Source organism: Pelmatolapia mariae, linkage group LG17 (genome assembly GCF_036321145.2).
Source record: "Pelmatolapia mariae isolate MD_Pm_ZW linkage group LG17, Pm_UMD_F_2, whole genome shotgun sequence".
Taxonomy (NCBI): domain Eukaryota; kingdom Metazoa; phylum Chordata; class Actinopteri; order Cichliformes; family Cichlidae; genus Pelmatolapia; species Pelmatolapia mariae.
In genome coordinates, this window is record NC_086242.1 from 35,601,653 (window position 1) to 35,890,010 (window position 288,358).

At 41.3% G+C, this 288,358-nt stretch overlaps 11 protein-coding genes across 14 annotated transcripts; 5 read left to right on the top strand and 6 right to left on the bottom strand.

The window, feature by feature from the left end:
- Positions 1 to 9,462: 9,462 nt before the first annotated feature.
- ccdc3a (coiled-coil domain containing 3a) lies at positions 9,463 to 19,298 on the bottom strand. The gene is made up of 3 exons (XM_063501399.1): positions 18,513 to 19,298; positions 17,596 to 17,773; positions 9,463 to 10,405 (listed from the first exon to the last, which is right to left on the bottom strand). Exons 1-3 carry the CDS (start codon positions 18,917 to 18,919, stop codon positions 10,100 to 10,102), a joined length of 891 nt encoding a protein of 296 aa, XP_063357469.1. The 5' UTR covers positions 18,920 to 19,298; the 3' UTR covers positions 9,463 to 10,099.
- Positions 19,299 to 21,788: 2,490 nt separating this feature from the next.
- On the top strand, positions 21,789 to 28,756 carry optn (optineurin). The gene is made up of 13 exons (XM_063460175.1): positions 21,789 to 21,920; positions 23,849 to 23,973; positions 24,091 to 24,299; positions 24,396 to 24,539; positions 24,662 to 24,846; positions 25,045 to 25,138; positions 25,272 to 25,387; positions 25,554 to 25,703; positions 25,878 to 25,962; positions 26,098 to 26,241; positions 26,386 to 26,528; positions 26,805 to 26,887; positions 27,801 to 28,756. Exons 2-13 carry the CDS (start codon positions 23,853 to 23,855, stop codon positions 27,911 to 27,913), a joined length of 1,587 nt encoding a protein of 528 aa, XP_063316245.1. The 5' UTR covers positions 21,789 to 21,920; positions 23,849 to 23,852; the 3' UTR covers positions 27,914 to 28,756.
- A 4,003-nt stretch (positions 28,757 to 32,759) lies between these two features.
- mcm10 (minichromosome maintenance 10 replication initiation factor) lies at positions 32,760 to 39,341 on the top strand. The gene is made up of 17 exons (XM_063460174.1): positions 32,760 to 32,814; positions 32,898 to 33,170; positions 33,259 to 33,474; positions 33,652 to 33,792; positions 33,899 to 34,106; positions 34,218 to 34,383; positions 34,775 to 34,942; positions 35,528 to 35,644; positions 35,718 to 35,920; positions 36,273 to 36,367; positions 36,658 to 36,771; positions 36,914 to 37,384; positions 37,702 to 37,832; positions 38,558 to 38,671; positions 38,773 to 38,918; positions 39,026 to 39,068; positions 39,160 to 39,341. Exons 1-17 carry the CDS (start codon positions 32,808 to 32,810, stop codon positions 39,241 to 39,243), a joined length of 2,697 nt encoding a protein of 898 aa, XP_063316244.1. The 5' UTR covers positions 32,760 to 32,807; the 3' UTR covers positions 39,244 to 39,341.
- An 847-nt stretch (positions 39,342 to 40,188) lies between these two features.
- Positions 40,189 to 47,154, bottom strand: ucmaa (upper zone of growth plate and cartilage matrix associated a). The gene is made up of 5 exons (XM_063460482.1): positions 46,920 to 47,154; positions 45,446 to 45,505; positions 45,261 to 45,353; positions 42,961 to 43,059; positions 40,189 to 40,401 (listed from the first exon to the last, which is right to left on the bottom strand). The coding sequence occupies exons 1-5, from the start codon at positions 46,975 to 46,977 to the stop codon at positions 40,313 to 40,315; spliced, it is 399 nt and encodes a 132-aa protein (XP_063316552.1). The 5' UTR covers positions 46,978 to 47,154; the 3' UTR covers positions 40,189 to 40,312.
- A 4,335-nt stretch (positions 47,155 to 51,489) lies between these two features.
- Positions 51,490 to 58,896, bottom strand: phyh (phytanoyl-CoA 2-hydroxylase). Its single transcript, XM_063500855.1, has 9 exons — positions 58,733 to 58,896; positions 57,995 to 58,050; positions 57,663 to 57,773; positions 55,991 to 56,159; positions 54,485 to 54,566; positions 53,863 to 54,044; positions 53,621 to 53,770; positions 53,321 to 53,455; positions 51,490 to 52,174 (listed from the first exon to the last, which is right to left on the bottom strand). The coding sequence occupies exons 1-9, from the start codon at positions 58,796 to 58,798 to the stop codon at positions 52,121 to 52,123; spliced, it is 1,005 nt and encodes a 334-aa protein (XP_063356925.1). The 5' UTR covers positions 58,799 to 58,896; the 3' UTR covers positions 51,490 to 52,120.
- Positions 58,897 to 59,924: 1,028 nt separating this feature from the next.
- On the top strand, positions 59,925 to 102,976 carry cdk17 (cyclin dependent kinase 17). 2 transcript variants are annotated; one of them, XM_063460542.1, is made up of 17 exons: positions 59,925 to 60,221; positions 81,491 to 81,635; positions 84,478 to 84,642; positions 89,840 to 89,973; positions 93,174 to 93,299; positions 94,744 to 94,800; positions 94,887 to 95,001; positions 95,328 to 95,422; positions 95,580 to 95,642; positions 95,923 to 96,046; positions 96,137 to 96,257; positions 97,471 to 97,568; positions 97,678 to 97,783; positions 98,017 to 98,059; positions 98,972 to 99,062; positions 99,178 to 99,255; positions 99,956 to 102,976. In XM_063460542.1, exons 2-17 carry the CDS (start codon positions 81,509 to 81,511, stop codon positions 99,994 to 99,996), a joined length of 1,584 nt encoding a protein of 527 aa, XP_063316612.1. In that variant the 5' UTR covers positions 59,925 to 60,221; positions 81,491 to 81,508; the 3' UTR covers positions 99,997 to 102,976. The 2 variants fall into 2 exon arrangements, with proteins under 2 accessions (XP_063316612.1, XP_063316613.1); XM_063460543.1 differs by lacking the exon at positions 59,925 to 60,221 and adding an exon at positions 70,634 to 70,745.
- A 150-nt stretch (positions 102,977 to 103,126) lies between these two features.
- elk3 (ETS transcription factor ELK3) lies at positions 103,127 to 114,521 on the bottom strand. Of its 2 annotated transcripts, XM_063460544.1 has the most exons (7): positions 114,497 to 114,521; positions 114,161 to 114,221; positions 113,779 to 113,992; positions 109,654 to 109,901; positions 108,832 to 109,560; positions 107,511 to 107,633; positions 103,127 to 105,161 (listed from the first exon to the last, which is right to left on the bottom strand). In XM_063460544.1, the coding sequence occupies exons 4-7, from the start codon at positions 109,858 to 109,860 to the stop codon at positions 105,066 to 105,068; spliced, it is 1,155 nt and encodes a 384-aa protein (XP_063316614.1). In that variant the 5' UTR covers positions 109,861 to 109,901; positions 113,779 to 113,992; positions 114,161 to 114,221; positions 114,497 to 114,521; the 3' UTR covers positions 103,127 to 105,065. The 2 variants fall into 2 exon arrangements, with proteins under 2 accessions (XP_063316614.1, XP_063316615.1); XM_063460545.1 differs by lacking the exons at positions 114,161 to 114,221; positions 114,497 to 114,521 and having other exon boundaries at positions 113,779 to 113,996.
- Positions 114,522 to 116,371: 1,850 nt separating this feature from the next.
- hcfc2 (host cell factor C2) lies at positions 116,372 to 131,584 on the top strand. Of its 2 annotated transcripts, none has more exons than XM_063460540.1 (17): positions 116,372 to 116,600; positions 117,272 to 117,420; positions 117,509 to 117,669; positions 117,755 to 117,957; positions 119,393 to 119,477; positions 122,371 to 122,474; positions 122,643 to 122,876; positions 122,964 to 123,167; positions 123,399 to 123,433; positions 124,468 to 124,588; positions 128,980 to 129,036; positions 129,122 to 129,177; positions 129,259 to 129,402; positions 129,494 to 129,676; positions 129,766 to 130,063; positions 130,151 to 130,223; positions 130,310 to 131,584. In XM_063460540.1, exons 1-17 carry the CDS (start codon positions 116,435 to 116,437, stop codon positions 130,317 to 130,319), a joined length of 2,283 nt encoding a protein of 760 aa, XP_063316610.1. In that variant the 5' UTR covers positions 116,372 to 116,434; the 3' UTR covers positions 130,320 to 131,584. The 2 variants fall into 2 exon arrangements, with proteins under 2 accessions (XP_063316610.1, XP_063316609.1); XM_063460539.1 differs by having other exon boundaries at positions 116,374 to 116,600; positions 129,491 to 129,676.
- Positions 131,585 to 135,333: 3,749 nt separating this feature from the next.
- On the top strand, positions 135,334 to 147,715 carry cep83 (centrosomal protein 83). The gene is made up of 16 exons (XM_063460541.1): positions 135,334 to 135,399; positions 136,392 to 136,598; positions 136,781 to 136,931; positions 137,107 to 137,199; positions 138,013 to 138,144; positions 138,249 to 138,500; positions 138,966 to 139,097; positions 140,509 to 140,623; positions 140,869 to 141,013; positions 142,007 to 142,156; positions 142,440 to 142,515; positions 142,628 to 142,785; positions 143,221 to 143,350; positions 144,710 to 144,813; positions 146,163 to 146,352; positions 147,574 to 147,715. The coding sequence occupies exons 2-16, from the start codon at positions 136,399 to 136,401 to the stop codon at positions 147,706 to 147,708; spliced, it is 2,163 nt and encodes a 720-aa protein (XP_063316611.1). The 5' UTR covers positions 135,334 to 135,399; positions 136,392 to 136,398; the 3' UTR covers positions 147,709 to 147,715.
- A 496-nt stretch (positions 147,716 to 148,211) lies between these two features.
- On the bottom strand, positions 148,212 to 181,425 carry plxnc1 (plexin C1). Its single transcript, XM_063460538.1, has 31 exons — positions 180,375 to 181,425; positions 178,467 to 178,589; positions 174,581 to 174,715; positions 174,405 to 174,505; positions 174,223 to 174,328; positions 173,979 to 174,144; positions 173,616 to 173,718; positions 173,362 to 173,437; positions 172,843 to 172,884; positions 172,585 to 172,718; positions 171,821 to 172,000; positions 170,503 to 170,611; positions 170,188 to 170,358; positions 169,927 to 170,091; positions 168,900 to 169,008; positions 168,682 to 168,780; positions 164,989 to 165,092; positions 164,835 to 164,876; positions 164,626 to 164,750; positions 163,397 to 163,595; positions 162,043 to 162,189; positions 159,134 to 159,302; positions 158,604 to 158,704; positions 155,125 to 155,200; positions 152,709 to 152,743; positions 152,487 to 152,582; positions 150,277 to 150,440; positions 150,046 to 150,193; positions 149,753 to 149,893; positions 149,597 to 149,671; positions 148,212 to 148,330 (listed from the first exon to the last, which is right to left on the bottom strand). The coding sequence occupies exons 1-31, from the start codon at positions 181,374 to 181,376 to the stop codon at positions 148,226 to 148,228; spliced, it is 4,548 nt and encodes a 1,515-aa protein (XP_063316608.1). The 5' UTR covers positions 181,377 to 181,425; the 3' UTR covers positions 148,212 to 148,225.
- Positions 181,426 to 230,397: 48,972 nt separating this feature from the next.
- Positions 230,398 to 255,778, bottom strand: LOC134646716 (NXPE family member 3-like). Its single transcript, XM_063500572.1, has 6 exons — positions 255,752 to 255,778; positions 254,083 to 254,520; positions 243,050 to 243,345; positions 242,701 to 242,771; positions 231,026 to 231,232; positions 230,398 to 230,951 (listed from the first exon to the last, which is right to left on the bottom strand). Exons 1-6 carry the CDS (start codon positions 255,776 to 255,778, stop codon positions 230,398 to 230,400), a joined length of 1,593 nt encoding a protein of 530 aa, XP_063356642.1.
- Between the last annotated feature and the right edge of the window lie 32,580 nt (positions 255,779 to 288,358).

Consider the following 288,358-nt stretch of genomic DNA (forward strand, 5'->3'; position numbering starts at 1 on the left):
AAAAGACAAAAAATCCCTTTCAACAGATGTAACTGTCCAGCATAAAAGTGAACACTCTACTTGAACACGTTCTCCTTTGGTTTACACTCCAGTTATCACTACTTATTGGATGTCCTCATGTGTCACTGCAACTAAGGGTTCAATAAAAGTGCAGAAAAAACTTGGGAAATACAAAATATGGTGGCATGGTGTTTAGCACTGTTGCCGCACAGCAAGAAGGTCCTGAGTTCAATTCCACCATCAGGCCAGGGTCTTTCTGTGTGGCGTTTGCATGTTCTCCCTGTGTTTGCGTGGGTTCCTCCAGGTACTCCGGCTTCCTCCCACCGTCCAAAGACATGCAGTTTGTGGGAATTGATTAATCCAAATTTCCCACAGGTGTGAATGTGAGCGCAAATGGCTGTCTGTCTCTGTGTGTTAGCCCTGTGACAGACTGGCGATCTGTCCAGGGTGTACCCCGCCTCTCGCCCTATGACAGCTGGGATAGGCTCCAGCGTGACCCTGAAAAGGATAAGCGGAAGTTTTCAGTGACAGAAGTTTATAAACCTTTCAGCAGCCCAGCATCAGAACAAATTCATTGTTAAAATCTGCTGATCAGGTTTTGGTTAAAATAAGAATTTTGTCTGAGATAACAGCTATAGGATTGATTGTTATGAACTGCTGTACAGATATGTATCATCACCAGTCTATGAATCCTGCTCATTTGTGGGAGCCTCTGACTTTTCATTTAGTCCAGTCATGTCATTTGATATGCTGTGTGTCAACTACGTGACTCTGGTGTTCAGGTGTAATTTCACTTTTTATATTATTTAGCTGCTAAGTCTTGGTGAGGTTAACGTCATGCTTACAATGCATATCTTTTGCCTCTAGTATCATATTAAACGAACATTTTAAACATATAACATTAGTGGCAATTCTAATGCTGTTATTGTAAGCTGGAGAGTATCCAGGTCCCCATTGTCCTTTATCCCTCATTAACCATCAGAGAGCAACTTGGGGTTAGTGTTTTGCCCAAGGATATTTGGGAGCGGCCAGGGACTGAATGACCAATCTGCCAATTAGTAGATGACCTGCTCCACATCCTGAGTACAGCCACCCCATCCACCCAAAAACCCCACAATAATATAGGGAAAGCACCAAGAATCAGATGAGAGACATTCCTGTAGTTTAAGTAATTGGTGCATGTTGGTCTGGCTTCATGGACAGATAAAGGAGTATCATCTGCATAGCAGTGAAAATTTATGCTTTATGCTATGCTATGTCTAATAGCATAATGATACTGTCTAAGGGAAGCACGTATAATGCAAAGAGAATTGGTCCTAGCACTGAACCCTGTGGAACTCCATAATTAACCTTAGTGTGTGAAGAGGACTCTGCATTTAGATGAACCAATTGGAGTCTATTAGATAGATATGATTCAAGCTACTGCAGCGCAGTACCTGTAATACCTACAGCATGCTGTAATCTCTAATAAAATATTATGGTTAACAGTATCGACTGCTACATTGAGGAGAAGCAGGACAAGCACAGAGATGAGCCCACTGTCAGAGTCCTTCTGCTGAAATGAACTCAGAAGGATCAATAGAAGAAAAGGAGTCTAAAAAAAGAGAATGGTACTGAAGGTAGCTGTAGAAAATGTTGCATCTGTGAGGGGATTATAAATAATTATTTGTCTAATTAGAAGAAATTACTAATGCACTGGATAAAAATAAATATGCAGTTGGTATTTTTGTTGATCTTAAAAAGGCCTTCGACACAATCAATCACTCAATTTTATTGGATAAATTGGAAAGATATGGTATTCGAGGGAAAGCTGGTAACTGGTTAAAAAGTTACCTAACGGGTCGGGAACAATATGTTAGCATAGGGCATTACTATTCAGAGAAACTTGGTATTACATGTGGTGTTCCCCAAGGGTCAGTGTTGGGACCAAAACTTTTCAATGTATACATAAATGATATTTTTGATGTTTCTCAAGTACTTAAACTCATACTGTTCGCAGATGACACCAACATATTTTTCAGTAGCGATGATTATACTGATCTTGTAATGACCGTAAACAGGGAGCTAAAATTAATAAAAAAAATGGATGGATATAAATAAATTATCATTAAATATAAATAAAACTAAAGCAATGTTTTTTGGTAATTTAAAATATAATATAGAATTACCAATTATCATTGAAGGTGTACCAATTGATAATGTGAGTGAAAACAAATTTTTGGGAGTCGTAATTGATAACAAAATTTCATGGAAACCCCACGTCAGACACATAAAAACCAAAATTTCAAGAAGCCTCGCAGTTTTGAACAAAGTGAAACCATACCTTGATAAAGATGCACTTCGTACTCTGTACTGTACCCTGGTTCTTCCATATTTTACATATTGTGTGGAAGTGTGGGGAAACACATATAAAAATACAACTAATCCATTAGTCACAGTACAGAAACGAGCACTGCGTATTATTCACAAGGCTGGTTATCTAGATCATACTCACAAACTCTTTCTTCAGGCAAAGTTACTCAAATTCCAGGATCTGGTTAATTACAATACATCCATAATCTTATACAAAGCTTTTAATAAACTTCTACCTGCAAATTTACAAACTATATTTGAAATTCGAGAAGGGGTTTATAATGTGAGAGGCTTCGGAGAATTCAAATTACCCAGAACTCGAACAAACCGTAAAGGTTTTTGTGTGTCTGTATGTGGTGTGAAAATCTGGAACAGTCTGAGTTTACAACTGAAACAATGCAAAAATATTCATAGATTTAAATTTCTCTACAAACAGTTGGTCTGGTCACAGTATAATCAATGATGGTTTTAGTGTGCTCTGTAATGTCTGTTCTCTTACCATTGCTGGTATGGATTCCAAAAAAAAAAAAAAAAAAAGTGTGTGCGTATGTATGTACATATATGTACATGTGTGTGTAGATATATATGTATGTATGTATATGTATGTGTGTTTGTTACTATGTAATTGCCTGTTACCTGTGGTAACGCAATTTATAATTAATATATTCTGTATTCAGTTATGAAGGTTCTATTTGCTGTTTGCGAGCTGCCGTTGAGATGCTTGCATGTGCCTGGGGCTGTTAATGGGTTTGTTTGGTCTGCAACGATGGGCGTAGCTGCGGGAAGTTTATTGTTTTTTGTTGATGAGTGAGTATAGGGGTGGGATTTAATAAGTTTTCTTCGTCCCACTCCTTTTCAGGCAAATTTTGTTTTTTGTTTTGTGTACTTTATGTTCAATATATGTATTTTTGTTGTGCCTGAAATGAACAAATAAAATAAAAAAATAAAAAAAACAATGGTAAATTTTTTTTTATTGTTTATTGCAAAGTATCCATTGTTTCCAAGGTCCTATATTCCTAAGGTTCTGCCCCAATGTCCTATGTGCCCATTGTCCTGTGTTTCCAGGTTCTCATCCCTATTATTTCTCTGTTTTTGAGGTTCTATGTACCCAATGTCCTATTCCAAAAATGTATGTTCCCAGGATCACATCCCAAGGTCCCATGGTTCTGTGTTTATAAGTTTCTATCTTCCCATTATCCGTTGTTTTGAAAGAACTATCTCAGTGTCCCTGCTATCCTATATTACCAGGATTCTATCCCAATGTTTTATGTTTTGAGAGCCATGTCCCTGGTCCCTTGGTCCTATGTTTCCAGGGTCCAATTCCACACAATGTTGCAAAGGTCCCATGATATTCCCATAACCCTAACCCTACAACCACGAACCCTGGAAACACAGATTAAGCTACCGTTGACTTTATTCCATGTTTAAATTTTACTCCATACTGGTTCCAAAAACAGCTTGAAAGAGATGACCAATGAAAGCTGCAGGATACTCTCAGCCTTTGTACCCATTCAGGATTACAGTTAATCAGCTAACATGAAAAAAGAAATCTCTTTTTGAAAGTTTATTTTTTCTTTTTTTTCTTATCAACTGAAGTAAGTGGTTAAGACGATGTTGACTTTACCACGCTGAGCGGCATCAGCCTGATGTGCTCATCAAAGATAAGCTGTATTAATATTAGTTCTTTATTAGCAGAGTTTGGCCTGTTGGAGCTTCCTGTGGTTCAGGTCGTCACACTTCCTTTACTTTCCCCTCCATCTCAGTTGGAGACATTCCTCCCAACTGTCTTTGTATCATGGCTGAATACAGAGGAACGAATGTGCTAACTTATTCAAAATCAGTTTTCCATCTGACACACAGTCCAAAGCACTGAGATGAAAATTGTGAAAATCAAAGAATTTACATCACTTTGCAGCACTTTACAATGACATATGCACATATTCAAACATGGAGACATACAAATGGGAAAGCTGCCAACTGAATTTGTGCTTAATCAAAACTGCTCTTCATTTTTACACACGCACGCTGAAGACATTTCTTGCTGAAATTGGCTGCCAAGCTAACTTGAAAAACACTTAGGGCTCTGTAAGTGTGTTTGTGCTCTGAGTCACTGATCTCTGTGCTTCTTAAACTGATTTCTCCTCATCTATAATTCAGCACTTCTCTCCCCCCTCCTCGCCACTTCTCTGTAAGGCATCCTCTTCTTCATCACATTTCTCACTGCAGGGTTTTCTCCTCTCCTCTTGGCTCGCTGCTTGTTTTGTTCTTTGCTGAGCGGCAAGTCGTGCGTATTCTATAAAGCTAACGACAGGCAGATCATCTGAAACGAAGAGATAACACTGTCGCAGGAAATGGAGGCGGGATTGTGTCGTGTTGTGTGCAAAGATCATCTGTGTCATTTGGGTTGACAGCTCTGGATGCAAACAGCAGGGGGGGAAGTCATATATTTTCCTTTTACTGCCCCTAACAACCAAACAAAGTTGAAAATCATATTGCACCACCATAGTTACACCAGAGATGATTCTAAAAGGTCTTTTACGATAATAGAAAAAGGTTTTGGGTTTCAGTAAAGATATTTTCTAGCATTCTCTCCACATTTTTATATTGAGGAACATTATTCTGAAATTGTTCCACAAATTGTAGTTGCAAGTTTTTGCAGATTGGTGAATCTCAGCCCATCTTTATTTCTCAGAAACTCTGCCTCCCTAAGATGTTCTTTTATATCCAATCATGTTACTGACCTTTTGCCATTTAACCTAAATTCCGTTCCTTCAGCTTTTCTTTGTAGCGTCACTCATTTTCCCAGCCTTTTGTTGGCCCGTCCCAATTTTTTGAGACATGTTGCTGCCATCAAATTCAAAATGACCTCATTTTTTAAAATCTTTGTCAGTTTAAACCACTCAGTTTTCCAGGTTCTATCATTAATGAAATGTGTGTTATGAGATTTGATAAAGATTGCACCCTGTTTTTTATCTACATTTTACACAGCAATCCAACTTTTGTGGATCATCATGTTCTTGCATGATGCGGTAGATAAGTCCCTAACTCCCACCTCATCATCCTACTCATGATTTGACATATTGCAAAAGAAACATTGATTCCCTCTTTGAAAAAGACTCTGCAGATGAAAAAAGATATGCCATTAAAAGAAGCCTTCAAAAAATAGTTTTCCCCTTTAGTAATTCAATTCAATTCAATTCGATTCGATTCGATTCGATTCGATTCAATTCAATTTTATTTATATAGCACCAAATCACAACAACAGTCGCCTCAAGGCGCTTTATATTGTAAGGTAGACCCTACAATAATACATACAGAGAAAAACCCAACGATCATATGACCCCCTATGAGCAAGCACTTTGGCGACAGTGGGAAGGAAAAACTCCCTTTTAACAGGAAGAAACCTCCGGCAGAACCAGGCTCAGGGAGGGGTGGCTGTCTGCTGTGACCGGTTGGGGAGAGAGAAGGAAGACTGGATGAAAGACATGCTGTGGAAGAGAGACAGAGGTTAATAACAAGTATGATTCAATGCAGAGAGGTCTATTAACATATAGTGAGTGAGAAAGGTGATTGAAGAAGAAAAACTCAATGCATCATGGGAATCCTCCAGCAGCCTACTGTTAGGGTGCCTGACCCAGAGTTTAGAGTTTTCATTATTATTGTACTTTGGTTTTTGCCTTTATTTATCATTTCTAGTCTTTTGGTTTCTTTGTCAGAGTTGTGCCTTCTGGTTTCTGTTCTGTTCCATAGTTGCTGTATCCCTGTGTCAAGTCTGCGTCTCTGTGTTATGTTTCCCGTTTTACTTTGAAAGTCTGTGTCTCATGTTAATGCGTCTGGTTTTGCTTCCTTTGTCTCGTCAGCCCTGATTTGTCCCAGCTGTGTTTCCCTCCTGTCTCTCATTCCCTGATTGCTCCCTCTGTGTATTTAAGCCCTGTGTTTCTTTGTGTCCGTGTTGCGATCTCCCTTATCCACCATCATATATGCTGTGTGTTCTGTCTGCCTGTGTAAGTTATTTGGATTCTTAGTTTTCTTCTGTTTGAGTTCAGCATTAAAGCCGTTTGAGTTTACGTTTGTCTCCGGAGTCTGCACTTTGGGTCCTTTTCCTGCCTGCACACAGGAATTTCATAACACCTACGCCTATTGCAGCATAACTAAGGGAGGATTCGGGGTCACCTACAAACCAGCAAATGTTTTGCAATTTTTTTTTAACGTGGCAGAGAAAGCACAGGTCATGTATGTCAACTGTGACATTTAAAGGGAACAACGCCACTTTAATTCCACTCATCACAAGCCAAAATGTGTGCTGTAAAACGATTAAAATTTTCTTTTACATTTATTTATTTTATTTTATATATTTTTTTTAATCCTGTAAAATGATTAATTGTATGTGAGTTTTGGTAGCTAAAACCTGACCACTCAGTTGCAAGATGTTTAAGAATAAGCAAACACCACTGTCACAATATTTCAAAGAGATTTGGATCTGGCCTTCTTTTAACATCATTATTCTGTAACCTTCTGTCCTTCCTTTTGAGCCATTTCTTCTTCGTTGTGCTTGTTCAAAAGTCCACTCAGATGGACTTTCTCATCATTTTCAAGCACAATTTGATCAAATGTAGAATTCCTAGTTGCACTTTTGACTGCCAGAACATTTCTACAACCATTCCTTTGAGTTGGTACAAGGTTTTAATGAAAATGCTCTGCTGCAACCACATCAAGTGCTATTCTGTCAATGGAGTTGTTACCATTTACTTGTGTTTACAAGTCTTGGCTATCTTATTTTTTCTGGATGCTTTGGGGTTGATGTAATTGTCTTGTTACTTGAGTCTCCTGTGAAGTTACTGGTGACTTCAGGTTTATAATTAGTTTTTGTGTGTGTGTGTTTCCATTCTGTTCCTTTCATCAGTCTCATTTCTGTGTTGTCTTTTGTGTTTCAAAGTTAGTCTTGTGCTCCTGTGTAGTTGTATCTCACTTCCATTACTCCTTCTGCTCATCCTAAACAGCTGATGGCCTCTCTTTCTAGAGCCTGGTTCTGCTGGAGTATTCGTCCTGTTAAAAGCCAAGTGCTTGCACATTGTTTTTCATCTGATTTGGGGGGTCTTCTCTCCCTTATAGTCGGGTCTTTACCTCACAATATACCGTTGTGATTTGGTGCTATATGATTTGAACTGAAACAATCCACAATACACACAGCAGACTATGACATAGGGTTAAGGTTGACTGCATTTTGTGTTTACTTGTGTTGTCTTTGGCTAATATTTAAATGTGTTTGATGATATAAAACATTTAAGTGTGACAAACACACAAAATAATGGGAAATGAGGAAGGGGGCAACACTTTTTTACACCACTGTATACATTTGGATACAGCATTTCCTCTTGATACATGCTTTCTTCCTGGAGGGATACAATATTCCAGCAAAATGTTTACTATGGTTCAAATATTTTAACATTTTTCATAAACAATATCTTTCCCATGAAATCAAACCACGGTCACTTTAAATGGCCACTTCATCTACCTAAGAGTCTCTTGGCAGGATGTACAAAAGAGGAGCATTTTCCTTTTCTAAGCTTGTTTTTTTTTTTTCAGGATCTCATCAATCGTCCACTGCAGGTGATAAACTCCTGCCTTATTCTTCACCTCATCATCACAAAGCTTTTCATCAAGACAGGCAAAGTGAATCAGTTTTTGGTGAAAAAGATCTCTCCTGCATCTGCATCCCATTCCGGCTTGCCCCTCAATATGTCCTGCTTTAGTGATTTGTTTTCCTTCCACTCAGTGAAGTCTCGTGATGCGATGGCCTTCCTCCAGAGGAATATTTCAGCAAGATCCTGCTGCTCAGAACACTGCTGCCCACACAAACACATTCCAGTCACTTGATGGACCAGACACGCACACACATATACAGTGTCTCCTCTACCCTTAACCTCTCTTTACACTCTCTGTGTGTCGCTGCAGAGCTTAACTGGCACACCGTTTGTGTGTGCTTGCTCATGCTAGGATTTGTTGTTTGTACTCTAGTGACCTAGATTTTTTTTCTCTCCTTCAAAACTTCCACTCTGAAGTTCATCAAACTAAAATTTTATATACAGAAAAATCATTCATACAAAAATATTCACAAGCTAGCTGCGTATACAGACTTTAACTTGCATTAAAAATAAATGAGCCTTCTCTCAGAAATCCGAGAATTGTTTCATCATCGCATTACTGATATTGGACGAGCTGTACCTTATTGCGTCACTCAGCCGTGATCATATATTTTTATAAAAACTGATACACTGACAACTGAAGCTGTCGGTTAGTTCATTTTTCCAGGCGTCAACTCTATTTTTCATTTCAGTCTAATTGTTCTCATCAGCATCACTGGCAGCTGTGTGTAGAAGCAACAAGGAGCTCTTTTCAAGCAGCAGCTTTGAAAATGTGCTTTATGTATACCTATGCAGGTGAAAACGGCATGCACACAAAGTTTGGGACTAGCTGGTCAATGCAGTGGAAAATTGAGAATTTAAAGTTATTTGAAGTTATTTGCTTATTTACACACAGAATCTGTAAGGGTTTTTTTTTATGTCAGCCTTCTCTCTGTAGTCTATTTGTAGTCCTTGTAGTATTGATCAATGAACTTTGAGCATGCTTTGAATGCATGCAGGTCACTGTGAAGAACAAATCTATTTGCCAAAGTGCTTCTCAAAACCATTAGCTGTCATCTTATGAGGACTGACCTCAAACCCAATTGGTATCCAAATATGTAGAGTTCTTTACTTTTTGCTTTGTTTTTAAAATTGTTCTTCCCAATTTCAAAAGTTTACCTGACTTCAAAATGATCCTAATGTTTTCATTATGATCAGAAAATATGTAAGTAACTGTTACCACATTTATAGAATATATTATTGCCTTCCATGAATCAGCTGGAGCCTATCTCAGCTACCATAGTGCGAGAGCCTGGACAGGATGTTAGTGTAATGCAGGGCTTTCATTGATTGATTGATTGATCAAATGGTAAAGAACTTGTATTTGGCTATTAATTTATATGCATCCTTTTATATGTACTATTCAGTATTTGGCATTTGCAAATGCAGATCTTATAACAGAGAAACCGTGAGGCCAAAATCCTTGTTATAGACTTTATTGTAAAGCTGACACCTCCTATAGCTTGTGAAACTTTGCCTATCTGGCATTCTGGCATGAAACTTAAAAGCAACTGAACTCTATCCCTAAATAGTTCCCTGGTGACCCAGTGCAGGTTTTTTCCACTTAGGTAAAAGTGGTGCCTTGTGAAAATCATAACTGTCTTTTAATTAACAGCTGAAAGGCAAAGAGAACTAATTGTCCTTCACATCCCAATAAGCTCCCACTGTGGCTGTTACTATTGCTCACAGCTGCTCTTAGTGTCAGAGCAGAGCAAGACAACATCTTGAGATGAGCACAGCTCTGCCACTGAATCCACTCATGAAGGCAGCAGAGCTGAGCAACCAAAGAAGGAATCAGTGGGAAAATAAAAATGTTTGATTCTCATTCAGAAAACCGTTTATTTTTATCAGATAAGTGGGAATCACGCTTATCCACAGTTTATTACAAGAGTTCCAGGTAGAAAGAAAAGGGATAGCAGTTTATTTACAAGACAACTGTGAAGAGTATTGCTTCTAAAGTGTTTTTACTCGTGACACTTCTCAGTCCCTTGCAGAGAGACCGCCCAGCAGTCTCTCCAGATCTACAACCACTCTGCAGTCCAGGTGAGTGGCACTTATACAATTTAAAGTTGCATCCCGTGACGTATCGCTGCACTTGTGTAACCCCCGAGTGGAGGCTCCTTCTGTGTTATAGTGTTGAGGTGATGTCCCGCCATTCTCTCTGAGGCTTTTAGCCTCTGTTGCAGCTCCTGTGCCTGCTGCTCAGCCTTGCGTGCAGCTTTGCGGGCGTTTCTCAAGGAACGCTTCACCTTGCGAACTCGCTCCTTCAGCTGCCGGTTCCTCCTTTCCGCTGCAGCCAACCGCTCCTGCAACTTCCGGCCTCGTTCCTCCTCCTCAAACAGTGCAGCCTGCACCGAGGAGCACAGCAGCTGGGGGTGAGGAGGAAAGAGAAGATGGTGGTGTTAGTTAGCATACGGGAAGACTTGTTGTCTTAAGTGTCTGACAAACTGTTGTAGACTTCCAGCTGCTATCTCGTCAGCTAGATGTGTAGAGTGGGAGCTCTACATGTCGTGTGTGTGTGTTTTCTCTCCTGTGCATGTTGTTTATCCTGTAACAAGCCTAATATGCTAAGCAGGAAGTCTTATTTACTTTTCTATAGACTTCTACTCCCATTTCAAAAACACGTGTGTTTGGGTACCTGTGTAATATAAATGTACTATTGACCTCTCATCCCTATGCAAGGGTCACATATTTTGATGTTTCTGGGACCCTAATGTTGCACGTTCTTGATGGAAGAGAGCTGACCTGAACCGACAGGGTTCACAAGGGTGTCAGCTGTTGATGTCCCAGTGGGAATGTATGGTTTGGTTTCCTCTGTTTATGGGCGCACTTTATCACAAGTAACATATACAAACTCAAAAATATTGTGAACTAAAGGTATGTACTGTACATTCACTATTTGTCTCACTCTGCATACATACTCAAATGACCACAGTCGAGGTTAAGGCCAAGCCCCTGTTCTTTTAGCTTGCTGTTTTGTACTGTGGCACCAAGGATCGCAAAAATGGACACTCGTATGGTTTTGGCATATAATGCAGTGTGTTTTAGTGCCATTTGTTTGGAAAACAATTGCTGAAAAATTGTCTTAAACTATGTTAAAGAAATACTGAGAAGACATTACTGTTGTGTCTGTTAGCTAAAACTGGAGGGACTTTAGCTTAGTGTTTAGCTTAGGCTAAAGACTACAAACTGAAGAAGCCTCTTAGTGTAAGCCTCCTCAGAAATGGTATTAGTGGGAGGGTGGTCATGTTTACCAAGGTGTAGCATTCCCTCTTCTTTTAACAATGGTCCATAAAAGTCTGGGAACAGAGAAGACCAGTTGTTGGACCTTTGGGTCTATTTGTTTTTACATTTTATATGGCATACTACCTTTCTTGGAATTAGTGTTGCAATACAATACACCCAAATAAAACAAAAAACAAAAAAAACCTTTACATTTAAACTTCATGTTAAAGTTTAAATAGTTCATACTGAGACTGATGAAGATAATATTATGAGGACAATGTTACCCGGCCATATGGTGATACTGTACTGTATGCACAGACTACAAGATCATGTTGTTTGTAGTACAAGCAAGCAATAAAATTCCATTTACCTTTTTATCAGCGTAAAGGTAGAAACCCATGTGAATAAAACCAAATCCCTCTGCATGGATACAATCCACTAGGGTGAGAAAATATTTCATGCATTTGTTCCTATTCACTAAGACTGAAGTCAAATTCATATTCTTTTTTTTTAACAGTTTGAAGCCTTGCCTTTTCAGTTCTCTTAGGAAATTTCACAGTGGGATGCATCAAGCACACACACGGACACACAAACGCACACCACCTGTCAAAACATCCGGGTCACACCTGCCTGCTGTTTAGCGTCATCTGTATAAACAGTATTTAGAGGACATGTGACGACAACTGAATGCACAAAGGTCCACAGTGAAGAAAGACAGAACACAGAAACATTCAGGTTCTTCAGTATCCAAAAGTCAGTAAAGGGAGGCAAGAAACTATGGGAATGTCCTCTTAGTTTGTTCAAAACTCTATTTATTTAACAATTAACATTTACAGCAACAGTGGTCTAAAATGACTACAATGACTGATTGCCCTATGTTGCAGTTTCCTTCAGGTCAGGTCACATGTGACCCTTCAGGTCCTTGAAACCTTTCAGTCTGTTCTGATTCAGTCTGACATTTTGGCTCATCAGTGCAGGTACCACATCTTAACAGTGATGTCATAATGAAACATTGCCTGACTGGAAATAACATGAAGTCAGAGATTTCTTAACATGGTGGATATATTTTGGTAGTTCGGTTTATAATTATCTTACGTGTAGTTATTAGAAACCATCCATGCAAGCTTTTGTAAACTTCAATGAACGGAACAGAAGATTTTTAAATCTGTGTGAGAGCTAACTTGACTGAAGGACACACTGGCGTTTGTCATTAGATTCTGATCGATCCCGTCTCGGTGTTAGAGATCTTTTGTCATGAGTAATTAGTGCTGCCGGACTGCAAAACACTAATGGACTTACCCTGCTTCTGTCTGATGCTGAAGGTATGCAATAAACTCTGAAGAAAGACTTCTGCAAATAGCTGAAAGCAACAAAGTAGTTCTTACTCTGATCACAGTCATCACTGAAAAGTCTTGCAAATCTGACCTGTCAGTGACTCTGTCTTCATCGTAATAATGATTTTTTTTTTTTTTTTGTGAAGTTGCGTTTGCTGAACATTCTGCCTGTAACATATTTGCAACAGTGAAGCAGGTGAAGGTGTTTGGTAACTCTGGAGAAGGAATTTGAAGAAAATGTGGTGCTCAGACTTTGTCCTGTGTTTAACATGTATAGCTATAGGTTTTGGGGGTTTATAACTCATAACTGGTGCAAATGTAGGAAGGTCAGAGAAATTAAATCAGCCATGCAAACTTCATGACAGCAAGTTTAATGTCACTGCAATACTTTGCACTGTGACACCACAGGCCATCCAGTCCAGTTCTCTCAATGCCAAACTTGCTTTTAGAACATTTTGCTCTGGAGCAAACTTGAGGAATTTATGTAAATTGATTTTTTTACTCATTTGTTTGAGTAAAAAAAAAAAATGACACAATGTCAAATATGGAAGAAAAAGAAGCAAAAGTGGAAAAGAAAACACAAAAAACCCCAAAGGCTGTAATCATGTTTGAAAGAATTTAGAGGTGTTTTTGTCTGCACCCAGCTTGACCTGACTCCTCATTCATTTCTGCAGACTTTTTGATTTCTCTCCCTAACTTTATATAGAATCTCAGCAGGAGTCCACACAATTACACAGACAACACACATGGCCAGACACCTTTACACACAGTTAGTGGCTTTAGAGCTCCACTGCTGGCGTTAAAGAGCCAACCCAGGGTTTTCTCCTCTCCTTGTGCAGATTTTATATTGTCTGTGCGTGCGTGGGAAGGGAAGGCTAGAAAATGGAGAGAAAGCGTGATGAAGAGACAAAAGGAACAAAGGGGAGACGGAGAGCAGAAAAGAAATAAAGGTGGTGAAGAGGTGCTCCATAGTGTGGCATTTCTCCTCTGCTTCTGCACTTTTCTCCTTTATTTCTGTAAAACACAGTCTGATAATGTATTCTTTATGAGCTTTAGTGTCTAACTCTTGAGTGAAACAGGCGCTCCCTTTTACCCCTCTGTAAGCACGTACATAAAATGTTAATGAGAGTCAGGAAACTTGTTAAAGGGGTTTGCATGAGGGTTCAAAATTCCACCTTCCCTTACCATGGGTACAGTCAACCTGTATGCATACACAGTAAAAATGTGCTGTATATGGAAGTGATTAGGACGTGTTCGAGCCATCTGCCTGCCTTCTTGTGACCTGTCAAAGAATCAAAGAACTCATATGATATGTATGTATTATATCTGTATTAGACCCACAGGAGTGTCTGACCTGTCTTGTGGTAAAAGCGGCTCTGAGCACTACTGATAAGATGAGCCTTTGAACAAAAGATAATTGAAGGTTTTGGCAGGAAAAGTGCAGTGAAGGAAGTCTCCTGTCTATCCTTCTGGCGGGGCATCTGGTTCCCACAAAGCTGAAATCAGAAGCAAACCTCCTCCCAGCTCTGATTTTAGGGATTTTTTTTTTGTCTTTAAATGCAGCTGAAGGATGAAAGCACAGAGAGTGATGCAAGAAGGGAAGCTAACTTTAGATAATAAAAGTATTAATAGGCTTGGTTCTTGGCTGTTAGATTAAAGAAGGATAAAAAGAGAAAGAAGAGAGATTTCTTTCCCCATTTTTTACATCTCCATAAGCATTCCCAAACAAAACACCTGTTTTGTCCTGCCTTGCCTAAAGGTTATTGTAGAGGAGCACGTGAATCCTCCTCTACAATAACAGCACCTTTAACCCCTTTTTGCCTGAACTATGACCCCTTAATTCAGAGGCTAGATCCTGTAGTTTAAACCAGAACAGAAACAGAAAAGAAGGCACTACAATACCACACTTTGCAGCCCTTTAACAGTTAAATTCTTGCTCTTAAATAATGCTGTGGCTAAATTAGCTGTGAGATTATTTAAAGCTGAAGAGGTAAATCAGCTGTGAATGCTGCAGGCAGTAGAGAAAAAGTCAGCCAGGAATGAGGCACAACATCCTTCAGAGTGTTAATATGATGATAACGAGTGCAATAAATGGATACAAGTGTATGAAAACTTCAGCTTCTTTAATGAAGATCCACGTAATGCTCCACGGTCCACCGGATGTATTAAATGATTCTAATAGAGACACTGTCTGTAAATCGCACTGACTTTAAAGGGGATCTATTGTGCTTATTTTCATCTCCATTATTTCCAAATCATGCAAGGAAAACAAAACCCACACCCAAAACACTGAGACAGAAAAAAAATCAGTTATGATATGAAGGAAGACTTGAAGCGAATGAGCACATCAAGTGCATATCAGTGTCACCTTTGCCAAAGAGTGAAGTGTCACCATAAACTGTGTTTTAATTGATCATCTTTATCCCTCCATGAAGCATCCTGAAGGATGTTCTTTCTTCCAGGGTGTGATGTTGCCTTCATCCACATGGCACCAGGTTTGCTGTGCTCTTCATCATCATTAAAACACCAAAGTGAGGGCCTCTTCTTTGTGTGTGTCACAAAAAACTATTCAGCAACCACTCAGCTGTACCTTTTCAAAATAAAAGCAAAGATGTGTCGTAAGTTTGTCTCCAGCTGCCGTGTCCCGTCTTGTTTGAGGTGCGAGCTGCTCGGATCAGTCAGAGCAGATGTGATAATGAATGTCTGAATCCCAGCAGCAAAGCTCCCTTCACAAGCTTCAGCTTATCTCTGGTCCGAGGTCAGCGTGATATGTTGCTTCATGCTGATACAGATCAAAGCTGCAGACTGACACGCTTTCAAGCTGATGGTGTCAAAGTCGTGGATCTCTGCTATTTGATCTTTGACCCCGGGGTGCACGGACAGTATCCGATACGCCTCGACCTCGACTCATCAGTTTGCTTTGATCTACAACAGGTTGGGACATGATTATGTCGGGCCAATCACATATTAAAACTTTATTAAGAGTACAATTGATTCTTGTGTGTTGGCGCATGTGGGCATTTTTGTTATCCTTCTGAGAATCAATCCATTTTGTGTGGGTATTTGTGTGTTCAGCTCTGCATAGTGCCAGAGGGTAGTTTGACTGATCTTTCTTTCCCACATTCCTGTCAACGGACTCACAACTCAGCTCATTATTAGGTGTCCACACACACAAACCAAGACCTCCCTCTGCTCGTACACATAGTTCAGCTACAGCGGTTGATTCATTGCCAGTTTCTGACTCAAACATTACCGAAACTACAACACCCTAATATTGTTAGTTGCTCCAGTTCCCTGCACACTGCTGTTTGTCTGGACCCTTAATCTGTTATCGCCATGGTAACAACATGGTTTTGAGTTTGTTTACATTTTCTGCAAACCCCCACAAAAAGTTGGCCTATTTGAAACAGGGGACTGACTAGCCTCATTCTTCTAAGAAGTTCTTTTTTTTTTAAATAGCTCCTTTCATTTTAAGGTCAACAGCTCTTTAAGCAAACTTGCTTCTGATTGGCTGCCCCTTGTAAATAGAAGAATCGTGTGAGTGGTGCTCCTGTGTTTGCGGCCAATCAAAGTTGACTATATGTACGCTCAATGACATCATGCATAGCCAAGTCTAGAAAAAAAACTGTTGGGAATGGAGCCCTTAGAGCCATCTGAGGCCTGTGATTTTGGGAATTAGCTACTATTTATACAGTGACGTAATTTTCAAACCTTTAGCTATGTTCAAAACAAGCATTCAAAATATCAAACAAAAACACATGACATAAAAGTTGCAAAATTTGAGTTACATGTCAGTGAGTTAAATAAGTATTTGATCCTTAGATAACCATGACTTACTACTTGGTGGAGAAGCCCTTGCTGGCAAGCGCAGCAGTAAGATGTTTCCTGTAGTTGGTCATCAGGTTTGCACACATCTCAGGAGGAATCTTGGACCACTCCTCTTTACAGAAACTCTCACAACCCTTTAGATTTCTTGGCAGTTGCTTAGTAACTCGAAGCTTCAAGTCCTTCCACAGATTTTCTAGAGGACTGAGGTCTGGAGACTGGTTAGGCCACTTCATGACCTTAATGTGCATCTTCTTTAGCCACTCCTTTGTAGCTTTGTTAGTATGTTTTGGGTCATTGTCATGCTGGAAGACCCATCCATAACCCATTTTCAGTGTTCTGTCTGAGGGAAGGAGATTTCTCATCCAAGATTTTAAGGTACATGGTCCTGTCCATTTGCCCCTTAATATATGTTAAGTCATCATGTACCCTTAGCAGAAAAACAGCACCAATGCATGATTTCCGCTTACATGCATGACTGTGGGGATGGTGTTTTTCGGGTGATAATCAGCATTTTTTCTACAAACATGGCAGGTCAAGCAAGAGAGCTTGATTTTGGTTTCAATGACATCTTCTCACAGCTCTTTGCTCTTGCTCACAGTGGTGGAGAGGTTGGAATGGAAGAAAGTGATTCTTTGTACAGGTGTACTTTATACAAATAACAAGCTGGGATCGATGTCATGAATTGGTTGTTTGAAATCCCACCCATGGGAGCCAGATGTCTAGCTGGGTTGCTGGGGATCAAATACTTCTTTCACTGTTATTCATATTCATTGGTAATGTGTGTTATTTTTATTTTTATTTTTTATGTTTTAAATTTTATGTTGTTTTTTTTTTTTTTGGGGGGGGGGGGGGGGGGGGGGGGGGTTATAACAGAAAATAGGAAAAACCCCAATGAGGTGCTTTAGATATATAAAAGGCAATAACAATTTAATAAAACACATTTGCTCCCTGATGTTCCCATAGACTATTTGTTATCTCCGTGACAACAAGATAGTTTTGTGTTTGTTTGCAGTGTCAGCAAAAAACCACCAACATTTCTAACGTTATTCTTCTAAGAAGATAATGAAGCTTTTCATTATAGATTGCAATTGTCAGTTTAATCGTAGACGTTTGGTTTCTCTTCTTCATGTACAACACTTTAACAGGCTAACTATGACTAAGTGATGCCTTACCCTGCTGTCTTCCTGCGTGTCCCACTCGGGGCTGAAAGTCTGAAATGGTTGGCTCCCCTGAGTGCAGTTGGAGAACTGAAACAGACTGGAAAACGTGCGCCTGTTCTCAATTGTGTCAGCAAAGATGGCATCTTGGAAGTTGACCCCATGAGGTCGGATGCTGTAGTTCTCATCCATCCTACAGAGGAGATGAAGGGGACAAATGTAAGCAGCACATTTGAATCTGCATTTAAAAAGAATGCACTCTGCTCCTTTCCAGTATATTTTTGTTCTTGGATTGTACCGGAGAAGCTTTGCATGATTCACAAATTAAAATAATGAGTATTTATGTTAGAAATTTATTAGAAATAGCATTCTGAACCCTGGCTATTTGGTTCTGAGGAATTATTTACAAATCTACTGATCTTGTTGTTTTAAACTTTGGCCATTTTCAATATGAACATCCACCAGTGTATTGTATACTATAAGAAAATAACTAGTAGGTCTGCTTTAACAGCCAGAATAGAGAACAGAAATACATCATGAGGTCATAATCTGTTTGGCTGATAAACTGATCATTTGCTAATAACTCCAATTTATAGCTGATAGGTGTACAGTAATAAAAAGTCTTGATGAAGGCCAAAGCCAAAAGTGGCAGTCCTTCAAAGTGGTATTTACTCATTTGTTTTACCACTTTGATTATTTACATACAAACAGTGTTAATTTAAAGGTGCTCTTTCATTTATGTGGCAACAATAATAGATTTGAAAGTTGGGATAAATTCAGTTAAAGCTGAAATAGTATTTAATTGTGGGGGGGGGGGGGGGGGGGGGGGGTTCTTTTTGGTTTCTTTTTTTTTCTTTTTGCAAAAAATAAAACCAAAAAAATATATCACATTAATTTTTTGAAATAAAAAGTGACCGTTTTTTCTGCCTCACCTGAGGAAAAAGAAATAGGAGTAGTTCTCCATCACGGTGTGGGACTGACAGGACAGGTAACCAAGCCCGGTCAGGTTGAGCCTGGATCCAGAGGGTACCTCCAGCATGCTGCCCCAGGCTTGGTCACACAGCAGCTCCACCTCTGCAGAGTACAGCAGCCCTTCCTCTGCGCCCTCGTACCCGTATCCGAACCCGAAGGGCAGGGAGTTGTACAGACTGCCCACTCCAACGCCCACCGGCTCCCGGTGGATTGCCAGGACCCGGGCATACAAGATGATCTCCGCAAGTTCCGCCCGGCAGCCCTCGCTCAGCGGCCGCCATTCCGAGGGGAGCTGGCAGCCACGCGTAAAGGTGTCCAGATGCGCAAAAACGCAGAGTGTTGCGAGGAGGATAGTCGTGGGAAACATCCCGAAAAGCCTACAAAATCTTATCTGGCACCTCCTAAAGTCTGCGTTGATGATTCTTTCTTTTTGTCCTAACTGTTTCCAGGAGACCCAGCCAAGTTACCGAAAGTAAACAAATCTGGTTGATTTTGCAAAAGTTATGCACATGTGTTTACCTCAACCACTTGATGATGCTAAATCACAATAAAAAGAATTTTTCAGACAGAGTTTTTGAGCATTAACGCAAACTCAAACGAACTTCAATCGTCTGAAGACTTTTGGAAAGAATAAAATCGGATTAATATGAATGTGCAAAGACTAACCGCTCCAACCTGCAGCTCTGTCCGTTCTCCTGCTTGGAGGAGGAGAGGTTTAAACAGAGCGATGGTGATGCCTTCAAGGACTCGTGCGCTGCTTTGATATTTAGAGTTTCAATGAGGGGTGGTCGATGCGTTGAAGTGGTATTTTGCCTGAAGAAAAGGTGATGAACCTGAGGTTTTGAACCTGTTGACCTCAGACATAATATTATAACCCACATGATGTATAAAACTCTTTCGATCAAAAAGATTATTATTTCAAATATACTCCAGGTTCTTCACAAAACGCGTCGCTTTATGAAACGAATACTTCCACGAGGAATCGATTTCTTCTGTTCGGCATGTGAAGGCGTTAAACGTGATTATAAAGGGACAATCACTGTGGTGGGAGATGGTATCACAGGAGCCAGGGTTTGGCTGGAGGAAGTTCCATGGGAGATAAATCAAAGCATCTGAGAGGAATTTGAATGGGTCCAAAGGGGGGTGCTGCTGAAGTTTCCACTGGGTTCCAGGATACCTCGAATTTGTTTTACAACACCCTGGGGGTATAGTGGCTCTTTTAGGTTATTCAAGCGCTATTCTGGGAACTTAGTGTGTCGTGTTGTGTGAGTCCCAACATTCTTTCTGATAGACCTTTAGTACAAATCTTTGATTTTGGCTACCTGTTGTGGGTCAGTGGGGTCCAGTGGCTCCTGGACAAGGATCACTGGGAGTTTTGAAGCACTTAAGGGAAATCCCATGGGAGACAATAGGCTTTCTGTGGTGAAACTCCTCCAGGGATTCTCTCTCTCTCTCTTGTTTTTTTTTTTTGTTTGTTTGTTTGTTTGTTTTTTGACCTGAGATAAGTGACTCTAAAGATGCACCAGGACTCTATAATGTGATTACATTTCACAAAACCTAAAATATTTTATTAAGAATAGCCCACATAAGATCATAGTAGAGATGAATAATCACTTTCAGTTCCTCAACTATAACCACTTTAACAGTCTTCCATACAGTTCTAGGCTCAACCTCCAGTAAGTACAGAGACCATATCTGATTGCTTTAAACTAACCTGAGCATGAACATCAGTAGCTTGCGCTTGAATAAGACTGCCATCTAGTGGAAAGTAAGTATAACTGTATATATAAACGTATAGCTGTAGCTGCACAAACAAGAGCAGAAATGGTGTTTCTCGGACATTCCATTGTATTTTACTACAGTAGCCTCTGAGTGTTCTATGCTACAGTATTGACAGATATCCCATCGGAATCAGTTACACCGTCATCACCATTTATCATTCAAAGCTGACATCAGAGGGAATCTCCAGTCCTTCCTTTCCCGTTTGCAAGTGTAAGGTGACTCCTGAGGGGGAATTCCCGCTAACAGCTGATAGTCTAGCCCCGCCCCCACACATGTCAGCCTCTTGCCGATGTGTAAAAAATGCGGATGGACCCGTGCCGCGGCGGCGCTGCTTACGCGCAGGCGCTCTTTGTTCTCAGATCAGTCCTCTGCCCCGTGACGTCACTACGAGGAAATGAAAAACGTCCGTAAACTCCGCACAAGTGAACTCGGTGTCCAGTAGTCGAAAATTAGACCGACTTAGATAGGAACTATGGCTTTCAAAATAAAAGCAAAGCGTTCTTGAAGAATGAATTAAGATTGCCCTAAAAACAAATATCAAAAGCTAAGGACTTCAGAAAGAACAAATAATCACTGTAGTATTTTAATATGATAAATAGAAGTGAAAATAGCTACACACAATACAGTTTAATGAATATGGTGTACTTAAGCCTTATTTAATTCCAGCTAAAGAGAATGGTTTTCCTCTGATGATGAATTTAATTTTATAAAGACATTATTTATTTTTAGGTGGAGGAATTTCAATTTCAACAGATGTTGCAGTGCTGGTAGCAATTGCGGATTTGTTTGTTTTGTTTGTGTCTTTGATTTTGTCTTGCGGTTTGTGGATTCATCTACTGCTTATTAAAATAAACTTCAGATGAATCGTTGAATTAAGTCTTTACTGTTTGAAATCCCCATTAATGGAAATTGTTATTTTTACATTATTTTAAACTGATAACTACACTGTCACTATAATCGTTCTATAGCTGTTATTTGTCACAAATCAAAACAAAGCTCTTGATCAAAAGAGTCACTGATCTAGGTGCATATGCACACAAATGAAGTCAATTTCCAGTCAAACTCTTGGCCTTTCAATGATTTATTTTTGCAAGAAAGCAAACCAAGAACTATGCATGCTGGTACCAATTTACTGAGATAATCATAGATTCTAGATTTTATTTTATTTTTTAATCCATAAAAATAACCAATAAATTAGTTAAAATTACCTAAAAACAAAAGAAAAATAAGCCAGACGAAACTAAATAGCAAACATAATAATTCAACAAAACTTAATAATAATAATAATAATAATAATGAGCACCTACGCGATTATCACTGATAACGCAAAACGCAGAAAGCTAATTTATTCGATATAAATCAACAAACACAAAAATGCATTGATGTTTATCAGTACTGCGCCAGTTAATGAGTTTACTTTGAAAGGAACAACCGGAAGCAAAGATCGTTTTTTCTGTATCGTCACTCAACGCCCCTGCTAACTAGAAGAGCAATATTACTCGACATACACAGCCACCTTTGCGATACTGCCTATGTATTGTCAGCGCGAACGGGCAGGCCGTGTTTAGTTCTCGAGTTGACAGCAGGTGAGTTAAAACCTTTAAACTCGGTTGACGTTTGGTGTGACGCAGTTTGGTTGAGGTTAAAGCTCGTCCGTGTTCGTTTTAAGTTACTGGTAACTTTTTATTGTTTACCAAAAGTCGCACTTAGGATAGGCCTATTCCAAGAAAGTGAAAGTAAAACAATACTGAAAGAAAGTCAAAATAAATATAACTATTTTGGGGCGAACTTACTGTCCTCCAAGCTAGTATTACACGATTATTTTGAACTAGCATGTGAGATTTCCGACTCGTACTTGTAAATTGGCGATCAACGGTGATATCCGCTGTTAAGAGCTTCTAAATGTGATATTACATCTTATTTAGGCCATTATGTAGTATACCATAGCGTTAGGGCGAAAGGACAACACAGTGTCTCTGTTATTGAAATCAAATTGCCATATCATGTGACTCCTGATGGGATAATTCCCCTCGGCATGCTCCTTCTCGGCTCCTGAAGCACTGAGTCACTTAGTGATGTCAGCAGACATTTTTTAAACATGTCTTACTGGCAACAACAAGCCAAATGATATTAAACACAAACCTATTCGCAGTTAAAAATGCTGCATTTTTTTTTTTTTGTAAACATTAAAATTAGCTGTTAAATTTACAAAAAAAAAAAAAAAGAGATCAACGTTAGTATTTAAGTCAATTTCTTCTGATTGTGATTATTTGAAACCAAAAATCCCGAATGTATTAATTATTTTTAAATTAACTGATAGTGCGTAATATATAACATGGGATCCTTTTGATTTTATATTATCTGATAAATGTTCCACGTGAGGAATGCAGCATTAAAGCCACTATATGTAGAACTGGAAGTGTGAGCTTCAGTGCCCCCTAGTGGGAACAGCAAACACCAACACTTACCATACAGTCATGTTATTTTAAAAAAGTGCACCCTTTTTAATTTTATACATCTAAACATTATATCACAACATAACAAAGAAAATCACAGGTCCTCATCAGGTTCTAAAATGATTTAAATGCAGCCTCATATGAAAAACAGCGTGTGATGTATTACACTGTGTTTAAAGTTATTAATTTAACTTTAGTTATTCACCTAAAATTAAACCAAAATACCAAAACAGTTTGTGAAGAATCACTTTGTTGCAGAAGAATTTTGGCCCAGTCATCTTTACAATGTTGCTGCAGTTCTTTGACATTTGCAGGTATTTATTCATACGCATCTCTCTGAAAGAACCTCTGCAGCATTTCAACAAGGTTAAGGTCTGGACTTTGAGTATAACTGTATATATTATTATCAGTATAACTGATTCTTTACTTTTTAAGTCGTTCTGTTGTAGATGTGCTTCTGTGTTTGGGATTGTTGTCCTGTTTCATGACCACAGTTTTAGCCAAGCTTTAGCTGTCAGACAGACGGCCTCGCATTTGACTCTACAATATTTTGGCATATAGAGAGAACCCAAATCATCACCCATCCACCACTGTGCTTGATAGTTGCTTTTAGGTGTTTGTGCTGATATGCTGGTGTTTGGGTCACACCAAATTTAGTGTTGTACATTATGGCCAGACATCTTCACTTTGGTCTTGTGTATCCAAAGACAATATACCAGCTAGTAACTGCCGGATAAGGGAAGTACGTGGGCCCCGGGGTAAACGTTTCTCATTTTCCAAGTGAGCAAAGTGACTACCAGTGAGGGTAAAGAATAATATTTATTGACGTATGACCTGGTAGTTTATGCTACCCAGGCAACCAGAGCCAGGAATGTCAGCAAGCAACCACCCGTGAGCTCCAAAGCGATGTGTATAGTGACTGTGCTTTCTTTTTCACATGACTGTAACTGTTTGGCTTTGTTCTCAACCTTGTCTTGATGACTTATTTGTTGCCAGTGTTTCCAATTGTTTAATATACAAATAATATACAAAGCATGACAAAACGTCCTTCCTCTCAGCATCATGGCGTCTGGAGGCCCCGTGATGAACGGCGACATCTCTCGCTCTGCCAATCAGCCCGGCACACTGGAGGAAACCCTGCAGCAGATGAACATCCTCATTCAGGAGAACAGAGACCTGAAAGGTGAGAGCAGTGATGAGCGAGGATAGAGCAGTTAGGGAGAGGACAAATAGTGAAAAATTGGTGATAGTTGGAATGAGTGAGTTTGTAACACGCACATTTATTTTAATTCTCTCTCAGAGGCTCTCCGTCAGACCAACCTGACGATGAAGGAGCGCTTCGAAGGTTTGTCTGCGTGGCGGGAAAAACAGAAGGAAGAGCGGGACTTCCTGGAGAGCCGGCTCGAGGAGGCCCGTGGCCGCATGGAAGCACTTACCCTCCAAAACCAGGAGCTGAGCAGGAGGCTGGAGGAGACCGGGAAGATCGGAGGAGCTGTGGGAGGAATGCAGGTGAAGCTGATAATATTGCCCATATATTGCACTGCAGATTTACGGAAACTTTAGTCATTTCTGCATTTATGCTATGTAATGTCATCGTCCAATCAGAGTGCAGAGCTGGAGGCCCTGCGTGCTCAGGTCGCTCGGCTGCAGGCAGAGAAGAACGACCTGGTGGCCTTGAACTCTGAGCTACAGCTCAAGGCAGAGCACGATTCTCAGGATGATTCGTTTATTGAGATCATCAAAGTGTCGGTGAGGACGAATGAGTAGCACAGAGCATCATCAAACACTCGTTTTTTTATATTCAGCCTGATTTTGGTGAAATCACAAACAGGAGGAGAAGCTTGGTGTTTTAGTATTCTTTTTCCTCCCAGGATGGAGGGGTCGATGGCGTGAACGAGGCGTTGGGGGCAGAGCGCAGCCGACGCCAGGATGCGAGCATGACAGCATCACGCATGGACAACGAGGAGGTGACGGTTAGCCAGCTGCTGCAGTCCCTGAGGAATGAGGCGGAGAAAAGCGAGAGGCTGCAGGGTGAGCTGCAGACCTGCACGGCCAGGTACGAGACAGCAACAAAAGGAAACATTTCTCAGCTGTGAAAGTGCTTTAAATGTTTTTATTCTGAAAATGAAACAACAGATTTGTAGCAGTCTGCTTATGTCTTTGCTCTATAAAAAAAAAACCCAGTCACAGTTCTGTTTCCATAATATGTTATGGATAATACGTTTATTATTTAGTTTCACCTATTATCCAACAGAATTCGAAAGCTAGAAGAAAAAAAGTCCAATGTAGAGGAATTCACCCAGACACCTGAGCCAGAGAACAAAGAGGATTCTGCGAAAAAAGATAAGGTTTGTTTCTTTTTTCATTTTTTTATATATTACAGTAGATCTGTTGTGCTGAAAGCTGCATTATTGGTAAAATCTTTTCCCTTCCTGCGTCGAGTTTGTGACTTTTTGTGTGCGACTGTTGCAAATATTTCAGGCGGCCTCTGAGGTGGAGAATCTGAAGGCTCAGATGATGACACTCTACAAAGAGCTGCAGCAGGCTCAGAGCAAACTGGATGAAGCAGAAGGCATGAAGAAGAACCTGCAGGACAGGTTTGGGCCACACAAACACACTTACAAATGACTATTTTAAACTTAAAAACAGAAAAGTGCAGAAAGATACCACCACCATACTAAAATGCTACACTTCGTTTAACTGATGTTCTGTGTTATTTGATTTCTGTCTTATTTTTTTGGGTGGGGGGGGGGGGGGTTGTAGATGTCGGGAGGTGGAGCAGGATGTGGCAACCCTGAAGGCCCAATTGGTGGAGAAACAGGCCGTTCAGACGGAGAATGACCGACTGAAGCTCCAGCTGAACAGCATGCAGGCCCAAAGCCTGATGGAGCAGAGGAAGACTGCAGAAGAGAAGTCAGAGAAAACACAAGCATACATACACATTAACTGATTGTGTGAGAGTGCAGAAACGGCATATTGTGACACTGATTTGTATGGGGTTATGTTACTATACTTTGACTACATAGAGCTTTATAAAGCGATCGGGTCACTTCACACAAATTGCTAAACACAATTTACTAAACACAGGAACAACCTGGCGCAGCTGAAGGACGCCTACACCAAACTGTTTGAGGACTACACTGAGCTCAAAGACGAGAAACAGAGAAAAGAGGTAACTTTATGTTGTGTTGTGTGGATCGTACTGATTTTCACAAACCCGATGCAGTAAAAAAAAAAATATTGATGGTATTTTTAAAAAATATATCAGGGATAACTGGCACCTTTACCATCCTGTTTGGTTCTGCAGTCTCATATGGCGGAGGAGCTGCAGCAGCGGCTGACAGCAGCTGAAGAAGCTCTCGCTATTAAGCAGAAAAAGATCGATGAGATGAAGCAGGACATGTTCCAAAAGGAGAAGGAGCTGGAGACCATATCTGTTTTCCAGGCTCAGGTCAGTGGTTCTTTAAATGTGAGCACTTGAAATATATCATCTAGCATTAAACCCAACAATCAGAAGGCCTCAGCACATCAGGGTTGTGTGTACCACTTTTAATGGCAGTCATTGTGTTTTTGTGTTTTTCTGTACTTTCTGCAGGCAGAGATCTACTCCTCCGACTTCCACGCAGAAAGAGCAGCGAGGGAGAAACTCCACGAAGAGAAGGAGCGTCTGGCTGCTCAGCTGGAGTACGTGAAGAAGCAGAACACCCAGCTGCAAGACGAGATGGACTCAATGGGCAGGTGTGCATTCAGAGAGAGGACTGACCTGGTCACGATTTGAGCTTCTTCAGACTAAATGTGTTAATTTCTATTCTTCTTGTGGAGAAAAACTCCTCGTGATTGAATAAAGGATCGAAATTTAAAAGTAGAGTCTGCAGCTCGACTAACTTACAAATTAACAAAAGTTTTGCTGTATAATTCTGCCAAACCCATTTCTATTTGCATGACATGACCACAGAAACAAACTGAGTATAATGTCCTGATTTGGCTCATCTGAAGCTTTTTCTTTGTGTGCAGGCGCTCACTGAACGAGATGCAGAGGAGACATTTGTCACAAGGTGGAAACCCACATGGAGGTGGACCATCTTTAGTTGGAAGAGGTACAGCATGTTATAATTTAACCTCTCGCACAAACCTTATTCCTGGCTTTCTCTTATATAGCTTATACCGGACTCCCCTCTGACATTTTGATTATTTGGATGTTATTACTGGCTAGAAAGACAATTACTCTAATTTACCATCTATCTCTTTTATACCAAAAAGAGATAGATGGTCTTTTGAAACACATGTCACTATATTTGGATAGAAATGTGAGCTGATTAGCTAGCTTGGTTTTTACGGTGATGTTGTGTGATGTTATTTGAATGGTGTTTTTGGCTAGTGAAAAAGCAGTTTAATATAAAATGTAGGCTACTTGCCAAAAATGAAGAAAAAAAGCAAAAGAAAAGTCAAATTCTTTGGGTGTCTTTCATTACAACTGTTCACCAGACAAGGGAATCCCAGAGTAGCCAGACCCTAATACATTCCCTGCTTAATCTTCTTATAAGTTATATAATGAGCATTACACAATTAGGTGTAACTAAGACTTGAATCTACCAATTGAGACCATGAAGTCACTAAGAAAATATACAATCAGACCTGTTTTTTTAACCATAGCTGCCCTCTACTGGATGTTACCGGGAATACACCGACTTTTCATAGATTTTTATTTCCATCTTTTATATACAGCTTACAGTTTGCCTCGGCTCTTGTTTCTTTTCTTTTTTTTTTAGTACTTTTACTGCTGACAGGAACTGGACAAGATTTTTCTCTGCACAAGTAATGACTTTGCGATTAAAGAACATTATCTGACCTTTTGCAAAATGATAGTTAGATGCAGCAAAAATCATTCAGTATAGCCAAAACATTCGACTGAATAACCTTTGTGGTGTAATCAGTCTGTCAGAAAATACAAGTGGAACTGGAGCAGCCATCCAGCAGGCTAGAGTTGTGATCAGTGTCTCTCACTTTCAGGTACTGACTGGCAGCATCGGGGGAATATCCCTGAGCACGCATGTCCCAAGTGTAATGAGATCCTTCCAGACCTGGACTCCCTCCAGATCCACATCATGGACTGCATCAACTAGACGTGCGTCACAGCATATAAGCATTCACGGCAACAGCGGCTGCATCATCACCTAATCGGAGTCTTCCTCTGCTTTGTCCTGTACCTCTTCACTCCAAGAGATCCCATATGGGATCAATAAAATTTATTCTCGGGTGGGAACACTTTGCTTTTGGAAGAAGCCAAACTGTGATGTTTGGAAATGCATGTGAAAAGAGTATGTTGACTGTATTTTGTTGTACATTTAAAAGTTGCTCACAAACACTCAGAACAGTATAGAAAACATTCTACAGAACACCTCCTATCATGCAACATGCTGTCCGTCACATTGTTGGTTTTTTTTTTTTTTTTGTAGCTGTGTTGTCTGAAGCAAGCTGAAAATTTTCAGGGGCAAAACAAGTCCAGAGCAAACAAAACAGAAGCTGCATAGACCTTTTGGTAAGATTTTAGTTAAGCACTGACCACTGGTCATAAATATATTAATAAATCAACCAAAGTTGAGCCTTTAAAAGCTGCATCTGTTTACAAGTATTTGGTTGCTGAAGGCTTTCTATATTTTTGAAGGATTCTTTTTCAAATTAAAATGAAATTGCTTCTATATTTTTCCTCACTAAGGATATTTTAGTTCATAATTTGGTGTTTGGTGGTAAAAGCAGCATTCACCATGTAGGCACTTTATGAAAGATATATATTTTATTTTGACTTTGCATATTGTACCTGATAATCAGAATATAATGTATTTAACCTGATGATCAATTTGTCAAAGTGCAGGCAGAATCTGTACTCTGTAGACTGTAAAGACCTTCCTGATTCAAGTTCGGGGAAAGAAAATAAAAGCGTTTGCAAATGTGTTTGCTTTTACTCATGCCTGATGTCACTCTTCATATATTATAAAAATGAAACAAACATTTTAGTTAAATACGATGAAATAAGCAAGAGCTAATGCTGTTGTACAAGCACTTCGCATATTACATTACCTTCCTATTTAAAGATACCCTTTAGGGCTTTTCACATCATAATCACAGTTGACTGTAAGTATTAAAATGTTTCAATATTGACATAACTTTTCATATGTTTTAAAGTCCCGTAAAATGACATTTTAGGCGACTGGGGTTTCCCTGTATAAATAATACAACAAAATCTACTTCAGTAGCAGCTTATGTTGTTTTTTTTTTGTTTGTTTTGTTTTACTTCTAGCTCATATTAATATCTAATCAAAGAAATTGCTATCCGAGCAACCACCCACTACCACCCATTAATCTCTGTTTTTTTGTTTGTTTTTTTTAAATCAGGCAAGTTGTTGGGCACCTACCAGCGCTCCGACAACACAACGGGGTCCTTCGTTTAGCGCCAGTTTGGATTTTCCCCCTCGCCCGGCCTGTGTGTTGTGAATTACAATGAGGTTTATTGTGTCGTTTTTTATTAAATGTAACCGAATGACTTGTACATCGCCACGAAAGGCTTTACTTATTGGACAGTAGGCATTATTTTCGAGAGGTTAAATGTGGACGTAACATCCGGTAAGGTGGTTTTCGGGCTGCTTGAGTGAAGGAAGACGCAAAGTTGCAAAAAGGTAAACTGTTTGTCTCATTATCTTTGACTTGGTCACAAATGAATGGAAGCTGTTTGTTTATGTATATATACATATGCAGAATTTTAGTTTTATATTCACTTGGGAAAGCGGCTGTCCATATCTTCAAACATTTATGCTCTTAGTTGCTTTTTACCGGGTTAAGTGTAACCACTTAGTCGTTTCATTTTACATTGTAACTTATCTCCACTTCAGGCTGAACCTAGATTTTAATACTTTGGACATCTTTTCGTTTTCACATAGAATGAGTGTTAAAGCTGTTAGCGTCTTTAAAACAACTGGGTGAGCTACAGACAGGATTTTAATTGTGCTCAGTAGCTCATATTACAGTGTTGCACTGTTCTGTACTGTGCAGTATCGTGTAATACACAATTAATTGATTTAATGTATGTAGAGGGTTAGTTACTGTTAATTTACTGCTGCTAAAAGTGGTTCTGCAAGCTATTAAATTGTGCTTTGTGCTTAGTTTTTGCACAGCATCTGCATAGAGTCCTGTGAAAACTGTTTTTCATATCACTGTAGTTTCAATTATTACTTGCATCGTGAAGAGATTGCTCCAACCTCTGCTGGAAAATCTGGAATTCTTTTTTTTATGCTAATGTGTCCCCAGCAAGGCGGTAACAGGGTGATATCTCATCAGTGCAGGAAATTGTGTTGGATGTAAAATTATATTGCCAAGAGCTGGAAAAGCTACGCATCTACACTGGCAGTCAAAGGTTTGGACACACCTTCTCATTTAATGGTTTTTTCTTTATTTTCATGACTATTTACATTGTAGATTCTCGCTGAAGGCATCAAAACTATGAATGAACACATGGAATTATGTAGTAAACAAAAATGTGTGAAATAACGGCGGTATACAACCTGTCCAGGTTGTATACCTGGACAGGTATACAACCTGTCCAGGTTGTATACCGCCTCTCACCCTATGACAGCTGGAATAGGCTCCAGCGCCCCCTGTGACCCTGAAAAGGATAAGCGGAAGCAAATGGATGGATGGTGTGAAATAACTCAGAACATGTTTTATATTTTAGATTCTTCAAAATACCTGCCCTTTGCTTTGATTACTGATTTGCACACTCTTGGCATTCTCTCGATGAGCTTCATGAGGTAATCTCATTACCTGAAATGGAAAACTCTTGAAGGACTTCCCAGAGATGCTGAGCACTTGTTGGCCCTTTTGCCTTCACTCTGCGGTCCATCTCATCCCAAACCACCTCAACTGGGTTTAGGTCAGGTGACTGTGGAGGCCAGGCCATCTGGTACAGAACTCCATCACTCTCCTTGGTCAAATAGCCCTTACACAGCCTGGAGATGTGTTTGGGGTCATTGTGCTGTTGAAAAATAAATGATGGTCCAACTAAACCCAAACCAGATGGGATGGCACTTCGCTGCAGGATGCTGTAATAGCCATGCTTGTTCAGTGTGAAATGGTAAATGGCCTGTATTTGTATAGCGCTTTTCTGGTCCCTAAGGACCCCAAAGCGCTTTACACAACCAGTCATTCACCCATTCACACACACATTCACACACTGGTGATGGCAAGCTACATTGTAGCCACAGCCACCCTGGGGCGCACTGACAGAGGTGAGGTTGCCGGACACTGGCGCCACCGGGCCCTCTGACCACCACCACCAGTAGGCAACGGGTGAAGTGTCTTGCCCAAGGACACAACGACCGAGACTGTCCAAGCTGGGGCTCGAACCAGCAACCTTCCGATTACAAGGCGAACTCCCAACTCTTGAGCCACGATCGCCCCAGTGTGCCTTTAGTTTTGAATAAATCCCCAGCAGTGTCACCAGCAAACTATCCCCACACCATCACACCTCCTCCTGCATGCTTCATGGTGGGAACCATGCATGTAGAGACCATCTATTTACCTTTTCTGTGTCACACAAAGACACGGCAGGTGGAACCAAAGATCTCAAATTTGAACTTATCAGACCAAAGCACAGATTTCCACCTGTCTAAACAAATCTCTTTTGCTTGTTGCTTTTCCTTAGTTGTGGTTTCTTAGCAGCTATTTGACCATAAAGGCCTGATTTGTGCAGTCTCCTCTGAACAGTTGATGTAGAGATCTGTCTGCTACTGGAACTCTGTATGGCATTTATCTTGGCTCTAATCTGAGGTGCTGTTAACTTAAAGTTTCTCAGGCTGGTGGCTCGGATGAATTTATCCTCCGCAGCAGAGCCAACTTTTGGTCTTCCTTTCCTGGCGCGGTCCTCATATATGCCAGTTTCATTGTAGTGCTTGATAGTTTTTTCCAACTGCACTTGGGGACACGTTCAAAGTTGTAGCAATTTTACGGACTGACTGACCTTCAGTTCTTAATGTAATAATGGATTATTTTTCTCTTTACTTAGCTGACTGGTTCTAGGTCATTATATGAATTCTAACAATTGTCAAATAGGGCTGTCAGCTTTGTACCAACCTGACTGCTGCACAACACAACTGATGGTCCCAACCCCATTAAGAAGGCAAGAAATTCCACAAATGAACCCTGACAAGGTACAGCTGTGAAGTAAAAAACATTTCAGGTGACTACAGCAATGAATCTCATTGAGAGAAGGCTAAATGCTTGCAGCACTGTCAACAAAGCAAAGAGTGGCTACTTTCAGCAATCTGTGTCTACTCAGACATATTTGGAGTTATTTATCTTTTTTTTTCTTTGCTACATAATTCCATATATCTGGCTTCATATATTTGATGTCTTCAGTTTATATCTACAATGTAGAAAGTAGTAAAAATAAAGAAAAACCATTAAATGAGAAGCTGTTTCCAAACTTTTGACTGGTAGTGTATGTGTGAGAGAGATAATGTATTGGGATAAGTTCACAAAGCCTCTTGTTAAGTCTAAATTCTATATTACTGTATACATAACACAAGCATTATGAAAGATGCAGCATTCGGTTAACTTTAGAAGTTTGTAACCTTGAGAAAGAGGGTCGAAGACAGCATCTAACTTGGAGCATGACACGGCTTGTTTAACTTTGTTTTGTAAAGTCTGTAATCTCTCAAGTGGTCAGCTGGACACCTTGGACACATGAGAAACACGGCTGCTTGATTGTGTTATCACACTTTCCTGTGTGCTGCTGTGTGGTCTGAACAGTTTCGCAATTCAGTCAAACATTTAAAGAATGTGTTTTCTTGAATGTTTTTTTTTCTTTGTGGAAATTACAGCCCACATCTGGGTTTTTATTGTTTTTGTTTTTGTTTTCTGCCAGATCGGTTCTTTCTTGAGGTTCTGCCAAAGTAATTCCACATATTTGCCTTTCTGTAGGTGACCAGGTGATCTGATATCAACGACACAGTTTAATTCTTTAAAATGGAGAGTAAGTGTCTGATTTAAAGCTCATGAGAATACTGCTTTATCAGTGGGTTAAGACGCAAATGAGTGCATGTGTTTTTCACTCAGGTGAGGATGATCTGGATATTCTGACTGCGTTGCTGGCTGAGAGCGAGGGTATTGGTGAAGAACAAGAAAGCCAGGAGCAGGCGGACGATCTGGATGGGCTGTTTGACGAGGAAAATGACGAGGAGTACAAAGAGGGCATCGAGGAGGAAGAGCGCAATGTGGACGAGATGTTGGAGCTCTTTGGAGATGTGGATGACATCAAACAAGAGGAGAAGGACAAAGAATCAGAGGGTGACCGTGAGAACCTGAACAAGTCGAAAGAGGATTTACAAGGTTTGTTGATGTACAGTGGAGTTTAGTGGAGCTACATGCTGAGCCTGTGTTGTCAGCTTAATTTTGTTATGCATTTTTTCTTCTTCAGAGGAGTTGAGGCGGATGAAGGAGCAGATGGACAGGTTGCAGCAGCAGCTGGAGGCCAGCCAGAAAGTCTCAGTCCCGTCAGCCTCTTCAGCTAAGACTTCAGGAAAAAACTCACCAAGTGTCACACCAGTGAGACCCAAACCTGCACCTACCCGACAACCGACCTCCAAACTGAGCCAGGCCAGACCAGCCACTAACACACAGAAGACACCAGCAGGTAAAGAAAACAGTGATGCCAACTCCCTCTGTACCGCTCAAGCACATTGTACTGCATCTAACCTTCTCTCTGTGCGACTGTAGTAAAGCAGTTTGTCTTGTGTATAGTTTTGTTATAGCTTTAACCCACCTCATGTTTCATGAATGCTTTCTTCTTCTTTTTTTTCCATCCTTCCAGCAGCATCTTCATCCACTCCAGTGAGAGCAGGAAGCCTCAAGCTCCAGGAGTCCTCTGAGTTTTCTTCTCAGCTCAGCTTTGCTGACTCATTTAAAAGCAAACCGAGAGTGGCTCACCAACCTAAACCCAGCACATCACCGGGTAAAACTCCAGTTTTTCCTTAAACAAAGTGATTGTGTCACCACACACGTTAGAGTGATGCACGTATGTTCTGTGTCTGAGTTTTTCTTGGCTGTGCTCCTCTCAGAAAGCAGAGGACCACTGGTAGAGATAAAGATCGGCAGCTCCTTCAAGCCCATAGAGAGCACCAGCACAGCTCCTGATGCTCTGCGCTCACCTTCAGCATCCCAAAGCAGACCTGCAGTAGCTGCGTCAGCAGTGCAGCCTAAAGTTCCTTCTTATCCATCTCTTCCCAAAGACCTGGCTCTTGAGAAATATTCAGGACTGCGGCTCAGGTCAGAGCACTGAAGTGATGACAAGTTGTCAGTTGAATTAGGTTTTCTTGTTTTGTTTTTTCCCATTCCTGTGTTTTTAAGTCTTTGGCTCGGTTCTGTTTGTCTCCTCAGAAAACCACGTGTTTCTTCTAGCGAGATGGACCGTAAGATGGCTGACCGCCGTCTGATTCGACTGTCACAGTTACCGGAGCGTATGGCTCGGGAGAAGCTGGAAGACAGCGACTGGGTGACGTTTGCTGTGCTGGTCAATAAAGCCACGCCTCAAAGCAACAGCAGTGTAAGTCAGACCTTGTGGACTTTGTTTGTGCAGCATCAGTGACCGTTTCATAGAAAAATATACAAAAGAAATGAATAAAAAATTTTGTAAAAGAGTAGTTAAGGATGAGTTTTTCTGGTTTTAATCCAGCCTTTAGGGATGACTTTGAACAGAAGTAGGATTATTCTGCATATACAGGAGGCAAAAAATTTTTGGTGTTTAATATATTTGGAGTTAATTAAACCAAACTATTTCAGTATTGCTTGCATATGATGCTAGGATTTGTTTTATTTATTTATTTTTCCCTGAGGAAGTCAGAAACCTTCGTGGTAGCACTAAGAAGATATTTCTATGCGGATGATAAATACATTTATCCTGTAATATTCCTGACTGAGCACTTTCTTCTCTGCAGGGCAAAACCTTTAGCATCTGGAAACTCAATGACCTCCATAACCTGGAAGTGTTTGTGTCTCTGTTTCTGTTTGGTGAAGTTCACAAAGAGCACTGGAAGACTGAGACGGGCACAGTAGTCGGACTCCTCAACCCAAACCCCATGAAGCAGAAAGAAGGATATGACGGGGTGAGCAGAAAGTCTGAAATGAATCTAATGTGGAGTCTGAGGAAAAATTATTTTCTCATTCTCAGTGATTTTGTACTTTAAAATCAGCTCCCAGTAGCAAAGACAGTCTGATATGTTGAATATTGGACACACTTGAGGCCTCCACTTAAATGTTTCTTGAGGGTCTGAGGCTCAAACCTTTTTCTTGCCTTTATGCCTTTAAATTAACATTTACACCTAATGATAAACAGATCCTCAGTCCGTCTATTAATGGCACTGTGATATAAAGGTTTGACAATGTTACATTTTACTGCAAAATGTAACTCATATGTCTAAACTTTATCTTATTGGATAAAACAGATACTGGCAAAGTCTAACTTTGAGGATACAATTTGCAATTGAAAAAAGGTGATAAAAGGCAATAATGCACAATAGTCTACACACTGCATAATTAAAGTATCGTGATTGAAATGATGGTATCGTATCATGGGCTGTCTGGTGAGTCCCACCTCTAGTAGCTAACACCCATCATGTACGTCTGTAGTTTTTTGTACTGTAAGCTGATTTCCTTCCCAGAATATAAAACCTTGTGTTGAATGTGTGCAGGTGAGCCTGACGGTGGATCACCCACAGAAGGTGCTGCTGATGGGTAAAGCTCAGGACTACGGTACCTGCAAGGGTGTGAAGAGGAACGGAGAGCCATGCTCGCAGATAGTTAACATGGTTAGTCTGTTCTATCGTGTTTTCTGTACCTAAATGATTATCCTGTTGACTTAAACTTCCATCTCCTCCACAGTATGAGTGCCCATACTGCCAGTATCATGTCAAAGCCCAGTATAAGAAGATGAGCTCAAAAAGGGCCGAGCTGCAGTCGTCGTTTTCCGGAAGAGCGCCCAGTAAAGTCATGGGGAAGGGGAAGGCAGGCGGCCTGAGAGAGCGGATTTGTCAGGACGGTTTCTACTACGGCGGCGTGTCCTCTGCTGCCTGTGCCGCCTCACTGTGAGTGTGTTTTTTCCTAATGCTAAAGTTCAGGTCAGTCATACTGTAAGAGGAAACTCTTTCTACTTTCCCTTTACATCTACAATATATCAAATGAAGAACAATGCAGTAAAATCAATAAAAACTTGACTCAGCTGTTTCTGTTAGTATCCTCTGGAGCAGTTAGTCATGCAGGCTGTGGTCATAACCCTGTCCAACACAGATTCTGGCTTTAACTGGATTTTCAAATCAATAGTGTGTGCTGAAGTCAGTTTGCGCAAGTTAACTGCCACCCTTACAAAACCAGGAACACAGTGTGGGACTGAAAGCATCCAAGCTGCTGCATTTTCAGTAACAAGCCTGTGTGTTGCAGGACCGCGTCCAAACCGAACAAACCCACCCAGAAAACTCTGGACAAGCTGTTTGTGAGAGGCTCGGCTCAGCTCGTCAGTCAAGCCAAGAGGCTCGGTAAGGACTGCTAGATTCTCTCACACTCACAGATTTGAATCATTCCTCGTGGAAGTTAATGTTTACAAGCCTGATGTCGTAGATGATAGATATATAGGATTGCATAGGAGTATTTTTTGCTTCAAACCCTTTTTTCCTTACCCTGACTTTCAGATCTAAAAATTGTTTTCTCCTTTGATTAAAATACTGATGTAGCTTTCAATCCTGTCGGTAATTTTAGGAGAGATCGATGAACAAAGGCAGAAGGGAGTTCCCTATTTTCAACTGTTTTTGCTTGTGTGTGTTTGTAGCCATGCAGTCTGGTGAAGTTGCAGGTTGCTCAGATGAATTTAAGAGCCTGATGTCAGTGCCAACACCTGGAGCTTTGCAGCTGAAGAAGCATCTCACGCAGGGCAGCCAGTCAGGTACACAACCTGCAAATCTTTTGCACTTTTTGGCAAGCTAGGTTATATTAAAGACGCGTTTGATTACAGTGTTGTGAACTCAGTCATCTGTCTCTCACACACACACACACACCAACAAAAAAATCTTATTTGGCATCCTCAGTTTCCAAAGAAACATCGGGAGCTCCTCTTCAGTCCATCTCGGCCTCAGACCTGCTGAAGCAGCAGAAACGGAAGCAGCGGGAGCTCCTGGAGAGCCGGCGGAAGAGGGTGGAAGAAGTTCAGAAAAGGTCACTGCAGAATTCGGGCGGTGCGACAGGCCAAGATTGTTTAATGTCACCAAAAGCTGCTTCTGAAGTCCCCACGGCCTCCCAAAGCCCGGCGGTGCCCCACACTCCGACCCTGGGCCGAGGCTTCTCCAAGGGAGATGATATCCTCTTCTTTGATACCAGCCCCCCTCCAGCTCCTTCTCCCACCACCCTCAAGCTATCAGCTGCCAAGCTGGCTGCTCTGAAGAAGCTAAGGGCTAAAGACACGGGGCTGGTGAAGGAAGACCCCAACGCTGTGAAGAGGAAGAGGTGTGACAGCAGCGAGATCAATGCCCGAGTAGAGCGGAATCGCACCTCACCCAGTGGTACACATTTCAGTTTTTTTCAATGTAATTCATACATCTAGATAGCTATCCTCTTTTTTTTTTCTTTTTTTTCTTTTTTTTTCCTTTCTTGTAAAGTTTTAAATTAAAGATAACAATAAATTGTTATTTTAGCAGTACAGTACCTCACAGGATGGCAGGATATTGTTGCCTCTGTACCTTGACTGCATAATGTTATCTTTTTGTTGTTTTTGTTGTTTGTTGTGCTGGCACAGATTCTTGGGAACACAGATCTTCATCTTTTTATGCTGAAGTAAACTTACCGTTGCCTGTTTTATGGTTCTTTTCTTTGTCTGCAGGTGAAGCCTCAGCTAATGAGGAGGAGGAGCCAGTGCAGAAAAAGAAGCGAGAACAACTCGACTATGTCCAGTCAGAGGAGTTTCAGAAGATCCTGAAAGCCAAATCTCGCCACGGGATTATACTTCAAGCGGTATGACCAGTGACATTTGATGATGCATAGATGCATATGAAAAACCAAATTTAGTGCAAATGTATAAGTTTGCTGACTTACAAAGAATTGAACTGCCTCTAATTTTTATGGTAGTTTCATTTTAATGGGAAGAATCAGAACCCAAATGCCAGAAAAAAAACATGTTAGTTATAGTTATAAGGTCATGGAGTGGCCTCAGCCAGTCTCCAGACTGCAGTCCTGTAGAAAACCTGTGGAGGGAGCTGAAGCTTTGAGAGTTTCTGTAAAGAGGAGTGGGCTAAAATCCCTCCTGAGATGTGTGCAAACCTGGTGACCAAGTACGACAAATGTCTTACTGGTGTAAGAGTCATGTTTTGCTTGGGGATTAAATTCATATTTCTCTTAATGACTAAGGTATAAATATGTATGTGATATGGTTGGTTGATAGTGTCTCTCTTCATTAAAATTAAACAAATATAATTCGATTCACTTTTGTTTATACAGCAACAATCGCCTCAAGACACTTTATATTGTAAGGTAGACCCTACAGTAATACATATAGAGAAAAACCGAACAATCATATGACACCCCCCCCCTCGCCCCCCCAATGTGCGTGTGGCCAGTTAAAAATTAGAAGGTTAATTTCTTTGGAAATGAGCAAGCTTACAAATTCAGCATGGTATCCAATAACCTTTTTTCGCCCCTCTGTATATTTCTTAATGAATAGCTCTCTCTTTCTCTTTCAGGCGGAGTACCAGCTACAAGAGCGCTACTTCAATGTTCTGGTGAAGAAGGAGCAGATGGAGGAGAAGATGAGGAACATCAGAGAGATGAAGTGTCGGGCTGTCACCTGTAAAAAGGTACTGAGCCAGAAGTTGAATTCACCGCTGACCCAGGTGTGCTGTGGTTGTCTATCAGAAGTCACTGAAGTAAACAGTTGTTACTCTTCTGCTGGTTCCAGTGTAGTTACACCTACTTCAAGCCGGCGGATCGTTGTGTAGAGGAGAACCATGATCTGCGGTGGCACGAGGCAATGAAACGCTTCTTTAAATGTCCTTGTGGACAGAGAGCCATTGCTCTGGACAGACTGCCACACAAACACTGCAGGTAAGACTGTGGCTTTCCGACAAGGCCTGGCAGAAACACTGAAATGATGTGTTCACTGTAGTGGGACTGTGGGACTCGCCAACTCATTAGTCATTTTGCCTTTTCAGCAACTGCGGTCTGTTTAAATGGGAACGAGATGGGATGTTGAAGGTAAGCTGTCACAGATTACCAATCTAAAAGTTTAAAGCAACATTTGATTGAAACAAAGTAGACTGATCACACACTTGATGTTTCATTGCAGGAGAAAACTGGCCCTAAGCTTGGCGGAGAGCTCCTCCTGCCTCGAGGAGAGGAGCATGCCAAATTCCTCAACAGCATGAAGTGATTTATTATTGAGGGAGCAACCTATAGACTTTTATGTTTGTAATTTAAGGTTTTACCAGGCTTTCATTAGTATCAGTTCTGTTTTTAAATTTTGACATTATGTAGCTCTTGAGTGTCTGTGGTGATACCAGATGTGCTGCAAATTGGCTGATTAAAGCTGATTAAAGATTTTATATGTACAGACTGTTTTTCCCTACAAGAGAAGAATTTTGGGGGGATTTATGTGCTCTCCTATATTGGCACAGAAACACCCTCTAACACACTCCATATGTTGGTGCCAGGCGGAGCCAGGTGGCACTCACTCAATTCTTTGAGCCAATCCACATGGCTTTAAAGGTCTGAGGTGGAATCACAGTATAGAGATAAAATAAGCTTTTCTGGGGTTGAAGCTGTGTGATTAGCAAGTGCAGAGTGCCATGCCACATCATTGTGAGGCTTTTATTTTTGCTCGCTATCCCGTCGCTGCTTGTTTTTCCCCCCCCTTCTTTCTCTTCACTGAGCACTTTGTGTCTAATATTTCCACTCTGGAATGTGGGATCCATTTCAGGCTGATGATTTCTGCAGCTCACCTCATCTTTTATTCCAAACTGCCTCCCTCCCTTTAAGTAAAACTCAAAATACCAGACAGTGGAAGTGTGAGGCAAAGCACATCATTGGAAATTCATCTTTATTTGTCATTGTGACTTGGATATGAAGGACAGTTTGTTGGAAAAATTAAGCTACAACTCTTATCTGGCAAAATCATTTGTGTATAAAAGGTTGGTTACTTGCCGCTAATACAGCACGTCAGGCTGAAACGACATTATATAGCTTCAATGTACATATAAAAAAAACATGCAAAATTTCTGCCCAACAATACAAAAGTTGATCTTTACAGTTTAACAATGAAGACATATATTGCACTCTTTAAGTTGTATACAGAAATAAGGCTGAGAAAAAGGTGTAGATTAAAGTGGGACAAATACAGAAACGACTTGCGCTCAGACAGAGTCAGGTTGTCACCTTCAGTACGGGGTAAAGGTTGTGGCAGTGAGAGCTGCTGTTGTCCAGCTCTCTGTGATTGGGGATGCTTAGTGGAACCAGTAGTAGCGAGGAGAGAGACCATCGTAATGAAACTCACGGAACTGCTCATTTGTCTCTCTTGACCTCTCATTGACCTCTGTAGATGGAAAAAGAAAGAAAATCATAATTAAGGCAATGCATTAAGCAAGCATATAACAAACTATATGTAAAATATGTTGAAAGCCACTGTGACAGCACAGTATTCATAATCACGTTGTATTCCTGCTCTACTGTAGTTTACAAAATCAAAAATGATGCTAAGTTTGAAACTAGCGATTGACACCATAAAACAATAGGGAACATTATAATAATGCTTATAATATAAAGCACCTTGAGGTGATTGTTGCTGTGATTAATGCTATATAAATGAAACCAAATTGGATTGTTGTCAGGAGAGATATGTAACAGTCATTTGTAAAAGACGATGGCGGCAGAGTCATGGTTTGTGGCTGCATTTTACATGGGGGAACACAATCAATCATAACTGGCCTTCCCAGAGCTCAGACCTTGACAATAATGAAGCAGTGTGGGATAATCTTGACAGCAAATGGAACAAGAGGCAGCCAACATCCAAAAAACACAGAGCTCTGGAAGATCTTTTAAGATGCCTGGAGAACTATTTACGAAGACTACTATAAGACGTTACAGGAAAGCTGGCAAAGAGAGTTCAGGCTAAACTAAAGAATAAAGGTGGTCACATTAAATATTGATTTTTAAGCCTGTTAGAATTGTTAGACAAACTGTTTTTACCTTCTATAAAGCGCATTTCCTTTTACACTTTCAATAATTTGTTACACCTGTTTCCTATTTTGTGAGGTGGCTCAAGGCTTATCAGAGTACTGTATAAACTTTTTCCAACATACAATTTTAATGCTGTACTTTAATCCTCACTCTTACACCTCATTTTATTTTTGTACTGGCGGGAAGCAGTTTATCAAACAAAACTCAGATGAAGTCACTCAGTAGATGCTATCAGGTGGAGGTGACTGTAGTGGGTCATATAAAGAGGAGGTTGTTTCAATCTATCCACTGTCTATTAGCATAAACAAAAAGAACTGAAATATTCCATACATAGCCTGAAACGTGACTCTAAAGTATAATGCTTTTCATTATTAGCAGTGACTTAAAGTCTTAGCTAGCTACGCTAGTGTTAGCAAAGCTTTGTTTTTACAGACCCTTTTTACAATGAGGACAAATACTGGTGACTGCTATGCCTTAGCCTCCTAGTAGATGCGCGTATGGTATGAATTTTCAAAATCCTACATTGCTTTGTTTCCCAGTTACCACATTCCCAAGATTTTCAGAAAACCTGACCTCTTAAACTCAGCTGAGATTTTTGCTAGGTGCACCTATGGTATCAATTTGAAGCTCCGAGTTATTGCATTAACAAATTTGGGAGTGGACTCCGCCCACCCACGACGACTACAACAATACGCTATCAGCTTAATATGGGTGAGGGGTAAAAAACATTTATGCTACCTCTAAGTTGTATTCCTGAGTTAGGCAATTGATTCTTCTTAACTATAATCTCAACTACTTTTAGACGCTAACAATAAATATATCAAAAAGTGAAATTTTATGAAACCCTTGCTGCGAAAAGTAAATCACACTAACTTGATAATAATAATATAATTAACTATAGCTTATCTTTTGCATAGTATAGAAAATTTGTTGGCCGCATAGCAAAGCAATGTATGTGTTCACTTCAGAGTAATTCAGGTATTATTCAAAGTTTGGTATCGCAATATTTCTTCCATTCTTTATGGTTCACCAACTTGATTTTAAATGCAGCATAAAGTGATAAAAATGGACCGAGACATGAAAATACGAATTCTGTGTTGGCATTCGGTTGAGACCTTGTTTATCTTTAGAACTTGTTGACCCAAACCATGCAAACACCGTCTCTTACAAATAAAACCCAGTCCCATCTTTATGGTTAGCAGTTCTTAGTTTAGAAACTGTGACTGCAGCTATATCACAAGTGACAGACGACCACAGGGAAGATTGTCAGCTTGGGATCAACCACAAATAGACACTTTGATTTGGTGTGGAGTCTCAGGCACTGTGCTGTGGTTCAACGGCTCGTGGGTGCCAGAAGATCCAAACTTAATCTTTGTCCCTCAGTGTGGTCTCAACTGAGGCCTCTCATGGTAACTGACATTCAAGTAATTGTCAGTTTCCTGTAAAGAGTGAGCTCAAGTTGGCTGTTGCAATATCGCCTAACTTTTCTGTTCTAGTGCTTCATTAGGGGTCTCAAAGCAGATTGATGTTTCCTTTACTATTTCTGTTAAATCAGTGACAATGATTCATGATTATTTGTTCTTGCATTTTTTTTTTACTTGAGGTGTTTTGATGTTTTCACCTTCAGCACACAGAAACAAAGACTTTAAGTAAGCATTTGGTATTTAATTGAAAATTCCTTTCCTGTTTTCATTAGCGCTATAAAGAGGATAATAGGAAAATGTTTTCCCCTGCTGTGTATTTCCTAATTTGATGTGCTGTTGTGCAATCTCAGCAAAATGTAGACTTGAGGGAACATATCTAATAGTAGGAGTCATAGAATCGCCAGATGCCGTAACTTAATTTTTGTTTCACGGTGTTAAATCGGAGAACACAGGAACCTGCTTAAAAGAAACCAGGTGAATTCAGGTCTTACCGTCTCTGTCCTCCTCAACATAGTTCTCGTATTCGTTCCTTTGTTCCTCATTGTACTCCCTCCTGCGCTCATCGGCTGCCATTTTCACCCTCTGCTCAGCTGTTGGTGATGGGAAGAGAAGTTATTTGTTCACAAAATAGTCAAAATAGAAGGTTGTATTTCTTCACATGTTCAAAACTGTTTTAGTAGTTTTTACTTCCATGGTCTGATTCTACTGTAACCTTTCTTTTTTAACCATTTTTGATAAATCGTTTTTATTCCATTATTTAACTTCTAATTGGGATAAACATTTAAAATATTGTGTGAACATTATCCCAGGTGCAGGTACAGGGTAGGCTCTTTATGGATTAGACAAGACTTCTAATCCATACATAGGGCCTGTAGGTCAATCGTACCTGCAGTGTGGGAAATAATAATATTTGATGCCTTGCTGAATTTGTATTTGAAGTTTTCTCACTTAAGAAGAAATGAAGAGACTCTAAATTTTTTAGTAGTTCCATTTTAATGGAGAGACACCGATTGGCTGCTGCTTGCCCATTTGCCAAATAGACCACAATCAGTCAATCAATTACACCTGTCCACAGAATCAATTCCTTCTCCACCAACATGTGCAAGATCAAAAAGCTGTTAAGGGACATGGACCTGCAAAAGGCTGCAATGGGCTACAAGACCATCAGCAAAAAGCTTGATGAAAAGGTGACAAAAAACACCATTGGTAACACACTACACCATAATGGACTGAAATCTTGCAGTGCGCCCAGCTCAAGAAGGTACAGATAAAGGCCTTTCTTAAGTTTGCCAGTGAACATCTAAATTTTTCAGAGAAAGTTTTGGGAAAAGTGCTGTGGTCAGATGAAACCAAAATCGAGCTCTTTGGCATTAGCTCCACCTGCCATATCTGTGAGAGGGAAAATGCTGAGTATGACCTAAAGTCAAGCACGGAGGTGGATTATTATGCTTTGGGGGTTTTCTGCTAAGACTACATGACACTGCATTGAGGTGCCAATGGATGGGGCCATGTACAGTAAAATCTTGGATAAGAGTCTTCTTCCCTCAGCCAGAAAAATGAAGATGGGTCATGGCTGGGTATTCCAGCATGAAAAACATACCGCTAAGACAACAAAGTCTAATGTCCTCTTGTATTCTCTAACAGGTTTAAAAATGGAAAAACAAAAATGGGGAAAGGGAAAAGAATAGTAGAATGCTACAGACAGCTGCTCTGGTCATAGTAGGTTAAGCAGTCATCCAACATCTGTTGGAAATATTATACATAAAACAATAAATTTTTGCCTTTTAAGTAATTTTGAGCACAGAGACTTCTTCCTTTCAATAAAATCTTTCCTCTGTAATTGGTTGTTGTGCATCCACCTTTACTTTTCTCTCCAAAGAAAAGTCCTTTACACACACACACATAGCTGACTAGGGTTCAAATTGACTAACCTGGCAAGTAACAATATCAACCTTTTTTCCAAGAAAAGGTTGTTTGTCTCTTACTGCTACGATGGGTGGGAAAAAGTGTCATGAAAAACAGCCTGTCTCTGGAGGTCTGCCCAGGGACATGCATACCTCTCTGATAGTTTTTTCCAGTATAAAACATATAAATCAACAAAGAAAAACTTCTGGGTTGGACTGATGGTTTCAGAGCTTTTGTGCAAGTGAATGTGTGTGTGTGTGTGTGTGTGTGTTTCTGCTTAGTTAGTTTTAAGGTGTGTGAATGATGTTTATTGTACTAATTCTCAGAATGAAAGAATGGGCTTACTGTACCAAGAAACTTAGAGAATGAGCCTGCTCCAGAGTACCCTGTGACTCCTTCTGCAGCCTCTAGTTTGTGTGTGTGTGTGTGTGTGTGTGTGTGTCTGTGAGAGACCCAGATTTGAAAGATGCTTCTGCATGGAACACCTGCCTGAGTTTGTACAACTCTCTTTAAGTGTCCCAGCTTGCAGCCAAAACAAACTGTGTCATCTCCGATCCCAACCACAAACGAATAAGCCAACAGTCACACAAAGAATATCTATGGAAGGCCGAACACGCCATAATTGAGTGTGGCCACATCAGCGACTCAAGCAGGGCCGAGGAGAACTAAACCACATGTAGCACTGAATATAAATCAACACACTCCCCACTCCCAGACCACACCAGCCAAACAGCGCAAAGACAGTCAATTCTTCAGCTTTTCAGAAATAGCCATTCTTCCTCCAAAATGACTACAAAACAACATGCAGACAGCCCTAAACAATTTCCTCTTGGTGGCTAGCCTTTGTTTTAAAGTGGATGTGTAAAATATATGGTGTGCAGCATACCTAGGAACTCGTAGTATCGGACTGAGCGCCGATTGCGGCGTTTGAAAAAGTTGGAGGCGTCTGACTCGGGCATAAAAACCTGCTGTGCAGCACCTAAAGGTCAGAGGTCATAAGTTCACAGCTGCATGAGGAGAAATGTAAAGATTCAATTTACTGGAAGTAGCTTGAAGGATAAAAAGTCATACCTTTAGCATCTGATGCTTTTGAGTCATCCCGTACTGCTGCACCTTCCACCAGGCTGAAAACTAAAGGTGAGGGAAAAAATATTTTATCTCATTAAAACTGTGCACTGTAGTCTTTCCATCTGATTTAAGGTTTTTACACTATCAGATGTATACAACATGGCTAAAGGAATTCACAATATAATAATTATAATATATATAGAAAATCTGGGGGTAGGGGAGGGCTAATTTTAGCGAAAATGCTGACTTAACAACTGTTTTTTGTGTCTTTTGTCTTTTTCACACAAATAGATTGCACCCAAAATACAAGTGTAGTAGAGAGTGAGTCTGAACCATAGTTGTACAAAAATGTATAAAACACTTATCTCCTCATTTTGCATGACTGGCTTGTTAGTTATTACATCTTCTCTCCACACATTGTATTCCAGTAAAAAGGTGCATAATAGGTGTAAGTGTATAATATTAACATCATTACCAGGATATTGTGCTGTACACTCTAATCTCAGTGTCAAGGATGTAGCTTCTCCTTATAGTTCAGGCTTCATGTCTTTAAAATGAGGTCAAACAAACTTGAAATTCAGTCTTCATTAATATATGGAAGATTATTTGGACCACAACTGTCACCTTATCAACCACAAAGGGGCCAAAATTTAAATATAACAATATCTATCTATCTATCTATCTATCTATCTATCTATCTATCTATCTATCTATCTATATATATATATATATATATATATATATATATATATATATACATATATATATTCACTTCATGTGGAAGAGCTTTTCATTCTCTAAGTCTTTAACTGCAAATCTTTAAATACAGCTTCAAATACAACCCCTCCACTGTGAGTACTCCTTGAACAAAAGCTTACTGGTGGATAGCTGGGGGCACAAAACTAACGAAGGACCTGACATATAAAAAATATAAGTGTTTCCATGAGGCAGTTTTGTGCAGCACTGAGTGTAAAAAAACAAACTATGTAGATTTTGAATCAAAATCCCATTTCACAAATTGGTCATGTCTTCCTCTGTGTTGTAGTTTAGTGTAGCTTGCTTCAGATTAGATCAGTTTCTTATTATAAGCATCTAAGCCACACCACATTTTTCAGTGATTGGTCTCACAAAACTCATGCCTCACTGTGTCCTCAGCCATCACAAAGGGGCCAAATGGAAGAAAACTTTTTTTTTTTCTTTTTTACCTTGGGTGCCAAACCTAAGCATTTAACCATACATACTTGCCTGTCCCAACTGGGAAAATATTAAAAAATAAAAAATAAATAAAAATAAAAATACATTAAAAATATATATTTTTAATATTTTGAAATTGTTCCCCAGTCAACCCAACACAATGCATCAGTGCTTTGTACCCTCAAAGCTACTCTTGTTTTTTCTACCCTGAAGATGTTGAATCCAAAAGTTACTCTTCCACTCCCCCCAATCTTTTCCCCACCTACCAAGACAAGGTACTCACAGGTAATGACAAAGAGGGTGGTGAGAACAGACAGGACAAAGACTCGAGCCCAGGACATCTTGAAGGTAAAAGGCAGAAGCTCCACTGGACTTCACAGCACACCTAACAGAGTTCAAGTGAGTGAGGATAGAAGGATGAAGCAGGGAATGGTGGAAGATGAGAGAGAGGTGTGGAGGGAGGAAGAGAGTGGGAGGAGAAAGGAGGAGGTGAAGCTTTACAGAGGGAGGGAAGATGCTGGAATTTCAGTTCCCCAGGGGAGGAGATGGCGGAGAAAGCAAGGAGGGAAAGAGGAGAGATGAACTAAAAAGAAGAGGACAGCTAAATAGAAATCAAGATTAAAAACTACTTTTAATACAAAATTAAAATCATAATCCTTTTTGATGTGACCATCCTTTGCATTTAAAGCTGAACTAAACTTTTTTACGTTTTTTAACGTAGTTGGCAGGCAGTGTTGTTGTCATTTTTGCACATTAAAGTACAGATCTGCTGCAGGAGGCAACTTTCCCCTCACTGAAGACAGTTATTTAAGACACGTCAGCCTGCTGGAACCAATCACAAGCCTTCCCAATGGACAACAGTGCAAGTTTCTGAAGTGCCTGAAAGTTTTTTGCCCTGCACATAATGCATATTCAGTCCTTGCATTTTGTGGGTAAAATCCTTTTTTATCGCTGAATTAAATTATGAAACCTACTTCTGTTTTGCCCACTACTTTCACATTAGGAAAAAAACAATCATCTGACTCAGTGTAAATCTAATACCACTGATTAAAGTGTGTGAAAGGAATCCTCATCACTTCACAGTTTTCAAAGAGGGAGTTGGGATGGAACATAACCCAAGGAAAAACCAGAGAAAACCAGCTACTGCTGCTTTTGTGACTGCTGGAAGATGTTAAATAATAAAACTGGGAGCCAGAAACACAAACTGTGCTTTGTTCCATAGGAATATCCTTTACCTTAAACAGCTTCATGCTTTGAGCCACAACTGAGCCCAATCAAGGCCTTATTTTAGATTAATTGGAGCCCTAACATTCGTGAACGTGGGAATCAAAACTCTTCCTGCAAGTCAGTTGCCCTTTGTTTCTCTAGGTGGATGAGTTCATACAGCCTCTGCTTTTCTACAGATAACTGTGTTTGTAGTTTAAGGAGCTTGTAGCAAAATGTAAATACTGAAATTTTCTATAAATCATATGAAATAAAGCATAATAGACTTTTTTTAAATGGCACTTTTATAACTGTTGCCTTAACAAACCACCCACTGTGCATTTTTCTCTTTCTATGTAATGCATGTTCTATGTACTGCAGAGGAATGGTTTATTTCAGGAGCTTCATTCAGGTTTCAGAATGCATCACAGTACAGAAACAGCCTTAGTGAAGGTTACAAATTATCTTCTTATAGCCTTTGATAGTCGAGTCATCTCTGTGCTTGTCCTGCTAGGGCCAATACTGCTGACCATAATATTTTATTACAGTGATTAGAGCATGCTGTAGGTATGTGCTGCAGTGGTTTGAATCATATATATCTAATAGACTCCAATTTGTTCATGTAAATGGAGAGTCCTCTTTACACACTAAGGTTAATTATGGAGTTCCACAGGGTTCAGTGCTAGAACCAATTCTGTTTACATTATACATGCTTCTTTTAGACAGTATCATCAGAAGGTATAGCATACATGTTCACTGCTATGCAGATGACACCCAACTTTATCTTTCCATGAAGCCAGATAACACACACCAATTAGTTAAACTGCAGGAATGTCTTAAAGACATAAAGACCTGGAAAATTTGGTTCTCTAGTAACACTGTGAGGAATCTTTGAGTTGTTTTTGACCAGAAGGTCTTAAATAATCATGCCCCATCTTATCTTACAGACGTCATAGTACCGTATCACCCAAATAGAGCACTTTGCTCTCATACTGCTGGCTTACTTGTAGTAAGCCAGGCTACTGAAGCTACTGAAAAATAGAATGGGAGGCAGAATCTTTCAGTCCCCTCTTCTGTGGAACCAGCTCTTAGTTTAGATTCAGGAGACAGACAGCCTCTTTACTTTAAAAATTAGGCTTAAAACTGTGGTAAAAACTTATCGTTAGAGCTGGATCAGGTGACCCTGAATCCCCTCTTAGTTATGCTGCAAAAGGCATGGGGGGATTCCCATGATCCACTGTTTCCCTCCCCACTCTCACCAAGTAATAACCAAGGGGGTTATCTGATTGCTAAGGTTTTCTCTATATTATTGTAGGTCCTTTATGTTACAATATAAAGCTGATTGAAGTGACTGTTGTTGTGATTTGGCGCTATATAAACAGAAACAGAAACTCTGCCTCTATAAAATGTTCCTTTTATACCCATCATGACTATCCCATTTTAAATATTTAATATGTTTTTTGTGTACTACTGTGAATAAAATATGGGTTTATGAGATCCACAAGTCATTGCATTCTGTTTTTACACCGCATCCCATCTTTTTTGGAATTATGGTTATATAAAACATGGCCAAAGTCAAAAGCTCAGGGTTCACCCTGCTTAATGCTCTTTTTTCCTATTTATTGGCTCTGTATGATGTCAACAAAAACAAATATCTCTAATATGCTCGCCTCAGGTACATGAATCTGGCTGCGAAACACATGAGCGTACTGCAACAGGGTCAAAGAATGAACATGTGGAGTTAGAAATGAGAATAATAGTTCCTCTTTAAATTTTGAGTTGCAATTTAAATTGGTCTCTGCAGATTTTACCTTGGAGTGTTTGTGATCTGAAATTTCATCTGAAGGAAACTCAGCAGTCTTACTCAGAAAACATTAAACAGAAAATGAGCCAGAAGTCAGAACCTGTTTGCAAGAAACACATAGTTACAGATGCATATGCAGCATGTGTGTGCATGTGTAAATATGGGTTATATATATGCATATGCATATATCACATTTTTTGTGAGTAAGAGCGGATGCAATGATTGCAAAGTGCTTATGCTGGTATGGTTTAAGTGTCCTCTTTTGCATTTTCCTCCGCATGACAACATGTACTTATGTAACATATATATTTTTCTAGGCTTGCTTTTAGTGACCATGACGGTCTCAAAGTTCAGCTCCTACGTGTGACCGACTTTCATGCTTTTGAACAAAGGCTTTGTTGAAATGTAACCACGTCGACTCACTCTTAGCAGTGCTGCTTTTAAAAAAAACTAATTAATTTTTCCAGTCATATGACTGCCCCTATCATCAAGTGCCAGCCACTTTGACTTTAATTCAATGTTAAACAGAGAAGTTCATCAGTGTTTTACAACTCTGTTTCCTCCCATTTTCACAAAAGTTAAAACTTTCAGATCTGGCCTCACAAAACCTTTTTCTTTCTTCCAGTGGAGGGCAAGCAGTTACTAATTATCTTGCACTGCTTTTCATCTAACTATATCAGGTTCAAATGCTGATGCTCACATTTGTGGTGTGCTGCCTAACTCCACAACAGATAGGACTCAACAACAAAGTAACATGGTTCTTGAGCAGCTTGTTTACCAGACCTGTTTGACTATACGTAACTCTTCATGTTGCAGGTTAGATCTTCAAAGCAAGTCAGACTCTCCTAGGTATGACCAGAAGGTTGCAGGTAAGAATCTGGTGACTGTGATATATTTTCCTTGAAGCCTTGTGTTTTGGAGCCATTCTGTTTCCACTGGTCATTGCTTGACCTCCACATTTCACACAGGATCTCCAGAAGCTAGTGCGACTTGGAGCCTCTCTTTACGCGGAGACTTTACTAAAGCCATGTCACTGTCTTTCGCTGCTTATGAATATTGTGTAACTAGAAGGTCATACAGATTCAGGCAAATTAGTCTGAATTAGCCTCACCACTGGGCAAAACAGCAACTGCAATAACAGTAACATAAAAAGAAGCACTTATCTAATTCAGGGTGGGTTGGAGCCTATCACAGCTATCATAGGGCAAAGGGTGGGATACGCCCTAGACAGGTCGCCAGACACCCATTCAGACACAATAACACCCACAGAAATTTAAAATCACCAATTAACCTAACAAGCATTTATCTGGACTGTGGGAGGAAGCCAGAGTACCAGGAGACAACCCACACAGGAACAGGGAGAACTTGCAAGCTCCACACAGACAGGCCTCAGTCAGCCTGATCTGCAGTCAAATCCAGGACCTTCTTGCTGTGAGGGGACTCTACCAGCCACTGCACCACTGTGCTGCTCTGGGAATGTTGTATTCAAATAAATTATATTCGTTCTTCAGATGCAAAATGCCTCTCAGCAATAGAAACATGTCTCACATTGTGCCACGCCAACAAACCCTCTGTGCCACATTTAGGTTTGCTGGATCTGGTCGCCTTGCTCGAAGCAAACAAATTAGGGACAATCAGAAAAAACAAACCACCTCAAATGACTCTCCTCTTGAATTCGAGTTAAGTTTCTTGTGCGCTCAACAGAGAAAGTTCTATTTTGTAGAGTGAGTGGATGATTACCGTTTGGTTTAATGTCAGTCACTGGCACTTAAATTATTACAAACCCCAAACTTTCTGTGTATGAAACTCAAAATGTAACCGAGAATCCAACCACAGTCTGTTTATATAGCAGTCAATTCTGAGTTTTATTGCTAATATTAGCAAAATACACTACATTTATTACATGAAGATCAAAAACTCCTGTTGAAAGATTCAAAATGCCATTAAAGATGCAAAAATAAACATTCTCATTAATTTACAAGGCAGAATGCCGCAAGATTAAGGCCTCTGTTAGTGTCAATTCACAAGTACGACATCACTTAAACACTTTCATTAATCTTTCTTTCCACTTTATCCCTTTTTGAACTTCACACTCTGTCACTCGTGACACACTCGGTTTTCTTTATCAACATGCAAAAATCCATTATTATTTAGAATCCCCATTTGTGTAATTAATGTCTTCTTTTTTCTCCACTTGGCTAAACAACTTTACAGATGGATTTTAGAAGGATCTCTGTGCAGTAAAACACTGTTAAATGTTGAATTATATGCAGACTAATCCAGTGCATTTAGGTGAAAGAAAATCAGTGACAGTTTTAGCATAAATTAGATAAGAGTGGTTTGAAGCCCTTGCAGAGCCCTCAGCAGAAAAACCCGAAAACTTTGCTGCAGTGATCCAAAGCCTGTTGCTTCTCATTCAGCCGCTGTGCTGAGATGGTAAAGTTTCAGCTCAGTTTCATCACCCCGCAGCAGCGTCTTCACATCGAAATCCTCTCTCCCTGCACCAGACGACCCCGAATCGCCCAGGTGTCCTGTGAGAGAGACGGATTTGAAGGAGAGGTTAGCCACAAAAACAAACCCCTTTTATTTTTCCTCTGTTTTCATGTTATTCTAATGGCAAATTTTGGAGTTTACAGGAACAGAAATTCCTCAAGCTTTTCATCAGACATCAGCTGCTCATTATGAGATAGCTCATAATGATAGTAATCTTATTTTTATTTGAAAGGTTTAGCAGATGGTGGTTACATGTAAGCCAGGTTTGATGTTTTTTATCTTTGTGTTTACATACAGTGAAATCAGTGTGTTGTATTCTGTCTGACTCTATTGCCAACTTCCTGAAATGTCTGTCAGGTGTTTTGTTCATATAATGGGAAGAATGTGACTTTAATTCAATTTCAGCAGGAAAGTTTCTACACAGTCTTTATTCTCAGGTTGTTTTCTCGTTTAGGGCAATTACATCCACCAAGCCACACTTCATTCTAAAGATGCATTAACTGAGTATCTTGCTGCGCTCAGTTTCTGTTTTATATATATATAATGACATGCCAGGTTGCACACTTCCTGGCACACATGCTTGCTGCTAAGCAGAAGCTGACCTCGAGGTAAATGTAGCCCATGACAGGATCTTATAACGGAAGCCTGTAAACGATAACGAGACATAGACTAGGGATGTTGTTACTTAACGATGCCACTGTAATTTTAACTTTTTTATAAATAGATTAAAATCATTAAGTTAAGACGTTTGAATAAAGCTCAGGCGATAATTACATGCATATGTACAAACATTGATGATATGTGGCAGACTACAAAAAGGCTGATTACAAATGTGAAATGTTGATTTCAAAAAATTTTGTTTTGAAGGAGCCTTGCATGGACTACATGACCACAGCACCTGCTTCCTGCCCTGGACATCACATGTAATTGACAACCTGTGTCTGACTTTGTTTCCAGTTCCTTATTATGGTTTAACTTTGTTATCACTTCCTCTTTCATTGCCCAGAGCTTTAACGTGGACACTTTCTGGGATTGTGAGCTATCAGTGCTTGTAGCCAGTGATAAATCAATTGTAAACGCATTTATGTGATTAAAAATATAAGGAAAAGCATAAGAGGCTCCCTTTAATCAAAAAGCAATAATGTAAGAATAAGACAAATGAAGTTTGGATGTACGTGTCTGACCTTGAAAGTGACTTCATCACCAACAGCATGCCTCCTCGCTATGATCTCCTTCACCTCCTTCTCTATGTTTTCCTGTGTGGTTCCTTTCACGTCAATGTAATAGCAATCACCGCTGGCATAGTGGCAGGAGATGGCCTGTGAAAACACACACACACACACACACGCACGCACACACACACAGATATCACACCTCATTACTCGTATGCAAAAAGAAATACCACAAATAATCATGTGGTTGTATGGAGCTAATTTGCATTAGCAAATATCAGGATCTCAGGTGGACTCTGCATAATGCAGTACCTTGCGGAAGCCCTGTGTCTGGTTCATGCCAGATCCGTGGATGAGCAGTGGGTGGAAGAAGACTGTGTCACCCTTTTCCATTTCTAGGTGCACCCTGGGGTGCTCTGGGTCATAGTCTCGGACTCCATGGTACATCTTGTTCACCCCGCCCTGAGGACACATGCAATTATTTAAACACTCTGTGTGTGTGTGTGTGTACATCCTAGCAGGCATGACTGTAGCTGTTACAGTGTTGTGTGTACCTCCCACTCAGGATAGTCATGTTCCTGCAGCGTGCCCTTGTGTGATCCTGGCAGGACGACCAGGCAGCCGTTCTGCCTGTTCACAGTCTCCATAGCTGTCCACGCACAGACAATCCGATCGACTGGTCGAAAGGGGAAGTAATGCAGATCCTGATGCATTGGGTGACGGGACGTCTTCTTACCTGGAATGACAGAAGACACGTTAGACATTGCGATACCAAACTCGTTTTCATTTTTAATTTCTTCTCACAAATCACACCTTAAAGATACTCTATGTTATGTTTGAGCTTAAGAAATGTATTTGATGCTTCAGATAAATAAAGAACTGGCCATTCAGAGGGAAGATTACTAACACAGTCTAAAAAGTAAAGCTAATAACAATCAAGCACAAATCAAGAGTGTTGATGTAATTATGATCACTGCCACAAGAGGGAGCCAAAACTAAGGGGCACGTCCAGTTATTACATTGATTATTATTTATCTGCACAATACTTGTCCTAAAAAGGGTCGGGTACCTAAAAATACTGAATTTAAGAGTAAACCCAAGAAGTATGCAGCATCCAAATAAGTATTAAGTATTTGTGACTTTGTCGGCCAAACATTTTAGTGAGAATTGAAATACCTGCATCAGGAGGTTTGTTGATCAGCATCGTGTGCATTGCCATGATGTTCGGTCCAGTGAAACACTCAACGTACTTCAGGATCTGATAAAGAAAAGCAAAAATTTTTGTTCTGATAGTCTTCAGGCTTGACTTATTTCATTGTTTATCAAAAGAAACAAATTCAATGCCTATTCATTTTTTTGTTTGTGAAAAACATTTAGACATTCCAGATTAATGATTGAAGTCCATGTAATGTTTTCTGCCTTATCACCTGTGTGATTACTGATAGCACCTCTGTGAGGCACCAAACCCTTTTTATCAGAATAAATTTGGCAATTAACACAGAAAAAACAACCATCTGAAAAACTAGAGCAGGGCGATATGGCCAAAAATATTTATTACGATATATATTTGAAAATTTGCGATAACGATATAACTGACAATGTAATTGATGCGAGACAAAATACAAAATATGACTCCACAACTTTACTAGCACAACCCCCCCCCCCCACATCAATTTATTTATTTATTTTCACTTAAACAAGCTGCTGTTTTTATGTGCATTAAAGCAATATAAAAATTTAACATTGCAAATGCAAATTCCTTGCTGAAAGTTTAACCAAAAGGCATTTCCAGTGGAAATGGGCCGACATATCCTGAGCATAACCATGTATAATATCCACTAAAGTTAAAAAGATGTTCTTTGCAACATTAGACTGCAGAGTGCCAAATAAAAAAGTCAAATATGTATTTTTTGGACCATAAGGTGCACGGGATTATAAGGCACATGAAGTGAAACAAAACAGTCAGATAAGTCAAACTTTATCCAACTTTTTGCTTCCCCCACTTCCGTACCATTGATTCATTAATGTTGAACTCTCTGGCAGCTGCTCTATTCCCATGTTGTTGCAGTATATTAATGACTAACCTCGTATTGTGGATGGACTATATCAGTTGTTCTCCTGACTGAAGTTTGGTCCATTTAGAGCATCCTGCCATGCATTTGTCTCTAACCATCAGGAACCTTCACGTTAACTTTTATCGAGTGGAAAAAAACTTAGCGTTCATCCTCCAGTTTCACTGTTTATGTTATGCTAACATAGCTGTAACCCTACAAATGTCACTGCTGTTTAGTTTTCTGTCTTCATTTATGTTGGAAGTGATAGCAGAGCTGTACGTTTTAATTTTTTCAGAAATCTCTCAGTCAGAACATGCTATATCATGTTTAGGTAACTAGCGAAACTAGCGAGCTAACTTCCGCTAAATTCTAACTCTGTTAAATTTAATAAATTCTGCTTTCATGGATGCCTCATTCTCCGTTGCCGCCATGCTTTTTCGGCCATGTGCGTATGAAAACAAAGGCACTGCGCATGCGCGTTTTACCCATATTCTATCGCAATATTTTATTTTCTTATCGTTGCATAACATTGTACCGGTATTACTGTAAACGGTATAATATGGCACAGCCCTACGAAAAACCCTACTGCTGTGTGTATTGTCTTTGTTTGTATGTGGCGTTCCAGTACCTCTGGTAGAGAGCAGTACCGGAACAGCTCAGGATCCTCCTGAAAGTCCTGCACTTTTGAGACAGCTCTCTGATCTGGGACAAACTCGGACTTTGCTATAGCCACGTCCCTCATCACCACCAGACCGGGAACCTTTATTTCCTGTCGACAGATCCGTTCAAACTCCCTCCTGAAGGAGGCACCAAAACACACACACACACACACACAACAGTCAGGACGGAAACATAATGTCTCACAGGTGTTCTATTGGGTTTAGGTAAGGTGAGTATGGGGGTCAGTCAATGGCATCAACTACTACATCCTCCAGGAACTGACTGCGCACTCTCACCACATGAAGCTGTGCACTGTCATTCACCAGGACAAACCCAGGACTTGCTGCACCAATGTAGGGTCTGAGACTGAGTCCAAGGATTTCAAGGATGCTGTTGCCAAGCCTGTAGGTCTGTGTCCCTTCATGGATTTGCCTCCCAAGACTATTACTGACTCACCACCAAACCGGTCATGCTAAACAATGTTACAGGCAGCGTAATGTTCTTCACGGATTCGCCAGAGCCTTTCACGTCTGTCACATGTGCTCAGAGTGAACCTGCTCTCCTCTGTGAAAAAAAAGGGTGCCAGTGGTGGACCTGACAATTCTGGTATCTTATGACAAATGCCAAGCAGTGAGCAGTGAGTGCAGGGTCCACTAGAGGACATTGGGCCACCCTCATAAAGTCACATTTCTGATGCTTTAGTCAGAGACATTCACACCAGTAAACAGCTGGAGGTCATTTTGTGGCTCTGGGAGTGCTCAACCTGTTCTTCCTTGCAGACAATGAGCAGATACTGGTCCTGCTGATGGGTTAAGGACCTTCTATAGCCCTGTCCAGCTCTCCTAGAGTAACTGTCTGTCTGTTGAAACCATGATCTTGAGACTGTACTGCACTGCAAAACTTCAGGCAATGGCAGGTATTGATGTTCCATCTTGGAGGAGTTAAACTACCTATGCAAGATCTGTAGGGTCTCCCCTCATGCTACCAGTAGTGACACTGACCCTAGCCAAATGCAAAACTAGTGTAATAAAAACAGTCAGATGAGCAGGTAAAATGTCAGTGTCCTCCAGCTGTAAAACCGTGCCTGTTTTGGGGGTTGTCTCACTGTTGCTCCTCTAGTACACCTGTTGTTAATTTCATTAACACCAAAACAGCTGAAATGGAAAAACAACCCCTCTGCTAATTAAATGACCAGATCAATATCCCATAAGTTTAACTGACTTGATGCTACACTCTGATTAAAAAGTGTTCCTTAAACAGTCACTGTAAAATTGGTAGATTTTCCTATGGCCAAACTTTCACATACTGAGTACAATGCATGTATGAATAATCTCTAAGAGATAAAACGATCAGCCTTTGGACTGCTGTAAATATTTAGTTTTCCTGCTTTTGGCTATGAAAGATCAGATATCCTTGTCTACCTTCTGTGCGAGGGCCAGCCAATCAGAAGAAAGCTAGCTCAAAGGGGATGAAAGCTAAAACTGATTGAAATGATGGGGGATCTGCCAAAGGCTGGCATAAAATAAATAATCAATATTTTGAACTGTAACCTATTCAAGTAAAATAATTATTTTATGTGTTTGTGCTTTTGAAAAAGTACTTATTTAATTTATCATTTATTGCCAAGTGTCTGATGTTACCTGAACCTATCGATGTCCTGCATGGACACCAGATTTCTGATGAGAAGGAAGCCATTTTCCTCATAGAAGAGCCGCTGTTCCGGGGTCAGCAGGTCATTATCCAAAGTATACCTGCCAAATTGAAAAATAAAAAAAATAAAATAAAAAAGCTTGCCTTGCCTTTTGAGCCAATGGCACTGTAGTTACCACTTATTACACATGGAGAGCAGAAAAGTGGGACACTGTGGACCTGATCGAAAGAAGAAACTGTGGGAAAGGTGAACGATAAACACGAATGATTGCTGAGTGCATAAAAACCTTTAGCCCGAGGCGGAGTTTAGGTGTGTCCTTACCTCAGTCTCTGTGGGTGACCGTAGCTGACGGTTTGAGCAGACGTGGGTGCAGCTCTCTTCAGCAAATCAGTCAAGGATAACAAAACAAAACAAAAACAAAAACACGGGGGGAAATGTCTGCTATACAGCAGCGAGAGATTATCATTTATAGATTTCAGATCATTTCCAAGATTTTACAGTGTAACATTCTGCCTTTCTGCCAAAATATGTGAAAATGTCTTTTATGTGAAAATCTGCATTGCTGCTGCATATTAAAACCAGGGAAACCGACAACACCTTTTTAAACAAATCACATGTATAAATTTGTAACTAGCTTATCTTTAAGTTGACCTATCTACAGATAGACCTAACAGATACACTTGTTCACCTGTTATTTAACAGGTTGATATAGAAAATAATCCAATAACAGTAGTTTCCGAGCCCTAAGTAACAGTTATAAATGTCTCCAGCTAGCTAGCATTAAAAACGTTTATTGCTAATGCTATGCAGTCCAAACAAACACACTTGTAGAGAAACAACGGCGAACACGAAAATAACTAGCGGTGTTAACAGCGCAAGAATAGTTACAGGCATTCAACTCCTGTCCTGTCCTTATGTCAGTATTCTCCGGGAGGCCTGCAGTCCACCGCGGGTTCCCAGTAGCGGAGTATCAGTGTTATCGGGCGCTCACTGCTTCGCTATAGGCTAAGAGCCTCCAACGCGCCCGATTTATCGCAAATATGAATAAAAAAAAGATACAATCCCCGCAGAATGTCTGTCAAGATGGTTGATAATGACTCGGAGTCTCTCCGCAGGACGAGACATTTTCTGTCAAGTACCAGTGCTTCGTGTCCTCTGTAAAAGTAGTGGAGAAGTGGGTTGTTGTACTTTATGTACCTCCGCTGACTGGGGCAAAGGCTAGCGTGATGACACGCACTCACGCACGCTCTGTGAATGTGCTGTTATGCAAAACACCTACAGTCATTTATGGATCCGTTAAAACACAGCCCAGTCATTATCACAACGCCGTAACAAGTTTAATAGAATCAAAAATACTTCAATGATTTGTAAGGGAAATTATATTTCCCCTCCTGTGACTAGATGAACGGATTCTTTAAAAATAGCAGGAATATCGCAAAAATGCTAATGGTGTAAACGGGTAAAAAAAAATGAAAACTCTATTGTAGAGTTCAAGCATTTTTATTCCTTTAGCAAACCTTTTCAGCTGTTAGTGAACGTTATTTATTGCAAACAACGGGATTACATGAGGATTATTTCCAGCATCACTAGTAATTAAAGTTTTATCCAGCAGGGAGCGCCACACAACAATAATTATTCCCATCATCTTTATAATTTATGCTAATTTTGAAGCTGTTGAAAACCTGAGCGCTATTTAACCATTCCATCATTTTTGGCATCTTCAACAAACACAGACTATTTTGTAATAGAAGTTGAATCGATTAAATAATCGATCTACTCATTTAAAGACTGGAATGGACAGTGTTGCATTGTTATAGTGATGAGTTACAAATGAAAAGGAACGGTATGCTAACAAAGCTTCCAGCTGTTTCTTATTTTATGCATTTCCCAACTTTGACAAACTATACTCTGATGTCATTCGAACTTAACTTCTAGTTTTACCTACAAGCTAACAAACAAAAAGGCACACAAAATAGCACTTAGAATGTATAATATGCAGTATGTATTTATGTATAGTTTTTGGTGTATGCGTCTATCTAGACGATTTTTTTTACGTTTTTCTTGTCTATGATGTGGAAGTTGTCTGTACAAAAAACAACTTTTAGTTTGTACCAGTGACTGTTTTCTCCAGTCATTGGTTTGTACACTGACCAGATAGCCGTCACAGTGGCTTTTATTTTGAAATTTGTAATAGAACAGACCTTTGTTTTGAAAAGTCAGCGGAAGTGCCATTATCGTAATCTACCTTACATGCTCGCACCCCTCCCGTCTCCGCACTCGACATCCTCCAGCCTCTTTAAATTGTCTCCGCTGCCGGACAGACGACTTTTTCGGGTTTCGGTCTGTGTCTGTTCGCCCGCACACTCGCACACCTTTCTGCTTGTTTCGGAGGATATTTCTTTCTCTGGCGGAGCGTGTGGAGCACAAACCGAGCACAGACGGAGCTGTGTTTCAGGCTACTTCAGTGGGCGGGTAAAGCGGAGGAGGGCATCCGGGCCTGGCAGCTCCGGAGGGTCGGCTTGAAAACGACGGAATTCACCATTTTCAGGTAAATTCGTTGATGGGTCACTTTCAGGTAACGCTTAATGAACAACTGGGAGGCTAGGCTTCGCCCGGCGACAAAAGACGAAGTCTGAATGGTGGCCAGTGGAAATGGCAAAACAGAGGAAACGGCAGCTGGAGAATAATACAGCCAGATTCTTGGCTGTAATTCATATTTTACTGTTTACCCAGCGCCTTTATCCAGCACGGTTATACGTGTTGTTTTTGCGCCTCAAACACTGTCCAAGCGTAAAATATCTTATTTCACGTTATGTTTGTTTACATAACGTACCTCAGGCATCGGCTGCCAGAATGTCACCAGCGATAGAAAGCGAACTGTAGATTAAAGGCTGAAATAATGCACAGATGTCATCCTCGAAATCGCCCTAAATCCCAATGAAAACAGTATGGATCATTGCAGGTATAATGCAAGACCTGTTCACAACATATTCATATCACCCCAAACCTGCTCACAATACACTGTAGCTATACAATGAGACTTCCCTTTAAAGGAGCCGAGGTGCATTTACCATTAACCGGCCTTTGACTTCATATAAGTGTGAAAGAAATGGCTTCTCTGCTACAGTCAGCGCCTTTACTTCAGCTTGTGCCACGTTTTTGCTGATGTGAAAGCACTGTGGAGCAAAGTTGGAATACAAACATTATGAAACTGAGTTAAATCCCTTAAAATAACCTCCAAATAACTCCTGACTTTGACCAAACTGTGGTTGTTCTTGTCGAGTTATTTGAATACGGTTGAGACACGTTGCTGAAAGTGGAAGATAAGAGGCATGCCCTTGAAAATAAGTATTAGGGACTGATTGTGTTTAAGCAGACACAAGCTCAAGGGTATTTAAATCTAATGCACCAGGAACACACTGCCCTGCTGTTACCCTGAAAACAGTGACCTGATGTTACCCTGAAAACAGTGACCTGATGTTAGGTACACTATTGTCCTAGAGTTTCGCCTTTTTTTTTTTCTCCCAAATCGAATACAAAAGCATAAAAAACAAGCAATTACACAACTAGAAATCCAGCATAAATCATTTCAGTTATTATCACCATTTAATAATATTACAGCTCTGCCTACATGAGAGTTTAAAATTTCTGATTATGAAATTAGAAAGAAAATTTGCATTGTTGAAAGGGAAATAGCTCTGCAGTATTGAGCGCTTCTCACCCATCTTTGCTGGGAAGTGCCTGTGATGCTTTTAGGCTCTTTTCTATTTCCCGTTTGACCTGCATTTAATTCCAGTGTCCTTCATCTGGAACAACTAGCTGTTCAATTATGTGTATTTGCGAATCTGCATGTGTGCGTTTTGACCCACATTCAGATCTGGGTTGCTGGCTGTGGGAACGATACACCCCGAGAGAATGACATTAATTACCCCGACAGCTCCCACTCCATGCCTGTAGGCCCGTATAGCAGTGCACATATCGATCAGTCTCTGCATTGTGGGAGGTGTGTGTGTATGTGTGTGCACACACACTCTATGTTTCTCTCTTTTGCTCCTGGGACTGACACATGAGGATGTATATTATAATGATCTGTCTTCTAGAAGAATGTGGGATGTGTCAGTGGTTTCGGTCTGAGAAATCAAAGTGTCTTGTGATGGACTCACAGCAGGTGTCAGCGATTAGTTTGGAACTTCCTGTCAGAGCGAGTAAGTGACGAATTGGATCAGAGTACTAACTTTGGTGTGGAAGCAAGTATGAGATTCTTAGAACAAAAGGTTTTTGTTTTGTTTTTTTCTTTTACCATTCAGAGTGACACTGGGCTGTGATTTTAATTTTTCTGTGTCATATTAAAATCAGACAATGTGACTTTGCAGGTGGTTTCCCACATCTCAGAAAAAAATCCTAATGAGATCATCGGGGGATATCCAGTCTTAGGCTTAGACAAAAAAACTGAAAGGACAGAAAAAGACATGTTTGTGTCATTGAAAACATTACCTTACTATGGGGTAAACAGCTGTCTCCCTGGTGAACAGCTGTACAACTATCTGTACACTGCGAAATGCAATTTTAACTTGAAGCAGTTAGTTTTTGCCTGCATCACTGTCTTAAGGTGGCTTATGCTATGGAGCTCAATATTTTTATTCTACCAGGGTAGCTTTGAGTGATTTACAGGTCAGGACGGTCCTTACTTTTCTTATACTGTGCCTTGATGCAGCACTTAGAATTCATCCTTTCTGAACCAAAACATTTTTTTTTAATTCTCCATTGCGTTAAGCCAGCTTTTTTTTCTGATTGGCTGCCACATTTAAACAGAAGGTTTGAACAGTAGGTGAGTGGGGCTTCTGTCCTTACGGCTAGATGTGACCATATTAGGGACCTGCTGACCATTAACATAGAGTTAAAAATCTGAATGTCTGAAACACAGCAGTGGGAGCAGTCTGTAGCCGTACAGGGATAAATTATACATACACTGACTTTAATATTTTAGATTTCTGAAATCTGTAATCTGAGCAGGAACTGCTGTAAGAGTATAAACATAACAGGAAATAAGGAAAAGCTCAGTAGATCCACTGTAACTGCCACAAAGTATTTGGGAAAATATGTTATATTCCGTCACATTTTAACTTAGCTGCTGCAGTGATGTAGATGATAATGGCAAGAAAATCATCAGAAAAGTGTTTTGGTTTTTTTTTCTTCTTTTTACTCTTTAGTTTTTCACAAAACACCTAAATGTTTTGTAGGAAGAAGTGAATTAGCGAATGGTGGCTTATAATAATGGTGGCAATATCCCAACATGCTTTGCAGCCAAGCAGACTGCACTTCCAAAACGCTGTTGCTATTGACAACCAGTCGAATAGCTTTCTCTCTCCCTCCTTCTACCTCTTGTTTATATAACTCCAACTTGTGCCATATTTTCCAATCAGATAGGTGTTTTTGTGTGTGTGGTTTTTTTCCACACCTCTTTCTTGACTCTTTGTGCTTTTTAGAATGTTTCTCCCTTCACCTTTGAAAAATGTGTGTGTGTGTGTGTGTGCATGCTGTTTCTGTTTAATTCATGATTTTTCAACTCTGGTGTTTGCTTGTGCTTTTTCATCCTTGTTCTGTGTGTGCGCTGAATTTATTAACCCAATAAGCTTTTCTTCCAGCACTGCGTAGCTTATTGTTGTGCAGAATTTGACAAAAACTAAGAGGTGGACTAGCTAACAGCCTGGGGGAATGAAAGGAAGGCTGTTACTGTGCTGCTGCAGGGTGGGCATGATGTAGGTGAAGTGGTAATTTCTGGGTTCTTTGGGGGACTGACAAAATTGTAGGGCTTTCAAATGAATACAGTTAGTGTGGGCTGGGTGCAGCGCAACTACACACACGCACGCGCACGCGCGCGCGCGCACACACACACACACACACACACACTCGTAGCCACATGAACACACACAGATGAGAAAGTTATGTGAGCCATGCAAGGAATGTGAATTGGGAGTTGACTGTCTCTTTTACTCACACACACACACACACACACACACACACACACACACACACACACACACACACACACACACACACACAGCTTCTTTCAAGCTTCAAAAAGTGAAAAATTTAGGTCATATCATCAAGCATTTCTGTCAGCCCTACTGCTGTGTGTGGGTGTGTGTGCTGTCATCTTGTATGAATGTATTTGGCTGTTGGAGGTCTTGTAGGATGCATGTGTGTTGGTGTTAAAGGGATTGAGCAGGTGTGTTACTTCTCTTTGTTCTCTTCTGTGCTCAATAACAATTTTCATACATTGTCTTTTCACATAAACAAATTTAGTCTTCTATTATTGCTGTATTCTGTAGCATTATGGAGCCCTGTCCAGTTTCCCCCCATGGAAGTCTTTTAATGACACTTCTCTGTGCGATTGCTCGTGTACCCAGGGTTGAGTTGAGTGAAATTGACTCATAATCTGGAGTTTAAGCATTGTTAGAACCACAGCATGCAGGGATTTGTCATAAAGTAATAACAATGTAAAGCTAGAAGCCAGAAAATGGTTCAAAATAAGCTGTCAGCACATTATTATTATTATTATTATTATTATTATTATTATTATTATTATTATTATTAGTGTATTAGTGGCTTGGTAGTACTTAAAAAATGATTACAGTTGTTGGGATCCACTGATTGAGAACAAGTGATGTAGTCAGTGTTCATTTTTTTTTCTTTCTTTTTTTTGGTCACTTAATTTTTCAGAAGAAACAAACTTTTCTTCTTAGTTTGTTCATCACATTACATTGAACATTTAGCCAGTATAACATTTATGCTGCCATCTGTAAATGTTATTAAGGTAATTATTACATGAATGTAACCGTATTTTTCTGAAATGCTGATAGCAATCAGCGAGGTAGAGATCAGTCAGTGCGGCTGTTTGATTTGTCGCTTCCCTACCGAAATGGTGTCCAGGCTAGCAGTTGACATCTGCTATTTTGAGCTTTAAGCTTGATTTGGACTTCTGCAGGACGTTTACATGCTACCTTATGCAGTAACCGGAAATTCCTTTTATCCCTACACTGCTACCTTCCACACCTTTGTGGTATGCATTGACTGGACATGTAGTTACATTTCTTGTCAGGTTACAAAGAATATTGTAGCGTATGGTTCAAATGGGGGTCCGGTAGAAAATATTTATCACGATATACACGATATACATTTGAAAATTTGCGATAATGATATAACTGACGATATAATTGACACTAGACAAAATACTTTACAACTCCACAACTTTATTAATGCAAAAAAACATCAATGTATTTTCACCTAAACAAGCAGCTGTTTTTATGTGCATTAAAGTTATATAAAAATTTAACAGTGCGAATGCAAATTCCTTACCGACAGTTTAAAAGGCATTTCCAGTGGAAATTGGCCGATATATCCTGAGCATAACCATGTATAATATCCACAAAACTTAAAAAGAGGTTGTACACACACAATACGGTAATATTATGTTGAAGCACAGTACGCATCACTCCACAAGGCTCCTGCCTACGATAGCCATAATGCTCCGACAATCCATCAAGCGGTGCGGCTTCGTAGCTCAGCAAAGTCGTACTAAAACATTTGACAGATTTTCGAGCACCGTGTACCACATAAAATCGTTTCAAGGTCAGTAAACACAAACAGAATTCATACATAAGGCACACAGGATTATAAGGGGCACTGTCGATTTTCAGAAAAATCAAAGGATTGATTTGAAGTGTGCCGTATTTTCCAGAAAACACGGTAATAACGACGGCCCGCTAGCATGCTCTACCAAAAATAGTGCTTTGTTGTGTATCTGACGGACGAAAGCTAAAACAGTTCCACACCACTGAAGTTGCAGCATTTTTACAAACCAATTCTGGTTCATCCATTTCATTCAACGATCTGCCTTCGCCCTTCTCATTCTCCGTCGCCGCCATGCTTTTTCCGCCATGTGCGTATGAAAACAAAGGCACTGCGCATGCACGTTTTACCCATATTCTATCGTGATATTTCATTTTCTTATCGTATCATATCATTTAACAGTATATGACCCAGCCCTAGGGTCCGGTTATGGCATAAGTTACGGCATAGATCTGAAGCACAAGTATAATTCACATGTTACTCCTTACCTGACAACTCTTTGTCCCCCACTAACTCTTTTTCTCATTGATTGTTTTTTCATTGGAATTGTAATGTCATCTAAAAGATCTCTATCCATCCATTTTCCATTTTCACTGCTTCGTCACAGGGACAGGCACCCTTGGATATGGATATTTCTGCTGTAATCGAGCAGGCTCACTGCTTCGTCACAGGGACAGGCCCCAGAGCACTGGACTCAGGTGATAATCTAAAAAGGCTACAAGATGAAGAAGTGGGATTCAGACTACTTCCCACATCTCCCAGTTGCTCTCTGTTGATATGATGGAGCTGTAGCTCAGTAGTCATATTGTATACCATCAGTAAAGCAGATGGATTTGTGTTTCTAGGTTGAAACATAAAGACATTTAGCTGTTCCGCTTGTCAAGTTGAAATTGGATTTTTGGAATGCAACGTTGTACGAGTAGCTGATTTGTGCCCAGAGAAAAGTGGCACAGTGTTGATGCCAATTAGTCAGCTGGAGTTGATGTTCTGCTGTTTAGTTCATCCCGTCCTACACAACTCTCACCATCTGCCTACTTTTCACAAACAATTTTTCCAACATTTCACATAATCACAACAATGACACGACAGTCGACATTATTCACCATCGGTAACGATTCTCCTTCTTGTGCATCAAACCCGTGAGCTCTTTGAATTTCAAGGTTGTGTAACTGTGTTCTCATTGCCCTCTTTTTAGCCGGCTGCCTACTTTAACTTTAAATTCCACTCTCATTCTAAAATTGAGTTTCCCTTTTAATCGTGAGCAGGAATCTCTAATTATCCCGCTTTCTTCACGTCGGGTTAATCATTGCCTCCCAGATAGGCGTTATCTGCAATCAATGCCAGCAAAGTGCACCGAAAGTTCACAGGAAACAGACACAGAAATTGGACCATAGTTGCTTATGAAACCTAGAACGTAAATACTCAGGCCTTGATGCTTTTTAATTTAGCCACTTTTAACAATTCCTCTGTGACATGCTGCTGAAAGGAGTCAAGTTTCACCGTACTCCTCTTCCTATTTCTGGAGCTGTTCTCTGCATTAGCATGAGCAAGTTTCAGATGGCTGTGGATGCTGATAATCTTATGTAATCACACTAAAGAAACACTCCACGATGAGTAGTGATACACACTACAGAGTAGTAAAACACAGAAGCTTTTACTGACAGCAGTGGTGTGTACTACAAAAGAAGTTTGACATAGCTTGGCTTTCTTTGTATTATCTAGCCTGGAGAAACCTAAAATCCCAGTCTGAGATAACAGATACAACTTTCCACAATCAGGCTGTGCGTGGGCTCAATAAAAGGGGCTGTTTTAATGCGTCATTAGATGTGCTTCTCTGTAGAAAATGGACCATCTGCAGAATAACTACTGAAATGTGGCACTTAAGGGCAATTCACACTCTGACACTGAAAACTGGTTTTAGGCTCAACATACCCATTGATCTTGCTTTGCAGTGCAGCCTTCAGGTCTCAGAGAAGTACATCACAGCTGTGAGCACCGGGTATTAAGGGCACAAGATAAAATCAGAAAACAGTCATCCACCATGAATTTGGCAGAGTTGCACCGAGGCAAGAAATAGAAAATTTGTTCCATCATGTTTCCTGATTGCTAGCAGCAGGGAAAGAAAATGAGGAGTAGCAGGTCTTTGGTCTTCAACATTATGTGTTAGGGTAGAAGACATGCAGAGTTATTTTCTGAAAACTGAAGCAGTTATTAGGTACAGAGGGGTGGCAGAAAGAAACGAAAAGTGGATCTGGTTTCTGCAAATGAGTGCATGTCCAAATCTAATCACTGCAGTAGACTCGGATGTGGAGTCTGAAATCTTTAGGAAACGCCGACATAAATTAGTTTCCTTACCATCTCTAGGTACAGTAAATACAGAGCTATCTCCTGCATATAATGTTGGTAAGAGGCTATAGGGGCTTTACAGCAAGGCACAGTAACATGATTGACTCTTATAACAGAGTGCCACAGAACCTGTGGGAAACCACAGTGTTGTTTTTACAGTTCTTATATGTTAGCTTTTGGCAGAGATGTATGTACCATCCAGCTGTAACATATGACAAGTTTCTCAAAATGTCAGGATGTAGACATTAAAGATATTGCATATGAAAGTCACACACAAAAAAGATGATTTAATGATGTATTGTCTAGTCTTGATCTCCAGCAACCACAAATGTTGTTTCAACCTTGCTTGGGGCACTGCTGCGACAGAAGTTGACATAAAAAATTCTTTAGCCTGCAAATGTGCATTTTAATCAATTTATGGAGAATTTTGCATCTCTGGCTGCCTGGTAAATTTTGTAAGTAACATGCACCTCAGGCAGGGAACACCTGTTTCCAAAGGCCTTGGGGTAATGAAGGTGGTTCCAGAAACTGTGTAGTGGGAGAGGCAGGGCGTGAGGGGGGTGGAAATGCGTGACAGAAACCCATACAAAAGACAGAGGAGGAAGAGGAGGAGCAGATGGAAGTAGGAAGGATTAGAGTTCTGTTTTACACATGTGAAATGCAACCTCAAAGCTGTCAGCAGTTAAGCAGTGTTTTTGTTTTTTGTCATCAGATGTGGGTGACTCTAGCTGCTGTTGCATTTATGCAACTGTGAAATGAATTTAAAAGCTTTAAAATGTGCCCATATTTGCTTGTTTTTAAACTCTGTGGGACACCGACTGACAGTGCCTAACACTGGTCTGTGACTCATTGGTCAGATAAAGCACTGTTGTAGCATTATTTATAGCAAATATGTAGCACATAGATTTATTTTTGTGGCAGAATAAATCATCATTGGGAAGAATTTTTTTGTGTGTGTTTGTGTGTTGTTGTATTTTATTTTATTTTTTTTTCAGTTCTGTTTTTGTTTTGTGTGAGTGCGTGCGTGCGTGCGTGCATGCGTGTAATCTTAACATCGCATAGTTCCCTGTCTTCTCTCTGCTGGAATGTGCCATCTCCAGTTGTATGTTTGGACCAACCAAACATCCACACAGGAAAATACACATTCTTGAGTGTTGCGTTCATCCAGCTGTGTGTGTGCGTGCATGCATGCGTGCCAGTTAGACCGGAAGCTTCTTGTTAACCCTGGTTAATCTGGTGAACGTTGAGACGGATGAGCATTACGTAGCAGGAGGAATAACAGTAGGACAGAGAAGAAGGAAGGTGTTGTTTTCAAACACATTGTTATTGTGTAGTTTGAAGTGTCAGCATAGTAGCTGGAGGAGCAAATTGAAAAAGAGAATTGACAGCAGGTGGTTAGTGTCTTTTTATTTTTTGGAAATACAAACTGATACAATTTTTGCTGCCTTAAAAAGATCTCCAAGAGTTGAGAGTGAAAGACATGGGGCAAAGCAGGACGGACTCAAACCCGGACCAGCCGCGTCCGGGTTCGAGTCCGTCCAGGTCAAGTCCAGGTCACCTGCTCATCCTATTGAGCTAAACCAGTTTTCTCAACAGTACATCAATACATAAGTGAGCTTAAAATGTCTGTTTATGGCTTCCTGTTATACTCTGTAGCAGGCCATAGAAAGCAGAATTTAAACAAAATTTAAAGCTGTGGTTGGCTTTGGAGCACACTTCTACAAGTCAGTAGTAACAAGTCACCTATTTATGCAAGTACATGCAACAATGAGCTAAACGAGGCCACACAAACATCATTCATGGGAAATAAAACTACTAGTTGCAGATTGCACTACATGACAATCACGCTCACTACACAAACAAAACAGAGATTGTGTGTGTGAGTGGAAGAGGACACAGAGAGCAGCAACACTTACTGAGACAGCACCAGGTGCCTGTTTAGTTTTTTTTATGAACTCAGGAGCAATGTGGGAAACCAATAGCTGTATTAGGCACTAGCTGTCATGTAAAGTCGTGTAATAACAGTTGAAAAAATGTGGGTTGCTAGTCATAGAATCCTCCCATGAGATGAATGGTTTTTTGGAAATCCTTACATTTTTGTTGATTGTTGATTGTCCATGAAGATAATGAAAATACAGACTGCATTTGTGGTGGAAGCGGGGCTACGGGGGAGTTTACATCTGACTTCGTTTTGCTTTGCTATTTGAAGAAGTGCCACCCAAACTTCTGAAACCCGTAGTGATCTTTGGCTTTTCATAATTCTTCTGTTTGTACATTCCCGCTGAGCTCAGGATTTCTCACACATTTATCTGTATGATACTGTAAGGCAGCATCAGAAAATAGCTTCTAGGTGCAAGGCACTATACACACTAAAAAAAAGTCACAAAACTGACATACAGTTTTCGTGACCTTCTTTATGCAAGGCTGTAAATATTTTTAATGCCCTTTTGTTGGACATTTTAACATCTAAGTGCACACTGACAAATTCTTTGGAGTCAGCCTCAAGTAGCTGTTAGGGGAACTTTAGAAATAGACTCTCCCTGTGGAAAACAGTTGTTTAACACAGTAACAAAAAGAGCTGAGTGATTAAATTCATGTTCATTACTATGATGTACATCATCATAGTACATCTGGTAATTGCATTCCTTTTATATGAAAACATTGATGAGTCCAACTTTAAACAAAAAAAAAAAAAAGTCTAGAAAATGTGGTCCATTTCAAGCCACGCTCCACTCTGCTTACGTCAGTGTTTGTGTTTGTGTTGAACTGTATACAGTTACCTAGATTGCACCAGAGCAGTCTACGTGCTGCTGATGGCTCTGCCTCCTACCGAGAGAGAGAGAGTATGTGTGTGTGTTTGTGGACTGATTACAGTGCTGGTGTGAACAACTGATAAGAGGATCATCTATCCTGCACGCGATCGCCGCTTTGTAATTGGAAGACGGATAAGGTGTATTGCCTTTGGTGTGACCTCAGGCTTACCGGCCTCACTGCATAGACGTACATACACATGCAGTGTGTTTGTTTCTTTGAAGCTCATCCTCCTCTTGTTGCAAACAGATGACACTGGAGTGTCTGGGCGTGCAGTCAAATCGTGAGTGTGTGTGTGTCTGTGCATGGATGTGTGTGTGTCTGTCAGCTGAGTTCCTTGTATGTTTTGTGGCCTGTGGGCTTTGTGTTTTTGTTTGTCATGTGGCAAAAAGAGCTATGGGGTAATGGCACTCTATGTGCTGTGTTAACATATGTTTGTTTGTGTGTGTATTCAGCTGACAGACCCTGCAGCATTTTTTTTTTTTCACCTAAAAATAACTCCAACGCACTCTTCCTCTCAATCTTTATCTTCATTCTTTCCATCTCCCCCATTATGCCTCAAGATCTGCGTTCTTCTTCTTCCTCTCTTCCTTGTTCTTTCTCTCTCCTTTCAGGATCACATTTTGTTTATGTCTCTCTTTCATAGATTATCACTCAGTTGTTTTTCATGGAAGCAATTAAGTGTGCACTGTTTTGATACGGTAGGTAGACACAAGAAGGATAAACCAAACTGAGATATTTGTCAGGTACACTTTCACATCCATTTAACTGATATGATCAGATTTGATCATTTTATATGAACTGTTTTACTGTTCTTGGGCGAAAAAACAGTACAGTATTTTTTGTTGTTGTTGTTTCTACACTTAAAATTTTAAGTTTTTTAATGTAAATCTTAGTGGCCTACATGTAACTCTTTTTCATCTCTTCCTCAAGGATAGCCCATGTCAGAAGGGATATGTAATCACACCTGTTAGGGGTAGTAGGATTGTCACGATACTAGAATTTCAAACTTGATACCGATACCCAGGAAAATACTTTATCACTGTTGATACCGTGGGAAAAATTTTGACCCCATCAAAGTTCATCATCTTGTCTACATCTCCCAGCAGCCTCTCTTGCGCTTTCATCCAATCCTCACACCGCCTTAGTCTGCAGCTCTTCAGCCTTGAAATCAATCTAATTCTGCTGCCCTGCTCCAGATTTCACTCTTTATATGCTCAGATTAGTTCTCCACACTCTGGACTCTCTACTCTGTTCAGGTTAGGCTGTAGCTGAAGGTCATAATGAAGATCACTTAGTAAATTGAAGCTTTGTCTTCGGGCTTAATCCTGTCTCACTTGGATTACTGATGATGTCAAAGCTATGTGAATGCCATACTTCATCCTATGCTGCACTATACACAAGACCTTGATAAACACAGTGTTTAAATTGAGGGCTGGGCAGTGGGGAACAAAAATTATACCTCAGTATTTTTAGATTGAATGGCCTTACACAATACAAAAATGACATGTGAGATATGAAAATCACTTTGTTTAAACATGCTGGTCGAAAGCAGTTGGTGTCTCAGTCAGGAGCAGCTGCACTGTCAGGAAAATTTGTAAAAACCATCTGATGTTTAAAATAAGCATATCCTGTTTTTGCTCATTTGGGGGTAGTTTTATATCTTTGCAGTACAATTCTGAGCGGTAAGTTACCTACAGTACAGGGCTGCAGGTAAGACCCCAAGCAGACAGGAGCGCAGCCAGGAGCAAAATAGATTAGAGCCACCTAAAAGAATCAATATTGGTTTAAGTGTACACTATATTTAGAACATCTTCATCACTTTACGTGGCGTCAGACAGCTCTTTCCAACAAAGAAATAAAGCTGTTAGATACCTCCAGACCCCAGTGACAAAAAAGTCACTTTATCTCATAAAACACAGCAGTTTTCTGCTACTGCTTCTTCTGTTATTCGTTAGGTGGTGTTATTGTGTGGCTTTGGTATTTTAATTGGTTAGTTGACTAACCAAAGCCACACAACCGTGCAAAAGTGAAAACCTACAATTTCCTCAAGGTTTCCTATTTTTTTTTTTTATTAACAACGTCTGGTCGATTTGAAAAGAGCAACACTTAGAATTTTAACATTAATTTAGCTTATAACTCCAAACTTTGAGCTATTCCTTATTGTTGCCCCAGAGCTGCGTCTCCCAGGTTGCTGCAGGAAATCTTTGAAAGCAAAGCTTTGAGTTTAAGGAAAATGTGGATCTGTCTGTGCCAGTTGAGGCCAGCAAAACATGAGAAGACTTTATTGCAACATCAAACTTCTGTTTATATGTGCAAACTTTTCTAATTATCAATTGAGAAACGGTGCTAAGGTGGACCTGAGAGATCAAGTACACTGCAACTTAAGAAAACATCTGCAAATAGAAAAAGTGTTGCAAAAGCACCCAAAAAGTTGAATACAACAAAATGGAAGTAGGAAAAAAACCCAAATCTCTCAAAACACAAATGAGGTTTTATTGGGGAGACAATAACGTGACGGGACAGCTGTGAAAGTGAAGGAAACCGGTTTCAAAAAGGAGAGGGTTGGTCAGTGTATGATGCAGGTAATGGGTTTTAATCACACACGTCACATAATACTATAGATCAGGGGTAGGCAACTCGAGGCCTCGAGTGCCAGTGTCCTCGGATTTTAGATGTGTCCTTGATACAACACAGCTGATTCAAACGGCTAAATGACCTCCTCAACATGTCTTGAAGTTGTCCAGAGGCCTGGTGAAGAACTAATCATTTGATTCATGTGTGTTGACACAGGGAGATATCTAAAACCTGCAGGACACCAGAACTCGAGGCCTGGAGTTGCCTACCCCTGCTATAGATACATGTTCACTGTTAGCACTTTACTGTTAGCTTCACACTTCTGCAGCTGTTCCATCACATTATTGTCTCCTCAAAAACACTTCTGTTGTATATTGTGAGTTCTTTTGGGGTTTTTTGTTTTGTTCTATTGAGAAAACCCCCTATGAGCAAGCACTTGGTGACAGTGGGAAGAAAAAACTCCCTTTTAACAGGAAGAAACCTTTGACAGAACTTGACTCAAAGAGGTGCAGCCATCTGCCCCAACCTCATTTGTTCATGTTATTGCGCCGAACTGAAATTGTACACAGCATCCTCTTAGCATATAAATTTTGCGACTGAGAGCCTGTGAACATGCTTCTGTACCTCTGTATATTCTTTTAGAGATGGAAGCAGAAACATGGTTATAGACTCTCGTTGCATCACATTTTATCTAGATTGGAGCATTTTCAGCCACAATGTACAGTACGACTCACTTAACACATGGCACAACAGATTACAGATCTTTTTGATTTGCTGCTGCAAGAAGTTCTTTCTTCTTTTTCCGATCATACTACATTCTTCCTGTTACTCAGCACTTTGAAGTGCTGTGATGGTGCATTAAATTTAGCATTGCAAATGACCATGTGGGTGATTCTGGTGTCAAGTAGAAAAACTAACTTCAATCTCACTTCACTTTTTATCCCCACCGAAACCGTTCTCACTTGTTCCTGTTTTCCTCCTACATCTCTTCATCACCCAAAGGCATGCTTTTACTCATGCTCATTGGTCATTTCCCATTCATATTAACATTGCAAGCTTTTGTGCACTTGCAGACACACACATACAGGGTTATTTCAGCTCAGCCCGCTGGGTCAGTCATGCTGAAGCTCCTTTTTTCAGTTTTTAGACAAACAAAACAAAGGGTCTTTCAGTGAAAAGCGCCCACTGCACTGGGCAATAGCACTGATGCTCTGTCTGTGTGTGTGTGTGTGTGTGTGTGTGTGTGTGTGTGTGTGTGTGTGTGTGTGTGTGTGTTCTTATAGGCTCACAAACACATACTTGTGACTGTACTCAGTAGGCTTTAGATAAAATGCATGCTTGAAGGCTGATGACAGTGCTAATAGTTTTGCAGTGACACTATGCTTGCAGATCAGAATAATTTTTCTTTAATTAATTTTGGTGTCTTTGGTGTTTAAAAGCCTCCAAAACAAAGATTGGCAGATTTCAAAGTGGTTTTAGTGAGATGTAGGGATTCATCCACCCTGTTGGCTTTAGGGAAGGGACATCCTTTCATCTGTGTTTGAAGTCTTTGTCCTCGTGCACATCGTGTAAGACAGATGGCGGTACTTTGATTGTAACGTATACCAGCAGTGTGAGGGGAAACTCCCTGGTGTCTGTGTGCGCCCTGCTGTGATGTGATGATATGAGTGATGTAAGGAAGCCCGAGGCAGACATTATACGCATCTTTTATCCTAAAGTGGTAAATGAAGAAAACTGAAAAGTCAGTAACTGCGCGAGGTTGGATTTCGCCTTCGAGCTTTGTTTTGGACGATTTGAAAAATTTTTTTCCATCTAAACTTGTCCGACTATGGCGCTTGTCACCATCTCATGCAAAGAGCTGTGACTTCCACCGTCTGTAGGCAGCGAGCAGCCTGCAAATGTGGGAGAAATGGAGCAGAGAGACAGATAGATGTCACTCGACAATTGAATTATTACACAATCTGCAAATAAAGGAAATGTTGTGAAACAGATGCGGTGTTAGATAATGTGGAAGGTGCGGATGATGGCAACGTTAAGCTTACGTGTCACATCAAAGATTACAGGCCACTTTGATCAGCGCTATACATAAAAGGAGAAAAGCAAAGACTGCCTAAATGTGTAATACTTGGGCTTCTCTATGTTCCTAGCTTTAAAACCTAATCTACAAGACACTTTTTTTTTTTTTTTACATGCAGAAAACTAAAGAAGCATCGACACCACAGTAGTGGAGGTAAAAGAGGAGTATTTGTATTTGTTAGGGATCATTTTTAGTAAGTGTGTACACCAAAAAAATCAGGCTACATATTTGACCTTTCAAAAGCTTTTAAGTAGCTATAATTATTATTGTAACAGCTAAAGTTCATATAAAGCTAAATTAAACAGAAACATGTATAATTATCCAGCCAGCCAAATTTTAGTGGTTAACATAATCCCAAATTTTTACAAATAATTTAAAAATAAACATCCCGTCCTCTAAAATGTCCCAAATAGATGGCATCATCTGGACAATGGATTAAATATGAATAGTTTGCTTACTGACTGCTTTGTCTGGTTCTGCCTAGCAAGTGTAGGAATGTTTAATCATTTAGTTTATTCACCGTATGCATTTCTAATTTTGAACACATGCATTTTTGGGATTTAAAAAACAAATAAAAGGTAAAATCTGAACGTTTTGGTTTTGTAATGGGAGATTTTGCTGTTTTACTCCATTTACATCAGTACCAAGTTATTACTGTGTCCCATTGAGACTTTCTGTTTTGTAAGAATGGCCTAGTCAAAAGGCAGTTCGTCACACAAACCCAAAAGCTCACACAATGACTCGATAATCCTTGAGGGATGAACCACAAATAAACTTAATCATTAATAAGCAGATCAGTGTGGCATGTGACATCACTTTCCCGTTTGGGTCCCGTTCAGTCCTGGCTCCTTTATGTCCGCTCTCCAAAAAGAAACTGATGATTTTATCTATTTTAAAAGCAGTTGTGATTCTCATATGAGAGGTTCTATTTTGGGAAACTGCTTTAACAATGTTAACTGTTGTTTTTCCCTTTGAGAAGAAGCGGTGCCGGTGACTATTTAACCTTCTGTTCAACTCTCCCTCTGTTCATTATTCCTGCTCCGATTCTGTCACGTCTGTAAACATTTATAGAACGGAGAGGAGTATTAAAGGACAGCTTGTTTTTGACATAAGCTGATAAGAATAGCATCTGATGGTGTTTGTACAACAGCTTAGGCTCTGAAACGTATGCACAGACTTCAAAAAATTGACATAAGTATAGTTAATGTTTTTAGTAGGATCAGAATTCACTTTGACAGTAAATGATAAGCTGAAACTAAATAATTCCTCTTCAAATAATGGCTTTGAGAACAGGGCTTCAGTTTGGGGAAATGCAGTCAGTGACTCCGTGAATTAGGGAACAAACAATATTAATAACAGGAACGGCAATGTCACTGATAAAATCCTGTTTAAATCCTCCATTTGGTTGTGCTGTAAATATTCTACACACCAGCTGCTAGTCTGTTGTGCTTGATGTGTTACCTGCCCCCAGTGGTTGATCCACGCATTACCAAGTGGGACTGGAAGCAAATGGACTGAGTGAACTTGAAAATGTATGTGTCTGATTTAGAGCAGATAGCAAGAAAACAGTGGTCCATTCTAGGGTACTGAGGGAGGATTCACACAGATAGCTTTCAGCTTTCAATGCTCTCACTTCTCATTCACTTTGAATGGAATGACATCATGTGTTGCCAAACTGAATGTTGGATCCCATGCTTTGTTTTGCTCCCTCTGATTGAATTTCAACATAAACAAATGCTCCAGCATGGCAAGTAGCCAGTAAGATCACATCATGCAGACATCCTTTTTTTCTGCTGTTAATTGCATTAGAAAGTTCAGTTGTTGGATAGCGCTACACGGTGACCTTTTCTTGATGTGTTGAGCTTATATGCAGACACTAGCTATGCAGGAAATGTCTTCTGTATTAGTTAGCCGAATTTTATTTGAAAAAACTAATTTTCAAGTTTTTTTTGATACTTATAGAGACAGCTGCAAAATTATCACACAATTAAACTGGAGGGGCGGCAAGATGCATACAATTTTAAGTATAATAGTTGGGATTGTGCTGGAGTTGCCTGTTATTGGACTAGGAGCAAAAGGGAAATGGACTGATTCTTATATAGCGCTTTTCTCCTCTCCCAGAGGACTCTATACGCTCTATACAACATGCCACATTCACCCATTCACACGAGGACGGTTTCGAGTGCTTTCTAACTACCATTAACACTCCGATGGATGCATTGGAGAGCAACTTGGGTTTAATATCTTTCCCAAGGATATTTAGCATGCAGACTAGGGAGAGCCAGGGATCGAACCACCAACCTTCCGATCAGTAGATGACCTGCTCTACCTTCTGAGCTACAGACACCCCAATTATACCATTGAAGATGGTGGCACCAAGGACATGTATTATGGAGCTAAAACAGCTTGAAGGCCCTTGATAGGATTGTTTTATACTTTGAACCATGCAACAGTGTTGTAATAGAATTAACAATAAACATATAGGGCTAGGTAAATTCCCCCCTTTAGTATTGCAGGACACCCTAGTATGCCATAAAAACACAGTTAAAAGGAAAAACATACACTCATCATGTAAGCTTAATTGGGTAGGCTCTAGAGAGCACTTGTTTTTAGTGAATAAATATTGTGTTATTACAATGAGAGCATGGACTAGTAGGATTTGGGAATCACACTTCAGTGGTCACTGGAAGTGCTATCAGTTTCAATTCCCAAGCCTGTGATATGCTAAATTGTTGCTACTGAAACCAAACCTAATTTCAGGCTGGACACCCCCACCCCGACCAGCGAATCTTTCTCGACAGTACTGTACACGCTTGCAGTCACTTGGGTGATTTCATGGCTCTTAACCAAACACAAAGGCTCCATTATGAAATAAACTCACTTTCTCTCCCCTATTCCTTCTCGCCCATTTTGTCCTCTTCCATCTCCTCCCACTCTTCCACCTCCTCTTTAAATTCACACTTTCACCCACTTCTCTCTGAAATCAAATCTAAAGCCACATTTTCCATTTTGTTACCTCATTCTCGTGTGGAAGTGGGGGAAGACGGAAAGAGGAGGAAATAAGGCAAGGAAGACGAGGAATCGTGGAGAGTGCGAGTATAATAATTAGCCCAGTAATTAGGTCTCGTCCCTAGTTCCCCCTCCCACCTTCCTGTCCTTTGAAGTCCCCTCCTCCAGACTACCTTGGATGCACTTGGGAGGCATCCAAGAGGAATGGGGGATCACAGGTGTGTGTGTGTGTGTGTGTGTGTGTGTGTGTGAGAGAGAGAGAGAGAGAGAGAATGTTTTTTGCAATGCTGATGATGAAAAAGAGAGAAAGTTGTGGTGCTCTCCCTCAGTGTCTTTCTGTCATTGGCAGATTGCTTGCTTTTTATGTTGAAACCCCCCACCCCCCTCACACACACATACACACACACATCACTCATATGTGCCAGATGCTGTATTTTCAACACACAGAGATTCAGACACACACACACACGGCACATGAGGCTCTTTGTTTTGGTTTGCTGCAGAGATAAAACCCGGCTCTGTTACACTTCTCTGTAAGGGAGACAAAGAGCGCTTATCTCATAACACTGAATGTGTGTGTCTGAGGGAGAGAGCATTTGTGTGAGAGTGTTTTCCAATGCAGTCATTTTATTTATGCATTGAAAAAATATTTTTTCTTTAACTAGCTGGATTTTCAGTGTACTTAAGTCTTTTGTTTTGTTTTGTTTTGATTAGTTTTTCCCTTGTGGGTCTGTGTCTGTAGTCATGAGATCTACATGCTGATTTAGCCACCAGGGCTAGCATGACACACTTCCTCTTGAAAAGGAGGCTAATCACACGTTGAAGGATTTAAGTTTAAAGTTCAACACAAACACACTATAGACGGATTGGATGGGAAATTATTCTAAAAAAAAATGGTAAAGCAATAAATAAAAGAAGTTGCCAGAATAAAAATCTGATTATCTCTGTGAGCAGTACCTTAGCATGTTTGCAATAGCTCAAGTATTTTTAGTTCTAATACAGCCAGAGCTGGGTGGCAACAGCTGAACTGTCCAATAGTAGGAACAAATGCTAAAAAATAGAAAATATACTTTGGTGACTCACATGAGTAAAGTCTTTTTAAGGAACAACATCCATGCACGCACCAATCAGTCCATCCTTTTTATCTGTTTATCTGAGCCTGGGTCGCAGGGGGCAGCAGCCTAAGCAGAGAAGAGGGGACGTCCCTCTCCTCAGCCACCTTATCACCTCCAGCTTATCCAGGGGAATGCCGAGGCATCCCCAGTCCAGCCGAGAGATATAACCTCAACTGGCCCCTTTCTGTGTGGAGTACCGGTTCTACTTTGAGGTCCTCTCAATGACTGCACAGGCCGGCTGCCTTTCAGATAAAGATCATTTTCACTGTTTGTATCCGCAATCTCGTTCTTTTGGCGACTACCTAAGCTTGTGACCATAGGTTACGGTTGGGATGTAGCTCGACTGGTAGATTGACGGCTTTGCTTTTGTGCTCAGCGCTCTCTTCACCACAAGGGGCCGGTGGAGCGTCTTCATCACTGCAGCTGATGGTCCAATCCGCCTGCCTGGGAAACTATAATATATACATTTACTGATTTTGTAAATAGTAATGTAATAAGTAAAATAATTAGTGGCAAATCTCCTTTAGCCCCACGCACAGGGCTCAACGCGTTGATGCCGTGCGGCCCCAAGCACGAGGCGATCTGCAGTAACTCGCTAACGGGGTTTTGTCGCGTTAATGTGGTTATGGCGGTAACGTCATTTTAACGAGATTAACGCTGACAGCACTAAAAATAACACATAACACAATGAGTGAACAAAATAAAGTTATGCAACATTTTGGCACTTATTTAGTTTCACTTCAGTGTTTTTACTGACATTCATGGTCGTGCTAGTTTCTGCTTTCTGCCTTTTCATTTCTAGTCTTTGCATCTTGTTAGCCAAACTGTATTGGAGTAAACAAGAACATATTGTTTTTTTGTTGGAGGAAAGCATGTATTGTAACTGAGAACACTTGAGAGCTTGGTAGGTGTAATGTTTTTAGCTGCTGCTTACCTGGTAGACCCACAGTGAAGTGTTCCTAAAATTATTTTGCGTAAATTATTTTAAAAATTATTTTATTTTTGTATTATTTTGCATATTTATATTGTCAGTAATATTGTAATTTGACACAGACAATGGTACTCCAGTCAGACCTTCAACAGCCTTTAACCTGTTCTGTTCTGTAGCAAAACGTCTGTGTGATGTTGATGTGCAAACGGCATCACTAATTGTTGGTTAGCATTTACTGATAGCAAAGGGGGCGAGATCAGTGTTATAGCCAAGATTAAATAGTTTTTAATGCTCAGCATTTATTGATCACACATCACTGCAGTCTGGGATGATGCTGCAATATATATTTTTCTCAGGCCTGGTTACGACACAAAACAAACATATTATGGTTTTGTGTTGGCGTGAGGTTACAGTCACATGTGCTGATATTGACTGAAGCCATTTTCGCTGTGCGGTGTCATGGATGATGTATTGGTGAAGGTGTGTGTGTGTGTGTGTGTGTGTGTGTGTGTGTGTGTGTGTGTGTGTGTGTGTGTGAGAGAGAGAGAGAGAGCGGACAGGCAGATGGGGTCTCCTGAGTATGAAGGGAGCTAACGACCTTGAGAGAGAAATGAAAAGAGAGGCATGGTGACGGCAGGGGTTAGCGTGTTTTGTGCCGAGGGTCAGGCAGCATGGGCGGGGCATTTCTGCTGCCGCTGCTTCCTCACTGCATTTCCTCCACTCAGCCAGCCTCATAAGTGCACGCACACAGACTCACACTCATGTACACGCACACATTGACGAGGCGATACCGCAGCAACACAATGAACACGGCCTGGCTTCAGGCAGATTGAGCAAGGTGTTTCCTGTGACCTGAACAACTGCTGCGTCAACACAAATACATTCGTCTGGAACAACACTGGCAGGCGCTCGCAGCCGTGCACAGCGTGTACGTGTGTCTCGGCAAACTGATTTGACTCTGTCAATTAGCGCTCATTAATTTCTCCTTGTTTGAATGCGTGAGCGTGTGTCTAAGTGAAAACAGCTGTGTTCAAGTGCGTGATGGTCATCCTTTATTCATGCTTCGTTCATGGTTTATTCATGTACTGTTGAAGCATTTGCAGAGTGAATGAATATTGGATTAAAAGGAGCTTTGAGTTATTCATGAGCGGAGATATTTTGGACTGTACGGGTGCTCACAAAATCTTCCACATCGCACAAGAATGCACAAAATAACAGCACAGATGAAAGCAGTCTTCTGAATGTTGCATTCTTTTGTAGATGTGCATTTGTTCATTCTCGCTGAATTAAAGCCGACTCTGTGTTTTTGTGTCCTGCAGGCCGTGCATTGCCCTGTTATGGAAAAGATGAAGAGGATTAAGAAGCGTCTGTCATTAACACTCCGCCCCAGTCAGACCATCGACGAGTCTCTGTCAGAACTGGCTGAGCAAATGACCATTGAAGATGGTGGCACCAAGGACAACGGTATTCACCTTTTCTTTTTACAAATCCTGTTCTAAAAAAGATATGAACATATAGAAATGTTGAAATACAAAAGAACAAAATGGTAAAAACATATTTTAGTTGCAGTGAATAAAATGAGGATGATTCATTTTAAAAGGGTTACAATTCCATTAAAAAAATCTCTGATTTGAGTCCCTGCCTGATCTGCACCAGCGTAGAAAATTCTACCAGTCTGATTTTTCTAAGTGTTTTCTTGTGCATGCCCTTCAGCTGATATGTAAAAGCTAGAAGGACACGGGGGTTTTGTATCTCGACATCTCTCAGGGACTTCTAAATTATAAATCTCTGAAGCTGATGAAGACAAAGTTCAGCATGTGTGTCAGTAACAGTTGTAAAGGCCTTCCTCCAAGTACCTCTCTACCGAGTTATGTAAGAGGAGTAAGAGCAGAGCACTTAAAGACACACACACACACACACACACTGAGAGCTTCTCAGACGATCAGAAAGTGGTCCATAGTGAATGATCATTCACAGACATCCAATCTTTTTCTGCTTTTCCCTCATATAACACTGTGCTACACCACGTCTCCAGTGAACCTTTGGGTTGATAGACACATGACCATAAGTGGCTGCTGCTTTTGATTGACAGCTGTCGGGATAAATGAACATCAATCGCTTCATTAATGTGTGCTTAGTTCGTAACTTTTTTTGTGTGTGACAGCATCATGATTGAAACGTTAGCAAAATCCATCCGCTCACAGTTGAAAATGGATGGAGGAGGACTTTGTTGGATCTTTCTGTTCCCATCAATCTAATCAAGTGCAGAATGAAACCGTGTCTGATGTTTTTGTATGTATGTTAAAGGTCCATATGGGAAACAGTGTTTTGTAATGTTTTCTTAGAGGACAGGAAACTTAATTGTTGTGAGAGAGCCCCACATTATGCTTTCAAATATTTGTATACTTGGCCATTTTCCCCTCAGTATTACAATCCTTTTTTTTCCAGTTTGCTGTTGTTTCTTTTTTTAAAAGTATGTCCACTTAGAAAATTATTTTAGATGCCTTTTTTTTTTCTAATTTTGGGGTTAGAGACAGTCTATTCTCATGGTTGCAGAGGCATTCCCAAAGGGAGAGTGCTCCAGTAGTTGATGTGGAAAAAAGAGACATTAAGCAGAAAGCTTAAAAACAAAAACAAAACTGCTTTTACTTTGTTTGTATTTTGACTTCACTGTTTTATTCTAATTCCTATTCCAGCAATGAACCAGTGAATCGTTTCTCAGTACTGATATCTATCATTTAGGAGTAGACTGCAAACCTGCACAGACTTTATTTTTTTATCTTATTTTGAAAGCCTCGAGCCCTTCCCTTCTCTTGTTTCCCCACTGGCTGACTCACCGGTCATGTTCTTATCATGGCGATTGTCGTTATCTTTCAGTTGCTTTCCCAGAGGCAATCTAGTCCCGTCCTGCAGTGGGGCATACTCTTGACTCCTCCATTTTTGACAGCAGCAGAAGGGTACACTGCAAATACAGTTCAACACAGCCAAGCTTCCTTTGCATTAGCTGGCTTGACAAAGCCTAAAAACCCAGTAAAACACACAGTGTTGTAAATAAGACAAAAGATGAGTGCTGCAGAAAACGGTTAGTCTCGCACAGAGCGCTAAAATAAATGTTTTAATTCCAGTTAAATTGCTGCTGTTGAATTGTAAGGTGACAGCTGAACATTAGATTTCTAAAACTTTAAACTGGATTCATTTAGACATTATTACTGTCCCACAGCCTAATAAAGGCCATGTGGAAATCCCTTTATTATGTCAGCAGATCAAGTTGAAATCAAACTCACTGATTGAAAATCTATTCTTGTGTGTTTTTATCTGTTTTAGTTGCTACAATTCCAGCAATGTAAAAGAGACTTTTACAGCAGATTAGAGTTCAACAACATATAGATATTCCTGTGTCAATGTGGTGCTTCATTCAGGTTTCAGCAAGGGGCAGCTTGACATCTTGCACATATAAGACTTATTGGCCCAAAACATGATCTATATTGCACTTAGAACATGCTGTAAATTAAAGAACCTGTAAAGATGTGGCGCTTCCAACTGAATTTAAACCACAAGAGCCACTTTCATGACACAGAAAACTCTGACTTTAAGCTCAACATAGCCCGCTAAGCTTTTAACTAGCTGTGTAGCACACCTCTCTGAACAAGAAGTACCCTCGCAAATGCAGTCTTAAGACCCAGTTGGATTAGAAGTAATAAGCAAGCTAATTATGTCAGTTGGTCACTTCATTTCTTTAAAAGGACCAAAATGCTCATAGAGCGTTCGCTCTCTATATCAACCTTTGTAGTCAAGGTTTGCACAGTATGTAGGCAGGACTTCTGTGAGCATGAGGGGATCATGTTAGGTATCCCTTTGACATCATACGGAACCAAGAACACAAAAATCTGAAAACAACCTGAAGTCTCAGTCTTTGACTCACAGAGTATTTGTGTGTGTGTTTATTTGTGGTATTATTCTCCTCTTAGCATAGGTTTGTCACTCTGGGCATTACATAACTCTGGAGAATATTTGATGTCGTCTTATGTTTGTTTCTACCCATCTCCCTGTAATTGAGGCTGAATGTTGGTATTTTTTTAACATTTCTGGATCTCGACTTAAATGTTAAATAAAATTCTGTTGGTTCAAACAAACCTCTGTTGCACAGTATGCATGTCACATAACCAACACATTTCAAAGGTTGAAGGAGATGGGACGTGATATTCTTTGGTGCTCCGTGCGTGCACCCGAGGATTTGTGATTCCACTGTGGAGCATCTGGGTGTCATGAAATCAGACATCCTGACACTAGCTTTGTTGTGTTTCAGAGCCCTTCATGAGGAATGGCCGCCCACCCACCTCCCACAGCATGCACTCCTTTCTGCACCAGTACACCGGTTCCTTCAAGAAGCCGCCCCTGCGCCGGCCACACAGCGTCATCGGAGGCACTCTGGGGTCTTTCATGGTGATGCCGCGCCATGGCAGCCGCCTGGGTGAGAACACAACACACACACACGGATGGAAGTGAGCGAAAAGCAGATGCCATCCAAGAGCAAACAGGAAACGTGTCACGATCCTGAGATTTCACATTTGCAGACAGATTCTGGGCATTAATCCCATGAGCCAGCTTCTCTCGCCACCCTTAGCGGGCCTGCTTTTTACCCAAGAGGCAGCTGGATGGGGGAACTCAGTCAAACGTTACGCAGTTTCCTGCGCGAACTGACTCATCACAGTCAAGCCTAGTGACGAGTCTCATCCTGACTGGTGGAAGTGAGATGATGTCCAGATGATTCAGAGCAGTAGCAGATTTCAAGGTCGGGGTTGGGACAACCCACATGGTGGCGAAATGATTCACAGGATGTAGAAACATGGTCTGAGGCGCTAATTCTAAATGTCGGTGAATACATCTTGATATTCAGTTGGTGCGTTATGGTTCAAATTCAAGTAAAAGTGATGCTAAAATGTGGTATACATCATGGGACTTCCACACAGGACGTGCTGGGTTCAATGGGAGTTCAGTTGAGCCACATCAACTGCACGTTTGTCAAACTTTGTCCTCATCATCTACCAGAGCTCCCAATTTCTGTGCTTTGCTTGGTGCATCACTGTATGACACCATCCACTGAGAATAACTGGTTTCAGAGCAATGTGCTATGTGATAGCACCTTTAGGCCAACTATGTGACTAAAAAGTTTTTGTATTCATGCTTGTAGGAAGTCAGAAGGCCAGCTTTATGTTCTGTAGCTGGCAATCATTGAAGTTTTAATGTGTTCTCTCCTTTTGTTGTGAGTCTGTTTGTAGCATGTTGAATGAGCTGCTGATTGTTGGGTTTAAAAGATGACTGAGGACCACTAAAAACATTACCAGTTAACATTAGGATTCTACATGTTTACATGAGCATTTAGCTTAAAGCCTGCCAGAGTGGTCACAACCTGTTAATTGTATTATATTCGTCAGTTTCAAATTTTTTGCCATAAACATTAAATAAACTTTAAAATATTTTTCTTTTCAAAGTGACCCAACAGCAATAACCAGCATCTGTGCAAACCATGTGTTCCACACAATGTTAGACATTTTACAGCTCAGGCTTCCTGCTGGTGCTTTTTCTCAGCCAGTGGAACACCAAAGGACCTGTTGAGCCTCACACTGGACCCTGGCCTAGATAGAAGGACTTGGATCTAAAAGCAGGCCAGTTAAGTAGGACATTGATGTACTGCATATTGCTGCTACACTCTGTTTGCCTTTTGGCAAAGCTGCTAATGACCACAGAGAGAAGGAAGACAAGTAGTGAGAGAGAGAGAAATGTGGCGATGTGTCAAAAGCTCTGTAGAGACAAGGAAATAAAAGAAGGATCCGTGAAAATGTTCAGCAAAGAAAGCTCAATTATGGGTGGAGAATGAAATCATTCAAGGTTTTTGAGAAAGAAGAGGTGAAGCAAGAGAACCTAAAGGAAAACAATGTGGGAGGAAGATAAGAAATCAGCATAGGGGGATTTGTAAGAAAAAAGACTGGGTTTGCTTTGGTTTGATGAGAGAAAGTCAAAATATTATTGAGAGAGGAAAAAAAAATGTGAGAGTTCTTGGAGAGGATGAGGGAAGACATAAAATAGCAGGAGATGATGCAGAGGTATGTGAAAGTGAAAGGAGGTTAACGGGAAAAGAAAGTAGGACAGATTAGATCATTTGAAAGCTTTGGAGTAGAAGAGGCACAACAAGGGCAGGTGGGGGGATTCTGCTGAAGCAGTAGAGGGAATCAGATGAGCTAAAGCCTTTAAAAACTTCACACACAACAGAAAATAAGCTGGAAGAGTGAGAAATGCATAGAATAAAAACACATGAAAGGGAGAAGTGGTAGCTGCAAAATGCTGAAGTTTCTGAGAAAGAAATAAGTGTGCAAGTCAGAGGATCTGAAAAAGGGGAAAGTGGAATATTTGGAAGTTTTTCAAAGAGGAGACGAGTTGAAAATTGGGGCAAAGATGAGTTTTTTGTAAAGTGTTTGTGGAAAGACAGTAAGTAGGTTAGGTTGAGATGAGTACAAACATTACAGGCATGAAAAATGGAGTGAAAGCTTTCTGGAATAAAGAAATTAGACAGTTTTTATCTGTAGGCACTCATTTATCAAAACACAGGAACATTCTGAGCATTTACAAAGGAATAACCCATAAAAACCCATTTATATATATATATTACTCATATGTCATCAACTTAAAACAGAAGCTTCTCCTTTTAAGTAAAAGTAACAACCCATGACAGTTGATAATAAAATTCAAATAATTTGATTCATGGTTAGCCTGACAAAACTTTAGGTTACTGTTGGAAACAAGCGTACTTTGATACTTCGTGTAATTCTGGGAGCACCTGCTTTAAAAACAAGAGTGACTTATGCACCGTTTACAGCACAGCCAAACAAGGTCATAAAGCAGGAGTCGCTTACTTTGTGGAGGAGTTTGCAGTCCGCAGTCCCATCACTTGCAGATCTTCATTTAACTACTCATCATGCCTGTCCCTGATCAATGTTTGATCAATAAATCCAGAAGTGCAGTTAGTATTAACGTATGTGACCACTTCTTTTCATTTTTGCATAATTTCTTCACAGTAAAAATCACTTTATTTCCCATTATAATGCTTTTTTTTTTTGTGAAACAGCAGCAGTACACCTTAGAAGAGAGAGTGTGAATAGTTCAAGCTGAAATTCATGCAGTGTGAACCAACTTGAGAATTTTGGTCATGTGACAAAATGACTTAACAAGCAGACTTGGACCCATTAAAAATCCAGATAATTTTAACTGCAGTGGTATATAATTGCATGTCTATGCTAAAGAAATCGTTTTCTCAATTATGCCCATGTTGTTGACAGAGGTTTGAGTTTTTCTGTCTGTAATTTAAACCTTACTTTACCTGCTGACAGATTTGTAGATACACGCCATCCTCAGAAGTCAGTGATGAATGGATAAATACATCTATGCACATAATTTAATGAACTTGTCTTTGTGTCAGTGAGATTGGTATACTGGGAAGAACTTCGGTTGTTAAAGCACATGAAAGAGATGATCAGCAAGTGTAATGTTTGAAATATGCAAAGTTAAATCTCCTTAAGAGAAACCTTGCAGTGATTTCTTTTTTTTTTTTTTTCCCCCTCCCGTTTCTCCACACTGTGCCATTTGATGATAGACTGCATGGTTGGAGGTGCTAACACATTGATGACAGAGAACTACTCAAAACTGTGACTACTCATTAACTCTGTGAGCGTTTTTGTGTATGCGGAGCAGAGGGTGGGCATGTGGTTTGTACTTGAGTGTGTTTGCCTCTTTTGTGTTAGTGGTAGTTTTATTGTGGAGAAGGTAGCGATGTTGTGGCGTGGCAATTTTGGGCCTCTGGGGTTATAAGGGTCTGAGAGGAGATGAATGGGAGAAGGTGGGCTCTGTGAAATAAAGCTGTACATTTTTACTTTCATTAAGTTTGCTTTGGAGACAGACTAGTGATGATCCCCAGGCTTTACTATTTAATCATCACCCTGTGGTCACTGATGGATAGTGTTTCTGTCATATATTCTTTCTGTAAGTTTCTTGTCATGTCTTACTTTTTGTAAGACACTCGATTGATCAAACTTAATCAAACTAAATGTTTAATGGGGTGCTTGTAGCTCAGGAAGTACAGAATGGATCCGCTAAAGGGAAGGCTTGGTTTATCAATCGCTGGCTGCTCCACTCTGCAAGCCAAAGTAGGTGGGGGCAAGATACTGAGCCCCAATTTGCTCTCCAGTGCATCTATTGGAGTGTGCATATATGTGAATGTTACTGGAAATTACTTAGAAAAAGCTGTGTAGATCTACACAGTGCTGGAATGGGCTGCAAGATTATGAGCATGAACCTTTGTAATAAGGTGATCATCAATCACCCTTGATCTGGAGCTCCGTGAAAATCATGGGGTGAATGATTATCACAAAAAAGGTGGTGGATATTCCCAAAACTACATGGGAGAAGCTTGTTACACAGGGGACCACAGTCACAAAGAACATCATTTATAACTTACAATGCTGTAATGGATTGAAATCTTGCAGTGCCTTAACCTGCTCAAGAAGGCACACGTACAGGCCAGTCACAAGTTTCTCAGTGAACATCTAAGTGCTGTGGTCAGATGAAACCAAATTTGAATTCTTTGGCATCAACTCAACCTACCATATTTGGTTAGCATGGAGCTGGGTTGCAAAGCAGCTTGCATATGTGCAGCTGCTCTTAGGAGGCTAAAGCAGCTTAAATGACATATCCTAAATGGAAAGGTATCAGCTGATGGCTGAGCAGATCAGAATCAGAAAGACTTTATTTATCCCCAAGGGGCAATTAAGATACAACAGAGCAGCATGACATTGAAGATGAGAGAAGATGAGATGAGATGTTGACCAGTATTGAATTCAGATGACTTACTTGTGTTGTGGATGAGCTTCACTTTTTCACCTGCCTGAACTAACTCTATTTTTGGGTAATAATGTGATAACAATGCCAGCTGTTGTTGTTCTTTTTGTTCTTCTTCTTTTCCTTGTTTTCCTTCTTTTTCTTCTCCTGCTTCATTTTCTTGCTCACCCAACACAAGATCAGTTCACAAGTACATTTCTCACTGATTATTGTACTTGAGATGGCCAAAAATCACATCAGCTGCATTATGTTTAGCAGATGTGTTTATGGTGATTTATCAAATGTCACGATTTAAAAATCTGAACAAGATTATCCCATCGCCCACCAGGCAACGCTTTGAATATTTGCTGTTGGTTACTTCTGAATGAAGCTACAGAGCCATAAAAAATAAATGTCTAAAATATGGTAATATGTGCTACTAAATGACATATCTTATGCATGAACACAAAGCAACTGGAACATACTACCTCAGGCTTTATAAGATAGATTTGCAACTCAACTTTTTATCCTTTCTTACTTATAGTAGAAACTGCGCTCTTTTTAATTTATTAACTTATCCTTTAAGAAATTTAGCTTTGGGTGTTTTCTTCTTTGTTTTTCCCTTTTTTAAGCAACAGATAAACAGATAATGAAAGTTATTGATTCTTGTAAGTTTAGGTCTGTTCTACAAACAGCATTAATCATTAGCCGGACTGGATCACTCCTAAACCGTCTTAATCTGGCAGTTCCAGTGTGATTTTTATCTAAAGCCCTCTTGTGCCCTATCCTTGATTTTTCAGATATTGTCCACGAAAATCTGAAGATGGGATCTGACGGGGAGAGTGATCAGGCATCAGGAACGTCTTCAGACGAGGTCCAGTCTCCGACGGGCGTCTGTCTGAGGAACAGGGTCCACCGGCGAATCTCCATGGAGGTGAGGCGTGCAGAATCCCGACACACATGCACACACTGTAAATCATGTAAAAACGGCTTACGCTGCAAGTCCACATACCACGCTTCACCTCCTCTCATCTCCTTCTGCTCGTCTTCTCCACTGCCTCAAGTGATTTGGGAGGGGGTTGGGACAGATTGTTTGTTGGCTAATGGGTTCTGAGTCGGGGCGTCATGATACTGATAGCAGCCCTGCTCCCTGAGGACAAAAGAAGAGGCTGGTAAAGAGACGAGATAATCTGTGCTGGTTACCACAGTGATTTTCTTCATGTCAGCTGTCTCCACTTGAGAGCATGCTCCCCTTTATTCTTCTTGTAAAGAAGAATACAATTATGTTGTGCTATTTTAAACAACTGTGTGACATGTATAAGTGAGTAGTACTTGTAGCATTTCAAATACAGGGGTGAATTATAATACAATATAAAATGTATTAAAAACAAGCATTAGGCCAATTTTGTTGCATAATCATTTTAAATGACTCCTGTTAGTAATCTCCTTATTTTCTCATTCATATTTTCAGCTTTCGCCCCCTTTTTTTTTTCTTAATACCCCAAAGAAAGTTATTTATACATGAAAAACTGGCATTGGTGTCACCCAGGGTAGATTAGAATTAGTCCCTTACACAAGCTCAGATAAGAAAAAAAAACAGAAAAGAGGGAGAGAGATGAATTAAAACAGATCTCATGATTATCAGGGGATTTTTATGCCTTCTAGTTGTTTAATTTTTCAGTGGTTTTGTAATCATTTGAACCCTTTTACTCCAAGAAAAAGCTGCACCTGTTATGGTGTTACTCACTAGTAAGTTACAGAAAATCTCTTCTCTCCTAATAGAATTAAAGCAAATGCTGATTTTACCATAGATTATGTGCACTATAAAACATATTTGATATGTTTACTTGTTTGGTTTTTTTTTAATCTGGGGGAAGATTGATTTTGAAAGGAAGACTGAATTCACCTGGAGACCCCCTGCCCCCTGCTGGTCAATGGTGAAATATGCCAGAACCCACCTTATCACCTTCCCTGATGTATGCTACCTCTCACAGAGATACACATGCACACTGACCTGCTTTTCACCCCTTTTAAATGTTAGTTTCGTTTGTGCATGAAATAAGTGGAAATCGAGGATGTGGTCAAAGACAGCAGATACGCGTTACATGAGGGTAAGCGCACTGCTCTTCTTGTGGTTCTTTGCTGGCGGAGGCTTTCATAAAGTTGTCTCAGCAAAGAGGTTAAGAGCACAGCGAAAGCTCGGTCACCTGGTCTTAGTAAAAGATAAACAGGCTTATACTTTCTCACTTGTGAACCAGCTCTATGCCTGGGTAAAATCTGTTTCCTATATTATAAAAGCAGTATGGGAATTTTCTTAACCCATTAAACTGATGCTTCAGAAGTCTACAAAGTCTTTGAGTTGATTCATTCTTAAAGAAGATGCACAGCATAGTTTAAATAGAAAGCTACCTAAAAATCGCACTAGCCAATGAGATATCTCGCAGTTTGAAAATGAGTGTTGTAGATCTCAGAATGAATGAATTGGTTCTGTTCCTTTGTCCACACTCCACCGCCTCTCCACCAAGTTTCATTAAGTTTGACCTGATCAATTTTGTATAACTCTGCTGACAGACAAATGGTTAGAATATTGGCTTTTGGAGAGTGCAGTCCTCCCCAGGATCAGTGCCCTATCTTACACTCATTAAGAAAGCAATTCACATCTTCACCACAGTTTAATAGGGTCTTCCTTGGCTAGGCTGCCAAGCTTCAAGCAACTGGCTCACAGTGTTGCTGAGAAACTGACAGATTATTCTGAAAGCATACATTCATGGGAAGAAAAAACATTTTCACAGGACTTTTTGTAGGTACATGTTTACCACTTCCATAAGAGTGTAGGTAGCAGGCAGGTGCTGCTAATCAGGTCAACTAAAAAAAAAAGATCATTATCAATTGTGAGCACCTCTGGAGACATTTTGGTAGTTTGTGCCTTTGTGTTAATACCACCAATCTTCCCATTGTAGTCGTGTGGTTAGACAGATCTTGTGAATCAAAATGTGAGGCCATCTTTCTAACAGCTAAACCTCGGCCCACGTGAAATCACACAGCAGAACGATGATTCCGAGCATGACAGCAAATCTACAACAGACTAAAAAAGTAAAGAATCGAGGCGCTGTGATGTATCACACCCAGACTTCAACCTGATTGAAATGCTGTGGCGGGATTTGTGTGAACAAATGCCCACATAACTCAGTTCACTGAAGCAGCGTTGTAAATGAGTGGACTGAAATTCCTCCACAGTGATGTGAAAGACTGATAAAGTCATACAGATAACCATTACTTCAGCTTATTGCTCCTAAAGATGGTTCTAAAAGCTACCGTATTATAGCGTGTACCTAGTTTTTCACAGAACTGCAGTCCTGTGTAAAACTTTCTTTTTCATGACACTATCATATATTGACACCATCTTGATGGAGGACACATTTTCCTTTTACAAGATTTACAAGACTTTTGTGGGAACTCGTAATACTACCTTATTCTCCAAGCAGTCTCAGAAGACAAAAAGCTGTTGTCATGAGAGGGAATAATTTATTTGCGGTGAGGCCAAACTTTAAAGATAAGTACACAGATGGAGAGTCTATGCACGCTGTATTTTTAATCCACTAAATGTTTTTTTCTTCCTTTTTTTCCCCATTACATCCATCAGCATTATGTAAGCTCATCAGTGTCAGATGTGGTGTTCTTGACTTTGATCCTGGAATAGATATGATCTGACATCCAGAACACTTTAGATGATAGTTGTGCAGTGTGAGTGCAGATTGGCTGTATGAGCTTAACACAGGTACAGTTTTATAATCATGTTGTAATCACGGTGTTGTTTTTTTACCAGCAGTCACACTTCAACAGGCCGCCTCTTATTTTCACCTTCCATAAGATGGTGATCGACCTGATCTTTGTCGTCTCTGGGAGTAGGAGGAGAAGAGGACGAGTTATTTTAGAAGCAGCAGGGATGTGGGTGGATTCTGCAGGGTACATTGTCTTGTGCTGCTCACTGCTGAAACATTCCCTACACAACATACAGACGACACGTAACAAGTGTCAGCAGCACATGTGTGATCTTATTACACAGGCTAACTTTACGGTTTCTTCAGGAACGTTAGATAAAGACTTCTTTATATATATGTGTGTGTGTTTTAGGACCTCAACAAGCGCCTGTCTCTGCCTGCTGACATCCGAATCCCTGACGGCTACCTGGAGAAGTTGCAGCTTAGCAGCCCACCCTTCGACCAACCGCTCAGCCGACGTTCGCGCCGAGCCTCGCTGGTGAGTGTGTGCGCGTGCGTGTCTGTTTGTCTCTGTTCTTTTACTGCTTTGTGGCACAAGCAGTCCTGTTACCAGACACCCTCTGTGCCGGGTTTCCATGGTGATTTTCCTGGTACAAGCCCAAGATGGATTAATCTGTAGTCACATGCGCTCACCTCACACTTGTAGCCTATAAAATTAGATCATAATGCTCTGCTGCAGTGTGGTTATCATCACTGACAGGGAGATTCGTGGTCATCGTGAGTTTGCCTCCAGATTCCACTTAGTTTGAAAGTTGTTTGAAAGATTAAATGTAAATAAAAAGGTTTAAAGACGGTAAACACTCATAATTAATCACCTTTCGTTCTTCTTGATATCGATTCTTCTTGTTTTTTGGGGTTTTTTTTGTCAATCCCTGAAGACATGCTGTCAGAAACCAGATATGATAGAAAATGTTTGATTCATGCTGCACTGTGGGCATACATACATGAAATATTCATATGTATCATTATTCATTCTTAGTTTCTTAGGGGATAATCTTGTTCTTGTGCTTTGGAACTACACTTGTTGGTGAGACTGGGTGTATGATTTTGCTACTGAGTTTGTGAGAGATCTGTGGGCTGCTTTGATTTATTTCTTCTGAAGGTCCCGTAATATTAAATATCAGTCCAATTTATGAGAAAAAGATTTGACTCTATTCTTTTTTTTTTCTGTTGCACCAGCCAAGTGTAAGGGTCTTTACTAAATATATAAATATTACTGAATATTTATATGTAATACGGACAGATTTTTTTTTTTTTAGCGAGTGATCAATGTGAGCTCTATACTTCGGGCTTGAGGCTCCAGGTGTTTTTTTTCCTCTCTTCTGGGCTCTTTTGTTTAGAAGTTATATACCTAATATGGTCATGTTCAAACATGTTGTTGTCTTAAAGGGATAGGAGCTAAAACAGCCCATTTCAGACTGGATGAACTGCATCAGTATAAGATAAATACAGAGTATTTTTAACTGCGCTTCATGCACTGGTACTCTGTAAGGGTCTAGAATAAAACTGGAATAGGACGTGATCCTAATGGGCCCTTAATTGCTTGACAGTTTGAAAACCTTTGATCCAAATCATATCCTGCACATGTGAACTTTGGGTTTTTCCCTCTGAAAAGAAAAAGTATGATGTGGGTTTTGTTGCAACATTATTCAAAAAAAACCTGCTATAAATAACTAAAGTTTGAGTGTACATGATGGGTTATGTAAAGATTTGAGACACCTTCGGTTTTCTGAATGGGGCGGGGGACACAGTAAGATGGTGCTACAGGTGCAGCAGGAAAACACCTGCAAAGCCTGCTCAAATGTGAATGGTCAACAGAACGCAGACTGCATTTGTTTGCAAGTGACTGTTTGCAGAAATGAGTGAACCTAAGATGCAATTAATATGCTTAAATCTGCCTTCTTTCTTCTTCTCTTCCTTAGTCAGAGATTGGTTTTGGAAAGTTGGAGACGTACATTAAACTGGACAAGCTGGGAGAGGTGAGGAAGGCTCAAGTTTCCACATGCACTTCACAGTGTAACTTTGCTATACAGTATTACCATTAAATTAATGTGTTGCTTTTCAGGGAACTTACGCCACAGTGTTTAAAGGACGCAGTAAACTGACTGACAACCTGGTGGCGCTGAAGGAGATCCGGCTGGAGCATGAGGAAGGAGCCCCTTGCACAGCCATCAGAGAAGGTTAGCAGGTTTTATGTCCTTTGATACATCAAAGTTCTGGTGTTTCATCTGGAGTCTAGTGTTGAATCCAAGTTTTTTTTTTTTTTTTTTTTCAATTAGCAGTTTAGCTCAGCCATAGTTGACTACAACAAGACGTGACACCCTGAGAGAGATTGCTCGAATGTGTGAATGTTACATTTTGAACCTTCTTATCTCTAAAATAAATTCTGATTTAAAATCCTTTGTTTTATGAACTGTCCTTTTAATTGGTGTTTCATTTTCCTGAGTCAGGTTTTATTATATAAATGTTAAATGTTTCTGTCTTTGTAAACATTGTGCGTCTGTAGTGTCATTATTGAAGGACCTGAAACACGCCAACATTGTGACGCTACATGACATCGTTCACACTGACAAGAGCCTCACACTCGTCTTTGAGTACCTGGTAAGACTCAGAGTGGATTTGTTGAATGACAGAGAAACAAAAAAAGAAAAAATGGGTGAAATCTGTGTGAAATGTGAAAGAATGGTCTCTAAAGTAATCCGTTTATAGACTTTTTGTACATGTACGTCCTGTCTAATGGTGCCACCTCTTCTTGAAGGACAAAGACCTGAAGCAGTACATGGACGACTGTGGAAACATAATGAGTATGCATAATGTGAAGGTGAGGATGATGGGTTTTTTTCCTCATGCTATGTAAAGTAAACTCTTTTTTTCAACCCTTCCAGCTTTGTTATATTTTCTGTGTGTCTAACAGAGATTAAATTGTTGTGTCAATTTTTCCATATAAATTCTCCCAAGAGTCTAAAAGCATCTTTTGGTCTTTTCTTCTGTTTGTATTTCCATCACATTAGGCAAATTAGATCAGAAAAGCATAAACATAAGTAATGAAAACATGAGCTGACTTATTAATAACATCAAGCCATTTAAAAATACCTTTCCAGATCTTCCTGTTCCAGATATTGCGAGGGCTGTCATACTGTCACAAAAGGAAAGTTCTCCACAGGGACCTGAAGCCACAGAACCTCCTCATCAATGAGAGAGGAGAACTTAAACTGGCTGATTTTGGTAAGAGGAAGGCCAGCAGGAGAGGATCTTCACAGACATAATGCTGATTTGTTGTGTAAAAATCCTTATGAGTCTGTGGTGACTTTGCAGGTTTGGCCAGGGCCAAGTCTGTTCCAACTAAAACCTATTCCAACGAGGTGGTGACTCTTTGGTACCGACCTCCTGATGTTCTGCTGGGATCCTCTGAGTACTCAACCCAGATCGATATGTGGTATGTAGCTTACAATAACTACAAATAATGCTTTTTATGGTTTTAAACTGCTATCATCACTAATTAAATGCTGAATCAAATGGCTGCTGGTAATGCGACACGTGTCCCTTGTAGTTACAAACCCACAGGGAATTATGACCTAACTAAATAGCCCTCTCTACTGTACTGCACTTCTTATTTCATTCTTTTTACTGCAGCTGCTGATGATAACAGCTTTACATTTGCTTTGGATTGTGTATGAATAAATAAATAATGTATGTCTGAAGCCAGAACTAAGTTTTTGTCAACCTCTGATTTGAAAAACTAAACTTTAAAGGAGAAGCACGGTTATACAGGCAAGGTGCCATAAGTAGGAAGAATGTGAATACTGTAGGCTCTGACGTTACAGTAACTACTAGTTATTCTTTCAATTTCATGGTGCAAAAAAAAAAAACTTTAAGAAGGTAAATGACAGTCAACAAAACACCAGTCAGGTATGAACTGAGGATGATAATGTGGTTCACAGTTGGTGCCTTAAACTAGTTATTTAGTTAGTTAGGCCTAGACACCAGCTGGTCATGAATTACTCTGGTTGCTAGGGAAAAACGTGTATCCTGCAACTGGTTGGCTAGTGGTTGCTAGAGATTGCTTGTAGTTGCTAGGTGAAATTGGTCCCAAAGAGGCATGTTACTGCAACACATACCCCCCTGCAAAGGCTTTGATCGCTAGCAGATTGCTGTGGTCACCCATACTTTGTATGGAAAACGATGACTCGTCTGCAGACACTTGTCAACTACTTGCTAAGCAGCAGTAAATCTGTGAAAAGTGTGAGAGAAATCGGAAATGAACACCTGCGCACCTTTAGAATAAAAGATTTTAAAGGAAACTGTACAGGTTTTGCTTGTGGTTTTTGTTGCACTCTTACAGTTTCACTACTTCTTTGCAACCCTCAGATCTTGGCTAACAAACCAGTAGTATGCCTACAGTTAGCCAAAGTCATGAAGTGATCTCTGTTTTCCATGATTACCACATACTCCTCTTTTGTCTGTTTAAATGAATGCGTGAAGAGGTAATGCTCAACTTTAATAACATTTTTGTGTCATATAAAACTGTTAGCCTCATCATGAGACCTCTTCAGCATTTTTAATTCAAATTATTCTCAGCTTGAAAACTGTTAACCCCACCTCCCACTCACTCATTTATTGTGTGAAATTGCATGTTTGTGTGTCTCCAGGGGTGTTGGATGTATATTCTATGAGATGGCTGCAGGTCGGCCTCTGTTCCCCGGCTCCACCGTTGAAGACGAGCTCCACCTCATCTTCAGGCTACTGGGTGAGCATTTTCTGCAAGATCAGATCTCTTTAACAACTCAGACGTTTCACCACATGTTATTACCTGCTTAATTGAACATGGCAACCTATGTGTGACTGTGTGACTTCAGGAACACCTACAGAGGAGAACTGGCCAGGAATCTCTTCTATCGAAGAGTTTAAATCCTACAACTTCCCCAAATACAAACCCCAGCCAATCATCAATCATGCCCCCAGGTACCGCTCGCACGTGGGATCTGTTTTTCCTCATTTGCCCCTTTGCATTTATATAATTGATATATATTCTTGAGCGCGCGCGTGTGTGTGTGCGTGTTTGTGTCTGTGTGTGTATGCCTGCTGCAGGCAGGAAATCCTGTAAAACATTTACAGAGGTCTGTCCACTTCCTTCCTCCCATGAGCGCCTAGATTCCCATCAGCCCAAACTGTTCTCTTCTTTTTGTCTTCTTTAGGTTAGACAGTGAAGGCATCGAGCTGCTGCTGTCATTCCTCAGAGTGAGTCTTTACTGTCACAGTAATCACAATACTGTATAAGTAGTTGTATATATATTGCACTGATATTCCTAGTTTTCTTTGTCTTATGCAATCCTTTGGTTAAATAATAACAGCTGGTCAAAACTGAGTTCTGTTAAATGCTCCTATTAAACCATTCACACCCAGCTTTTTAAAAACTGATTTAGTTACTCAAAAAATAGTGAGATGTACATGAATATCATCAGTGGTTTGGTGTAACTTAAGCCCCAGTCACACAGAGCGACACCCCACCCCAACACCCGGCAACCACAAGTTGCCAGGTAAAATTTAAAAAAAAAAAAGAAGTGTATTGCTCAATGGGTTAGTGAATGGTTACTAGTGGTTGCAGAGAGTCCCAAGGTATTGTTGCAAAGAGGTGTACGGTGCTGCATTAAATGCCTCTTTGTGTTTGCTATGGGTGCTGGCAGGTTTCCCATAGGTTGCATGGAAGAACCAGCTTGCCTGTATATGTTTACTTTTAGTCTGCTAGTAGTTTTCAGAGTCTAAGTCTACTAGCAAACAAAGGACTCTGAACTAATGAAAAATAATCTAACTAGTTTAAGGCACCAACCGTGAACCACAGTATCACCAGTTCATATCTGACTGCCGTTGTTTGTTGCCTGTCATTTCTCTTCCCATCTGCTGGATATGAAAAAAGGCTGACGTGTTTACGTTTGTGTGTTTCTGTAATGGCAAAGCTTCAGCTTTGCATCACTAGTCACTAGATTTATTTTAGTAATGAATTCCTTTATGATGACAGCAGGAGGCACAGTACCGAACTTCTTCTTGTTCGCTTTTCTAATGTATATCTCTGTGAATTCCCTGATTGCTGCACTGATGCGTTTTTTGATAAAGTCACAAGATCCTTATCGTTTCCTGTTTCTGTCTCCGCAGTACGAATCCAAGAAGAGAATTTCAGCTGATGAGGCAATGAAGCATTCCTATTTCAGGCAGCTTGGGATGAGAGTCCACACACTGCCTGAGAGTGAGCACACACACCTTTGATAATAAAGCTGCTGTCTTTCAGAGGCTTTGGTTCTCGATTCTTTTATCTTTTCTGTTACTCGTTGGAGTAACTGAACCTCTCCACTGTGTTTCAGGTGTATCGATATTCACATTGAAAGAAGTGCAGCTGCAGAGAGACCCAGGCTACAGGAACTCCTCGTATCCAGAGTCAGGTAGGTGGAGAATCCAAATGTTTAACCAACTCGGCTTTTTTAGATCATTCAATGAAGAAATGAAATCATGGTCTCAATTACATTTTCAAGTGCTTTTTAATTAACATGATGCTGATTTATTTTTTTTTTTTAATTATGGTCCATGGATTCTAAAGAACTCATCCTCTGTTCAGCATGCAGTTGTAGCAACAGCCACTCTAAAGAGTCAACCATTTAGTTTTCCACCTTTGTCCTTACATTTTGTCCTGTCCAAAAATAGCTAAATAATATATCGAAGATCAAATGCACCAAGAGCTAAGCTGATCAGCTCCACTCTCTCCACTCTCTCATTCAAACATGTTCGAATCTGGTTTCAAAAGACGAAGAAGGCATCAGCATTGATCTCAACCTCGAGACTTCAGAAAAGTAGTTCATAAACTGTTCGGTGACCTCACTGTGGAGTCAACCATCCTTACAATTTAAATGTGAACATTAAAATGCTTTATTGCTATCATTTATTTATGATGAAAATGCATCTGTTAACTAAGACTGTTCTAGCATCCTAGAATTGCCTAAATGCGTGCGTACACACGCACACACACACACACACACACACACACAGAAAGTGCAGTTCTGAATGAGGAACACCCGCGGTCTATGGCGTAAACCTAAGGCATTATGGGTGATGTATTTTACATGTTGTATTTTTTTTTTCTTTCAGGTAACAGCAAGATCAACAGGAGGCAAAGCATGCTGTTCTAGTGTTTCATGAAGAAGACGCCCCACTTCATCTACACCTCCCAGCAGCCTCTTGCATGAGCCCACCACCCCTCGGAGTGACACCCACACCACCCATTTAACTACACACACACGCACGCAAACACTCAATCTGAGCGAGTGACTCTGAGTTGAATCTATTTGGTGACTGTTTATTTATTGGGGGCGGGGGGGATGGGTGAGGTTGAACTTTTTTTTGCTGCTAAACTACTACTGTCTGTATTTAACACACAGTGTGTGTCTGCGCGGAGGCGTGTGTGTGTGTGTGTTTGCACAATGTGAACTCGGGATGCCATGCACAGTTGAGCAGTCAGTAAGGTTACTATTGTTCTCCTGACAACGATCCTCCGGCTTCTCATGAGTCAACTGATGTTGATGTCGATGCTGTGACCCAAGTTGTTGTTCTTGTTGTTGTCGTCCTTGGAGATCGAAAGCTTCTTTTTTAAAAATATGTATATCTCTATATACATATATATTTGGAGATTATGTTTTGTTTTTCTTCGAGCTTCCGTGACTGAACTCTACAACATTTCCAGAAACACTAGATGGTGTTGGTTGTCATTTTTCCAAAAACATTTAGGATGGACTTGCAGAAGACCCGCTGCCCTCTGGGGTTAAACTGAAAATCAGAGAGCGTGACTATGAGTGGACTGACAGCTGGGGGGTGAAAGAAGCACACGCAGAGCTACATGGTCTACATGAGAACATCCACCCCTTGCTTCTTTTTGACCACTGTTGCTCACCAACGGGACCAAAACTGAGGTGTGACGGGAGGGGAGGCAAGCAGATGAAAGAAGAGGAATACTGGAGCTGAAAAGGAAGTCATGTGACTCCCACAGGAAGCCAGCAAGCCTTCCCTAAAACCTCTCACAGAGCTGCCAGGATTTCAATGCTTTGTTTCTTTTGTTTTCTTTTGTGTGTGTTTTGTTTTTTGTTTTTTTAAGATAAATGCAAACTACACTTTCTTGCTTTGTGTACATTCGGAGATGTCACTGCAGTAATTCTTTGTGTTTAACTTGCACTTCGTGTGTGCGTGTATTTTGTTTTTGGTCTGTTTCAGTTTGTTATTTTGTTTTATTTTTTTCTTTTGGAATCAGGGACAGGAGCCTCGCTTGGCCAAGTTTACCCAACAGTATTAGGATGTGTTCTCTGTGTCTGTGACCTCTCCTTGTGAAACAGCAGTGTCAGTGTGGCATGTTCTCAGAGCTGGGGGGGTGGGATAGTGGGGATGGGGAGGGCTGTTCAAAGGCAATGAGGGTTGCCTTTGAACAACCACTGCTCTTTCAGTATTTGTACAAAAAAAAGACATTTCAAATTGAAATTTTTACATTTGCCCGCTATGTTGTTTGCAACCAACAGTGATGCTACAGATGATAAAGCCTGTTGAGAAGTCTTGCTTTTGATTATATGTTTACTGAAACAAAGGGAAGACCTCCTCAAATCACCCTCTTATAAATGTTCACTGGTGTGCTTTGCATCCCTGGCTTATTTTAGTTGTGTATGCACTTTTCTTTTTGCCATGGACCAGTGTAGGTGTAATCACTCGTGGTCCAGACTTTGGCTGATCTTCATTGGAAATGGTTACATGAGAAGATTGATGTCATGCTAAATGTGAAGCTTCAGCTTTGGTTGGGTTAGCAAAGAGACTGAAAAGAGTTTGAAATGGCGAGCTTAACTCTGTAACATTTGTCCACACCTACAAAGCTGACAAATCAACGCATTCTGCTTTATTTTACCGTTTAAGTGAAAAACATGATCACCTGTAAAAACCAAAATGTTTTTTTACAGGTGTTGGGAATTTTAGCTCAGTGTGCAAGCCCAAGAGTGGTGTCAGCTTTGTCATCTTACTTGGGGCACACAAGCATGTTTCTCGAAATGTCAAACCATTTCCTTAAAGGATTAATAGTAAACATTACATTTTTGTGGCAGCATAAAAGTCACACGCAGAAGAATTACGTAAAACGTCAATGAACACCTGCACTCACAGTAGCAAAACAGACCTGACTGCAGTGGTTAATCTTGTGCAACTAAATACCAGGGTGCTTTGAACATCACATGTAAGATGATCTGATGGAGGTTTTCCTGTTACTGCAGTTCTTTTGGTCGACATCTTAATGAAAGTTTTGTATTTACGCTCTTTTTTTTCTTTTTTAAATGTCTACAGTAGAGATTTCTCTTTCAGATACTGATTGGGTAGAAAAATGCTATAGAAGTGCTCGAGGCACAACTAATTCTTGATAAATTACTATATGAAAGCATTAATGGAGTAAACTAAACTAACACAGTTTGCAGCTAACAGTTTAATAATCCTGTAGATAACTCTTAGATAGCTTTCCTTATAAGGGGGACATTATCATGTTCAAGAGCTCAACACAAACTGTGACAACACATATACTGTAAAGAAAATATACTGTAACCAGTTTATATTTAGAATAATGTATAAATTATTGTGTTCCCAGGAAAATGTCATTATATTAATGGTAGATTTCCTGTATTACATCGACCCAAAACATGTCCCTTTAAAATAAAGTAGCTTTCTTATACTGCATGCTTGGATGCTTCACTAGAATAGTTTTTGTTTTTCAGAAGTTATTGATTTCCATTTTCCTTCGATCAGACTGAAAGATGCAGGATTATTTCTCCGTAAACTGCAAACTGTTCCTGTTAATAGGACATTTGTGTACACGAACAGCAGTAACATGCACAAAAGGAGATTTCGATAACAGCTAAAATATTTATCATTGTAAAACTGTACTTTTTCAAAATGTGTGACTGATGTATTTTTCCGTGAACACGTCTGAACGTGTGTGTGTATGTGAGCCTGATGCATGGAAGGCCTGCTGTGTTGTGAACTCGACCTCTCTGAAACACTGAGCTGCCGGTGAACAGTTGGTGTGTGACTCTTTTTACTGGAACTATTTATTTCTCATAACCATGGAAAGTAAATTTAAACAGTTTCCTAAAAGCTCTGTGTAGCAGTCATTCTTTGTTTTCCATCCATCCATTCATCTATCCCAGGACCTTCTTGTTGCTACAGTGCTAATCACCGCACCACCACGCTACCCGATAGTTAATTGTAACTTTTAAAAAAAGTACTATAATAATTCTATTTCAAAAAAATGTAACATTTATTTAAAGAATGCAGAAAACAAGCAAATCACTGAGAATACAGTTCTATTCATTTCTCTAAAAAAACAAACAAAAACAAACCATTAAAACAAAAAAACAAATTCTTTGTGCAATTTTGACTTTAAATGTCAAACTTAAGCTAAACACATTTACATAAATCTTACATATTGAGAAAGGCACAGCTGGTAGAAGGTTAAAAAAATTACAGTGCATTTGAAAAAATACAAGATATTATACAGGAAATAATGACTTCCACAGCATTGTAGCACTCTGGCTAGCAGGAGTTCTGCTAGGAGTCAGTGAAGGTCCCTTGTCATGTGGTCACATGTCCGGCTCAAAGACTTTTTTATTGTGTTTAATAAAAAAAAATAAAAATCCTGAGACCTGCAACATCCAAAAAATGTGAACATTTGGAGATTTGGTATATTAAAAGGAAGGTTTAGCACAGGAAGAAGGGGAAAAAAAGCTGTATCATCTTCATTCACGACTTGCTCGCTGTTGTAGCAAGTTTTCTTTACTGGCCTATGTAGCCTGTAGCGTCAAATTCTCCAGTTATGGTCCCCTTTTGATCAAATTTTGATGAATTCAAAGACTGATCCTTTCATATATGTGCAGTAAACATTAAGCTAGAACAGTTCATTGACTGTTTCAAAGGTTACAAAATCCATTACTAAAGCTTACTAGTGATTAAATCACTAAGGTTTTAATCCACACACACAAAAAGTGTGTTGAAACTTTAAGTTGTGATTTTAGGGTTTAGGCTGTGACTCTTCTCTTGGTATTAATAAGATTTCGCCTGAAGGTGCTTTATGTTGTAAGGTAGAGACCCTACAATAATACAAATCTGTCCACAATTCACAAGGATCGCTACTCCTCCTGGAGTATTGGTCAGAGCTGACTCGAACCTGCACACAGTATTCACTTAATGGGTCGTCACCCAAACTGTGCTCAAGGTCAAAGTCAAGACTATGTTTGAGATTTCATGGATGCCTTGTCCAATTTTCAGAAGAACCACTCCTCCTAGAACACTGGTCAGATTTTAATCTATTGGGATTCATTAACAATTAACATGATAGGACTGTAAACGTCCTTGACTTTTTAGTGAATTTCAGTTCTTGTTCACACAGTTCAGCCAAGTAAGTACTTACTTTGCGTACTTTACACATTACAATAACCTGTGAATTGTGATGAATCATAATCCAGATGAGCTTCTATGTCAGTGATTTTCTGGGTTACAGGTCAGTTTATTTACAGATAAATCTTTCATGAATGAGCTTTCAAGTACTTGGATTTTATTACCTTGTGAATAAGCAGAGCTAAACATTTAACTGTCTGGCTCTAGCTTCATTTTCTGCACACATACGCGGGAGTGCCAACAATCCTGGCATGTAACACTAACTCTCAATAGGAAAGTATATTTCTGTGCTTTCTTTAAGCTGCTGGTATGAATCTATTAAGACTAGCCTCTGACACTGTGGTGTACACTAATTAGGAATGTGGATACTGAGTTTAGTTAATGCAAGGGGGGAAAAGCAGTATTATATTTCAGCTGGTCTGCATCACTGAAGCTTAGACAAAGTGAGACTGATAAAAAAAAAAATGACATGAGAAGTGTGATGAGGTCTGGCCTTCACTCAGATTCTTTGCTTGAAAAAAGTTCAAAGATTTCTGTCCTGAAGGAATGAAAACGCCAAACACATGTTAAAGCAAGTAAACATGAAAAAGGGGCCAATGCAGATGCTCTTTCTCAGAGAGCAAAGTTTCAGATAAGCTCCTGTTTCTTCTATAATCAATACAAAGCAACAGGTGTTGGATTTAAAGTGTAACAGAGCGAGTCCAAATCCTCGGCGGTTCATCTTCGTTTAATGGGCGCCGGTTCAGTGTTAATGTGGTCCGGCCCATTTCCCTGTTATCGTAGGCTGGCATCAAGACTTGTGGGAGCTGGAGGACAGCAGCAGAGGAGAGGTGGTGTCCATAGCGGGCAAAGGCACAGGGATGGGTCCGTTCAGCAGTGTGGGGAACTGCAGAAGGAGAAGAAAAAACTGGATTTTTGTATTTGTTGTGTTGTTTGTGTGAATGACAAAATAGTCTCCTGACCCAACAGGCCCTTCAGTGTTTTCCATGGATATAAATTAAAATGAAAACACATACTCTATTAACAGTCACTAAAAGTGAAGAAGAAAGATAAACTCGATAGTTTTAGAGTCATTTGTTACTTTTCCTTCAGTCATTTCTTTTTGTTCTTCTGCATGCTTTTACGAGCAAATCACAAAAAATCAAATCACCTTTAAAGCATATCGTTTTTATTTGTGGCTTTACGCTGACTCATACATTAGTCTGTTATATACTAACATTACTATGTAAGTATATAACAGACTAATGTATAAGTCAGCGTAAAAATTGTTTCATGCCAATGTCTAAACAATCTGCTGGAGGAAGTGCTTCAGGTTTCGAGACATTGTGAGGACGACACTGGGACCAAATCCTGTTCTGAGGACTAAAACTGTGTATTTGATGCTTGGTTTAAAAGTTTATTTGTTGTAGTGTGTGTGAGAGCTGACTTGGGTGGGAGAGACTCCTAACCAACCAACACTCTCTTTTCCCCCTAGACAACAGGAAGTTGCCCCCTTTTCTTGTCCACACCAAAACGGAAACATCTGCAGCTTATTTTGAAACCCTTGGCATAAAGTGAATCACACACACACCTCACACACATTATGTGAGAAAACAACTGCAACTGCTTGTCTCAATGCCATATGAAATGACTATAAAGAGCAGTTTGTGTAAACTGAGATAGTTTATGGGTACATCACTACACTTTCTTTTTTTTTTTTTCTTTTTTTTTTTGCCGCCTGTCCCGTTTGGTTCTTTTGCCATCAGAATTATTGTCTGAAGGCAAAGAGAGAAGCCCAACAGAATTACTTTACTAAGTAGACCATCCCTGCCTTGCCGTATTGGTCCATTGGATTGACCTTTGTTGTTATTATTATTTATTTTATTTTCAGTTGTTACACACGGGACAGACATGACCGGGGGGAGGGAGGGAAACAAAGACAGCGGGGAAGAGGAATAGTGATGAAGGGCAAAGAAAAGGGCAAAGAAAAGGGGGGGGGGATACATATTTTTATATATATCACCTGGATCACCTGTTGACAGAAAAAAAAGAGAAAACAAGCAAACAAAAACAGCAATATAATAAACACAACACCATTGCGATACTCTGTGTATATATATATATATATATATATATATATATATATATATATATATATATATATATATATATATATATATGTGTGTGTTCTTTGAGGTAGGAGCCAAAAAGGGTGTAGTTTGTGTGTGTGAGCACCCGTGTGTACACCTGTGAGCATGAGCGTGCTTGTATTTAAAAGGTTCCTTCATGTAATGATCTGCTAGAGTGTGGGGAGCCATAGCCCCGTCCTCCAGGGCATGAAGCAGGTATGGAGGAGATCCAGGCTCCAGACATCCAGAGGCCCCCAGAGCACAAGAGACCAAGGAAGACCAACGGAGGGGCAACCGTGCCACTATCCCAGAAAGAACACATCACTACACTTAAAGATGAAGACATTTATCTTTCCATGTCTTCATCAAGTAGAAACTGCCAAACATTTTCTGTTGGTTTTAGGTGAAGACATAGACTGTATGTAAAAGATGAGTTCATCATGGTTAGAAGTAGCATCTTGAAGCCTCCAGCTGAGCATTTTAACAGGTCTCAACATGATGAGTGAGGCAACCTGAGGAATTGTGCAGTGTCATTTAATTTCACACTTCGTGGCCATACAGTCATAACCTGCTTTGTGTCTGTTTGACCACAATTTACAAAATGAACATCATTCTGTAACAATCATTATTTTGATATCTTCTGCAGGGATAAATACTTGTTTTTCTAGCCAATGCAGTCCCCCTGGGAAGTACATCCATCGTTTATTTACAGTAGAAAAAGTGTAGTTTTTGCTGAATAACCATCAGTGACAAAACCAATGTAATCAGTGTAAGTGTAAGAATGCAGCAGACATGCTCTCCCTCCTTGGTTCTGCTGGCAACCACTTCCTCTTGGAGGTGGGTTCTTTATCCCCACTGTTGCCAAATGCTGCTCACAGAGGATCATTTGGGGTTCTCTGTCTAATATTTTGATCTTTGCTTTCCAATACCTTGAGTTGTTTTGTAACCTGGTGGTAAACAAAACTGAATCAAGTTAAAATCAAATCAACTTTTAACAATGTAGCTCGAACCTGTGGTCCGTTCCTGAAGTTAAGATATTTTTAGATTTAACAGAGGCTTGGCAAATATCTGCAGCTGCTGAAGACAGCCCATGCACATGCATGGAAATAAAAATAAATGACTGTTACCTGGAAGAGGGGCGCGTGGCTCTGCAGTTGGGCAGGGCTCAGGGGTCCCACTGGACTGAGGCTGGACCAGAATTGGATATTGGAGAGCAGAGGGCTGGGAGTGAGCAGCAGACCAGACGGAGTCTACATAGACAAAACCCCAAATGAAATGTCAGGGAATAAATACACCAAGAAATAGATGATGGTGTTTATTCTGGCAGCACATCCAGGGAGCTGTTCGCAGTCAGCGGCGAGGCTGTCGTGTCAGTCAGTCTCACCCAGAGCTCAAAGCCAAGTGTGCCCTCTAGTGATCTCAAACCGACTTGGCAGACTGTCTCCATGCAGACCAGGAAGCCCCACTCATGCAAAATTCATGACATCTACTTTGTGTCTTGGCTTTCTGAGATATATAAGAGCAGTTTGGTTTTCTTTTCTTCAACAGTCTGTAAAAGGTGAAGGAATGCTTTTGTGTTCCCACTGTCAGTACAGTTACACTTTCAGCAATGCTAGACTGCAGACGGCTGTATACTTATGGTTTTTAGCTGATGACCTTTACTTGATTGCCTGCCATTGATCTGTCTGGTAATTCCAGGACCTCAAATGTCTTTTGTTTTACCACTGAAAGCTGTCTTATGAACCTTGTTATAAACCATTTATTGATGTTCGGTCCACTGAACTAGATTAAGATTGTTTGTGGCGCATGATTTAATGGATTTTTGCTTCTTTACCAACCACAACCTACGAAATTTGAAAAAAAAAGAAAAAAAAAAGCAAACACCATAAACTTGTTTCTCACAGTTCTATTCTGGTTGTGATCCAGGAAGTGAAAAAGGGGGGAACGAGGTCTTTAAAAAGTTCCAGACTTTTTATTAAAATTCCCATGTGTTCCCGTGGGTGAAAGTGGGTTATACATACTAATATTAAATAAGTGTGCACATGAACGCAACTCAACTTTTGAAATAATGAGTGAACAGGTCAGCCTATACTTTTATTTTCCATCAGTGATGTATGCACAGCAGTGTATGATTAGTCAGTCTGGATAAGAGCGTTCGCCGAATGCCTGAATGTAGTCAGACTGTCCTGGTTTGGTCAGTGTGTTGTTGCCAGTGAATCGGAAGCTGCATGAACATATGGCTTCACTTATGAACCTCCTCCCTCCCTCCCTTCCTCCTTTTCTTTCCGCTCACCTCTTTCCATCTCCTCCCTGTCTGACTTTCCTCATCCAAAAATCTCTTCTTTCTCTCTTGTCTGACCCTCATCTCCTCATTCCTCACCTATTACCTACTGCATTTCTGGAAGCATGAATGTGTGTATAACAAGTGTGTAATGTGTCACGTTGTACCTGTGCTGTGAAGAAGGCTGAGGTCAGGGACCCAGATGGCAGAGCTGGGCTGTTGAGGGCAAGTGAGACAAGGTCACTTCCTGTCAAGAGATGTGAAGGGGCGGAGATTTCCAAGCCTTTCGGTTTTCTTCCTTTTAGAGGCGTACTATTGGCCAGTCCCCTCCTTTCTGGTGTTGTCGTGCTCTGTAACCTCTCCCTGTCTCTCTGACCAGATGACAGGTTTAGAGGTTGTGCGCTGGGCTCCAATTCATCCGCATCTGTGCTCTGGACTCCCCCTCTCACTAGCATATGGGTGGGGCTTTGCGGAGGGGAGGAGGATGAGGATGAGGAAGAGCGGGCCAGCTGAGGAGACGGCCTGGAGGAATGGGAGTTCTCGGCTGAGGATGGGGGTGGGGTGGAGGGGAGCGAGGAGTGGCCACGGTGGGTCATGAATCGGATGACAGAGGAGCCGTCATCCGGACGATCGGATCTGGGCTCTGTCTTGATTGGCCGGTGCTGCTCTAAGGAGTGGTGCAGGGAGCTGATCTTGAAGGAGGAGTACAGGCCGGAGTGGAGGTACTGGTTCCTCTCACCCCCATCCTCATCTTCAGCCTCGGGTTCCGATGCGGTGCCCCCGCTTTCCTCACTGCTGCGACCTGACTCCACCAGTGCAGGGTCCATCTTCAGAATCTCAGGGAACGACACAAACTTGTAGACAAACTTCTGACCGATCACCTTCTTGATGATGTTCTGCAGGAGAATCACGATGAGATGTGCAGTTCATTACAACTGAGGAGACAAACCACTTCAATGTTGTGTAGCTTAGATATATAAGTTGTGTACCTTGTCATAGTAGTAGCGCAGTGCTCTGCTCAGCTTGTCATAGTTCATGTTGGTCTTGTTCTTGCGCAGGCCCCACAGCTTGGCCACTTCCTCTGACTTGAGCAGCTTGAACTCGCCATCATTGGATGTCCAGCAGATAAGATGTTTGTGGCTTTGGTCGAGCAGCAGCTGCAGCAAGAACTGCCAGAGTGTGATGGAGCTCTCCATGATGATGGGGAGGGAACGGGGACACCAAAGACACAGGTGAACTGCAGTAAAAAAATCAGATCAGGAGAAACAGTCAATCTGGAATGGCCTATATTCTTTTGCAGGGGTTGCTTCTGTATCTCTTTGTACATGTGTAGAGTGACAATAAATTCTTTACTGCACAAATCAGGAAGAGCGCATCTCTTCTATAGTTGAATCTGTACCAGAACATTCACATGTCAACTGTTGGACGAGTAAAATCATGTCACACATGAATCTCTGGAAGTTATGATGCTGATAGGAAGTGTTCTCCTTGCTGGTGCATTACAAGTCTACAACTTAAAGCGGCTTCTGTTGTAATAGCTAACAACTCTGGGTGGCTGTGGTTACAATGTAGCTGCCATCACCAGTGTGTGAATGTGTGTGTGAATGGGTGGATGACTGGATATGTAAAGCGCTTTGGGGTCCTTAGGGACTATTAAAGCGCTATATAAATACAGGCCATTTTTTTACTCCATGAATTCACAGTTAAACTTAAGATCTGATAGTCAAAGGAGCTTGTAAAGAAAAGTGTCTGGACTTCTTTAAGTTGCTTGAAGACGTTTCACCTCTCATCCGAGAAGCTTCTTAAGATCTGATATGACTTGGGCCCAAGTCTTGTCATCTTCATCTCCCCCTTTCTCTTCTCTCTTGCCTCATTCAGGACCTGTTTTTTCTTTTGTCCTTTTTTTACTGGATGAGTTGGTTCTTTATTGTAGTTTTTAATAATACATGTTTATGTTTGTCTAAAGACAAACATTTGATTACAAAAAAAGCCCATCCAGCTCTTAGTCCCTTTAGAATGAAATATCTAGTTCTTTAGCTTCAACATGCTACGATGAGCTAAACCAAAACAATGAGCTCAAACTATGGTGGCCCTGAGAGGTCAAATGCACTGCAACTCAAGAAATAAACTCACAAACAAAAAACAATTAAAAAAAAAATACTGCAGGATTTTTCTATTTGCTGGTGTTTCCTAAAGTTGCACTGCATTTGACTTCCAGGGCTGCCATATAAAAGACATTAAAAGGTCTTCTTATAAACTGCACAGTTGGCTGATAGAATTTGTGACACTCTGTGCATTACAAATATTAATTTTATATTAATAATGTTAATTTGGTGTCATAAAAATATTGATTAATGCAGCTTTAAAGCTCACTTTTATTAGAAATACAATACACCATTCCAAGTGAACTTAAATAAATGAGAACCTTGAACTTGGAAAAACAATCTAATTGAAGAATGGGGTGCTGTGTAAAATGTAAATAAAAATATTTGCAAGTCAGCTGATCCCTTTTACTGATAAATGTTGCTGTGCTTCAAAGATATATCTGGACATTGTTGATGGCATCACATTCAAAGTTCGCATTTGCATTTCACGCAGCGGGTTAACTTTTGTGGAAAACCGTACTTAAAGTACATCACAATACATGCAAGTCATCCAGAGTCCTTAAAAGATTATAGATTTTAATCTTTCCGAGACTCAAGTGTGAAAGAGGACATCATAAAAAGAAAGGAAAAGGGTAGTTGGTGGGTGGAGAAGAGAAAGACTGTTGGCATCAAAACAAAAGTGTATGCTGATCCTTCTTCTGGTTCAAACATGTTTAACACATGTTCAAATAACTCAACCTTTGAATAACAGAGTAATAAAAGAGCTTTTAGAACAGACATGCAACGGTCATCTGTGAATATGGATGTTTATCAAGGCATACGGGTAACTTTCAAGGGGAACACGTCATCCCCCCCCATGTGTTGGTCCTCCTCAAAAAGCAAAATAACACACTTGGGGAAACTGTCAGTGTATGTTGAATTATTACCCGGTGCTTTGCATCACAAAAATAAAACATTTCCATTCTATATTGATGCACAAAAGCTGGCGGTCACCCATGCATTTCCATTTGAAATGAAAATCAGCCCATTATTTGGTTATTTATGCTTTAATGACACACCCAGAAGATTTATACACGGGGTATGAAAAATTATTTGCTGCATTAAAGGTCATTTTCTTGCCAAAATCTTCCATTATTGTCAATCTTAAATGATCAGAAAGCCAACAGTGGTTAGCTCTGTTCGTATTTACTTGGATTACTTTCGCTTACAGTTGATTAGTGTGAGATATGTAAACCATGTGTCTGTGGGTACTGGTTTGTGTTCTTTGCTACTTCCTCCCGCTACTTGTGTGTGTGTGGAAGTGTGTGTGTTACAGGACATGTTGGGGTGGATCACTAGTGTTACAATTTCTGAAAAGAGCTCTTTGATCATTTTTCAGTTTTGTTTTAAGATGCAAAACAATTTCCAAAAACAAACTCCGACACTGCTCTTTGTGCTTCTTGTTATTTCGCATGTGTGCATGAGCTCTAGTATCACGTGTGTGACACAGAGAGAACGAGAGAGAGAGGTTCATACATTTGGTTGGTTGGTTTTTGGATGTTCCCATGGTGATAAAACAGGATGTGGTCAGTGACCTTCTGCCAAGGCAAGCCTGGGTTTTTAACTGACATGTTTACCTGTGGGTGTCTGCCTGTCGCTCCCTGCCTCCTTTGTCAAATAAATTAAATTACAGTGCCTGAGCTGCACACTGCGAAACGAAAAACAACAAATAACCGCTAATATTCAGAATAATCAACTACTGATTCGATCTAAAAATACAACGTACACCTTTCCCTTTGTGTCTTTCTGAAAGGAAACCAACCAGCAAAAGGGGGGTAGGGGGTGAAAGTGCATTTGGTGCAAACAATGACCCATCATCGTGAACACACACACACACACACAACCAAGCGTGTTCTCACTTCCTATTTCCTGAATGTGTGTGTGTGTGAAGTGATGGAAGAACTGTACTGATGTCCGTCTGTCTAAACGAGGACTTCCTGTCATTCAGTTTCAGGGGCGTCATTCCCGGTGAGAGACCTTTCCTATCCAGGACTTCCTGTCACAGAGACCCACTGGGAACGAACACACACACACACACACACGGTCTATACTTCTATATAGATCTGTTATATGGGGTATACATGTATGCCACGGTGTCAAACTTTCTGATCTATACTCTCCAAGTCTGTTGTGGAGATAAACAAAGCCACAAAAACTGCTGATTTATTTGGAATTTCAGAATAAAAGCAGTCTGGAGCACTGGTCCGCTGTTTCAGTGCTTAAAATTTGCTTGTCCATAAACTCCCTCTTCTTGTGCAAGCTCACAAGTCATGGAAGATCTGTACATCAAAATTCTCCTACTGCAAATGTTTATCCATGGGATTTTCTCCCAGTGTCTTCTGGGGGCTCTTCAGTCCAGCAGAAACAAACCAAAACCCACATATGAATCTATCCATTTTCTTTAGGCTGTGTATTTCTTATTTTTGGAAGTATGTCTGTGTGTGAGAGTGTATGTCTGTGGAAAGAGAGCAGGGGTTTCTGCTGGAACTCAAACGGTTCTTTGTTTTTGCACCAGTGACTCATTTTCAAGATGTTGTCTGCTGCCAGCTTCTATCCGGAAGCGCATGGCAATTAGTCTGCGAGGTCCAGACAAACCAGAAATTCTACTACTAGATTTTTAAAGGAGCCACGGCTGATTTTTTCCACAGCAGCCGCCACTCTAACCTCTTTTAATCCTTTTCTTTACCCCCAAATGTAGCTCCCATCAGCGGGGTCAGTTTTGATTCCAAAGCAGAGAGTGCTAAAACCGCAGCTTTAACACATTTTTACGCACAGCTTTACCTCGTTACGCACAACTTTACGCGCGACTTTAGTCGGATTTCAAGTTGACAGTGACTGTCTGACCGTTACAGGACTTCAGCAGATACACCAACAGCTAACGCGAGCTCGTTTCTGTCTTTCTATTACGCCCAAATGTGCTCAGACACATAACTTCAGAAAGTTGCCCATAGGAGGAAATATGGCACCTACCTAGCTGTGGCTGCTCCTCTGTCCGTGTGCGATGTGTGGGTTTGTGTCTTTAAAGCGGTGTGTGCGAGGTGTGTTGGGGCTCCATGCTGCTGCTGTTGCTGCCCCGCTGTCTGAAAGCGGATCCGCAGCTTTTCTCTCTCCTGCCTGCTCAGAGCAGGAAGTCGGGACGCGCAGACGGGGAACGGGCGCACTTCCTCTGGCGCAGTATTCCAGTCTGTGTAAACACATACACACAGGCGCGTGCACACGTTCACACAAAATTTCTACTTCCCATAAACACACCTCCTCTTTTAGAATACTCTCTCTCTCTCTCTCTCTCTGTCACACACAGACACACACACACACACACACACACACACAGAAATATTGTAATCCTGACTACCCTCAGCGCTGAGCCAAGTGACAACTGACGTCACCTTCTTCCTGCTCACCGGGAGGGGTTCCTGTTTTTACACACACACACACACACACACACACACACACACACACACACACACACACACACACACACACACACACAGTACGTTAAGTAAATCTGGGCCTTTGGGTAACTTTATTGTCCAAACTTTAGTTTCCTTATGCAAAAATCATCACCTTCTGGAGGTGGGTACAATGCATACACTTACAAAGCAAAAACTTTATTAAGTTTAATGAATAAATATATATGTAATATTTAAACGATTTAATATAAAACCTTTAATGCTCTCGACTTAAATACTTAGTATGGGGGCTGAGGACTTTGTTAGATGACGCATCAGCTGAAACCCTTGAAAGGTGCCTTTCAATCTGGAGAGGTCAACCGCAGACTGTTGGAAGAGAAAGGGAAAGATCGTTTATGTCTGCAAAGATGAACCACGCCTCAGCATAAGCGCAGCCCACTCTCTGCTCTCCCTGAAATTTCCATTTCCAAACCCACACCAGAGAGCAACATCAAACGACCACACACACTCTAGTCACATACTGGTCAACAGACAGAATTTAGCATAAAATATTAATCAGATTTTGCTTTTTTAAGCACTGAGAAACCTGTTGTGTCTAAGTCAGACAGTGCTGTATGGTTCAATTCTACATTAAACATTTTTTTAGTGTGTGTATGTGTGTCACGGTGGCCTCCAATGCCATGCCAACAGCTGTTGCATCATTTATATCATGCAGCCTTCATGACATAATTCTGCAATTGTTTATTATTGCAACTGCATGCCGATAGGGGTCGCATGTGAGACAGTTTAGAGTCCTCAAGCAGTCAGAAGCTAATTTAACCCAACAGGAAAAACACAATGTAATGGGCAGACACTGACAGGTAATGCTTACCCAACAGCTGGTGGAGCTGGATTGTCTGTGCACCATGTCAGGTTACTTTCCATAACGCAACACAGATCAATTTGAAATTGTTATGTAAATGTCCCTGGGTGGAGGTTTGAATGCTGGGTTTCCTATGAAATTCCTCTTGTGATAAAGTTACGTTCAGATGCCGTCGGACTGTGTGAGGCAAACGCATGAGAAAACATTTCGTTGTCTTTTCTGCTTTGACCTGTGCTTCATTTGTGTGCGAAATAATAGCAAACTATTGTGCAGGTCTTTTCTCACCTAATAAAAGGTGACCGTGTGAGTGCAACTTTACATGTGTCATCTTGTTGCACTTCCTCTCATTTGACTGTGGTTTTGCATGTCGTCCTTATGTCATTTGACTGTTTAGCTTGTGACATGCAGTGCAATCGAGCAACATTCTACACTACGTGCAGCACACACTGCTGCGCTTTTTTGAATACCTGTCTTTTAAAGTAGTTGATAACATTAGAAAAAACTAAGACTACCAAGAGAATTCGGAGGACTGAATTTAACAAGGCAAGTTATTTTTGGTGGCCTACAAAGCGGTAAAAGGCTCTTGGCGAGATGGTGGGTATGGCTACATCAAAAATGAAAGCGCAGCTATGCACATTTGAAACCATTTTAAGACACTCACTTGCCAAACACTGCCCACTGGTGGTGAAAGTTTTATTTACTTCTTGCCTAGGGTAATTACAAAATACACCTTTAAATGTTAAGTCAGTATGAAAATCATAACAATACAGCCATATAGCATGCATCAGGACATGCAAAACAGCACAGACAAATGAGAGAAAGGATGACAGAAGCCAAGTTGCACTGACAGACAATTAATCTGTCTGGTAACCAATCAACACACACAATCTGATCAATAACAAGATAAAACTTCATAAGACATAAACAAATGCTTCATGATGTATTTACTCCACACAGACTGTGCACTTGTGAACATATTTTGGCGCAAATGGAAATCAAAACTTTGTGTTTTTCCCCTTCCACCCAAAAATTAAAAATAAAAATAAATAATGAGAAATATTTTTTTCAGATGAAAAGACTACAAATAGACAGATATCCATGTGTAAAATCAATTGTCACAGGCATCAAGAATATGTGCTTCCACCGAATAGTTCTCCATCTCTTCACGTTAATCTAACGAACTGCTCTGCAGCTCCTAAAAACTCATATACAGAAAAATTAAGACAAACCAAAGATCAGAGTGAGACTTCCTATTTGTTTGTTCCTCTTTGGTTGAAGTTCCTGATGCCCTCTCCGGTCCGCCCCCATCTTTAAAACGTCAACAGCGCCAAACTTTGGGCTCCCCAACGGGAAAATGACGAGCAGCGAAGAGGAGCCGCAGTGGAGGAAAGTGCATTCCGTTACAGGAGTGATACCTCGGTCCAGGCATGGACACCGTGCAGTCGCAATCCGGGAGCTCATCGTCGTTTTCGGTGGTGGAAACGAAGGGATAGCGGAGGATCTCCATGTTTACAACACTGGTGAGCTAACGTTAGCATTCACGCTAACTAGCAGGTTAGCGGCTAATGTTTTTAGCATGCTCGAGAGGGAAACGACCCCTTAAGCTAACGAGCCCTCCACCACGGGCTTTTGTTTTATATATATGTGTTATATATATCTTTATAAAACAACCGCAAAATTATAAAATTGCGTGTGTACGATATTATTTGGTTGGGTTCTTTTTGATGTTTGTAAACTATTCACTTACTAGACCAGGAGAGTTTTATAGTTCCGAAATGTAGTGAACTATAAAACTAAGTGAATTTGAGCAAGAGCCAAAAAAAAGTAAGAACGTCACATCCTTTGTTTAATTAGCGGTAGCATTTAGCTTGAAAACATAAAACTTCACGAAGAAGCATGGCAAAAATTAAACAAAGCTTACTGTGTGCGACAAAGTGCCAGCGGAACTCGAGACTACTCCGGTATCGAGTGTTTGAACGTGACTCATAACGGACTTTTGTGTAATAGTGAAAACATGCACAAAGAAAGCACTGAACTATATAGCATATTAAATATATGAAGTTCTTTTGTTACTTAAGGTGCAGTTTGGGTTATGTATGTAAAAATATATTTAACGTGAATGCGTGAATTGTCTCCAGGCCAGCTTTGGCCAGTGCATTAAACATTGGCTAACAGCTACCCTTTTTCCCAGTCTCAAAGCAGTGGTTTCTACCTGCGGTTAGGGGTGACATCCCTCCTGGCTGTGCAGCCCATGGCTTTGTTTGTGAAGGTACTCGAATACTGGTCTTTGGTGGAATGGTTGAGTTTGGGAAATACACTAACAGCCTCTATGAACTCCAGGTAACACTGTCTCTTTTTTCCACTGCAGCTTCTTCTAACTCTGGTGCTGTTATGGGGAAGATGTTAAAAGATGTTTTTTGTTTCTCAGGCGAGTCGCTGGCTGTGGAAGAAACTGAAGCCAAGGGCACCCAGAAACGGCTCACTGCCGTGCCCTCGGATCGGACACAGCTTCACTCTTGTGGGTAATAAATGCTACCTGTTTGGAGGGCTGGCCAATGATAGTGAGGATCCCAATGGCAACGTGCCAAGGTACTGTGCAGATACATCTTTACTCTGAAGAATGGTGTAAAAACCTGTAAGTGCTCTGTGGTTTATTGGGTTTTTCCCATTTTAGGTATTTGGGAGACTTGTATGAATTGGAGCTCCAGTCAATGTCAGGGGCCAGAGGCTGGAACATTCCAGACACAATGGGCCGTGGTCCCTCTGCACGGGAGTCCCATACATCAGTTGCCTACACTGGCCTTGGTTCCCCGAAGCTCTACATCTTTGGAGGGATGCAAGGAAGTCGGCTAGATGACCTCTGGCAGCTTGATCTTGGTAGGAGTCATCTTTGTTTTATAGATCATATTGACTAGCTGCAGAAAGAAAGCTTTATTTTGATGTTCACTTGGATTAAAATTTAAATTGCACTAGTGATACTTATGCTTGTGATTGTTGCCAACTGTCATTCTCTCATCTTGCCCAATAAATTGCAAGCCAATAAAGAACAATAGTATAACAAAAAAAACCAACCTAAATGCAAGTGTGGAGTCGATGGAAGACCAGAGTCTTGGAGGATTTGGGACAGAAGGATAGCAGCAAGAGTGTAAGGAAAGGTTTACAAAAAGGAAGTGAGATCTGCTATGATGTATGGTTTTGATACACTGGCACTAACAAAAAGCCAAGAGACAGAGCTGGAGGTGGAATAATTTAAGATGCGAAGTTTTTCATTCGGAGATATCAGGAGGAACAGGATTAGAAATTAGTATGTATCGTACAAAGAATCATGAAGATTGCAGCTGCCAGGCAGGAGGAAAAGAGGAAGACCACAGAATGCGATTCATGGATGTAGTGGAGAAGGACATGCACAGGGTTGGTGTGATAGAGGAGGATTCTAGGTATAGTGTGAGATGGAGGCAATCCCTAAATGGACCAGCAAGAAGAAGAAGGACAAAAAAAAGGTTTAAGCATGAGTTTTTAATAAAACTGCCTTAATGATTAATGTGAGAGTAAGATTGGTTGATATTAACGAAACACAGGATTTGCAGTATCTATATATACTGCAAAAAAAAATAAATAAAATAAATAAATAAATAAATAACTAAATAAATAAATATAAATATATATATATATATATATATATATATATATATATTGTGCAACATGGCAGTAATATAAAATGAAAACTGTAATGGTGAAAAGACCTTTGGTTGTGCCAGAAGTTGGTGAAGTTACATATGATCAAAATTTTCAGTGTTCCCTCTTCCTCCAAAGTTGGCAACCCTGATAAAATAAACCAGCTTTATGAATTTAAACCTTTGTTTGCATTGCTCCTCAGTTAGGTGTCAGCTGTGTCATTCCCTGCAGGCTTCATTTTGTTATTTTGACCTTTTAAGCTAATTTGGCAATCATTCATCACAGAAAAGTAACGTTATATAACTTTGCTCAGCCATGTCTCTACCACATGTGAGTCCACTGAGATCCTCATAATTAGAAAACAGTCATCCCCAATTAGATTTTTTTTTTAATGTGTACAAGCTTATTAAGTTCAAGGGTTGATAAATTAACTGAAATAACATAAGAAATTAATTCTGGAAAAACTCAAATTGCTAAATAGAAAATCATCAGAATGCAAGAAGTGACATGTTTAACACCCTGATTTTTCTCTTTGATGTTTTAAGCCCTGTTTGCATGTCTCCATTTCTAATTGGTAATGAGGAACAGGAGTTTGGAATATTTAAACACACCTATATCTTTTCTTTGTCGTCGTTAGACACAATGGTTTGGTCAATGCCGGAAACAAAAGGTTCCACACCATTTCCCAGAAGTCTTCATTCGGCCAGTGTCATCGGAAACAAGTAAGCTTCTTATGTATTAACACCAGAGAGCTTTTTGTGTTCCTCTCTGGCAACAAAAAGCTACTTTATATTAGGGCTGCCTAGGGGTGGGCGATATACGATAGAAACGATATAGATTTGGCCAACGATAGAGATTTTGACTATATCGCTCTATCGCGATAGCGCATGTTGATGATGTCATCAAGCTGCGCCTGTTTTGGTAGAAAGTATCACAGCGGCTACAACCATTATCATTAGTAAATTATGTTCTCCTGACTGAAGTTTGGCCCGTGTATAGCATCCTGCTATGCGATTGCATTTGTCCCTAACCACCAGAATCCCTCACGTTAACTTTTATCGAGTGGAAAAAAAGTTGCCGTTCATCCTCCAGCTTCACTGTGCTAATGTTATGCTAACATAGCTGTGTCGCTAGCAATCACGTAGCACAACATTATATACCAGGTAGTCCAACTTCGGTAGCCCTGCAAACGCCACTGCTGTTTAGTTTTCTGTCTTCATTTATGTTGGAAGTGGTAGCAGAGCTGTACGTTTTAATTAGTTTCAAAAATCTCTCAGTCAGAACATGGTATGAAATGTTTAGGTATAAACTAGCGAGCTAACTTCCTGTTAACTTCTAACTCCGTTAAATTTAATAAATTCTGTTTTCATGTTTGCATGGATGTTAAACTTAATTGTTACACCCGATAAAGCAGCAACGCTGATGATTTAATTAAAGATGAAAGAATTTAGACTGTTTTTAACTCTCAGTGTTCGTTTGACTTTGGGACCTGAAGGGGACGGAGTTTTGGACCCAGATTACTCCTCACTACGGCAGCCGTAATGCTCTGACAATCCATCAAGCAGTCCATCAGCAGGCTTACCAAAGTTGTACTAAAACATTTTTTAACAGATTTCTACACGCCAAAATCGGTTCAAGGTCAGTGAGCACAACCAGAATTCATACATAAGGCACACTCTCGATTTTTGAGAAAATTAAAGGATTTTAAGTGTGCCTTATAGTGTGGAAATACGTTATACAGAAGAAAAGAATATATCGTGATATATATCGTTATCGCACATGCTTCAAATTATATCGCGATATGAATTTGAGGCCATATCGCCCAGCCCTAGGGCTGCCACAATTAGTCGACTAGTCACAATTACGTCGACGATTTATTTAATAGTAGACACGTCCTTTAAAGCTTTGTAAGATCCCGAAAGACACAGGAATAAGCAGTAGGGTTTAAGAGTGTAATAATGGGCTGAAACAGAAGATGGCAGCACTGCATGTACAAGGATGCCAGCTGCCGTTAAACCCCGAAGAAGAAGAAGCAGTCTCTGGTATCGTAGCTGTGTCCAAATTCAGGGACAGCATCCTTCGAAAGCCGCATTTGTAGGCCTATTACGTTACAGCGACGCGACGAAGGCTGTCCAAATTCGAAGACTCCGACAAATGTGTCCTTCAGTTTTTATATTACTCTTATTACTCTTTCTGGGTCACAAAATAAACTTTTAACATATTTTCAGGCGAGAATGTAGCTGTGTAAACTTCAAATATCTGCTCGGTTTATCAAGACATCACATATTTGCAAAAGTGCGCTGACGTTTTCGAGAGACGTCTGTTACCCACCAGCTTGATAGCTAGCCAGGGTTCAAGGCTCACTAGAGCCGGCGAGAGCAGTGGACTCCCGGAACATCGTTTTCAGATCCCCGCGGTCTTTCGCTACTCGGGTTAAACACGATATATAAGTCACTTAGATAGTTTAAAAATGTTATTGTTTGGCTTTTTTCTGTGTTTTATTTGTTCCTGAGTAAATCAGTTTGGCTGAGATTAAAGTTATAGTTTTCACAAACTGAATAATCAGTTTTCTGTTTATTCAGAAAACTGAATAAACAGAAGTGTGAGATGGTCGAGAATTTACTCCAATGTCCTGTTATATTTTAGATAGCAAGGAGCAGATGGCGGAGTTTATTAAACTCCACTGAGACAATCTGCATATTTCATTAAAAGTTTAATAAACTATCATCTTGTCTTTATTTTTAGTTAGCACATATTCAAGCTGTAAACTAATGATAGTTGTATAAGAGCAGATGCATGCTGTTAAAATAAGCTGTACGCTTTACCTCCAATAGATGCATGATGTGATTAGTCGACTAATCACAAAAATAATCAGTGACTAGTCGACTATCAAAATAATCGTTTGTGGCAGCCCTACTTTATACTCTGCCATGTGGCTAAATCTGATAATGCAGCTTAACTTTATTAAATGATTATCTACGTTGATAAAACATCATATTTCAGTTCGGCCTGACTATAATGCTACACTATACTGCCAAAAGTATCCACCCATCCAAGTCATTGAATTCAGGTGTTTCAGGCTCTTCCATGGCCACAGGTGGATCAAATAAAGCTCCTAGGCATTCAGACTGCTTCTACAAACATTTGTGAAAGAATTAGTTGCTCTCAGGAGCTCGGTGAATTCCAGTGTGGTACTGTGATAGGATGGCAGTTGTGCAACAAGTCTAGTCATGAAATTTCTTCACTAATAAATATTCCACAGTCAGCTGTTAGTGGTATTATAACAATGTGAAAGCCATTGGGGATGACAGCAACTCATGAAGTGGTAGGCCATATAAAATTACAAAGCAGGGTCATCTGCTGTTGACGGACATAATGTGCAGAGGTCACCAACTTTTGGCAGATTCAGTTGCTCCAGACCTCCAAACTTAGTTTGGCCTTGAGCTAATTGGTCAAGAACAGTGCATAGAGAGCTTTGTGTAATGGGTTTCCATGGATGAGCAGCTGCATCCAAGTCTTACATCACCCAATGTTTGTGTGTTATTGTTTTATAGTTCTTGTGTATATATGAAACCAGAATGTCCTTCGACATAGTCTGGTGTGTTCTGTCTGCAGGATGTATGTTTTTGGCGGCTGGATTCCTGCTCCAGAGTCAGAGACGCACATTGCTTTAGGAACTGAATGGATCTGCACTAATTCCCTGAGTGTTCTCAACTTAGGTGAGTGCTTCTCATTATAACCCCTTAAAATAACTTATGAGTGGTTTTGTAAATGAGATCTGGAGCCTGTGAGGTTTTTTTTTTTTTTTTGTTTAATCTCATACATGGAATTCCTACATCCTTCATGGAGGCCAGCAAGCTCACTGTTACCTGGTTTTCCTATCACAGACACTATGACTTGGCAGAACCTTGGCCCAGAGCAGCATGATGATGATATAGAGTCCCAGCTGCAGAGCCAGGGACCACAGACCGATGATCCATGTGCCTGCAGGCCAAGAGCCAGGGCTGGCCACTGCGCCGCTAGCGTCGGCTCCAGGCTTTACGTTTGGAGCGGTCGTGATGGATACCGCAAGAGCTGGAACTACCAAGTGTGCTGCAAGGACCTGTGGTACCTGGAAACAGGTGAGAAACGGGGGAACGAGTTAGGGCAATGGGGTCGGTGCTGGGGGGCAAAAAGCACAAATCTGTTTAAAAATCCTTTGGTCTCAGATCGACCAGCGACCCCAGAGGCAGTGCTGCTCATCAAATCTACTGTCAGCATGCTCCATGTGGCATGGCGCCCCCTGGCTGCGGCAGACTGCTATATCCTCCAGATCCAGCCTGCAAGTTCCCCCAGGACTACAGTGAGTGGTCCCAAACCAGCGGATCCAACAGGAGTAGATGGTCAGAATGGAAAGGAAAAACAATCTGCTGGTAAGGAAAGCACAGCCTTCAGTGACTTCATCAGTTTATATTAAAATCTTTATTGGATTTAGATGGAAAGGTTTCTGTGTAGAGCTAATGGTCACTGCAAACAGAATACAATAAGCAGCAAAAAGGGAACAATTTCAATGCTTTCAGACCCATAAAATACACTATTGACACTATCAGTCTTTCTTTACTTTCTTTGCAAAATGGTTTGATCCCATCATTGTCAAAATGAAGAAACCGCAAACCGAGAAGAGAAAGGAGCAGCACAGGTAAGTGTCTTCCTTATATCAATAATAAAGGCTGGGCAATATGGGGGAAAAACAGTGATCAGTGTCAATCAAATCACTTCTTTCTGTAATGGTTCTTTTTTTATGAAGATATAAAGTTAATTTGGTTTCAGAGTTTTTTTATTTCCATTTAGAAGATCAGAATTATCTGTGCTATCAAAAGCATATATATATGTGAGTTCTTGCTGTGTTGAGCCTTTCTGTTTCTTCCTTTAGTCCAAACGTTTCAGTGGGAAAAACAAATCAAATTCAATTTCAAATAAATGCATTTGTATTAATACAAAATAAAATACTGTAAATTATAAAATAAAACTACACCTCCACTGTTTTGCTTTCTTTTGGAAAGAATCAAATGGCTTTAAATTGCTGGGAAACAAACTCACAAAAAGACAGAAAACAATTTTTTATATATAATATAATATGATCATTTTGTTTTCTAAATGCTAAAAATGTAGTAAAGATGCTTTAAGAAGTCAGTCTTAATCCATGCTCAATCATCCAGGTAAGGATATCCCAGAAATGTAATCCTGTTCATGTGGGCGTTGTGTTGTCAGTGGGAGAAACATTTCATCGTCCAAGTGACTTCAGTCTTTGAAGAAGTCACTTTTTTTCCCCTTTGTTTTCTCTCTTGTTATTGTTCCTGATTTAATCGTGTACAAAGCTTCAGTCGCCCAAATATCATGTGTGCTATTGCCGGCTGCCAGTCCTACACGGTGCTTCAGTTTAAAATTATGTGGCTGTAGCTCAGATCCAGCCACATCATTAGTTCAGTTCAGTGCTAATCTTATTAGCTTTTTGGGTTATCTGTCAAAATGTGAATTGAATGAGCTCTACTGACTTTATCTTAACACTGAGGAAAAGTTATTTCACAAAAACTGTATTTATCATTTTATCACCCAGAACTATCTATAAATAAGATTTAATACACAAACACTAACATACAGCCACACTAACATGCCAGAAGTCCAGACGTAGTGCTTAAATTTTCTCCCTGATGTTGTTTTTTTTTTTTTCAGGGTGCTTTGCTGCAGCAGGATACTTCAGCAAAATCTTCAAATGGCTCAGCAGACAGTCAAGCACAGGGTGGGAGGATCGATGGGAGAGACTTGAAAGAGGACTCTAACCTAAAACTCTGCAGTAAGTCTCTTATCAGGTGGTTCTTGCTTAAATGCTGTTTTATACAATTCAATTCAGTTTTGTTTATATAACCCCAAATCACCACAACAGTCACCTCAAGCCACTTTTATATTGTAAGATAAAGACTCTACAGTAATACAGAAATAAACCCCAACAATCAGATGTCCTCCTTGGTGCGAGGAAGATGGCGCCAGTATGTTCGGCTCGCCGTCACTCGACCTGTTTTTTGGTTGTCTGTTTGCTGTTTATTGCTTTAACTGTGGAAATTAATTCGCTCCGGACCTATGACCGAAAAACTCTTTTTACTATCCGAGACTTAGCAGTGACAGCACCTTCGTCCTTTGTTTTTGATGGGCAAACAAGCAGTGCCCCTCCACTGCTCGATGGCATTCCGCCTTACCTGCGTCGCACCTGGTTCCTCCCTCCCAAGCTACACCGGAGAAAACGCCGGAGAAGACGAGGGAAGCGAGGTGGTCTCTTGGCTCGTACAAAGGCATTCCTGTCACTTTCTTGCCTGGCTGATCCTCTACTTGTACAAATGGGTTTTTGCTACTCTGCTACTGTGAGAGGCTCACTCCAACCCAGAGGACCCTGGGTGCGCACTGTCTCTCCAACTCCGCCCGACGCTGCTCCTGCTTCACCGGTGGACCCGCTTCTCGGCCCGCGCCTTCTTCAGTCGTCTGGTTCGCTCCCCGCCATGCCGGCGGTGGCGTTCTGCTCAGGTGAGCGATTCTCTTCCACCTCCGGCCCGTGCCTGATGCCTGCTCCTCTCCTGCTGGATTTTCCTAGTATGTCGCTGGTTGCTTCTGTTCTGGGTGCTGGGTCATCGGCTCCTCTACAGCCACGGATCCGCAGATTTGGTACTGTTATTTCAAACCTCCGCCCACTCAGCCGCACATCAATCCCAATGACAGCTACTGATCTTATTTTATCTATGGCTTTGATCAACACTCGATCCCTCTCCAATAAGACGTTTCTGCTTAAGGATTTTTTTTCTTCTCATGAACTGGATTTTATGTTCCTGACTGAGACCTGGCTTCATGCTGGTGAGACTGTGGCTTTCTCTGAGCTTCTTCCGCCAGGCTGTCGGTTTTTCAACTCTCCCAGGTCTTCTGGTAAAGGTGGAGGCCTTGCGTGTGTTTTTAAATCAGTTTATGACTGTCATCAGATTTCATCTTCCTCCTTTTCCACATTTGAACTGCAGCTTTTTAAACTGAACTCATCTACTCCATTACTGTGTGCAGTGGTGTACCGTCCTCCCAAATTCAACAAAGACTTTATTAGTGAGTTTGGGGAATTCTTATCAGGACTCTCAGTAGATTTTGATCATTTTCTTATTGTTGGCGATCTGAATATCCATGTGTGTTGTCCATCTAAACCTTTGGTTAGAGACTTTGTATCACTGCTGGACTCCTTTAACCTGACTCAGTGTGTGTCTGGCTCCACACATGAGAAAGGTCACACACTGGACCTCGTCATGTCCCACGGCCTGAGTATCCACATCTCTGAAATCTGTGAGAGTGCGTGTATCTCTGATCACCGTCCTGTTCTGTTTTCCGCCACTGCACAATGTTCTGTTGCTGCAGTTAAAGCTCCTTCACGCCGCCACCGGATCATCAATACCCATGTACCATCCCAGTTTTCTGCTGCTTTTAGCAACTCTGAGCTCTCCACGGTGGACTGGATTGACTCCCCGTGTGCAGAAGATTTAACTGCTCTTTTTAACTCAACATGCACTTCTATTCTGGACTCCATCGCTCCCCTAAAATCACTCCGGCCCAAAGCTCACGCTGAACCTTGGATTACAGACTCTGTTCGCGCTCTCAGGCGCTCCTGCAGGAGTGCTGAGAGAAAGTGGAAAAAGGACAAGCTGCAAATCTCCTTCAATATCCTGAGAGATTCTCGTTTAGCTTATCAGAAAGCTGCTAAAGACGCTAAGTCCACCTACATATCTAACCTGGTTAGCAGTAATGTCCATAAACCTCAGACATTGTTTCGCGTTTTAAACTCCATTGTTGATCCTCATACGTCCACTTGCCTCACACCTTCTGTTACCCTTTGCAATGACTTTTTATGTTTCTTTGTTAATAAGATTTCCCTTCTGCAGTCTGTCATTCCACCTCCACCTTTAAAACCCTGTGTTCCTCTCCCGTGCCAATCTGCCTTTAATCAGTTTGAGCTAATTTCTCTTTCTCAGCTGCATGAAACAGTCTGCAAGGTCAAATCCACCAATTGTTCCACTGATGTTATTCCCTCTCGTCTTCTGAAACAGGTCCTGGACTCAGTTGGACCTTTCCTTCTGGTCCTGATCAATGCCTGTCTCAGCTCTGGTTGTTTCCCAACACTCTTTAAGCATGCTGTTGTTCAACCTCTCCTCAAAAAGCCTAACCTGGATCCATCTATACTCTCTAATTATAGGCCCATCTCCAATCTGCCCTTTCTGTCCAAAGTATTGGAACGAGTGGTCTTCAGGCAGCTCCAGTCATTTTTAGACAACAACAGTCTCTATGAGAAGTTTCAGTCTGGTTTTAGAGCTCGTCATAGCACTGAAACCGCCTTACTGAGAGTTTTTAATGATTTGCTTTTGACTGTAGACTCTGGTCATGCTGCTGTCCTAGTAACCTTAGACCTGACAGCAGCCTTCGACACTGTCGATCACAATATACTGTTATCCCGCCTAGAACACTGTGTCGGTCTGCAAGGTACTGTTTTGAAATTCTTCCAGTCCTACCTGGATAACAGGAGTTTTTCTGTTCACCTTGGTGAACTGTCATCTCCCAGAGCTCCTTTAACTTGTGGTGTACCTCAGGGGTCCATTCTAGGCCCCCTGCTGTTTATTCTGTATTTGCTCCCTCTGGGCGATGTGCTGCGCAAACATAATGTGTCCTTTCATTTTTTTGCTGATGACATTCAGATCTACCTCCCACTGAGGTTTGACTGTAAGGACTCTTTGCAGCCGTTATTCTCCTGTCTGTCGGACATTAAGACTTGGATGGCTCTTAACTTTTTACATCTAAATGAAAGTAAAACTGAAGTCATTGTGTTTGGGCTTCCTAAAGACCCTAACCTTTCCTTTGATTTTATGGGACCCCTAACTTCAGAATGTACTTCCTCCATTAAGAGCCTCGGTGTTACTTTTGACAGTGCTTTTAAATTTGATAAACAAATCAGCTCCGTAGTCAAGGGATCTTTTTATCACCTACGGATTTTAGCTAAAGTCAAGTCCTACCTGTGCAGGAACGATCTAGAAAGGGTGGTCCATGCTTTTATTACTTCACGGCTGGACTACTGTAACTCCCTTTACGTTGGTTTAGATCGTTCCTGTTTGCATCGCCTCCAACTGGTGCAGAACGCTGCTGCTCGCATGCTGACCTGTTCCAAAAAGAGAGACCACATCACTCCGGTCCTCTGCTCTCTCCACTGGCTCCCAGTTGCTTTTAGGATTGATTTTAAAATTTTACTGCTGGTTTTTAAGGTTCTTAACGGAACTGCACCTCCTTACCTGGCAGAGCTTCTTAGCATTTACTGCCCTAGGAGATCTTTGAGGTCAGCAGATTTGATGCTTTTAGATGTTCCCAGGTACAGATTAAAGACTAGGGGAGAGAGGGCTTTTGCTGTGGCTGCACCCAGACTGTGGAACAGTCTACCCCCTCACATCAGATTCTCCACAAGCCTAGGAACTTTTAAAACTGCTCTTAAAACGCACCTATTTTCACTGGCTTTTAGCAAGGTTTAACCTATTGTTTTTAATTAATTGTTTTATTTGTGAGGCATTTTATGTACCTGTGTTTTATAGCATTTTTATTTGTATTTTATTGTACAGCACTTTGGTCAGCCTCGGTTGTTTTTAAATGTGCTTTATAAATAAACTTGACTTGACTTGACTTGAAGCAAGCGATTTACAACAGTGGGAAGGAAAAACTCCCTTTTAATAGGAAGAAGCCTCCAGCTGACACAAGGTCAGGGAGGGGAAGCTATCTGCTGTTACCAATTGGGGTTTAAGAATTTAAGCTCCTGCACAGTAATAGTCAGATATGTTTGCAGAAACATGGTTGCACAAATAAACACTTACTCAAGTTTATGACTTCTAATCTTAGACTCAACTTGAAAAAAATACAAAAGCAGTGCATTCTTTGACCTGGCTAGAGTAGCTTTGTATGAGTCACAGTTCAAATTATCCTTATTTATCATATACTCAGCCTTGGTGCAGGCACAGCACTGTTTATGACAGAATGTAAATGCTGAATAGGTCCACTTTAAAATTTGCAGGCCACATCAGATTGTGTTACTGAACCGGATGATATAATGTCATTTAATTTTTCTCCAAAGCAGGATTTTGTTTTTATGACATTTTTATGACACGTTTGTGTTTCTGTGTGTTCTGTTTGTAGCTGCTGGGCAGGAGACGGCAGCAGCAGATCTCAGCAGCTCAGCTCAGCTCCAGTCAGGTAATGGTGGCTCTTACGCTCTAACATCAGTGATATTTGACTGGTGAGGATTTTAAAACGTGTTGATTGTTTTACCTTTTTACAGGCAAAAAGCCGGTTTCTACAGACAAGACAGCAGATTTTTATACCCACACAGATCAGGTCGGATTTTCTTCTGATAGTGAATTTTTAACTCTGCCTCTCAGCTTGGTTCATACTAACACCACAAACCATCACCTTCAGGTTCGGCAGAATCCAGACAACGCTGTGTGGTTTGATGTCGGCGTGTTCAAAGCACTATTCTCTGAGGTCAGCCACTACTACCTACCTGCTGATGGTGACCAGGTGACGTCTGCCATCAACAGTCGGGCAACAAACACTAAAGAGGTAAAAACCAGAAGTGAATGGTATTTATGAAGAAACCACTTATGGACTACATCTTACCCTCACACGCTCGCTCTGCTTTCTCCTTCAGAAGAAGCTGCCAGGGCCTCAGGACTACCAGGGCAGAGAGAAGCAGGAGCTGGCTACTGGTCAGACATACAGGTTCAGAGTTGCAGGCATCAACTACTTTGGCCAGGGAGATTTCAGCCCGGTCAGCGAGTTCAAAACCTGCCAGCCTGGCTTCCCTGGAGCACCCTCTGCTGTTAAGATTACCAAGGTGACACACAGTATCAAGAAATATTGGTGCAAAGATCAGGAAAACTGGAAAATGTATTTGATGTGCTTTTCGGTATCGTTTGCATGTAGGCCACTGATTCAGTCCACATCACTTGGGAGGCTCCTTCATCTCCATCGGGCCGGATCCTGGAGTATTCCATGTACATGGCAGTGAGGAAGAGCCGCTCATCCACTTCGGATCGGCCGGGTCAGATGGCGTTCATCCGGATATACCGTGGCACCAAGACCTCCTGCTCGGTCAGTTCCAGCCACCTGGACAACGCGCACATCGACAGCTCTGCCTCCAACCGACCAGCAGTCGTCTTCCGGATCGCTGCAAAGAATGAGCAAGGCTACGGCCCAGCCACGCAGATCCGCTGGATTCAAGGTGGAGCAGCTTCAGATATTATTTATTTAAACTTCCTCTCACATTAAAATGATGGATGTACCAACCTCCTCTTTCTGTGTTTTATAGATCCCAGTACACTGCGAACATCACTATCCAAAGCTGACAGCAGTGCTGAGGCTGACAACGACGCTGCTGACAGGTGATCAGAGTTTTTAGCTTTTCTGCTTCGTTTATTTTTCAAAGTGGACACTTGTAATTGGTTCTTTATTTTCTTTCTTCTTGCAGCTCCAACTGAAAATGTTTTGGGGAAAGGACTTTTCACTCAAGATGCTGGCAAATCTATTTCCCAATAGTTTTGTTAATTTATTTTTAATCTATTTAATTTTTACTTTGTAAATAGATTTACATTTTCACAGGCTGTTTGGCCAGTGGTCTGTTTTAGTTAAAGTGTTTTGTTAAGTAATTATTATATTATTATAAGATGTAGAAAACACTGCAAGTATTGTTTGAAATGAATTCAGGAAGACGTGAAGACGCCTCAGTGTTTACTGAACAAGCCACTGACGGGTTATGAGAAGGAAACACGAGTGGTCCTTTTACAGGCCCCACTGGTCCCACGAGGTTATGAAATATCAGCAATGTCGCTCATTTTTTTGTGTCTTACTCAGCCACATGTTACTGCAAACATTTCCGTTATACGTCTATATAATTTCAGTTTGATTTTTCTTTGTCTTTACATCATTTATCTCACTGTAATGTATGTGTAATACATCACAGTGCTTTTATTAGCAAGTTCAAAAGCCATGTACTCTTAACCTATTTCTGACATAAAATTTAATTTCAATATACTCATAGCCACAGAAAACAGTCATGTACTGGGTGAAAGGTATTACAGCTTTGCCATCTTCTCCATCGTTTTACCGTCTTTACCAGGTGCAGTAAAGATGCCACATTTTTTACCTGTTTCATTTTCCTCTTATAAAAGACTCGCACTCATCCATATATAGTGTCATCAGTTAGCCATTGGAATTTACACTGAGTAAATTGTTGTTTTTATAATTCAGATTATATCAATCTGGACCGGTTTTCTTGAAGATTTATAAATATAAATGTCATGATAGTATCAGCAAACATCATCAGCCTGTAATTGTCCTATTGAGGACACTCGCAGCTTTGCATGGACCTCAATAATGTACAGACCACAGGCAGTTATTACAGAGGCTGGGTGAAATACTGTTGCAATATAATGGAAAACAAAAAAAGGGGTGAATTTATATTTTTCACTTTTAAAGCAGTGACCACAGAGTGCACAGAGTTTCTAATGACAATCACTAGTGGCACTGTATAGGATGTAAAAGAAAGGTGCTCAAGATACGACTACCTGCTGGATGCTGGTGTAACACCTGTGTGTGGGCCGGTGGAGATGTGCTTCAGCATCTTCGGTCTGTTTGTTGCTCTGGATCAGCAGCAGCTTCTTCTGGTATCTAATTGCAGATGTGTGCAAGCTGCTCAGGTCTCACAGGTGATGAAGTCTAATGTGTGTGTAACTAATCAATGTGACCTGCAATAATAATAATAAAATTTTAAAAAAAAAACCATCCTTCCATCAATTTTCTTCCACTTATCCGGGACCGGGTCACTCGGGCAGCAGCCCAAGCAAAGAAGCCCAGACCTCCCTCTCCCCAGCCACCTCCTCCAGCTTGTCCGGGGGAGCACCAAGGCGTTCCCAGGCCAGCCGAGAGATATAATCTCTCCAGCGTGTCCTGGGTTTGCCCCAGGGTCTCCTCCCTGTGGGACATGCCCGGAAAACCTTGCCCAGGAGGCATCCTTGTCAGATGCCCGAATGACCTCAACTGACTCCTTTCGATGTGGAGGAGCAGCGGCTCTACTCTGAGCCCCTCCCGAATAGCCGAACTTCTCACCCTATCTCTAAGGGAGAGGCCAGCCACCCTTCAAAGGAAGCCCATTTCCGCCGCTTGTATTCGCAATCTCGTTCTTTCCGTCACTACCCACAGTTCGTGACCATAGGTGAGGGTAGGGCCATAGAAAAAAATATGTTGTACTCAAATATATAGTTAGCATTTCAGTTAAAATATGAAGAGTCGCTGCAACATATTTTGTTGAATGTGGTAAATGTGTGTGAAACAGCTGTGGTAATGTATGGGTTAGTAGGTTAGTATGAACTATATGTGGAAATACCACAGACTATATATGAAGGTTTGATACAGTAGCAAATATCATAATTATTACTGTAACAGATATAGCACATGCTTACAGGATGAACACTTTTTAGTAAAAATGTCAGTAATTTTCCGCTCTACAACCTGTTTATTCGCTCATTAAAACAATTAATCAATAATAAGACAGCAGGTCCGTGTTTAGGCATGTAGACGTGAACGAGATGACCTGCCGCAGTTCAAACTGAGCATCAGAATGGGAGAAAAAGGATGATTTAATTGACTCTGGGCATGTCATGGTTGTTGGTGCTAGATGAGCTGGTGCAGCTTCCTTTTCCCTTAAAAGTAAACTTTATTCAGATTGGCTGTCCCTCAAAAAAAAAATCACACCAAAAAAGTCAATGTTAAACACTGAGATCACAGGCTGATCCGGCTCGTATCATAATGTGGCTCGGGATTGTACTCCCACCCCACCTCTCACGTTCCTATGACTTCTGGACATGCTCCCTGATGAGACGGTGGATAGTGTCATAGGGGATATCCTTCCAGACCTGGATCAGGACATCAGTGGGCTCCTGGACAGTCTGTGGTTCTATTAGACAGTGTTACATGTGCTGTCCCAGAGGTTCTTAATTCATTTCATGTCTAGGGAATGTGAAGGCCAGTCAGCAGCGTCAGTGCCTTCCTCATTTATGAGTTGCCTTCACACTCTGACCACATGAATGACCTTTATCACGAGGAACCAGAAGTAAGCCTCATAGTAAGGTCTGAAGGGTTCAATAACAGGAGTCAGTGCTGTTGGTCTGTGTGGTGCTCCTTGGATAACCATTGCCAAACTATCACTAACTTACTGCCAAACCAGCAATACTGGAAGATGTTATGCAGGTAGCACAACATCTGTCATGTTCTTTCCACAATTTTTCCACATCTGTCACATGTACTCAGTGTAAACCTGCTCTTATCTGAAAAAGAATGAGGTGCCAATGGTGGACCTACCATTTCTGGTGTTCCCCATTGAACACCAATCAGTCTACATGGTGCTGATCTATGAACACAGGTCCTTTCAGGCCCTCATGTCATGTTCATGGAGACTTCCTGACCATTTGTTTAGAAAAATGCACATGAGCACCCTGATGGAGGTTATCTTGTGGGGCTCTGGCAGTACTCCTCCCATTCTTCCTAAAACAGTGGAGCAGATGCCAGTCCTACTGATAGATTGACCGCCCTGCCCAGGTCTCCTCATGTAATGGCCCATCTCCTGGTAGCTCCTCCACACTCTTGAGACTACTGGTAGACACAGCGAACCCTCTTGCAATGGCACACATAGATCTTCTAGAAATTGAACTACCTGATTAATCTGAATGGGCTTCAGGTCATGCTGCCAGTAATGACACTTGCAAAAAAAGCTAAATTAGAAACAAAATAGCCAAGGGGCTTAAGGAAAAAGCAGTAGTCTTCAGACCAATGTTCTTTCTAGGAAACGCTGACACTTGAAGTATTGGTGTTGACCATTCTGGAGGTGGTCAAAGTGGCCAAAAGACAGAGGAAAATGCCCCAGGAAGCTGGCAGTGAGTGAATGTCCCCTGCTGCTCTACGTGGTTAAATGCGCACGATCACGGATCCTGCTGTATAATAACCTCAGCTGGAAGAAGCGACAAACCAAACATATGAGAATGTTTTAAATACGGGTTTGGGGCTGTTTACATGAGAATAGGGAAAGGCACTATTCCGTGAACCAAAGTGCATAAGCTCAGAAGGACGTAATGGACATTACAATCGGCGATTGTAATTTAAAACTCAGCACCTGCACACTCCAACACTGATATAGAATAAAACGACTCAACTACACAATCCTTGGTTACAGTCGCATAAAGGGGAAGGTAGTGGAGAAAGGTGGTCTCGAACCCCGGAATACCGGTTGAAAGCCCTTCGACCTAAGTGCTATGCCACTGCCACCCCGCAACAACCGCGGAGCAGTCCTTTACTTGAAGGACAGCAGAGAGAGAGGCGTGGAGAAGCGCGGAAATAAGGAACAATGACGGGGACGTGACGCCTTGAAATTCGAGTTTTTCTCTGAAAGTGTCAGGGATGAAGATTTAGACAAAGACGCTGAAGGATCCGAGCAATGCTGTTTGTTGGAAGAACTGAAGTATCTGTGTGGAAGAATCATCCACTGTACCAGTTTAACCGGGGAAGGTTCAAATCCATTTTCCAGCCTTTGTGTCCCTGATTTTGGAGTCAGATATACAGTTTTCGCAACGGCAGACGTACGTGTGAAATCAGACAAGTCTATTAAGTTGATCTTTTAAATAATTACAACAGCGCTTCGCAGTGATTGACCGAGGGATTTTTAAGCCACTTAAAAAGTACAATAAACAACTTACGTTCACTGCCAATGCAGACATAAAACCATGGAGGCAGAAATGAGTAAAAACCACTCAATAAAACATACAAATGAAAATTAAAATAATCTACTAATAAACGATCTGGGGACTAGACTTAAAGAACCAGCTAAATAAATAGTTGTCATTATATATATTTGGTAATATAGGGAAAAAAAGCACACAAAAGGTAGATGTTTTTCAATAATTAAATAATGAAAGGTTATTGATATATTTGCAACTATTTATAACTGTTTACAACAAAAAGCGAGTGTTCCTTCTGATCTCTTGCTAGTTTCTCGTCCTGTTCCTTTGGCTGCTGGACAGGAAAAGAACGATTTTTTTTAAAGCTTTTGCACTAAACTGTAAAAAATGCTGAAACAAGGACGCAACAAGTCATCACTGTGAAGTAACACAATGAACTCGGGCAGAGTACCTGAAGCTGCTGGTTTCTGCTGACGAGTTGTATCCCGTCTGCTTCTCCTTTATCACCAGCTTCGTTTCTAAATCTAAAATTAAAATACATATATATATTGGTGCCTCAGAATGTATATAAAAGACCAATACATTAAAAGGCTGAGATTTCCGATGCTATGTTTATGTGTAATATGTTTGCTTATATCGGTAAATAGACGGTAGGGAACATGATTAATTCCTTTAGAAAAAAAAGTGTCGTGCAAGTTGGACTCAATCTCGCGAGAAATACGTTGGAAAACACTACCCATGACCCCACAGTTTGTAGTTTACAGATTAGCTAGCTAGCTAGCAAAACAAATAGCTAATAAGGAAGTAAGAAAAAAAGTCTCAAACTCGAGAGGTAAGTGTTGTTCGGCAACCACCTTCTCACATCTGGGGAAAATACTGTAACGGTACTTTATGGGTTTCTATTCCGTTGCTACAACTACAAATGTGCAAGAACGTCTACTTAATATTACCCATGTTAGTAAGTTAGAGCTAGCATTGTCCATTGGTACATGGCCAACCAAAGGTAGCTTTTAGACAACAGCTTAAAGAACCGCGTTAGATTGATTTCAGTGACGTCTGTTTTCGTTAGAAATGTAGCTAGAATGCCAGTGTTAATCATGGACAGTGAAGCACAGTATTTTCACAGACGATAAAAAGAAAACGGCGGAAGTAGTGAGTGTCCGATAACGGACGCACTGCAGTGGCTAGGCGGCTAGTTAGCATGTTTTGCGGCGCGATATTTAAAATAAACGCTGGACAATGTCAGGGGAACATGTTTTGAAATATAATACAATAACAATAGAATTTGTAATATTAGCTGTAGCTGTTGTGTACAGAGCTCATTTCGAAGACCTTTCACCAACTATCAGAGTGAGCATGAATATTGTTTGTGTTATACTTTACTGAAGTGAGCGAAGTTCATGATTCCGCTATTTTCATTTCTTTAATTTCTGACCAACTGGCAATAGTCTGAAATGATTTTAGGATTAGTCGGGGTGCTTGAGGCTGAAGTGATGTAGCAGTGGCAATCACGGCCCCCTGGTATCCACAGCAGAGCCAGCAGCCAGCTAATCACTTGAGACAGATGCAGAGCTTTCAATGCTAAGAGGCTGTGATTTTAATAAGTAGCTGGGGAGGTTCTTTTTAAAGCCACCATGGTTACTAACTGACAACAAAGCCACCAAGTCATCTCTGGCTTTACTACACTGCAGGCAGTTTTATTACCATTACAAAGGAAGAGATTTTTTGAAAACCTCTGTTCCTTTGCTTGGTTTACCCAGCCTTTTAAAAATGTATTTATTTATTTAATTTTTGTCTCTTCTTGTTTTGGGATCTTTCCTGTAGAGGTGAGATGACCTCCTCCACCCTTGGTCAGTCGGCTCCTCATCTGCCAAACTTTGAACCGGGGATGGGGAAGCCCGCAGCCATGCTGGGGTTGTCAACTGGATTGGGGGGAGCAGAGATGGAGCTGCAGAAGATGCTGATCGACGAGCGGATGAAGAGTGAGAACCACAGGAAAAATTACCAGACATTAAAGGCGGAACATACCAGGTGAAAACAAATTTTATTTGATACTTAATGACACTATATGTCTGTGTAGGGATCACTTGGAAACAAAATGCTATCTTCTTACCAACACTGCTAAAAATGGGGAAACTTTAGAGAGGACAAAAGATTGTAATAAACGTGTCGGGGGCAAATTTTAGTTATTCTATTCTTTGTCTGTTGTGCAGCCTGCAGGATGAGTACACACGGGCACAGGCTGAGCTGAAGCGCCTGCTGAGTGACAAACAGTCTGAGCAGGAGAAACTGCAACTCCTGTTGGCCGAGCTGCGTGGAGAGCTGCTGGACAAAGCCAGGGAGCTGGAAGAGCTTCGTCTGCAGGTACACCACCCCCAAGATCAGGGGAAGTCTTAGATAGTGAAGCTTAATGTTCTTGCTTTTGTTCCCTGTAAGATTTGCACATTCCTAAATATTAAAGACACCCAAATAAAGTGACATTTATTTCTCATCGTAATCTTTCTGGATGAAAACGTGTGTGTGCTTATGTGTTTAAAAGGTGATGACCCCTCAGCGGCTGGAGTTGCTCAGAGCTCAGGTGCAGCAGGAGATGGAGGCTCCAGTCAGAGACAGATTCAACAAGCTGGAGGAGGTCAGGCACTCTGATTAGTTTTTTGTAAATGAAAGAGAAACAACTTTGCAAAATCCCCAGATGTTCAGAAGAGAAAACAAGAAAGGCATAAAAATATATTTATTTTATAGCTTGAAAAATGTCATTCAAAGGTCTGAGCTGCCATTATTATAGCTAATATATCTGTTAAGGCACTCAAAAGCGTCACGTTAGTAAAAAATGAATAAATGATCCAAGGTAAACTGAAAGTAACAGCCATTTCATTTCCAGTCCAGCATCTGCAATAAAGTCATAATCATACACTGGGGTTGGATTTATATACAGCATGCATGAAGCAAGACATTAAAACTGCATAAGGCAGTATGTCTCTGCTTGTAGTCCATATTCAGGATGTTGTAGTTTAACGACAGCATCCAGTGCAGTGTTGCTTTAAGCGGCCCGGTGTAAATGCATTGGGATTTTCTTTTCCCAAGTCCTGATGATGACATTATCACATTTTTGTTTTATTTCACAATGTCCACCCACAACCCTGAATACTAATGTATTTCTTCACTTGGGAGATTTCGCATTCTTCATGTGGGAATCAGTATAATTGGAAGTACTGGAACAAGATGCTATTTCTGTGAACTGTTACATCATTTTTCTTAGTTTGTTGATGATAATGCACGTGACTAAATGGCCAAAAATGGGTTATAGTGAAAAATGAAGTTGCTGGGCTATTTAACACTTCTACTGAATCTGTGCATATAAAGTCCATAGCAACAAGAGTTTTAAAGGTCCCTTTAAAGCCCTAGTAAAGAAAAGAGCAGCTAATTTCCATGTTCTTTCTTCTAGGAGACGGAGAAGTACAGGTCTGAGTACAACAAGCTGCGGTATGAGTACACATTTCTCAAGTCCCAGTTTGACCATCAGAGAGAGGAACACGCTCGTGTGCTAGAGGAAAGGAAGATTTGCTATGAGGCGGAGGTGGGCTGGTTTGTATGCAGTAAGCGGTGGCGTGATTTTAATTTGTTGTGACTCACCCACGTGTAAATAAATAAGTTCTTAAACTTGTATTATTGTACTATCAGGTCTCCCGTCTGGAGAAGGACAGAGAGGAGCTGGTGGCTCAGTATCAAGGTTCAGATGTGCTGCGTGATGGGAAACGAGTAGAGGCTCTTCTGAGAGAGAAAGCTCAGCTCCACCTGCGGCTGAAGGGGTTGGAGGCAGAGGTGGCCGAGCTTAGAGCCCAGAAGGAGAATTCGGGTCAGCAGGCTGAGAATGTCCAGCGCATCCAGATCAGACAGCTGACAGAGTCTCAGGCTGCACTGAAGTCACTGGAGGTGGCTCATTTCATGTCATTATAATAAACATAGCTGCAGAGTGATCAGATTTCCTTTTTTGGGAGTACAGTGGAACCCCGGCTTACGAAGACCCCATTTAGTTACGAAGTTACGAAGGCACTTAACGGCAATATTTCTGCCCGTGGTAAGGCAAAATGCCCGCGTAACGAAATAGATAAAATAGAAAATTAAAAAAATTAAATTAAATTCCATAATGTTATGTACATGTACACGTACGTATGCATGTATGCTTTCTTCAACCTCCACCACCTCCTCCTCCACCAAGAACTTCGTCTTCAGCCAGCATCGCCTCACTCAAAAGGTGATGGAAAAAGGTGCTTCGACTTACGAAAATTTTGACTTACGAAAGACCCTCTGGAACGAATTAATTTCGTAAGTCGGGGTTCCACTGTATTTGTGTTCATCATAACTGATGGATCTGATTGGTTGATGCTGGTGTAACAGGCGGAGCGCCAGTCGTTGCGTCTGCAGCTGGAGCGCATGGAGAGCGAGCTTCACCAGAGCCATGAGCAGAACAGCCAGCTCACTGGGAGACTGCACAAAGCTGAGAGAGAGGTCAGCTCTCTCACCTCTCAGGTACACTGTTCTTTGATCTCTGACCCCGAACTCTGACAATGAACAGTGTTGGGGAGCAACAGAATACATGTACCACCGTTACGTATTTAAAATACAAAATATGAGTAACTGTATTCCATTACAATTACTGTTTAAAGGGGTGGTATTCAGAATACAGTTACTTTATTTTAAAAAAATGGATTACATGGTGGTCTTTTCCTGTTTTATATATTAGGCTATGCCCTCTCTATTTTTGGTAATTCCACGCCGGTAGAAACCCAAACAAAACACGCATTAAGAGGCTCTAATGCCTGTCTCAATCTCGCGGCCCATGTCACCCCTACTTACGGCCCGCATAATGACCTGAAGAAATATTTTAAAAAAGTATTCGAAAAATTACTTAATTTGAAGGCAATAGGCAGAGTGTTACAGGCATAGCCCTAAAGAATGTATCCTCATGGGCAGTGTAGTCCGTGCTGCAGGGAGAAAAAGGAGAGTTGAAAAGTACGAGTTGTCACTGAGCAGAAACAGGAGGTGGAAGCATATAAATATAATAATAACCACTGCAGCCAAGAAGAGTGCCTGGCGAACCCAGTTGTAAGTAAGCTATTAAGACTCGACTGTACACTGTGTTCGTGTTTTCCTCCGAAACAATAAGTTCCGTTGGAGCAGCCTTTCAACGCCTCTCTCTGTCTCTCGCTAGCAAAGTTGACCCAGACAACAAAGTAAAGCTAGTTTTCAGCTACGAGCCCGACACAGAACCCGACGTATTAGCCAGAGGTCCTGTTACTACGGTTCGGAGCAGTGTACCTGATTTATATACGCACTGAATAGTTCTCTATAGGAGATCGCTGCAAAAAGTGCAGCCTTAGCTAATGTCCACCCTACTGTTACTAATTTTATGTTAAGATTTAAAAATCTAGTTGGTATTGGTATGGCAAATAACCTTCAGAAATAGTAAAAAAATCACACAGCAATAGTACATTCATGTAGTTGTAAAAAGCATGATAATATATTAAGTAATCCAAAGTTCAGAATACGTTACTCTAATTGAGTAACGTAACGGAATACGTTACAAAATACATTTTGGGGCATGTATTCTGTAATCGGTAGTAGAATACATTTTAAAAGTAACCTTCCCAACACTGACAATGGAAAAGTGAAAGAGACTAGACTGTTTTCCAAAATATTACTTCAAACCTGTTATCTGGGCATGAAAAGTTCATGACCATAATCCCAAAGAACCTTTTTTGAATGTTTAGTCAAATTATGGCATCATGGGAGAGAACACCCAAATCCTCTCCATTAATGTGTCATTTTATGCTCACGATTTTTAGCAGAAGAATGTTGTGATGTCTCGCTATTTACATTTGTGTTAAGAAGTTTTTTGGGGAGAAAATAAAGGGCTATCTGACTTGTTTTTGTGCATCAGATTGAAAGCCTGAAGCATTCACATAAGCTGGAAATAGCCAGTGTCAAACTGGAGTGTTCACGTTCTAAAGGGGAGGTGGAGAGAGAGAGAGACACCCTGCAGGGACAGATTGATGGTATGGGTCTCTTCTCTTCTTTTCACATTCATCCAGCTCTCTAACGTAAAAGAGCATGCCAGAAATATGCAAGAAAACTGTCTTCATACCCCACTTTAACCTGACTTTGTATTGTAAATGTCTGAAAACCATACGGATAGTTTCTTTTTCCTGAGATAAAGTAGAGCTCTCATGGAAAATAAATCTACTCATTCTCTAAGACTGGAAAGCCTTTATCACCCTCAAACCCAGTAACTCTGTCTCAGGTCTTCAGGCAGACGTGGAGGTACTAAATGCAGCGGTAGAACGACACAAGGAAGTCCTGGTGGAAAAGGAGAGGGAGATGGTCAGAAGGGTGCAGTCTGCTCGAGAGGAAGAGTTCCGTAAGATGGCAGCCCTGCATGAGGAAAAGTGAGAGTCGCCTTCATATGTCCAATGTGTGATTTGGATGCATTCTTGCAGTTTGAATCCACCTGTTAACAATGTTACACCATCAGTTATTGAAGCTTCCTTGTTTGTTGATCTCTGTGCACGAGAAAATGCTAACTTCCTGTTTTAAGACCGAATGTAGGGTTGTACATTTCCGGTAGCTTTATTTTGCGGTCAATTGCTCCTGGGAAGATGGACTCCAAAATCATGTCCAAAACATGAAAATGGAAAGATCGCATTAAGTTACAAAGGGCAGAAGGTAGGAACACTTACCATTGGTGTTTCATAAAAAAAAAAATCAAATGATCAATTTTGATGTTTGAAGAGCGTAGATCGATTGGTTGTTTACATCACTCAACACAAGCAGAACTGCATTACAAAATCAGAAGACACATTGTTCACATACAGAAGCACATCTCTGTGTAGTGACAGTTCTTATGATTTAAACAAGCAAATGCTCAGCATTCAAACTACAGGTGAACAATAGTCAAAGGTTTCCCCCGTTATGTCAATATCAGCTAGTCAAGTACACACCTACACAGCATGTCAACAAACCGTGAAAAAAAGCCACAGAAAAAAATAAATGAATGATTGCTGGTAAGGGTTTCTATATATATTAATATTCACAAAGGTTATGTTGTGACTTACCTTCAAAATTACAAGTAAACAAATGCTAAGAAATATAACCTTTTAATCTTTTCTCTCTTTTGCTCTGAGGCGCGGGGGGAAAATATCGACAAGTCAATGTACATCATCTACAGATATATTCAGTAAATGCCCAAGACATCTTGGGAAATGTAAATCGCCGCTTGATTCATCCATTTGGTTGACTTGTTTTGGAAAACCAGACCATAAACAAGGAGCGAATATCACACCGGAAACAAAGCGCTATACAGGAGTTTCCCCACCGAAAGTAGCATATGCTAAGGTGCACAGAGTCTATCTCACCCCTTTTCTTCAATTTGATGTTGCTAGGTTAGAGTTGGAGAACCGTCTTGCAGCACTAGAACAGCAGAGGGCGCTGTATGATGCCTCAGCTCAAGCCCAGAAGGAGGAGTGGGAGGAGCGACTCCGCAGCACCCAGCAGGGTGAAGAGACAGCACGCAGAGAGCTGCAAAACCTGAGGTCAGGTTTGTGCTGCAAAACCACAACAGTTACATTAGTAAGAGGGCAAAACTGGGACATGATGAGTAGCTGTATGTTATCTGAAACTTGCATAAAAGTAGAACTGGGCTTGTGAGATGGTGAACTTTCTATGATTGATCTTGATTTTCTTTTTATCATCTTTCAGTTTCTGTTCCTATTTTGTGGTCAGCTACTAAAATATGTGTCAGGCGTAGAACCTGGGGACTTTTTTCTTGCTTTTTTAAATGTTGTTTATGTCTGTTACCTTTTTATTTTATCTCAGGACTAAGTTACAGCAGCAGAGCTCACAGCTTGAGGAGCTGGAGAGGCAGAAAGCAGAAATTGCTGATCTGCATCAAGTAAGACACAACCATAAAGTCTTATTTGGACATTAAACAAACAAAAAAAACAAAACAAACAAAGGTAGTTTTTATGCCTGCGGTAATAATTACTGTTTGTTTGACACAACAGCAAAACCAGGAACTTGGTGTGCAGATGGAGGCGCTGTCTCACTCTGAAAGTGACCTGATAGAGACGAACCGACGACTGAGAGAAACACTGGACAGAGTGAGGGAGGAGCTGAGGACAGCCCGGGCACAGGCAGAGAGGAGCCAGCACGAGGCAGAGAGGTACACCCGCACAGTTGCCCAGTCTAACACAGGGATGTCAAGCTCATTTTACACGGTAGGCCACATATAGCCCACCTTGAAGACCAGTTAAACACCCCGTTCTGTCAGTGTCAAGAATTCTTAACTACACATTTGATCCCTGAGGTAGTTTGTTATAATGTATGCAACAATACATCTCAGTTTTTCTACATGATAAAGAAAAGTCTTACAGCGCGACATCTGCTCTCAAATTTTAAGAAAGAACTAAGACGACTAATGGGAGTCTTTGGCGGACTTAGTGTGGCTCCCAAACCTTATGTTTGACAACACTTGTTTAACATGTACTCACTTTAATATGGCACTTTTCAAGTCTGAGTGACCATTCAAAACATTTTAACATGAATTTAGTGGCTTTTTGCTCCTTTCACATCCTCCTTCTGTCTGTTCCTTCCGCAGGTTGGTGGAGGAGCGTCGTATCGAGTGGTTGGAGGAGAAGCACAAGCTGCAGGAGCGAGAGGCTGAGCTGCAGCAGAAATATTCTCAGGTCAAAGACAAACTGCAGAGGGCAGCGGTGGCCCAAAAGAAGGTACCACTTCTTCATTCGCTGCCTTTTACAGCATACCCTGGCAAAAACAGTAAAATCACCACATGTGGATTATGATCATTCAAGCTTTTTCCTAACCTTGAGACACACAACACATCACAGATATGACACAATTTTTTTGTTTATCAGCTGAAAATTCTAGCTTTATGAAGCATTATTCAAAAAGTAAAAAGATTTTCATTAATGCTCCATTTTTTTCCCGATCAAGTGAAGCACAAAATGATGTAATTGTCCTTTAATTTTCAGTACTAAAACAAAACCTGCACAAAACTGAATAAGCAACACAGTCTGCAGTTAACAGAGTTTGTAGTTTTTAACTGGCTTCTGCACCTGGCTGTGTTAAAGGAAGCATGGGCCGAGCTAGAAAACTGTCTGTCGTAACATGAAAAATGCTCATATAGTTCCTGGAAGAAGGGAATCGGTTGGCCGTTCAGTCTGCTGTGTCTGAAATTTCGAGCATGTGTCAGCAAAACTATAAGGAAGGAAAACTTTTAGTTAACTGGTAGATGTCAAAGCATCAGAACAGAAAAGCGAAAGAAGTGTGCCTTTTGGAAACAGAAAATGTGCAACAAAAGAAGTGAAAAACAAATGTGGAAAAAAAAGGAATTGATGTTTGTGACAGAACTGATTTAAAAAAAAAAAAAAAAAAAGCTGAATTACGTGATTTGTGTCAATAGTCATGGATGACTGGACGAAAGCAGTGAATCTGTTTTAGCCAAGGAGGTGAGGCTGATGAAACTTTTTTTTTCCTGGTGCTGTTCAGATGAAACTTGTAAACCACATTTCCCCACTCATGTGTTATTTAAGTGAACATGTGGGCGTCATTACCTCAGCAGTAAATGTACAGGAGGGTTTTTCTCATTTAACAGATAGGAAGTAGGTTTGCTGCACAAGTTGTATTGATGCACGAACAAAGATAGTTTTAAAGCTTCTGTTGATGCAGGCAGAGCAACTTAATCCAATAGAAAAATTATGCCTGAAGTTAGGAAAGAAAAAAAATCATTATTCCATTTTTTTTGTATCTGTGTTCTTTAAAACAAAAGGAAAAACACAAAAATCTGTCATTAATGACATAATTTTCCTCCCTGAGACGCGAGTCCATAGTGACTTCCAGGGGTTGCACGTGCATAGGTCCATATGCTTTTAACTGTTTTTTTTTTGTTTCTTTGTTTTTACACATTTCTTTGTGCTGTTTTTCAGTCATAAATAAACATTTTTAACACGCATGTTCACAAGAAGACTTGAGGACCTTTTAATGTTTGTTTGCACTTTAACATTGTTAGGAGTTGTAACAGAGAAAGCAGCTAATTTATCTGTGTCTGTGTGTCTTTGTGTGTTTAGAGAAAAACGCTGACGGAGAACAAAGAGAAGAAACTGCAGGATAAAATCCAGTTGCTGGAGGCCAAGATCGAGGAGCTGGAACTGGAAGCTGCTGCAGTCAAAAAGTAAATGTGATCGCCTTTTTTAAAAACTGTGCAGCCTGGAGAGTGTAACTCGGGTTGCTTTGTTTTTATTTTTGACAAGATGATTTCTGTAACAGTGGCCCTATTAGATTGTAGTTTTATTGAACACTGCTCCTCCAAACACAAAAAGCCACTGTATAACACCAGAGGAGTCACTTGACAACTTAGCTTTTAGCCGAAACCGCATTTGCTCAGTTCGCCAGCAATGAATCTGCCAAGTTTGAAGTCGGATGGCTCAGTGTTTGCCAATTTGGAGAAGAACACAGAATCATTTCAGATTTCTTATTAGTGTGAAGATGATGTGTTCAAATCGACTTTTGAGACACAGCACTCTACTGTCTGTGAAGGTTCTCAGTCATCCAGGTCATCGTAGACTAAGGAGCTTGGAAAGAAAAGCGTCTGGACTTCTTGAGTTGCTTGAAGACGTTTCACCTCTCATCCGAGAAGCTTCTTCAGTTCTAAGGATCAGTGGTGGAGAGTCCCAGATTTAAACCTAGTGGGAGTTTCCCCCCCAAAGGGGGACAAAGGACCCCTCCTCTACATCGGAGGTCAGGACCCCCTGACCTCCGATGTAGAGGTCTGGGCAGCCCAGACCTCTACATCGGAGAGACCAAACAGCCACTTCACAAGCGCATGGCACAACATAGAAGAGCCACCTCCACGGGACAAGACTCAGCAGTTCATCTGCATCTAAAGGACAAAGGTCACTCTTTCGAGGATGCCAACGTTCACATTTTGGACAGAGAGGACAGATGGTTTGAAAGAGGAGTGAAAGAAGCCATTTACGTCCACTGTGAGCGACCATCTTTGAACAGAGGTGGTGGTTTACGACACCAATTGTCTGCCATCTATAATCCAGTTTTGAGATCCCTTCCCAGACGCCTTAACGCCCACTCACACCCTGGGCCATCTGACCTCAGGAAATCACATGATAGGGTGGGGCCAGGTTTCACAATGAGCTCACCCGAAACTCTGGCTGATTAGGACCCACACCCGCTTTCACACCTTGGCTCATGTGATTAGGTAGAGGATCATCAGGGGGTCCTTTGTCCCCCTTTGGGGGGGAAACTCCCACTAGGTTTAAATCTGGGACTCTCCACCACTGATCCTTAGAACTGAAGAAGCTTCTCGGATGAGAGGTGAAACGTCTTCAAGCAACTCAAGAAGTCCAGACGCTTTTCTTTCCAAGCTCCTTAGTCGACAGCACTCTACTGTTTCATTAGGAAATGGCTCACAATATGGATTTTTTAAATTTTTTTGGCCTTGAATGATGAAGCCACACTGACTTTACGGGGGCTCGATGTCAATATGCTCTTTTCTCTCTTGTCCAGGCGTTCATTGTTCTCACAAGAGCAAGCTCAAGTGAACAAACGGCTGAAGGAGCTGCAGAGGCGTCACAATGAGTTTCGGCGCCTCCTGCTTGGCGGTCAGGGCCCTTTCAGTGCAGGCCCTGGGTTCCTGACCTCTTCACAGGCCCCCTTCGTCCTCCTCGGGTCTGAGGGACAGTTTGGTAACAACCCAGTAAGCGTCTTGTACACTCATCCTACAGAGGAAAAATTTTACAATGAAGGCCCCATGTGACATTGAAATTGAAGAAACATTAATCAGAGTAAATAATGGTGAAAAACCTACAGCCCCACAGCCGGTTTGATGACAGCTTGTACAATCTAGATAAGCTGAACAGCTTCACCGCTGGAAAACCAAGGGTGGAGTTTATGCAGCAAAGTGTGAATGCGCTAACAGGAAACGAGGTGTATGTGTGAGGTTTAAAATTTTACTGATTAAATAATCTTGTGGCCTTCGTTGTCCACTGTGAATATTTTAAAGAACTACTTCGCTCTCATAATAAGGAGGTGAATATACTAGACCGTCTTATTTCAAATGTCTCTCAAACACCTTTCATTGAAACCATTTCTGATGAGGCTCCAGCAGGCAGTAGGTGGATGTAAATGTCTGCAAATCATCTCTCCAAATCACCCTGCTGGTTTTGGGTTTTCATAAATTCAACTAAAGAAATAGGAACAGATTGTGTCTTTGTGACCGGGTGCTAGTAACAAAGTCACTAATGATACAGTTTTAGAATGGGTTCTTTGCTATATTATCTGTTCACAAAGTGCTTCATCTCTTTGGTTAGATTCCTTTTTTTGCTTGAATGATTCACAGCTCAGTGTTAAACGGCTTAACCAACATTTCTTTGAAAGTTTGAAAGAGCTTCAGAAAGCCTGTGGAACTGCTGCTGTGGCTTCAGACTGTTGCCCAGTACTACCGATTATTATAATGGCCTGTTTATCCGCTCTTTGTGAGGCAGCTGTGGCTCGGGAGGTTCTCCGTGTCCACTATAGGTATATAAGGGTTGATGAACATATATGTGATTGGATGAAAAGTGCTATGAGTGGTCAGAGTAGTAAAGCACTATGTCAATTTACACTGACAGGCCATAGAGAGTGCACTGGCAGGCTACTAACACATTGTTTTGAGAATGCTCATATTAACTCGACTTTATGCTTTTCTGGCTTATGGTGGATTTTAGGATTCACTTTAAAACTGCAGACAGAGCACCTAATGAAGAGTCTTGTGCTTGTTCTCCTGAAAGACGCTGCTGCTTGCACTCTGCGAACACACAGGATCGGAATTGTTGGCGCTTCATCTGTGTTCAGTTGACTCTATGTAGCAGTCTCTATAATGTTATAACTTCTCCTTGCATCTCTTTCTTTGCCTCCCCGCATCCTTCTCTCCTCTCAGGAGGATCATGGTTCGGAATTCTCTCTGTTGCGTCAGAGGCTGGAGAATCTGGAAAGTGCCCAGCAACAGCAGTTGGAGGAACTGGGCTCTCTGGTACAAAGAGATCGGAGCACAACACCCCAGCCTGAACTCTGACACGGTTTCTACTTCCCAGGGGACTTCAAGCACAGTTTGAGATGACATCCTGCTTTCAAATCAAGCGGACTGTGTTTTTATAAAAATAAAACATTTATTGGAAGAATTTCACATTTTATATGTCTAAAATGTGATGCCTTGGCACTTTTTCACATGATATCCTCAGGGCTGGATTTTGTAATAAGAAACTTGTTTACATTTGTTATAAAGCCATTGTGTTGGGGGAAAAAATACAGAGGAGTCATACAGATGACACTACGGACTACGTTGCACAATGATGATACAGACTTGAACTGTATTAAAATATTTGTACATTAACCTTGTGTCTGACATGTCTTTGGCTGGAGTCATTGTGCATTTGGGGTCATGGGTTGTTTTAACAACAATTACTCCGCTTGTGAAGAAAGTGAAAGTCCATCAGATACAAGAAGCTTTCGGTAAACGAAACATCCTCTGCGAGGTTCACTCTGTTGCTTGATATTCACAGTTTATTCCTATTAGAGAAAGGACAGATGGTTCAACTCCAGGAGCAGCTTTTCAGTCCATCAAATAATTGCTTTACATGTTGTAGCTGCTCCTTCAGCTCAGCAGGGACTCCGTTCTCATCCAGTTTCTGCTTGATCTGTAAAAAAGCCCGAAGAAAGGGGACAAAGACACCTTAGAAAATGCAGTGTTTAAAGTGTCATTTAAATCTCAGTATAAAAAGGTGGTGTACAAAAAACTTGTCTTAATAAGCCTTTAACTGTAAAATATTTCAGGGCACAAAAGTAGGAACAATTTAGCTTGTTAGCCCCGTGTCTCTGGAATGTTTTTTCAAGAAGGCTTTGAGGTCTCTTAAAATGGCCTGAAGCTTTAACAGTAAACAAAATCTGTTTTTAAAAAGTGCTGCTCTGCACCCGAGAACAGGAAATAACCCGATAAAGTCAGAAGGTCTGCACACATTTCCTCTGCAGGCGCAGCCTCGTGTGTCACCAGGTTTCACAAGTGAAGTCACTAATGTCAACATCTTAGTCCAAGGGAAAGCAAATAAGATGTGAGTTATGGAGGACCGGTTGTGTTATTTCTAACATTTTGCAGTGATCAGAGTATTTTGATATCATATTGCCATTTATTCCCCCCCCCCCCCCTTTTTAAATTTTTTTTATTTAAGCCGTGACCAATTTTTGTTGCAACCACTCTTTTCTGTAGTGTGACCCTAGCCTTAGTGGGAACTGTGCTCCCATCTAGCTCTGTGCAGTTTGATTGACATTTGCCAGAGAACACCAAAACGGCCACTGGTTCCCCTCTGACTGGTGGGGCAAATGGCAAACCTGAATGGGCTGCAGGTACGCTGTGAAGCTACCAATAGTGACACAAGCAAAAAGCAGAACTAGAGAAAAATCAGTCAGGAGGGATAAGAAGAGAGAAACGGTCTGAGGCCACCACCTAGAAAACTCTTCCTCTTTAGCGGTCGTTGGGTTGCATCACAAGTACACCTCACTTTCATTTACACGGAAGCTGGTAAAATAGATATACAGTTGTTTATATCGCTGGAGTTTAACTAAATAGGTTATATAGTGATAACCAAGTGTTCCCTTCATTTTTCTGACCAGTGAATATCATAACTTCCTCTCTTCCTTCTATTCTTTATAAATGTGAGAGAGTTTGGGTTTTCTCATCTGTCTGTATGTACCACTGATTTGCTGACTCCGGTCTAGTGATTTGTATCCACCGAGCACTCATCTGGGTTGTCATTCCTCGAAATTAAGTGTGGTTCATGTCTGTTGTTTTCTTTTTGAAGGGCAGACTTCTCAACCAAGGCCAAACTGAAATGTGTTACTCTTAATCTGTTCACCTCATAAAACTGGCAGTTGAAGCTGTTTTAGAGATGGAAAAGAAAAGAACTGACCTCTGTGAAGTATCGCTCTATGAATTTGTATAGTTCTTTGAGCGCTGCTGCTTCATTGAATTCATTTTCGTGTTTCTGAAAAGAAAGCAGTTTTTAGTCCACTGCCGGGATTTCCAAAACCCTTGATTTTCCTGCATCAGCGCTAAATGGATTCACCTTTGACTCTTCGTGCAGGAAATCCTTGAATTCTGCGGGCGTGACTGGTGACTGGTCTCTTATCTGTTTGTAGTACATCTTCACTTCCTGTTTAAACTTGGGAATGTCTTTGGCATAGAGGAGCTTGTTGGTAGGTGCGTACTGAAATGGAGCAAAAATCAAGCATTATATGTGGCAAGATGCAAAACTCAAATAATAAACTGCAGATGTGTGACTGCTTTCTCCATAACGAAATGAAACCCACCCTTTTGTTTAGCAATAGTAATTAGGGATAAGATCGGTGCTGTACTTACCTTCCCCAGCTGCATCTCACTCAGAGAAAAGGAGTCCATGAAGGCCTGAGCAATGACGGACAGGCAGCCATCCAAATGTGGCGTCTTCTCCATGTCAAAAACAAACTGAGGGTTTTTCAGAATGTTGATCCAGAAGCGCAGCGGCAAACTGGTGATAAGGACATGAGAACATGAAACATCTTAAGACATTTGCTGATGGCCAGTGCTCTTTGATGTTTATATTTCGTGTACCTGTTGGTCTTCCAGATGTGCAGGACATCTGGGTCAGTGATCTTCATGTTTTCTGCCTGAGTATCCAAGAAGTCAAAGAAGTACTTGACAGCGAACGGAGATCTGCTGAGTGTCAGGCCCCAGATGGACCTGAAGAGTTTCTCCACAAACGAATGCACTGCCACCTAAGAGAGAATGTAGTGTCATTCTCAGCTTCTTATCAAGCAGCATGTAATGAACTGGTTTCTGTTAATTCATCTCAGTTACTTTTACTACATTTTAAGATAGAAAACCAGTGAGATAAAGTGAAGTCCCCTTTTCCTCCTAGAGTCAGGAGACGTGTGTCCGAGGGTATAATGACGAGAAGAGCCAGGGCGATTCTGCCCTCTGTTAGAAAGACTGCATATTTACTATGAGGTGACAGGTATTTGGCTGCAGCCAGTAATCAACCTGCTGAACACATTTTAAAATTATATCATTCAGGTCTTATCTGGAAATTGATGAATTTTCAGAGAGAGTAAATAACCTTTATCAGTATTAATCTCGTTTTTTGTTTTTTTGTTTTTTTTTTTGGGGGGGGGGGGGGGGGGGGGGGGTATGGTTCCCAAATACACTGCTTGAAAAATTCAAAGGTACACTTTTTAAAACAGTGTACTTTCTGACCACTGGCATGTTCCCCCATTTCACCTTTCCTGACAGTTTTTTTCACTAGTTTTGGTTAGGGTCACTGTTACTACTGGCACCATGAGGTGATACCTGGACCCTACACAGGTTGCACAGGTAGTCCAGCTCCTCCAGGATGGAACATTAATACGTGCCATTGCCTGAAAGTTTGCAGTGTCTCCCAGCACAGTTTCAAGAGAGTAGAGGAGATTCCTGGAGACGGACAGTTACTTTAGGAGAGCTGGACAGGGCCATAGAAGGTTCTAATCAATCAGACTTCAGGGCCTAATATCCTCTAGTCGGCCCTGTGCTCACTACTCCTCACCCTAGTGCCCGAGTGCCATTTGCTAAAAAGTACCACCACCGGCACCCTGTGCTTTTCACAGATGAGAGCAGGTTCACTCTGAGCACATGTGACAGACATGAGAGAATCTGGAGAAACCGTGAAGAACGTTATGCTGCCTGTAACATTGTTCAGTATGACCAGTTTGGTTGTGGGTCATTGATGGCCTGGGGTGGTATTTCCATAAGGGACATGGAGACCTCTACAGGTTATTCAGCAGCACCCTGACTGCCATTAGGTACTGAGAAGAAATCCTTGGAATCACTGTCAACCAGTGCTGGTGAAGTGGGTCCTGGGTTCCTCCTGGTACAAGACAATGCCTGGCCTCATGTGGGGAGAGTATGTCGGTAGTTCCTAGAGCAGGGGTGTCCAACCCCAGGCCTCAAAGGCCGGTGTCCTGCAGGTTTTAGATCTCACCCTGGGTCAACACACCTGAATCAAATGATTAGTTCATTACCAGGCCTCTGGAGAACTTCAACACATGTTGAGAAGGTAATTTAGCCATTTAAATCAGCTGTGTTGGATCAAGGACACATCTAAAACCTGCAGGACACCGGCCTTTGAGTCCTGGAGTTGGACACCCCTGTCCTAGAGGAAGAAGGAATTGATACCATTGACTACCTCCCCATGCTCACTTGACCTAAACCCAATAGTTTACCACCAGTTGCAACTCAGACCTCAGGAGATCCCACAGGACACCACTGATCATCTAATCAGGAGCATGTTGTCAGTCATGCATGTGGGGGCTGTGCAAACTACAGAGTACCATTTAGAGTTGCTCCAAGTAAATTCTGTATTTGGGCTTTTGAACATCCAAATGGAAAGTCCACAAACATGACTGTTAGATCTCCCAGAAGAATAAGTAGGAGAGAAAACAACCCTCCTTTGAAGAAAGGTTGTTTGTTTTTTTTCCCTTTTCAGGCTTTTTAAATGAGTTCTTCAAGTCTGCACATCTCATGGTAGTTAGAGACTTTGGACATTTGGTTTTGACACAAGCAAGTTTTGCTAGTCTCCTGTTTAGTTTGTGTTTCATTTATGTACCTTCTCTCATCAGAACCATTTTTCCTGACAGTTAAAAGGGAAGGTTACTAAAAGTAGCCAGGTTAACCATGTAACCATGTCTCACATGGTTATGAGCAACCTTGTGAGACAGATTCTGGTATCAGTTCTGTATTAGTGGCCGTTTGTTTAAGCATACTGTAGCGCTGTAACTAGTTCCTCTTGCCTTGGTAGAGAGCAGCTTGGTGAGGTGTACTTCCTTTAGCTTTAACTTCTTCCTCTCTGGGTTCTTTGTTTGATCTTCATCTACGTCAGGATCGATCTGGATGAAGACACCAGCCGACAGATTAGACAACATGTGTTCTATAATCTGAATCCAAGCATAGTGATCCAAATGATTATTTTTTATGAATCAGTATTGCAAAAAATAACACAAGTTGTCTCTTACCAAATGGAAGTATTTTCCCGAGAAGTTCTCGTCATCTGGATGAAAAAATATAAATATCAGAGAGCGATCAACAGCAATTATTTAGTCATTTTATTTAGTCATATATATATATATCTATATCTATCTATCTATCTATCTATCTATATATATATATATATATATATCTATATATATATATATATATATATATATATATATATATATATATCTATATATATATATATATATATATATGTTCCATCACAGTGGCAGACATCCAAGAAAGGGTCTCCAGTATGAAGAGTTGGACAGCACCAGGGCCCGACATGGTTCACGCCTACTGGCTGAAGAAGCTGACTGCACTCCACGAGCGTCTGGCAGCACAAATGAACCAGCTGCTAGTTAACGAGAGACACCCGGAATGGCTAACCGAAGGTCGGACGGTCCTGATCCCCAAGGACCCCAAGAAGGGACCGGTCCCATCCAACTACCGACCAATAACCTGCCTCAGTACTACATGGAAGCTCCTGTCAGGCATCATATCGGCTAAGATGAACAGGCACATGGGTCAATACATGAGCGGGGCACAGAAAGGGATTGGCAAGAATACCAGAGGCGCAAAACACCAGCTACTGGTAGACAGAACAGCCAGCCGGGACTGCAAGACCAGACTGACCAACCTGTGCACAGCCTGGATTGATTACAAGAAGGCCTATGACTCAATGCCCCACAGCTGGATACTGGAATGCCTAGAATTGTACAAGATCAACAGGACCCTAAGAGCCTTCATCAGGAACTCAATGGGGATGTGGCATACAACACTAGAGGCCAACTCCAAGCCCATAGCACAAGTCACCATCAAGTGCGGGATCTACCAAGGAGATGCTCTGTCCCCACTGCTGTTCTGCATAGGCCTGAACCCCCTCAGTGAGATCATTAACAAGACTGGCTACGGATACCGACTACGAAACGGTGCGGTTGTCAGCCACCTCCTGTACATGGATGACATCAAGCTGTATGCCAAGAGTGAACGAGACATCGATTCACTGATACACACTACCAGGCTATACAGCAATGACATTGGGATGTCGTTCGGGCTGGAGAAGTGTAGTCGGATGGTAACAAAGAGAGGGAAGGTAGTCAGAACTGAGGGGATTGAACTACCAGAAGGCAACATTGCAGACATAGAGGACAGTTACAAGTACCTGGGGATCCCGCAGGCAAATGGGAACCATGAAGAGGCCGCTAGGAAAGCTGCAACCACCAAGTCCTGAGGAGTCAGCTGAACGGTAAGAACAAGATCAGGGCCATCAACACCTACGCCCTGCCCGTGATCAGGTACCCTGCTGGGGTAATAGGCTGGCCAAAGGAGGAGATAGAAGCCACTGACATAAAGACAAGAAAGCTCCTGACCATGCATGGAGGGTTTCACCCCAAGTCCAGCACCCTGAGGCTGTACGCTAAGCGGAAGGAAGGGGGCCGGGGACTGGTTAGTGTCAGCACCACAGTCCAGGATGAGACAAGAAACATCCACGAATACATCACGAAGATGGCCCCAACTGACAGTGTGCTCAGTGAATACCTTAGGCAGCAGAAACCCAAGAAAGAGGAGGAAGGCGAGGAACCATCATGGAAGGACAGGCCCCTGCACGGTATGTACCACCGGCAGATAGAGGAGGTGGCTGATATCCAGAAATCCTACCAGTGGCTGGACAAAGCTGGACTGAAAGACAGCACAGAGGCACTAATCATGGCAGCACAAGAACAAGCTCTGAGTACAAGATCCATAGAGGCTGGGGTCTATCACACCAGGCAAGACCCCAGGTGCAGGCTGTGTAAAGATGCCCCAGAGACAATCCAGCACATAACAGCAGGGTGCAAGATGCTAGCAGGCAAGGCATACATGGAACGCCATAACCAAGTGGCCGGCATAGTGTACAGGAACATCTGTGCCGAGTATAACCTGGAAGTCCCGAGGTCAAAATGGGAGATGCCCCCAAGGGTGATGGGATGTAGCGGTTCCGAATGACAGCAACATCAGAAAGAAGGAACACGAGAAGCTGGAGAAATACCAAGGGCTCAGAGAAGAGCTCGAGAGGATGTGGAGGGTGAAGGTAACGGTGGTCCCCGTGGTAATCGGAGCACTAGGTGCGGTGACTCCCAAGCTAGGCGAGTGGCTCCAGCAGATCCCGGGAACAACATCGGAGATCTCTGTCCAGAAGAGCGCAGTCCTGGGAACAGCTAAGATACTGCGCAGGACCCTCAAGCTCCCAGGCCTCTGGTAGAGGACCCGAGCTTGAAGGATAAACCGCCCGCAGGGGCGAGATGGGTGTTATATATATATATATACAAATTTTATGGATTTAATTAAATGCTCTTATTTGAAATATGAATACATATGTGGAATTCTTAGTTTGATGCATTCAGTATTTCCTACCTTTCACACTTCCTTGTGGGCTCAGAGGAGGATGAGTTTTCTTAGAGAGCACTTTGATTGTCCCGCCATCATTAACCTACAGGAAGACGAACTGGTTAATTTTTATACAGTATTTTTTCTAAAATATAAATGGAACAACTGCTATGGAATAAGAAGCCTTGCATTTTGTATATTTTGGGGTCTTTACCCCACAATATAAATGATCTTTACGAGATTGTTTTGCATTATATAAACAAAATGGAATTTCTAAAACTGCCCTGCAGAGGTCATAGAATCTATGTGTTTAATGTGTTTTCAGTTTTTATTTTCTTGCAAAACCACAACCACCCACCAGATATCTGGGTCTGTACTGGTTGCTTGTTACCCCACACTTGAAAATTCTTTCTTTCTTTCTTTCTTTCTTTCTTTCTTTCTTTCTTTCTTTCTTTCTTCATTATATGTGTGAGAGAGTTATTTAAGTTGTATTATTGCTTTGTAAATTGTCCAGCACCAGACTCCAAATCCAGCTTCTGCATCAATCTCTCTTTCCACACAGTGATGGTACTGATAATTGATAGAGACGTCACACAAACAGACTCCATGATCCATTAAAAACATTATGAGGCCATCAAAAACCACTCTTCCTCTGCTAGGTTTCTTCCCTTTATGTTAAAAAAAACCCTCTACTGATCTTATTAGCTGTAATGAGAAAGTGAGATAGAATTTCCCATTTTCTTTGTTTCTCTGCCTCTCTTGGCTCAAATTAAGCTCGTCTTTTCTGGTGTTGTCAAAATAAAAGTCCAACTTAACAGCAAATGTGAATGGAAGGTAAGCAAATTTGGGATAAAGCCTCAAAACAAGAGAGTGCCAGGTTTCAGCACAGAGCTTAATTTGGCTCAAATTAAGCTCGTCTTTTCTGGTGTTGTCAAAATAAAAGTCCAACTTAACAGCAAATGTGAATGGAAGGTAAGCAAATTTGGGATAAAGCCTCAAAACAAGAGAGTGCCAGGTTTCAGCACAGAAGCAGTGGCACTGAAATCTGTCATCTAAAAAAAAAACAAAAAAACAACTGCAACTGTGATGAGTTTTCAGTACCAGTGTGCCCTATAGCCACTTCCTGGATGATGTTAAAAATTATGTCCATATATGAAATATGAAATATATTGCAATTATAGTTATAATTATATAATATGACATTATATTATTATTATTTTTATAGTATATTATAATAATTATTCCAATTATAGTTATATAATGGACATCGACATCATGTGTAGACTCTCAGCTTTCATTTGAGGGTATCCACTTTCAAATTGGATGAAGAGTTTAGGAGTTTCAGCTAATTAACATGTGCCACCCTCTTTTTAAAAGGATCAAAAGTAATTGGACAAATGATTCAAAGCCTATTTCATGGGCAGATTCCTTCATCGTGTCATTATAAATTAAGCAGATAAAAGGCCTGGAGTTGATTTGAGGAGTGGTGCTTGCATTTGGAAGATTTTGTTGTGAACAGACAACATGCAGTCAAAGGAGCTCTAGATGCAGGTGACACAAGCCATCTTTAAAATGAAAGTAAATACAGATGGTTCACTGCAAGGTGCAAGGCACTCATAAGCCTCAAGAAGAGAAAGAATAAATTGGACTTTGCTAAAAAAACAAAACAAAAACAAAAACAAAAAAAAAGCCAGCACAGGTCTGGAAAAACATTCTTTAGACAGATAAAACCTCAACCAGAATCATAGCAAGAAAATGTATGGAGAAGGCGTGGAACAGCTCATGATTCAAGCATACCACATCATCTGTAAAACATGGCGGAGGCAGTGAGATGGTTTGAGTGTGCATGGCTGCCAGTGGGACTGGGACACTAGTGTTTATTGATGATCTGACGCAGGACAGAAGCAGCTGAATGAATTCTGAGGTGTTCAGTGACATACTGTCTGCTCAAATCCAGCTAAATGCAGTCAAATTGAGGGTGTTTCATAATACAGATGGACAATGACCCAAAACATACAGCCAAAGCAACCCAAAAGTCAGTGTTGGTCAAGTTACTTGAAAAAAGTAATTAGTAACTAATTACTGATTACTTCCCCCCAAAAGTAATCCCGTTACTTTACTGATTACTTATTCCATCCATCTTCTTCCGCTTTATCCGGGGCCGCGTCGCGGGGGCAGCAGCCTAAGCAGAGAAGCCCACACCTCCCTCTCCCCAGCCACCTCCTCTACCTTATCCAGGGGAACACCAAGGCGTTCCCACGCCAGCCGAGAGATGTAATCTCTCCAGCATGTCCTGGGTCTGCCCCGGGGCCTCATCCCGGTGGGACATACCTGGAACACCTCACCCAGGAGGCGCCCAGGAGGCATCCTTGTCAGATGCCCGAACCACCTCAGCTGGCTCCTTTTGATGCGGAGGAGCAGTGGCTCTACTCTGAGCCCCTCCCGGATACCAAGACTGATTACTTATTTTCAAAAGTAATTAGTTACTTAGTTACTTTTTAAAAACATGATTTACAACCTGAATAGGTAATAAAGCAATAGATCTTTCAGCCCAATTCTACTTTTTCTGCATAATCTATCATATAAAATGTAATCAAATGGAAAAAGTCTCTTTTTAAAATTAGTTTTATTAGTTTTAATCTTTTAACTTTATGCATCAAGCAAAAATTAAATTATATGCAACATTCTCTAACTGGTGCAGGTGTGCCGCAGCGGCAGCGGCAGTAACGCGTTACGCGTTACTGCCCATCTCTGTCAAAAGTTTATTAAAGCAAAGACATTGAACATTCTTGAATGTCCAAGTCAGTCACCTGATCTTAACCTAACTGAAGGCTAAACTTCAGACAAAAGGTACATAAACAAAAAAAAACTTTAGTAAAGGCCTGACATTAAAGAGGGGGGGAACCCAGAGTCTGGTGTTGTTCATGAGTTACTAGCAAAGGGTTTTCAACCAAGTTTAGAGACAAACATTTTATTTTCAGTTATCAAATTTCTCTAGTTACTTTTGAGCCGCTGAAATGAAGGGACTGTGTTAAAAATGCTTTAGTTCTTCACATTTTTATGCAATCTTTTTGTTCAGCCTACTGAACTGAAGTTTAAAATCTGCACTTCAACTACATCTGAGTTCGTTTAAAATTCATACTGGTAATGGAGAGAACCAAAATTAGCAAAAAGTTTTCTCTGCCTAAGTATTTATGGACCTAACTGTACCTGCAACTGCCATTGAAAACATGCATGCATGATAGTTTGGAACAAACTACTGAAAGTGAGAGGAGGAGACCTGTCAGCTAACTGAATTCTGCTGTCGGACACAGTGTGACACACCCTTCTCTGCAGCCCCACCCTCCTGTTTGTGTTAAAAGTTACTGTACCCTAACTTTTAACACAAACACTGGGTGTGTTTCGCAAAGTGACATCCTGTGTAAAACTGATTTAAATAAAATTACATTTTTAATCTCTCTCTCTCTCTCTCTCTCTATATATATATATATATAATATTTCCTCACCTTGTAGTGTTTGAGTGTGTTGAGCATTGTCACCTCCCCAATAACCTCTGAGCTTGCATCAACTTCCTCAAGAGGAAGGAATAATCCATTCTTCTCATATTCTGGTGGGAATAATAACAGTAGGTGTTGATAGTTTGTAAAACAAGGAACAGTGACAACATAGGCAGTAAATATAATAATCTAACTGTTCAAGCATAAAAACAAAAGGTCAAACCATCTTCAACAGTGCAACATCATGTAACATGTAAGCTACATTTATTCTATAGCTTTTTGTCAGCAACTTCGGAGCTTCTCTGCTTTGTCTGCAGCTCTTAAGCCCTAAATTTGGACATAATATGCAGATTTTTAATGCACGTTACAAATATACAGGGCAAGTTAAAAAGATTCAGTAAATAAAGGAATCTCTGTATGTGTATCTGTTCCTTGCCTCTTTATACCACTTCAAACCTGGTTGGTGGATGCAAATCACTTATCACTTAAGACATGCTAAAGACATGCTATTATCACTTCTTGCAGGATCTGATACCTACCTATGCAAACATCCCTCAGGGGAATGTTGTAGGGGAAACCAAACTTGGCCTTGAAGCTGGACAGAATTTTCTCTTTGACCTGCTCCACTGTATCACAGTCGAGGGCATTGACCTCCAGAGGCTCACTCACCTCCCCGTCAGTGCCCACAGCAAACAGCACTTTGAGCTTCTGTAAGCAGAAAAAATAGTAATCGTTAGCATTTCTGTATTGCCAGATTACCAGCAATATTTCACCAAAGGTGGGAATTTAACAGGAAAGTGAGACAGACAAAGGGAAAACACACAGTAAAGGGCCCTAGGTTTGACTAGAAGCCATTGAACTTTGTATAATTACCATTTCAAACCAATGAGCTAAACTGGTGCCCATATGGAGTTGGTTCAATTGATAGCTATTCAGTAGAACCCTCCATATGATTTCCAAAGAGATGTTGATACAAAGTGGGCTAACTTTGAAACATCTAAGCAAGTCAACAATCAAGAGATGCTCTCATGAATGGAAATACAGCAAGGTGCAAATCACTGGTTACACTCAAGGACAACCTCAAGCCAAAGCGCACCACATCATCTGTCAAATATGGTGGAGGTATGTTGTGAGCATGTATGGCTGCCAGTGGAACCATATGACCAGTGTTTATCAATAATGTGACTGCTGACAGAAGAAACAGGATGCTACAAAACTGATTAGATCAGCTCCACAGTGCAAATGGATAATCACCCAAAGAATTCAGCAAACGCAACCCAAAAGTTTCTCAAGGCAAAAAAAAAGAAGTAATGAAATATTCTTTAGTGGCCACAATCTTAACACAACAGATAAACTTACTCTGAGCACAAAACCAAAACTAGATAAACTCACAAATAAGCAACATTTTGAAGTAATGCCACCAGCATGCACACAACTGAATTCATGCTCATCAACAAACCACAAAAAACGTATCAACGCTAACCTCATTTTCCTATTGTGCAAAATTTTGGTGACTGGTTAAGAGTTAAAAAAAAAGAAAAGAAAAAAAGAAAAGCTGTTTCACACTGCAATATTTTAAGCAGCATCTTTGGTTCTTTGCAGAGATAATGTACCTTTATTCTCCTTCTGATTTCCTTTAAACTGGTGGCTAATGCATGTGTCATCTAATATACAGAAATTAGCTCTAAAGTGAGACAGTGATTTGTCAGATTAGATTAAAGTCTAAGAGTCTGAAGAATGATGCAGCTCTGTTATAATGCACTGTCAACACACTGCAAAATGTACAGAAAATTATCATGCATTAGAATCTCACCAAAGTAAAAACGCGTGAAGCTACTGCAGTTACTTTCGAACACGGGATTAAAAACTAGACAGCTGGCAGGTTGTGCTCACGCTAACTGTTAAAACATTAAAGCCCCTGAAACTTTAAAACAAAGATTAGTCACCAAATAACAACCAAAGCTGAGGTTAAGAAAATGCCATCCTTGGGTTTTATTCACTAAATGACTGTATGAAACCACAGCTTCACAAAATCTGGCTCATTCCAAGACTGTGGGTGCAACTTCATCAGTGACTCAGATGCAACTTTCTTCAGTACTTCAAGCTAAACAACAGAAACAACAATTCAGTTCTGTTCATTTAGAAAAAGTTTACAAATAAGAACATTGTTTAAACATAGTTAAGGGCAAATATTCTTATTACGTTTTATGTTATTGCCAAATCAGGCACTGACTCCCTTACATTTAAAATGGCACATGGTAGTACTTAAAAAGTTCCTAAGATGAAGAATAGTTAATCTCAGATGCATGAATTGGGGCGATTAGCTTTTCAGCACCTTGCACAAGGTTATTATAACATGCACACAAGGGGAGCCGTGGTTCTAACCACCAACCAATCAATTAGTAGGCAATGTGCTCTACTGAATGAACCACATGTATTATTTACCTGTCCAGGTTTCCTTTTATAGTCATTATTATATGCTATGTTAATTTTAAAAACTGAAACAAACCTGCTATTTTAATCTAGGTGTTAAACCAGGTCTGAGTTAATTTTACTGCCCATAACAATCAAATTTAAAAAATTAGGTCTGACCAAGCAAGTACTGGTGTCTTCTCTACATTATCAGGTAGGGTGTGTCCCACAAAGCATGTTGTACCAGAATGTGGGTTTATTGGTGTGTTTGATCTATGTTTCGCAGAGATCTTCCACTTCCTAGAATTCAGTGTTTTAATCAGAAGTGTAAGTGCCTGCTTCCTTAAACGGCATTGGTGACACCTCGAGTGTGTTGTTTGACAACGTGCTACATCTCATTTGTTAGAGTTGCAGGTTGGGGCTACATTCAGTGGGGTGCTCGTCAAGGGATTATATTTAGTTTCTTGTCACCATAGCAAACATATCACACTTGCGTGCATGCTGAAATGGTGCTGTTTTTCAGTTTCACGTGGTTCACAAGTTCACAAGCCTTAAAGAAAATGAAAAAAAAAGCAGTAGATTTAGTAGTGTGATTCACTCGCCCTGTTTTAAGAGTTGTCTGTTGCACAACACCCAAGAGATTCAGAAAGATATCCTGAAAACAAAGTAAAGACATGGCAGTGTCCCACACCCCATATTAGAAAAGGACACTCAAACATTTGGGGTGTTGGTCTAGAACTGCTGTGTGCTGTTGTGCTTTTCTTTGCCCTCACTGTCCCCAACACACGCACCCGAGAATATTTAAATGAGTTCTGGGTTACCGTATGTCAGCAACAAGTTAAAGCAAGGTTTGAACTTACCAAACTAAGGGAGCAAAAACAGAACTAGTATAAGGAAGTATTAAATATTGCTTCCACATGTATAAGCACAACTCCCAAACTTGTGATGGGCTGTCAGAGGATTGCTTTCATGCACGGTGCGACTCAGTTGTGCATACACTTTGTTATGCAGAAAGTATGAGTGTGTGTTTGTGTACCAGCGAGCTGAAGTCCTGAGCCTGCCACAGCAGCCAGTCCTCGTTGAGCGTGTATAGCGCTTTCTCTGTGACACAATCCACTGGGCCTTTTGCAATCTGCTGTGTGAGGGCGCTAACCATCAGGAACAGGTGCTGGCCAACAGTTTCCTGTGGAAAATCAGAAACAGGAACTCAGTCTGTCAACAGAGAAGCTGAGGCAACGTTATAAAGAAACTTTTGTTGGTGCAGAGAGGTTTAGCTAGAAGCATTGGTGGCTTTTTCTGGCTCACTCTGATTAGTTGATGTAACTTAACGTGTGTCACATATTGTCACAGAGAAATAAAAGATACTCAACTGTTATAATTTTACAAAACTGACAGAATAATGCAGATCTAATGTCTGTAACCACAGCGATGTTTCCTTTAGCGATGGCTAAAGTAAGTGAACGGAGGATGTGGAAACTGAACATGATGTTTGTCAAGTGTTGCTTCAGACCTATACATAGCATGACTGTGACTTTGTAGCCCATAAGATTTACTTTCATTGTTTCAATGCTTTAATATTTTACATAATAGCTATAGAGTTTTTCTGTAGTTCGTATTGTAGCCAAAAAAGTTTCAAAAATATTTGAATGAGAAAAAATGTGAATCAAAAGTAAGAAGAACTGAAACAATGAAACTGTTCTTTAAGATAAACGCTATTGTTAGCATGCGAACAATCATACAGCCACATGCTGACGCAAGCATTAATACAGGCATTATGTTGAGCTCTTCTTCTTTCTCTTCTTTGAGTGTCTTCTTCAGTATTAACAGTAGAGTTTGGATAACTGAACAATGTGCTGCTTTGCTATGTTGAACTGTAGTGCGCGTTTTCATTTAGTTAACAACATTAAATGACACAACTTACTGGAGATAATTTAACTGTTTTTCTGGAACCAGACCACACCCTAAACACTTCCCTTGCAGCCTTTGGTCATACCTCTATAAATAACTACTTGCACCACTTGTGCTGATCCCCTCGGTTTGTCAGCCTCTCTCAAAATGATCACGGGGATCTGCCAGGCTCGGGGTCAGTCACAGGTCACCAATTCAGCCTTCCCAAAACTAGTCTGTTGCTTCTTTATCACTAAATGTTTGTCATTTGCATGCAGGTTGGGGTCTGTGGCTGTAACACATCCATAATAACAACTACAATAATTTCTTGGAGTGTTTAGGCAGCAGCAGCTAATGCAGCAACAGGCTCATGGATAATATACACTAATTGACAAAAGTAAGACAATAAGGGCATTAAAACACATGATAAGTTGTCCAAGTCAGAAGCTGAATTTTCAATTTAGGCAAAACAGCAAAGACATAAAACACTGAGAGCAACAAACCCGAAGGAAGCCGTAGAGGCAGATGGACATCCAGTTGGTGAGCAGCTTCTCCACTATAGATTCAGTGCGTCGGAGTAACAGCTTGGGCTGAGCATTGCTGCTCTTCTGCATAAGATCCTTGAGCAGAACCTCCATCACCTCCGTCAGGTATGACAAGTTGCTGTGGAGTGCTACAGTGAGCAGAGATGCTACTGCACATCTGAAACAGAAAATTAAAAAAGGAACAGGTTAGAGATGAATAATTGACAGAGCTCAAGTGCAGAACGGATTTAAAACCATAAAAGAAAAAACAAAAACAGAAGTGAGGAAAAAGTGACATGAATAGGTAATGAAAGGAGTGAAAAAATAGATAAACCCACAAAGTAAAAACTGCAGTAACACAGGGGCAGGATGGAAAAGAAAATATGAATAAAATTAGAGAAGAATCACTGTGAGCAAAACAATTGTACAGTGTCATATGTTTTAAATACAAGAACGGTTTTTGATACTTGGATGAAGATCTCTTAGAGTCAATGACTGCCTGAAGTCATAAACCCATGCACATCACTAAATACTATTTCCAGTATATTCAGGTCGTTGCTCCAGCTGCCTCCAGGTGCTGCTTGTTTCTATTAAATAAAAGTATCCTCTGTTGGGTCAAGATCAGGTGACTGACTTGGGCACTGAAGAATGTCCGATTCCTTTGCTTTAAGAAACTCCTGGGTTGGTTTTGCAGTATGTTTGGGGCCATTATTAAATTAAACTGTGAAGCACTGTCCGATCAGTTTTGCAGTATTTGGCTGAATCTGAGCAGAGAGTACAGCCCATTTAGTCAAATAAACAACAAACAGAAGTGACCCATTGATACTAGAAGCCATAAACATCTCATAAAATTGCTACTACTATGTTTAACAGATAACGTGCTCATGAGCTTGAGCTGTTTCTTTTCCAGCCACCTTGGTTAACCAAGATTAACTTAGGTAATCTTGGTTAAAACTGTGCAGTCTCTTTTACGTGTTTTCTGGTTTAATCTGTGTGTTTGGTGGTGGTTTGCACCATTTGTATTTCCACTAAAAAAGGCACCTCTTTATTTTACACTTTGACAACAGTAAACCTTTCTCTTTGAGAGAGCTCTTTACATGGCTACATGTTTTGAAGAGGGTTGTCAGTACCCCCCGTCCCCCAGTCAAAACAAAACAAAATATATTGCCAATGAGACAGTTACATAAAATACAGCGTCCCAAACTGACTTGTCTTTGATGGTGAAACTCTTCTCTTCCTCGAGAGCATGCACCATGGAGGTGAGGAAGAGCTGGTCCTGGATCAGCCTAGACAAACCTTGGCAACACTCATCAAGCTGAATCTTCACCACATCCTGATCCCAAGATAACATAACATTACGTCAGATGGCATGAAACCATGAAAACAACTACAAACAACAGATGATGTCAAAACCTACCTGACTGATGTCTTTGATACAGGATTCCATCAAAGATTCATTCTGAAAAACAACAACACAGCTCTACTAAACTGACACCGATTGGTTATCTTTCACAGTTCACAGAATAAACTTGTCATGAATCAACATTTGCTTTCTTTTGAGCTTCGTTCACCTCAGGAAAAAAGATTCTGCTGGCAAAGTGCTTGAAATCCAGGAAAGGAATTGTTCCAACATTTTCCAGTAGATCAGCGTTTTCTGTCTGCAACTCCACAAAACCTGTGGAAAACACCCCAGTGAAGCTGACTTGATAAACCGCAGGCTACGTGCACAAAGTACAAAGCATGAATGTCTATGGTATCAGGTGAAAAGTGAACTTGTGAAACAGGCAAGTTCTTGCAGGTCACAAAAAAGAGGTAGTGAAAATGTCTGACTAAGTCAGTGCAGTGTTGCAATTCACTGATTAATACAAAAATGGCAACGTATGACTGCATCCTATAATGTCATTCTGTTTTACCATCAGCCTTATTAGTGTTATATGACAAAAACCATAAATAGGAACTCCATGTATGCGACACTAGGCAACCTGAGGATAGTGAAGCTGTAAAATACAGGCCAACGTATGATAAAGTTGAGGCACTTATCACATACGATCAAACGCAGTTCAGATAATTTGGAACTCGCAGAGAACAAGATGCAAATGTGTCCTGGAAGATAACGTTGAAAGATTACAATAGGAAAACTTTAGAGTATAAAACTAAAAATAAATAATGCAAACTTTTTAATAGCTGCTACTTAATTTGTCAGAAGTATTTTAAATGACAATACTGGCAGGTAAAGCATAAATCCTATAGCATTATGGACTGCAGGGCAGATGAATACCAAAGCAACCAGGTATACATTTTAAGATTACATGCAAAGGAGTTGTAAAAATCACAAAAACGATTCATGCTTGTGTGGCAGGGGTGTGGTCTCTGGCCTGCTGCAGTGGAGCGGTGGTGTAGTGAGCTCATGCGGTGGTGCTGGATGTCAGAGGGGACAGGTGATTATTATGGGACTAATGACTCTCTCCCCTTTTATAGTGACGGAGGAGACTGGCGTTAATTTAATTTAATTTTTCCCTTTTTTCTGAGTTAACATCAATAATTACTTCCTCCAAACCGTCACTGTGTCTATTAGATCCCATGTCTAGAAGTCCTAACAATAAATTAACATTTTGATCTTAAATATAATCAATCAAAGAGGAATGGTTTATTTTTTTTTAGTCTGATTTGTGATTTCTGAACTCACAGGACAGAAACAACATTAATGAAGATTACAAATGATCTTGTTATGGCCTCTGAGAGTCGAGTCATATCTATGTTTGTCCGGCTAGACATGAGTGTAGCGTTTGATACCCTTGATCACAATATTTTATAACAGCGATTAGACCATGCTGTAGGGATTAAATGTGCTGCGCTGCAGTGGCTTGAATCATATCTATCTAATCTGGGGAGATTTCAGACACTGCACAGAGACCTGCCATCTTCAGAAGTTTTCTGATGAGTCTGCAGTGGTTGGGTGCATCAGCAGGGATGATGAGACAGAGTACCGGGCTGTGGTCGACTCATTTGTCATGTGGTGTGAGCAGAATCATTTGCAGATCAACATGGCAAAGACCAAGGAATTGGTGGTGGACTTCAGGAAGACCAGGAAATGCTTGATCCCTGTTTCAATCCAGGAGGTCAATGTTAACATTGTGGATGACTATAAATACCTCGGAGTATACAGTGACAATAAACTGGACTGGGCTAAAAACACCACAGCACTTTACAGGAAAGGCCAGAGCCGACTCTATTTTCTGAGGCAGCTGAAGTCCTTCAACATCTGTCGGACAATGCTCAGGATTTTCTATGAGTCTGTTGTGGCCAGTGCAATCCTCTACACTGTTGCATGCTGGGGCAGCAAGTTGAAGGTTGCTGATGCTAACAGACTCAATAAACTGATCCGCAAGGCCAGCAATGTTGTGGGGATGGAGCTGGACTCTCTTAGGGTGGTGATGGATGTTATCCAGAATAAAGACAATGCTGGATAATTCCTTCCCTGCTGGCTAGCCACAGGAGCACGTTCAGTGAGAGACTGAGATTACCAAAAAGCACCACTGAATGACACAGGAAATCATTCTTGCCTGTGGCCATCTCTCTGTACAACTCATCCACCTAACACACTGTATACTGCTATAGCTAAACCCTTTTTGCACATGCTCTTTCTTATTCTGATATTTATTAGTAAGCGACTTATATATATGTATATATTGTGCTATTTCTTACTTCTTGCATTGTCTGTTTTTGTTACTGTTTGTACTGGAGCACAGTAACCAACATAATTTCCCCTAGGAATCAATCAAATATTCTGATTCTGATTCTTCACGCACTGGTCGCACTAAGACCAGTTCTACTAGTCAGTATTATTAGAAGGCATAGCATACATTTTTATTGCTATGCAGATGATAACCAGCTCTATCTGTCCATGATGTCAGACAGATACCAATTAGTTAAACCATATAAATAGCTAAAGACATAAAAACCTTCACAACCTCTAATTTCCTGCTTTAAAATTGAGATATACTAAAGACCTTCTTGCTGTTAGGCTATAGTGCTAACCACCATGCCATCTCGTTGACCACTGACATTTTCAAAACTACGATAATACTGAAGCTGATGTACTCTAACCAGATACTTATTTGGATGGCATTACTTTCAGCCTTCAGGAACACTGTCAGTAATCTTGGTTTTAACCAACATATATCTTTCAGTGCAAATATTAAATAACGTAAGGGTGCTTTCTTGATTTGCAGAATATCTCTAAAATTTGAAACATCGTGTTTCATGCTTCCAGTTTATGCATTTATTACTTCTAGGCTGGACTACTGTAATTCATTATTATGTCAGGTAAGGCCTTCCCTGAACATTTCAACAAGGGTCTATTACAACAGTATGACTTCAAGGTAGAAAAATTCACTTTAGTCGATTAAGTGGCCTGCCTGCAGACCAGACCTTATACAATCCTGTATCTATTCTGACTAAAATATAGGTTTATGAGATTTGCAAAACATAGCATTCATTTTTTGTTTACATTTAATGCAGATAAAGTGATGTATTTTTAGGCTTTTTTTCAAAGTTTGAATCAATCATTAAATGTTTACAGATACTCAAGTAAAATGACAAAGGACCATGCTAAAAGCTTACAGAAATTTTTTGGAATATATTTTGAGATTAATTTGTTTAATTCACATGCTGTCTATTTCTTTCTTTCCGGAATTTACTCATGTTTAGGGAAATAAAGACAGCTGATACACAACCTCAAACTGGCATATTTAAATGAATTATATTTAATCTATTCATAGCAGTTATTTCTAAAACTGCCCCAAGTAGTTTGAATGTGGCTTTGCAAATGTAACTTCTCTGGTAACTTTTTTTTGTGATGTCTTTTCACATAGACCTCACTTCCTTTTAATGTTGCACAACTGTGGAAAATTTTCTCCTCTGTCAGATAAACATTTCTGAAGCTGACAGTACAAAATATTTCTTATGTGCTTGGGAGGCACATCCACAGAGGGACACACAGACCTCTACCAGCTAGGCAATGGCACCCCAACTAACATTTGGTACTGGGAAGAAATCCTTGGACTCATTGTCAACCTGTGCTGGGGCAGTGGGACCTAGGTTCCTCGTGGTGCATGACAATGTCTGGCCTCATGTGCCCAGGCAATGCAGGCAGCTCCCAGACTGATTATTTTTCCCTGCACTGTGTTTTAAAAGCTTTTCTTTAATTTTTCGAGCAGTATAAATTGTACATCAAAGTGATGCTGTGAGATTTTGTGACTGACCTTGTCTGATGTCATTCCTGATGTTGAGCTCGAGGTCTTCCACAAACTTGTTCATCTTATCAGCGAGCCTCTGCTGTTGTCTTTGGTAGAATAACACCACTGCAACATACAGATTATAGCACAATGCTAAATAATGGTATAGTTGTTAAAGAGTTGACCTGCACATCCTTTTTTAGGCTGGTTATGGACTCAAATTCACTTCTACATTGTGTTCTTACCAATAATAATGGCTGGTATCAGCAGTAGGACAAGGATCAGCATCAGAAAATAATAAACTGCAGATTTATCTTTATTTTCCAGTTCAACAGATTTGTCTCCGTATTTTATCTATAAAAACAAACAAACAAAAAGAAAAACAACAAAAAAATAAATCACATGGGATACAGCATACTAAACTGGGAAAAAAGCCTTACATGTTTACATACTGAATTTTTCTTTGTTTTTCGCTACACTTTGTATAAGATACTGGTCACTGCATTAGTTACACGTTGCTAGTTCCATGTTGGGTTCCTGTTTGTCTTCAGAACTGCATCATTTTTTATTGCATATCAACAAGGTGCTGGAAACATTCCTCACAGAGTCAGTATTGACCTGATATTATCACACAGATTCCACCATAATAGTCTGTGCAAACCGTTGCCTCGGTTTCCTGTTCCTAGGTGACAGGAGTGGCACCCAGTGGGGTGCTCTGCTGCTGTAGCCCAACTGCTTCAAGGTTCAAGCATTTGGAGATGCTCTTCTTCATAGCTTTGTTGTAATGAGTTGAGCTACTGTAGCCTTCCTAAAAACACTCTGTTCATTCCCCTCTGATCTCTAACATCAACATAACATTTTCCACCCAGCAAACGTCAGCTCACTGTATATTTTCTCTTTTTCAGTCCATTCTCTTCTAAACCCTAGAAGTGGTGTTGTGGGAAAAACTCAGTAGATCAGCAATTTGTGAAATACTCAGAGCAGCCTGTCTAGCCTAAACAACCATGTCACGTTCAGAGTCACGCTGAGCTTGAATTTCAGCCATTCAGCTTTACCATGATATTCCTGGTTGGAGAGTTGCAATAATGAGTAGGTTAACAAGTATACTTAATGAAGTCTATGTGAAAACATCCTCAGTACAATTTTAGTGCCTGCAACTTTAGCACATTACTGTACTAAAATATTGTAATGTTTTTATCTACTGCCACAATAAAATTGACATTACATCTCTACACAACTATTTGGTTTGGTTAACATGAAAGAAATATTTACCAATATCTGTTGAAATTCAGGGTTGGTTGGGCTTTCAATCTCACAGGTGAAAGAGTCAGTGTTGTCACTGGTTTCTTTGGCTTCCATGGTGCAATTTTTTGGCTTGTCTTGAACGCCCCACACTGATAACTCATCTATCGTCATCTCCAGCTTGTCTGTCTTTTTCTAAATGAAGAAAAACAAAGGCTACATTTCAGTGAACTGATGTCACATGATAAAAAAAATATGTATGATAAAAAAAATTAATTTTTTTAAAATTACCTGAATGGTGATGTGCACATCTTTCCCTGTCCTCGTGGCTGTGAAGCTGGTAAACTCAGGGTCTGGATAGTACGAGAGTTTTGTGGAGCAGTTCAAGGTTTCATTGGCTACTTTCAAAAACATAGTGCTGCTAGAAATGCTCAGAGCTGTGGGTGAATCATAGGTGAGATTCTGCAATGAAATTAAATGCACACAAAAAACAACAAGACGTGACCAAAACAGCATAAAACATCACAAATTCAGACACACTGTAATTTATAATTTTTGATATAACATGGCTGGTTAACTTAAGCAGTAATACAAGGTGTAATGTACCTGAGAGTTGATGTATCTGGGAAGTCTGACATCATGCATGGCGTGGCTGTGCATGACCCCTTCAACAAAGTTAAGATGGGACCCAGTGAGTGTGATCTTCCTCTTCCCACTGCAGGGCACAGAGCACCAGAGAACATTTAAAATCTCTGTGTCTGTCTTTAACTGTACCAAACAATATTTTAAAAAACTCTGTTTTAGTTGACTTATGTTGGCATAAAACTAAATACATATTATTAAGAAACCAATGCCTAGGTAAAGATTGGTGCTTTAAACAAACTCTTAAATAAAATGGGGTTCCTTTTTAAGGTGATAAAAGAAACTGAGATGACAGAATTTCCTTTTTCAGTTGCAACTAAAAGCGGAAGTAGCCTTATAGCAAAAGACATTTTTTGGGAAGTGGCTCTCTTTCCCCATCAGATGACCCAGAACTTGTAACGGTTTCTCTGCTGCTTCCTAGAACACTTCTCAAAAATACGATTGAAATTACTGTCAAAGCAGCGGGGCTAGACTCAAAAATAGTTTTGCTGAAGTTTTGTCACGATTCACTACTGTTGCTTTAGCTCGTTTATTGATGATAACACACTAGATGTGTCACTTTAAGTGTGTTGTAGCTTCAGTGGAGCTCAAAACTTTAATACCTCTGAGCACATTTTGAGTACATCATGGCAGCTGCAACGACAAAGGCTTGTAAAGAAGAAGGCTAAATTACTAAACAGACAGAAAGCTTTCTTCATCGCTGTGTCATGTTAATTTAATATTACTTTTTTTTTTTTTTTTTTACTTTTGTTTTGTTGGTTTGGAGACAGTGTCAGGAATGTGACATCAACCAAAGTCTTAAGTTTTACAAATGAAGCTTCTGTCTGTGCTCAATGAGGAAGATCTGTAATTACTCATGTGCCTGCTTTCCTGGCTGCTCTGCTATGAGTCTATTTCTTTACATTGCCTTCACTTTCACACGCTGTTATTTTTTTTGCCCACCTGCTCCGAGCCAATCAGCCTCCACTATATGTGGTTTAAATCTCAGTGCTCTTCTTTCATTCCACCTTACAGGTTATTATTTTTGCAACCTACCTCCTCCTCATCTTCACCTCACTGTGTACAGTCAGAGCCCTGTCCAAACCACCACCAACACCTGGGCTCCAGAGAGTCCTGTCCTAACTCCTAACTGGGATTCTGTTCTGCCATGAAGGGTAATTGAGGTCTAAATATATCTCAATATATCATGTTCAGTTTTACATCTCTGCTTACTGAACATTAGAAGTTTCTGGAAAGTCTATATCTAAAAGAGATCAACAATCTTTCAGCACAATAAACATACCTAATCCAGCTGCTGCTGGGAGTAATGTTGGTGCATGATGGTAATGAGCTGTAGGTGATTTTAGCTTTGCCATGGCAATGACCATCTGGGAGGAGAAGGCATACGCTGACCACACCTTTGATGTCTGAAGTGGGAATGTGGAACGTCAGACTGAAACCAGTGTTGTCCCAAACAGGAGATCTGACCAGAACACACACACACACACACACACACACACACACACACACACACACACACACACACACACACACACACACACACACACACACACACATACACACACACACACACACACACACAAAGTCCCTGACATCATCATAATACTCATAAACTGAGAACAGACAAAAGCAGAGTATCAAAATTTTCCACAACATAACTAAATGCGAGTGTAAACTACCAAAGTATGTGTTTCATAGTTTGTTCAAAGTTACTTTTACTGTGATTACCAGATATATAAACAGTAAAAACAAACTTAAAAGCCCATAGAAGCAGATCATTAATTAAAACAGAAGAAACCCCCAAAACAAAACAGTGAAAATAAATTACTTTAAATTCCTATAAAATCCTAAAATAGGACAGTGAGCTTTACTTTCAGGTTTATGCTGAATTAGTCTGTCTGAGAGCAATGCTGAGAAAAGAGGTGTGTCGTTTTTTATTCAAACATTTAATCTATATTTCAGTATAAAGTGGTGTTTGCCTGGAACAATCTTTAGACTTTACTGTGTCCAAAGCACAAACTCTCGATTGTGTATAAAGTGACTTACTCTTTTGGAGTACAGTCAGTATCTGCCTGGATCCTCACTGCAGTCACATCATCGAGGTTACGACCTGACAGCACTGCGTGGTTTCTACCGTAGAAAGACACCACACTGGGAGTGATGGAGGAGATCTCTGGGATCTGACAGCAAGACACAAAAATGATCAGTTTTAATCCACAGCCATCAGCTGATGTTAGAAGCTCTGATGAACATGAATAAGGTGTCAGAGGAACAATGAGTTTGAGGACTGAGGTTCAGACTCACGGAGAAGTTTTTTCCAGACTGCACATTTTGGCAAACGCTGTCCTGCAGGAGGAAGCAGAGGGAATCAATATGGCAGGTTTACTGTCACTGTCTAAAGAAACTATGTAGGAATGATGAGAATGGAAGTTCTGTCTTATTTACAAGGAAAACATTGAAACTAAATTTTGTAAAGCAACCTAATTGATATTTGTAAGTTGTCATAATCAGTTAACATATTATTGTATGTAATATAGCTGCTTTTGAGAAGCAATAGATATTTGAACGTTAGACCAACCCACCTTTAATAATGATCAAAAGATATCAAAAGTAATGTAAACTTAAAGTGGAAGATTTGATTATATGATAAGATAAGATATACTTTCTTATTACCAAAGGTTATGGAATTCCTTAGGGCAGATAAAAGGGATACATCAAAATAGCCTAAACATGTAGAATGGTATCAGTGAAATAAATATGACAAAACAAATATGTTAATGAGGAAAATCCTGAACTAGGCAAACTAAAGGCATGAATTATTACATTGATCTCTATTTGATCGGCCCAGGAACATCTGTTTATGTTCCATCCACAACCAGCTTTGATGCACTGCTGACACCTGAAGAGAAACAATCACATATTAGTGTTGAGATCATCAAGAAAATGATAATGTCCAAAAATACAACATACAACAAAGAGACTCCTCAGTAGTAATACATTCTTCTTGGTGATGACACATAATGTTGTGTTATTAGTGATCCATCTTCATAATCTTTATAATCTGGACTTGGACTTACAAGACTGAACTTGGTGGTCCACTGATGTCAGAGCAGTTGGTCAACTTCAGTTTTTCTGACAGTTGTGTTGAACCAAGTCTAAATTTCACTGTGACATACAGACCTGTTAAATAAAAAATAATATGATCAATGTCATAGCCTTCAGTTACTACTTTTTTTTTTTTTTTTAAATCTATATTTAATGAGATGCAACATTTTATAATAATGAACAGCTCAGATTTGTCAACTAGTAAAGAATATTTCATCTGTCAGAGTCAGCTCTGTAATGTTTCTATTTTACTGTTTGGGAGATGTTGCAAATCAATAAGCAGGTCTGACTGCGAAGTATTTTATTCGTTGGATAATCTATGAAAAGTCACTGACCATCAGCAGGAAGTGTACGATCAGACAGGATGCAGGTGCATTGTGGGAACTGTGGAGGAGGGTTATTTGAAGCACAAATTGAGCCGGAACTTGCAGTGAACTGACAGGCAAAGATAGGTGACACTTCCTGGCCCACAGTCAGGTGTGTGTGGATTTTTAGTAAAATCTGAAAATGAAGATCATAAGTGAACTATATTTGAAAACCAGAAATGATTACAGTCCCGAGTGTGTTTGTAAGCTGTACCTGTCCGTTTGTGTCCTTTTCAACTTTGTGGGAAATCATTTTGTGTTGGGACTCATCAGGAATGGACAGCCAGTCTGAATCTGTGCAGTCATCTTCAAATGTGCAGCTAGGAGAAGAAGAAGAAATGATCACCAAGTTCAGAATTGTTTGGAGATGTCAGCTGCATGTGTTGTTCCTCTCACCTGCTTTTAGAGCCACACCAACCACAGTATGGATCCTGTGCAGACCAACACTCCTGCACATTTGTGTACGTGCTGCACTTTGACACAGGAACTCGCTTCATCTAGAACAACAAACGCTTTAAAATGCAACACAGGTACATGTGACATTAAGATAATTAGTTAAATAATGTAAGTACCTGGTTTCTAAATAGCACATACACATGTTTACGGCCCACTGGATCCAGACGTAATTTGGGAAACACTTTGTGGTCATCACTGGTCCTGTAGAGCACCGTGGGACAGGCAGCGTGATAGTTCCTGTCCACAGACAGCTGACAACAAGAATTTGTGAAAATAAGAATTTATTTATTTATTTTTAATTTGTGCTGAAACATATTCCAATTAGAGTTATACAATGGACATAGGCATAATGTGTAGACTCTTAGCTTTAATTTAAAGGTATTCACATTCAAATTGGATGAAGAGTTTAGGAGTTTCAGCTTCTTAAAATGTGTCATCCTCTTTTCGACAGGATCAAAAGTAATTGGACAAATGACTAAAGGCCATTTCATGGGCAGAAGTGGGTAATTCCTTCATCATGTGATGATCAATTAAGGAGATAAAATATGGCGTTAGTTTTGTGCCACTATTCTGAGCGCACGTAAAAAAAAAATTCAGCGCACGTAAAACAAATTTGCAGGTGTAAGTGTTGCATTTTGAGGAGAAATTTATTTTGAGCGAAGAAAAGCTAAATTTAAGTGAACAAAATTCATTGCTGCGTGCAAAAATGTATTTCAGTGTTTGCTATTATCCACACACACACACACACAATAGCAGCCCCTCTCGCTCAGTTTTTGCATTTGCGCTTGCTCCCAATGTGTTGCTTGCGCTCTCAACATTTCTGCCCGTGCGCGTTCAGCTCTTTCTGTACACCGTTATATTTGTGCCACAAAACCAGCCAATCACAGACTTGGATGCAAAAAAATCTGCTTGGCTGTTTTGGTCTCCAATCAGTTCCAAATGACGAAATGCAATAGCCCAGAGTCCATTTCGTCCAAAACTCAAACGAGGCAGTGGCGGAGGAACACAGAGTGGCGGACTCTTTCTGGGTCACAAAATAAACTTTTAAGATATTTTCATGCGAGAATGGTGCTGTGTAAACTTCAAATATCTGCTCGATTTATCAAGACATCACATATTTGCATAACTGCTCTAACGTTTTCGGAGATGCCTGTTACCCACCAGCTGACCGCAATAGTTGGACTGGCCATTGGGCATACCGGGCATTTGAGAGAAGAGAATGAGAGAAGAAGAGGCAGCTGCGCAGCAAAGACACAGAATAACTCCAGCTTTGTGTCTTTTTCATTGTAGCTGAAGTACGGGACAAACTCTGTTCCTTTTCACCACATTACAAAACGCGCAATATTTTCTCTGAATACTAGACGATTCCGTTTTTTACCGGACGGTTGGAAACTCTAATAACTAACCTTATAAATAAAATAAGATAAAACAAGTTCAACATCAATAATATCATAGCACCCGCCCAGCAGTATATAAACTCCGTCATGCTAGCTAGCACGCAGTACGAGTTATTGTAACTGACTGTAAAAAGTCAGCATAACGAAAATAAACTACACCTAAACTTGGTTTATATCTGACCCAGATAGACTGCAGGTCATAACTTCTTACCTGAAGTTCAGTTCACCGCTTCGGGTGGCCTCCACCACTTGCTAATGTTACGGAATCTGTGGAAGCTCCGCAATAGCCACCACCAAACAATTGAGTTATTTTTACACATCTCCCAGCATCTGGCCAATCCACCACCTTTCAGCGTTTATACCGTTACGGAAGAAAAAAGGGAAAAAAAACCCCCCATCGGCCCATAAAAACGAAAGATCACCATCGGCCCACTGGGCAAATGCCCGGTATGCCCGATGGCCAGTCCAGCTATGCTTTCTAGTCACAGCTGATGTTTGCTGGAGCCACAGCTGTAAAAGCTGCTGGTCATGATATCGGTTTGGATATGTGGTGAGAGGAAAACATGATACAAATCATACATATATACCAACAAGACAGTGTACATCACTGTCACAACAGCGTTTGTTTTAGTTCGAAGGCTTTATGGTTTTTCCTATAATACCTGGTGGTGTAGTGGCCGATTTTTTGTCAGTTCAGCCTTATATTATTATGTTTAACCCGTGTGACCACCCGGTCAGCTGGTGGGTAACAGGCATCTCCGAAAACATTAGAGCACTTATGCAAATATGTGATGTCTTGATAAATCAAGCAGATATTTGAAGTTTACACAGCACCATTCTCACATGAAAATATCTTAAAAGTTTATTTTGTGACCCAGAAAGAGTCCGCCACTCTGTGTTCCTCCGCCACTGCCTCGTTTGAGTTTTGGACGAAATGGACTCTGGGCTATTGCATTTCGTCATTTGGAACTGATTGGAGACCAAAACAGCCAAGCAGACTTTTTTGCATCCAAGTCTGTGATTGGCTGGTTTTGTGGCACAAATATAACGGTGTACATAGAGTTGAACGGCACGGGCAGAAATGTTGAGAGCGCAAGCAACACATTGGGAGCAAGCGCAAATGCAAAAACTGAGCGAGAGGGGCTGCTATTGTGTTTATATATTAAATGTACTATTTATAAGATTTGGGGAAACCTGCAGTCAGCTGAGACTGAAGAAGTCACTTGGATGAGTGACGAAACGTTTCTCCCACAAAATGCTACGTCCAGATGAACAGAATCAACTTTTGGAGATTTACTTTCCTGGATGATTGAGAATGCATCAAGACGAGGCTGCTATTGTGTGTGTAATATAGCAAACACTGAAATACATTTTTTGCATGGAGCAATTAATTTTGTTCACTCAAATTTAGCTTTTCTTCGCTCAAAATAAATTTCTCCTCAAAATGCAACACTTGCACCTGCAAATTTTTTTTTTTACATGCGCTCAATTTTTTTTTTTTTTACGTGCGCTCAGAATAGTGGCACAAAACTAAAGCCATAATACAAGGCCTGGAGTTGATTTGAGGAGTGGAAGATCTTGCTGCGAGCGGACAACATGCAGTCAAAAGAGCTCTCCATGTCGGTCAAATGAGCCATCTTAAACCTGCAAAAACATCTGTACATCATCAGTAAAACATGATGGAGGCAGTATGATGGCGTGCATGGCTGCCAGTGGAACTGGGACACCAGTGTTTATTTATGATGTGACAGGAGACAGAAGCAACTGAATGAACTCTGTGGTATATGGCTAAATGCAGTCAAATTGATTGGACGGTGTTTCATAATACAGGACAATTACCCAAAACATACAGCCAAAGCAACCCAGGGTTTTATGAAAGCAAACAAGGGGAATATTCAGTCAATAATTCAGTTCAATAATCAGTTCTGTGATGTTCAGTGTTTAATGTACCAACTGTTAGCAGCTGTGTACCTGTTGCTAACTAGTGAGAAGTATCATAGCACTGAGGAAGATAACGGGAACAGAGCAGTCTGGAGCTATTTAAAACCTGCAACATCAACTGGTTTTTTTTAATTTGTATGTTTTCAGTAGTTTCTGATTTCATTTAAAACTTCTTCTTGTTTACCCTCTTACTCTTGTTATATTGAGTAAAATACGTGTTGGGAAGCTTTAAGTGCCTTTAGGGTCACATCTCTCATCTCTCCACTCCACAAACAACACCTGCATGTGTGTGAGCAGATGAACTCACAGTGAGACTGAGAGCACACAAAGAAACTATAGACACCACAAGTTACAACAGTTTGCAGCAAAGACTTTATCAATGAAATGAAATGAGACTAATTCAAATAAATAAGGTGAAAAAAAAGTTTAAAGTGAAAATATATAAAAAAGTTTTGCTTGTTATTTATCTTGAGCCAGTGGTTGTTTATGGTTTTACAAATAGATGCTAATTCAACAAATATATTTTGGTGACAGAACTATTTTTCATGTTTGTTTCATGTGAGGAACTCAAAGTGCATTTCAGGATGATGAAATGGCATCTTAAAATCAGGCTGGTAAAATAAGTACTTTATCCACAATAATAGATGTTTCATTTCATACAGACCTTAATGAGCTGCCCATCTCCTGTCCCAATGAAGAAAACCATCCAGCCTCTCTGCCTCACTGCCAGCACAGAGGTCATGTAGCTGTGCCTGAAGAGGACTGCCTTTGGTTTCAGGATCGTTGGCTGAGAAACAAACACACTGATCATCAGATCTGATATTTTAGATGTCTTTAGATTAGAACTCAAGATGGTCAAAATAAAAATAAGCTGTCATCACTCCAAACCTAATGAACTGCTGTTTATGGTCATCAAACATACTTAAGAAGAGTCCTTTTCATCTTGTTTTTAATTCACCCAAACAACACATTCATTATTTGTGTTTACACCTTGTATAATCACATACTCAACTTGAACATGACTCAAATATGAAATAATGCTGAATAAACTGAACTGACTATGATGCAATTTTCTAATATATTCAAAAATGTGCAATTTCAAGTGAGTGATGCTGATTTGTGCCTTGTGTTTTGTTCACAGCATTTCATGAAGTATGTGGATAATTATTATACTGATAATGAATCTTTATCAAGTCATATTAGAGCACAATGACCATAACTGACATCTGTCACCACAGCAGCAACTCTGCAAGTGACTAATTAACTGACCTCTCATTAGGGGCATAACAGTGTGGGGACAGTGGGACTGAGAATTTAGAGCCCCACTGGTATGAGGGACCGTTGTAATGTTGAGATGAAAAGTGTCTATTCCTTTGCATTTTAAAAAATTATTTCCAGTAATCATGTTTAGAACCGTGAGAATAAATTGGTTGAGTGACTAAAATATAATTCCAAAAAGGTAATGGCTCTCTCATAGCGCCTTACAAATGATAGACAATGGTTTAGTCCGTCTCGTAGTGGGATTTGCCTTTATATCACAGCAACACAGCAACATGGGGGTATCAAGGAAGACAAAATAAAAAAGTAGAAGAGAAAGCAAACTAATCAGCAGCAGGTATGACAGAAAAATATTGTAGCACAAGGGGAGCTAGAAGCAAATAGAAGTTCTTCCAAGTAATCATTTGTACTGTCATCAGTTTCAGCTGAAAGTTTAACATTACAGACTTTAAGCAGCATTTGGCTGATTAAAGTCTGTTGGACCAGCTGTGAGGAAGCCTGTAAATTTAAGGATGATGAAATTGTATTCAAAAAACACAATTGCACTTTTTAACAAAAACTAAATAAACACATCCATAATCATACAAAAGCCAACTTGCAAACTTTAAAAATGTTCAAAACAGAATCAGAATACGTTATTAATCCCAGAGGAAATGATGTCATCACAGCTGCTCCAAAAAACTGAGGACAGAAACTACGCTAAATTAAATAATGCATTATAATAGAAAATATAACAAAATAGCTGTAATTATAAATACAGACTTGGTTAAAATTAATGTCCCTTTCTTATTATATTGTTTTCATTTTTTCTGCAGAGGACAATAATAAAACACTGCCAGCCAGTTCACCATTGTAGGCTTCCTGAGTACAAACGCTCAAATATTTTCATGTATTAAACCACACAGTATATCTGACTGACCATGATCAGTGCATGTTGTGTTTGATGACTTAAAACATTCTATTAAATCTAATTTAATAAAAAGTATTTAAAGTGCTGCTGTTAGGCCAACTGAACCAAAGAACTTTAATGTGTAGCTGTGACCCCTGCTCACAGCTGCACATTCAGATCCTATGGACTCCAGCTTTGCTTTGATGAAGTCAAACATTATTCAATGAAACCCAGTTTGTTTATCACATGCACCATTAGAGATACCAGCACTTTAAATATTATGACTCCTTTTTCTTGTGTCTTCAATAAAACGTAGGAAATATTCACATGAAAATGTGGAGGCACAGGTGGAAACTACATTCAGGAGCCATTCAGAACATCTTTAGAAGTTATACAGCGACCCACCGTCACTTCTGATGGCACAGAGGTGTAGAAGTCTGGATCTTTGTCGGTGTTTCTGCTGTAATCAGGGCTAATGTCAAACACCATCAGCTGGGTGTTGGTTTCTCCTCCATCCACACTGAACACGCCGCTCCAAAGCACCGGCTGCTCCCCCGGGATGACCGAGGAGGCCACGAGTCTGCTGCTGTCACCGTCAGAGATACTGAGACTCACGCCCCGCAGAGACTTGAGTGTGTCACTTTTGCTTTTTTTGCCTTCGACCCAAATGAGACGAACTCTGTTTGTTTGAGCTGAGAGCACGTTGGAGAACAGATAGATGGTTGAATTAATCTGAAACCCCTCAACAAACTCCACATCACCTTTACTTTTGATCCCATGTGTGCCTGAAGCTCCATCACTTATAGAAAATATACCTCCACCCTGTTTGTTATCTGTATTATGAAGGTTGATAGTCTGATGATTAATACCGCACTTGTTGTTTTCAGACTGACTTTCTTTTTGTTGGATCGCGGTCAGAATGTAAGTGTCATTCTGAGTTTTCTTCACATCCACCAGAAAGCTGACAGACCTGCTACTGCTCTTCAGAGGTCCCACCTGGATGTGTTCCCTGTACAGAAGTTTGGAGATGTTCTTCAGGTCCAGAACCTCGCAGTGACCGCAGTCATCGTCAGTCACACCACAGCTGATCAGAGAGCCATTCTTTGTGAAAGGCAACAACATGTTGATGCTGAAAGTTGAGTTCCGATCAGCTGTATCAGAAACCCGGTAAAACTGCACATCATCCTGCGGGTTTCCGGTGTTTAAGATTCCTCTCTGGGTCAGACTGTTGATCAGAGTCAGATCGTGGCTCAGCTGGTACAGCCTCTCCTCTGTGGCGATGTAAAGCCTGTTGGAGGTTACAGCGAATTGGCGTATGTCTCCATCAAAGGTGAAGCCTCCATCCTCCTCCAGACACAGACCCAGTTCTCCCCAGAGAACAGAAAGCAGAGCGAGCAGCAGGATCATCTTGTAGCAGCAGTGATACTTGTGCCTGAGACACCGTCATACACTGAAGGTCTGCATGGCACTCTGCTCTGTGACACAGTGCCTCTAGACTCGTGCGTAAAAGCGCAGTGCGCCTCTGCTGAAAAGAGAAGTGCTGAAAGTAGGAGGAAGCACGCCCAGCTAACAGAAAAATCAGATTTTAATTTTAGGATTTAACATCATTAATATGTTCCCTCAGCTGTTTTCTCCACTTTCAGCCATGTTCTCAAGTCTGTACAGTTTAGTGTTCATCAGACCCTCAACAAAATCAAAACAATGACAGCACTCAACTGCTGAGAAAGCGTTTGGTGAACCTTCAGTAAGTTGTTACACACTGAAGGAAGACAATGTTCATCCAGCAGCACGCTGAGGTTTATTAATCTGAAACATACCTGAATAATAGATCTGTGTTATTGTTGACTTCCATTACCGTGACTGGCCTGTGTTACTTTTGTAAGGGATTACTTTGCCAGTCTTTTATTTGTGTGATCTGCCACCTACTGGAGAAACTCAATATCGCCTTAGAGCCACATCAGGTGAGAGCAAATGAGCTTTTTCGCTCTGTACTGTGATGTCAAAGGATACACACTGTATGATTTTAATAAAGACAGAATATTTCCATTCGATGTGTTTTTATGTAATTTGAACTTTACATCAGTCGCGTTGAGGACTGGTCCACTGATCCCTGCAAACATGAAATCTGTGCTGGCTTTGAAAACTCACACAACTTCCTACAAGTTCTAACGACAGAACCACTAAGGCGACATCTAGTGTCAGCTCTATGAAATTATTTTCTCAAGTTTCTGGCATCCGTTAAATGATCACTGGCCAAAATATGATAATATGACTTCTTCTCTTCTGACAGAGATCACCAGACTGTTATTACCAACAAATGCCAGTAATAACAAACTTTTTATTTATTCGTATTTCTGATGCTAATCTGAACAAAGTGATGGTAATAACACAACTGCGACACACCAACCAGGACCCAGCCAGAGCCCTAGCCCGAAGGCGGAGCACACTCAGAACCCCAAGTCCCCAAGTCAGGGCAGCCAGGCTACCAGGCCAGTAACCTATGTCCGCCAGCACAGACCCTCCCCCAGCCCTGCTCCATGCATCTGCCAGACAAACACCACCCAAAGAGCCACCAGATCTTCATCCAGGTCATGGCCACAGCCCCTGGGTTGAGCCCTCCAAGAAACCCGTCCCTAGGGAATCCCCAGAAACCACAAGCCCGTACCTACCCACAATATCAACCACAATAATGAAGTCGGGACAAAACCACGACCCCCCCCCCCCCCCCCCCCCCCCCCAACTAGGTGATGGAGCTGATCAAAGGAGCCCAGAGGGATTGATCTAATGTTGTGGCAGAGGCTTTATCAGGACTAATATGATCTATCAGATGGTCCATCTTGAACATCCGTTGACCTGTGTAGTGCACTCTATGTAGTATTTTTTATTGTATTAATTGTAGACTGGGATTTCTAATCAATTTAAATGTTTTCAAGCAGATCTGAGACTAGACGTTTTGGTCTAAGCTGACTGATAAATCTGCTTCCCAATTTGCAATACGAAGGGATATTGATTCATCTATTTTGGAGAGTGTCCTGTATATTTTAGACAGTAATTTGGGGGTTTGAAGAGTAAGGAATTGTACCACACTTGATGGTGTTTGTAATTCAACTGGATTAGTTTTACATTTCTTTTTTATCATAGATTTAATAATAAATGAATTCATTAGAATAGAATAGTTTTTTTTAGTTTTTTTTTTTTAGAATAGAATAGCTTTTTATTGTCACTGTTACAAGAACAATGAAAGGCAGTTTGGCATTTCTCCATGTGTGTGAAGTACACAATAGTGTAAGTATTTACACATTAACAGACAAATTTACATTTGCACAAGAAAGATATGTACAAGTTATACATACACCTGCAAACATACATGCACATACATACATATATGTATATATACATATATGCATCCGTACATACATACACACACATATTTCCACATACACGCTTACATCTATATACATACACATACATGCCATCACGACCGGGGACTTTAATAAGGGTAACCTGAAGAAAGTCTCACAAAAACTCCACCAACACATCCATTTCAGCACTCGTGGAGACCGGCTTCTTGACCACTGCTACACCTCTTTCCGGGATGCATACAAAGCCCTCCCCCGCGCCCCATTCGGCCAATCAGATCACCGCTCCATCCTGCTCCTGCCCGCCTACAGGCAGAAGCTGAAACAGGAAGCTCCAACCCTGAGGGCGGTGCACCGGTGGTCGGACCAATCGGAGTCTACGCTGCGGGACTGTTTTGATCACGCGGACTGGGAAATGTTTCACGTGGCTGCTAAAGACATTGATGAGTACACAGACTCAGTCTGCGGATTTATCAGAAAATGCGTAGAAGATGTCGTCCCATCCAGAACAGTTAAATCCTTCCCAAATCAAAAACCCTGGATTAACAGAGATGTTCGCACAGCACTGGCGGCACGGAGCACCGCTTTTGCCTCCGCGAACACATCGGACTACAAACACGCACATTACCAACTCCGGAAGACGATCAAAGCAGCCAAACGTGAGTACAGGGACAAGGTGGAGCAACATTTTGACAACCCTCGGAGTATGTGGCAGGGACTAAACACGATCACAGACTTTAGAGGGAAAACCAGCACACCGCAGACCACGGCCTCTCTGTGTGAGGATCTAAACGTATTCTACGCTAGATTCGACACAGCGAACACCACGAGACCGGACAGTGTGCGCACCGCGGATGACGTCAGTGCGCACACTGTGTCTGAGGAGGATGTGCGGAAGTGCTTCAGGAGGGTGAACGCACGCAAAGCTACTGGTCCGGACGGGATTCCCGGCCGCGTCCTCAAGTCATGCGCGGCTCAGCTGGCTGGAGTGTTTACACACATCTTCAACCTTTCCCTCTCTCTGTCTGTAGTCCCAGCCTGCTTCAAAATGGCCACCATCGTCCCTGTACCCAAATCCTCCACCATCTCCTCATTGAACGACTGGCGACCCGTAGCCCTGACCCCCATCGTGAGCAAATGCTTCGAGAAGCTGGTCAGGGACTTCATCTGCTCTGCACTACCCGACTCACTGGACCCTCTACAGTTCGCATACCGCCACAACAGGTCCACTGATGATGCCATAGCCCTGACACTCCATGCTGCCCTGTCACACCTGGAGAAGAGAGACACGTATGTGAGAATGCTGTTTGTAGATTACAGCTCAGCATTCAACACCATCGTTCCCTCGAAGCTGGACAGGAAACTGCAGGATCTAGGACTGAGCAGCTCCCTCTGCAGCTGGATCCTTAACTTCCTGTCTGACAGACGCCAAGTGGTCAGACTGGGCAGCACCACCTCATCCCCCATCACACTGAACACTGGTGCTCCACAGGGGTGTGTACTGAGCCCTCTCCTGTACTCACTCTACACCTACGACTGCACGGCCACTAGAAACTCCAACATCATTGTGAAGTTTGCGGACGACACTACAGTGGTGGGTCTTATTACCAACGGTGATGAGACGGCCTACAGGGAGGAGGTCAGCGCCCTGACCCACTGGTGTCAAGACAACCATCTCACCCTCAACGTCGCAAAGACAAAGGAGTTGATAGTGGACTTCCGGAGGTGCAGAGGAGTACACACCCCCATCACCATCAACGGCGCTGCTGTGGAGAGAGTGAGCAGCTTCCGCTTCCTTGGTGTACATCTGGCTGAGGATCTTACGTGGTCAGTACACATAAACAAAACAGTGAAGAAGGCGCAGCAGCGCCTCTTCTTTCTCAGGAGACTGAAGAGATTCGGCATGAGCCCCCGCATCCTCAGGACCTTCTATCGCTGTGCCATTGAGAGCATCCTCACTGGATGCATCACCACCTGGTACGGCAACAGCACCGCTCACAACCGCAAAGCTCTCCAGAGAGTAGTGCGGTGTGCTGAACGGATAATTGGAGGTGAGCTTCCCTCCCTCCAAGACATCTACAGGAAGCGGTGCCTGAGGAAAGCGGGGAGGATCATCAAGGACTCCAGTCACCCCAGCCATAAACTGTTCAGACTACTTCCATCAGGAAGGAGGTTCTGCAGCATCCGGTCCCGTACCAGCAGACTGAGAGACAGCTTTTTCCATCAGGCCATCAGACTGCTGAACACTTCATAGACACCTCACCCTCACTACTGGAACTTCAACATTATGCACTCCATACTGTATATAAATACCACTGTTCTGCACATACCAACCTCTGTATATTTTATATATCTTATTTTATTGTTTACTTTATTTCATTTGTAAAACATGTATATACATACTATATACACACTCAAACACACACACGTAGAAAAACATATTTAGTATACACATTCAGTAATGTATATACCTTTACATATTGTACATATATTTATTACTTTTTAGATTAGCCATTTTTATATTTTGCTTGTTTTACGTTATTGTATTTTGCACAACTCTGTTGCTTGTGAAGCTCGCACACAAGAATTTCACTCACATGTACTGTACCAGTGTACCTGCACATGTGATGTGACAATAAAAGTGATTTGATTTGATTTGATTTGATTTGACTAGCAGGTGCATTGAGAGGTGTAGTGTGATCAGTGATACTGCACATTGAGTGTGTGTGTGTGTGTGGGGGGGATGATATTGCACATTGGGGGGGGGGTTCTGATGGAAGTATACTAAATAAGGTTATAATAAATGCAGTTTAAAGAGGTAGGGGTGTTGGTTGCATTGAAGTATAAACAGAAATACGATTTATAAATAAGGTTTCATCTCCATGAGTGTTGGCAGTGCAGTTATCCTCCAATTAGGGTGGAGGTAGGGCATGTTTGACAGCCTGTGGGTAAAAACTTCTGTTGAGTCTGTTTGTCTTTGACCTGATGGATCTGTAACGTTTACCAGAGGGAAGGAGGGAAAAAAGTGAGTGTCCAGGGTGCGAGGGGTCTTTGATGATGATGCTGGCTTTCTGCTGAAGTCTGCCAGTATAGCTGTCTCTGAGGGGGGTTAGTGAAGTGCTGATTGCCCGCTCTGCTGCCCTCACCACCCGCTGCAGTTTCCTCTTGTCCTCCGTGGTGCAGCAGTTGAACCAGAGTGTGCAGCAGTAAGTCAGAAAGCTCTCGATGGTGGAGCGGTAGAAGTTTACTAGCAGTCTTTGGGGTAATTGGGCCTGACGTAGTATCCTGAGGAAGTACAGCCTTTGTTGTGCTTTCCCTACCTGGTGGGAGATGTTTGTGGACCAGGTAAGGTCGGCTGAGATGTGGACTCCGAGAAACTTAAAGCTTTCTACCCTTTCTACCTCCTCCTCCCCATCAGTGCTGAGAGTAGAGTGCTTAGATTGCTTTGTTCTTCTGAAGTCGATTACCATCTCCTTGGTCTTGGCTCTGTTCAGATGTAGGTTGTTGTCGTCACACCATTGCTTCAGATGCTGAACCTCCTCTCTGTAGGCTGAATCATCACTGTTGTCGATCAGTCCTATGACGGTGGTGTCATCAGGAAATTTTATAATGGTGTTACTGGTGTAGATTGGTGAACAGTCATGGGTGAAAAGTGAGTATAAGAGGGGATTGAGGACACACCCCTGTGGGACACCACATTCAGAATGAGGGTGGAGGAGGTGTGCTCTCCCATTCTGACGTTCTGGGGTCTGTTGCTCAGGAAGTCCAATATCCAGCTGCACAGTGAGCTGCTGAGTCCTAAGTTGCTTAGTTTATTAACCAGTTTGTGGGGTTAAATTGTATTGAAGGCAGAGCTGAAGTCCACAAACAGCATTCTAACATAGGTATTACTACTGTCCAGGTGTGTGAGGATTGTGTGAAGAGCTGTTATTATTGCGTCCTCTGTCGGCCTGTTTGCCCTGTATGCAAACTGGTATGGATCGAGGTCTGCAGGGATGGCAGCTTTAATGTGTGACATGATGAGCTGTTCAAAACATTTGGCAATTATGGGTGTTAAAGCAACTACGATAGTCATTCTAGCAGCTCACTGTGTTCTTCTTGGGCACTGGAACGATGGTGGCTGACTTAAGGCAGGATGGTACGACAGACTGTAGCAGTGAGAGGTTGAAGATGGTGGTGAAAACCTCTGCTAGTTGGTCTGCACATGCTTTAAGCACTCTACCGGCTACACCGTCAGGACCAGCTGCTTTCCTCGGGTTGACTCTGCGCAGTGTGGCTCTGACCTGATGCTGCTCTAGCTGGATGGGAGCGTCGTCCCTCTCTGTAACGGCAGGATGGGTGATGGTGTCCCTGTTTTCTTTGTCAAAGTGGACGAAGAAATGGTTTAGGGTGTCAGGTAAGGTGATGTCCGGGGAGTTGGTTTGTGTACAACTGTCTTTGTAGCCAGTGAGTGTCTTGATCCCCTGCCACATGTTTCTGGAGTTCTTTGTGTTAAAGTGTTCCTCGATGCGCTGTTTGTATTTGCGCTTGGCTTCTTTTATGCCTTTAAGCAGAGGTTGGCGTGCCTCTTTGTAGACTTGTTGGTCTCCTGATTTGAAGGCGCTGTCACGTGCTCTTAGTAGGGCTCTCACCTCACTGTTGAGCCATGGCTTCTGGTTCGGGAACACTTTAACAGTCTTTGTTGTTGTTACACTCTCAGTACAGAAGTTGATGTATGAGAGTACGGCAGATGTGTGGCCCTCCAAGTCTGATCCTTCTGCAAATACACTCCAATTCGTGTTATCAAAACAGTCTTTTATTATAGATAGAGCTATAGAGCTTTATTATAAATTTAAGATTTAGCAACGACTAAATCTCACGATACATGGTTATCTCAGTTTCGGGCTTCTCCTCTAGAAAACCTCAAACTGAGAACTTTGATGTTGTCATCTCCGCAAAAAAGTTTGTTTTCTAAAGAAAACCTTACCATACAATTCAATTCAATTCAATTTTATTTATATAGTGGCAAATCACAACAACAGTCACCTCAAGGCTCTTTATATATACAACAACAAGTTTGGTTCGTTTTTTTCCGCTGATACTTATCTAGCTGGGGGAAGCATGAAAGAAAGATTTACCAGTAACTCCTCAAATTCAGGGTTGGTTAGTCTTTTAATCTCACAGGGGAAAAAGTCAGTGTTGTTACTGGTTTTTTTGGCTTCCACGATGCACTGGTATTCTGTATTGTCTTTAACCCCCCACACTGATAACTCATCTATCATCATCTCCAGCTTGTCTGTCTTTTTCTAAATAAAGAAAAACAAAGGAACTGTCACATGTTTGTATATGTATGATAAAAAATTATTTTTAAAAATTACCTGAATGGTGATGCGGACATCTTCCCCTGTCCTTATAACTGTGAAGCTGGTAAACTCAGGTTCTGGATAGTAGGAGAGTTTTGTGGAGCAGTCCGAGGATTGATTGGCTACAGTGACAAACATAGTGCTGCTAGAAACGCTCCTAGCTGCAGGTTAAACGTAGGTGAGATACTGCAATGAGATAGACATGCTTGTGTCAAATCTCCAGATCCGATCCTCCAAAAATGTTCAGAGCCCATGTACAAAACCATCTTGATGTCATTTCAAAGCCACATTGTGTCTACAGACCCACCTGGGAGCTGATGTTTCTGGGAAGTCTGACATCCTGCATCGCGTGGCTGTGGATGACCCCTTCAACAGAGTTAAGGTGAGACCCCATGAGTGTGATCTTCCTCTTCCCACTGCAGGAGAAGAAGCAGGATTTAGTCAGAGCAGAGGGACTGCAAGGCAAAAAAAAAAAAAGGATCTGATCCACACTCCTTTCAAACAGTAAGCATAACCCACTTTTTATCAATGCTTAACAGTGTGAATTTATGGAGGACCACAAGAGCCACGCGCATCGAAATAAAGAATTCTGTGCTTAAATAATGAATTGAAGAATAGATTCTGCATTTGTAAATTGTACAATTCATTATTTAAGCACAGAATTCTTTATTTCGATGCGCGTGGCTCTTGTGGTCCTCCATATGAATTATTCAAACTGTGTTTTAAACATGATTTATTTGATAGTCGTGAGAGATGTCCAAAAACATTTCCTCCAAATTTAACAGTTTTCATTTAATAAAGATCTTTTTATGTTTAGATGTAAGTCTTCTTTTCAGATTGATTAAAAAACTCACTAATAGGACTTATTGCTATCTGGAGCTGATCCAACATGAAAGCACAAAGGTGCACGGTCTGGATGAGAACGAAGGTGCGCTCGTTCACATACATGCACTTGCACAGGTGGGGGAAGGAGTTGTAGGAGGTAAAGAAGATGCCAGTTTTACCTTACTAACAATGTTTCACTTGAACTAAGAGTTCTCCACATACTAGTGTAGTCTGCATCTGAATTCGAAGGACTGAATGACTACTGTAGCAGCACGTGATACTGATGTGATGTCAAACACTTTCTGAGACGTTAACAGATAGCAGTTCTGTATCTTCTGTAACTTCTGTGTTTTTAGGAGGTTTCAGCAAAACTAAACATACCTGATCCAGCTGCTGCTGGGAGTAATGTTGGTGCATGATGGTAATGAGTTGTAGGTGATTTTAGCTTTTTCATGGCAATGACCATCTGGGAGGAGAAGACATAAGCTGACCACACCTTTGATATCTGAAGTGGGAATGTGGAATGTCAGACTGAAACCAGAGTTTTCCCAAACAGGAGATCTGACCAGAACACAAAGAGAGAAACAGAGTCTCTAACATCATCACAACATGCAGAAACCCCCAAGAAAGACTAAAGCTGAGCAGCAAAGTCTTCCTTAAAACGATTAAATATTAATCTGTGTTTTATGAGTTTTACACATCTTTGATTTTATTTGGATTACAAACGTAAACAGTAAATCCAGATTTAAAGACAAGCTCATAGAGGCAGATCATTCCACAAAATAGTGAACAACATTTACTTTAAAGTCCACAAATGCATAAAGAAGCAAAACACTCAGCTTTAGTTTCAGGTTTACACTCAGACAGTCTACTTGAGCAACGGTGCTGACATGGAAAATGTGTCACATTTTAACTCCAAAGGTTTATTCATCATTTTCAGATTGACGCTTTGCACTGTAGATGAAAAATAATATTTTTGACTAAGAAGTCTAAAACCCAGCTTGAGCGCAGCTTGAATTATTTTGATGCATTTTGACTGTACCTTGATGGTTTATGTATACTTATGCACTAAGTTATGCCATAGGCCAATGTTGTAATTTGGCATAGTAATTGGTGCAGTTCTTTGTGAGTTGCAGTTACTTGTTTGTGCAGTCTGTGCATTTGTTTAATAGTTGATCCCATGTGCTGATTTGTATAGTGGACAGTTGCATGTGGAATAAAAGGAGCAAATGGTACAGAAGTGTATCTTATGTGTTTACTGTTGTGCGTCATCTGTGTCCTCATGTTTAGCCTGCCGCGGCTGTTGGTTGGAGGAGCTGCAATAACTTGTCAACAGAAGAGTTTGTAGGTTTTATTGGATTATTTATATATAGATGAGTTTTATTGGTGAGAGTTTTATAGTTTGCTGTTGCCTTTGTCCACGCAGCTTTTAGATTAAGCCTGTGGCTAGACACAACAGATTTCTTTCAGGAGTCTTATTCCCCTGTTAGGTTCCAGCAGTACAGCTGCATTAGGCGTTGTACTGATTTGCTTTGTAGTTATTGTGCATCAGGCGGCTGAAGCCATTGGCTTGGGAGTACCGCCGCAGTTTGTGTTTAAGACAGTTTGTCTTCCTCACAGCTGACGATATGGAGGTACATAAATACCCACCGCTAGTATGTACGGAAGACTAGGCTGAGTTAGTTAGGTTTAATAGGCAGATTAGTGGGGATATTGTTCCTGTTAATTGTGTGTGTCCAAGGTTTATTGAAGGGAATGTGTGTCAAAGGTGCAGTTCAGTTTTTGGATTTTGTAATGTTTTGAAGAAAAATGGAGACACACCAATTAATACAATGTGTTGATGTGGATGGAAAGAAAAGACAGCAGTAACTGACTGCTAAGGCTTTGGAGAGTCAGATTGAAAGGCTTCAAACAGAACGTCACACTAAGGTTAATAAAATTAAAAAGGTCATAAAGGCTATTAAAGAACTAAAGCAATCTGAGGATAATGTTTTCACTGTTCAGGCTCAGTTAGAGAATTTGTCTGCATTGCTTATTGAGGCAACTCATTTGCATGAAACCTTGCTTCCTTTGCTTCCTCAAGAAGAGCAAGAAAAACAAACTGCTTGGTTCATAAGTGTGCGGGCACATAATACTGAGTTTATGGAAGAGATAAAGAAATGGCTTCATGATGCAAAAGGAAACCCACAGAGTACAAATCAGGTGTCTGAGCCTGATTTGCCATTCTTAAATCTGCCTGGTGTTGATTCCTCTGATGTATTACCTGCTGGAAATGGTTCTGGTGCTTCTAGGCACACCAGGAATGTTGGTAAAGGTGCTGCGATAGATGATGTTAATCCAAGTGATAGCATCTCTAATGCTGAAAACAGAAGTTGTAGGAAAAGTAAATCATCACTCAGTGGCTCCATGGTTTCAAGCTTCTGAAAAGTCCCGAGTCTCAAGTGCTGTTAATGGTAAATCCGATGGAATGAACTTGTATTTAGAACGAGAACAGGGGAGTGTTTTAAATCCTAATGCTCAGACGTTCAAACCTGTGTTACCAGAGCGACCCTATCAGGGTGTTGATACAAGTGATCATCAAATGCGTGTATTGGATGTGAGGCCCAAGGTTAAAAATACTTCTTAGCCCGAGGTAGTTTCGTTGGAACAGTCAGAGACGAAGTTACATCAAGTATTTCCAGGTGCAGTTTCGACTACTCAGATGATTTCGCAGTCTCAGGCGCAATCAAAACATCTTACACATACAGCGCAAAGTAGTGAGGGTCATGATCATCTAGTCACCATTTTGAAGAAACAAAATAAAATTACAACTTTATTGGCTGAGAAGCAGTCTCTGTTTTTGCTACCAAGGCGTGACATTCAGTTCTTTGATGGTGATCCTTTACAATATCAAACCTTCATGAGAGCTTTTGAGCACATGGTGGAGAGTCAAGCTCACAGTGCTAAGGATTGTTTATATTTTCTCGAGCAATACACTAGAGGCCATCCAAGAGAAATGGTCAGTATGGATATGCTAAAGCTAAATCTTTGCTCCAGGAAAACTTTGGCAATTCGCTGAAAATTTCTGCTGCCTACATTGAAAGGGTCAGTAAATGGCCTGCTATAAAATCTGATGATGTGAAGGCTTTGCAGGAATATGTGTTTTTATTAAGGCAATGTTGTAATGCAATGGGAGATGTTGAATCCTTGCATGAGTTGGATGTCTCTGCTAACATGCAAGCAGTTATAAAAAAGTTGCCTTATAAGCTCAGGAGGAATGTTGTGTGCGATCTGCAGGAGAGGTTTCAACGTAAAGTGGGTTTTAGCGATGTTGTTGAGTTTGTTGAAAGGCAAGTGACGATCGCAAGTGACCCATTGTTTGGAGACATACAGGATCCTCCAACAGCCATCAGAAAAGAGGCGGGGAATGTTAAGTCTAAGTTTTACCCTAAGGCTAAGAGGAGTAGTTTTGCTACTACAGTGGCCAAGGTGGAAGGGAAGATTGAGCCAGTGTTGAGGTGAGAGAGTGGTTCAGTTGTGACCAAGGTTTGCTTGTTTTGTGGAGCAGGGCATATGTTGGATTTGTGTCCTTCATTTGAAAGAAAGTTGCACTGTGAAAGATTATCTTTTTTGAAAGAGAATGGTGTGTGTTTTGGTTGTCTGCACATTGGGCACAGAAGCAAGGACTGCAGGAAACGTATCTTGTGTAAAGTCTGTAATCAGAAACACCCCACACTCCTACATATCCACTCCAAGCAGAGGGAAAGTGTTTCAGTGCAAACTAAAGGAGAGGGAGAACCACCAGGGGAAGGTCCTTCATGTGCTGTGCAAAGCAGTGGTGTTACTGGGGCCGGTGAGCAAAATAGTGCTCTGTCCATAATACCAGTTAGAGTGAAGTCCAAGAAAGGCAATCAGTCACTGATAACCTATGCTTTTCTAGATCGTGGGAGTTCAGCTTCATTTTGTTCTGAAGGGCACATGAATAGGCTGAAAACTGGCATTCTGTTGCGGACAATGGGTCAGGAGAAAATGGTCAGTAGTTATATTGTTTCAGATTTGGAAGTAACTGGTTTGGATTTAGATCACTACTGTGATATGCCTGACTTATTTACACAGAAAAGCATTCCTGTTCATCAAAGCAATATTCCTCGACAGGAAGATCTCGATAGATAGCCACATTTGTGCCATATTAAGATACTGGAGATAAATTCCGGGGTAGACCTGTTGATCGGCACCAATGTGCCCAAGGCATGGGATGTTGTTAGAAGTCAGGATGGAGGTCCCTATGCAGTAAAAACTATGTTGGGTTGGATGGTGAATGGTCCTCTCAGAGAGGATTGTAAGACTGACATTTTTGATGTGAGTGTCAATAGGATTTCTGTGGCAAGATTGGATGAGCTGTGGGAACGTCAAATGAAGGCTGATTTTCCAGAATGTATTCAGGATGAGCAGTTTGCTTTGTCTAGAGAAGATCAGCAGTTTATGACGTCAGTGATGGACTCTGTTAAGTTGGTTGATGGTCATTATACCATTGGTTTACCTTTTAGGTGCAATCAGGTAAAAATGCCAAATAATAAGAAGGCTGTAGAACAGCGAACTATGAGCCTTAAATGGAAGTTTATCAGGGATGGTTCATTTCATGTCGATTACACCAGTTTTATGACTGATATTATTTCCAAAGGGTATACAGAGAAGGTGCCTACTGAAGAATTGGATCGCTGCGATGGAGGGTTGTGGTAAATTCCACATCATGGGGTGCATCACCCACAGCGGAAGTTGCGAGTTGTCTTTGATTGTGGTGCTTTATTTCAGGGAGTGTCTCTGAATGGACAGCTTCTGCAAGGCCCAGTTCTCACTAGCTTGCTAGTTGGGGTCATAACTAGGTGCCGAAAAGAACCTGTTGTGCTCATGGCAGATATTGAACCCATTAGGTATGGCAGTACAGAGCAGCTGGAAGAGACGCTTTGTTGACAGTCTGAACATATTCTGTCTGTACAAATAAATGTTCTTGTTTCAGATTTTTTAGTTGTTTTTTCTCTTTGTACTCAGGTCAGAGTACAAAGAGACGACTCAGATCTGTTAAGGTTTCTATGGTGGCTAGATGGAGATCATAGTCAGGATCTGGTGGAATACAGAATGAAAGTACACCTGTTCGGAGCCACCTCATTCCCAAGTTGTGCGAGTTTTGCCTTGAGGAAATGTGCAGAGGATAACAGAGATCAGTTCAGACTAGAAGTTGTAAATAATGTTCTACATAATTTTTATATGGATGATTGCCTTACCTCTGTTGGTTCTGAAGGTTCTTGCTCTATCAAGAACTTGTTGCTCTTTGTGCTAAAGGAGGCTTTAAGTGAGCCAAATGGATTAGCAACAGAAGAGGAGTACTCGCTGCCATACTTTAGCAGGAACGATCCAAGGAGGTTAAGGATTTGGATTTGGATAGTGACGTTTAGCCAGTAGAGAGGGCACTAGGTGTACAGTGGTGTATCCAATCAGATACATTCAAGTTTAAGCTCATGCTTAAAAACAAACCTCTCACAAGGAGAGGGATATTGTCCCTTATGAGCTCGATCTATGACCCAATGGGGTCTTTGGCACCTGTTGTGTTGTCTGCTAAGTTGATCCTTCAGAAACTGTGCAGAAATCACTGGGGTTGGGATGATGTGTTGCCAGTTACTGTTGAACAAGAATGGACAGTTTGGCTGAATGATCTTTGCCTTCTTGCAGAGTTTAAGGTTGACTGGTGCCTTAAACCTTCTAACTTTGGAGATGTTGCTTCTGCTCAGTTACATCACTTCGCAGATGCAAGCGAGGAGGGTTATGGCACAGTCTGTTGTTGCGCAGCACCCAGAATCAAGTGCATTGTGCGTTTATAATGGGTAAAGCAAGAGTGGCTCCATTGAAACAGACTTCCATTCCTCGCATGGAGTTGACAGCTGCATTGGTTGCGAGCAGAATGGATAAGATGTGGAGAAAAGAGCTGCAAATGTATTTGCAGGAGTCAGTATTTTGGACTGATAGTACCTCGGTGTTGCAGTATATCAGAAATGAAACCTCAAGGTTTAAAGTATTTGTAGCAAACCGGGTGACCAAGATACTTAAAGTGTCCAAACCTTCTCAGTGGAGATATGTTAATACATTATTCAATCCTGCTGATCTGGCTTCTAGGGGAGTTAAGGTGCAATCCTTTTTGAAGGATGATTCCTGGTTGACAGGGCCAAAGTTTCTTGCTGAACCAGAAATTAATTGGCCAGTGAACCCTGATTTTGGAAAGATCTCTTCAAATGATCCAGAAATTAAAATGGCCATTTTAGTTAATGCTGTTGATGCAAATGAATACAAAGATGGTGCAATGAAGTTCATCACTTATTTTTTTTCTTGGACTCGTCTGAAAAAGATGGTTGCATGGATTCTTAGATTCAAGAGTTTGCTGCAGGAACTTAGTAAAAAGAGGAAACAGCTGAAAGTGAGCTTTGAGTCTAGTGTGACCAAAGAAAATCTTGAGGAAAAGCTTAAAAGAGAGTTGCAGACTGTCAAGGACCATGCTGCTAAAGGATTTCTCTCAGTAGAAGACAAGGCAGAGAATGCGGTTCTTTGCTTTTGTCAAATGAGGAGATATTCAGATGAGATCAGTAGGTTGCAGAGGGGTGAAAAGGTGAAGAAGAGTAGCGAGCTCTATAGGCTTAATCCTAAGCTTGAGAATGGTGTGTTGAGAGTGGGAGGTAGGCTTAGTAGAGCAGCTATGCCTGAAGAGGCAAGGTATCCCGCTATTATAGCTAGGGATCTTCATATTTCTGACCTTGTGCTTCAACATGTACATCAGAAAATAGGGCATGGTGGACGTAACCACATGCTGTCCGAATTGCGGCAAAGGTATTGGATTTCAGGTGCAAGCATTGCCATAAGAAGGATTTTGGCTAAATGCATTGTGTGTCGCAGACTTCATGCAGAACCAGGATATCAGATGATGGCAGACCTTCCACAAGATTGCATCTCACCAGATGAACCTCCATTCTCTCGGGTTGGAGTAGATTGTTTCGGACCTTTTCAGGTTAAACGTAGAAGATGTGAAGTAAAGAGATATGGAATTATCTTTACATGTCTGGCAGTGAGAGCTGTGCATTTAGAGATGTTGTCATCTTTGAGCACAGACTCCTTTATTAATGCGCTCCGACGATTTATATCAAGGCGGGGTCAGGTATTGGAGATATGATCGGATAATGGTACAAACTTTGTGGGTGGTGAACGTGAGTTGAAGGAGGCAGTGGAAGGATGGAATCAGGCTCAGATTCATGAGATGCTGCTGCAAAAGGGCATAAAGTGGATTTTTAATTCTCCTGCTGGTTCCCATCATGGCGGTGTTTGGGAACGTCTCATAAGGTCTGTCAGGAAGGTGTTAAATTCCGTTTTGAAAGTGCAGAATTTGGACGAAGAAGGCCTTTTTACAGTTCTTTGTGAGGCAGAGGCTATTGTGAACAGTAGGCCAATAACCAAAGCCTCTACTGATCCTTTTTTTTTTTTTTTTTGACTGGGGAAAAGAAAGGGGGGAAAGAAAGAGTGACAGCACTCAGCTACCGAGAAAGCGTTTATTGAACCTTCAGTCAGTTGTTACACACTGAAGGAAGACAATGTTCGTCCAGGTGCACACTGAGGTTTATTAATCTGAAACATACCAGAATACTAGACTGGCCTGTGTTACTTTTGTAAGGAATTACTTTATTTGTCATTCATTTGTCTGAGCAGCCAGTGCCACCTACTGGAGAAAATCAATATCGCCTTAGAACCACATCAGGTGAGAGCAAATGAGCTTTTCCACTCTGTACTGTGATGTCAAAGGATACACACTGTATGGTTTTAATAAAAACAGAATATTTTCATTCGATGTGTTTTTGTGTAATGATCTTCACATCAGTTGCGTTGAGGACAGGCCCACTGATCCCTGCAAACATGAAGTCTGTGCTGGCTTTGAAAAGTCGCAGAACTTCCTACAAGTTCTAACGACAGAACCACTAAAGCGACATCTGGTGTCAACTCTGGGAAATTATTTTCTCAAGTTTCTAGCATCTGTGAAATGATCACCGACCAAAATATGATAATATGACTTCTTCTACTCTATCAGAGACCACCAGACTGTTATTACCAACAAATGTCAATAATAACAAACTTTTTATTTATTCGTATTTCTGATGCTAGTCTGAACAAAGTGATGGTAATAACACAACTGCGTCACACGAACCAGGACCCAGCCAGAGCCCCAGCCCGGAGGTGGAGCACACCCAGAACCCCCAGTCCCCAAGCCAGGGCAGCCAGGCTACCAGGCCAGTAACCTATGTCTGCCAGCACAAACCCTTCCCCAGCCCTGCTCCATGCATCCGCTAGACAAACACCACCCAAAGAGCCACCAGATCTTCATCCAGGTCATGACCACAGCCCCTGGGTTGAGCCCCCCAAGAAACCCGTCCCTAGGGAATCCCCAGACACCCCAAGCCCATACCCTACCCCCAATATAAACCATAGCACGCCCAGCTAATAGAAAAAAATCTATTATCTATATTTAGAATTCATCATTATTACTATTTTTCGCTGAGCTGTTTTCTCCACTTTCTGCCACGTTCTCAAGTCTGTACAGCTTAGTGTGACAGCAGAAACTGAACAAAATCAAAACAGTGACAGCACTCAGCTGCTGAGAAAGCGTTTGGTGAACCTTCAGTAAGTTGTTATTGAAGAAAGACAATGTTCATTCAGGTACACACTGAGGTAGGACTGGGCGATATATCGAGTTTTTAAAAAATATCGATATACTTTTATATGAGACATAAGATGTGGCAATATCGTAATCTATGTTGTGTTATAATTACATTATATTTTGCCTCTCTCTCGTCTGGGTTTGTCTGCCCTGCAGTGTTGCCAACTCAGTAAGGAAAATCGCTATTCGCTGTCTTAAAAGTCGGTAGAAGTCGCTAAATGACGCCATCGCCTAATTTGCATAATTGGTCATGCTCACGTGATTGTGACAGACGCTGTAGGAGAGAGAAATAACATTGTGGAAGAGACGTAAAGTGAGTAAAAAAACACAAGTATTTAGAATATGTTTAGAACTACAAATTAAATTTCTTTTAGCAATTATTGTTTTTTTAATGTCACAATTCCAACCCTCCCCCTTTATCTGGACTTGGGACCGGCAAAAGTGACCCAAAATAGGCACTCTGGCGGAGTTACTTTGTGTGTGTGTGTGTCTTTTTTAAGTAGTTTTAATCCTTGTGATCCATAAAAAGTAACAGTAAAAGAAGAACATTTTTAACCATTAACAAACAAAATGGACATAGCAAGCCTCACCAGGCAGCTTCAGTCGAACTAGGATGTACAAGATGGACTTGAGGCTCGGAAGGACATCCAATTTCTAAGTTTTCAATGATGGGAATGATGTATTTTAGTGCCTTGATTTATTTTAGACAAATAAAATGTACATTTACTGCTGCAATTCATTTGCACTTTGTAGGCGTAAGGGTGAATATCTCCTGCTCTGACATCAGCTAGGGGGGGGGACTACCTGCTGCCTGTGAGCGCTTTGGCACGGGCGAGGTGCCCACGGCACACCCGCTGCTTGTTGAGAGTAAGAGCAATAGGTGCTTTCACGTCAAAAAGTCATCATAAGTCTGCAATAACACCAGAAAAAGTCGCCAGATTTGTCGCTAGTCGCTTTTAAAAAAAAAAAAAGTCACTAAGGGGGTCTGAAAACTCGCTAAATATAGCGACAAAGTCGCTAAGTTGAAAACACTGCTGCCCCGCCTCTCTCCCTCACTGAACACAACACCCCATCGCTACAACTGCAGTTGGCGACTAGTGATGGGATTTCTGGCTCTTTTTAGAGAACCGGCTCTTTCAGCTCGACTCACTAAAAAGACCCGGGTCTTTCGGCTCCCAACCGGCACTTCAGGTTGTTTTGTTGCTTTAATTAATTTATTATTAACAATATCTCCAAAAGTTGAATCTGTTCATCTGGACGTAGCGTTTTGTGGGAGAAACGTTTCGTCACTCATCCAAGTGACTTCTTCAGTCTCAGCTGACTGCAGGTTTCCCCAAACCTTATAAACAGTACATTTGCATAATGACTGAAACCAGCCCACTGAAGGAACAATGGGCTGTGAGGTCAGTTCCTTAATCATAATTATGCAAATTCCCATGACCATTGATCAACAATCACTGACCAAAACCCACTGATCAAAGAACACTGATCAATGGCCATGAGTACCATTCACAGAGAGTTGGGGAATGGCTGCAAACAGCCATTGGGGAGATACCCCCCAATGGCTCAATTGGGTTTGGGTTGGGGTTCAAAGTGAATTTCAGAGAAACTGAAATTCTCTGAGCAGCAGAATAATATATTCTGTAGAGAAAAAGCGAAAAAGCGTCCCGACGAAAGGTTCGAGCACTACTGATCTTTACACCATTTTACACCATTTACAACAGTGCCATAAAGTGGAGTATGAAGAGTGTGTGAAACTGCGTGCTGTGTCCCAGGCCGCGAAGTCTTTCCAGGTTCCTGCCGCGAAACAGACCACCTTACAACACTCATATACTCGTGCTGTGCCATATGATAGAAAAAGTGAGAAGTGGGGGGAAATTACTAAAGCAAATCATATCGCTAAAGACATGGTCCCCATCTCAACTGTGGAACAAGAAGGCTTTATACAGCTGCTAAAAACTCTTGACCAAAGATACCAGTTACCTAGCCAGAAATACTTCACCAGAGAAGCATTGCCAAAAATGTATACTGAAGTTAGACAGAGGCTGTATCTCAATTCAGGGCCTGCAGCCTTAACGGTCCACAAGGGCCGCGTACTCAAAGACCACTAAGGCCGGGAGTGCGAGGCTTGTGAAATGGGACGGTCTAGCCTCCGTCGCGCTGCTCAGGTTGCCTAGCAACCCTGACACCAACCCCTGGAAACGTTTCATTCAATTTTAATTGTATAGCGCCAAATCACAACAACAGTCGCCTCAAGGCGCTTTATATACAACAACAAGCTCGGTTTGTTTGTTTCCGCTGATACTTATCTAGCTGGGGGTAGCATGAAAGAAAGATTTACCAGCAACTCCTCAAATTCAGGGTTGGTTAGTCTTTTAATCTCACAGGTAAAAGAGTCAGTGTTGTTACTGGTTTCTTTGGCTTTCATGATGCACTGGTATTCCGTATTGTCTTGAACGCCCCACACTGATAACTCATCTACAGTGTTGGGAAGGTTACTTTTAAAATGTATTCCACTACAGATTACAGAATACACGCCCCAAAATGTATTTTGTAACGTATTCCGTTACGTTACTCAATGAGAGTAACGTATTCTGAATACTTTGGATTACTTAATATATTATTATGCTGTTTACAACTACATGTGATTTATTACTATTACTGAAGGTCCGCGGCTCCGAAAGGGACCTCTGGCTAATATGTCGGGTTCTGTGTCGGGCTCGTAGCCGAAAAATAGCTTTACTTTGTTGTCTGGGTCAAGTTTGCTAGTGAGAGACAGAGAGAGGCGTTGAAAGGCTGCTCCAACCGAACTTATTGTTTCGGAGGAAAACACAAACACAGTGTACAGTCTTAATAGCTTACTTACAACTGGGCTCATCAGGCACTCTTCTTGGCTGCAGTGGTTATTATTGTAGCGGGCCAGGGCTGTTCGGGGTTTTGTTATTGACAGTTATGTTCCGTTGTCATGTTGCCATGGTTACAGGTGACGCGCTCTCTCAGCGACTGTGTGTTTCCGGGTGAGAGAGCGCCATGTTGTTGTTGTGGTTGCTGCGCCGAGCGTTGGTGTTAGCTGTGTGTGCCCTTCGAGAATGCTAATAAACGGCTGTGCTCCCTGGCTAGCTCGCGGGAAGCAAGACCAAACGAAACCTCTGTCTCCTCCTTGTCTGAGCTCGCCACATTGGTGTCAGAAGTGGGATAGCTCACCCTCGCCGGAATGGAGAGAGACACTCAGAGGCTGGAGCAAGCCGTCGAGGAGAGTATTCGCTGCTTGGGAAGTGGGCGATTGAAGAGAGAGCAAGCGAGTGGCCTTGTAAGTCCCCCGACGGGTCTCGACGGCGTGAGCGCACCGCGGCAGCGGCCTGTCGTGACCGACGCTGGGACAGTGCTTCATGGGCTGCCTCTGTCGACTGACACGCCGGGCCCCCGACAGCGAGCAGTGATGCCTGCAACGCCAGCTAAGGTACTGAAATACAACGGGCTAACCCCGCTAGAGCCCTACCTCTCACAAGTACGGCTAGCCGCGAGGCATAATGGCTGGAGCGACGAAGAGGCTGCTACACACCTAGCGCTAGCATTGGAAGGAGATGCACTGCAGGTACTCCTTGACCTAGCCCCGTCAGAGCAGCATGAGCTCCAGGCCCTCACCATAGCACTCGAGAGGCGATTTGGGCAGCGGCACTCCACTGATCAGAGCAGGGAGCAGCTGACCAACCGGAGCCGTAGGCCGGGGGAGAGCCTGGGCACCTTTGCAGTGGATGTGTTGCTGTATGCTCGTTGTGGCTACCCAGAGTTCCCAGCAGCAGCCCGTGAGGAGCTTAGCCTGCATGCTTTCCTGCGAGGACTTTTCCCAGAGCGACTACGCCAACACGTCCGCCTGGCCATGCCTCAGACTCTCCGTGAGGCGCTCCTTGAGGCTGAAAGGGCCGAGCTTGTGCTCACATCGCGACCTGACCAGCAGTTGCGCCCCCCAAACTACCCTCAAATCAGAGCCGCAGACTGCGACAGTGAGGGGGAAGTCGCGGGGATATGCCAGCCGCAGCCCTCGGTGCCCTGGAGGCGTCCCCGTCGACCGACCGACCGCTGCTACCGGTGCGATGAGCCTGGCCACGTGGCGCGCGACTGCCTGGCGCCCGCCCCAAAGGCCAGAACTATGTGGCCTCAGGGGGATGAGAGGGGGAGCGGTACAGTGAGGGGACCACCGCTCCAGCTTCCTGCCCCCCTCCAAGAACGATGCACGGTGGCGGGCCTAGTCGGGCACCCCAAGGGACTCTACCTGAGCTGCTGTGTTGAGGACGAGCCCTGCCAGGCCCTGGTGGACACGGGGTCCACCATTTCCCTAATACGACCTGGTGTGTTTCCTGGAACATCCGGGCCGCTTGTGATGGGTTGGTCGCCCACCGACACCCAGCTGATGACAGTGACGGGGGAGAGAACTGACATGCGGGGGAAGAAACCGTTGCGGATCCGAGTGAAGGATCTGGAGCTGGTGCACGACTTCTGGCTTGCTGACATCCAAGACCAGTGCATCATCGGTCTTGATCTGCTGACCCGCTGGGGGGCCTGCGTTGACACCGCGAAGCTGGCTATCACTCTTGGTACCGAGACTCTGGCCCTCCAGTGCGGTCAAAAGCAGGGAACCGGAGACTGCAGGCAGACACGGCTGGTTCAGCACGCCATCGACACCGGCTCTGCTCAACCCATCTGTCTGCTGCCCCTCTCGAAACGCCAGGGAGAGCGGGCCCAGGAGGCACGGGGCGTGGCTACTGCTCGGGCCACAGCCGGCGGAGGGGGATGGCTCTCGTTGACCATGCAGCAGCTGAAGCAGGAGCAGGAGGCTGATGCGACGTTGGTTCAGGTGGGGGCCTGGCTGGAGGCAGCACGACGCCCAGGCTGGACAGGGGTGTCGGGACAGGGGCCCGAAGTGAAGGCCTACTACTCCCAGTACAACAATCTGGAGACCCACGACGGCCTCCTGTACCGGAGATGGCGGGCCCTCGAACAGGGCAAGGATCTCCCGCAGCTGTTGGTGCCTCGGTCGCTGCGGTCGCAGGTGCTCGAGCTTGTCCACGGCTTGGTGGGGGCCAACCACTATGGGAATGTTAAAACTCTCCGCCGTCTCAGGGGACAGTTCTACTGGCCTGGTTGTCAACGGGATGTGAAACTTCATGTGCACTGCTGTGACACCTGTACGGCACGGAAGGGCCCCACTCAACGCCCCACTGCCCCCCTGCAGCAGCATCGGGTGGGGGCCCCGATGGAGAGAGTGGGAGGAGACGTCCTAGGGCCTTTCCCCGTCCCCGAGGCAGGGAACCGGCGCGTGTTGGTGGCCAGGGACTGCTACAGGAGGCTGAGGGAGCGGCCGCGAGGGGTTCATGTCAGCGCCGGAATACGACAGAAAAGAGCCTGCGACACCAGGTGCCGAGGGGGAGCTTTCGTGCCTGGCGACAAGGTTTGGGTGTACTGCCCGGTTCGCAAGAGAGGGGTGTCCCCCAGGCTGTGCGGTCACTGGCAAGGGCCGGCGGAAGTCGTGGGGCGGCTAACAGAAGTGGTGTACCGGATCCGCATGCCGGGCCCAGGGCGCGTGGTGGTGTTGCACCAGGACAGGCTCTCACCGTACCGCCAGCCCGCTCCAGCAGCCGCCGGGGCAGGGGATGCTGGTGGCACCCCAGGTTCTCATCCGAGTGACTCTTCTCCTGCTGGTCGAGATCGGCCTGCGCGCCAAAGGCAGACACATGGGCATTTGCAGGACTTTGTGTTGGGTAATGGGGTTGTCGGGGACGACTGACCCCTTAGGTGGGGGCTATGTAGCGGGCCAGGGCTGTTCGGGGTTTTGTTATTGACAGTTATGTTCTGTTGTCATGTTGCCATGGTTACAGGTGACGCGCTCTCTCAGCGACTGTGTGTTTCCGGGTGAGAGAGCGCCATGTTGTTGTTGTGGTTGCTGCGCCGAGCGTTGGTGTTAGCTGTGTGTGCCCTTCGGGAATGCTAATAAACGGCTGTGCTCCCTGGCTAGCTCGCGGGAAGCAAGACCAAACGAAACCTCTGTCTCCTCCTTGTCTGAGCTCGCCACATTATTATATTTACATGCTTCCAGCTCCCGTTTCTGCTCGATGACAACTCTACTTTTCCACTCTCCTTTTTCTCCCTCCTCGCGCTCACAGACACATAACGGGTATGGCAGTCCATTCTCCCTGCAGCACGGACTACACTGCCCATGAGGCTACATTCTTTAGGGCTATGCCTGTAGCATTCTGCCTATTAGCTTAGCACAACAACAACAACAACAACAAAAAGGCGCTCTCTCACCCAGGAAACACACAGTCGCAGAGAGAGCGCGTGTCACCCTGTAACCATGGCAACCGTAACGCTGCCGCCTGGAACAACAGAACATAGACAAAACCCAAACAGTCCTGACCCGCCACAATATGAAACAGGAAAATACCGCCGTGTAATCCATTTATTTCAACAAAGTAACTGTATTCTAAATACCACCTTTTTAAACGGTAACTGTAACGGAATACAGTTACTCATATTTTGTATTTTAAATACGTAACGGCGGTACATGTATTCCGTTACACCCCAACACTGCTCATCTATCATCATCTCCAAGTTGTCTGTCTTTTTCTAAATGAAGAAAAACAAAGGGTAGCTTTCAATGAACTGTCACATGTTTGTATATGTATGATAAAAAATTTATTTTTTAAAAATAACCTGAATGGTGATGCGCACATCTTCCCCTGTCCTTATAACTGTGAAGCTGGTATACGGTCTCATTGGCTACTTTGACAAACATAGTGCTGCTAGAAACGCTTGTAGCTGCAGGTGAATCGTAGGTGAGATACTGCAATGAAATTAAATAAACAGAAAAGACAGCATGACATGACTAAAGCAGGACATAAGATTATGACTGTGTCAGATCTCCAGATCCAAAATGTTCAGAGCTCATGTATGAAAATGTCTTGATGTCATTTCAAAGGCACATTGTTTGTATATACAGACCCACCTCAGAGCTGATGTTTCTGGGCAGTCTGACATCCTGCATTGCGTGGCTGTGGATGACCCCTTCAACAAAGTTAAGGTGAGACCCCATGAGTGTGATCTTCCTCTTCCCACTGCAGGAGAAGAAGCAGGATTTAGTCAGAGCAGAGGGACTGCAAGGCAAAAATCATCTGATCCCACACTCCTTTCAAACAGTAAGCATAACCCACATTTTTATCAATTCTTAACAGTGTGAATTATTCAAACTGTTATTTAGACATGATTTATTTGTTAGAGTTGTGAGAGATGTCCAAAAATATTTCCTCCAGATTTAACAGTTTTCATTTAATAAAGATCTTTTTATGTTTAGATCTTACTGTTGTTTTCAGCTTGATTAAAAAACTCACTAATAGGAGTTATTGCTATCTGGGACTGATCCAACATGAAAGCATAAGCAAGGTCTGGATGAGAATGAAGGTGCGCTCATTCACATACATGCACTTGCACAGGTAGGGGAAGGAGTTGTAGGAGGTAAAGAAGATGCCAGTTTTACACTACTAAAAATATTTCACTGGAAAATCAAGAGTTCTCCACATATTAGTGTAGTCTGCATTAGACAATCTGAGGGACTGAAACATTACTTTAGCATAGATAATATGCTGCAAACTAAAGTGTGTGATGGACTCAAAAGCTAACAAATTACCCCATGTATGAATACATTCTGCAGGCAGCAGAGCAAATCCCCCCCCCCCCCCCCCCCAAAACCCCCCCCCCAAAAAAGGCGGCTGACTAATGCAAAAACTTCCTTCCTCTTATGATAAATATATCTGTTCTCTTACAGCAGGATGTAGCAGCACGTGATTCTGATGTGATGTTTCTTTGGTCAAAACACTTTCTAAGCCGTTAACAGATAGAAGTTCTGTATCTTCTGTAACTTCTGTGTTTTTTAGGACGTTTCAGCAAAACTAAACATACCTGATCCAACTGCTGCTGGGAGTAATGTTGGTGCATGATGGTAATGAGCTGTAGGTGATTTTAACTTTTCCATGGCAATCAGTAGCGGTTTTTGATATGGGCGAGACGGGCGGTTGCCCGGGGCGGCATTGTGGTGGGGGGCGGCATCATGGGCATTGGCAAAAAAAAAAAAAAATTGCTCGTACTCATGCTGCCCCGACATCAGCCAGCGCATATTGGGAATGGCATAGGCACCGATCGGTTTTCTATCGCCCATTTGCTGGGAGTAAGGGCGCCCTCCGTTTGCGAGGTGCACCTGCTGCTTGCGGCAAAGGGAGGAGAGGGCGGGGCGGCGGGGGATTCTCTGGCTGGCTGGAGCAGCATCTAATAACCAACTCGCAAGATAAAACAAAATAAAAACAAAATAACAAACACGAAAACACCAGACATTATGATACAGACTTATAATTTGCACTGATGTTTTTTCGAAATTCTATACACGAAAAGTGAGCGCGAGAGCCCTCGGTGCGTCTGCTCGCTGCTGAAGTCTAAGTAAACTTTATTGTTATCTCCGCTACATACAGTCCAGTATATAGAGAGACGAGACGACGAGGCTCCAGTTACAGCAGTGCAAGTAAACAAACAATAAATTTAAGAAGAGTAAGAAAATAAATATACACTTTAGGACTAGGGGTAAAGGGATCAATAACAATTTAAAATTTATAATTTACAGTTTGATTTAAAGTCTCACACACAACCCGTCGAAAGGGGAGGGGGGCCGACTGCTTCCAAATAGAGCACATTTCATTCATAATGATGTAAATCCAAGCCCATCATGTATTCATGGGTTGTGTGAAATCCCAGAAATAAACCCTAGACAAAGTGAATCTGTGAACTAAGGTGTAGGTCTATTAGGTTATGTTGTGGCGATCCTCGAGTTGGGGGATTTGTGTTCATACTGGAGTGCAAAATTAAAACCAAGATGGACAAGAAAAGTTCAAAGCCATCAGGTGCTCAGTTTAGAAAAAATAGAAGAGGAGGAGAAACGAGCAAAAGATACAGGTAAGCAGATGTGTCATTGGATAATGGCAGGTCATCCTGAAACAATCAGAGTCAGAATCTAAAGAATTTATTAATCCCTAAGGAAATAATGTGGATTACAGTTGCTCCAAAAAGAAATGGTAAAAATAGTAACAGTAACAGACTACACTCCAAACAATACATTATGTTACAGATTTTAATATTAATTAGTCAGTGTCAATTGTTGATTTCTCCTGTTCTCATTGTATGACGAATTATGATGGCTGTTTGGTAGCCGTTTGCATACAATGCATACTCAGGGGGGCAGAGGGAGTGTTCGCCCGGGGCGCCAAACAGGCTAGGACCGCCACTGATGGCAATGACCATCTGGGAGGGGAAGACATACGCTGACCACTCCTTTGATGTCTGAAGTGGGAATGTGGAACGTCAGACCGAAACCAGTGTTGTCCCAAACAGGAGATCTGACCAGAACACAAAGAGAGAAACAGAGTCACTAACATCATCACAACTTGCAGAAAACCCCAAGAAAGACTAAAGCTGAGCAGCAAGGTCTTCCTTAAAATTATCAAATGTTAATCTGTGTTTTTATGAGTTTAACACATCTTTGATTTCATTTGGATTACAACGTAAACAGTAAATCCAGATTTAAAGACAAGCTCATAGAGGCAGATCATTCCACAAAATAGTGAACAACATTTACTTTAAATTCCACAAATGCGTAAAGAAGCAAAATGCTTTTCACTGTAGATGAAAAATAATATTTTTGACCAAGAAGCCTATAAGCCCCCCAAAGCTACACATTATTATCTACATTTGATAGTACATATCAAATGGCAACCAGTGAAGAGAAGCCAAACCGACAGTAATGTGTGACCTTTTGTTTGTGTCAGTTAAAAGTCTTGCCGCAGCATTCTGTACAGTCTGAAGGCAATCCAAAGCTGATTTGTTGAGACAGGTAAAAAGACCGTTACAATAATCCAAACGAGAAGAGATAAAAGGATGAATAATCATCTCAAGTTCTGCCTTTGACGCCAGTAGTCTGAGTTTAGAAATGTTTCTTAAATGATAAAAACAGTTCTGGACCAGTTGTTTAGAGTGTTTCTCAAGAGACACTGAACTGTCAAATAGAACACCTAAGTTTCTGAGACTCGACTGAAATGCAGGGTCTAAAAAACTGATATGCTGCCTAATTTCTGAGAACATGTGATCAGAAGTAATAATCAAAGTTTCTGTTTTATCTGTATTTAACTGGAGGAAACTGTCATTTAACCGTTGTTTGATTTCAGACAGACAATTATTTAAGCATGTGTGTGTAAAGTGACTTACTCTTTTGGAGTGCAGTCAGTATCTGCCTGGATCCTCACTGCAGTCACATCATCGAGGTTACGACCTGACAGCACTGCGTGGTTTCTACCATAGAAAGACACCACACTGGGAGTGATGGAGGAGATCTCTGGGATCTGACAGCAAGACACAAAAATGATCAGTTTTAATCCACGGCCATCAGCTGATGTTAGAAGCACTGATGAACATGAATAAGGTGTCAGAGGAACAATGAGTTTGAGGACTGAGGTTCAGACTCACGGAGAAGTTTTTTCCAGACTGCACATTTTGGCAAACGCTGTCCTGCAGGAGGAAGCAGAGGGAATCAATATGGCAGGTTTAATGCCACTGTCTAAAGAAACTATGTAGGACTGATGAGAATGGAAGTTCTGTCTTATTTACAAGAAAATTAAAAATAAATTTTTTCAAGCAACTGAATTGGTATTTGTGAGTCATAATCAGTTAACATATTATTGGATATAATATAACTGCTTTTGTGAAGTAATACATATTTGAATGTTAGACCAACCCACTCTTAATAATGATCAAAAGATCTCAAAAGTAATGTTAAGTTAAAGTGGAAGATTTAATTATATGATAAGATAAGATGTACTTTCTTATTCCCAAAAGTACATTTAAAATAAAAATACATAAAAATAGCCTAAACATGTAGAATGGTATCAGTGAAATAAAATATGACAAAACAAATATGCTAATGAGGAAAATCCTGAACTAGGTGAACTAAAGGCATGAATTATTACACTGATCTCTGTTTGATCGGCCCAGGAACATCTGTTTATGTTCCATCCACAACCAGCTTTGATGCACTGCTGACACCTGAAGAGAAACAATCACATATTAGTGTTGAGATCATCAAGAAAATGATAATGTCCAACAACATACAACAAAGAGACCCCTCAGTAGTAATACATTCTTCTTGGTGATGACACATAATGTTGTGTTATTAGTGATCCATATTTATATTCTTAATAATCTGGACTTGGACTTACAAGACAGAACTTGGTGGTCCACTGATGTCAGAGAAGTTGATCATCCTCAGCTGTTCTGACAGTTGTGTTGAACCAAGTCTAAATTTCACTGTGACATGCAGACCTGTTAAATACAAAATAATATGATCAATGTCATAGCCTTCAATTGCTATTTTTAAAATATCTATGTTTAATGAGATGCAACATTTTATAATAATGGACAACTCAGATTTGTCAACTAGTAAAGAATATTTCATCTGTCAGAGTCAGCTCTGTAATGTTTCTATTTTGCTGTTTAGGAGATGTTGCAAATCAATAAGCAGGTCTGACTGCAAAGTATTTAATTTATGAAAAGTCACTGACCATCAGCAGGAAGTGTACGATCAGACAGGATGCAGGTGCATTGTGGAAACTGTGGAGGAGGGTTATTCAAAGCACAAATTGAGCCGGACCTTGCAGTGAACTGACAGATAAAGCTAGACGACACTTCTTGGCCCACAGTCAGGTGTGTGTGTATTTTTAGTAAAATCTGAAAATGAAAAACATTAGTGACAAATAACTGAAATCCAGAAATGATTACAGTCCCGAGTGTGTTTGTAAGCTGTACCTGTCCGTTTATGTCCTTTTCAACTTTGTGGGAAATCATTTTGTGTTGGGACTCATCAGGAGTGGACAGCCAGTCTGAATCTGAGCAGTCATATTCAAATGTGCAGCTAGGAGAAGAAGAAGAAATGATCACCAAGTTCAGAATTGTTTGAAGACGTCAGCTGCACATGTTGTTTCTCTCACCTGCTTTTAGAGCCACACCAACCACAGTATGGATCCTTGTGCAGACCAACACTCCTGCACATTTGTGTACGTGCTGCACTTTGACACAGGAACTCGCTTCATCTAGAACAACAAACACTTTAAAATGCAACACAGGTACATGTGACATTAAGATAATCAGTAAATAATATAAGTACCTGGTTTCTAAATAGCACATACACATGTTTACGATCGACTGGATCCAGACGTAATTTGGGAAACACTTTGTGGTCACCACTGGTCCTGTAGAGCACCGTGGGACAGGCAGCGTGATAGTTCCTGTTCACAGACAGCTGACAATAAGAATTTGTGAAAATAAGAATTTATTTATTTTATTTTACTTTGTGCTGAAACATATTCCACTTGCAGTTATATAATGGACATAGGCATAATGTGTAGACTCTTAGTTTTCCATATTTAGGTATCCACATTCAAATTGGATGAAGAGTTTTAAGAGTTTCATCTCCTTAAAATGTGCCATCCTCTTTTTAAAGGGACCAAAAGTAATTGGATAAATGACTAAAAGGCTATTTCATGGGCAGATGTGGACAATTCTTTTATCATCTGATGATCAATTAAGCAGATAAAAGGCCTGGAGTTGATTTGAGGAGTGGTGCTTGTATTTGGAAGATCTTGCTGCCAACAGACAACATGCAGTCAAAAGAGCTCTCCGTGCAGGTTAAATGAGCCATCTTTAAGCTGCAAAAACATCTGTACATCATCTGTAAGACATGATGGAGGGTTGGTGATGGCATGCATGGCTGCCAGTGGAATTGGGAAACTATTGTTTATTTATGATGTGACACAGGACAGACGCAGCAGAATGAATTCTGTGGTGTCCAGAGACTTACTGTCTGCTCAAATCCAGCTAAATGCAGTCAAATTGATAGGGGATGATTCATAATACAGGACAATGACCCAAAACATACAGCCAAAGCAACCCAGGAGTTTATTAAAGCAAACAAGGGGCATATTCTTGAATGGCCAAGTCAGTGCCCTGATCAGTTGTTGAAGACTAAACTTCAGACAAAAGGCACACAAACAAACAACAACTTTAGTAAAGGCCTGGCTGAGCATCAAAGAGGAGAAACCCCAGAGTTTGGTGATGTCCATGAGTTCAAGACTTCAGGCTGTCATTGCCAGCAAAGTGTTTTCAACCAAGTAATAGATATGGACATTTCTTTCAGTTATTTAATTTGTCCAGTTACTTTTGAGCCCCTGAAATTAAGGGAATGTGGGAACCAAGAACTCAAAAAAAAAAAAAAAAAAGTGAGCAAAACAAAAAACACAGAACACATCGTGTGAACCCCTCCCACCATCCCCCCCACCCCTTTACCCCTGTATGGCTCTCAACCTCATCACATTCGTATATCCAGACAGCCCACATATACACCTATCTATAGAAACTCCCATGCACAGGAATCAACACCCCCCACGATAAAACTACAGCATTCAGGAGATCGAGTCAGGAAGGCCCAACCGGGGATCAACTCAAGGCAGACCCAGGGGGGTTTGTGTCACCTCTATGATCTGTTAGGTCCAGAGACGGTAGTACTGCCAGGAAGGTGCCCCAGGTTTTTTCAAAGGTTCCATACTTCCCTTTTGCATTATACGATATCTTCTCAGGTGTGCAGTAGGACACTAGCTCATTAATCCAGTGTCTCAATGTTGGAGAATTTTCAGATTTCCAATGTAGCAGAATACATTTTTTCACTGCTGTACTTGCAAGTAAAATAAAATATTTCTTATGGTAATTCACATTGATAGAACCTGTGTTACCTAGAAGCCATAGTTTTGGGTCCAGTTCAATTTGGATCCCCATTACCCTTGAGATTATTTCAATGGCCCGTCTCCAAAATTCTTCTATCACTGGGCAATTCCACAGCATGTGCAGGAGATCACCATCTGTCACCTTACATCTCAAGCATCTGGGGGAATAATTACTATCAATTTTATGTAACCTGTAAGGGGTGTAATATATCCTATGCATTTGCCTGTGTTTTGTAGAAATTAACATGGTCTGTGCCTGTTCCAATAAATGGTGCCATTCTACCTTTTCATAGACATAGCCCAGGTCTGTCTCCCATTTTCCTTTTATGGACGCTTTGTTGTGGTCAGGTAACTTTTCATTGATAATAGCATATATAGAAGATGCTATTCCTTTTATTGACTTCATTGATTTTTATGCAATCTTTATATTCAGCCGAGTGAACTAAAGCTGAAAGTCTGCACTTCAACTACATCTGAGTGGTTTCATTTACCAAAAGCGCCATAATTCAATAAAAGAACCAAAAAAGAAAAGAAAAAAGTATGCACTTCTTCTTTTTAGGATAAAAATTGCGTTCCTGACTATTTGTGTCGTAGGAGGGCCGAGGCCTTCACTCATATAAATAGAAAAGTGATCCAGGTATTATAAAAATTAGTCGCCTTGTTATAAAAAGTAGCATCTTGTTATATTTGTGTTGGACAATCTTATTATGACAAATATTGATCATGGACAGGCCTCAGCTTCTCTATGTGATTACCAACAGCAGAGACAGTGAATCCCACCATAGTAACATATACTGTAGGTAGCCAACACTAGCAATGCATCAGTCTGATATTAGCATCAGAGATTCTTCCAGTCATGGTTCAAAAAGAGAGATCAGGTGTGGGTCAAGCTTATCAGTTCTGTGATGTTCAGTGTTTAACTGTTAGCAGCTGTGTACCTGTTGCTAACTGGTAAGAACTAACATAGCACTGAGGAAGATAATGGGAACAAAGCAGTCTGGAGGGATTTAAAACCTGCAACATCAACAGTTTTCTTATTAGTATGTTTTCAATAATTTCTGATTTCATGTCAAACTTGGTCTTGTTTACACTCTTACTTTCATTATATTAAGTGAAATACTTGTTATGAAGCTTTTTGAGCTTTCAGGGTCACAGCTCTCATCTCCCCACTCCACAAACAAAACCTTGAAGTGTGTGAGCAGATGAACTCAATCAATCAATCAATCAATCAATCAAGGCTTTATTCGTCACATGCAGGGGGGTCCTGCAGTGAAATGGGACCCCCCCGACCTTACATAGACACACAGACATCACATGGGGATACAGTCGGAGATTGGTAGCATTGGAGAGAAAAACATTGAAATGTACATTACAATGGGAAAGTACAAGAGGAAAAAAAGAGACCCCTTCTCATGCTATGCTTCCATGGTAGGACAGCACGAGAACAGGAAACAAAAAAAAACTCCTCTGCACAAAAAAGCACATAAATGTGACACAACATTGGGAAGACATAACAAGCCACACGGTAGGGTGATGGGTAAGGAGCAATGTGAAGCAAACCCAGCAGCCACCTCGCACAGCGCTATCTTATCCAGCGCGGCACGTAGACCCGCCGTGTTCCCCCACAGGAAACAAGCATCGAAGGCGTTTGGAAAGGGAGGGGGATAAGTGTGTGGTTTTCAGTGTAAGTGTATGTGTGTGCGTGTCCATAGTTCAGCGGAGACAGTGTCCTTCGCCCTGCCAGGCTAAGTAAACAGTCTGCCAGCCAACCCAGGTGGCCTTAGAATGGGGAGGAACAATGTCAACACAGGCGTTATCTCGGATTGTTTTGATCGGCTCCAGCCTTGAGCCCGCAGCTGGCGCCGGAGGGGTAGCCGTATTAAGATGGTGATTTCTTTCCAACAGCTCATGAGAATTTCGAGCTGTATTGTTTTAGCACTCCGACACTGATCTCTCCATCTCCCGTTGGATAGCCGTCAGTTTCTCCATGATGTTGTTAACCTTCAATTCCGTGGTCTTGTCAATCTTTTGCTCACAGAGCCGGTTCTGAGACCTCGCGACCGCAGCCAACTGATCCGTGATGTTTTCCAGCTTTCGCCCATAGTTGTTGATTAGAGCTGATTCTTCCCTGATGTGTCCCAGTATCCGCTCAGAGATGTTATTCTGAGTATTCACTGCAGCCGCAATAGCCTCCAAGCTCTTGACCATGTCCCCGTCTGTGAGCCCTTTCTGAGAAGCCGCGCCTCGTCCAGTCAATCCAATCTCAGCAGGCAGCTGAGCAGCCAGTCCCGCTGTCTTGATTCTCCGATAAGCCAGGGCCAAGCCAGCTCCGATCAGCAAGAACCCTGCTATCATGGTTCCGAATAGGTAGATATCTTCAGCGTCCTCGATCGACAGTCCCGCCAGGCACACGATCCTCCATGTCTGCCACCCGTCCATCGTGTATCCAGCAGGGAAAGTCCCTCCAGGGCACTCAGGCTCTCCCGAGCCCAAACTTCTCGTTGAGAAGAGGGTGTCAATAGCATTCAGAGACCAGTTGATCAAATCCATAGTTCTCTTTAGGTTTTAGACACCGGCTGTGAGAGAGTGTTCCAGGGTAGTAAGAAGAAAAAAAAAAGCACGAGACAAGACAGTGAGACTGAGAGCACATAAAGAAACTAGAGACCACAAGCGACTGCAGTTTGCAGCAAAGACTTTAACAATGAAAGTCTTGCAATATCTGCAGGGCTTTGTGTAACTGGGACTCAAGCCCAAGACTTACTGTCCTTTCACCATACTTTATCTACAAAATAAAGAGAAACATTTTACAGCGAGAGTTCTCACCTGAGCAATGGGTCAAAATCGTTATTGTATGCATAAATATAATTTTGACGTTTGAAAGCAACTGTTTGTTACCAATACAGATGAAAACGTCTGTTTGCCCTCACGATACATCGTTATCTCAGTTTCAGGTTTCTCCTCTAGAAAACATTAAATTGAGAACTTTGATGTTGTCATCTCCACAAAGAAAGGAAGTTTTCTAAAGAACACCTCTCCATACAATTCAATTTTATTTATATAGCGCCAAATCACAACAACAGTCCCCTCAAGGTGCTTTATATACAACAAGAAGTTTGGTTTGTTTTTTCCCGCTGATACTTATCTAGTTGGGGGTAGCATGAAAGAAAGATTTACCAGTTACTCCTCAAATTCAGAGTTTAGTTAGTCTTTTAATCTCACAGGTGAAAGAGTCAGTGTTGTTACTGGTTTCTTTGGTTTTCATGATGCACTGGTATTCCGTATTGTCTTGAACGCCCCACACTCATCATCTCCAGCTTGTCTGTCTTTTTCTAAATGAAGAAAAACAAAGGGTAGCTTTCAATGAACTGTCACATGTTTGTATATGTATGATAAAAAATTTATTTTTTAAAAATAACCTGAATGGTGATGCGCACATCTTCCCCTGTCCTTATAACTGTGAAGCTGTGAAACTCAGGGTCTGGATAGTAGGAGAGTTTTGTGGAGCAGGCCAAGGTTTCATTGGCTACTTTGACAAACATAGTGCTGCTAGAAACGCTTGTAGCTGCAGGTGAATCGTAGGTGAGATACTGCAATGAAATTAAATAAACAGAAAAGACAGCATGACATGACTAAAGCAGGACATAAGATTATGGCATGCGTGTGTCAGATCTCCACATCCGAAATGTTCAGAGCTCATGTATGAAAACATCTTGATGTCATTTCAAAGGCACATTGTTTGTGTCTACAGACGCACACCTGAGAGCTGATGTTTCTGGGCAATCTGACACGGCATGGCTGTGGACGACCCCTTCAACAAAGTTAAGGTGAGACCCCATGAGTGTCATCTTCCTCTTCCCACTGCAGGAGAAGAAGCAGGATTTCATCAGAGCAGAGGGACTGCAAGGAAAAAAAATCATCTGATCCCACACTCCTTTCGAACAGTAAGCATAACCAACTTTTTATCTATGCTTAGCAGTGTGAACTATTCAAACTGTGTTTTAAACACTATTTATTTGATAGAGTCATGAGAGATGTCCAAAAACATTAAAGAAGATGCCAGTTTTATACTCCTAAAAATATTTCACTGGAAAATCAAAAGTTCTCCACATTAGTGTAGTCTGCTTTAGAAAATCTGAGGGACTGAATCATTACTTTAGCATAGATAATATGCTGCAAACTAAAGTGTGTGATTGACTAAGAAGCTAACAAATTACCCGATGTATTCATTATGCAGACAGCAGAGCAAAACAAAAAAAGGCGGCTGACTGATGGAAAAGCTTCCTTCTTCTTATGATAAATATATCTGTTCTCTCACAGCAGGATGTAGCAGCATGTGATACTGATGTGATGTTTCTTTGGTCAAAACACTTTCTGAGACGTTAGCAGGTAGAAGTTCTGTATCTTCTGTAACTTCTGTGTTTTTAGGACGTTTCAGCAAAACTAAACATACCTGATCCAACTGCTCAATTCAATTTTATTTATTTATATAGCACCAAATCACAACAACAGTTGCCTCAAGGCGCTTTATATTGTACAGTAGATCTTACAATAATAGATACAGAGAAAAACCCAACAATCATATGACCCCTTATGAGCAAGCACTTTGGCGACAGTGGGAAGGAAAAACTCCCTTTTAACATGAAGAAACCTCCAGCAGAACCAGGCTCAGGGAGGGGCGGCCATCTGCTGTGACCGGTTGGGGTGAGAGATGAAAAACAGGATAAAGACATGCTGTGGAAGAGAGACAGAGATTAATAACAGATATGATTCAATGCAGAGAGGTCTATTAACACATTATGAGTGGGAAAGGTGACTGGAAAGGAAAAACTCAATGCATCATGGGAATCCCCCGGCAGCCTACGTCTATTGCAGCATAACTAAGGGAGGATTCAGGTTCACCTGGTCCATCCCTAACTACATGCTTTAGCAAAAAGGAAAGTTTTAAGCCTAATCTTAAAAGTAGAGATAGTGTCTGTCTCCCAAATTCAAACTGGAAGCTGGTTCCACAGAAGAGGGGCCTGAAAACTGAAGGCTCTGCCTCCTATTCTACTTTTGAATACTCTAGGAACAACAAGAAAGCCTGCAGTGTGAGAGCGAAGTGCTCTAATAGGCTGATATGGTACTACAAGGTCATTAAGATAAGATGGGGCCTGATTATTTAAGACCTTGTGTGTGAGGAGCAGGATTTTGAATTCAATTCTGGATTTAACAGGGAGCCAATGAAGGGAAGCCAATACAGGAGAAATATGCTCTCTCTGTCTAGTCCCTGTCAGTACTCTTGCTGCAGCATTTTGGATTAACTGAAGGCTTTTCAGGGAGTTTTTAGGACTTCCTGATAATAATGAATTACAGTAGTCCAGCCTGGAAGCAATAAATGCATGAACTAGTTTTTCAGCGTTACTCTGAGACAGGATATTTCTAATTTTATAGATGCTGCGCAAATGGAAGAAAGCAGTCTTACATATTTGTTTAATATGTGCATTGAAGGACATGTCTTGATCAAAAATGACTCCAAGGTTCCTCACAGTGTTACTGGAGGCCAAGGTAATGCCATCCAGAGTAAGCATCTGGTTAGATACCATATTTCTAAGATTTTCAGGGCCAAGTAAAATAACCTTGTCATGATTGCGGCTGTGTGCAGGCTGGATGAGGACCCAATCGCAAACTCACGGAGGCAGGAATGAACTCAAAATTCACAGCTTTATTGCTGGAGAGCAAAACCATACAAACTAAACTGGGAAACTATACACAGAGAAACACACGGCCATGAATGAGGGAGAACGCGACACAGAACTGAGGGAGACGCAGACATAAATACACAGAGGGTTAACGAGGGAAGTGGGAGCACACGGGGAATACAGGTGACACTGATAATCATAACAAGACACGGCAGAAGTAAACGCAACACTGACGGGAGACTGTCAAAGTGAAACAGGAAGTACACAGAGGTTCAGACAGGAGGAGAGAGAGCACGGGGAGAGCACGGACATAACGGGCTGGGGAAAACATGGAATAAAACACAAGGAGGGGAAACGAGGGCTCACAGATACACAGAGGGGCACACAGGGGGTAATCAAATAAGGAACATCTTAACAGAACAACCTAGAAACCAGGGTATAAATAAAGAACAAAATACAAAACGCACGAAAAGTAAGAATGCTGGGCCAACATGGCCCAGGATCATGACAAACCTCAGTTTTATCGGAATTAAGAAGCAGAAAGTTAGCTGCCATCCAGGTCTTTATGTCTTTAAGACATTCCTGCAGTTTAACTAATTGGTGTGTGTTGTCTGGCTTCATGGACAGATAGAGTTGGGTGTCATCTGCATAGCAGTGAAAATGTATGCTATGTCTTCTAATGATACTGCCTAAGGGATACATGTATAATGTAAACAGAATTGGTCCTAGCACTGAACCCTGTGGAACACCATAATTGACCTTAGTGTGTGAAGAGGACTCTCAATTTACATGCACAAATTCGAATCTATTAGATAGATATGATACAAACCACTGCAGCGCAGTACCTGTAATACCTACAGCGTGCTCTAATCGCGCTAATAGAATATTATGGTCGACAGTACAAACACTGCGCTAAGGTCTTGCAGGATAAGCACAGAGACGAGTCCACTGTCAGAAGCCATAAGAAGATCATTTGTAACCTTCACTAAAGCTGTTTCTGTGCTGTGATGAGCTCTGAAACCTGACTGAAACTCTTCAAATAAGCCATTCCTCTGCAGATGATCTGTTAGCTGTTTGATGACTACTCTTTCAAGGATTTTTGATATGAAGCTTGGAGTTTGGCCTATAATTAGCTAAGACAGCTGGGTCTAGAGATGGCTTTTTAATTAAAGGTTTAACTACTGCCAGCTTGAAAGCCTGTGGTACATAGCCAATTATTAAAGATAGGTTGATCAAATTTAAGATTGAGCTTTGAGCAGTTTTGTAGGAATGGGGTCTAAAAGACAGGTTGACGGTTTAGAGGAAGTAATTATTGAAGTTAACTCAGAAAGATCGACTGGAGAAAAAGACTCTAAATGAATATCAATGGTACTAAAAGTAGCTGTAGATAATATTACATCTGTGGGATGGTTATTGGTAATTTTTTCTCTAATGATTAAAATTTTAGTTGTGAAGAAGTTCATGAAGTCATTACTAGTTAACGTTAAAGGGATGGTTGGCTCAATGGAGCTCTGACTTTTAGTCAGCCTGGCTACAGTGCTGAAGAGAAACCTAGGGTTGTTCTTATTTTCTTCAATCAGTGACGAATAGTAAGATGTTCTGGCTTTGCGGAGGGCTTTCTTATAAAGCAACAAACTATTTCTCCAGGCTAAATGATGATCTTCTAAATTTGTGACACGCCATTTCCTCTCCAGCTTACGAGTTATCTGCTTTAGGCTACATGTTTGAGAATTATACCATGGAGTCAGGTACTTCGGATTTGAGGCCTTAGTTTTCACAGGAGCTACAGTATCCAGAGTTGTACCTAGTGAGGAGGTAAAATTATTAACAAGATAATCTACCTCCGTTGGAGTAGCGTTCAGGTAGCTGCTCTGCTCTATGTTGGTACAGGGCATTGAAGATGATAACAGTGGGTGGATTATATTCTTAAACTTAGTTACAGCACTTTCAGAAAGACATCTACTTTGATAAAGTCTACTCTCCACTGCTGTGTAATCAATTATTGTAAATGTAAATGTTATCAGGAAATGATCAGACAGGAGAGGGTTTTCAGGAAACACTGTTAAATGTTCAGTTTCTATTCCATATGTTAAAACAAGATCTAGAGTGCGATTAAAGTGGTGGGTGGGTTCCCCAAGAAAGACTAAAGCTGAGCAGCAAAGTCTGAGTTTTACACATCTTTGATTTTATTTGGATTACAAAGTAAACAGTAAATCCAGATTTAAAGTCAAGCTCATAGAGGCAGATCATTCCACAAAATAGTGAACAATATTTACTTTAAATTCCACAAATGCATAAAGAAGCAACACACTCAGCTTTAGTTTCAGGTTTATTCTCAGATAGTCTCCTTGAGCAACGGTGCTGACATGGAAAATGTGTGACATTTTAACTTCAGATGTTTATTCATCATTTCAGATTGACGCTTTTCACTGTAGATGAACAAAACATCACGAGGACTTCATTTTAGTGGAAGAACTTCGACAAAAAGAGTTTCCAGTTTCTTTAGGAAAAAGCCAACCTCATTCATAAAACTAGATCGCCGCTCATAAAAGCTGTTAAACTGTAGAATATTTGAGTTTATGTGTAGATTCATTCCAAACAGTTCTCATGTTTCCGACCATACAGATGGGTTGGGTGGCTGAAAACGTAACATATCGACGATTTGTCACATGGCGTCGTAGTTTATGTTTTGGGATGACAACGTGTTGTCTACTTTTAGGCTCACAGACTTGACACCCACTATAGTCATCACTTCAAGCCTCTGGCAACCGTGGGAAAAAAATGCTCTTGTAGAATCAGAATCAGACATATTAACAACTAACTGGAGGATCTGGGAGCTTTTCAATCAACACTTGGTGATTTACAGTAAGTGATGTGTTTTCTCTTGAGGCTTATCTGAAACAAACAAACAAACACACAGACAAACATAAACACATGAGTCCTCTGTAAAGTTAAAGGTTCTGTTCTCCCTTGTTGTGAGAGCTACCCATTTAGTATTACACGAGTTAATTAACACGGTGTTTCTTTCAGATATTATTCAGAGAAGTAAAGTACCTCAATGTTGCCCTGTAGCTTTCGATAAAAATGCATACAGAAGAGATAGCGAGACAGTGTACTGATAGCCTATTAAAATGAGAGACTGCGGTCAAGTGAGCCATCATTTGTGAGCAATGGTGAAACCAGGCGCCTCTGATCCGCCGCATAAATTTTCCTGCGTGTCTACACTAGCCTTTGCGCCAAGCGGATTTTCTCCTTCATTGCTGAGCAAACATATATACGCATACAAGGACATGAACACAATGCATTAGGACAGGCTAATTGCATCATTTATCATCAGTTATACTCAATTTCAAAACAGGCAATGCAATATGATCACATCATATTCAAAAATTCATTAACATGATCGTTGTTAGTTGACATGAATTTCTTAACAGATTCCTCTTCCTGAACACCTACGCCATACGCGTGCAGAGTTTGATCTCCACTGCATAATTCTGGAGAAATTAAAGGACATTTCTGGTCAAATTCAACATGCTCAATTGATTATAACAGCAGAGGCACTGCAGGGGGGGTGAGAAAAAAAAAAGAATGCTTGGACACTGCTAGCATAATGGACAGGTTTTTGATGGGGCTCCCACACAAACGCAAAGCAGGGGATGAAGCATCGCCAAATATGTTTCCAAACCAACTTCCTTCCAAGCCAAAGACTAACAAATATAGTGAAGCATATCTTCCCTTGCATATCACCTGCATATCACAAGTGCCAAGGTAGGTCTCCCCTGCAGATTGGTTTTCCCTGGGTCGGTAACTGCGTGTGTACTCTATATGTGAGTGTGTAAAAACTGAAGATAGAGACAAAATACTGTTAATCTTACTATCTGTCATTATGCAATTCATCTCATGTAAACAATAACGTGGCGCACAGCGTGACATGAAAAAAGGCACATATCTATGACGTTGTGTGATGAACTCTGTAATCCTCGTCCACACGTAAACGCAAAATAGTGTTTTAAAATTTTCCGTTTTCAGTGATTCGAAACGCCGTTTTCGTGTGGATGAAAGGCCCAAACGCATAGAAACAGCTGCGTTTTCAAAAATACCCGTGTAGGTGTGGACGTAGCGTAAAAGAGTTAGTAGTGTATTTTATTACTACCTGTCAATTATTGCAGTTTACTTTTAGTTGTTTAATTGTTTACTAAATGTTTGAGGTGTGAAATAAACCGCAATGGAGTTTGAAAACAAAATATGGGCGTGTGTGGTTGGAGGATGTGTTTGTGCGCGGGGGGCAAGAGGGTGTAACTATTGCACTGTGTACTGTGCATTAGATGGAGGTGGAGGTGGAGATGGATATCCACAGGCAGAAATGATTTCCTCTGTTGTTCAGGAGTGCATTTGTATAATGTCAGTACTTATCTTGGACAACTCTCGACACTACCATCAGGGAGTCCAGCTCCATCCCTAAAACATTTCTGGCCTTGCGGATCACTTTATTTAGTCTGCTGGCATCTGCAAAATCAAATTCTCCACAAATTCCTCTTCTCCACAAAAAGCAGAGATTAAATTCAGCACAGATGTAGTAGATGGAAAAAAAGAAAGAATGTGTTCATTAAAAATCTACCAGTGATGATTTTTAATGAACTTTTGAATGTTCTCTGATCATATTGCATTGACCATAGTGCATTTGAGCATAATTGTCAAATTCAGTTTGTAAAAGCATTTATTCAAGTTACAATTCAGATTCAATCCGAGCAATTCAAATTCAAATTTAACTTATTCAAATTCAGTTTCTGATGGCACAGATTTCTGCACATATCAGAGTGCCTGAATTTTTTTCTCTAATATTGCAGGGTTTTTATTTTAGAATATTAAGTGCCTTGAGGCCACTGTTATTGTTATTTGGAGCATATGAATAGAACAGAATAGAATAGAACTGAACTGAACTGAATCCATGTGAGCTTTGTGAGCATTATTTTTTTTAACTTGTTTGATTTAGGCGGTAGGTCCTAAAAATAAAATGACCCTTCTTTGTATCGGTTTTTTATGCTGAATCCTAGTGCTTCAGAGACTTTACTAATCACATCATTGACAAAATGTGTCCCATTATCTGATCTTATCAGAGTAGGGATGCCATATGTTGGGATGAAATGATTGCATAGACATTTTGCAACTGAGATTGCATCTGCTTTTTTCACTGGATAAATCTCTGGCCATTTTGAGAATAGTCTATAATCACTAGAGCGTATTTTGAGCCTTGACTTTCACTTAATTCAATAAAATCCATGTGAATGGTGTGAAATGGATGAGGTGGTGTGGGGAAATGTCCTCTTTTTGTCCTCAAATTGCCTTGTGAATTGTGTTTTTGACAGATCATGCATGTCCTCACAAATTCTTTTGCTGAAGTTTCAAAATTCAGAGTATAAAAGTGTGTTTTTATGACTTGGACCATCCCTCCCGTTGAAACATGGGTCACCCCATGGGTCACCAATGCTGCTGTTCTGTGTAGGGACTTGGGGAGTATTGGTTTACCTTCACAAGTCATAAGATCATCTTCTAGTTGTGCTCCACACTTTAACCATTTCTTCTGTTCTGTAGTTGGTGCGGCTTTTTGTTCATCTTTAAGTACATCAAGTGGTATTTGCATAGTGGATGCAGACATTAATGTGTCTACAGTTCGTTGTGCGGCTAACTTTGCTGCTTGATCTGCAAAGTTATTGCCTTTAGTTATTTCTGATTCTTCTTTCTGATGTGCAGCACATTTGCACAATGCTAACTGTTTTGGCAATGTTATCACTTCTAACAGTGTTTTCAGAAGATTTCCATGTTGTACTGGCTTTTCAGTAGATGTAATTATTCCTCTGTTCTGCCAAATTTTCGCAAAGTGATGTACTGCTGAAAAAACATACTGACTGTCTGTGTATATATTTATATCTTGGCCTGCGTGCAATTCACATGCATGTATGACTGCTGTTAGTTCTGCACTCTGAGCAGAGTGGGAGGATGTTAGCGGTTTCGCTTCTATGACTCTATCTGCTGTAGTTACTGCATAACCTACACAGTTTCGTCCTAGGCTATTTTTAGACGCTGAGCCGTCTACAAAAACATCGGTGAAACCAGCTTGTGGTGTACTGTGAATGTCAACACGTGACTTTGTCTCCTCATCTAATTTTTGCATACAGCAGTGTGGATGACCTTCTTCGGGTGAGGCCAAAAGTGTGCTAGGGTTCAATTGACCACACTTCTTGATTCTTATGTGTGATTGTGACAACAAGATTCCAACATACGACAGTTGTCTTGCATGTGTGAGGTAGGACAAATTGGCTTGAAGTAAAATTGAAGTCACTGCATGGGGTACTTTGATAATCAAAGTGTGCCCTAAAACAATGTCAGCTGACTTTTTTACTGCCTCTGCTGCGGCTGCACAGGCCTGCACACACGAAGGTAGGCCTGACGCAACAGAGTCTAATTTACAGGAGTAAAATGCAAGCGGACGTTGTTTTTCTCCAAATGCCTGTGTGAGCACGGCTTTCATGTAACCTGCACCTCCATCTACATGTAAGTAGAAAGGCTTATCATAATCAGGCAAAGCCAAAACTGTATTTGTCTGTAATGCTAGTTTCAAGTTACTGAATGCTTCTTCTGCTGCTGGAGTCCATTGTATTTTGTCTTTCAGTCCTAAATTCCTGCCATAGATTATATTTTGCAGGGGTTCGACTAGAGACGCATACTCTGGTATCCAGCTTCTGCAAAAATTGCAAAGTCCTAGAAAACTCATCATTTGTTGTTTTGTGAGTGGTTTTGGAGCATTCTGTACTGCTAGTTTCCTGCTGTCTAACAGTTTCTTTCCCTCTCCTGTGAGTGTGTGCCCTAAGTACGTAACTTTGGGACTCCACAATTGGAGTTTGTGTTGTGACACCTTGTGTCCTTGCTCGGCTAGATGATGTAATACTGCCATAGTGTTGGCTTTACAGTCATACTGTGTGATGCCTGTAATCAGAATGTCGTCCACGTACAAGAGAAATTGCCCTGGTGCAGGCAATGTACACAGTGACATAGATTTCTTTAATGCCTCTGCCAAAGTTGGGCTGTTTTGGAAGCCTTGAGGGAGTCTCGTGTACGTGTATTTTTGGCCATTAAATGTGAATCCAAAAAGGTGTTGTGACTCTGGATGTAATGTTTTTACCACAACAGGGTCTGCACCTTTGATTAGTCCAACATCAGTTGGACCTGTTGACCACAGCTTTTCAGGCAACTGTTTTAATTCTGGGAAGAGCTCTAGTGAGAGTAGGTGTCATTCATTATTTGTGTCAGACATGTGAGCATCTGCACAGTCAGACAGATGAGTTGCTGGCTGTGTCGTAAGTACCCACCCTAATGTGTACCTCATACATCCTGTTCTACGGCCCTGAAGCCATCCTTCATGTGTTTCTTCAGTTTTTTCATATCTGTCTCTTTCAACGTGAGTCAGGACGTGACCTAACTCCCTCCAGTCTGTGTTTTCATTTCGTGCTACAGACACATGTGGTTTTGGCATTCTATTCATTTCCTGTACTCTTCCTGTTTGTATCACTGAGCACACAGCATTGCCACTTTTAGTTACATAGAGGTGCTGCAATGTAAGCTTCTGTGGGCCTAATCTGTGAATTTGTGTGTCATATGAAGGATCTGGGCCTGGGCTTTGTTTAAATCTTAGAGTATTGTGATACTCATCAAAAGCAAGTGGTCGGGAGTCTGGTGGCAAATACTTTTCAGCCAATCTCTGTAGAGGCTCTAATGGGGAAGGTCTAGAGTCCAATAGTAGTGGGGCACTCCTTTTCCCTCACTGCTATAATTAATCTGACCCTCGTCTTCTACCTCTTCATAGTTTAACACCAATTCTGCGTGCATGCCTTGTGCTCCTGGCACTACGCCAATTTTTAATTTCTCCATGCTGTCTCTCCCTAGGAGGTTGACTGGACAGGATGGATCATATATACATTGATTTTTACAGCTCCTGCCACTTTCTCTATGCACTAGCAGTAGGCCTTCTGTTAGAGATTTCACACTAGTGTGACCTGATGCAGCCTTAACTGTCAGGGTGTCTTTTGAAAATTTTAGGTTTTTAGGTTTTTGATTTAGCACAGTTTTGCATGCACCTGTGTCACATAACATAGTCATGGGTTGGCCATTTACATGAATTTTTAGTATGGGTTTCTCTCCTAACAATGTAACTAGTTCATACACGTTAAACACTTCTGTATCATCCTGTCTGTCCTCACTTCTTTGCTCTCTGTCTAGTCAATCTTCATTCCTTCCTTCTCTGTCTTTTCCTGATCTACAGTTTCTAGCAATGTGCCCTTCCTTTCCACAATGCCAACAGGTATTGTCTCTTTCCCTGTCGAAACGTTCTGATCGGTTGTTTCCTCTGCCTCTGTAACCTCCTCTGCCTCTTCCTCTATTTCCTCTCCTACGTCCTTGCATCTGTCCTCCCTGAAATGCAATTAATCCTGTCTCTGGATCTACTGTGAAAGTGCCTACATTCTCATTTTTCTTTTTTATAACACGGACGGCATGTTCTGCATATTGCAGTGTGTCGGGCAGTGATCCTGTGTTTATAGTCACCCAGTGTTTTTCTATATGTGATTTCACTGGTGGTAGGAGGCCATTTAAAAAGGCATTCTTTAGTTGTTGCTGATATGGGGTCTCTGGACCCTCTTCATAATTTAATCCTGAATATTGTCTAAAAACTGGACGCAGGCGGTCCAGAAAATCAGAAGCTGTTTCGGCTTCTTTTTGTTTCACCTCTCCTATTTTTCCATAGTCAGCCCTTGGGGCCAACCGTACTCTAATTCTCTCATATAAATTTGTTAGGTCATTGATTAGGTCAGTGCTTCCTGGTGCGTATGCCACACCCCCGGCGTTTGAGCTGGTATAATCTCCTCTAACTGTTCCTATCTTTAAACCTAATAAATCTTGCATTACTTAAAGCATTTCATGACCGTTTAAATACCATTGCCTTCTGATCAGTTCTACAGCGTCCCTCCATGGTATAAAACCTTCATTCAGTGGAGGAACGTCTTTCAGGACATTTTGTCTGTCTTTTTGTGACCACGGACGAAAAACATCTATGTTTGGGCGGTCATCTTGCTCTTCTTGTCCTTCTGGCCCTATTATTAGGCCAAATCTGGGATTAGCTACTGCTACCATTGGATAAATGCCAGTGGCTGGCGGATCGACTGTGTCTCTCCAGAGGTCGGTCCCAGTGGGATCACGACCTATCTCTTCTTGTGGACTATTTTTGAGTGAGAGTTTGTTTAGCATTGTCTGTGGGATGATGATGTGTGTGTGACCTAGTTCTGCCTGATATGGGTGAGTGTATAGTGAGTGGTGCTGCAGCTGTGGCTGCAGAAGTGGGTGACGCTGCAGCTGTGGCTGCAGAAGTGGGTGGTGGCGGTGCATATGGTGGTGGATTAATACAAATATTGCGAGCACCGCACAGTGTCTCGTCTTCTGGTTTTATTAAACTGGCGGTTAAGTTCTGTTTTTCTGACTTTTTATCTTTTTTCTCTTGTTTTTTCTTTTTGTTTTCCTCTCGCCTAGCTGCTTCTTCTTTCCAGGCCTGGAAATATTGTGATTCTTGCATGTGTTTTCCTTTCTTTTCTAAGTTTTTTGTTTCTGCTATTTCTTTCAAAAGAGCTTCTTTCAGCTGTGTTAATGCTGAGGGGCTGCATTTCCCCTCCCAAGTGGGACATTTTGTTTTTTTTAGGATTTCTCCATCTACAAGCACTGATTTGTCCGGCGCCTGGACATTTCTTTTCTAGCCACTGCTCGTCAGCAGTGAGTTTTGTGGGCTGATTCCCCATTATCACAAAACTGCAAAGCTTTCTCTGGTACTAGACTCGGGGGTGGTTGCTGACACGGCCTCCTACTCCGGGCTATTCCTGGAGCGGTGTCAGTTTTATGAGACAAAGCCCAACCTTTTCCCCTTTGTCACCAGTACTTGAGCTTTTTGCAGGATACACAAAGAAAACTATAAAAAATAATGGAAGTAGTTCAGCAGCTTATTGTGCTGTAAAATCAACTTACTTCCAAAACACATATACATACACACATATAGACATTTGCGCGCTAATTTGTCACGAAGTATTTTCGGCTACTTCTGAAACCAGTCTAAACATAATTTATCACGAAGTAATTGCGGCTACCTCTAAACCCAGCCTAAATTTAGTTCCTTCCGGCGAACTCAACCTATTTCACGTGTTTTATGAAGTAATTCCGGCTACTTCTAACCTTATTTTGAGCATTCTTATAAACCCTTCCGGCGGTTTAAAACCAAAAAGTGTTTTCTCACCCTCAGTCGTCTTTTGCTGGTTGTTCAGGTCATCTGGATCCCAGCGTCGTGGACCAGGACCGGCCTGGATGCGAATTTACGCCCAGGGCTTTCGCCTCTACCTGGAGAGGGCTGTCGACAGACGGTTCTGGCTTTCCCACGACGTCAGGATGCAGCAATCAGACCTTATTGGAGTCACAGAAACGTGTCTGTTGTTTCCATCGCTAGGCTCAAAGGACCAATTTAAATGACAGGGGATTTCTTTAAATCACCCTGCCGTTCTCTCTTTAGCCAAGACTCCTGAGGTAGAAAACACAAACAACTGCAGTTCTTTCGCTCGCGAGGGGCAGTCATGAAACGCAAGACTTGCCCCTCATCACTGCCTGCGTTCTTTATTTATACAAGTCTGTGTCTGTGTGTGTGCGACAAAGATGACAACGTTATTCTTAGAACTCAGGGCTGAGGTTCCCCTTTTCTATCTGTATGTTCTAGAAGGGAGGAAGCTGCTAGTTGGTAAACAAGTTTATCATTACAAAAGTTATTAGGTGAAAAGTCACGTAGACATGTGGACTGCTTAGTGATCAATAAAAGAATACATTTCATGTAGCTGATCACATTATATACAATATTCTCTTGACAGTATCCATGTGGATCAACCCACTCCAGTGTCCAGCACTGTCGGTGTGTGCCATGGAAGGTTCTTGCCCTTCATTGGGTGCAAATTGTGATTCTCAAGGCTAAGAATAGGACTCTTGAGCATGTGACTGTTGTAATTTTGCAGTTTATTGATGTATATCCTAGTAAAAATGGTTTGTTGTTTTGTTTTTGTTTTTTTACCAGAGACATTTCAAGGTCCTGTTTGAACTCTGTCACCACTGCCCCATTAACAAATACACACAGACATGATTTTATGGTTTCAGGATTCCCTAAAACCACAATTTCTAGATCTAAAATATAGATATGGATTAAATTTGACCTGGAACAAAGTCAGTTGCAAAAAAAAATGTGTGGAATAGTATAAATTTTTTTAATATTTTTGTTTATACATATGCTGGGTCATTTACAAACAAATTACATTTACAATGTTTTTTACTGCTGCTCTCAACACAGTCAGATGTCACCTGTACAGTAAGGGTTAAACTACCACTTGTATAGCACAAATGTTTATTGTAAAGATGAGTGTGGCGAAGCACATTTATTTTCCTTGAAGCATAATCAGCAGAGTGTAGTTTGTTTCTTGAAGGACAGTAAGCTGCTGAAAGAACGACATTAAAGAAGAAGAAGGCAAAAAAGAAGAAAAAATGTATTCATATTCAAAGTTGCAAGATGAATGTGCTGTAGCTGACAGAACATGTAAATCAACTTAACTCAATAAAATCAATACAATATCACAGAACAAAAATAGAAAATTATACTAAAGGAGCTTTATTAAATAGAAACAACACAAGAAAAGCAAAAGGAAACAAAAAGATGATAAAATAAAATGCTTAAATAACTCACTGAACCTGTCCATATATAATTCCCTACCTACTGAGCTTTCCCTGGGGGCAGTGGTTGCCCCATGATCGGAAGGTTGGGGGTTTGAGTTCCACTGAAAGGCTACCCTGAGGTACCCCTGAGCAAGGTACCGTCCCTACACACTGCTCCCCGGTGTGCCTGCTTAGTGGCTGCCCACTGCTTCACTGAGTGAATGGGTCAAATGCAGAGAGAGTAATTTCCCCATGGGGATCAATAAAGTATACATTATTATTATTATTATTAAACACCTCACATTCCTCATTGCTGATTGCTGGAACAATTCTAGCACTGAAACTAGCCCCTTGTTCTGGATAGTAAAATTGTCAGCACAGCTGGTGAATATTAATGTAATATATATTACTAATAATATTAATATTAATGTAATATATATTACATTAATATGTAAAACTTCACTTCACAAGACTTGAAAAACAAAAAGTATTACCCATAGACATAAATCAAAATGTGCAAAAAAATTATTTTTTCAGGTGATGTACTAGTAGTTATACAGCACTTTTCTTCTCTGAGCATTCAGAGCACTTTACTATAAGCCTCACCCATTCACATAAACATTCATACAGTGCTTTTATACAATGCCTGATGAAGTCGTTAAAATAAAATGAAAAATAAACAAAAAATAAACAATTATCTATTATGGGCTTATTCTAACCAACTTCTTGGTTGGTTGGGGTTCAGTATCTCCTAGAATGCTGTTTGTTTAGTTAAGACTACCCCCAATTTTTTGTTAGGAATAAATGAGAAATAAATGTAGTCAGTCTTGTCGATGTATGGACTGCAGAAAACCAGATACATCTAAGCTCCCTTTTTAGGGCATATGTAGGACAAAAGAACATTAATCATATTTTTGATAATGGGAGGTTGTGGGTGGAGGCTGTGTGGCAGGTTGTGGGCCACGACCATCTCCCAGGCATCCACCAGATGGACATTCAATCCTTTAAACATGGCCCTGAGCACCTTGTCCCGCTGCAGCGAGTACCAGTCGCTGTTAGTAAGTGTCTCATAGAGAGTCAGAGCTTTCGGGTTTGCAGTTCGAATGACAACCAGTGTGCTTGGAGCCCTGGACAGCAACCTCACCACTGCCCTGCGGATTCCCTGTAGCCGCCGGATGTAGACCTCAACAGGGAAAGTACTGAGGTGTGACCAGATGCCAAGAACTACAATGGTGTTCCTGCCTCCAACCACGTTGTCTAACTCGTTGGCAATATAGCGCAGTTCACTGGTTGGGACATTACTAAATCGAATAGGAGGGCCATGGCAGCGGTATGTCACCAAGATGTTGTTTGCATAGTCCAGGGTCATAAACGGTCCAACTTGCTTCGAATTTTGCAGGATGAATTCCTTAAGATCTAAGATATCGAAGAAAAAGTTTCAGAGTGAAGAAAATCTAATTGGAGCTACAAAAGGTTTCTTGGGCATCTACCTGGTAGTGCTGTGTTAAGGTATTCAAACCACTGTCTGATGGTGGAGTCTCCATACAGGTGAACCACCTTGCCTTTGAGGCACTGAGTGATGGCTGAGGAAGTGTTGAACTGAGAAACTGTAGTGCCACCTAGTGCTCGCCACACACCCTGGTAGTAATAACCAGAGGGCCCAGACTCCACGCTGCTGCTACTCGACTGTGACTGACCTGAGAAGAAGGTTATAAAAAAGTAAGTTTTTAACTTGAAAGAATGAAGTAAAATCACTCAAAATCTCTCAAACTATCAGAGTCAAGTTCTAAATATAGTGAATATGAATATGGCTCAGGTACACTCAGTTACATTTACTTGAGTACATTTTTTGAAAAAAAGAAGAAGAAACTTTTAGGAGTAGCTTTACTACACAGTACTTGTTACTTTTACTTGAGTAATATTATTCTGAAGTATTGCTACTCTTACTGACTACTCTACTCAGTGTGAGTAACTTCAGTTAATGAATAATAAACACATCTTGACCAAAATGTATGAGACACAGACACAAACCTACAGGTTATGTCAAAGTGAGACTTCTTGTCACAACTGCGGTGGCAGACGTGTTGAGGTTGTGAGAGAGGACCCAAACGCTGGCACTAGGTTGGACGCGAGTGAGCTTTATTAATAAAGTTGGTGATACAAACAGAAACGTAGAGCGCATGAACAGAACTTAAGGATTACCTATACTGGAAAAACTAACAAAACAGACTGGAGAAACAGAGGGTGACAATTCAGGGAGACGACTCAGGGAAGAAATACAGACAAATCAGTGACAAGCAGGAGAAAACACAGGGCTTATATACTCACAGGGGCAATCAGGGAATCGGAGACAGGAGGGGAACACAGCTGGGAGAAATCAGAGCTGACGAGAAAGGGGAAACGTAAACTGAACACACTGACATAAGACACGGACCTTCACAATAAAACAGGAAATACACAGAGACGCAGACCGGAGGGGAAAGAAAACACTGAGGAGCACGAGGGAAAGCACAAACATGATGGGCTGGGGAAACATGGAATAAAACACAAGAAGAAGGAAAACCCAATAAACAAAACTGAACAACTTAGGACCGGTAGAAGAACTCCAAGAATAACAAATGAACTTAACATGTGTTAAGAGATTTTATTTAATCAACTGCTTAATGTTTTGTCAATGATGTTCACATATTTTATACTACATGTATCTTGTCACTTACACATGCACGTGAGCCCTTGCTGACTTCTAAGAAAAATACATAAGCCTACTCTGCCGTTGGAAACAGGAACCAACTGGCTTCTGTTCCCCTTAAGATAGGCTTGACCAGTTCCTGTTGTGACAGTTGAACGTATATGTTTTATGCTTATCACCTTGTAAGGAGTTGTATGTTCTTCTTACATGTGTTTGTGACGCAAACATGCTTGAGTATAAATAAAGGCTGACAACTGCTGCAGGGTGTGAGTATCCGATCACTCACCCGTGCACGTAGCGCTGCGAACTAACTCTGACTGTCTTTGTATTCTTTCAATGTGTTTTCATAATGTCTTACCACTGACATTTAATTGGTCCTTCGAGCCGGATTGTTGATTGATATTATTATATCATCTAACTATTCACAGACGGAGCCACCGGATCCTGACGTCGTGAGTACCTGCACTGAAACCACCGCTTCCAGCGAAGCGAGGAAAAGCCCAGAGTCGTAGATTCGCCTACTGGCCAGTGTCGTATACAGGTCCACGACGCCAGGACCCGGTGACGCCGGAAAAAAGAACACAGCGCAACATTGAAGGTGAATATAAAGCAGCCAGAAACACTTTGCGTTGAATAATCGATTTTTAGCTTGACACTGCTCAGAATAGACGTGTCCTGTGTGGGCAAAAGGTCTCAATAAAAAACGTCCTGTGTGGACCGGGCCCTGTGTGGACCCGCACGTAAACGCTCGCCTGTGTAAGACGGGATAATTCGCCCTGTGTGGGCCCATTCCGCAACAAAAGAGAGGTTGGTAGCTCGTGGTTTCATTTCACTCCGGGAGTGAAAGGTAACGAGAGTGTCAAATAAAAATAGGATTTTTCTAAGCGCGCTGTATGTTTGTTGAGGAGTAAGTGCTTCATTGAATAGGAACTCTAGGCTCCTGCACTACTCCTAATGTTTTCCTGTGAGTACTGAATGGTGAGGAAGAGAAAAGGTTGCGCATCAACGCATAAAATTAAGTCCGCCCTGAATTTAGTTCAGGGTAGAAGGCTGACTTAATAAACCTCCTCTGACTCTAGTGCCAGAACGTCTCACAGTGTGTGTGCTGGCAGTATTAATAAATCAATAAAATAGTATTAATAAATAAAAAATATAAATATTGTATCGACTAAATAAAATTAAAATGGGTAACGAAGCTTCAAAACTCACTGCTGACGAGCAGTGGTTAGAGAAAGAATGTCCAGGCGCCGGACAAATTAGTGCATGTAGATGGAGAAATCCAAAAGAAAACTAAATGTCCTACATGGGAGGGAAAATGTAGCCCCTCCGCATTGACTAAATTAAAAGAAACCCCCCAAGCAGAAATAAATAAAAAATAATCCTAAAAGGAAAACAAAACGTATTTAAGAATTGCAATATTTTAAAATTTGTAAAGAGGAATGTAGTGGAATAAACAAAAGGTTAAATTAAATTAGAGCTTATCTAATGTATTCCAACTAATAATAGGAAGGATAACAACCTGTATACTGGTATTAACAATGAAATATAGTTGGCATGACGAACGTGCCTAGAATGAATAGAATGCATAAATCCAGATAATTCACACGAAAGTATATCAAATGAAAAAGAAAAATCCATAAGGTATATTGAGGCTGTGTCATTGTTCAGCTAAGGAAAGTGTGTCTCCGGCTTGGGTGGGGGTGAAACTGCAGATCACCCCCAGCCCTTGATGGATACATAATAAAATATATATGAAATATTATAATAGACTATTGTATATTTGTAGTATAGTAGTATATTGTAATATACTATTGATGTTATATAGAAATAAGAGAAAATAATTATTAATAATAATATTAATAATGACATAATATTAATGAGATGAAGCATCCTATTCAGTTATGATGTGAGGTGGATAATTGTTAAAAGTAGTCTGATTCAAGCTTGAGGTTTGCTCAAACTCAGTACAACGAGATATGAGATAAAGAAAATAAAGAAAATACCAAATCTAATCAGGTGCATAGAGACACTTGACCTGCTTGTAAACCTGTCATCTTAGATGAGTTTTTGTTAAGATGAAGAGCAAACCTATACTAACAACTAATAAGCCAAACCCTGTATACAACAGCTAAAGCTACAGGTTTGAGAAGTTGAATTAAATATGTGGACACTACCAAGCTAATGAGCAAAGTTACACACTTTTTATATTGTATTAATTTTTTGTTTTTCAGAGCAGAAGCTGCATGATATTAAAAGCTCACACATGCAGCAGTCTGTGAGCTCAGTTTTTTCCTCACACTTCTGCTTTGTTTCTGACAGCAGTTCTTTTTCTTTTGTTTGTTTGTTTTGTTGGTTTGAAAAACAAATTTGTGATCATGCCTCTGGATCACAATGACACATAATGATTAAGCATATGATTTGCTAATGCCTAGTTTTAGAGCTGGGAGCTATGAGCTGTAAGCAAGGCAAAGTTTTTCCCAACTTAGAAGTTTGACATATGTAACATGTGTGAGATACATGAATTCTTTTAAAACAAAATAGAAATTGTCTAAAATGCCTTAAGTAATATGTAGTGCTGTATCTACAAAGGGAAAAAAGAAGAAGCATTCAGTAACTTGGAAATAGCCTTTCTATTTACATGTAGATGGAAGTGCAGGTTACATGAAAGCTGTTTTAACACAGGCATTTGGAGAAAAACAACGTATGCTTGCATTTTACTTCTGTAAATTAGACTCTGTTGCGTCAGGCCTGCCCACATGTGTGCGAACCGGTGTAGCCGCAGCAGAGGCAGTAAAAAGTCAGCTGACAATGTTTTAGGACACACTTTAATCATCAAAGTGCCCCATGCAGTGACTTCAATTTTAAATCTAAGCCAATTTGTCTTACCTGACACATGTGAGACAACTCTCAAATGTTGGAAACTTATTGTCGCTATATGGAAAGTTCAACAAAGAGTTTGGTTAGTCTAGAGAAACGGGAAATATGTGTGCCTGTGGTATGTCTGTGACAGGAAATCGTGTGTGTAACAGGAACTACATGCCCATAAAAGGAGCTGACTGTGTCAAGGACGCAGACAGGCAGAGAGACACACAGACAGTCAGTATGTTTTTTCCGCAGTACATCATTTTGCAAGAATTTGGCAGAATAGAGGTATGATTACTTCTACTGGCAATCCAGTGCAACACGGAAATCTTTTAAAGGCACTGTTGGAAGTGATAACATTGCCAAAACAGTTAGCACTATGCAAATGTGCTGCACATCAAAAAGATGACTCTTACATCACTAAAGGAAATAACTTTGCAGATAAAGCAGCAAAAGAGGCTGCACAGCAAAAAACAAATGTTCTCACATTGACCTCGTGCTCCCTGATACCGATAGAAGTCCTCAAAGACGAACAAAAGGCGGCCCCACAAAATGAAAAATCCTCGTGGTTAAAAGATGGCGCAATTTTGAAAGAGGATATCATGACATGTAATGGGAAACCTATTCTACCTAAATCCCTACATAAAACAGCAGCATTAGTGACACATGGGCATTGCCATTTGTCAACAGCAGGGATGGTAGATAGATATTCTTTCTAAACAATTCAATTCTACTCAAAAAATTTTGAAAACTCAGCCAAAGCATATATAAGAACATGCATGATATGCCAAAAACATAATGCACAGGGAAATTTAAGGCCAAAGAGAGGCCATTTCCCAACGCCGCCACATCCTTTCCCACACCACCTCACCCATTTCATACCATTCACATGGATTTTATTGAGCTAAATGAAAGCCAAGGTTCAAAAGATGCTCTAGTGATCATAGACGTATTCTCAAAGTGGCCAGAAATCTACCCAGTGAAGAAAAATGATGCAATCTCAGTGGCAAAATGTTTGTGTAATCATTTTATCCCTACATATGGAATACCAAATCTAATAAGATCTGACAATGGCACACACTTTGTTACTGAAGTAATCAGCAAGGTCTCTGAAGCACTAGGATTCAGCATCAAACACCACTGTGTTTACCACCCACAAAGTGCCGGACTAGTGGAAAGAACTAACGGCACGATAAAACAGAGACTGAGGAAATGCATGGAAGTAACAGGGAGACCATGGCCTGAATGGCAGGCTTACAAAAATTGACGCCATTTGAAATAATTCATGGAAGACCTTTTCCCACTACTATTACTGAGTGAACCAGTAAACAAATCAGCTAGAGAGACTACTCTAGTAGAGTGGATGGCAAAGTTGCTAGAAAATACAGAAACTGTGTTGAACAACAAACTGCTGTGTGACTCTTCTCCAGTATTTTCCAGGTTGAAGGCAGGTGATTGGATCCTGATACAAGTGCTCCAGAAGAAAAATTGGAGTTCCCCGAGGTGGGAAGGACCCTACCAAGTCCTCCTGGATCCACCAAAGCCACACGAAGAAGGTCGAACTACTCCAGGATTCATCGACGTCAGACTAAAGTGAGCAACAGCCTAGATTCCAGTCCTCCCTAACCTCTGGTGTTCGCTCGGTGGGGAGTAGGGTGATCAGTGGCAACACTTGGGATCCCACTCCTCTGGCTGAGGTCTACTCACCAGGGGCCCTGGGAGTGACAAGGGGTCAAGAAGAAACTCACTCACAAAACAAAAGAATATTTAAAGACAATAAAAGTGCTACAATGACACCTGTCATCACAGTACTATGTACACTCTTGTGGTTGGTGGCCATCAAGAGCCAGGTGAATGGATTCAACCCCTGTAACAAAACGGCCGCAACACAGGTCAAAACCACAGCAGACCTGTACCTGTGCTACAACCAAACTAGCTTCTCGTCAATAGTATGGATTCCCCTGAACTCATTCCATATCGGAGGATACTTAGGGAGCCAGTGGCCTGGATATGACTGGTACCTGTCAAGCTCAGATGCCACCAACCCAGGCTGGGACACAGTCTTCACCTATACTGGAAACGACTGGACACCAACGCCAACACAAGGATCTGCTAGAAATTTGTCTAAACAGCTGAATCTGACTAAGACAAACACACATCTGGTGTCATCAATTCTAGTGTCCATGGCTGTATTTGCAGCAATACTCACTCTATGTGGATGTTGTTGTATTCCCTGCATTAGAGCATTAATCAACAGACTCATAGCCACTGCCATCACACCACATGTTACGTTTCACCAAGAGACGATGATGTTGCTTACACATCAGGACCGAAACACAGACTTTGAAGAAGAAGACAATTTTAATTATTGTCAACAAAGTGAAAACAAACCTAAATGTTGATCATATTAATTTTGCTAAATGATACTCTGGTTGAAAAAGTATACACAAGTGACTGGAAGTTGAAGTAGGTAGAAAATATTTGAACAACAGCAGGGAATGTTAAGAGATTTTATTTAATCAACTGCTTAATGTTTTGTCAATGATGTTCACATATTTTATACTACATGTATCTTGTCACTTACACATGCACGTGAGCCCTTGCTGACTTCTAAGAAAAATACATAAGCCTACTCTGCCGTTGGAAACAGGAACCAACTGGCTTCTGTTCCCCTTAAGATAGGCTTGACCAGTTCCTGTTGTGACAGTTGAACGTATATGTTTTATGCTTATCACCTTGTAAGGAGTTGTATGTTCTTCTTACATGTGTTTGTGACGCAAACATGCTTGAGTATAAATAAAGGCTGACAACTGCTGCAGGGTGTGAGTATCCGATCACTCACCCGTGCACGTAGCGCTGCGAACTAACTCTGACTGTCTTTGTATTCTTTCAATGTGTTTTCATAATGTCTTACCACTGACAACATGATACAGAAACACAAGGAAACAAAGAACGCTAGGTCAAAATGACCTAGGACCAAGACTCTTCTTGTTTGTACATAAGGTTTGTTTCTGCTGAGACTGTTGTGTCAGATCAGATGTTATGATCAGTTACTCAGTCCGCAAGTAGCCTTTTTTACTAAATACTTTTTTTACTCTTATTTGAGTAATTTGTTGGACAACTACGTTTTACTTATGCTTCTGTAATGTTGAGGTAGTGCTACTATTACTTGAGTAGAATTTTTGACTACTCTACACACCTCTGGCTATAAAGATTAAATTTGACTGTGTCAGCTCCTAAACAGACAAAAAACAAACTAAAAACCAGCAACAAAGAACTTAAACATAAAAAAATCACAAAGAAAGAACAATACAGTATCCACATCTGAACCAAAGAGTAAAACAGTGAAATGTGGATTATTAAACATTAGGTCTCTCTCCTACAAGTCTCTGTTAGTACATGACTTAATAATTGATCAACAACTCGATTTACTCTGCCTTACAGAAACCTGGTTGCAGCAGGATGATTATGTTAGTTTAAATGAATCAACACCCCCGAGTCATTCTAACGACCAGAAACCTCGAAGCACAGGCCGAGGGGGCGGTGTGGCAGCAATTTTTCACACCAGTCTATTAATTAACGAAAGACCCAGACAGACTTTTAATTCATTTGAAAGCCTGATGCTTAGCCTTGTCCACCCCAGCTGTAAAACTCAGAAACCAGTCTTACTCGTTATCATCTATCGTCCACCTGGGCCTTACACAGAGTTTCTCTCTGATTTCTCAGACTTTTTATCTGATTTAGTGCTCAGCTCAGATAAAATAATTATTGTGGGTGATTTAACATCCATGTAGATGCTAAAAATGACAGCCTCAACATTGCACTTAATCTGTTATTAGACTCAATTGGCTTCTCTCAAAATGTAAAAGAACCCACCCACCACTTTAATCACACTCTGGATCTTGTTTTAACATATGGCATAGAAACTGAACATTTAACAGTGTTTCCTGAAAACCCTCTCCTGTCTGATCATTTCCTGCTAACATTTACATTTACAATAATTGATTACACAGCAGTGGAGAGTAGACTTTATCAAAGTAGATGTCTTTCTGAAAGTGCTGTAACTAAGTTTAAGAATATAATCCACCCACTGTTATTATCTTCAATGCCCTGTACCAACATAGAGCAGAGCAGCTATCTGAACGCTACTCCAACAGAGGTCGATTATCCTGTTAATAATTTTACCTCCTCACTACGTACGACTCTGGATACTGTAGCTCCTGTGAAAACTAAGGCCTCAAATCCGAAGTACCTGACTCCGTGGTATAATTCTCAAACACGTAGCCTAAAGCAGATAACTCGTAAGCTGGAGAGGAAATGGCGTGTCACAAATTTAGAAGATCATCATTTAGCCTGGAGAAATAGTTTGCTGCTTTATAAGAAAGCCCTCCGCAAAGCCAGAACATCTTACTATTCGTCACTGATTGAAGAAAATAAGAACAACCCCAGGTTTCTCTTCAGCACTGTAGCCAGGCTGACAAAAAGTCAGAGCTCTACTGAGCCAACAATCCCTTTAACGTTAACTAGTAATGACTTCATGAACTTCTTCACAAATAGAATTTTTATCATTAGAGAAAAAATTACCAATAATCATCCCACAGATGTAATATTATCTTCAGCTACTTTTAGTACCATCGATGTTAAGTTAGACTCTTTTTCTCCAATTGATATTTCTGAGTTAACTTCAATAATTACTTCCTCCAAACCATCAACCTGTCTTTTAGACCCCATTCCTACAAAACTACTCAAAGAAGTCCTGCCATTAATTAATCCTTCAATCTTAAATATGATCAACCTATCTTTAATAATTGGCTATGTACCACAGGCCTTCAAGCTGGCTGTAGTTAAACCTTTAATTAAAAAGCAATCTCTAGACCCAGCTGTCTTAGCTAATTATAGGCCAATCTCCAACCTTCCTTTCATATCAAAAATCCTTGAAAGAGTAGTCGTCAAACAGCTAACAGATCATCTGCAGAGGAATGGCTTATTTGAAAAGTTTCAGTCAGGTCTCAGAGCTCATCACAGCACAGAAACAGCTTTAGAGAAGGTTACAAATGATCTTCTTATGGCCTCTGACAGTGGATTCGTCTCTGTGCTTGTCCTGCTAGACCTTAATGCAGCGGTCGATACTGTTGACCATAATATTCTATTAGTGCGATTAGAGCACGCTGTGGGTATTACAGGTACTGCGCTGCAGTGGTTTGTATCATATCTGTCTAATAGACTCCAATTTGTGCATGTAAATGGAGAGTCCTCTTCACACACTAAGTTCAGCTATGGTGTTCCACAGGGTTCAGTGCTAGGACCAATTCTGTTTACGTTATACATGCTTCCCTTAGGCAGTATCATTAGAAGACATAGCATACATTTTCACTGCTGTGCAGATGACACCCAGCTCTATGTGTCCATCAAGCCAGATAACACACACCAATTAGTTAAACTGCAGGAATGTCAAGACCTGGATGGCCGCTAACTTTCTGCTTCTTAATTCAGATAAAACTGAGGTTATTTTACTCGGCCCTGAAAATCTTAGAAATATGGTATCTAACCAGATTCTTACTCTGGATGGCATTACCTTGGCCTCCAGTAACACTGTGAGGAACCTTGGAGTCATTTTTTGATCAAGACATGTCCTTCAATGCACATATTAAACAAATATGTAAGACTGCTTTCTTCCATTTGCGCATCATCTCTAAAAGTAGAAATATCCTGTCTCAGAGTGACGCTGAAAAACTAATTCATGCATTTATTACTTCCAGGCTGGACTACTGTAATTCATTATTATCAGGAAGCCCTAAAAACTCCCTGAAAAAGCCTTCAGTTAATCCGAAATGCTGCAGCAAGAGTCCTGACAGGGACTAGAAAGAGAGAGCATATTTCTCCTGTATTGGCTTCCCTTCATTGACTCCCTGTTAAATCCAGAATTGAATTCAAAATCCTGCTCCTCACATACAAGGTCTTAAATAATCAGGCCCCATCTTATCCTAATGACCTTGTAGTACCATATCACCCAATTACAGCACTTCGCTCTTACACTGCAGGCTTACTTGTTGTTCCTAGAGTATTTAAAAGTAGAATGGGAGGGACAGCCTTCAGTTTTCAATCCCCTCTTCTATGGAACCAGCTTCCAGTTTGGATTCAGGAGACAGACACTATCTCTACTTTCAAGATTAGGCTTAAAACTCTCCTTTTTGGTAAAGAATATAATTAGGGCTGGACCAGGTGAACCTGAATCCTCCCTTAGTTATGATGCAAAGACGTTTGCTGCCGGGGGATTCCCATGATGCATTGAGTTTTTCCTTTCCAGTCACCTTTCTCACTCAACATGTGTTAATAGACCTCTCTGCATTGAATCATATCTGTTATTAATCTCTGTCTCTCTTCCAAAGCATGTCTTTATCCTGTTTTCCTTCTCTCACCCCAACCGGTCGCAGCAGATGGCCGCCCCTCCCTGAGCCTGGTTCTGCTGGAGGTTTCTTCCTGTTAAAAGGGAGTTTTTCCTTCCCACTGTTGCCAAAGTGCTTGCTCATAGGGGTTCACATGATCATTGGGTTTTTCTCTGTATCCATTATTGTACGATCTACTGTACAATATAAAGCACCTTGAGGCGAGTGTTGTTGTGATTTGTCGCTATACAAATAAAATTTTGCACATCTCCACTCAGGTTAAATTAGGAGGAGACAGAGTTATACTCGGTCATATTGTTTACATCCTTAATAAGTATTACATTATAGGACATGTACCTGATATTGAATATTTTTGGACATTTGACTGAAATTGTAGCGTATGACTTCTCTCAGCCTTTTGACACTTGATGGATTTGGGTACTGCAGTTACTTTTTTTTGGCCACAAGGGGGCTCTGTTTGCTACATATTTGTCCATTTTGGCCAATATTGAAATATTATGCCTTTCTATTACTTTGGATATATAGATATTCGTACTTTCTTACAGTTTGAACTTCACTATTAGATTTCATTTACCTAAAATATTTATTTAATTATTAAATGACTGTGTAACTGACTTTTGGTATATGACAATGATGATTCATTTTTGTTATATCGGTCATCTAATAATTATTATTGAACCTTCATTTCTGTTTTATTTAGGACCACACATATACACACACACACACACATCCTCTCACTATATATAGTATTTCCATGCTACTTGTTCACTCAATTAAGATTCATTGAAATATATCTGGACCTATCTCTGTGCTCCACTCTCTGACTGTGTTTTAAAGAGCGATCTGTCTGTGTGACCTGTCTAGTGTGCACCCTACGTCACAAACCTCTTATTACAAATATGAATGTAGGGTAGTAGGTGAGTGCAAGTGTGGCTACACCAGGAGAAAGAACAGAGGGCACTGACCTTTATCATAAGGGGATGATATTTGCTATAATATGTTATGGAGGTGAGCAATAAAGTGAAACAAAATACAAAACTCCAAAACAGCCCTGTGGTTCACAGTCTTATGATTTAATCATCTCCACCAGTCAACCAGTCATGCCACTGATAGCAAAGAACACCTTGTGCATATCTCTGTGAGATAAGAGAATAACCTCTTACATTCTGTTTTATTTATTTATGGATATTGGTGACTTGGCCTTTACCTTTGTTTTTTGGCAACACAGTAATGTTGGCAGGTCCTGAAGCCAGAATGGAGACCTTCATGTTGACACCACTAAGGCAAAGCACACAAAAAATTTCCCAATAAAATAACAGAAATCGATACTTTTAGAGATAAGGATATTATCATATATGACTGTTGGTTTTATGACCTTGCACCTTCAATTCAGGAACAACACACCTTGATAGATATTATCAGACACGGTGCGACTAGCATGAATTAGACATGATGTTAATGTTTGCTCTTTTGGATATAGTTCAGAACTGACTTATATCCAAATTTATAGTGCCTGAAATTTCACACCAAGGAGATGTAGACAGGAAAAAACATACCTTTGAAAGAGCTTTCTCTCCATGGCCGAGATGTTTTGATTAAATCCTCCCTTGGAGTGGCTGATCCTTGCATCACAACTCAGCTTCTTTGGCTTGTAACAAAACCACAGATCACCTGTATGAAGGTCGGTGTAGTTACACATAGGCTGCTGGGTCGGTCTCAAACATACATTACAGGTGGTAATTTCAGTGGCTGAGCCGGAGCGGAATTGGCTTTTGAAGTAAATCCTGTCGGGCTGTTCTCTGGTCAGCCTGCGTAGCACTGTGACTGCTTCACTGGGGTGAACCAGTGTCACCTGGTAGAAAGGATTAGCAGAATTTTTCAGCCTGGTCTCACTAAAATGCATATAATAATCTCAATGGTCTTTTAAAGCAGAATTCATTATTTGTTGATGGTAAACTTGTAAAATGGCAGCAAGTGAAAACAATAAAAATGAAAAGTCAATCAAGAACACCGTTGTCATGTTTTGTTGAAGACTTCCACCCAGGAGATCAGACTTTGTACCTTAAATCGGGTCCTTATATTTATTTTAATTTTTTTTAACAATTACTTCTTCTTTTGGTCACTGTTTGATTAGTTTTAGGCAACAAAATTACCTTGTCAAACTTCGACAAATTGACATTTATTTGGGAAAAACATAGTCAACATTAACAATGATATATGTGTCATTTTGAGCCAAAAATAGTCATAAGAGCATATATAAACTGCTTGTAGCACTTTCTATTATAGCTTGGTAATAAAGTGGGAATAGTAGGGTAAAAAAGCAAAAACAAGAATGTAATAATGTAATTATTATGTAATTTATGTAATTCCTAAGTTATTACACCTCAGTAATAACCAGTTAAAGTCCAAGTAATATAATGGTAATAACAGTGATTACAGTTGAGTAATATTACGCTGGAATTTATGTAACTGAATAATAAGGACCCCAAAAACTTTGGGTAATAATGTGGAAACAAAGGCAAAACCATTTAGTAATAGTAGCGTAATACCTTGGTAACAATATGATAACCTGCTAGCAATAAGAAAGTAATGTCTGTTTGAGATTGAACTTTTACCTTTTTATACAGTTTCAATTGCAACAACCTCCTCTTACGGTAATATTGGATTATGTTTTAGCCCATTGGGGGTGGCAGAGCAGGTCAGCCACTAACCAGAAGGTCGGTGGTTCGATCCCAGGCTGGTCCAGTCTGCATGCCACATATCCTTGGGCAAGGTTACCCCATGTTGCTCTCCGATGCATCCATCGAAGTGTGTATGTGTATGAATGTTAGATAGTAAGCACTTAACGGTTTAGAAAAAGTGCTTGTGTGATTGGGTGAATGAATTAGTTGTATAAAGCACTTTGAGTGCTCAGATAGAGTAGAAAAGCGCTATATAAGAACCAGTCCATTTACCACATTTTGATAGTATCACTATATTATAAGGTTTGAATTGATCCTACCTTAGGTTTCCAGCATTTTGTTTTGCTTAAAAGCAATAATGTCAATATTATTTAAAGAAGGTTCTGCATCATCCGGGCAAGCACAGAGAGGCTCAAGAGGAGCTTCTACTCTCAGGCCATCCGTGTGTTAACAAAATCCCACAAAAACTGAAAACAACTGCAATCTAATTCAATTCAATTCAATTTTATTTATATAGCGCCAAATCACAACAACAGTCGCCTCAAGGCGCTTTATATTGTACAGTAGATCGTACAATAATGGATACAGAGAAAAACCCAATGATCATATGAACCCCTATGAGCAAGCACTTTGGCAACAGTGGGAAGGAAAAACTCCCTTTTAACAGGAAGAAACCTCCAGCAGAACCAGGCTCAGGGAGGGGCGGCCATCTGCTGCGACCGGTTGGGGTGAGAGAAAGAAGACAGGATGAAAGACATGCTGTGGAAGAAAGACAGAGATTAATAACAGATATGATTCAATGCAGAGAGGTCTATTAACACATGTTGAGTGAGAAAGGTGACTGGAAAGGAAAAACTCAATGCATCATGGGAATCCCCCGGCAGCCTACGTCTATTGCAGCATAACTAAGGGAGGACTCAGGGTCACCTGGTCCAGCCCTAACTATATGCTTTAGCAAAAAGGAAAGTTTTAAGCCTAATCTTAAAAGTAGAGATAGTGTCTGTCTCCCAAATTCAAACTGGAAGCTGGTTCCACAGAAGAGGGGCCTGAAAACTGAAGGCTCTCCCTCCTATTCTACTTTTAAATACTCTAGGAACAACAAGTAAGCCTGCAGTGTGAAAGCGAAGTGCTCTAATAGGCTGATATAATACTACAAGGTCATTAAGATAAGATGGGGCCTGATTATTTAAGACCTTGTATGTGAGGAGCAGAATTTTGAATTCAATTCTGGATTTAACAGGGAGCCAATGAAGGGAAGCCAATACAGAAGAAATATGCTCTCTCTTTCTAGTCCCTGTCAGTACTCTTGCTGCTAGCATTTTGGGTTAACTGAAGGCTTTTTCAGGGAGTTTTTAGGACATCCTGATAATAATGAATTACAGTAGTCCAGCCTGGAAGTAATAAATGCATGAACTAGTTTTTCAATCTAGACCAGAAGTTCTCAAACTTTTCACAATGAGTATCAACTCATTCATAAAATCTATGGCTTTTGAAGTACCACCCTTATGACTGATATTAAAGTACAGGATGTGATGAGTGATAATAATAACTGTACTATATTAAAACATTCACAGCAGGTTGGATAGCCAATCTTTAAGTGATGACGTGATGTACCCTTGCTTCCGGGTCCAAACTACTCTGCGTTTATTAAGGCTGTTGTGTTTTTAACATGTTTTAATGCTTTGTATCTTTGTATCTCGGTTTTTATCATCACTATTCATTTTACAGCTCAGTTTTTAAAACTTTACAATGTTAACTACAGCCCAGCCCATGGAGCAGTATATTAATGACTAACCTAATATTGCAGTTGTTCTCCTCATTGAAGTTTGGTCCATTGCATGCAATTGCATTTGTCACTAACCATCGGGAGCCCTCATGTTAACTTTTATCGAGTGGAAAAAGTTAGCGTTCATCCTCCAGCTTCACTGTGTTTACATTATGCTAACCACTGTGTACTGCTGTGTAGCTAGCCACCATGCAGCACATCATTATATACCAGCTAGCCCAACTTCAGTAACCCTACAAACGCCACTGCTGTTTAGTTTTCTGTTGGAAGTGATAGCAGAGTTGTACATCTTAACTTTTGCTGTGGCGGTGAAGCTGCTGGATTTTTGGCTTCAAGACCCTCCTTTGTGATTCATGCACGTCGAAGCTCAGTTTGCTCTTCGTGGCGTTTTAGCTGACGACACAAAATACCATCATGTGGTGGCCTTGCTGGATCCGCTGTCGACCCGCCGTGTGATGACCCTCCTCCGGGATCCCCCCACCCGAGGGAAATACACCGCTCTCAAGGCGCTGCTGCTGCGGCGCTACTCCCTCTCGGATGCAAAGCAGGAAAAGAAACTCCTCTTTCTCTCGCTACAAATGAATGACAGTGGATTTCTCTTTACTCTCGTCTTCCTCCAACAGATGCCGGTGCGAGGTGGCCTCGCCAACTCCACGCTGCTGGCCGTGAAGGATTACCGCTCGCTCGCAGAAAAAGCGGATCGCATTCTCATGGCTACCAGGAGCTTCGGCATCCAGGTGATAGTTCCCGACTCACCGACGTCAGCGGTTGCTGGGATCGCGGCACCGTGGCACCACAGAAAAGGGCTGTGTTTTTGGATCTGACAACTGCCATTGATGCTGTTGACCACAGCATCTTGATCTTGCATTTGGAGCATTGCGGGATCAAAGGAAATTCATTACAGTAGTCCAGGTCATACCTGTCTGACAGGACTTTCTCTGTGAAGTTTGCAGATTTTATGTCTTCCTCAGTTCCCCTTACTTGTGGTGTTCCTCAGGGATCTATATTGAGGCCAATTTTATTCTCTATTTATATGCTGCCTCCAGTGTATTTGAAATACAAAAAATGAAAAAATGAGTAACTGTTTTCTGTTACAGTTAAAAGGGTGGTATTCAAAATACAGTTACTTTGCTGAAATAAATGGATTACACGGCGATCTTTTCCTGTTTCATATATTTGGCTATGCTCTCTCTATTTTTGGTATTCCACACTGGAGGAAACCTAAACAAAACACGCATTAAGAGGCTCTAATGCCTGTGTGTCAGTCTCACGGCCCATGTCACCTCTATTTGTGGCCTGCAAAATGACGTGAAGAAATATTTTTTAAAAATCATTCACAAAAATTATTTAATAAGAAGGCAATAGGCAGAGTGTTACAGGCGTGGCCCTAAATAATGTCAGAGGGCCCGGTGGCGCCAGTGTCCGGCAGCCTCGCCTCTGTCAGTGCGCCCCAGGGTGGCTGTGGCTACAATGTAGCTTGCCATCACCAGTGTGTGAATGGGTGGATGACTGGATGTGTAAAGCGCTTTGGGGTCCTTAGGGACTAGTAAAGCGCTATACAAATACAGGCCATTTACCATTTTTACCATTTAATGTAGCCTCATGGGCAGTGTAGTCCATGCTGCAGGGAGAATGGACTGCCATACCCATTATGTGTCTGTGAGCGCAAGGGAGGGAGAAAAAGTACAGTCATACAATAAGAGTTGTCACCCACCAGAAATGGGAGATGGAAGCATGTAAATATAATAATAACCACTGCAGCCAAAAGAGTCCCTGACGAGCCCAGTTGTAAGTAAGCCATTGACTCGACTGTACACTGTGTTGGAGCAGCCTTTCAACGCCTCTCTCTGTCTCTCACTAGCAAAGTTGACGCAGACAACAAAGTAAAGCTAGTTTTCGGCTACGAGCCCGACATCGAATCCGACGTATTAGCCAGAGGTCCCTTTTCGGTTTTACACCTTTGTTTTATATACGCGCGGAATAGTTTTCTATACGAGATCGCTACAAAAAGTGCAGCCTTACCTAATGTCAACCTACTGTTGCTCATTTTATATTAAGATTTAAAAATCTAATTGGTATTGGTATGGCGAATAGCCTGTCATAAAAGTAATAAATCACACAGCAATAGTACATTCATGTAGTTGTAAAAAAGCATGATAATATATTAAGTAATCCAAAGTATTCAGAATACGTTACACTCATTGAGTAACGTAACGTAATACTTTACAAAATACATTTTGGGGCACGTATTCTGTAATCTGTAGTGGAATACATTTTAATAGTAACCTTCCCAACACTGGTTGCCTCTAGGTCAAAGTTTTAGAAAATATAACATTTGTTTCCATTCATACGCCCATGACACTCAGATCTACCTTCAGCTGAAGAGATGCTGTTCTGCTCCACTTGAACCCTTACTTCAGTGTGTTGTTGAAGTTAAATCCTGGATGGCCTCTAACTTCCTTAACTTTAATGAGAACAAAACTGAAGTGATAATGTCTGGACCAAGTGGCAATCACAGCACTCATTTTAACCTGCGCAGTCTTGAGTCTTTTATTAAGTCGCACGCTAAAATTTCGGGGTTAGATTTGACAGTAATTTCACCCTTGAAAACAGATTAGCTCAGTTGTACACTGGCGTTTTTTCAAACTGAGGCTTTTATCTAAGGTGAATTCATTTTTATCTTTTAAAAACTTTGAACGGGCAATCCATGATTTTTTATTACTTTCCAGCTGGACTCTTGTAACTCCTTATATGTTGGAGTTGGTCGGACCTGCATTGCAAGACTGCAGTTGGTCCAGAATGCCGCAGCTCATCTTCTGACACTAACTAAAAGACGTGAACATATTTCACAAGTGCTTGCCTCTCTTCACTGGCTCCCTGTTCACTTTAGAATTGATTTTAAATTTGTATTGTTGACTTACAAAACCTTGGCTCCTGGATATTTGTCTGAAAATGATGATAAAATGATCTTTTGCTTATAGCCATACCAAGGTCCAGGCTGGTTCACAGAGGCGATCGAGCATTTGGGGTCTTAGCACCTAAACTGTGGAATAATCTACCCCTACACATCAGACAGGCTCCTACTGTCAATCTTTTCAAATCTCATCTAAAAACACATTTGTATTTTTATGATCCACTGGCTTTCTGTACAGTATGAGAGTTATTTCATATTTGGTACTAATATTATAAGTCATAAGTTATTTCAGAGGTTCCCAAAGTGGGGGGTCGTGTCCCCCTATGAATTTTAAAAAAAAAAAGAACGCTTGGACACGCTAACATAATTGACAGGTTTTTGATGGGGCTCCCACACAAACGCAAAGCTGAAGCTGAAGTACCGTCAAATATGCTTCCAAACCAACTTCCTTCCAAGCCAAATACTAGAAAATATGATGAAGCATATCTTGCCTTTGGCTTCACCTGCACAATTGCCAAGGTAGGTCTCCCCTGCAGAATTAGCTTCCCCTGCGTCGGGAGCACGCGCTGGCCTGTCCAAATCACGGACAAACAGTATCCCACAATCTTGATTTTTAGTTCACAAACACTTCTTACTTCTTGACTAACTACTGCAGACATTTTGAAGATGTTAGCTCTTTATACAGTAATGTTACAGTGGGATACAAATATTCAGGCTGATCCTGCCACAATTTGTCCCCCCTGTCCAAATCACGGATAAACAGTATCCCACAGTTGTTTATGTTTTTGAACCCATTTTGCACAGAGAGGCATTTTTTGAAAAATGTATTGATAGCAATGTTGAATATTATCATACAGGAAAAAACAACTACACGTAAAATAATTACACCATGACGCCTCTGCCTTTCTAAATGGACGGACAGTAACTGCGTGTGTATATGTAAGTGTGTAAAAACTGCAGATAGTAAGATTAGGAGTAACAGTATTTTGTCTCAAGCTGCCATTGTAGAAATTCATATCATGTAAACAATAACGTGGCGCACAGCGTGACGTGAAAAAAGGCACATACCTTTGACGTTGCGTGACGAACTACGTATTCCTCGTCCACACATAAATGTAGCGGATCCTCAGAATCCGGCGAAGACATCGCTTCTGAAAGACGTCGAGCTTGGTGTTGATACAGGTCGACACCTTCCAAGTCTCGCTGGCATAAGTGGCGGTTGGGATCACGATCGAATTAAGCAAGCGGAGTTTGATCTTGAGGGAGATGGTCGGGGAGGACCAGATCATGTTCATCCTCCGAAATACCGCAGCTTCCTTTCCAATGCAGCATTTGACATCCACCTCCGCATCGCCGTCATGGGAAATCACGCTACCGAGGTAGGTGAATTTCTCCACTTCTTCTAGCTGCTGTGTCCCGATGTAGATCCCTCGTCGTGGGTCCTTGGAGCTGACACACATGATCTTCGACTTTTCAGAGCTGATCCTCAGGCCAATCTTGCCAGCTTCTCTTCTTAGATCGGTCGTTTCTTGCTGTAGCTTCAGCTCGTCTTCCTCAAGTAAGACGATATTGTCAGCGAAATCGAGGTCGCCAAGACGGTCTTGATCAGACCAATGGATGCCAACTCCTGTATGGGCACCGTGTGCTCATCACATGACGTAGTCATTTGGTTTGCATTGGTCCTGCATCGTAAACTCGTTTACAATGCGGTATAGGGTCTTGGAATCATTCCGATCCGCTGCTTCCTGAGTTTCGGCACCTTTTCATGCTAGCCGTTCTTTCTTGTCTTTCCGACAGCTTTTCTTCACTAGCCGATCTAATTCTGCGTAGCGTCGGGTTCCTTCCTCTCTGGCTTGTTCGGTTTTGGCCTGCTCTATTGCAGTTCACTTTTATTTGTTTAATTGCTTACTAAATGTTTGAGGTGTGAAATAAACAGCAATGGAGTTTGAAAACAAAATATGGGTATGTGTGGTTGGAGGATGTGTTTGGGAGGGGGGGGTACGAAAGTTTGGGAACCACCGCGTTATTTGGTACTAGTTATTTTGTAATTCTGTACAAAATAACTTTGTACAGAAAGTGTTGCAAAGTGTTGCAACAACAGCAACACTTTGATTGCTGTTGTTGCTGTTGTAATGAATTTTGCTATACAAAACAAACAAACAAAAAAAAAATACCCCTGGACAAGGTATCAGGTTAGGGTTAGGGAGGTGGAACAGTAGGACATGGTTCTAGCTCATAGAACCGGTGGCTCTGGAAAGGGAGGTCTGGGCTTCTCTACTTGGACTGCTGACCTTGCAATCTGAACCAGGATAAGCAGCAGAAAATGGTCATTTCATGTATTTCTGCCAAACGCCTTGAGCCTCAAGTCTCAGCGATATGGCTACTGTTATTCAAGTAGAGTAAAATAAAGAGGCTCATGATCCAGGTACAAATTCATCACTTTCTGAATAGTTAAATACCAGCCTGAGTTAATACTGACGCATAATTTTGGGGCCCTTGACTTTTTGCAGAATTTAAAGTTGACTGGAAAATAGATTAACAACACCTAAAACCACATTTAAAAATGATAAATTTTAGCCATGGCCATGGCCATGGCTAAAATTTAGGGCCAATTAAGGGCTCTGTTGGCTCTTAGGTGACGGTTTCCTCGTGGCTGCGTGCAGCGGGGCTAGGGGAGGGTCTGTGCTGACGGACGTGGGTTACTGACCTGGTAGCCTGGCTGCCCCTGGGTGGGTCCGGGACGGGCGTGAGGTTCTGGGGGCGCTCCGTCTCTGGGCTGGGGCCCTGGCCGGGCCTCGGGGGCTCGGGTCCTGGTTGGTGTGTTGCTGGGGTTGTGGGCGGGTGGGTATATGGGGGCCCAGTCCTGGCGCAGGGCGCCGCCAGTGCATCGAGCCACCTGGGGGACTCTTCAACTGGTGGGGGAGGTTGTCACATCTTGCAGGAGCTTTCCTCTCCTCAGGAATTCTCTCTGCAGGAGGGGGAGATATAGGAGAGGTGGAGGAAGATCTCAGCCTGGGCGTCTATTGTCTTGTGTAGTCTGGAAGATGAGTGGATGATGGGGTGGGTGCAGTTTTCTCTGTAGTGGGGTCGGGTGGGCTGTCCCGGGCTCTGTGGGGCCGGGCGGCGCTGCTGCACTGGGCCCTGGTCCGGATGGGCCTGGGCCCCCTTTCCTTGGCGGGTTGCAGAGCATGGGGGTGCCTACTGGGGTCAGCGGGGGAGCTGGCCCCAGGGAGGGGTCACTTGCCCCTCCCTTCCTTCCCTCCCCATCTCCAGCTGCCTCCCTCTTCCCGCTCCACCACAATCACCCACACATGCAGGGCCTTGGGGTAGGGGTGTGTCACCAGGGTGCAGAGGAGGCATCCCCCCCTCTGTCCCCTTGTGGCTGCCTCTGCCTCAATTTTATCTCACAACTTAGACATTCACATTACTCACACTCTCATAACACATACATATAGGATCTTGGGGGTGGGCTCACAACACGGACTCCAAATTACCATCAGGGTGTACACCTCACCCCTGGCGTCGTTGCCCACCTCTCAATTTTAAATACACGTAGACATTGAGGGCTATCAGGAGGGGCTATGCGCTTACCTGCTGCTCTCTGGCAGGTAGCTCCATGCCCTCCTGGGTTTTAATTGCACCTTAGAACACATATACATCAACACTACATATGAGCGGGTAGAGGGAGGTTTGGAGTCTTCTCACACCCCCGGTCTCTGCGGCCTGCTGGAGCGGGGGGGCTAGGAGGAGGAGTTGGCCGTCCGACTGGGGTCTGGGGTGTGGGGCCTCCCTGCTGCTGCGGAGTCGGGGCAGTCTGCTTCTCCCCACTGCAGGGAAAAGGGTAACACCACCTGGGTCTGGGTGCAGTTTCCCCCTCCAGGGGCAAGGGTACCTAGACCCGGTTCTTAGAGTACGCTTGGGGAGTGTGATTGTGTGTACAGCGTCTCTTTATGTCTGTCTCCACGTTGGTTGAGTGTGGAGTAATTGCCTATGAGAGCATGAGGGTGGGAATGGATGTTTGTATTTGAGTGTGCCTGTATGTCTGTGTCTATATGTCAGGTTGGGTATCAGACGCCACCTCTCTGGGGACATCTCAGGCCCTCCAAGGTTTGGAGGCCTATCTCCCCCCACCACTTCCCCTGCCGGTGGCAGATGCCCTCAGACATCGATGCGTTGGTGGTTCTTTGTGTCCGGGGGTGGGCGTCCGGGTACACACCGGCTCACTCCTTGGTGGCTGCTTATCGGGGCCTGGAACCTGGGGCTCGCTCGGGCCACTTCGGGGGTGGGGTGCCCTCGGCCTCTCGGCCTGGGGCTCGGTCACTCAGGCACAGCTGGCTGCCGGCGGAGCTCACGGGCACGTCACTGCAACCCCCCCTGGCTTCTGCTCCGCGGCTGCTGAGTGATCCCTCATCTGGGACTCTCCTCAGCTCTTTCTGGGACAGTGGCGCGGCTGCCCCTCTGTTGGTCTTCCTTGGTCTCTTGTGTTCTGGGGGCCTCTGGATGTCTGGAGTTTTGATCTCCTCCATACCTGCTTCATGCCCTGGAGGATGGGACTGTGGCCCCCCACACCCTCTAGCAGATCATTACATTAAGGAACCTTTTAAATACAAGCGCGCTCATGCTCACAGGTGTACACACAGGTGATCACACACACAAACTACACCCTTTTTGGCTCCTACCTCAAAGCACACTGTGCGCTGTCGATCTTACGTGCTGCACAATAATGTTTAATATTAAGTATGTAGTGTTATATTCCCATATATCATTGTGATGTTGTTTATTCTATTACTCTCGTTTTCTTCTGCTTGTTTTCTTTTTTCTTTCTCAACAGGTGATCCAGGTGATCGATATATGTATTTTTTGTCTGCTTATTTTGTTGGTTTTTGTTTTTTGCCCTTTATCCCCGTCCCTCTTCTCCGCTGTTTTTTTTGTTTGTTTGTTTTGTTTTTTCCCCCCTCTTTCTTTCTCCCTTTTCTTTTCCCCTGTCCCGTATCTAGCAAGTAAAAAAATAAAATAAAATAAAATAAAATAAAATAAACAATAAAAGGTAAATCAAATGGACCATAACGGCAAGGCTGGGATGGTCCATTTGGTAAAGTAAATCCGTTGGGCATCTTTCTTCGCCTTTAGACAATAATTCTGATGGCAAAAGAACCAAACGGGACAGGTTTAAAAAAAAAAAAAAAAAAAGATAAATTTTAACATCACCTCAACCTGCGCACTTCCTTCCCAGAGTAAAGAGAATACAGCAGAGTAGGAGCCATTGAGATGATCCTTCACTTGCCCTGCCACACCTGCACCAAGAACTGGGTTGTGCAGCCGGGCAAGTAAGACATCTCCACCACACTTCTTTGGATTTCTCTGGGAATCATACATTTTGACCATAATCTCCAGTTTATCCCCAACATGCCACTGTCCTCCTCCTCTCCCTGAGACAATGGTAAAGATGCTGTGGGCTGGATCACTGGTTTTGTTCTGGGAAAAAGGAGATGGTAAAGGTGGAGTTTCAGGCCATGCAATGGACTTTAGAATGTATTTTTCTTCAAGAGCATCCTTGGGTGACAATGGTAGGAAGGTGCAGAAGCCATGATCCGTGTAAGAAACGGGGGAAACACTTGGGGCAATGATCTTGGAGTTCAGTTTAATCTGAAAGAAAGAGACATGCTGACAAAGATGCATCAAACAAATGAAGTGCCAAAGAAGCTTTTGGTAAACAAAATTATGAATTGCTAAATGATATATAAAATAATAATAAAAAATGTATTGACAAAAAGGTTCAGCAGTAGCATTGTTATCTGCAGTGTAATTTTATAAAAAAATTATTCATTCTAACAAGTAACGAAACTTAAAGCCCAAAGTCATCTTTCAAGCACTGGGTGCCTAGATGGTGTACAGCAAATGATGCAGGCTTCATAGATAACTGGCATATTTTCTGGGAAAGACGTGAACTTGTTAGGAGAGCCCTTTATTGAGGTAGTGAAGACTGTAATGACTGCCTCCATCCTACTGTGGATGGCACAGATCAAAAGACAAGGAAGACCAGTTGCAGTCTTACACACCTATCTGTGTCTTAGCTGGTCGTTACTGCTGAAGATCGCTCTTCACGGCTCCTAGCTGCGGCTCTTCACTAGCTCTTTTTGTTTAAGTTTTTCAAGTAGTGGCTATAATCAGTTTGGGTCCTACCTTTGCCAATTTACATAAAAGTATGAGTCTTGTTTTACAGACAGGTACATTAGTATTTACAGTAAGAGCTTGAGTCTTTTTTTTTTTTTTTTAAATTTCCACACAGATATCACTACACAACAAAAATGACTGTTTTTTCAGAACAGCGTTCATATATTTTTATTGTTTCAGTTTTTTGAAATATGAAGATATTTTACGCAGCTTCAATAAATATACTAATCAGTGGATGTTGGGAGCTTAGACAGGACGCTCTTACTGATATCTCATGGAATGACCTTACAGGATTTTCAGCTGCTAACAGCTTCAATCAAAAGCAAGATGTAAGAATATAAAGTGCGATGCTGCTTTGCACAGTGATATACTCTGAATGTCAAAATTCACTTTCTGCTTTGTGCAATGCTCCTAGTTCTAAACCCAAAATGTCATTTAGATTTTTTAAAATATATATATATAGGTTTATATATAGGTTGTGATTTTTGTCATCACAAAAAGTCTATGAAATAAAGTTACAGCAGCATAGACTCTGTGTCAAAATTATATGCAGATTTCCATGTAATCAGTGGCAATGGAAGAAAGACATGAATATTTGTTTGGCTCTGTTAGCCAAAACAGAAGAAATGTGAATACAATGCCATGTTTCTGCCAAACTTTATAAGTAACATTACAGTCAAACTATTCAAAACTAGTTGCTTACCTCTAGGGTGTCCATGTTGTCTTTCATGATTAAGATCAAGATTAAGACAAACACAGCCAACAACAGGACGATGTAACCATACTTTGGAAGGGAAGAGCAGACCGCCTGTCTTTTACAAATTTGGACCTTCATGATTGTTGAGCTGTCCTCATTTCTGTCTCTAGTGTTGTACTGTCATCAGTTGTTCTTTTGTTTTTGTTTTTTAAAGAAGAACCAAAAAACAAAGAGGTAATGTGTGCTTCAAAATAATACATAATAAACATTAATTGTAAAACCCCCTCTATACGAACCCACACATCTTGCTTTCAGTACATATAACTGAAATTCTGTCACACAAGAAAGCAAATATGTTTTAGGGATAGCTACCTGTATGTATCTAGTTTAATGGCTAGTTGGATAGACAGTCCATCTCATTGGTATGGTAATATAAGCATTATTTAACCTCCTAAGACCTGGCATCCACATATGTGGACATTACATTTTGGGTTGTGTAGACCAAAATACTACATTTTGCTCCACAAGGGCCTGATATCCACTTACAAGGACATTATACTGTTCTATCGAAATTTAAAATGAATGTCCTCGTATGTGCATCTCATTTTTCTCAGACACAAAAATCAGGTAAAAACAAATCTGGTAATGCTTTGTTTTTACATTCATCAGGTCCCAATCAGCCCACATAGCAAAGAGAGATTAAAAATGCATGCCATGAAGGAGTTCGGGTCTTAGGAGGATAAAGAGGATAACATTTGTTGGTCTGTCTGTCTCAAATGTTTTCTCTACAATTGAAGCTTTAAGTTATATATTCAGCATCAACATTTCTTCTTTTGTGTTTTACTACATAATATAAGTTAGTCCACAAGTTGGGTTTGGAGTCTGTAGGCATTCAGTATTTCCTCTAAAAACACGTAACAGAATCTATGTTGCCATTTGCCGCACGCAGATTCAGGTTGTACATCTGATGTAAAGCAATTGATCTAATATAATCAATAATAGCAACACTGCTTTCAGGGTTCACTTAAGAAATATGAGTTTAAGGATCAAATTTAAGAATATAAATAAATATAAACATATAAATACAAACATAAAATCTCAACATTGTTGTAAGAATGTGCAAAGTACAGTTCTATGAACAGTTGTTGAATTAAAATGTAAATAAACAAATGGATCCTTACTGACTGCTGCTGTGTTGTATGTTTGAGTATTAATTTTCCATATTTAAATGAGAGGATAGAGTACCAGCACATTTGCAAGTTTATGACCCGTTGGTTCTCATGTACTTTTCTGATTATTCTCCCCACTACTATCACCTACTGTCTGGACTACCAGACACAGCAGTTCAACCGTTAACTGTCCTAAAAGTTACAGCCAACAGACAAAGGAAGGCAAAAGACTGTTACATAAGACTGTAAAACCTTTTCTTAATAACAAGTAAAAAAAATAAATCATTGCAAATTGCAATCACATTACTCCTACTTTACATTCTTTGCATTGGCTCCCAATAGATTTTAGGATTTGTTTGCACATACAGAGCACTAAATGGCCAGGTCCCAGATTATTTATCCCAGCTTCTTATAAACCACACTGCTGCTCGTCTTATCGATTCACAGACTCAGAATTTGTTAGGTGTTTCAAGTACACGACCAAAGACTGGGGGGCAGAACCTTTCAATTTGACTGAGGATTTGTTTTTTGAATTTCCACTACAATCCATTCAAATATTGAAAATAAGTAAAATAATAAAAGTTTTTAAAGTAAATAAAAACTGCATGGAGCATTTTTAAATCATAATTATTTTGTATAAGTGCTAATGCATTCAATTTCAAAGCTTTTTAATGAGAAATAAACAAACAAATAACAATCTTATTTGTGCTGTTTCTGCCCCCGGAGTAAAAATGATGCAGAAGAAGTTTACTCACAACAAGGAGAAAGGCTTCTGTGGTTTCTCACTGCATGGATCAAAATGGTAGTATATGTGGACACTGACGGAAGAGCAGGAAGTGAAGGTGGCAGTAAAGAAAGCAATGAGGTAGTGTGAATTAGGCGGTTACAGGTTTCTGTCTTTAAATGTTAATGATTGCTGGATTCTGCTTATTACAGCAGGTGTACTTTTTTATATTGTTTATCTTATCCCAAGTATGCCTGGGTATGACCATTTTAAACACCTGCAGCATCAGCTGCACAATTTTCATGTCTGTAAATGGTATGTATCTGATAAGGTGTGTCAAGACGTGTACCAAGGTGGACCCACAGATAATAGAATCCTGTGTTACAGAGGCTTTAGGACATAATACAGGTATTTTATGGCATGTAACAATAAAATGATGACCTGCAATCCAGGTCTCTGGCTCTCTGATACGGTGGCCCTGGGAGGCCAAACGGACTGCAACTTAAGGAAACACCAGCAATAAGAAAAACGCTGCAAAAGCTCACTCGATTCTTCCGATACCAGTAATTTATGTTCAAGAATCGATTCTCATATTAAAATATCAATATTTTAGTACTTTGGGGTAAATTTGTAGTTTTTCATTGACAGGAACACAGTGTCTTTCCACTGTGTTCCTGTTGGAACTATATCATTTGGATCGTCTAAATTGGAGAGAACTACTTCCTCTTACGCCTTTCATAGTCATATGCGAAATACGGTTGTATAAATGTGTCGTAGCCCCTGGCGTTCGCACTCACAACAATGGCTGAGCGTAAACGGAGTCATGTGTGGACGTATTTTACCTACACAGCCAAAATGCGGTTTGGGATACATGTGGCAAGACAGTGAGGTTTTGTGGCAACACCACTAACCTCGTCAAACACCTTGGAGTAAATGATATCACAGAATATGATGAGCTTATGTTGAGGTGAATTGAAGAGGAGGAGAGGGACAGGTGCTGCTAGGGTGAGACAGACGTCTCTCGCGGAGTCCTTTAGTGCTGCAGGCAGGCAACATGCTCAAATAGTGCACAACTTCAGGTTTTTAATTAAGCAATAAGAACAAGTAGTCTGATGTCCTGTAATCATTATGAAGCTATATTATTATTACAATTACATAATACAATTATATATTGTATTATGAAATACAATGAAACATTAAGTTTTTGTACAGAGTATCGGTATGGGATCAGTATCGTCGATGCCACCCTGAATTTTACTTGGTATCAGATCAGAAAGGAAATCAGTGGTATCACACAATACAATAACTTTAATCTCAGCCAAACCGATTTACTCATGAACAAGTAAAACACACACAAAAAAAGCCAAACAATATCATTTTTAAGTTATCTAAGTGACTTATATATCACATTTAACTTGAGTAGCGAAAGATCGCGGTGATCTGAAAATGCCGTGCCATTCTCGCTGGCTCTAGTGACGTTTGAGCTCCCAGCTAGCTATCGAGCTGGTGGGTAACAGTAGTAATACGATGGCATTAGTCCAATATGGACTAACCAAACCGGTTTGACAACCTGTTTGACCGGTTTCGTGCGTGTGCGCATGCACGTTCAGGTGTGCTCGGGGGTATGCGAGTTCATGTGTGGAAACACACAGGGCATCAGAGGGGTTACATGAGTTCATGTGTTTTTAACTGGGTTTTAATTTAATCAAACCATAGGGTTTTTAATTAAACTATTTTTATCGCTTTGGCGTGTCTCAACATTTAGTTATGCAGGTGTGGTGTAGAGGTGAGGTGTGGTGTAGAGGTGAAATGGACTGCTGGAGGAGACTTGAGGAGTGAGGGAGGTAAGTGACGGAAGTGACGGACAAGGTAAGCGACTCATGTTGTAACTGACGTCAGACGCCGGAGATTTTGGCGGAAAATTAAAGCAAATGGTAGTTTAGATTTGAACATATTCCTTTAAGCTTCAGTATTACCAAATACACTTATCAATTGTCTTATAACTAACAATATTTGTCTAAATAATCTCCAACACCCTGGAGAACAACGGGGAGAGTTTAGAGGCTCTCCAAGATTACATTGATCAGTGCTTTCAGGATCTCGTGATGAAGAAGGCCCAGTGTGCAGCTTCCCCGGCCAAATCTGAGACGCCATCGTCGAAAAGACTTCGCCAGGCAGATTCCCCCGGCACAACATCGCCAGCCGGCAAAGATATTGCCGACATACTGGAGTCAATCGACAAGCGATTGTCCAGTTTCGACGCAAGGCTGTCCTTGGTGGAGATTCTCCACCGGGAATTGAAATGCTTGCGAGAATCCCTGGAGTTCAGCCAGCAGCAGGTGGAAACGCTCGCTGCTGAAAATGCCACGCTAAGGGAGTCGGTGAAATGTCTCACAGAAAATGTTACCCAGCTCAATAGAGAAAATAAAAAAATAAAAGAAACAGTTATTGATCTACAAGCTCGTAGCATGCGTGATAATCTGGTATTTTCTGGTATTCCAGAAGCCGCTGGAGAGGACGCGGAGACCACGGTAAAAAGCTTCATCAAAACCCACCTGAAGCTGCCGGAGGACACGGTGAAGAACATCGTCCTCGATAGGGTGCATCGCCTCGGCCCCATTCGGGCTGCGGCCGGGAGACCACATCCTATCGTGGCCAAATTCGGCCACTACAAACAAAAGGAACTTGTGAAAAGCCACGGCAGGGAATTAAAAGGAACGGACTTCAGCGTGAACGACCAGTTCCCCAAAGAGATCCTGGAACGACGCAGGGTCCTCTTCCCAATCCGACGCGGCTTCATCCAGAAGGGCTCCCGCGCTGTCATCGCTGTGGACCGGCTGTACGTGGACGGACAGCTTTTCCGCGACCCCGACATCACTCCGTGGCTGTATTAACTTCACACCAGATAAGAATCCGCTACACCCTTTTCCCATCCACTCACACTAACTTGCATTAACATCTGTTTAACTTACTAGTATCAAATCACATCTTAAGTGTGATATCATAGCAGAATTAACACCGTCACTCTCCATCAATGGTTTGATTGGAATGTTTCCGAGTTTTTTTTTTTCTTCTCGTTTTTTCTTCTCTCTTTTTCCTCCTCTTGTTTTTATGCTGCTCACCCTTGTCCTTGGTTTCTTTCTTTCTTTTTTCTTTCTTTCACTGCTTTGATCACCTGCTTCCACACTCATCCACAAACAACATCCTTTATTTCGACACATACGCACAGCACGATCACGCACAGTCATGCGCTCAACGGCAGCACATTTACATCAGTCAGACAGCGCACACAGACCTACAGGATACACACACTTAAGCCAAGCGTACTCATATTAGTAAATATGCAAACACATAGTCAGACTCGGGGAGCATCTCACCACACATTCTTTCTCTCTCTCCCTCTCTTTATTTATGAACAAGTGATGTATTCTCCCCACCTGTCTAAGTGACACACACAGCGTACACCCCTAGTTATACACACACATCTATGGGTGCACTAAGATTCGTTACATGGAATGTAAATGGAGCTGGCCCCAGAGAAAAGAGGTTAAAAATATTTAACCAACTCAAAAAACTACAGGCAGATGTTGTCCTTTTACAAGAGACCCATAGACCTCTTAGAGGTTGGAATGAACTTAAAACACCTGAGTTTCCTAATGTGTTCTGAGCTTGTTATAATTTTAGACAAAGGGGAGTAGCAATTTTAATACATAAAAATATTAATTTCACAGTACTCGATACAGTTATAGATCCAGAGGGTAGATTCTTAATCATTAAACTATCTATACTTGATAAAAAGCTATGTATTGTAAGTGTATATGGTCCAAATGTTGATGATCCCTCATTCTTTCACGTTTTTTTCAGTGCACTCTCTGAACACTTAGATGGCACACTTGTTCTTGGAGGCGACCTCAACCTTGGACTAAATGAAGAAATGGATAGGCTCAATACAGCAGGAACTCAGCGTAATTGGCAGCCCACAAATATAATCAAACAGTATATGAGCGACTTTGGTCTTTGCGATGCATGGCGCTCCCTTCACCCCACCAGTAAGGAATATACTTTTTTCTCACATGTTCATCACTCCTACTCTCGTCTGGATTATTTTTTGGTCAGCAGCTCACTGCTGAGTGACATTTCAGACACTGAGATTCACCCTATAGCTGTCAGCGATCATGCTCCTGTATCTTTAACACTAATGCACAAGAATAATACTACGCCAAGTAAAAACTGGAGATTTAATACATCACTGCTTAAAGATGAAGACTTTATTAAATATTTTAAAAAAGAGTGGACTTCATATTTAGACTTTAATGACACTCCCGGAACATCAGCTTCTGTTTTATGGGAAGCAGGGAAAGCTGTGATGAGAGGTAAAATAATTTCTTTCTCATCACATAAAAAGAAAAAAGAAAACAAAAATATTCAGGAATTAGAAAAAACCATCAAATCACTAGAAGAAGCCTATGCGTCCCACCAAGATCAGGAAACATTGAACAAAATACGCAAAACAAAACTAGAATTAAATGAGATAATTGATAAAAAACAAAATTCTTAGTACAAAGACTACGCTTACAAAATTATGAACATAGTAATAAATCCGGTCAATTTCTAGCAAACCAGCTAAAAATAAATAAAGAAAAAACAACTATATGTGCTGTTCAAGACTCATCTGGGAACACAATATATGAACCGAAACAAATAAACATTTTCAGGGATTTCTATAAAGTGTTGTATTCACCACAACTAAACCCATCTAAAAAGGAAATTGATCAGTTTTTAGACAACATAACTCTCCCAAAATTATTAGACTCTCAAGCAATTGCACTGGATTCGCCACTGACATCAGGTGAAGTCCAGGAAGCCCTGATAAGTATGCCCAATAATAAGGCTCCAGGTCCAGACGGCTTTCCTGCAGAATTCTACAAAGAATTCTGGACGATTCTAGCACCAGTTTTTTACAGAACGTTGTTGGAAATCAAAGAAAATGGCAGACTTCCATCAAATATGAATTCTGCAAACATTAATCTCCTGCTAAAACCAGGCAAAGACCCTGTATATCCCTCAAGCTATCGTCCAATATCCCTTATAAATGTAGACCTTAAAATAATCTGCAAAGCTCTCTCGAAGAGACTAGAGAAAATAACCCCCCTCTTAATTCATCCTGACCAAACTGGTTTCATAAAAGGTAGGCACTCATCAACAAATACACGTAGATTACTTAATTTGATAGACTACTCATACAGTAAAAACCTTGAAACTATAATATTTTCTTTAGATGCAGAACTTTACACAAATTTGGTTTTGGATCTTCTTTCATCAACTGGTTAAAAATATTATATAATTCCCCAACAGCTTGTGTCAGAACAAATGACCAAACATCCTCCAGCTTCTGTCTTCTGAGGGGCACCAGGCAGGGATGCCCACTCTCCCCTTCACTGTTTGCAATTTTTATCGAACCACTAGCAGCAGCAATTAGACAGAATTCAGTAATTAAGGGCATAAAATGCAAGAACGTGGAACATAAAATCAGCCTTTATGCAGATGATGTGTTACTCTTTCTCCAAAATTCACAAACCAATATCTCTGGGGTGACTGAATTGATAAACTCTTTTGCAAGAATATCAGATTACTCAATTAACTGGTCAAAATCTACAGTCCTTCCGATTAATTGCTCCTTCCATAATTCCTCTTCTACTCCACTGCAATCGGGAAATATAAAATATTTAGGTATTAATGTTTCTCCCAAGCTTGCAGATCTAACTAAATTAAACCATATCCCACTTTTAAAGAAAGTAGAAGGTGATCTGGCTAGGTGGAAATGTCTACCCATATCACTCATGGGAAGGGCTGCCGCTATAAAAATGATGGTATTACCAAAAATAAATTATTTATTCTCAATGATCCCAACTAAACCTCTGCAAGATTGGTTCAGATCTCTAGATTCATATATGTCCAAATTCCTTTGGAAAGATAAACCCCCACATATAAGCTTAAAAACACCAAAACCAAGGATAAAGGAGGATTAGAACTACCTAACTTTCAGCACTACTTCTTAGCCAACAGGCTTCAGTTTATCTCAGGATGGGTAAAACATACTGTAGAAATGTTTAGCTTATTTTAGAGTTTAGACATGTAGGAATGTTTAGCTTGTTTTAAGAGTTTAGAAATGTGTTAAGATAGAATGTAGAATTATTGTAGAGACACTGACACTGCCCTGGATATAAATAAAGGCCTGACTGTGTAATGAACTTAGGAGAGTTTGAATTGTGAAGCTAAGACAGAAAGGAGTTAATGTTAAGTGGAAATTCCCCAGAGGATACCTGTGTGGGGGTCTCAAAGTTTGTAACTTGATAACTGTGGTCTGGAAGGGAGATGGACTTTTATGACCGGGTTAGTACGCAGAGACACACACACACAGTGCTTAAACTGTTACACTCACACATCCACATGCACACTCACTCACGAGCACTCACATAGACATACGGGTACGCGCACACACACGCACTCACGTGCTCGTGCACATAGACACAGACACAGAGTTTGCAGCACACTGTGGGGGATTTATGATAGGGTCGTCTCTATAAAGCTGGCTGTGACTAACAAAGGGGTGAAGATTGTTGCAGAGGGACACTGGCCTCGTCTTCCCTTCTAGAAGTGCATGCTTAAATGAAGATGAATAAAGATGAATAAAGATTTTGTAAAAATGACTACTGGGTCCGGTGCCATCTCTGGAGGCCCGAGGAATAAAAAAGAACCGGGTGTAAAACTGATTTCCCAACAATACCCTCTTAGATGAACCTTGGCTAGATGTAGAACAAGCACTTTGCAATAATCTAGAGATTTCAGATCTACCATTTATCAGCTCAAATATCCAACGACATGAATGCTTCAAAAGCGTCAACATCAGCTCTTCTCTGACAGCATGGTGGGAGTTTCTGAAGTTGACAGAGTCTTCATTAATCCCATGCAAACGTACACCTATCTGGAACAACCCTGACATATTACAAAACAATAATATGATAAACTTTTCAGATTGGAGTGGTAAAGGAATCAAATATTTAGAACATATACTAGAAGGAACAGAATTTATTTCATTTGACAGATTAGTTACACAATATGGGATCAACAAGAAAAGATTTTTAGAATATCAACAAATTAAATCCATAATAAAAAAGAAATTTAAACCGGGTCAAGTTGAACTACAAACACCACCAAGTGTGGATCAGTTTTTTACTCTTAAAACCCCCAAATTACTATCCAAAATATACAGAATGCTTTCTAAAACAGATGAATCCATATCACTTCCTATTGCAAAATGGGAAGCGGATTTATCAGTTAACTTAGACCAAAACTTCTGGTCTCAGATTTGCTTAAAAACCTTTCATCTAATTAGAAATCCCAGTCTTCAATTAATTCAATACAAAATACTACATAGAATGCACTATACAGGTCATCGGATGTTCAAGATGGGCTTTATGTCTACCAACAACTGCTCACACTGCCAAACCAATTCACCGGACAATTATATCCACGCTCTTTGGTTCTGTCCACCAGTTCAGAAGTTTTGGCGTGAGATATGTGAAGACTTATCGAAGTGTCTGAAATGTAACATTCCAACTTCCCCTTTAGTGTGTTTGTTGGGCAGCTTAGATAATGTCACTTCAGAAAAGAATATAGCCCATATGGTTTTCACTGCCCTATGCATAGCCAAGAAAACAATCCTCATGAACTGGAAAAATAAAAATAATCTTAATTCTAACCAATATAGAAATTATCTATTAGATTACATTAGTCTTGATACAGCCTCTGCCACCACATCAGATCAATTGCTCTGGGCTCCTTTGATCAGCTCCATCACCTAGTGGGGGTGGGGGGGGGTCATAGTTTGGTCCCACCTTCACTGTTGTGATTGGTGTGGGGGTAGGGACAGGCTTAGGGCGTCGGGGGGTTCCCCAGGAGCATCTTCCTTGGGGGGCTCAACCCGGGGTAGCGGTCATGGCCAATTAAGGGCTCTGTTGGCTCTTAGGTGACGGTTTCCTCGTGGCTGCGTGCAGCGGGGCTAGGGGAGGGTCTGTGCTGACGGACGTGGGTTACTGACCTGGTAGCCTGGCTGCCCCTGGGTGGGTCCGGGACGGGCGTGAGGTTCTGGGGGCGCTCCGTCTCTGGGCTGGGGCCCTGGCCGGGCCTCGGGGGCTCAGGTCCTGGTTGGTGTGTTGCTGGGGTTGTGGGCGGGTGGGTATATGGGGGCCCAGTCCTGGCGCAGGGCGCCGCCAGTGCATCGAGCCACCTGGGGGACTCTTCAACTGGTGGGGGAGGTTGTCACATCTTGCAGGAGCTTTCCTCTTCTCAGGAATTCTCTCTGCAGGAGGGGGAGATATAGGAGAGGTGGAGGAAGATCTCAGCGTCTATTGTCTTGTGTAGTCTGGAAGATGAGTGGATGATGGGGTGGGTGCAGTTTTCTCTGTAGTGGGGTCGGGTGGGCTGTCCCGGGCTCTGTGGGGCCGGGCGGCGCTGCTGCACTGGGCCCTGGTCCGGATGGGCCTGGGCCCCCTTTCCCTGGCGGGTTGCAGAGCATGGGGGTGCCTACTGGGGTCAGCGGGGGAGCTGGCCCCAGGGAGGGGTCACTTGCCCCTCCCTTCCTTCCCTCCCCATCTCCAGCTGCCTCCCTCTTCCCGCTCCACCACAATCACCCACACATGCAGGGCCTTGGGGTAGGGGTGTGTCACCAGGGTGCAGAGGAGGCATCCCCCCCTCTGTCCCCTTGTGGCTGCCTCTGCCTCAATTTTATCTCACAACTTAGACATTCACATTACTCACACTCTCATAACACATACATATAGGATCTTGGGGGTGGGCTCACAACACGGACTCCAAATTACCATCAGGGTGTACACCTCACCCCTGGCGTCGTTGCCCACCTCTCAATTTTAAATACACGTAGACATTGAGGGCTATCAGGAGGGGCTATGCGCTTACCTGCTGCTCTCTGGCAGGTAGCTCCATGCCCTCCTGGGTTTTAATTGCACCTTAGAACACATATACATCAACACTACATATGAGCGGGTAGAGGGAGGTTTGGAGTCTTCTCACACCCCCGGTCTCTGCGGCCTGCTGGAGCGGGTGGGCTAGGAGGAGGAGTTGGCCGTCCGACTGGGGTCTGGTGTGTGGGGCCTCCCTGCTGCTGCGGAGTCGGGGCAGTCTGCTTCTCCCCACTGCAGGGAAAAGGGTAACACCACCTGGGTCTGGGTGCAGTTTCCCCCTCCAGGGGCAAGGGTACCTAGACCCGGTTCTTAGAGTACGCTTGGGGAGTGTGATTGTGTGTACAGCGTCTCTTTATGTCTGTCTCCACGTTGGTTGAGTGTGGAGTAATTGCCTATGAGAGCATGAGGGTGGGAATGGATGTTTGTATTTGAGTGTGCCTGTATGTCTGTGTCTATATGTCAGGTTGGGTATCAGACGCCACCTCTCTGGGGACATCTCAGGCCCTCCAAGGTTTGGAGGCCTATCTCCCCCCACCACTTCCCCTGCCGGTGGCAGACGCCCTCAGACATCGATGCGTTGGTGGTTCTTTGTGTCCGGGGGTGGGCGTCCGGGTACACACCGGCTCACTCCTTGATGGCTGCTTATCGGGGCCTGGAACCTGGGGCTCGCTCGGGCCACTTCGGGGGTGGGGTGCCCTCGGCCTCTCGGCCTGGGGCTCGGTCACTCAGGCACAGCTGGCTGCCGGCGGAGCTCACGGGCACGTCACTGCAACCCCCCCTGGCTTCTGCTCCGCGGCTGCTGAGTGATCCCTCATCTGGGACTCTCCTCAGCTCTTTCTGGGACAGTGGCGCGGCTGCCCCTCTGTTGGTCTTCCTTGGTCTCTTGTGTTCTGGGGGCCTCTGGATGTCTGGAGTTTTGATCTCCTCCATACCTGCTTCATGCCCTGGAGGATGGGACTGTGGCCCCCCACACCCTCTAGCAGATCATTACATTAAGGAACCTTTTAAATACAAGCGCGCTCATGCTCACAGGTGTACACACAGGTGCTCACACACACAAACTACACCCTTTTTGGCTCCTACCTCAAAGCACACTGTGCGCTGTCGATCTTACGTGCTGCACAATAATGTTTAATATTAAGTATTTAGTGTTATATTCCCATATATCATTGTGATGTTGTTTATTCTATTACTCTCGTTTTCTTCTGCTTGTTTTCTTTTTTCTTTCTCAACAGGTGATCCAGGTGATCGATATATGTATTTTTTGTCTGCTTATTTTGTTGGTTTTTGTTTTTTGCCCTTTATCCCCGTCCCTCTTCTCCGCTGTTTTTTTTTTTTTTTTTTTTTTTTTTTCCCTCTTTCTTTCTCCCTTTTCTTTTCCCCTGTCCCGTATCTAGCAAGTAAAAAAAATAAAATAAAATAAAATAAACAATAAAAGGTAAATCAAATGGACCATTACGGCAAGGCTGGGATGGTCCATTTGGTAAAGTAAATCCGTTGGGCATCTTTCTTCGCCTTTAGACAATAATTCTGATGGCAAAAGAACCAAACGGGACAGGTTTATAAAAAAAAAACAACAACAAAAAAAAAAAAAACATGTTGCACACAATGTCACCTTTTACCCCAAAGCAGCCAATATCGCTCTTTCAAACTAATTGTGTTTTAATCACACTCATTTTGTGATTCTGATGTCACAGCATGCTGTGATGCAAGCATTTTATTTATTTAAAAACGTATCAAACGGGAATTTCTTCCGTAAGGGGTTTCATGGTTTCAGAGTAGTTTTTAACACAACAGATGGTCGCAAATAACATTCAGACCTTTAGAAAATAAACGCTGCAGTGATACTTCTAAAACCAGTCGCACAGACCTGCTCCGTCTTTTAAACAGCCGGTTAATTGTTTGAAATTGTTCAGGATTGCAAAAGCCCACTGCGGGTATCATTTAATTGTTGTGATTCCTCAGGAAAAGGTAAAAGATAGGTGTATCACTTAGTTGTTGAGAGTACCATGTGAACAAGGGCCCAACCTATTGTTTAAAATGGCCGGTATCATTTCTTTTGAAATTCCTTAGGAAAAGGTGTGGCAGTCGAGCGGGGACCCCGCCGATTGTCTGAAGTATCGGCTCATTTGTAATTCCTTGAGAAGGCAAAAGCCCTGAAGGGTCTCATTTGAATTGGTTGGAGACATACCTTCTTTTTGGAAACACCCATCCTATATAAAACACGCTCAGAGCCCGAAATCCTTAGCCATTTACGCATCAAGATCCGCTGCGGAGCACACCATTTTCTTTGCGATCATCAACACTAACATCGTTCTTTATAACATGGACATCGTAAACGGTAAGTAAAACAAAACCTATTATTGTATTTTTAAATGTGTTATGTTAACATATTATAGGATATTCAAACTATTTTTTTTCCTAAAACAAAAGCTTAATTTTTAGGAGTTCGGGAGAACGGCAGAGGACCCGTTTCTTTAGAAACTGCCGCTTTTACAGCTGGAACGAGTTCTCTAACAGGCACAAGGTGTGTACAGAATTACAGGCTTTTTAAACGTATGTATGTTTTAAACGCACGATTGTTTTAAATCAGTGGCGTGTCCAGTGGGGTGGCCTGGGGGGGCACAGGCCACCCCCCCAACCATACTGGCCACCCCAGGTGCCACCCCGAAGCTAAAACAATAAAATTCAATCAAATATCAAATGTACGATTATGTTTTCACAGTGAAGGTCAGATATCCGAGTGTAAGTGAATGCAGCATCGGCTTCAAGACGGCACCGCAGAAAACAATTTTTCGGCGAAAGAAAATGAGGAGAGAAAAAGGCTACGTTCACACTGCAGGCGAAAGCGCATCAAATCAGATTTTTTTTTACCCTATGCGACCCATATCCGATCATGGTATGACAGTGTGAACGGCACAAATCCGATATTTTCAAATCCGATCTGGGTCACTTTCGTATGTGGTACTGAATCCGATACATATTCGATGTTTTAGAAAGCGACTGCTGTTTGAACGGTCATGTCGCATTAAATCCGTCTTTTACGTCACTGACACGAGACAGACACCAATTATCAGCGTCGGAGAAGCGCCCGAGAAGACATCGCGAACGCTTCCTGGCCATCCAGTGTAGGTGTTAGTGAAACTGTTGGGAAGACAACGTTGGAGAAATGTGAACATTTTATTTGTACTGTATAATCTGCAGATTCTGACCGAAATCTGCAACTACCCTTTGAAGGTTATCTACATTATTATGTAAATAACAAAATAACTTAAAGCAAAAATTGGGAAACGTAAAGTCCGAAGTCTTTATATTAAGGGCCATCAGTCAAACAATATTGTTTGCTCTGAGTCCAAACAGAGCGCGTTGTGTGTGACATCTTCTTTTGCGCATGCGGGCCACTTTGAGCGTTCACACTGGAGAGCGTTTGCTGTCGCATTTTATTTGTAGTGTGAATGTCAAAAGAAAATTGTACTTAAGTAGTCAGTATAAGCTTTTAATGATATAAGTCTACATATGATAGAATACTGCATGATGACCTTTTGATGACTTAGACTGTTGTCCACTACAAGACCTGTTTCTGTTGTTTTATAAATTCTTTCTCACAGCGATAATAGCTGAACAAGCAGGAAGAGGAGAGCTGGACACTTTTATCTGCGCTCCCTAACAAAAAGAGGGGCCGCGTCCTTCTGAATCTCACAACACACACACATACACCTGAACCACTCTTATCTTCACTCCCTACGCACTAACATTCCTCTGCCTATGAATAGACGTATTCACTGTTGTATTACTTTTGTATATAAATAAAGACCAGAGCGGTAACAGAGCACTGATCACAGGGCCCCCACTCTGATGTGAGCGTTCTGTGACCGCCCTTGCAAGTAAAAATCTGCAGTGTGTGTCTCTTCACTCTTAGACTCTTAGCTGAAGAAGTGTCTTTAGAATAAATCTCTTGACATTTATTTTGGTCCTTCGTAGCCGGGGCAGAAACATCAGAACTGTTATCTGTGACTCTGTTCCAGGATCCAGCACTGACTCCTGACGCCGTGGGAAGCCAGCACCGAAGTCTGTGCACAGCCCTCTTAGACGAGGCCGAAAGACCTGGGACGTTAATTCGGGTCCAGGCCGGTGTTTATAGTCTGGTCCACGGTGGTGGGATTCAGTCTGACAATCCGAACCACCAGTGAGACGTCTGAGGGTGAGAGAAACACTATTTTGGTTAGGAATCGCCGTAATGAACCGAATAACAAACAAAATAGAAAAATAAAATAGGTGAGGATTCGCCAAAATGAACCGAATTAGACTTAGGTTTTAGAGGTAGCCGTAATTACTTCGTAACAAACTGTAAAAGCGCGCAAATGTCTATGTGTGTATGTGTCTGGAAGTAAGTTTATTTTACAGCACAATACGCCGCTGAACTACTTCTATTTTATTTGTTTTCTTTGCTTGAGGCTCACGTACTGGTGACAAAGGAGAACGGTTGAGTTTCATCTCGTAAAACTGATACCGCTTCATTTTTTAGAAGTGAAGTAGAAGGGCGTATCAGCAACCACCCTGAAGTCAAGCGTGCCAGTGACGGCCCAGCAAAATCTTTGAAAATGGGGAATAAACAAGCAAAATTAACACCTGATGAGGAATGTTTAGAAAAAAAACAGCCGGAGCAGGAGTAATCCAAAAGAAAGGGGGAGGAATGCATAGAGGAAGAGCAAGAGGTAGAGGTGTGAACCAGTGAAGTGTGGAAAAGAGGGACACTTTGTACGTAACTGTAAGACACAGAGAACACCCAGTGGTTTTAGCACTAAATGCTGGAACTGTGGAAAAGAGGGACATTTTGCACGTGACTGTAAGACACAGAGAACGCCCGACACAGAATGATTAGCTGCAACCACCCAGACAGATGAAAGGGAGAGACAGACAAAAAAAGTAAAATAAACAAAAGGCTAAATTAAATTAGAGCTTAACTGTAATGTATTCAAACTAATAATAGCAAGGATAACAACCTGTAAACTGGTATTAACAATGAAACATAGTTGGGATGAAGACCATGCCCAGAATGAATAGAATGAATGAAAGTAAATAATTCACACAAACACATATTAAATGAAATAGAGAGATGCATAAGGTATATTAAGGTTCTGTCATTGTTCAGCCAAGGAAAGTGTGTGAAAAGGAAGATGTCTCCAGCTTGGGAAAGGGTGAAACTGCAGATCACCCGCAGCCCTTGGTGGATACAAAATAAAATATAAATAAAATATTGTAATATACTATTGCTGTTATATAAAAAGATAATTGCATTAATAATGAAATAATATTAATATAAAGAGGCACCTTAGTCAGTTATGATGTGAGGTGGATAATTGTTAAAAGTAGTCTGCATCAAGCTTAAGGTTTGCTCAAATTCAGTACAATGACATATGAGATGAAGAAAATAAAGAAAATATCTAAACTAATTAAGTGCATAGAGGCACTTCACCTGCTTGAAAACCTGTCATCCTAGATGAGACATTGCTGAAATATAGAGCACACCTATACTAACAACTAATAAGCTAAACCCTGTATACAACAGCTAAAGCTACACAATTGAGAAGCTGAATTAAATATATGGTCACTGCTAAGCTGATGAGCAGGTTACACATTTTTTACAGCAGGAGCTACATAAGAACACATCAGAGGGAGGGAAACAGCTATTAAAGCTCAAACATGCAGCTGTCTGTGGGCTCAGTTTTTTCCCCTCACGCTTCTGATTTGTATTTGGCAGCAGCCTTTTTTGCATCCTGACTTATGTGTGTAAAGCGTTCATGCCGTCAGCAACTTGTTTTTGTTTTGTTTTGTTGGGTTGATAAATGAATACATTTGTGATCATACTTGTGGATCACAGTGGCACATAATGATTAGGCATATGATTTACTAATGCAGATATAATACGTTTATTCTAAAATTCAAGGAGAACAAACAAGAACAACATCTTCAGTTGTGTCTTGTTGTTGTTCTCTGTGTAGTGTGCTGAGTTTTGTTTTTTGTTTCTTTTGTCTTTTGAAATGTTTTGAAAAAAAAGAGAGAGGAGGTTTTGTGTTTCTCAGCCAAGAACAACTACAATTTCATTTTCTGTTTTTGAGAAAGGATAATAGTAATAATAATAATAATAATAATAAAACAAAGAGTGATGTTTTGTTCAAGTGTTGAAGCAGGCTAATACTGCAACATACAATCTAGTGCATGATCCACGAGCAATATATGAAATCATCTTATTTATCTTTAAATAAACTCCAATTATGGAGACCTGAAGTCACATACTTAGGGCACACCCTCAGGTGAAGGCAGAAAGCTACTAAACAAAGAAAAGAAGCTATACAAAATGCACCACAGCCACAAAACTAAGCATTCACATTCTTTCTGACTCTTAGTGAGCCTGAGTTATGACCTTGGCTCCCTGTTTTTCTGCTTCCACCAAAGGTGGGGGTGACGCTCCCGTGGCATGTGCTCTGTTCTCCTTACTATCACAAAGAAAAGAAAAAAAAAGAGAGGCCCCTACTCTCTGAATACAATATTCTCTTCATAACTCGGCAATATGAAATGTCATGAAACAGTGTAACTCACTCACAGTAAATCAGCAGTATAGGATAATACAAACCTACCTAATAAATCTAATGATTTTCACATTCTTTTAACTCAGAAGTATGATGCAAACTAAACCTACATACTAATTACACAAGAAGTATGATGTGGCCTACAGCAGTATCATGATTCACTCATTTTGATTACAGGTATAATGTAATATATGACAGCATAATAATCTCACAGCTGCTACAAGCACATTTGCCTTTCTTAACACACACGAGAGAAAGGCAACTGTTAAGAAAATGCCCTTTTGGGTGAGACAGGCCCACAGGCCCTGCATGCAAGCGTACTAACACACATACATGCAATGAAGAACAGCTTACACTATAGCACACACTATACATGCGCCTATATCTCTCATTGGTGTTAAAACAGGGAAAACTTAATAGTTTTGTTATCAAATGCTGAATTTATCCACTGCTGACATTTAACTCTCCAGCTTGCAGGACAATAGGTGAAACGTTTGTGAAAATAGAAAAGAAAAGGAAAAAAAATAAAGACAGAGAGTCTGGTATGACCAAGCAGTAATCAGACAATAAAATTAGTTGGTAATACAATAAATTGTGAGATGCTTTCTGCTTGATTGATGCAACACAAGTAATTTACTGTATGAAGGAAATTCCCTCTTGTGATAATATTTTGAACATGCATTTCTGTTGACCTGTCAACTTAGCGCATTATAAGCTGATATGCAAATTAGTTGATTGATATTAGATTTGAAAAATAACTGGATTATAAAATAAGTGAATAAGTTTCTAGTGTGTGGAGAAGGTTTTATCATGGCACACATCTGTGTACATGGGAGGAAACTCCTTATGTGATACGACATTTAGCAATTTGCAGATGTTCAGCACATCAGAAGAATGACTCTGAAATTACAAAGGGAAACAATTTTGCTGACAAAGCTGCAAAAGCAGCAGCTATAGCAACCACAGTCTTACTAACAACTCATGAAAATCACACTATTCCACTATCTGTACTGCAGGACGAACAAAAAGCAGCCCCACCAAAAGAACAAAAACAATGGCTAAAACACGGAGCAGTACTAGACACTGATGACATAATGAAAATAGCAGGAAAGCCCATTACACAAAACAGCCGCTCTAGTGAGCCATGGTTTAAGCCATGTTTCAACGGGAGGAATGATCTTTATAATAAACCAACATTTTTACACTATAAATTTTGAAACTTCAGCAAAAGAATATGTGAGAACATGTATGACCTGCCAAAAACACAATACCCAAGGTAACTTAAGGCCCAAAAGAGGACATTTTCCTACACCACCTCACCCATTTCATACAATTCATATGGATTTCATTGAATTGAATGAGTGTCAGGACTCAAAATACGCTCTAGTAATCATAGATGTTTTCTCAAAATGGCCAGAAATCTACCCAGTGAAAAAAGCAGATGCAATCTCGGTTGCAAAGTGTCTATGCAACCATTTCATTCCAACATATGGTATTCCTACTCTGATAAGATCAGATAATGGAACCCATTTTGTAAATGACGTGATCAGCAAAGTATCTGAAGCACTAGGTTTCAGTTTAAAACACCATTGTGCCTACCATCCACAGAGTGCAGGATTAGTGGAGAGAACAAATGGCACTATAAAACAGAGGCTCAGGAAAACAATGGAAGAAACTGGCAGGCCATGGCCAGAATGTGTAGGCCTAGTCAAATGTGGATGAGAATAACACAAGGAAATAACAAACTGTCCCCATTTGAAATCATACATGGGCGACCTTTTCCATTACCAGTTATTAGCAAGCCACTAGATAAATCAATGCGTGAAACCACTCTGGCAGATTGGATGACTCAATTGTTGACAAACAGAGAAGTTGTTTTGAACAATAAACTGCCGCAAGACTCTTTTTCACCTATTTCTTGCAGGTTGAAGCCAGGTGATTGGATCCTTGTCCGAGTACTCCAAAGAAAAAATTGGAGCTCGCCACGGTGGGAGGGTCCATACCAAGTGCTTCTGACCACTCCAACTGCCTGCAAAATAGCGGAGAGACCCTCCTGGTTCGAATCCACTGAACGGCTACCCTGAGGTACCCCTGAGCAAGGTACCGTCCCTACACACTGCTCCCCTGGCGCCCAATGGCTGCCCACTGCTTCACTGAGTGAATGGGTTAAATGCAGAGAGGAATTTCCCCACGGGGATCAATAAAGTGTACTTTCTTCTGGATACATCAGAGCCACTGCAAAAAGGTTGAGGTCCCAGAGGATTCCACTTCCTCCACAGAAATCAACTAGGAAAGTTTCACCCTCACTTGTTTGTTTCAGTGGTGAGGGGGAAGTGCTGATTGGGCGCCCGTAGGGAATTGCTCGCACTTCAATCTCCAGCTGATCAACTCTAGGGCAGCCAAGTGACAGGGTGTGATGGACCTGTGTGCAACCATGGGAAGGTGGACCCTCTTGGTTACCTTGACTACAATGCTCACCTTTACAGGCCCCCAGCTGATGCCGACAACAGCTGAACCACGAGGCAGACAGAAAAGATGGACGCATGACAACTTCCACCAAAGAGACATGACACAAGACCACATCCAACCTTGGATGAACAATGCCTGGTACCGCTACATCCACGACAGGACCAGGGCAGAATCGGAAAATACAGACTGTTATGTCTGTTCTTATATGCCCAGCACATCGACACACCCTACATTATATGGCAAGTATATGAACAACACTCAAGCCAAGTGTGCCGCTAGCTTCGCTGGCATTGGATTCCAACACAGCCAAATCATCCTCGAAGAGACAAACCCATCTACCTTTTACACTCTTCATGTCAACCTTCAAGGAGGGTTCAACACAAGAAAATCACCGTTGAAGACGTTGTACTTGATAAAGGAGCATGTGATCAACTTTTCTGGATCAACTTCAATGTGACAAACCGGAATACATCCATCCATTTCCCAGTGTTCTTGGACCAAACTCCAGGGAAGAACCACTCCATATGCTACAAACAAAACAAAGGTAGCAGGCCGCTTGGAAACACCACTAACTGCAACCGGACCGTCGGAGGGGGAGAAGGTGCCCCTGTGAACACGACTGGACCATCTGATGGCACATACTGGGTGCAAGGAATGGCCTGGCTATGTGGACAACGGGCGTATTTCATACTGCCCCCAGGCTGGACAGGAACATGTGCTCCTATATTCCTGTCAGACCACACTTTCAGGATGACCGCAGTAAACGCCACACCTACAGCACGCCGGAAAAGAAGATCAACGAACAGCAGAATCAGGAAATCAATGCATTACGGATCGCAGTAATGCAACATTGAGTATCTCTGGACATGATACTAGCAGAGAAAGGGGGACTTGCGTCCTCTTCAACAACACCTGCTGCACTTACATACCAGACAATGTACACTCATCAAACATGACTGACGCCCTGAACGCCTTGAGACAGATCCAGCAGGCCCAAAATCAGGACTATGTAAGTAATACAAGTGACTGGTTTTCTTGGCTTTACACTGGCTCCTGGCTACAGGTGCTAAAAAGACTACTACTGCCTTTTCACTGTGCAATACTTTTTGTTAATAACCAACGGTGCAATAGACTTCAATACTTGAAATACTTGAAATACTTGCAATTCCCTTGTATTCTTATTCTTATTTATTCTATTTATCCCTTTTGTATACTCTTATTTATATATGTCTCTGTATTTGTATATGTGTATATATAGTATTCTGCTCACATTCTGTAACTTCTGTCGGTGCTGTGCTATTTGGAAACTGAATTTCCCAGAGGAACCCACCCGAGGGATTAATACAGTTCTGTCTTATCTTATCTTATCTTATCTTACTCATCGGAGTTGGAGTATTTTTACTTTTATTTTGTGTTTTTGTAACATGTATCCTGCCATGTCTAAAACTCATGATTAACCGCATAATTGCTTCCACTGTTGCTGCATACATAGCCGTGACAAATGATGATGATGATGACCCCGACCTGTTGGAACATGAAGACTTTGTGTGATTAATGATGATGTGACAGAAAATGTACAACAAGATGTTACATACTGATATCTCACTTAAAAGTTATACTGACAACAGGATGGAATGTCAAAAGAAAATTGTACTTAAGTAGTCAGTATAAGCTTTTAATGATATAAGTCTACATATGATAGAATACTGCATGATGACCTTTTGATGACTTAGACTGTTGTCCACTACAAGACCTGTTTCTGTTTTACAAATTCTTTCTCACAGCGATAATAGCTGAACAAGCAGGAAGAGGAGAGCTGGACACTTTTATCTGCGCTCCCTAACAAGAAGAGGGGCCGCGTCCTTCTGAATCTCACAACACACACACATACACCTGAACCACTCTTATCTTCACTCCCTACGCACTAACATTCCTCTGCCTATGAATAGACGTATTCACTGTTGTATTACTTTTGTATATAAATAAAGACCAGAGCGGTAACAGAGCGCTGATCACAGGGCCCCCACTCTGATGTAAGCGTTCTGTGACAGCCCTTGCAAGTAAAGATCTGCAGTGTGTGTCTCTTCACTCTTAGACTCTTAGCTGAAGAAGTGTCTTTAGAATAAATCTCTTGACAGTGAACAAGCAGACAAAAAAATCGGATTTGATCAAAAAATCGGAATTGAGCATTAAGACCTGCAGTGTGAACGTGGCCTAACTGTCCCGGTAAGTAATATTAAGTTTGTTGAGTTTAGTGAACTTCGGTGAAATTAGAATACCAAGGCAAAAATAACACTTAAAGAATTATTGCAACCGTCAAATATTTCAGACAGTAGGCTACTGGGGGGAGCTAGCATAAGAGTTATGAGTTATAAGATATAATCCAAATCGTAACATTGCTGTATGGAGCTGCAGATTTGGTTGCAGGTTAACATAGCTGGACTGGCCATCGGGCATACTGGGCATTTGCCCGGTGGGCTGGTGACTTATTTATTTATTTTTTTGTAACGGCATGAACAATGAGAGGTGGTGGATTGGCCAGATGCTGGCCGATGTGTAAAAATAACTCAGTTGTTTGGTGGTGGATATGGCGGAGCTTCCACAGAGGCCAGCAGGTGGATGAGGGAACGGGGAGGAGGAGGAGGAGGAGAGACCCGAGGCAACCGCCGGTCCGAGTGTCAGGTGAACTGATCTTCAGGTAAGAAGTTATGACCTGCAGTCTATGTGGGTCAGGTATAAACCAAGTTTAGGTGTAGTTTATTTTCGTTGTGGTGACTTTTTACAATCAGTTACAATAACTCGTACTGCGTACTAGCTAGCATGACGGAGTGTCTATACAGCTGGGTGGGTGCTTTGATGCTACTGATAGTGAACTTTATTCATAAGGTTAGTCAGTAGAGTTGCCAACGGCTCCTTAAAAAATGGAATGGTCTCTCATTCAGAGAAAATATTACGCGTTTCGTATTGAGGTGAAAAGAGACACAGTTTGTCCCGTACTTTAGCTAGAATGGGAAAAGACGCAAAGCTGGAGTTATTCTGTGTCTTTACGCTGCAGCTGCCTCTTCTTCTCTCATTCTCTCCCCTCCCTCTCCTGTTGCTACTTCAATCATGAAACTGATCAATGATCAGCTGATCGGCTTTTCTCTCTTGTTTGTTTTTCGCTCACTTTGCGCCAGAAAGAGGAAACCGGCGGATGTCACGTTAAACAACAGCAGCACGTTTAAGCTTGATCAGCTGTTGTTAGAATTTATTTAATATTAATTTCTAGTATCAGCTGATGTTTGCTGGAGACACAGCTGTAAAAGCTGCTGGTCATGATATTGGTTTGGATATGTGGTGAGAGGGAAACATGAAGATGAAACCAGGAGATGTCCTTACTGAATCATCAGAGCTGAACAGGTGATGGAGAAACAGGTTTACCTTTTAGGTGACATGAATGAGTTGAAGGGAAGTTATGAACTGTTTCTGAGAGACAAATAACACCAGGATCCTTTTCTAAGTAGCTGACAGCTGGTAACTGTGCAGGGGCGGGTCTAGCAAAGTTTAGCCAGGGGGCCAGGTAGGGCATTAACAGGGAGAGGGGGGCACAAAGAAATACTTTTCTTTCTTATTCTCATTTAAAATATCTAGCTTTTATTAAATAATTATCTGAATCTTGCGAACAAAGTTTTTATCTGACGTAAAATGTATAGAAATCATACATATACCAAAAAGACTGTACATCACTGTCACAACAGCGTTTGTTTTCATTCAAAGGCTTTATGGCTTTAATACCTGGTGGGCCGGTCTCTAGTCAAAATGCCTGATTTTTTTGTCCCAGTCCAGCCCTGCAGGTTAATACTGGCAGTGTCACCATGCCAGCTGACTGTATTTCATCATCAGCCAGTGTTGTTCTTTATACATCAATATTACCAAAGTTTACCATAAGGCAGCATAGAAAGTATTTACTTGCTTTCAGGTTTCATTCAAATGTTAGTCTTTTCATTTGTTTCTCCACTTTTTTCCTGTTTCAAAATCAAACACCAGTTTGTGAGAAGATGATCTTCTTTTTTTAATAGGCAGATAAAGTTTTGCATTGGCATTGGCTAATTTGCCAATTGTATGTTAAAAATGTTCGTATCTTAATATTCAAAAATGTCTTTGCCCAAAACATATGTGCACTATATGTCAGTAAAAATACTATGCAAATATTACTGTCCTTGAATGCTGAATAAACACTGAGAAAGCACTGATTGTATCTCTTGTACTTTATCAACGCAGTATCTAAAAACTTTGCACCGTAGTGGTTAAAATCTCATTCTAATAAGAGTTAAAAGCGCATTCGGTTATTAGGCTTACAGGGTTATTGAATTATGGTTAACGGTTGGTAGAATTTTTTTTTTTAACATTATCTGCCACCCTTCTCCAAATCTGTGCCCCCTACCTGGCCCCCCCAACAAAAATTTTCTAGACACGCCACTATTTTAAATTATGTAATAACAGCATTTTTCTTTGATTTGTTCCAGGCTTAACAAATTGAGCAGGAAAACATTCAGACACCGCGACCACAGAGCCCAACCTTACAACAGGTGTGTATAGTTGTGTATTTAAAAAAAATGGGTTTAAACAATTACAAATGTTCTAAGACCGACCGTTTTACACATACAGAGCCACGCCAGAGAACCGTGTGTGTGGAGAAGCAGGACCGTCCGGAATAACGCACACTACAAGGTAAGCATAAGCATATGCAACCTCATTAGATAAAAAGAGAGAGGGAGACACGCTTATTCTGTTTGAAGTGGGTAGAGACATGTATAAAATGTTTTAACACATGTCTATCTTCACAGACTGCAGCACAGTACCCCTCCTCATAATGATCAGGACACCGAACGATCCCTGACGTTTTTGGAATGTTTAAGCAGTATCGACCTCCCAGAACAACAAAAACCTGGAGCTTTGTGCAACAGTGGAGAGTCAGAACCGATCTTCATCACCGGACCTGCAACACCCCCGAGTGAGTGGCTGCCTCGTGATTTCAGTGATGTTTTTGAGTACAGTATATCAGATTTCGATCTAGTTCATATACCCACCACACCAGAATGTGTCAGAAATAGCGTTGATTCACACATAGATTTTGAAGAAGACGGCATAACAGACTCTCAAATATCAGCGGCGTATGATCCTTACATGAACGTTGCAGTAGTTGATAAATTATGTTTGCTTGAAGCTAAACTCAATCAATACCACCAGGCCGCACAGGAACAAAGGCAAGAGTTTACCGAATTCATAAACAAAACGTGTACTGCATTAGACATCATCTGCACCAGAATTTTAAATCCCTGACTTTTAAAATCCAGACCATGGACCCTCCAAATAAATTATTTAAACATAATAACTTAGAGACTTTTAAGCGGTGGTCTGAACAAACAAAATTAGACGCTATTATCGCTAGACTTAATAGTGTGCCTGCATCATCCTCATCTGATACACATCCTTGTCAGACTGTTCCTACGCCTGCTATTGCTGCTGGGGCTATTGTTGTTAATAATGCTGATTGTACAGCCGCTGTTGCTCGGGCCGCTGTTGTTACTGATGCTAACTGTATTGCTGCTGCTGCTGCTGGTGATTTTGCGTCTGATGCACAACCTAGCTGGGTTACCTCTGCTGCTGCTGCTGCTATTGAGCCTGTTACCACTTCTACTAATACTTCTGCCACACATGCGTGTCCGGGTGCCGCTGTTGATGCTGCAATACCACACACCCCCTCAATCATTGCAAATTTCTCACAGATACTGCAGTAACCGAGCCCGTTGTGCAGTCAGGGTCTGGCAGTCGCTCTCAGCCAGACATTAGAGAGATACCTAATTTTAATGCTCGCGAATTGCGTGAGCGCCTTGATTTTAGGGGTATAAGTCTCGATCATCCAGAACAAGCGCCTGTGCGAGTGCTTAGCCAATGTGATAGACAGAGCTGTGGCTGGATCTCAACAGGGCAGCGTTCTAAATGTGGTCCTGCGTGGCCCCTCGCTGGCTTCTGATGTTCAGGCTGTTTTAAATGCTGATGATCGGTATGATCCGGATCTGTTTCTCGATCAAATTGCACAAGTTATGCAGAGTAATGATGAATCTATCGGCGATGATGAATTAGAGTTTATTGTCACGGTAGCTCAGAACAGTAGTGGCGGGGCTCGCTTAAGACTGGCGCACATCCCTTATGATGAGATTCTCTCAAAGAAAGGTAGACATTTATACACACCAAACAACACACACAACAATTTGTGCTTCTCCCTATGCATAGCACATTCATTAAAATCATCATCCTCTGAGCATGAAAAACTTGCTACAGCTAAACAGATGCATGCTGAAGTAGTTCTATGCGACACACAGCAAGTATCATTCTCTGATGTCAGCAAATTTGAGAAGCACTTTAACATTAAGATTGTAATCTATTACCACACAGAAGGGCGTAAACGCCTGGAATGTTTTTTCACACATGAAGAGCCAAACACAAACGCGTTGATGATGTATCTCCATAATCAACATTACCACCTGATTTTAAACCCGACCGCTTTTCTCGGGGCATCCTATGGGTGTAATTTCTGTTACAGTACATATAATACCCCATTACAGCACAGCTGTAAACATAGATGTAACACATGTTACACACTCTGTCAACACCACAGGGGTCCCACAGTGAAATGCAGCGACTGTAACCGCATCTGCAAATCACAACACTGTTACCAGCAACACAAATTACCAGAATTAAAACACAACATGATCCCCTGTGATAATATGAAGCATTGCATGCACTGTGGCACCACATATAGAGAATCCAAGAAATTGCCACACAAATGTGGGCAGCCTAGATGCGAGCACTGCCGCGAACCTAAATTAGCCGGAGACTCTGACCATCAGTGTTTCATACAGCCTGTTGAAAAACAGAAGCCTAGCGATAAATACATTTTATATGATTTTGAGATGCGGTACCACAACGGTAAACACGAGGCTAACTTTGTGTGTGCGTCTGATCTGAAGGGCAAAAAGCTCACATTTAATACATTAAAAAGTTGTGGAGGCGTTTGTGCAGCATTACAGACGCCCGAGGTTTCGTGGGTACACTTTCATAGCACATAATGCATCTGGGTTTGATAACTACATACTTCTGGAGTACTTTGTCAGACAGAGCATAACACCTAGTGTCATAATGAGCGGTAGCCGTGTGATTTTGATGCATGACCGGGACTATGACCAGCTGTGGATTGATTCATTCAGCTTTTTGCCCATGGGCCTTGCCAAAATACCCTCTGCTTTAGGTTTTCAAGACCTGCAGAAGGGTCATTTCCCACACAGGTTTAATACGGGGGATAATGAGCATTATGTGGGCCCGTACCCAGAACCCTCCTTCTACGGCTATGAGCACATGTCTGAAAGTGATAAGGTGCGATTCATGGAATGGTACCAGGTTGCCTCACAGAATCCCTTTGATTTTCAGGCTGAACTCAGGTGCTACTGTGTTAACGATGTTGATGTCCTGCGTAAAGCATGCAGCATATATCGCGACACTCTACTGGGTTGTACACAAGTTGATCCATTCACGTATACCACCTTGGCTGCATTTAGTATGGGTGTGTATAAAACGCTGTTTCTGCCTAGAGACACGCTCGCTCTCATGTATGACGGGGCATACGTTGAGCAGAATAAGACGTTTTCTAACGTCTCTATCGAATGGCTTCAATACGTGTCCCACACCACCAACACAGTGGTAAAACATGCTCTCAGAGGAGGCGAACAGAGGGTTGGGCCGTATTTTGTGGACGGTTTTGACCCCACAAGTAATACAGCTTATGAATTTGCAGGATGTTTTCACCACGGCTGTGTTAAATGCTACCCCGAGAGTGAAGTTAATCCTGTCAGCAAAGCATCCTATGGACTGCTGCATCGCATGTTTTGTGACAAAGTGGATGTACTGAGATCACAACACAGTTTGAGCGTAATAGTGATGTGGGAATGCGAATGGGCTGCCTTGAAGCAGACAGACCCTGCAGTTGTGGCTTTCATGCACGCATACAGAAAGCCAGAACGCCTGAATCCCCGAGACGCCCTTTTTGGCGGTCGCACAAATGCTCTAAAGCTGTACCACAAGACTGCATGTGATGAAAAAATATTTTACTACGACTTCACCAGTCTCTATCCCACAGTGCAGTCTAAAAAAGACTATCCTGTAGGACACCCTCAAGTCATTTACACCAACTTCGACAAGCTAGAAAATTATTTCGGCTTTGTTAAATGCACAGTGCTCCCACCTAAGGGTCTTTTTCACCCCGTCCTACCCTACAGGTGCCACAGCAAACTGATGTTTCCACTCTGCAGCATGTGTGCTGAAGACCAGAACCAGCACACTGCATGCGGGCACAGTGACAGTGAGCGGGTGTTGAAAGGCACTTGGGTCTCATTTGAGCTTGAAAAAGCTGTTGAGAAGGGATACAGGGTTCTTTCTATTGATGAGGTGTGGCATTTCCCCAATAAGACCGACACATTGTTTAAAGACTATGTGAAAGCCTTTCTAAAACTAAAACAGGAGGCCTCGGGGTATCCAGAATACGTGAAAACACCTGACGAACAGCAGAAGTACATAGACGAGTATTATGAGGAGGAGGGAGTAATGCTAGACCCATCCAAGATTTGTGTAAATAAAGCTGTTCGTAACTGTAACAAGCTGTTGCTAAACTCGTTATGGGGTCGTTTCAGCATGAGGTCAAACATGGCATCATCTGAGCTCATTACAGACCCTTCCAGATTTAGCCAGCTAATGTTTAGCGACCAGTACAACGTGCGTCAGTTTTGTTTCATCTCTGACGACGTCGCAATGGTGCAGTGGCGCCACGCTGATGGTAGAGCTTCCTGTGTGAAGGACCTTAATGTCTTTGTTGGGGCCATGACCACTGCACACGCCAGACTCATGCTGTATGATTTGCTAGACAACTTGCAGCAGCGCGTGCTGTATTGTGACACGGACAGTGTCATTTTCACGGCACGCCCTGGCGACTGGATGCCTCTGGGGCATTTCTGGGGGATCTCACAAGTGAATTAGATTCTGGAGAGGGTGGTGTGGAGGATTACATAGCGGAATTTGTTTCCGGTGGGCCAAAATGCTACGCGTATCACACATCGCTGGGCAAGACACTGGTTAAATGTAAAGGCGTGACACTGAACGCACTAAACTCGAAAGTTGTCACCCACGACTCCTTGAAAGGTTTAGTCCACAAGTTTGTAGCCAATCAGACATCAGACGCACAACTAGTTGCCGTGTCTGATAGCATCAGACGTGATAAAAAGAAGCTTTATTTGAAGAATGAAACCATTGTGGAAAAAGTTAAAGTTGTTTACAATAAGCGCCGTGTGCTCCCAGACTATACAACCCTACCTTATGGATTTTAAATTAGATCGGGGGTTTGACGCCCGGTTGCAGCACCCGTTCAGCATGGTGGTCAGCGGTCCCAGTAACTGCGGCAAGACTTTTTTTGTTAAAAGCGTCATTGAAAACTCTTCCAGGATTATATCACACAGCATTGACAACATTGTGTATATATACTCATGCTGGCAGCCACTATATGACCAGCTTCTTAAGATAAGAGACATAAACTTTGTTAACGGTATACTCGAATCTCTTGCTGATGACACCCTTCTGCCTACAGACAAGAACAATTTGTTAATTGTAGACGATGTAATGAACGATGCCACTAACAATTTAGAAGTACAAAATGTGTTCACAAAGTATGTGCATCATAGGAATTTGAGTTGTATATATCTAGTTCAGAATTTGTTTATTCAAGGAAAATCCAGTAGAACCATTTCCTTGAACACTAACTACCTAATATTGTTTAAAAATCCAAGAGATAAATATCAAGTTATGCTTTTAGGTAGGCAAATGTTTCCTGGTAATACTAAATATTTTATAGAATCGTTTAATGATGCCACATCCACAACATACGGGTATCTTTTAATAGACTATAAAGCTAAGACACCGGACTATTTTAGACTCAGAACGAATTTACTGTCAGACCGTCCGGTTGTTTACATTCCAAAACAAAAATCAGCAAAGAGGTGAAAGCGTTGTGTGAGATAGCCTTTAACGTATTGCATGTTAACATTCCACTGACCAATCAGCAGTACAAACAGCTAAAAAAAGAAAAAAACAATAATCAGGCTGATTGCTGACACAAAGAACAAAACTTTGAAAAAGAGAAAGACAATCAACCAATCTGGAGGGTTTTTACTGCCATTATTAGGGGCTGCAATCCCTTTCATAACCAGTCTGATAGCAAACAGGTGACAATGGAACATGTGCAAAAGATGTTTTTGGTACCCCAACACCAGTTGGACTTAATAAAGCAACAGCAGCAGCAGCACACAGGCAGCATCAGACAACAGGCTCAGAATGAGTTGGACAAGGAGCTATTTCAAGTGTTACAAGATTCTGACATAGATGTGTATGAGAAAGCTAAAAAATACAGCGATATTCTCCAAAGATACCTTACCCTTGTGAGACAAGGTGCCCGTGAAAAGAATGTATTGTCTTTATCACTACCCGAACAATTTAACAGGGATGTGCAACCCCAGTCGGCGGACACATCGCCTGTTCACACACTGCCTGAAGACCCTGGTTTTTTAAAACACACACCAAAAAAGAACACCCCTGGCGGACCGCTGGGATATAGTACACAAAAAAAAAAATAAAGAATAAAAAAAATACAAATTAAAGGGGGGTCCTGTAGAGTGGTTGGATTTTTGAATTCAGGCTTTTTCTGATCACAGCTGAAATTGTTTTTTCTGCTAAAAATATTTGCTGTTTGGTGTTTTTCTACTGTAATGTTTTTTTCCCACTTATTGCTGCTAAATTGTTTTGTTTTCTTTTCTTTTATTACTGTTAATATATGTTTTTTTTTCTTTTATTACTGTTAAAACAAAGTATGTTGTGAATCTATAATGTATATATATATATATATATATATATATATATATATATATATATATATATATATATATATACACGAGATTTGATAATAAATACCATTGACTCGATTAAATCATGCTCTCATATTGTTTTTATTATTCTTATTAGCACATGTCAGTATCCGCGTTGCACACACACATAATCGCTGCATACAGCAACAGGCTGTATGTTGTTGACAAATCGACACACCGTAGCATCATTACAAAGTAAATCAGACCCATACTTGCTTCGTTGTCTATGAATGCAATGATGACAAATTTAGGTATCCTGCCCATAAATAAATTGTCATTTGTTGATATTCTAGCCCCTGCAGGTATGGAGAAGGTCTTTAAAGACACTCTGTCTACCGTGTATTTTGCGTTTGCGTGCTGCAGCGCCTTGCCGTGTGCTAACCTGACGCTGGATGACACGGTGACTTTTTTCACGAACAAGCTGGCAGAGACAATTTTAACTCTGTAGGCTGTGTCGGACCCCGTCATGAGCGCAAATTCGTCTTTAGAGTGCACAAATTTCAGCGACAGATCGATTCCGTTAAGTAATAGTTTTTCTTGAAAAAACAGGTCTGCATGTACTGATGCAATCAATTCAGCAATGCTGCTATTTGCTGTACAACCACCTCTGGTCAGCAGCCCCTGGTTCTCTCCTTCTATAGATGTGTCATTCATGTACGATGATGTATCCTTACAGAATAACCCCGTGCTGAACTGTGTGTCTAAAGTCTCCTTATTATAATTGATAAAGCATTCTATTATGCCTCTGTATGGATACGTGTTGGATGACTGGCTTATCATTCTATCCCCCAAATTTACATCTACTTGACTAAATGAGGTACAGCCTGGATAATTAACAAATCCTACGTCAGCGTCCCTAGCTAAGTTTGTGCCATCGGCGTTTGTGATTCTTACACGAGTATAGATATATGAGTAATTTAGATCCAGGTAATCTTCACCGAACGATGAGATGTAAAACTCGATCGGCCCTCCATCAGTGATTGCAGATACAGGTGGGATTTTGATAAATGTACTTTTCTCAATGCTAGTCTGTGTGTAGGGAACAGTAAACAGGTCCAGCTCTGTTTTTACACATTCTCCAGAATGACTGTGTAACAGCGCCATTTAGAATATGTCAAACGCTGCAGTTTTTGAACGACTGGTTCTGGGTTTCTGCACTCTGCGTGGCGGTGTCCGTTTGGTGGCTCTCCTGCTGGGTTTTGTAGTTTTACGCTTTTTAGACAGCGGCTGACCTGTGGGTGGGGTCTTAGATGGCTTGGGCGTATACACATACAAGCCTTTACCGTCCTGCTTAGTGGTTGAGGGTCTGGTTATGTTGGATATGACATCAGACACTATGCCCGATGCGGCTGTTTTTAGGTGGGGTTTGACTATGCTGACTCCTTTTTTAAACAGCGGTACAGCAAATCTAAACAAGCTGCAGAACAACCTCCTCAGCCCTGACCCATATTGAGTACTGGTCCCAATATACCCTCCGAGCTCTCCATCAGCCTGTGATAAGTAGTATTTTACATATTTTGATTCATCAGTGTTGTAGACGGCCATCCTTTTTTTTAAAAAAAATGCTGGGTTATCGGTCAGAAGTGTAGCTTGACAAACACCTTGGCGTATAAAAAGGGTATGTGTTGATTTCGGTCGTCTTTCAAATCAATTTCTATGTCGTCGATTAATGTC

Coding starts and splice junctions, on each gene's coding strand:
- ccdc3a (XM_063501399.1), bottom strand. CDS start 18,919: ATGTTTCCCACGACTATCCTCCTCGCAACACTCTGCGTTTTTGCGCAT. Junction 17,774..18,512: donor TCCTATTTCTTTTTCCTCAG/GTGAGGCAGAAA, acceptor TCTCCTCTGTAG/GATGGATGAGAACTACAGCA. Junction 10,406..17,595: donor ACACGCAGGAAGACAGCAGG/GTAAGGCATCAC, acceptor CCTCACCCCCAG/CTGCTGTGCTCCTCGGTGCA.
- optn (XM_063460175.1), top strand. CDS start 23,853: ATGGCGTCTGGAGGCCCCGTGATGAACGGCGACATCTCTCGCTCTGCC. Junction 23,974..24,090: donor GGAGAACAGAGACCTGAAAG/GTGAGAGCAGTG, acceptor ATTCTCTCTCAG/AGGCTCTCCGTCAGACCAAC. Junction 25,139..25,271: donor ATTCTGCGAAAAAAGATAAG/GTTTGTTTCTTT, acceptor CAAATATTTCAG/GCGGCCTCTGAGGTGGAGAA.
- mcm10 (XM_063460174.1), top strand. Junction 33,793..33,898: donor TAAACCCAGCACATCACCGG/GTAAAACTCCAG, acceptor TGCTCCTCTCAG/AAAGCAGAGGACCACTGGTA. Junction 39,069..39,159: donor AACGAGATGGGATGTTGAAG/GTAAGCTGTCAC, acceptor GTTTCATTGCAG/GAGAAAACTGGCCCTAAGCT.
- ucmaa (XM_063460482.1), bottom strand. CDS start 46,977: ATGTCCTGGGCTCGAGTCTTTGTCCTGTCTGTTCTCACCACCCTCTTT. Junction 45,354..45,445: donor AAAAGCATCAGATGCTAAAG/GTATGACTTTTT, acceptor TCTGACCTTTAG/GTGCTGCACAGCAGGTTTTT. Junction 40,402..42,960: donor TGTTGAGGAGGACAGAGACG/GTAAGACCTGAA, acceptor TTCCATCTACAG/AGGTCAATGAGAGGTCAAGA.
- phyh (XM_063500855.1), bottom strand. CDS start 58,798: ATGTCTCGTCCTGCGGAGAGACTCCGAGTCATTATCAACCATCTTGAC. Junction 57,774..57,994: donor GGTCACCCACAGAGACTGAG/GTAAGGACACAC, acceptor TCAATTTGGCAG/GTATACTTTGGATAATGACC. Junction 54,567..55,990: donor GGTACTGCTCTCTACCAGAG/GTACTGGAACGC, acceptor TTTCTTTATCAG/ATCCTGAAGTACGTTGAGTG.
- cdk17 (XM_063460542.1), top strand. CDS start 81,509: ATGGAAAAGATGAAGAGGATTAAGAAGCGTCTGTCATTAACACTCCGC. Junction 94,801..94,886: donor AACTGGACAAGCTGGGAGAG/GTGAGGAAGGCT, acceptor GTTGCTTTTCAG/GGAACTTACGCCACAGTGTT. Junction 98,060..98,971: donor TGCTGCTGTCATTCCTCAGA/GTGAGTCTTTAC, acceptor CTGTCTCCGCAG/TACGAATCCAAGAAGAGAAT.
- elk3 (XM_063460544.1), bottom strand. CDS start 109,860: ATGGAGAGCTCCATCACACTCTGGCAGTTCTTGCTGCAGCTGCTGCTC. Junction 109,561..109,653: donor TGCGCTACTACTATGACAAG/GTACACAACTTA, acceptor ATTCTCCTGCAG/AACATCATCAAGAAGGTGAT. Junction 105,162..107,510: donor GCCACGCGCCCCTCTTCCAG/GTAACAGTCATT, acceptor CTCCTTCTGCAG/TTCCCCACACTGCTGAACGG.
- hcfc2 (XM_063460539.1), top strand. CDS start 116,435: ATGACGAGCAGCGAAGAGGAGCCGCAGTGGAGGAAAGTGCATTCCGTT. Junction 122,475..122,642: donor CCTGAGTGTTCTCAACTTAG/GTGAGTGCTTCT, acceptor TTCCTATCACAG/ACACTATGACTTGGCAGAAC. Junction 123,434..124,467: donor AAGAGAAAGGAGCAGCACAG/GTAAGTGTCTTC, acceptor TTTTTTTTTCAG/GGTGCTTTGCTGCAGCAGGA.
- cep83 (XM_063460541.1), top strand. CDS start 136,399: ATGACCTCCTCCACCCTTGGTCAGTCGGCTCCTCATCTGCCAAACTTT. Junction 141,014..142,006: donor GCAGCCCTGCATGAGGAAAA/GTGAGAGTCGCC, acceptor TGATGTTGCTAG/GTTAGAGTTGGAGAACCGTC. Junction 143,351..144,709: donor CAGCGGTGGCCCAAAAGAAG/GTACCACTTCTT, acceptor TTGTGTGTTTAG/AGAAAAACGCTGACGGAGAA.
- plxnc1 (XM_063460538.1), bottom strand. CDS start 181,376: ATGATCCTGCTGCTCGCTCTGCTTTCTGTTCTCTGGGGAGAACTGGGT. Junction 173,719..173,978: donor TCGTACACTTCCTGCTGATG/GTCAGTGACTTT, acceptor TTTATTTAACAG/GTCTGTATGTCACAGTGAAA. Junction 169,009..169,926: donor CTGAATTTCAACAGATATTG/GTAAATATTTCT, acceptor TTGTTTTTATAG/ATAAAATACGGAGACAAATC.
- LOC134646716 (XM_063500572.1), bottom strand. CDS start 255,778: ATGAAAGACAACATGGACACCCTAGAG. Junction 231,233..242,700: donor TGTGTTGCCAAAAAACAAAG/GTAAAGGCCAAG, acceptor CCTTCTTCTCAG/GTCAGTCACAGTCGAGTAGC. Junction 230,952..231,025: donor CCTTAACACAGCACTACCAG/GTAGATGCCCAA, acceptor TCGATATCTTAG/ATCTTAAGGAATTCATCCTG.